We start from the raw sequence: 288,358 nt of genomic DNA, 5'->3' as shown, positions 1-288,358 counted from the left end.
TACCCCTCTCTCTCCCTGTCATACCCCTCTCTCTGTCCCTGTCACCCCCGTTTCTCTGTCCCTGTCACCCCCGTCTCTCTGTCCCTGTCACCCTCGTCTCTCCCTGTCACCCCTCTCTCTCCCTGTCACCCCTCTCTCCCTCTCCTGGTCACCCCCTCCCTCTCTCCCGGTCACCCTCTCTCCCGGTCACCCCCTCTCCCTGTCACCCCCCTTCTCTCTCCCTGTCACCCCTTCTCTCTCTCTGTCCCTGTCACTCTCTCTCTCTCTCTCTCTCTCGCTGTCCCTGTCACTCTCTCTCTCTCTCTCCCCCTGTCACCCCCCCCCTCTCCCTGACACCTCCCTTTCTCCATGTCACCCCTCTCTCCCTGTCGACCCCCCATCTGTCCCTGTCACCCCCTTTCTTCCTGTCACCCCTCTCTCTCTCTCTCTCCCTGTCACCCCTCTCTATCTCCCTGTCAACCCTCTCTCTCCCTGTTAACCCTGCTCTCTCTCCCTGTCACCCCTCTCTCCCTCTCCTGGTCACCCCCTCCCTCTCTCCCGGTCACCCTCTCTCCCGGTCACCCCCTCTCCCTGTCACCCCCCTTCTCTCTCCCTGTCACCCCTTCTCTCTCTCTGTCCCTGTCACTCTCTCTCTCTCTCTCTCTCGCTGTCCCTGTCACTCTCTCTCTCTCTCTCTCCCCCTGTCACCCCCCCCTCTCCCTGACACCCCCCTTTATCCATGTCACCCCTCTCTCCCTGTCGACCCCCCATCTGTCCCTGTCACCCCCCTTTCTTCCTGTCACCCCTCTCTCTCTCTCTCTCCCTGTCACCCCTCTCTATCTCCCTGTCAACCCTCTCTCTCCCTGTTAACCCTGCTCTTTCTCCCTGTCACCCCCTCTCTCTCCCTGTCACCCCCCTCTCTCCCTGTCACCCTCTTCTCTCTCCGTGCCACCCCCCTTTTCAAATACAGCTCCTCGCCAAGGGCGCTGGAGACCCTAGTTACACCTCTGACAGTATCCTAGGATTCCTGTCCGACATCCAGGGCATGGCCTGTTCTGTTTGGTAGCATGCTGCACAAGTGCATGCTGGCTTATTTTCTATGGCTATGACTATGGCTGGTTGCATACCTAAGTGTCGGAATGCGAGTTAACAGGTGCGTTGGCATGCAGTTGCAAATAGCTCTGACAATGGGCATGGGGTTTTTTAACATCTTGCCTTATGGCAACTAGTGATATGCCTTCTTACCAGCTACCCAGTGGAATAGATGTCTGTTTTTCCTGATTCACAGAACTGCCAGACTCTGCTCATGTCTCCTTCCCCTGTTCCCAATTCCACCCCTTGCCTGTTGTCTGCCTCAAACTCTTTATGGATATTAACCACTCTCTAACTAGCTGCCTGTCTTGATCTCTGGCTAGATCCCTGTTATACTTCTACTTGTCATATGCTTCAACCTTTTGTCTTCATAATGACTGCCACCAGCATCCTGGCCACTCTCTCTCAGCCTACCTTTTGGTGGGGTGATCATTAGAGCCAAAACTTGATGACAGCACGGACCAAAGTAGACCAGGGACCAATAGGGTCACTGACCTGTCACTTTTTACTTGGGTGCTCTGGAAGACCGAGTTGTTGGTTAGACCCTGTGCTTTGGGTGAGCCCACAATACCTGCCAGGGGTGTCAATCCCAACTTTGCATCTCAAGGTTTCTGAGCAATTGAAGAATAATTAAGCCAGAGTCAGTATCCCTGATACCCTGAACAAACTAATCAGCCTGCTGCCCAAATTGTTTACTGTGAACAGAAGTAGGGATGATCGAACGGTTCGGGTCGACCATCGGTTCGACCCGAACATTGGGTGTTCGAGGTTCGGCCGAATTTAGAACTTTTTGCTGAAAAAGTTCGGAATTCGGCAACCAGAACCGACCAAGATGCAATGGGCCAGGAAATGGGCTTTAAAAGCCTGTGATTGGACCAGAACCATTAGTAAAAGCCAATTGAGGGGGCAGGAGAATGCTAGGAATGGGATTGGAGTGACTAGGGGGTCCCTAGGCCAATCATTAGTGAATACGCCCCCAGTATATAAGATAGCCCCCACCAAATTCCTAGCATTGTAATACAGCGACATGGAAGAGAGTGGAAGCAGTTCTGTTAATTTTACTTTAAAAGTGTCATTTAGCATTTATTAGTGTGAGGAAAGGGATATCTAGTGTAGTTAGGGTGCTCTTTTACACTTTAGTTAGATGCAAAAATTTAGTTTCTGTAGGGAAAGTGTTAAGTGCCAGGGTGACCGTAATGTAGTGTAGGGTGAACTGACACTGACTGCTATGGCAGGGTGACCAAACCCTTCCATATCAGGGTGACCGCTATAGAGAAAAGATAGTTTCTCTTAAGTCACATTCGGTGCACTAATATGGCTTCTCGCCGGTCAGCCTGCTTTTTGGCTGCAGGCGTTTATAGGGATTTTTTGAGGACATGTTTGGAGTCAGGCATGACATCTGAACATGTGTATAGGGGGTATATATACACACCCATGTATGTATATATACACCTGCACATATATAGGTGTGAAAGGAGCAGAAAACACTACTTGCGCTAATGAAATAATTAACACCAATATAGTTACGCTCCTATCACACCTATATATGTGTTTGTGTAAAATACATATAAGTGTGTGTGTATATATATATCCGTATACACAAGTTCAGATGTTTTGCCTGCCTCCAAAGAACCCAAAAAAATGCCCAAAAAAACGCTAGCGCCAAAAAAAAACGCCCAGGTGTGTTGTTGCAGGCATTTTTTGGGGGTTTTTGGAGGCAGGCAAAACATCTGAACTTGTGTATAGTGGTATATATAGACACATACTTATATGTATTTTACACTTACACATATATAGGTGTTATAGGAGCGGAGCCATATTAGTGTAAATTATTTCATTAGCGCAAGCATATATTTCTACTATCACACCTATATATGTCTAGGTGTATATATACATATAAGCATGTGTGTATATATACCCGTATACACAAGTTCAGATGTTTTGTCTGCCTCCAAAGAACCCAAAAAAATGCCCAAAAAAACGCTAGCGCCAAAAAAAAAACACCCAGGTGTGTTGTTGCAGGCATTTTTTGGGGGTTTTTGGAGTCAGGCAAAACATCTGAACTTGTGTATAGTGGTATATACACACACATACTTATATGTATTATACACTTACACATATATAGGTGTTATAGGAGCGGAGCCATATTAGTGTAAATTATTTCATTAGCGCAAGCATATATTTCTGCTACTATCACACCTATACATGTCTAGGTGTATATATACATATAAGTATGTGTGTATATATACCCGTATACACAAGTTCAGATGTTTTGCCTGCCTCCAAAGAACCCCCAAAAAATGCCCAAAAAAAACGCTAGCGCCAAAAAAAAAAAAACCGCCCAGGTGTGTTGTTGCAGGCATTTTTTTGGGGTTTTTGGAGGCAGGCAAAATATCTGAACTTGTGTATAGTGGTATATATACACACATACTTATATGTATTTTACACTTACACATACATAGGTGTTATGGGAGCGGAGCCATATTAGTGTAAATTATTTCATTAGCGCAAGCATATACCGTATTTCTGCTACTATCACACCTATACATGTCTAGGTGTATATATACATATAAGTATGTGTGTATATATACCCGTATACACAAGTTCAGATGTTTTGCCTGCCTCCAAAGAACCCAAAAAAATGCCCAAAAAAGCGCTAGCGCCAAAAAAAAAAAAAAAACGCCCAAGTGGCTCCTTACCATGGTTTACAGCAGGGTTGGATGTACCTGGCCACCACTGCTTCCACTCCCAAGCTGGCTTATCCTCCTCCCGTGACTTCACTGACTGTTACCCAAAGGGTTAAACTGAAATTGGAACAACTTTGTTCCCCAAAGCATATTCACACTCTTCCTGCAAGAACCAGGCCAGATGTTTTGACTTAACCAGTAACTGCTTTACTTATCAACTCAGCATCTTTTACAAAGAGTTCCTAATCACTTGCAGCAGAATAGATCACAAGTTGGTACAAACAGTTCCACGTTCGAGCACCTAAAGCAGTTCAATCGAAAATGGTTTACTCCGAGACTGATACAGCCTGTTTCCCAATTTAGGGGGTGCTGCGCTGCTCACATGTGGAGTAGCTAACAGTGCTACTCTAGCTCTTCCTGCTGTACATGCCTGCAGCCGAACAGTGCCTCCAGAAGTGGCCCACACTCAGGAGCCTTCTCCCTCCATGTACTTGCGCATACTATCCTTATTTATTCTTCTCCCTCCGTGTACTTTCTCTGAGAGGGAACCTAAACCTTAGTTCCTTACACCAAAAGTCCTCAGCATGCCCACCTAGGGTAAACAGCAGGGTGATAACTTGCTGCCCCAAATGGGAGCCCAGCCAGGGCCTTCTTACAAATGCAGACTGATGTTGCCCCTTCTCTCTTCCATGCAGAACTCTCTTTACATGGCATGGCACATAAGATATATATGTGTGTATATGTATGTATATGTATGTGTATATATATATATATATATATATATATATATATATATATATATATATATATATATATATATATATATATATATATACATATATACACACATTGTTGGAATGCAGAATTGTATTTTGTGCAACAACTACTGTACATCAGTATTCAGTAGAGATATATTCTTTGACCAGTAGATGGCAGTGTTTATTTGTAGCTGCATCGGTGGTATACTAGATCTTTTCCATAAATAAAGTTCCTGTTTCCTGACTACAGTTAAGCAGCAAAGCCCATGTGGACTGTGCACTCTGTCTGTTCTGTAGGGCCATAATTTCTAACAGATAGATAGATAGATAGATAGATAGATAGATAGATAGATAGATAGATAGATAGATAGATAGATAGATAGATAGATAGATAGATAGATAGATAGATAGATAGATAGATAGATAGATAGATAGATAGAATCTATCTCCTCCATGCCAAAATGAATGCTTCAGTGTCAATAACAGGCCCTGGCTTCTCCAAGATGGCCACCAAAGCTTAGAGCAGAGGACAGTGCTCTACTGTGCTTCCCTAGTGCACAGAGCACAGCAGGAGTAAAGTGACTGCTCTGTGCTCCATATAGTTACACTCTATTCTAAAGAAGAAAGGGAGACTCCCAGTGGTCAAACAGTGAACTGCGTCTCACCCATGGTAAATGAGAGAAATAGTAAAAGAAAACCCATGTTTCCTGCCTAACATCTCCTTACATTTTAACTTTAACCATGGCATGGCCATGTACCATGCATAAGCACCAAACATCCCCCTGGGAACAAGATGTGTGGTGTGGCATGCAGTAGACATAGAGTCCAACATAGGCAAGGGCAATATATTGTAGAAAGGTCCAGCACAATACAACTAGACCCAGTGGGTAGGCATGACTGTCTGGAGCAACCTACAAACTGCAACAACGGTCTGTAGACTTGGAAGATGCCAGCAGCTTCTGCAATGAGAAGCGGAATGTTGCCTAACCGGTTCACACCCAAAGGGGAAGCTTTCCTGAAGAGAGATAGACATAGTCCCTGCACTGTCCCTCCTCTTGCGGAACCTTTCCCTATCTATAAGTGTCCTCAGTGCATAAATACATTTCTGGTTATTCCAGCCATGTATCTTCCAACACCATATAAAAATAATAGTGGCTGGTATCTCAGTCATCCAATGTGGTGACACCTCTGTGCGTGCTATTTCCTCATCTTACTGCTGTAAGGTTACAGCATAGATAGCACTCTTTAGTAGTGATGAGCCAAACACACCCCTGGTTCGGTTCGCACCAGATCACCGCGAACAGAGGAAAAGTTTGTTTTAACAAACAAACCCCATTGAAGTCTATGGGACTCAAACCTCGAAAATCAAACGGCCTTTTTTTGAATGGCTTAAATGCAAGTTATTGTCCCAAAAAAGGGTATGGGGGTCCGGGTACTGACCTAGGGAACATGTAGCAATGAAAAAAAAGTTTTTTTAAAAACTATCATTTTTAAAAGAGCAGTGATTTACTGATTTTAATGAGGCTTAAAGTGAAATTATAAAAATTAAAAATTGCTTCAAATATCGTGCCTGGGGGGTCCCCTGAATGTACCTGTAAAGTAGTGCATCTCTACAATGTATGTAGCCTGCTGCAGCAGTATTGACATTTCTAAAGCAAAAAATGTCATACACTAATATACATACAAATTTCAAATGGCATGTACTTGTCATACAGGTGCAGAAAAATTGGGCCTTGGTTGTTGGTGGTGCCTGAACACTGTAACCCCTCGCAGTTACTCTTGCTGGGCGCAGGAATGGGACTTGCTGGCAAGAATTCCATACAAATTTGAAATTGCATGTACTATACAGGTACCAAAAATTGGGCCTTTGCTGTTGGTGGTGCCTGAACACTGTAACCAAGCCCTCACAGTCAGGGCCGGTGCAAGGATTTTTGACACCCTAGGCGAAACTTAATTTTGCCGCCCCATTGGCTCCGCCCCTGACTCCACCCCTTTGTCAGTGTTAAATGGTTTTATTTAACCCTCTAACTGCTACATCTGCAAGACGGCTTGTTCTTTTAAAAAACGATTGACTTACTAGTAGGATCAGTATGTGAAAACAAAAGCGAGAAAACCTAAAAGCAAGAAAGAAAACTAATGCAGCCACCCATCTAAGAACTAGTAAGCTGCAGTACAATAAATATTTTGCTTTGCTTTACCACTTGCCGACCACCCGCCGCAGTTTTACTGCGGCAGGCTGGCTAGGCTGCGCAAAACAACATAGCTCTATGTCAATCGCACGCGTGGTGCTGGGGGCAAGCACGTGCTGCCGTTGGTGCGCTCCCCTACTAGGCAGCATGGATGCCAATCCACGGGACAGGCGGCCGTGAATGCCGATGGGCACCCGCAATCCTTCCCTACTGAGAGAGAACGGTCAGCTGTTGTAAACACAGCTGACCATTCTCCCTGGAATGATCATAGAGCGCCTGTGATCCTTCTATATAGGATCACAGGTCTCTATGGTCATTTCAGAAGCCACCCCCCCATACAGTTAGAATCACTCCCCTAGGCTTACATTTAACCCTTTGATCACCCTGGGTTAACCTCTTCTCTGCCAGTGTCATTACAGTAACAATGCATATTTATAGCACTGATTACTGCAGTAATGTCACTGGTCCCCCCAAAAGTGTCAAAAATGTCAGTTAGGGGTCCGATCTGTCCGCTGCAATGTCGCAGTCCCGCTAAAAATCGCAGATCGCCGCCATTACTAGTAAAAAAAATAAATAAAAATGACATAAATCTTTCCCCTAGTTTGTAGACGTGATAACTTTTGCGTAAACCTATCAGAATACGCTTATTGCAATTTTCTTTTACCAAAAATATGTAGCAGAAAACAAATTGGCCTAAAAGGATCAAAAATTTAGATTTTTACATTTTTTTTTTGGGAATTTTATATAGCAGAATGTGAACAATATTGTTTTTTTTTCAGAATTGTCGCGCTTTGTTTATAGCACAAAAAAAAAAAAAAAAAATCGCACAGGTGATCAAATACCACCAAAAGAAAGCTCTGTTTGTGGGAAACAAAGGACATCAATTTTATTTCGGTGCAGCGTCGCATGACTGCGCAATTGTCAGTTAAAATAATGCAGTGCCAAATCGCAAAATATGGCCTGGTCATTAAGGGGGCAAATCCTTCTGGTCCAGAAGTGGTTAATACCACTTTAAGTGGTGGTTCACACTTGTGTGATGTCAGACATTGCATGTGATTCACACCACATTGCTGCCCAGATCACATGCGATGTCTGTGTGATGTGATTTCAGCCATACAAACTGTAAGGCTGAAATCGCATCACATTTGCACCAAAATGGTGCAGGTCTCAATTTTTGGTCCACACTGGAATTGGATCGCATGGATGTTCACACCTATGTGATCTGATTCCTGCACCATTTCACAGTTCGCACTGCGATCTTTGAACCAATCTGGGGGGGTGTCATTAACCTTACATTGACATCCCCAGTGATTCACAGATCTCAGTGTGAACCAGTGTGCAATTCTGGTGCGATGTGGGAACCGGCACTGAATCGCAGGGTTTCCTGCATCGCACCAGTGTGAATCGGGACTAAGTGCTGGTTCACACTTGTGCGATGCGGGAACGCTGCGAATATACAGCGTGATCCCGCATCGCATCCGTACATCTGGCAGTTCACACTGCCATATGCGATACGCAGGGGGTGTCAATTAAATGTTAACGACACCCCCAGTTTGATCGCATATCGCAGTGCGATCTTACAGTTCGCACAGGATCGGATCGCACAAGTGTGAACCACCATGCGATCCGATCCTGAGGCATCTCAAAAAATGCCTCCTGTGCGAGTTTGCTGCAGATCCGCTGCGAATTCAGCCATACAAAGTGTTTGGCTGAACTTGCATCCGCACATGAGATCGCATGTAATGAAGGAGCAGTGTGCTCCGAATTACATGCAATCAGCGCATCCGCACATATGTGAACCGGCACTTATACATAGGGAGATGATGGGAAGGAAGGAGTTTATTAACATTAACAGAAAGGGGTAAAGGGATTTCCAGTGCTGGCAAAGACAGAGAGAGAGGGGTCAGGGAGAGAGAGGGGGTGACAGGGGGAGAGGGGGGGGAGAGAAGGGAGAGGGGGGGGGAGAGAAGGGAGAGGGGGGGGACTGGGAGAGAAGGGGGGGGGCAAGGTCTGGAGGGTCTGGTCAGTGAAGTGTTACCTCATGTGGAATGATCCCGGGCTCTTTCAGCAGCTTCCCAGTGTGAGTGTCAGGCTGTCAGCTCGGCTTTTTAACCTTCCCGCCCACCTTCCTTCACAGACGGTGTACTACAACGGAGCTCAGAACACAGAAGGGGGAGGGGGGAGAAGAGCTGTGTGAAGCCCAGGGCACTGCTGCAGCCGTGGAGCAGTGAGAGATACACAGACTGTCACCTCTCTCTCTCTCTCACTGATGATCATAAAAGCGCAGCAGCGGCCGCCTCTGTTCTCGAACATCGCAGACTGTCAGGGGCTCGGAGGGAGACCCTGATCAGTCTGCAGAGCCGAACGGAGAGGAGAGGGACAGACTAAGAGGGGGAAATCAGCGGCAAGGCGCCCTACAGGCAGTGCGCTCTAGGCGATTGCCTAACTCGCCTAGTGGTAGTGCCGGCCCTGCTCACAGTTACTCTTGCTGGGCGCAGGAATGGGACCTGCTGGTAATAATTCCCTACAAATTTGAAATTGTATGTACTATACAGCTGCCAAAAATTGGGCCTTTGCTGATGGTGGTGCCTGAACACCATAACCGAGCCCTCGCGGTTACTCTTGCTGGGCGCAGGAACAGGACCTGCTGGTAAGAATTCCATACAACTTTGAAATTGTATGTACTATACAGCTGCCACAAATTGGGCCTTTGCTGTTTGTGGTGCCTGAACACCATAACCAAGCCCTCGCAGTTACTCTTGCTGGTTGCAGGAACGGGACCTGCTGGTAAGAATTCCATACAAATTTGAAATTGCATGTACCATACAGGTGCCAAAAATTGGGTCTTTGCTGTTGGTGGTGCCTGAACACCATAACCGAGCCCTCGCAGTTACTCTTGCTGGGCGCAGGAACAGGACCTGCTGGTAAGAATTCCATACAAATTTGAAATTGCATGTACTTGTCATACAGGTGCAAAAATATTGGGCCTTTGGTGTTAGTGGTGCCTGAACACCGTAACCCCTCAGAGTTAACAGGGCACAGGGACAGGGCCTGCTGTTAAAAATTACATACGACATTTAAATTGTATGCACCTGTCATACAAGTGCAGAAAAATTAGGCCTTGGGGGTTGGCAGTGACCTAAACCAAAAACATTGTTGGAAGCTAGCAGAATCAAGATGGAGGAATAGGGTAGGCAGCATATCCAATCTTCAAGGGATTGCAGACCCCTAGCAAATTCAATCAGTTACATCAGCATCAGGGGCTTGATAGCTCTTGTTGATCCAGGACTGGTTAATTTTGATAAGTCAGCTGGTCAGTTTGTGAACAGACGCACTCTTTTGTCCGTCACAAAACCTCCAGCAGCACTGAACGTCCGTTCGGAAAGCACGCTGGAAGCAGGACAGGCCAGTAGCTCTGAACGATGCCTCAGAAACACATTCAGAGAATGTTGACCTCCCAGTGTCTGAAAAGGTGGTACACAAATTTCTTTCAAGGCCTCCTCAACATGTTTCATCCTCTGCTCCCTCTGCTACCCTTGTAACGTGGATCAAGAAGGCTTTGCAGAATCAGGGAGCCCATGCAACGTAAGATTTGAGGAGGCATGAGCTTCTGAGTCCTCTGGGTCACTAAGGATGACATTGTCAGCAGGAGCAACCTCTCCCCAACCACGTACAACTCCTGGGGTTTCTGGGCAATCAAAACAATACCTTGAAGACTGCTGTATGCTATCCTCTACATCCATGCTGCCGAAATCCTCCTCCTCTTCCTCCTGTATGTTTTGTGGCCCTGCAGGAATGATATCTGCATAAAGGGGGCCTTGTGAGGAAAGGGAAGTCCTCCTCTTCCTCCCGCTGTTCTGCCTCAAGTGCCCTGTTGATGAACGTATTCTCCAGTAATGATGGACGAACATCGGCCGGGGTGTTTCGTGAGCACCAGCCACAAATTTTCTCAAAAGTCCTCGAACCGCGAGTTCGCAGCGGGCCCCATTGGCTTTAATGGAAGACAAACTTTAAAAACCTTTAGGTCATATTTGCAGCCACAAAAGACGTACTAGCTGTGCACAAATAGTCCCAGCACATGGACAATGTCATAACAAAAGTATTGCAATTGAAAAAGTTGCCCTAAATTTTTTTTTATACAGCAAAAAATATATATATTTTTTCATAAATTAGCCAGAACTGACAGCAGCCGGTAAATACATTGTCTAATACATATAGGGTCCATTCACATTGACAGAGCTATTTGTGTGTGACTGCAGCTGATCTCTAACTGCCCCTAAAGCAACCACTGGATACCTGCCCCTATAGTAAAGAGACTGTAATAGACCCTATAACAACATTGGAGCATTTTAAATTACTTTTGTGGACATTGACAAAGCAATTTCTGTGTGACTGCAGCCGATCTCTAACTGCCCCTAAAGCAACCACAGGATACCTGGCCCTATAGTAAAGAGACTGTAATAGACCCTAAAAGGACATTGGAGCATTTTATATGACTTTGGTGGACATTGACAAAGCGATTTTTGTGTGACTGCAGCCAATCTATAACTGCCCCTAAAGCAACCACAGGATACCTGGCCCTATAGTAAAGAGACTGTAATAGACCCTAAAATGACATTGGAGCATTTTATATGACTTTGGTGGACATTGAAAAAGCGATTTTTGTGTGACTGCAGACGATCTCTAACTGCCCCTAAAGCAACCACTGGATACCTCTCCCTAAGCTCTAAAGATACTAGACCTATACCGAAATACCAGCCCTCAAAAGGACTTTTGTGGACATTGACAGAGCGATTTGTGACTGCAGCTGATCTCTAACTGCCCCTAAAGCAACCACTGGATACCTCTCCCTAAGCTCAAAAGATACTAGTAGACCTATACCGAAAAAGACCAGCCCTGAAAAGGACTTTTGTGGATCTTCACAACGCTATATGTGTCTAGCAAACTCTCCCTGAGGAGCACAGCAGACCTCTCCCTACACTGGCAGAAAGCGGAATGTGAAATGGCCGCCAGATCGGGTCTATTTATAGGGTAGGGGGACTGTCCATGTGCTGGAATGTTTCAATTGGCTGTCCCGTTCCACCTGACGGCTGTGTCACGGGTCAAAGTTCTCCCCAATGTAAACAAATATGGCCATACGACGCCATGTGTCTGAAAATTTGGCGGGTAGCGAACAAGCAAAATTCGCCGCGAACCGACCGCCGGGTGAACCGCAAGGCCATCTCTATTCTCCAGCAGGTAGAGTAGAGGGATAGTGTCACTGATGCATGCATCGTCCCGGCTCACCATCCTTGTGGCCTCCTCAAATGGTGACAGGAAGATGCATGCATCCTTTATCAAAAGCCACTGGTGTGGCGAAAAGAAGCTCCCCTGACAAGCTCCCCTGACCCTGTCCTTGTGCCATATTCACACATTACTCATTGATGGCCCTCTGCTGCAGATGCAGCCACTGCAGCATTGCTAAAATTGAGTTCCACCTGGTGGGCATGTCAGAAATTAGGCGGTTGGTGGGCAGGTTGAATTCCTGTTGAATGTCAGATAAGCGAGCAATGGCATTGTACGAGTGGCAGAAATGGCCACAGACTTTTCTGGCCTGCCTCAGGAGATCTTGGAAGCCTGGGTATCTTCTCAAGAAATGCTGCACCACCAGATTCAGAACATGTGCCAAGCATGGAACATGTGTTAAGTATCCCTGTCGGAGGGTGGAGAGAAGGTTGGTGCCATTGTTGCATACAACTGTTCCTGGCTCAAGCTGTCGTGGCGTCAACCATCTCTGAGCCTGCCCCTGCAGAGCTGACAGAATGTCTGCACCGGTGTAACTCCTATCCCCTAGACAGACCAACTGAAGCATGGCATGGCATCTTTTAGCCTGACTGCTTGTGTAGTCCCTTGAATGCCTTCAGAGGACAATTGAGCAGAAGAGGACATGGAGGAGGAGGATGTGGTGGAGTAGCCAGATGTGGCAGAACCAGCACCAGGTTTTTGGAGGCGTGGTGGCAAAACAAGCTGCAACACCAAACCCTGTCCTGCATCCTTCCCAGCTGCCAGCAGAGTTACCCAGTGCCCCATGAACGAAATGTAACGTCCCTGTCCATTCCTGCTGAATTGGCCAAAACACTACCTTCTACATGACGGTAGAGAGCCGGAATGGTCTTATGTGAAAAGAAATGCCTTTTTGGGACCTGCCACTGTGGTGCAGCACATTCTACAAATTTGCGAAAGGGAGCAGAGTCTACCAGATGAAAAGGCAGCAATTGCAATGCTAGCAATTTGGCCAAGCTAGCTTTAAGACGCTGAGCATGTGGATGGCTGGGACAGTATTTATTTGTACGGTTCAGCAACTGGGGTAGTGAAATTTGCCTGCTGCTCAAATCAAGCGGTGGTGTACTGCTAGCAGATTGGGTGCATGTTTCTGTGGCACTCATTGCTATACCATCATCCCTCTCAATGCTGGTATTTGAGAAGGCATGAGGTATAGTAGGGTTAGAGATCACAGATGAGGAGCAAGGAGATGTGTGCTTGTTTTGATCTGGTTGGTCTTTCAGGTGCTGTTGCCAACGGACTGCAAGGCAGGTCATCATATGCCTTGTCAAGCATGTGGTGCCCAAGCGGCTGGTGGTCTGGCTATGCTTGATCCGCTTCAGACAGATATTGCAAACAGCAACGCTGCGGTCTACTGCACATGTGCTGAAAAAAGCCCACACTTATGAACTTTTGGGAGTCTGTGGGAAGTTTGCAGCACCCTGCACCTTTGGAGCTCTGTGCTTTGACGCAATAGGTTGGCTACTGCTATGGCGGCCCCTGGAGCACATCCTGCCTTGTTGGAGTTGTGTCTCCTTACCCCCCCTCCTCCTCCTCCTCCTCCCCCTCCCCCTCTATCCTGTCAGGCACCTCATCATCCCCTCCCTCCTCGTCACTGGAGCAAACTTGGCAATATGCTTCAGCTGTGGCAACATGACTGCTGGTTTCTTGTCCGTCATTGTCACCCTCTCTCTCTAGGCTTATGCTATTCCCTTCATCAACCTTCAAACCAACATCACAGCTTTCAAATTGCTGTGCATCCTCCAACAGCATGTTACTGACACTATGATCGAATAGTTCAGGTGACTCCTTCGTGCATGATGGTTAGGCGACAGAAGGAGTAGCTGTGGAGAAGGAGCCTGTGGAACGGGCCTCTTTGGGAGCTGCAATGAAAGGCAAACTACTAAGAGCGTGGGTGTCAGAGGACGAGGAGGATGAGGACAGCTTATTGATCCACTCCAACAACTCTTCCATGAATAACACGGGCAGCACCGGAAATAAAGGACGGACGTGCCCCGCCTGCAGAGAATGCACTATGTCGACTGTGACCATCACTTTTCACAATGGACACAGAGGCTGCTTGTCCTCTTTTCGTGGCCTGTGAGCATCTACCTCTCCTTGTCGGCCTTTCGGACATGATGTTGATAGAGATCAGTATAGGGTATACGCAACTGACCGATAGATACTCAATGACCTGATATGATGTATTCAATAGCCCTATTTATAGACAGAGATGTGATGGGAATAGGGTATATGCAAGTGACTGATTAAAATGCTCTATCTATCACCTAATATGATGTAATCAATAGCCCTATGTAAAGATAAAGATGTGGTGGGTATAGGTATACGCAAGTGACCGATTAAAATACTCTATCATCTGATATGATTTAATCAATAGCCCTATATATAAATAAAGATGTGGTGGGTATAGGGTGTACGCAAGTGACCGATTAAAATACTCTATCTATCACCTGATATGATGTAATCAATAGCCCTATATATAGATAAAGATTTGGTGGGTATACAGTATAGGCAATGACCTAATGTAATTGATAGCCCTATATATAGATAGAGATCTATGTATGGTATATGGTCTATGGTATGCACTACTCAATATACTTCTCACTATCTGATCTCTGAACGTGTAAAAAGCACAAATCTCTCTCCCTCCCTACACTGCTAGGAATGTCTCACTGCACTGTCAGACAAACTGCAAAGAAACGATTCTCTCCCTGCCTCAAACGCATTCCTCTCCCTGTCTCCTCCCCCGCACAATCACACTACACGCTGTGGCTGGGCGAGCAGCCTTTATGTAGTGTGGGGCGGGTACTTGGCCCCTGAGCCATGATTGGCTAAAGGCAGCCTACCTTTTGTCCAATCATGGCAGAGATCATTTGATTGGCCAAAGCATGACGTCAGGGTGCATGCTTTGGCCAATCACATAACATGCTGCACGCGCCACGCGCACAGTGCATTATGGGATCTCGAATTTCCCACGAAGAAGCACATTTGTTCGTCATTCGACGAACAATCGAGGTTTGAGTCTAACTTAGCCTTGACTCGAACTTGAAGCTCATCCCTACTCTTTAGACAGGATGATGGTGATTAATCGGATGCCTGTAAGAGATCTCCTAATATGGCCTCAACTGGTAATACTCTAGGGTTGATGGTGTGAGATCCAGTCAGCGGGGGTCCACTGGGTGGTCCTGATATCTACTCTGTATGTATTGAATATAAAGAGAGGACGGCTCCACATAGTGTAACTCTGTATCTGACTTTTCAATTTATAAAAAATGTTTAAAAACACTTTGCCATACCTGATTGCGCCAGCCGGGTCATGTGACAGCTTCCCACAGGTTCTGCCCAACTGGGTTTAAACAAGGATTAGACCAATCCCAGTTCATCTCTACTTTTAAACACAGCATAAGTTTGTTATTGGGACATCCAAAGAATTAAGAGTATAAAAGGGACTGTGATAAATAGTTGGATCAATGCTAGAGAGCGCAGTGCGCATTATGATATGTACTAGATAAACACCGTTTTAAACAGTGCACCGTCACAGTGAAGAAGTGCTAGGTGACATTAAAAAAAAGCCAGTTTTGGCAAATAAAAGGATGAGGAGACATGCAACATTTCTTATGCCGAATTTTTGAGATTTTTATTTTTTGCGCTATAAATGAAAAAAGAGCGACAATTCAGAAAAAAAAATGTAAAAATCAAAATTTTTCATTCTTTTAGACCAATTTGTATTCTAAAAAAAAAAATCGCAATAAGCGTACTTTGATTGGTTTGCGCAAAAGTTATCACGCCTACAAACTAGGGGAAAGATTTATGTCATTTTTATTTATTTATTTATTTTTTTACTTAATGGCGGCAAGCTGTGATTTTTAGCAGGACTGCGACATTGCAGCGGACAGATCGGACCCCTAACTGACATTTTTGACATTTTTGGGGGGGACCGGTGACATTACTACAGTAATCAGTGCTAAAAATATGCACTGTTACTGTAATAATGACATTGGCAGGGAAAGGGGTTAACACAGTGGTGATCAAAGGGTTAATTGTGAGCTTAGAGTGTGATGGGCTTGTGAAATGACCACAGGGACCTGTGATCCTATATAGAAGGATCACAGGTGCTATGTGATCATTTCAGAGAGAACAATGGTCAGCTGTGTTTACAACAGCTGACTATCCTTCTCTCTCAGCAGGGAGCGATTGCAGGTACCCAGCGGCAATCGCAGCCACCGGTTCCATGGATTGGCATCCCCGCTGCCTAGTGGGGGCGGGAGCAGTAGGCCATAAAGCACGATTCCCGCAAACCGACGTACCTATACGTTGATTCGCGCAGCTGAGCCAGCCTGCCGCAGTATATATGCGGCAAACGGTTGGCAAGTGGTAATTTGGGTACACTGTATGGCGCATAAGTGTGCAGTCTCGGTTTCTGGGCCAGGAACCAAGGCCAATGTAACTCCTGTGCACATGTGAAGGAGTTACAGTACATCATCAGTGGCCACTCAATGGCCAAAGAGAATGCCTGGGAACTATCAGTGGTTGAGGACAAAGCCTTCATTGCATAGTGCTTGACTAAAGGATTCGTCAACTTGGGTCCATAAGCACTAGAATAAAGACGTAAACTGCGTGACATGGGTTTAAAACGGCCACAGCAGCCAATTTATTAACCAAAGAATAAATAACATCACATTTACCATAACAATAAGTACAAAATTCAACAATGAACTTCTATCAATGCCCAACAACAAGGGGTCTTTGGGTGTCCTTTAGGCACAATTTTAACTGTAATTGTCCATGTCCTCAGCCGCGCCCCAACCGACTCACACATACTTCCCATCCCCCCCACCTCCCCCTAGGGGACCTAGCTCCTGGGAGAACGACCACAAACCATAGAGGAGCGCCATACCCTAGATGGGCCCCCACCATTAGGTAAAATTTAAGTAATTACTGACCCCCCCAAAGACCCCCTGACCCGCCAACTGCTGTGACAAAACGTGCAACAAACACAATTATGTATTCTTTTTTTTTCAATGTATTCATTTTTTTTTTTTATTCTGAAAACGTAGGTATGTATTTCTTTTGTTCTTTATTTAGTTATTTATTTATAGAAACGCAATCAGATTAGAAAACACAAGATTATTCCCCAACCTGTACTCCTCCGCAACCCTTAACATACAGGGCGGGTGGGAGGGAAGTTACCTCTTCTGAATTCTTTGGACTGAATCCAACACCACCTATCTGCATTGTCCCTAACATTTGCTCCCAGCCCATCCAGCCTTTTCCTCCAATCAGGTAAGGACTACTCCTTTTGCCACCCCTCTGACGTAGCTGAGCCTTCCCTGACCCTGTACCTCCTTAAGTCATTCCACCCCTCCGTCCATTTTCTCCCACGGGCCTCACTGGAGAAGAGCACACTGGTAAGGTAGATTGCTGTGCATACTTGCACATTATGACAAAAGATCACCCAGCACACTGTGGTTTAACTCTTTTGCTGCCACCGATGTGCATCATACAAAGACGCCAGGGGGCGGGGGTGTTTATCACACACACCTGACAGTTATCGAACAAGCCCTTGTTACTTACTTTTTTCCTCTAGGGTGTCTGCTTTCATAAATTGGGAGTTTTATGTAATCTTCAGGCCTAAAATGTGTGCGAAAACCAGAAAAACAGTGCCAGGATATGTGAGTGAGCATCATACGCAGGACTTGGATTAGGGCAAAGAGTCTTGGAAAGTGGAAGCCACACGGTGGGGTTTAGTGAGCTTGTTGCTGGCCTGTCCTGAGCCAGCTGAGGCCGCATGGTACAATTCATTCCTCGGCATGCTTTTGTCCCAAAAATTGATTTGGTAATCTGCCATGGAGAAATATTTTGATTAAATAAATAAGCCTGCACGCCAAACAGGTTTTTTTTTAAATATTGTAATGCGATACATCCTCATATGATAGAACGCACAGTACAAGTAAAAGCATAATCCTGATCACATCAAAATCTAGTCTGACCAATAGTGAGATGCTGTCAGCACTGTGTTCTGTGAACCTTGGTATTATGTTTGCCAGATGCAGCGGACCCTGGACTCTCTCTTTTATTTGGTCAGTCTTTGTACCTGGGAACTTTCAATTGCGCTAAAGCAAGTGAGTGCTGGGACAGTGTTTGTTTTGATGAACAATAAACACAAGTTTAATCAAAGATGACGTGACGTGATAATTTTTGTAGATAGCGGGCCTCCCCAGTACCACTCTGACACACCCCCTCTTTTGAATAAACCACACCAGATTAAGCAGACACTGTCTGTATTGGTAGTAAATTGGTTAAATAAGACAAAGTGGTGCAAACTATGACCAAGATAAGATAATACAAATTCCTACATAATGAGCTTCACAGTTGTGTGCTGTAAACACCACCATAAGTAACTTGGCCCAGATTTTACTAATCAACTTAAACTGTAAAAGAGTCACCTAAAGCAACATAAGAGTAAAAAGAAACAGATAATCTAAACCCCCCAGAGGCTATGCTGCCTTAAGGCTCGTACACACTTGACGAACAACGGATGAAATATCCTCTGATTTTTCTCTCTCATGCTCAGCGGTCATAACCGTTTTTAGTTGACAGTGCATAATGTTCACGAAATTTCTCATCTGATTTTTTTTTTTTTTTTTTTGGACATTTGTTCCGGGTCGTCAGCAACTTCAGATGGTTCGTGGTCTTTTGTATCCGATTTATCGCAGACGTACTGCATACACATTAAACGAAAATTGGTCATCTGGGGATGGACGATAACAATTTTTGTGTTTGTAATTGCGGTTTATTTCGTTGCAAATGTCGGCATCTGCTGCTGAGAGTTGTGTACATTTTAACGAACGTGAGCTTGTCCACATTGGCTCTGGACAGGCGGCTGCGCTTGTCTGTGATAACGCCCCCAGCCATGCTAAATACAAGTTCAGATAATACACTGGCTGCAGGGCAGGCCAGCACCTCCAAGGCTTAAAGGGCAAGCTCAGGCCATGTGCCCAATTTGGAGACCCCGAAGTTGAAGGGGGCAGACCCGTCATTCAGTACGTCTAGGCCTGTGCACACATACTGCTCCACCATGTTAGTGCTGGGTCGTGGTGCTGCTGGTGGAGCTCCTGTTGCAAGGAGAGGACGTGGTCAATCTGCGCCAGCTACACGCACAAGTGAAACACCTTTCTCAGCTGCGAGTAGGCGACAGAACCTTACAGCAGTATTTGGCAGGGCCTAAGGCGCCTCTACAAATGTTGAGGCCAGAACAAGTACAGGCAATAGTAGATTGGGTTGCTGACAGTGCCTCCAGTTCCTTCACATTGTCTCCCACCCAGTCTTCTGCTGAAAGGTCACAGTTGGCACCTGCAGCCGATGTCCATCAATCTTTCACCTCACCCCCTTGCAAATCAGCCAAGCAGTCTGAGCCCCAAGTCATGCAGCAGTCTCTTCTTCTTTTTGATGACTCTGTTAGCATGGTTTCCCAGGGCCATCCACCTAGCCCTGCCCCAGAAGTGGAAGAGATTGAGTGCACCAATGCCCAACCACTTATGTCTCAAGATGAGTACATTAGAGGACCATTGCAGCACGTCTCGGATGATGAGTAAACACAGGTGCCAACTGCTGCAGAATTCCGAATTGTGGAGACCGACAAGGGTTGTAGGGGTGAAGACTTCGTGGAAGATGATGTGGAGGACAATGAGGTCCTCGACCCCACATGAAATGAACGTCATGAAGGTGACCTGAGTGGTTTGGAGGAGGAGGCGGTGGTCGCACAGAACCACCAGCACAGCAGAAGAGGGAGCAGGGTGCAAAAGCGGAGCGGCTGTGCCCTAGACACTACGCCTGCTACTGCCCAACGCAGCAAGGGACCGAGCACACCAAAGCCAGCTCAAAGGAGTTCCCTAGCGTGGCAGTTCTTCAGACAATGTGATGATGACAGGACACGAGTGGTTTGCACGCTGTGCAATCAGATCCTGAAGCGAGGCATAAACCTTCTCAACCTGAGCACAACCTGCAAGACAAGGCATCTAAGTGCAAAGCATGAGCTGCAGTGGAGTAGACACTTCAAAAACCAAGAAAGGTCTCTGGCTCCTCCTGCTTCCTCTTCTGCTGCTGCAGTCTCGGCCTCTTCATCCACCTCTGTAGTGAGACCAGCGCAAACAGAGGATCTGGCAGCAACACCACCACCTGGATCACCAACAACCATCTCCACAATGTCCCATGGAAGCGTTCAGCTTTCTATCTCCCAAACACTGGAGCGGAAGAGGAAGTACCCCCCCCCCCTACTCACCCATGATCCCTGGCCCTGAATGCCAGCATTTCAATATTCCTGGCCTTTGAAATGCTGTCATTCCGTCTGGTGGAGACGCAGAGTTTTAAAAGCCTTATGGCGGTGGCTGTCCCACAGTACGTCGTGCCCAGCCGCCACTACTTTTCCAGGCAAGCCATCCCTTCCCTGAACAAACAAGTGGGTGACTAAATCAGGTGTGCACTGTGCAACGCCATCTGTGGCAAGGACCACCTAACTACGGATACGTGGACCAGTAAGCATGGTCAGGGATGTTATATCTCACTAACAGCACACTGGGTAAATGCAGTGGCGGCTGGGCCTGAGGCAGATAGCAGTTTGGCGCATGTACTTCAAACACAGAGGATTGCAGTGCGCTTCAGTTTGCCTCATGTTCCTAACTCCTCATACTCCGCGTCCTCGTCCTCTACCGCCTCCTCATCCAGCCAGGGTAACACCTTCACCACCAACTTCAGCACAGCCAGGGGTAAACGACAGCAAGCAGTTTTAAAACTTGCCTGTTTGGGGGAAAAACCACACACCGCGCAGGAGCTGTGGAGGGGCATTCAACAGCAAACCGATGAGTGGTTGGTGCCAGTGAGCCTCAAGCCCGGCCTGGTGGTGTGCGATAATGGGCGAAATCTCGTAGCAGCTCTGGGCCTAGCCGGTTTGACACAGATCCCTTGCCTGGCGCATGTGCTGAATTTGGTGGTGCAGAGGTTCCTTAGAAATTACCCCGATATGTCAGAGCTGCTGCAGAAAGTGCGGGCCGTCTGTGCACGCTTTCGACGTTCTCACCCTGCTGCTGCTCGCCTGTCAGCGCTGCAGTGTAACTTCGGCCTTCCCGCTCACCGCCTCTTATGTGACATGCCCACAAGGTGGAACTCCACCTTGCACATGCTGGCCAGACTGTGTGAGCAGCAGCAGGCCATAGTGGAGTTTCAGATACAGCACGCACGCATGAGTCGCTCTGCGGAACAGCACCACTTCACCACCAGTAACTGGGCCTCCATGCGAAACCTGTGTGCCTTGTTGCGCTGTAACATATGCAGACTAGGCCGCAATTTAATATTTTTTCCCTAAATGGGTATTTATTGAATAGCGGAATAGAACAATAGTATCCAAAGGGTGTATCTCACAGTAACATATACAGACTAGGCCGCAATGTAATATTTTTTCCCTAAATGGGTGTTTATTGAATAGCGGAACATAACAACAGTATCCAAAGGGTGTATCTCACAGTAACATATGCAGACTAGGCCGCAATGTAATATTTTTTCCCTAAATGGGTGTTTATTGAATAGCGGAATAGAACAACAGTATCCAAAGGGTGTATCTCACACGTACAGATACAGACTAGGCCACAATTTAATATTTTTCCCCTAAATGGGTGTTTACTGAATAGCGGAATAGAACAACAGTATAGAAAGGGTGTATCTCACAGTAAAATATGCAGACTAGGCCACAATTTTTTTTTTTTCCCCTAAATGGGTTTGTATTGCAAAGCGGAATACAACAGTATGCAATGGGTGTATCTCACTGTACCATATGCAGACAGAGCCGCAATTTACTTTTTATCCCCTAAATGGGTTTTTATTGCAAAGCGGAACCCAACAGTATGCAATGGGTGTATCTCACTGTAACATATGCAGCCTAGGCCGCAATTAACTTTTTTTTCCCCTAAATGGGTTCTTATTGCAAAGCGGAATACAACAACAGTATGCAATGGGTGTATCGCACTGTAACATATGAATGAAAATCCGAAAAAGAATTGTCCCCTTAATTGGTGCTTGTTGAATAGCAAATTTGAAATGCAGTGTCCAAACGCTGTAAGTCACAGTAAAATATGAAGGAAAATTATTTTTTCTTTTTTAAATGCAGATTAAGCAGACACATATGCACTGAGCTTGCAGGAAATGGTCACTACACACCGCACGCCTAACAGGTTGGATACTGTTGTTATTCTATACCGCTATTGAATAAAAAAAAACCCATTTGAATGAAAAACTGAAAAATAATCTTTTTTCCCTAAACACTGAAAAATAATTATTTTCCCCTTACATTGGTGCTTTTTGAAGAGCAGGTTAGAAAAGCAGTGTCTGTCTAAAGACTGTATGTCAAAGTTAAATATGAAGGGAAAAATTGTTATTCTTTTTTAAATGCAGATTAAGCAGACACATATGCACTGAGCTTGCATTAAATGTGCAGCACCGCACGCCGTCCACCTAACAGACTGATAAAAGTTTTTTTTTCTCCTTTCTCCTCCTCACTGGGCTCAGGTCAGGGCATAAAGATCGTGCACTGCACCCCCACACAATCAAATCAATGTAGATCGCTGTCTGATTAAAGAAGATTCTTCCTATGCTTTCACTCAAAGCAATCTCCAGCCTGACCCTACAGTAATCTCCTATCTCTCCCTCCTGGCAAAAAGATTGTGCACTCCACCCCACACAATCAAATCAATGTAGATTGCTGTCTGATTAAAGAAGATTCTTCCTATGCTTTCCCTCAAAGCGATTCTTCCTATGCTTTCCCTCAAAGTAATCTCCTATCTCTCCCTCAGCAGCATCATCAGGATCCTCTCCCTAGTATAGTTATAGCAGAGTGACGCGCGACGCTATGTGACTCCAGCTTATATAGACTCTGGGTCACATGCTGCACTTGCCAATCCCAGCCATGCCATTAGTAGGCATGGCTGTGATGGCTTCTAGGGCACACTAGTTAAACGCTTGCTGATTGGCTGCCTTGCACCTGTTGAAAGCGCGCCATTAAAACCGCGCCAAAACATCAAATAACATTACCGAACAACGGACAGTACCCGAACATACAGTGAAATGTTTGGGTTCGGGTCCGGGTACCAAATACCCAAAAGTCTGGTACGAACCCGAACAATACAGTCCGGATTCGCTCAACCCTACTTAAGAGTTCCCTTCACTGGAACTAAGGGGCCAAGCACAACCACTGAAAAATAACCCCACACTATAATCCCCCCTCCACCAAATGATTTGGACCACTGCACAAAGCAAGGTCCATAAAGACATGGATGAGCGAGTTTGGGGTGGAGGAACTTGACTGGGCTGCACAGAGTCCTGACCAGTGGTGGTCAGTCCATAAAGGGCTTGCCCCCCCTCAAAGTTTTGACCAATAGGAAAGCGATTGATCAAACAATTCATTTTTAAATAAATTATAATATGAATAACATTTTTTTGAAATCTTAAAGTTAATAATTGTTAATCATATTATGATTTATTTTTTTGTGTGTGCAGTTCACTGCGGGGCGCTGGACTAACAGAAGTTTATTAGGTCTGTCAATGTTAACCAAGCACGTGATTAGAGCCTGAGGCTCTAATTGGCTTGTTTAACATTGTGCTGTTCGCCCCAAACCCTCCCACTTTTTTTTTTAGCAAATCAAATTTCGCCATGCGTTTATTCCAGTTTCTTTTCCTGGCCAATCAGGAGGCTGAAGATTTGGAACATGGAAGTCACTGGGTATCAGGGAAGCCGTGACAGTCCAGGATGGAGGCTCCGTTTGCAGGTAAGGACCTAGAGGGGTTGGTTTGCGCTCCCCCCCCCCCAATCATTTTTTTTGCCAGCCGCCACTGGTCTTGACCTCAACCCAACAGAACACCTTTGGGATGAATTAGAGTGCAGACTACGAGCCAGGCCTTCTGTCCAACATCAATGCCTGACCTCAAATGCGCTTCTGGAAGAATGGTCAAGCATTCCCATTGACACACTCCTAAACCACTAAACCTTGTGGACAGCCTTCCCAGAGGAGTTGAAGCTGTTATAGCTACAAAGGGTTGGCCAACTCAATATTGAACCCTGCAGACTAAGGCTGGGATGCACGTGTGTGTAAAGGCAGGTGTCCCAATTCTTTTGGTAACATAGTCTATATGGAAATACAGTTAAAGGGAGGAATAACCTCCAACAAAAAAAAGGTAAAAGAAAAAAAAATATATATATAGTTTCTGCCGGCATTGGTGGGGCCCATTCTGTGGTACACTAGTGATTTTTCTAAGTGGCTTCCTGACACCCCCGATTAGGAGAGGTGGAGGCTTGATGAAGAATTCTGATAGGAGGAACCTAAACAAAGGTTTAACAGTAATTGAAGAGTCAGTAACAAGTGCAAGGAGGAGTTTAGTGGATTCTACTTAGTGGAGTAATCCAGAACTTTTATTATGGCCCTTCTCAATGATGTATAGCAAGTAGAGTAATGTCTGGGGAGCCTAATGCCAAACTGTGCAACGGGGTCTTGCTTGGTTTTTTGGTGTAGACTGTTTGTTGGGTTGGCAACCCTCTCACCAATCCTGCACTTCCGTAGTGAGTTCTGACGGCCTCTCATGGAACGGTGGCAAGTACTCCAGAGAAACCACCCGGGATAGCTGCAGCCACAGATGCTGACCGGTGAACCCGCTCTGTAAGGCTGTATGTGCATATGATGACTGGCTGACCCGCGTGGTAAGCTTGTAGGTGCAGAGGATGATCGGCTGACCTGCTTGATAAGGCTGTAGGTGCAGTAAGGGGGCCGCACTGGTGGGTGAGTGCCCTGAAGCTCAGCACTCTCACAGGATGCATGCTTTATTCCTCCGTCTGGTCCAAAAAGACCCCCATCTTTCCATGGCTCCTTGGAGATTGTAGTTCCCTCCCACTAGGGGGACAATGCCACTTGTCGTTAAAGAAACTATATCTCCCACAATCCTTGGCTGAAAATTCCTTCTCCATCCAGTCTGAGACCGGCCAAACCGGAGTGAGCATGAAAAGTCAATGGAGCATAGCTTCAGAACATGATGGGACTTGATGTCCCACCCTAATAACTGCCAAAAAATTGTCTTTAGGTCAACTTCCCCAAGAGGGATCCTTGTACCAGCCCCCTGACTACATTTCTTTACCCCTCATTAACATGCTAATGATTTTTAAATAAAATCTATCCAGTTCCTTACATTATATACCTTATTTTAGACCCAATGATGTCATCACTGGGTCCCTGTGCTTCTCTATGGAATGCAGGCAGGTCATGGCTGGAGGAAGGGCCGGCAGGGTGCTGTACATAGCTGCCTGAAAACTTTACAGCACCCGGCCTCAGTACTCTTCTCAAGAGCCCTCAGGGAGGAGTTACACATTAAAGCATTTTAGTATTTGCATAAGTATGAGTCTGGAAGAGTTGGAGTACCTAGGCAGACTGGATTTGCATGCAGGATAGAAGTAAAAATGGATGGGGCTGAATACCAGGGATTAGCTTTGGCGTGTTCGAGTTCGTACATGCCCGATCCCGAGCCAGGAAGCTGACAGTGCACTCCGCTAATCACAGGCAGTGAGACATTTCCTGATCCACAGCTGCACATATCAGGAAATGTCTCACTGCCTGTGATTAGTGCAGTGTCGGCTTCCTGGTGGGATCGGGCACGTATGACCTTGAACACGCCCGAGCTGATCTCTACTGAATACCATCAAATTCTTTTTCAAATGATTTGTTTTTAGTGTGAAGGCGCTTGATTATTTTTCTATTTGTTATTTAAATCTATAATTTACCTGCTGCCCCTTTAATTGTATAAATACAATAGTTATGATGAGTAGAAAAGTAAAAAAGGTGCTGGTATAGATATATTATTTGCACTGGATTAGGGGTTAGTGCTAGTATGCAAATGAGGCTGTAAATATTCAAATTAAAATGCTAGCTTTTCTGTGCAAAATTTCTGAGAATGTTACCTATGAAAAAGGTACTAATTAAACATATATACTTTTCTCAGTATTACAGCAGTGCAGTCAATAAATAATAATTATTTCAATATAATTGCTTAAAGTGTTAGATATTGCAAAAAAATTCTATATAAAAAATAAATATAATTCATACAGGTACTTTTTAATTTGAACACAGACTGCCTGATGACGCTATACTAGCGAAATACATGGTGGTCCCTGCTAAACCCGGAAGTCCAGAGAAAGACTGACGTCACCTCCACACTAACATTGGAACGCACGCCAGACCGCTGCCACGCTACAAGGGAAGCTAAAGCGAGCAACAGGAAGCTGCAGATCCTGTAGCAACCAATGTCCATTTCCCTGTGCCAGGCGGGCACAACAATATGTAAGCAGCCAATTTTTATGATTTATTTTATTTCATAATAAAACAGTATTACACTATCTTTTGGCTTTACATTTGTCTCCCTGCATATGGGCTATATACTCGTCTACATGAAAAAACAATTGGAGGAGTGAGGAGAAGGAGAAGTTTATCTTTATGTTATCCTTTGATACCAAACATATAATTAATGAGGAATGAAGGAGTCCTAATAATCTGATCCACCTATATAATAGGATTAAAGGCGTTTGAGGTCTGTGTGACCTAGTGATTTCTGGTAAGAGGCATTGATTACCACCTTTTCTCACTGGAGCACCTGATCCATAGGAAATTAACCCCTGCACCATTTTTTGCATGAACTTTTTGGATCACAGTTCACCATTTTAGCACTATTGAAGCATTATTTAATCATTTATTTATTTATTTATCATTGGAGTATTGTTTTTTCATCTATTCATATTCATTCATTCATATTGTACTTATATTTAAGTTATTGAAAGTTTTAAAATCTTTTAAAGTTTCAAGAAGCACAGCACTATTGAAAACTACCTGTATGAATTATATTTATTTTTTATATAGAATTTTTTTGCACTATCTAGCACTTTAAGCAATTATATTGAAAGAATTATTATTTATTGACTGCACTGCTGTAATTCTGAGAAAAGTATATATGTTTAATTAGTACCTTTTTTCATAGGTAACATTCTCAGGAATTTTGCACAGAAAAGCTAGCATTTTAATTTGAATATTTACAGCCTCGTTTGCATACTAGCACTAAGCGTTCTAACCCCTAATCCAGTGCAAATAATATATCTATACCAGCGCCTTTTTTACTTTTCTACTCATCATAACCATCAAATTCTTGAGGAAAATCTGCTGCCCTCTGCCAGAAAGTTGTCAATGGGAAGAATATTTACCCTCCAACATGACAATGACCCAACGCACACAGCAAAAATGAGTGCACAGTGGATGAAGGAGAAAAAGGTGAATGTCCTTGCATGGCCTAATAAGAGCCCAGACTTAAACAACTTTGAAAATCTTTGGAATGACTTGAAGACTGCAGTCCACAAACACCATCAATTTAAACTGAACTTGAGCAGTTCTGCAAAAAAGAGTGTGCAAATATTGTATTGTATTATTATAAGTCTAGATGTGAAAAGTTAGTAGAAACATATCCCAGCAGACTTAAGGCTGTAATTAAAGCAAAAGGTGGTTTAAAAAAATACTGACTTAAGTGGGTGATCCTTTTTCCAACTTAGTGGTTCTATTTTTTGCTTTTCTGACATGTTGGTGTTAAGGCCCGTACACACGTACCAATTGTCGGCCGTAAATATTCGGCCAACGTCCGATCGGCCGATTGTCGGCTTGTTAGTATGATGCTTCCGCCAACTGACTGCGACTTTTCTGCCGAACAAAATCTGGTGTGCATGCTATAAAATTTTTGTAGGCCAACAAAGAACGGCCGATTGTTCGTCAGTCAGTACAGATTTCGGCCGACAAAAAGCAGATGAGCAAGACTGGGCATGCTCAGAGAAGAAAAAACACACGGAAAGTTAACCATCACATGACATCACTTCTGCAGTCGGTTGTTGTTGGCCGACAAAATTTGTGTGCAGTCTTTAGCACTTTTCAACCCACACGACAGCACCAGACAAAAGACGGCCGAACGGTCAGCCGACAATCGGTGCGTGTGTACGGGGCTTTATACCTTTCACTTGGAGTAAACACAGCTGGATACAACAAAAACCGTGTCTGTCTGCATTACAGGCTGCAAAGCAACAAAATTAGATTATTTTAATGGGGGTGATTCTTTTCTATACTCACTGTGTGTGTATATACTGTGTGTGTATATATATATATATATATATATATATATATATATATATATATATATATATATATATATATATATATATATGTATGTGTGTATTCAATGAGCACTAAGAAATGAGCTGATGAGTGCACACAAATCTTCAATCTATAAACAAAACCAGGAGGGCACTGGCAGGACTCAACAAGGGTATATGTTATACCCCATGCCATTTGGGTGAAACTAGCTTATCTACCGAAGGGTGGAATGGATTCCGCACTTATGGACACAGGAATGGGCTGCGGCCCACCTCAAAATATAGTCCAAAAACTATATCAATAAATGTGGGATGGGTGAGGTGTGATGGCGCTGCCCAATTGTATACAAATAGTAAGAAAAGAAGTTGGTCCACTAATCGTAGTTTTAAAGTGCTAGTGTGCTAGTTTGGATACTGGCATGCAGTCCACAATGTAAAGCATGGGTGTGCAAAAAAAGGGGTTGCTGGTATTTTTTATATAAAGCAAAATTTGAAGAGCCCTCTCCCCAAAATAGTGCTAAAAGTGGTATATGCAATAAATATTAACTACTTCCGGTCCGCGCTATAGCCGAAAGACGGCTGCAGCGCGGAATCACATTTTCGGGAGGCCGTCTTTATATGGCCTCCCAGACACAGGCTCCCGCAAGCGCGCATCGGGGAAAATCTGTGTTGGCCGTGTCCCTTGGACACAGCCAATCACAGATCATGGTAAATGGACAATCACAGCGGCCATTTACCAAGTGATCGGCCCATGCAATGAGAGATGATCTCATATGTAAACATATGAGATCATCTCTCATCGCCAGCGCTCCTTCCTCACACGGAGACTGCAGTGTGAGGAAGGAGGAGAGACGATCAGCCGCCGGGGACACAGAAGAATGTAATCAGGGCACTGATCACCAGTGCCCTGATTACACAAGGTAAAAAAACATACACAAAGTGCCCACAGTGCCCGCCATCAGTGCCCCCCATCAGTGCCCACAATCAGTGCCCACAGTGCTGCCAGTCAGTGCCCATCAGTGCCTGCTCATCTAGGCACTGATGAGCCCTGACTGGTAGCACTATGGGCACTGAGTGTGGGCACTGATGGTGCTGCCCATCAGTGCTCATCAGTGCCGCCCATCAGTGCTCATCAGTGCCACCCGTCAGTGTCCATCAGTGCCATCCGCCAGTGCCCATCAGTGCCACCTATCAGTGCCCATCAGTGCCGCCCGTCAGTGCCGCCTCTCAGTGCCCAGCAGTGCCACCTCTCAGTGCCACCTCTCAGTGCCCAGCAGTGCCACCTCTCAGTGCCTAGCAGTGCCGCCTATCAGTGCTCATTAGTGCCGCCTATCAGTGCTCATCAGTGCGGCATATTAGTACCTCCTCATCAGTGCCCATAAGTGCCACCTAATCAGTGCCCATAAGTGCCACCTCATCAGTGCCCATCAGTGCAGCCTATCAGTGCCCATCAGTGCCGCCTCATCAGCGCACATCAGTGAAGGAGAAACATTTATTTATTTTCAAAATTTACTCGCAGAAAATAAGAAAAACTTTTTTTTTTGTAAAAAATAAAAAACCCAGAGATGATTAAATACCACCAATAGAAAGCTCTATTTGTGTGAAAAAAATGATAATAATGTCATATGGGTACAGTGTAGCATGACCGCGCAATTGTCATTCAAAGTGTGAGAGCACTGAAAGCTAAAAATTGGTCTGGATGGGAAGGGGGTTTAAGTGCACAATAGGCAAGTGGTTAAAGTAAGTTGATAAATAAAAATTATATGCCGGTGTAAGGGTAGTGTGGGTGTTGTAAAAAATTAGAGGTACTTATATGATCTGGTCAGAAATGTGTTCATAAAAAATAAATAAATAGAAGTGATAATAAATATAATGGTAGATAAATGAATATGCAAAAAAACTGTGTGTCAATACAGAGAAATTAAGATAATGCTAGTGATCACACAATTAAACCAATATAATAATCCAATGAATAAATAGTCCATATGGTGCTAAAACACAAGGAAAAAATTGTGATAGTCCACCGAAGAGTGACAAACTGTCTTTAAACGTGCTGAAAAGATGAAGAAATAATCTCAATCTAGTGATGTTCCTTCGGGTGGTCTGCGTGCTGGTTGGTAGGTGAGACATGCCAGTGCACCCCTCCAATTACTCCCGCACTCACCAGAGATATGTACCCCTGCAGGGGCAATGGGCCTTAGTATAATGTCTTCTTATCGTCCGATTTGGATGTGTAGGGCTCTCAGGGGGGAGAAGGTATCTCATTCACCTGGGCAGGTAGCTTATCTACCAGCCTTCCAAATGGCCAAAAGTGACCATGAAAAGTGTCTCCCATTTATTTATTTTGCAATTTAAATTCAAATTTGAGGTGATACAATTTTGAAAAAGTTTTTTATTTTAAAAAATCCAGTTGAACCAAATTTTGTCACATTTGCTTACTACCAAATAAGCCAGCTTGCGGTTTAAAGTGGATGTAAACCCCTTTCATGAAATTTGACCTGGGCACATATATCTGTAGTGTTTACTTATCTCTCTCCAAAGCCCTAAAGCCCCGTACACACGTACCGATCGTCGGCCGAACGATCGGCCGTCTTTTGTCCGAGGGCTGTCTTGTCTGTTGAAAAGTGCAAAAGACTGCACACAAATTTTGTCGGCCAACAACAGCCAACTGCAAAAGTGATGTCATGTGATGGTTAACTTTCCTTGTCTTTTTTCTTTTCTGAGCATGCCCAGTCTTGCAAATCTGTTGTCTGTCGGCCGAAATCTGTACTGACTGGCGAACAATCGGCAGTTCTGGTGTTGGCCAACAAAAATTTTAATGCTTGCACGACAGATTCTGTTCGGCCAAAAATGCGCTGTCGGCTGTCGGAAGCATCATACTAACAAGCCTACAATCGGCCGATCGGTCGTCGCCCAAATCTTTACGGCTGACAATCGGTACGTGTGTACGGGGCTTAAGGCCTGGGTCTTTCTGCTGCTATCAGCATGATTACTTCTGACAAGCTCTCCGACACAGGAGATAAAAGCAGCTGGAAATTTGTATCCAGGAGGGAACATAGAGACATATAAGCAGAGAGCTTGTCTATTCACAGCACAGCTATGAAAGTTTCTTTCTTCCTCTGCCTATGTGGAATGTGGAAGGGGGTGTATGCCTTTCCTCCAATTAGCTCTCAGACAGTAAATGCCAAGACTCCACACCCAGTGCTGGAACAGGAAGAAAAAATTCTAACACAATGTTCATTTTTTTAAACCGTGTAGAAAGCTGAAAACAGCAGATATACAAATAAAACTTATTTAGGGAGATTGTTTTTATCTCTGTGTGTTATCTGAGGCTGGTCACTTTACTGGGTATAGGTGAGGGGTTTACAACCCCTTTAACTTATATAATTGAAAATATTGTGCGGCAGCCAAAAAATACTAAACTGCATGCACAATATAACCTTTGTGAAAAAAAGCTACGCTAATCTGATAAATAAAACTGACCAATAAATGTAATATGAGCCAAACATTAATCTAAAAAGACATTCCCTCAAAGTGAATAGTTTTCAGTAAAAATCACAGTGATAACCCACAATGGTGCTACCCACAGGGTGTAATAGGAACCCCCCCCCCCCGTGATAAATGGAATGAAGTAAAAATAGATTAAATAATATGATGGATAAAATAACAAACACAATAAGGAAAATAGCAAACACAGAGCACAATAACATTGAAGTTAAGTTCCAAACTCAGTGCACACCAGGTTAACTCAAAAAAGTCAAAATCTTTGTATTACTATGAAAAAACTAAATAATTTGTGCAAAATTAGAGTTCACAATTAGGGTTGAGCGAACACGGACTGTATTATTCATGTTCGTACCGAATAATTGGATTTTTGTTACCCGAACACGGACCCAAAAACTTTACTGTATATTCGGGTAAAAATCCGTGTTCGGTCGTTTTATTTCCGGGTTTTGCATGCATTGGCGCGCTTTTCATAGCGGGCTTTCAACAGCCAATCAACAAGCGTTTAACTGGTGTGCCTAAGCCATCCCAGCCATGCCTACAAATGTATTAGTAGCTGTGATTGGCCGTCTGAAGCATGTGACCAAGTCTTTATAAGTTCGAGGCAGCGCCGCTGCGGCGTCATTCTTCTGTGTACTAGTTCAGGGACAGAGCACACATCATACGTGCTGGCTGCTGATTAGGGACAGACAGGAAAAAAAAAACATTTGTGTCCGGATAGAATTGAGGGACAGGTCGGAGTGTGTTAGGCAGGGCGAGTTGTAGGCATTTTAGGGCGAGGCTGCTGCTGATTTTTAGGGTCAGACAGTGTGTTCTACAAACTACAATCGATATTGCTGTGTGGGGGGGGGGGGGGTTTGCAGTCACCCGATCTACGATCTTATCAATTCTTTTAGGGAGAGAGTCTGCTGATTTTTAGGGTCAGACAGTGTGTTCTACAAACTACAATCGATATTGCTGTGTGGGGTGGGGTTTGCAGTCACCCGATCTACGATCTTATCAATCCTTTTAGGGAGAGAGTCTGCTGATTTTTAGGGTCAGACAGTGTGTTCTACAAACTACAATCGATATTGCTGTGTGGGGTGGGATAGGAGATAGGCAGGTGGTCCACATCCATTTTGCTGTGTGTGGGCTGCAGTGAACACAATCTTTTTGGGGTGCAGTGAACACAATCTTTTTGGGGTGCAGTGAACACAAACTTTTTGGGGTGCAGTGAACACAATCTTTTTGCGGTGCAGTGAACACAATCTTTTTTGCCCACTGAGGAGGAGGGAGAAAAGTATTTTTCTATCAGTCACTGTGTGCAGCATTTTTCCTTCAGCTGTGCTGTGCTGACTGATCATACACTGCTGTGTTCAGTTCACATGTGCTATTATTGAGTGGTTTCAAAAATCATACACTTTTTTTCTATTCCACTATTCAATATACAGCCTTGGGTTAAAAAAAATTAAATTGTGGCCTGCAGCAGAGCTGATTGATATTTGGGGTTTTTGGGGTTCATCTCATACTTCTGAAGATTTGAGGGTGCTGCCTGTTCCAAACTCCTCCTACTCCTCATCCAGCCTTTTAGGGGTACAAACAATAGTAATTGAGGCCTAGTGTGCTTCTGTACGTGTGAGATACATACACTTTTTTTGATCATATTTTCTTTTCCGCTATTCAATAAAAACCTTTGGGGATCAGTTAAATTGCAGGATAGTCTGTGTTGGTACGTGTGAGATCCACCTTTCCAAGTTTTTGGGGTTCATCTCATACTTCTGAAGATTTGAGGGTGCTAACTGTTCCATACTCCTCATCCAGCCTTTTAGGGGTACAAGCAATAGTAATTGAAGCTTAGTGTGCTTCTGTACGTGTGAGATACATACACTTTTTTTGATCATATTTTCTATTCCGCTATTCAATAAAAACCTTTGGGGATCAGTTAAATTGCGGGATAGTCTGTGTTGGTACGTGTGAGATCCACCTTTCCAAGTTTTTGGGGTTCATCTCATACTTCTGAAGATTTGAGGGTGCTGCCTGTTCCAAACTCCTCCTACTCCTCATCCTGCCTTTAGGGGTACAAACAATAGTAATTGGGGCCTAGTGTGGTTCTGTACGTGTGAGATACATACACTTTTTTTGATCATATTTTCTATTCCGCTATTCAATAAAAACCTTTGGGGATCAATTAAATTGCGGGATAGTCTGTGTTGGTACGTGTGAGATACACCTTTCCAAGTTTTTGGGGTTCATCTCATACTTCTGAAGATTTGAGGGTGCTGCCTGTTCCAAACTCCTCCTACTCCTCATCCTGCCTTTAGGGGTACAAACAATAGTAATTGGGGCCTAGTGTGCTTCTGTACGTGTGAGATACATACACTTTTTTTGATCATATTTTCTATTCCGCTATTCAATAAAAACCTTTGGGGATCAGTTAAATTGTGGGATAGTCTGTGTTGGTACGTGTGAGATCCACCTTTCCAAGTTTTTGGGGTTCATCTCATACTTCTGAAGATTTGAGGGTGCTGCCTGTTCCATACTCCTCCTACTCCTCATCCAGCCTTTTAGGGGTACAAACAATAGTAATTGGGGCCTAGTGTGGTTTTGTACGTGTGAGATACATACACTTTTTTTGATCATATTTTCTATTCCGCTATTCAATAAAAACCTTTGGGGATCAGTTAAATTGCGGGATAGTCTGTGTTGGTACGTGTGAGATCCACCTTTCCAAGTTTTTGGGGTTCATCTCATACTTCTGAAGATTTGAGGGTGCTGCCTGTTCCATACTCCTCCTACTCCTCATCCAGCCTTTTAGGGGTACAAACAATAGTAATTGGGGCCTAGTGTGGTTTTGTACGTGTGAGATACATACACTTTTTTTGATCATATTTTCTATTCCGCTATTCAATAAAAACCTTTGGGAATCAGTTAAATTGCGGGATAGTCTGTGTTGGTACGTGTGAGATACACCTTTCCAAGTTTTTGGGGTTCATCTCATACTTCTGAAGATTTGAGGGTGCTGCCTGTTCCAAACTCCTCCTACTCCTCATCCTGCCTTTAGGGGTACAAACGATAGTAATTGGGGCCTAGTGTGCTTCTGTACGTGTGAGATACATACACTTTTTTTGATCATATTTTCTATTCCGCTATTCAATAAAAACCTTTGGGGATCAGTTAAATTGCGGGATAGTCTGTGTTGGTACGTGTGAGATCCACCTTTCCAAGTTTTTGGGGTTCATCTCATACTTCTGAAGATTTGAGGGTGCTGCCTGTTCCATACTCCTCCTACTCCTCATCCAGCCTTTTAGGGGTACAAACAATAGTAATTGAGGCCTAGTGTCAGGGTTACCTGATCCGAGGCCGAGGTGCTGAGAGGGCTCCCCTTGCGGCTCAGTGCGGCACACCCCTGGAGATGGTACAAAGGATGTGGCGCCCCAAGTGGCACGGGTTACCAGCTGCAGGCAGGTAGGTAGAACCAGAGCAATCCGAGAGCGAACTGGAACAGGCTGGAATCGCAGCAGGGTATGAGTCTTCAAGGCTCTGAAGCAGCTGGGCAACCTTGTGCCAAGGAATAGTCTCTAGTAGCGGAAACCGTGGTACAAGCCGAGGTCATGCACAGGAGACAACCAGAATAGCCGAGGTCTTGAAGCAAGCCGGGGTCATACACAGTAGGTAACGGAAGCAAGGTCAGTGGGAGAAGCCAAGGGTCAAACCAGGAGCAGGAGATCAAACGGAATCAGGAACAAGCCAAGTCACAACAGGAAATCCAAACAGGAAACAGGAAGCACAGAACACAGGAAGCTGAGAGATAATCCAGCAATGAGTCTGATCCTATGGCCACCTTTTATAGGCCATTTCCCTGACAGGCCAGCAGAGGGCTGTGTCAGTTGAGTCAGGAGCATCCATTTCTATTACTGGAAATGTTGCCAATTCTCCTATGGCCATTTCCCTGACAGGCCAGCAGAGGGCTGTGTCAGTTGAGTCAGGAGTGTCCATTTCTATTACTGGCAATGTTGCCAGTTCTCCTATGGCCATTTCCCTGACAGTGCCCCCCCCCCAAGGGGCAGCCTCCGGATGCCCAGACGGGCCAGTCTCTCTGAGTGTCTGTTGTGGAACTCCCGGATCAGTCTAGGAGCGTGTACATTATTTGCAGGCTCCCAGGAATTTTCCTCTGCAGAATACCCCTTCCACTTGATGAGGTACTGAGTTTGTCTACCCCTCTTTCTGCAGTCCATTATGGCCTCCACTTCATACTCCACTTCACCTTCCACCAGGACTGGAGGAGGGGGTAATTCATGCCTACCAGAAAAAGGGCTGGGTACAACTGGTTTTAGCAGAGATACATGAAATACTGGGTGAATTTTGTAGGAGTTGGGTAAAATCAGTTCGAAAGCCACAGGGTTGACCTCCCTTTTGATCTCAAAGGGTCCAACGAATCTTGGACCCAGTTTTCGGGATGGGCAGGAAAGTTTGAGATTAGCTGAGGAAAGCCACACTTTGTCCCCTTTTTTAAAGGTAGGTTCGTTTCTTTTCTTTTTATCATAGAACCTCTTGTAATCCGTTTGTGCTTTCTGGACGGCCTCCTGAAGGAATAAGTAGTTCGTCTGAATAGAATTAATCCGGTCTTGGACTGCAGGGACAGATGCTTCCGGAAGGGTATTGGGCAAAAAGTTGGGATGGAACCCATAATTCGCCCAAAATGGGGACTGGTTAGTGGAGGCATGTACCGAATTATTGTATGCAAACTCCGCACATGGGAGAAGGGATATCCAGTCATTTTGGGCAAAAGTACAGAAACAACGAAGATACTGTTCTAGCGTCTGGTTTGTTCTTTCTGTCTGGCCATTGCTTTGGGGATGGTAAGCGGAAGAAAGACATATTTTAATGGACAAGGTCTTACAAAGATCCTTCCAGAATCTGGAGGTGAACTGTACTCCTCTATCGGAAACAATATTATCCGGAAGCCCATGTAGTCTGATTACTTCCTTGATGAATATTTTTGCTGTTTCTGGGGCTGATGGAGTGCCGGTCATGGGCAGGAAGTGGGCCATTTTGGTCAGACGATCCACTACCACCAAGATGGTAGTAAAACCCCCAGAGGAAGGTAAGTCAACAATAAAGTCCAATGAGATCATCTTCCAGGGTTGCTCAGGGATGGGTAGAGGCCTTAACAGACCCCAGGACTTGGTGTTGGACCCCTTGTTGCGCTGGCAGACAACGCAGGAGCTAACATAAGACTGGCAATCCTTCCTTAAACTGGGCCACCAGAAGGAGCGTTGGATAAGCTCAAGGGTCTTTCGTACACCAAAATGTCCGGCCAGCTGATGGTCATGGAAAGTCTTTAGAACTTGGAGCCTGACTGGTTGGGGAACGAAAACTTTGTCCTGGTGCCAAAGGAACCCGTCTCGACTCTCCAAGGGGGGTATTTCTGTGTCCGTGTACTGGGTGGATGCCTGTTTAATTGAGGATTTTAATTCTGGCTGGATCAGGAAAAAATGTTGTGCTGACAGAATGGTACTTGGTTCCACAGACTCGGGGGCATCAGGGAACATTCGGGAGAGGGCGTCTGCTTTCCCGTTCTTGGAGCCTGGTCGGTAAGTTATGTGGAAATTAAATCTTGAGAAAAATAAAGCCCACCGGGCCTGTCGTGGTCTCAGACGTTTAGCGGCCCTCAGGTATTCTAAATTTTTATGATCCGTGAAGATCAAAATTGGGTGGGCGGCCCCTTCCAATAAATATCTCCACTCCTCCAAGGCGGTTTTAATGGCCAACAGTTCTCGGTCACCCACATCGTAATTTCTCTCTGAGGGGCTCATCTTTTGAGAGAAAAAGGCAATAGGATGTAGTAGGGCCTTAGGTCCTTGGCGCTGAGACAAGATGGCTCCTGTGGCTATTTCTGAGGCATCTACCTCTAACACAAAGGGTAAAGCCGGATCTGGGTGCTGTAAGACTGGTGCAGAGGTGAACAGTCCTTTGAGATTGTCAAATGCTGCCTGAGCTTCTGGGGACCATTTGAATCTGGTCTGCTGGCGAGTCAACTGCGTAATCGGTGAAATGATAGCTGAAAAGTCTTTTACAAATCTTCTGTAAAAATTAGCAAATCCTATGAATCGTTGAACACCCTTCTTGTCTGAAGGGGCTGGCCATTCAAGGATAGCTTTCACCTTTTGTGGGTCCATTGCGATTCCCTTGGTAGAGATGATAAGACCCAGGAATTGGATGGAAGTCTTTTCAAATTCGCACTTTTCTGCTTTAATGTATAAACCGTGCTTCCTCAGAGTCGCAAGGACTTTTTTCACGTGAGCTCTGTGGAGATCCAGGGTAGCAGAGAAGATGAGGATGTCATCTAGGTAAACGATTAGTCCAGAAATTCCTGGAAAATATCGTTTACGAAGTGCTGGAACGTGGCTGGGGCGTTACATAATCCGAATGGCATAACTAAATATTCAAAATGTCCGAACCGGGTCCTGAAAGCTGTTTTCCATTCGTCCCCCTCCCGGATACGAACAAGATTGTAAGCTCCCCGTAGATCAAGTTTAGTAAAGAGCTGGGCAGTCCGGAACCTTTGGAAAAGTTCAGGGATGAGGGGAAGTGGGTATCGGTTTTTAATCGTAATTTTGTTAAGTTCCCTGTAATCTACACATGGCCTTAGTGAACCATCTTTCTTCCCGACAAAAAAAATTCCAGCTCCAGGGGGGGAGGAAGAAGGGCGGATGAATCCCTTTTCAAGGTTCTCATTAATATACAGTCGTAAAGTTTCTAGCTCAACCTCAGATAACGGAAATATACGTCCGAAAGGAATCTCGGCACCAGGAAGCAGTTCAATGGGGCAGTCGTAAGGCCGATGAGGTGGGAGAACATTGGCCGCCTTCTCATCAAAAACATCCAAAAACTCGTGATAGACTGTAGGTATAGCCTGACCGACATCTGGAATTGATTGGATGGTTGAACAACTGGCGGGACTGCTAACCCTGGGAACGAAGCAGTGTTGCAGGCAATAGGAAGAGGTAAAGGAAATCTCCTTCTTGGCCCAGTTAATCTGTGGATTATGGGCCTGCAACCAGGGAATTCCCAGGATGATGGGGAACATGGGAGAGCAAAGGATGTCAAAACAAATGAATTCCTGGTGGCCAGAGTTTGTTATTGTGAGGATGGGCTTGGTTTCCTGGGTGACAAGTCCAGAACTGGGCAAGGAACCATCGGCCAGATGTACCTCAAGTCGCTGACGTTTATTGCAGAGGGGTACACGGAGTCTTCTTGCCAAAGTCAAGTCCATAAAACAGCTGCAAGCCCCCGAATCAACTATGGCTAGGAGCCGGACCTCCTCTTCCGCCACCTGTAGTGAGACAGGAAGAACGAGATGAGATGGAAAAGATCCGGAAACTTGGAAGTAAGGGCTTTGTGGGAGGAACTTACGGGGTCTCACGGGGCAGTTTCGTAGGAAGTGTCCAGACCCTCCACAGTAGAGACAAAGATTGGCTTGTCGGCGGCGTTGTCTTTCATCTGCACTTAGTGAAGAACGCACCAGGCCAATCTGCATTGGTTCATCCTCTGCATGGGTAGCGGGGAAAGGTGCTGGTGTTGGAGTGAAGTGGTAAGGGGCCCTAGGCAACATCCAGGTTGGGCGAGAAGTCTGTGAGCGCTCAGACCGACGCTCCCGGAGGCGCCTATCGAGCTGGATAGTAAGTTGAATCAGTCCCTCTAGAGTAGTGGGAGTCTCTACCCTGGCCAACTCATCCTTAAGAGATTCGGATAATCCCAGACGGTATTGGTACCTGAGGGCCGCCTCATTCCAGCACGTATCAGTGGACCACTTGCGGAACTCTACTGTGTAATCTTCGGCGGGGCGTTTTCCCTGCTGGAGGGAATGCAAGGTAGCCTCAGCCGTAGCCACACGCTGAGGATCATCATAAAGTTGGGCCATTAGATCAAAGAAGGTGTCCATAGAATTGAGAGCAGGGTCCTTTTGCTCCAGCAGGCCATGGGCCCAGGCCTGTGGCTCCTCCAACAGTAATGAAATCACAAACCCAACCTTTACAGTCTCTGAAGTGAAAGTCCTAGGCTGGAGGGCCAGGTATAGTTGGCATGCGTTTCTGAAGGCCCTGAATTTCTTCCGTTCACCAGAGAAGCGTTCAGGTATTGGCACCCGTGGCTCAGGGGGAGGAACCATCATAGTGTGGGAGGAAACTGGCTGTCCCGGGAGGGAGGGAGCAGAAACTGTGCTGGTGGATGAAGGACTGGGATCCGCAGGAGCAGGAGAAGTTGTCAGATGTTGCAGTCGACCTTCCAGTTGGAAGTATCCCTCCTGCAGACGCTGTACTGCCTGGGTGAGGGCAGTGACCTGCTGGCATAGAGCCACGAGTGGGGAAGCACCTCTGTCGGCCTCTGACATGGCTGGATTATACTGTCAGGGTTACCTGATCCGAGGCCGAGGTGCTGAGAGGGCTCCCCTTGCGGCTCAGTGCGGCACACCCCTGGAGATGGTACAAAGGATGTGGCGCCCCAAGTGGCACGGGTTACCAGCTGCAGGCAGGTAGGTAGAACCAGAGCAATCCGAGAGCGAACTGGAACAGGCTGGAATCGCAGCAGGGTATGAGTCTTCAAGGCTCTGAAGCAGCTGGGCAACCTTGTGCCAAGGAATAGTCTCTAGTAGCGGAAACCGTGGTACAAGCCGAGGTCATGCACAGGAGACAACCAGAATAGCCGAGGTCTTGAAGCAAGCCGGGGTCATACACAGTAGGTAACGGAAGCAAGGTCAGTGGGAGAAGCCAAGGGTCAAACCAGGAGCAGGAGATCAAACGGAATCAGGAACAAGCCAAGTCACAACAGGAAATCCAAACAGGAAACAGGAAGCACAGAACACAGGAAGCTGAGAGATAATCCAGCAATGAGTCTGATCCTATGGCCACCTTTTATAGGCCATTTCCCTGACAGGCCAGCAGAGGGCTGTGTCAGTTGAGTCAGGAGCATCCATTTCTATTACTGGAAATGTTGCCAATTCTCCTATGGCCATTTCCCTGACAGGCCAGCAGAGGGCTGTGTCAGTTGAGTCAGGAGTGTCCATTTCTATTACTGGCAATGTTGCCAGTTCTCCTATGGCCATTTCCCTGACACCTAGTGTGGTTTTGTACGTGTGAGATACATACACTTTTTTTGATCATATTTTCTATTCCGCTATTCAATAAAAACCTTTGGGGATCAGTTAAATTGCGGGATAGTCTGTGTTGGTACGTGTGAGATCCACCTTTCCAAGTTTTTGGGGTTCATCTCATACTTCTGAAGATTTGAGGGTGCTGCCTGTTCCATATTCCTCCTACTCCTCATCCAGCCTTTTAGGGGTACAAACAATAGTAATTGGGGCCTAGTGTGCTTCTGTACGTGTGAGATACATACACTTTTTTTGATCATATTTTCTATTCCGCTATTCAATAAAAAACCTTTGGGGATCAATTAAATTGCGGGATAGTCTGTGTTGGTACGTGTGAGATCCACCTTTCCAAGTTTTTGGGGTTCATCTCATACTTCTGAAGATTTGAGGGTGCTGCCTGTTCCATACTCCTCCTACTCCTCATCCAGCCTTTTAGGGGTACAAACAATAGTAATTGAGGCCTAGTGTGGTTTTGTACGTGTGAGATACATACACTTTTTTTGATCATATTTTCTATTCCGCTATTCAATAAAAACCTTTGGGGATCAGTTAAATTGCGGGATAGTCTGTGTTGGTACGTGTGAGATCCACCTTTCCAAGTTTTTGGGGTTCATCTCATACTTCTGAAGATTTGAGGGTGCTGCCTGTTCCATACTCCTCCTACTCCTCATCCAGCCTTTTAGGGGTACAAACAATAGTAATTCGGGCCTAGTGTGGTATTGTACGTGTGAGATACATACACTTTTTTTGATCATATTTTCTATTCCGCTATTCAATAAAAACCTTTGGGGATCAGTTAAATTGCGGGATAGTCTGTGTTGGTACGTGTGAGATCCACCTTTCCAAGTTTTTGGGGTTCATCTCATACTTCTGAAGATTTGAGGGTGCTGCCTGTTCCAAACTCCTCCTACTCCTCATCCTGCCTTTAGGGGTACAAACAATAGTAATTGGGGCCTAGTGTGGTTTTGTACGTGTGAGATACATACACTTTTTTTGATCATATTTTCTATTCCGCTATTCAATAAAAACCATTGGGGATCAGTTAAATTGCGGGATAGTCTCTATTGGTACGTGTGAGATCCACCTTTCCAAGTTTTTGGGGTTCATCTCATACTTCTGAAGATTTGAGGGTGCTGCCTGTTTCATACTCCTCCTACTCCTCATCCAGCCTTTAAGGGGTACAAACAATAGTAATTGTGGCCTAGTGTGGTTTTGTACGTGTGAGATACATACACTTTTTTTGATCATATTTTCTATTCCGCTATTCAATAAAAACCTTTGGGGATCAGTTAAATTGCGGGATAGTCTGTGTTGGTACGTGTGAGATCCACCTTTCCAAGTTTTTGGGGTTCATCTCATACTTCTGAAGATTTGAGGGTGCTGCCTGTTCCAAACTCCTCCTACTCCTCATCCTGCCTTTAGGGGTACAAACAATAGTAATTGGGGCCTAGTGTGGTTCTGTACAAGTGAGATACATACACTTTTTTTGATCATATTTTCTATTCCGCTATTCAATAAAAACCTTTGGGGATCAATTAAATTGCGGGATAGTCTGTGTTGGTACGTGTGAGATACACCTTTCCAAGTTTTTGGGGTTCATCTCATACTTCTGAAGATTTGAGGGTGCTGCCTGTTCCAAACTCCTCCTACTCCTCATCCTGCCTTTAGGGGTACAAACAATAGTAATTGGGGCCTAGTGTGCTTCTGTACGTGTGAGATACATACACTTTTTTTGATCATATTTTCTATTCCGCTATTCAATAAAAACCTTTGGGGATCAGTTAAATTGTGGGATAGTCTGTGTTGGTACGTGTGAGATCCACCTTTCCAAGTTTTTGGGGTTCATCTCATACTTCTGAAGATTTGAGGGTGCTGCCTGTTCCATACTCCTCCTACTCCTCATCCAGCCTTTTAGGGGTACAAACAATAGTAATTGGGGCCTAGTGTGGTTTTGTACGTGTGAGATACATACACTTTTTTTGATCATATTTTCTATTCCGCTATTCAATAAAAACCTTTGGGGATCAGTTAAATTGCGGGATAGTCTGTGTTGGTACGTGTGAGATCCACCTTTCCAAGTTTTTGGGGTTCATCTCATACTTCTGAAGATTTGAGGGTGCTGCCTGTTCCATACTCCTCCTACTCCTCATCCAGCCTTTTAGGGGTACAAACAATAGTAATTGAGGCCTAGTGTGGTTTTGTACGTGTGAGATACATACACTTTTTTTGATCATATTTTCTATTCCGCTATTCAATAAAAACCTTTGGGGATCAGTTAAATTGCGGGATAGTCTGTGTTGGTACGTGTGAGATCCACCTTTCCAAGTTTTTGGGGTTCATCTCATACTTCTGAAGATTTGAGGGTGCTGCCTGTTCCATACTCCTCCTACTCCTCATCCAGCCTTTTAGGGGTACAAACAATAGTAATTGAGGCCTAGTGTGGTTTTGTACGTGTGAGATACATACACTTTTTTTGATCATATTTTCTATTCCGCTATTCAATAAAAACCTTTGGGGATCAGTTAAATTGCGGGATAGTCTGTGTTGGTACGTGTGAGATCCACCTTTCCAAGTTTTTGGGGTTCATCTCATACTTCTGAAGATTTGAGGGTGCTGCCTGTTCCATACTCCTCCTACTCCTCATCCAGCCTTTTAGGGGTACAAACAATAGTAATTCGGGCCTAGTGTGGTATTGTACGTGTGAGATACATACACTTTTTTTGATCATATTTTCTATTCCGCTATTCAATAAAAACCTTTGGGGATCAGTTAAATTGCGGGATAGTCTGTGTTGGTACGTGTGAGATCCACCTTTCCAAGTTTTTGGGGTTCATCTCATACTTCTGAAGATTTGAGGGTGCTGCCTGTTCCAAACTCCTCCTACTCCTCATCCTGCCTTTAGGGGTACAAACAATAGTAATTGGGGCCTAGTGTGGTTTTGTACGTGTGAGATACATACACTTTTTTTGATCATATTTTCTATTCCGCTATTCAATAAAAACCATTGGGGATCAGTTAAATTGCGGGATAGTCTCTATTGGTACGTGTGAGATCCACCTTTCCAAGTTTTTGGGGTTCATCTCATACTTCTGAAGATTTGAGGGTGCTGCCTGTTTCATACTCCTCCTACTCCTCATCCAGCCTTTAAGGGGTACAAACAATAGTAATTGTGGCCTAGTGTGGTTTTGTACGTGTGAGATACATACACTTTTTTTGATCATATTTTCTATTCCGCTATTCAATAAAAACCTTTGGGGATCAGTTAAATTGCGGGATAGTCTGTGTTGGTACGTGTGAGATCCACCTTTCCAAGTTTTTGGGGTTCATCTCATACTTCTGAAGATTTGAGGGTGCTGCCTGTTCCAAACTCCTCCTACTCCTCATCCTGCCTTTAGGGGTACAAACAATAGTAATTGGGGCCTAGTGTGGTTCTGTACAAGTGAGATACATACACTTTTTTTGATCATATTTTCTATTCCGCTATTCAATAAAAACCTTTGGGGATCAATTAAATTGCGGGATAGTCTGTGTTGGTACGTGTGAGATACACCTTTCCAAGTTTTTGGGGTTCATCTCATACTTCTGAAGATTTGAGGGTGCTGCCTGTTCCAAACTCCTCCTACTCCTCATCCTGCCTTTAGGGGTACAAACAATAGTAATTGGGGCCTAGTGTGCTTCTGTACGTGTGAGATACATACACTTTTTTTGATCATATTTTCTATTCCGCTATTCAATAAAAACCTTTGGGGATCAGTTAAATTGCGGGATAGTCTGTGTTGGTACGTGTGAGATCCACCTTTCCAAGTTTTTGGGGTTCATCTCATACTTCTGAAGATTTGAGGGTGCTGCCTGTTCCATACTCCTCCTACTCCTCATCCAGTCTTTTAGGGGTACAAACAATAGTAATTGGGGCCTAGTGTGGTTTTGTACGTGTGAGATACATACACTTTTTTTGATCATATTTTCTATTCCGCTATTCAATAAAAACCTTTGGGGATCAATTAAATTGCGGGATAGTCTGTGTTGGTACGTGTGAGATCCACCTTTCCAAGTTTTTGGGGTTCATCTCATACTTCTGAAGATTTGAGGGTGCTGCCTGTTCCATACTCCTCCTACTCCTCATCCAGCCTTTTAGGGGTACAAACAATAGTAATTGGGGCCTAGTGTGGTTCTGTACGTGTGAGATACATACACTTTTTTTGATCATATTTTCTATTCCGCTATTCAATAAAAACCTTTGGGGATCAGTTAAATTGCGGGATAGTCTGTGTTGGTACGTGTGAGATCCACCTTTCCAAGTTTTTGGGGTTCATCTCATACTTCTGAAGATTTGAGGGTGCTGCCTGTTCCAAACTCCTCCTACTCCTCATCCTGCCTTTAGGGGTACAAACAATAGTAATTGGGGCCTAGTGTGGTTTTGTACGTGTGAGATACATACACTTTTTTTGATCATATTTTCTATTCCGCTATTCAATAAAAACCTTTGGGGATCAGTTAAATTGTGGGATAGTCTGTGTTGGTACGTGTGAGATCCACCTTTCCAAGTTTTTGGGGTTCATCTCATACTTCTGAAGATTTGAGGGTGCTGCCTGTTCCATACTCCTCCTACTCCTCATCCAGCCTTTTAGGGGTACAAACAATAGTAATTGGGGCCTAGTGTGGTTCTGTACGTGTGAGATACATACACTTTTTTTGATCATATTTTCTATTCCGCTATTCAATAAAAACCTTTGGGGATCAGTTAAATTGCGGGATAGTCTGTGTTGGTACGTGTGAGATCCACCTTTCCAAGTTTTTGGGGTTCATCTCATACTTCTGAAGATTTGAGGGTGCTGCCTGTTCCAAACTCCTCCTACTCCTCATCCTGCCTTTAGGGGTACAAACAATAGTAATTGGGGCCTAGTGTGGTTTTGTACGTGTGAGATACATACACTTTTTTTGATCATATTTTCTATTCCGCTATTCAATAAAAACCATTGGGGATCAGTTAAATTGCGGGATAGTCTGTATTGGTACGTGTGAGATCCACCTTTCCAAGTTTTTGGGGTTCATCTCATACTTCTGAAGATTTGAGGGTGCTGCCTGTTTCATACTCCTCCTACTCCTCATCCAGCCTTTAAGGGGTACAAACAATAGTAATTGTGGCCTAGTGTGGTTTTGTACGTGTGAGATACATACACTTTTTTTGATCACATTTTCTATTCCGCTATTCAATAAAAACCTTTGGGGATCGGTTAAATTGCGGGATAGTCTGTGTTGGTACGTGTGAGATCCACCTTTCCAAGTTTTTGGGGTTCATCTCATACTTCTGAAGATTTGAGGGTGCTTCCTGTTCCAAACTCCTCCTACTCCTCATCCTGCCTTTAGGGGTACAAACAGTAGTAATTTGGGCCTAGTGTGGTTCTGTACGTGTGAGATACATACACTTTTTTTGATCATATTTTCTATTCCGCTATTTAATCAAAACCTTTGGGTATAAACAATTAAATTGCGGGATAGTCTGTGTCGGTACGTGTGAGATACACCTTTCCAATTTTTGGGGCGCATCTCATACTGCCGAGGATTTGAGGGTGCTTCAGTCTGCCTCCTGCCTGTTCCGAACTCCTCCTACTCCTCATCCTGCCTTTAGGGTACAAAAAATTGTAATTGGGGCCTAGATTGTGTTTGTACGTGTGAGATACACCGTTTTGTAAAATTTGTCCTATTCCGCTATTCAATATACACCCTGTTTGAGTGTAAAAAATTAAATTGCAGGATAGTCTGTATCGGTACATGTGAGATACACCTTTTTAAATTTATTTGGCGCATCTCCTTCTACCGCCGAGGATTGCAGGGCGCTTCAGTTTGCCTCCTGTTCCCAACTCCTCCTACTCCTCTTCCTCATCCTGCCTTTAGGGTACAAAAAAATTGTAATCGGGGCCTAGTTTGTGTTTGTACGTGTGAGATACACCGTTTTGTAAAATTTGTCCTATTCCGCTATTCAATATACACCCTGTTTGAGTGTAAAAAATTAAATTGCGGGATAGTCGGTATCGGTACATGTGAGATACACCTTTTTAAATTTGTTTGGCGCATCTCCTTCTACCGCCAAGGATTGCAGGGCGCTTCAGTTTGGCTCCTGTTCCCAACTCCTCCTACTCCTCTTCCTCATCCTGCCTTTAGGGTACAAAAAATTGTAATCGGGGCCTAGTTTGTGTTTGTACGTGTGAGATACACCGTTTTGTAAAATTTTTCCTATTCCGCTATTCAATATACACCCTGTTTGAGTGTAAAAAATTAAATTGCGGGATAGTCTGTATCGGTACATGTGAGATACACCTTTTTAAATTTGTTTGGCGCATCTCCTTCTACCGCCGAGGATTGCAGGGCGCTTCAGTTTGCCTCCTGTTCCCAACTCCTCTTACTCCTCTTCCTCATCCTGCCTTTAGGGTACAAAAAATTGTAATCGGGGCCTAGTTTGTGTTTGTACGTGTGAGATACACCGTTTTGTAAAATTTTTCCTATTCCGCTATTCAATATACACCCTGTTTGAGTGTAAAAAATTAAATTGTGGGATAGTCGGTATCGGTACATGTGAGATACACCTTTTTAAATTTGTTTGGCGCATCTCCTTCTACCGCCGAGGATTGCAGGGCGCTTCAGTTTGCCTCCTGTTCCCAACTCCTCCTACTCCTCTTCCTCATCCTGCCTTTAGGGTACCAAAAATTGTAATCGGGGCCTAGTCTGTGTTTGTACGTGTGAGATACACCGTATTATAAAATTTTTCCTATTCCGCTATTCAATATACACCCTTTTGGAGTGTAAAAAAATTAAATTACGGTATAGTCTGTATCGGTACGTGTGAGATACACCTTTTAAATTTGTTTGGCGCATCTCCTTCCCCCGCCAAGGATTGCAGGGCGCTTCAGTTTGCCTCCTGTTCCCTACTCCTCCTACTCCTCTTCCTCATCCTCCCTTTAGGGTACAAAAAATTTTAATCGGGGCCTAGTCTGTGTTTGTACGTGTGAGATTATCCTTTTTCCTATTCCGCTATTCAATATACACCCTTTTGGGGTAAAAAACATTAAATTGCGGCATAGTTTGCATATTTGACTGTCAGATACACCCGTGCGATACTGTTGTTGTTTTGTTCCGCTATTCAATAAACACCTTTCTAGGGCAAGATCATAAATTACAGAAATATGAGGAGACCGTCAAATAGGGGCCGTGGCCTGCGTCGTGGTGCTGCGGGTAGAGCTCCTGTTGCAAAGAGAGGACGTGGTCGATCTGTGCCAGCTACACGCACAAGTGAAACACCTTCCTCAAGTGTGAGTAGGCGACAGAACCTGCAGCAGTATTTGGTAGGGCATAATGCGCCTCTAGACGTGATGAGGCCTGAAGAAGTACAGGCGATAGTAGATTGGGTTGCTGACAGTGCCTCCAGTTCCTTCACATTGTCTCCCACCCAGTCTACTGCAGAAAGGTCAGAGTTGGCACCTGCAGCCAATGTCCAACCGTCTTTCACCTCACCCCCTTGGAAATCAGGCAAGCAGTCTGAGCCCCAAGCCATACAGCAGTCTCTTCTTCTTTTTGAGGACTCTGTTAGCAGGGTTTCTCCGGGCAATCCACCTAGCCCTGCCCCAGAAGTGGAAGAGATTGAGTGCAGCGATGCCCAACCACTTATTTCTCAAGATGAGTACATGCAAGGACCATCGCAGCACGTCTCGGATGATGAGGAAACGCAGGTGCCAACTGCTGCGGCGTTCAGAATTGTGGAGACCGACAAGGAGGGCAGGGGTGAAGACTGGGTGGAAGATGATGTGGAGGACGATGAGGTCCTCGACCCCACATGGAATGAACGTCATGCAGGTGACCTGAGTAGTTTGGAGGAAGAGGCGGTGGTCGCACAGAACCACCAGCACAGCAGAAGAGGGAGCAGGGTGCAGAAGCGGAGCGGCCGTGCCCTAGACACTATGCCCGCTACTGCCCAACGCAGCAAGGGAACGAGCGCACCAAAGTCAGCTCAAAGGAGTTCTCTAGCGTGGAAGTTCTTTAGAAAATGTGCTGATGACAGGACACGAGTGGTTTGCACCCTGTGCAATCAGAGCCTGAAGCGAGGCATAAACCTTCTCAACCTGAGCACAACCTGCATGATCAGGCATCTAAGTGCAAAGCACGAGCTGCAGTGGAGTAGACACCTTCAAAACCAAGAAACGTCTCTGGCTCATCCTGCTTCCTCTTCTGCTGCAGTCTCGGCCGCTCCAGCCACATCTGTAGTGATACCGGCACCTGCCACCCGCAAACAGACGATCTGTCAGCAACACCACCACCTGGGTCACCAACCATCTCCACAATGTCCCGTGGAAGCGTTCAGCTTTCCATCTCCCAAACACTTCAGAGGAAGAGGAAGTACCCCCCTACCCACCCGCGATCCCTGGCCCTGAATGCCAGCATTTCAAAATTCTTGGCCTTTGAAATGCTGTCATTCCGTCTGGTGGAGACGCACAGTTTTAAAAACCTTATGTCGGTGGCTGTCCCACAGTACGTCGTGCCCAGCCGCCACTACTTTTCCAGGCAAGCCATCCCTTCCCTGCACAACCAAGTGGGGGAAAAAATCAGGTGTGCACTGCACAACGCCATCTGTGACAAGGTCCACCTAACTACCGATACGTGGACCAGTAAGCACGGTCAGGGGCGTTATATCTCCCTAACGGCACACTGGGTAAATGCAGTGGCGGATGGGCCTGAGGCGGATAGCAATTTGGCGCATGTCCTTCCACCACGAGGATTGCAGGGCGCTTCAGTTTGCCTCCTGTTCCTAACTCCTCCTACTCCGCTTCCTCATCCTCTACCGCCTCCTCATCCGGACAGCGTAACACCTTCACCACCAACTTTAGCACGGCCAGGGGTAAACGACAGCAGGCAGTTTTAAAACTTGCCTGTTTGGGGGACAAACCACACACCGCACAGGAGTTGTGGAGGAGCATGGAACAGCAGACAAATGAGTGGTTGCTGCCAGCGAGCCTCAAGCCCGGCCTGGTGGTGTGCGATAACGGGCAAAATCTCATAGCAGCTCTGGGCCTATCCGGTTTGACGCACATTCCTTGCCTGGCGCATGTGCTAAATTTGATGGTGCAGAGGTTCCTTAAAAACTACCCCGATATGTCAGAGCTGCTGCAGAAAGTGCGGCCGTCTGTGCGCACTTTCGGCGTTCTCACCCTGCTGCTGCTCGCCTGGCAGCGCTGCAGCGTAACTTCGGCCTTCCCGCTCACCGCCTCATATGTGACGTGCCCACAAGGTGGAACTCCACCTTGCACATGCTGCAAAGACTGTGCGAGCAGCAGCAGGCCATAGTGGAGTTTCAGCTGCAGCACGCACGCGTGAGTCGCTCTGCGGAACAGCACCGCTTCACCACCAATAACTGGGCCTCCATGCGAGACCTGTGTGCCTTGTTGCGCTGTTTTGAGTACTCCACCAACATGGCCAGTGCCGATGACGCCGTTCTCAGCTTAACTATCCCACTTCTATGCCTCCTTGAAAAAACAATTCGGGCGATGATGGAAGAGGATGTGGCACAGGATGAGGAGGAGGAGGAGGAGGAGGAGGATGAAGAGGTAACATTTCCAAGGCTTTCAGGGCAGTCATTCGCAAGGGGCTCCGAGAGTGGGTTTCCTTCACACACAAACGCCAGGAACACAATTGTCCAGCAGGGGCACAGTTCTGGAGGATGAGGAGGAGGAGCTGGAGGAGGAGATGGAAGCATGTTCACAGCAGGGTGGCACCCAGGCCAGCTCATGGCCATCACTGGTGCGTGGCTGGGGGGATACAGAGGACACGGACGATACACCTCCCACAGAGGACAGCCTTTCGTTGCCTCTGGGCAGCCTGGCACACATGAGCGATTACATGCTGCAGTGTCTCCACAACGACCGCCGAGTTGCCCACATTCTAACTTGTGCTGATTACTGGGTGGCCACGCTGCTGGATCCCCGTTACAAGGACAACGTACCGTCCTTAATTCACTCACTGGAGAGCGATCGCAAGATGCGCGAGTACAAGCGCACGCTGGTAGACGAGATGCTGCTGGCATTCCCACCTGACAGCGGGGCCACAGTGGAAGCACAAGGCAGAGGAGGAGGAGAAGGAGGAAGAGGTCGCCAACGCAACCAGGGCACCGCCAGCACCTCAGAAGGCAGGGTTAGCATGGCCGAAATGTGGAAAAGCTTTGTCAGCACGCCACAACATACAGCAGCACCATCAGCTCATATGGAACGTCTTAGCAGGAGGCAGCATTTCACGAACATGGTGGAGCAGTATGTGTGCACACGCCTAGACGTACTGAATGAGGGGTCTGCCCCCTTTAACTTCTGGGTCTCCAAGTTGGGCACATGGCCTGAGCTTGCCCTTTACGCCTTGGAGGTGCTGGCGTGCCCTGCAGCCAGTGTATTATCTGAACGGTTATTTAGCACGGCTGGGGGGCGTTATCACAGACAAGCGCAGCCGCCTGTCCAGAGACAATGTGGACAAGCTCACGTTCATTAAAATCAACCAGTAATGGATCCCATGGGACTTTTCCGTACCTTGTGCAGAATAGCGATGGATACCGACCTTACCCAGCCATTGTTCCATTTTTGCTCTTTCTCACTCTTTTGGGTTGTACCCTCATTTAAAATTTGTGAAAAGAAGCAGTGTTGGCTACCTCGTCCTCCTCAGGGCCAGATTAACGTAGGGGCTATTGGAGCTGCAGCTCCAGGCCCCTACCTTTATATAGGCCCCGGGTTGGCCATATTCACTGTTACCGCTCTTCTGTCACTTGTAAACACAGAAGTCTGGCTTCTATGCTCGCTTCCCCAGGCAGCTCCCTCAGAACCTCCCCACACAGCACGAAGGCCGGAAAAGGAGGGACAGTTGCCGATGCATGGATGTGTTTATGGGCTTCAGAGACAGCATCCCATGTTGAATTAGGCATGCATGGCTGCACCCTTCCTCCTCTGGGTGCATGCCAAGGCACAGCCCTTAAGGCCCTTCAAAATCCTCAGCACCAAGCCCATGATGCTCTTACTCCGGCCCTGGTCCTCCTCCACCGCCGCTTCCACCTACACCGCCCATAGGTGTGCGCAGCCTATTGCATTAGGGTGTGCACCCCAAAGTTGAAATACACATGCATGTGTTTGCCTACATGTACATGGCCCAGATACATTACTCTCCCTGCTGGCAAAGAGAAATAGAGCAGAGCAGGTCCGAGGGAGATCTTTCCCATCTCCTCACTGGCAAACAGAGCGATAATGCTATGTGCCCTAGGTGATTCGGGTGTGCCCAGGCACATCCGGCACACCCTGTGCGCACGCCTATGAGACCGCCACATCCACCACCACCTCAACCTCCCTCCTACTCCATATGGGCCTCGTCCTTCAGAGATGAAGAACATTGTTTTATTTTTCTGTTTTTTTTTTGTTGTTTTAAGTTATTTCCCTATCCACATTTGTTTGCAGAGCACTTGCCATGCTCTTAACAACGTTTTGCTGCCATTTGCAGCACTCTAGCCCTTTCCATTGGTGTTTTAGAGCCATTTTAGTGCCTGAAAGTTCGTGTCCCCATTGACTTCAATGGGGTTCGGTGTCCGGGAAAAGTTCGGCAAAAGTCCGGGACACGGACCCGGACTTTTTTTTAAAGTTCGGCCGAACCCGCCGAACATGGACATCCAGGTGTCCACTCAACTCTATTCACAATGTCACCTCAACAACTGGTGGATGATAATTGAGAAGGGGGAGGAAAAGCAAGGGCAGTTCATCTGGATGCTGCTCACTGTAGTGCCTGCTAATGGAAGAGGTAGAAGCAACTCTATAGAAACAAGGAAGAGAAAAGAACAGTGCCTGTAATAAAAATGTTATCACAAGGGTAAGCTTGATAAAAGCATGTAAAATCAACTGGGGCTTCTGGACATCGCAGTCTTGGAGGTCCTGGGTGGTGATTTCCCCGCTGGCTTGCACGGTAGAGGGATTCCTGGGTGGTGTCCGTGGTTTCCCCAGGGTTCCGTGAAAAAAACCTACCCGTGAAAATTTCATTCCCTCGTCACTTCCGGTGCACCTACGTCAGCACCTACGTCAGTGAACAGCTGAGGAGCTGACTAGTGCACATGCTTGGAGGGTATGAAATGTTCACGGTAGTGTGTTATAACGTTACACCGCATCACCACATTAAAACATCTCCGCTGCAATATGAGTCATCTCCGCTCCTACCCCTGTCACTTCCCTCATCTTGGCTACTAAATGTGAAAGCGGATCACGGAGCCGACATCTCCGTCATTTACATTTCATACACCCGCGGCCGCTTTTACATTTAGTAGCCGAGATCAGGGAAGTGACAGGGATAGGAGCGGAGATGACTCATATTGCAGCCGAGCTGTTTTAATGTAACCGCTGCAACAGCTGAGGCGGTGTAACGTTACACACACTGGCGTGAAAAATCCATACCCTCCGTGCATGCGCACTTGTCAGTTCCTCAGCTGTTCAATGAAGTATCCGGGGCTTTGAGCATGGGCACTGCTACGCTGCTCAGCTGTTCCTGACAGGAAGTGACGTGGGTATGCATTTCTCACGGGGTAGGTTTTTCTAACGTTACACCGTTCCGTGGAACACAGGGGATCATCTCCGAAAGGACGCAACGTCACTTCCTGGTCACGATGTAAAGAGGTAATCGGTGACGAGTTGCCTAAAGAATGAGTGCGTGCTCCGCAACGGGTCGCCGATTACGTCTTTACATCGTGACCAGGAAGTGACGTCATGTCCTGTCGGAGCTGATCCCCTGAGTTCAATGGACCAGAGAAACCACGGACACCACCCAGGACTCCCTCTACCGTGCAAGCCAGCAGGGACATCACCACCCAGGACCCCCAGGACTGCGAAGTTCAGACGCCCCAGTTGATTTTACATACTTTTATCAAGCTTACCCTTTTGAGTATGTTTTTATAATACCCACATTAAAGTTGCCTTACTGCTGCACTTAGAAGGCGCTGTGCTTTTCTCTTCTTTGCAATACTATGCACTTCATGTGAACACCTCCCCCTTAAAGGCAAATGCTCACCTTTAGAATTGACCCTTACTACAAAGGTCATACATGCATGTTGTTTTAGCACTAGGACCCAGGAGATACTTGAAAATAGAACTGCAATGGTTGCTTCTCAGTATGAACCAGCCTGTATGAATCATCAGCACAACTCTATGGAACCACAAGGCTCAGCTCCACAAATGAATCACAAAAACTGGTCATTTAGTGTTGGGCGAGCAAGTCGGGCCGAACATAAGTTTAGCCCGAACATCACCTGTTCCTGTGTTCGATAAAAAAACCCACATTTTTGGGGAGCTCGGCGGGATTTTTGCACAGCGAATAGCTGCCGGTTGTTAAGCAGCGAGCCGGGAAGCTGGCCGCAGTGTCCTTAACAACAGATGAGTCATCCGCTGAATGAAAAAAAAAACATAGCCGGCAATAGAAAATTAAAAAAAAAAAAAACAGCGTGGGGTCCCCCCAAAGTCCATACTAGACCCTTCTCCGAGCATGCAGCCAGGTAGGCCATGAAGAGGGGGGCGGGCGAGCACTCCCCCTCCTGAACCATACTAGGCCACATGCCCTCAACATGGCCCCCCCACCCCAAAGGACCTTGAACCCATGTCGATGGGGACAAGAGCCTCTTCCCCACAGCCCTAGGCAGTGGTTATGGGGGTCTGTAGGCAGGGGGCTTATCGGAATCTAGAAGCCCCCTTTAACAAGGGGGGCCCCAGATCCCTCCCCCCCCCCCATGGGAATGGGTATATTGTATCCCTACTAAATCTAAACTATCTACTAAACTATCACCAAAAAATAGTGTCAAAAAGAAATAAAAACACAGTTTTTAAAAAATTCCTCTATTTAAAAAAAAACCCTGGTGTAGATCCATTGTCAATCATGACGCCCACTGGAGCCAAAAGAGAAAAAAAAAAAAAGCTCCTCCTGCAACAAAGGCTAACCACCGACTGCCTGCTCCGCCGTCTGACAGTTCTTAAATAGGTAAGGGGCAGAGCCACCTGGAGACCTCATCTAGTGGCACCACCCCATGTGACGTAACTGACCCAGCATGCACCTGTCAGTGACGTCACAAAGGTTTGTTACATAGTTACATAGTAGGTGAGGTTGAATAAAGACAACAGTCCATCCAGTTCAACCTGTGCAGTTGTGCGTGGCCGCAATCATCTCACATACCCCTGAATGTTCTGATCCTTGAGATGTATGTCTAAGAGTCTTTTGAAAGCCACCATACTTCCTGCAGAAACCACCTCTTGTGGTAAAGAATTCCACAATCTTGTAGCCCTAAAAGTAAAGAACCCCCACGTTGCCTGAGGTTAAAACGCTTCTCCTCTAAACGCATTGTATGCCCTCGAGTCCTCATGCAATCCCTTTGACTGAATAGCTGTTTTTCTATGCCGAGATCACCATTGAGATATTTATAAATTGCTATCATGTCCCATCTGAGGCGTCTCTTCTCCAGGGAGAATAAATCAAGCGATTGCAGACGCTCTTCATAATTAAGGTCCTCCAATCCCCTAATCAGTTTAGTTGCCCTTCTCTGGACTCTCTCCAGCTCCAACAAATCCCTCCTGAGGACTGGCGACCAGAACTGGACAGAATACTCCAGATGTGGTCGGAGTTTTATAAAGCGGAAGGATTATAGTCTTATCTCTGGAAAACATCCCTTTCTTTATGCATGCTAATATTCTGCTGGCTTTGGCCGCTGCCGATTGACATTGTATGCTATTGCCTAGTCTATCATCTACCAAGACTCCCAGATCTTTCTCCATTTTTGATTCCCCCAAGGGTTCTACCCCTAACGTGTATTGTGCTTTTATGTTTTTAGTCCCCAAGTGCAAAACCTTACATTTCTCCACATTAAACCTCATTTGCCATGTCGTTGCCCACTCTGTTATTTTGTCCAGGTCATTCTGTAGGATATCTGCTTCATGCTGTGCAGTTATTGCCCTGCCCAATTTTGTGTCATCTGCAAAAACTGATATCGAACTACTGATCCCGTCCTCAATGCTGTTTATGAATAAATTGAACAAGGTTGGTACCAGGACTGAGCCTTGGGGGACCCCGCTTACCACCTTAGACCAGTTTGAGTATGCGCTGTTTATTACCACCCTTTGGGCACGCCCTTTTAGCCAGTTCCGTATCCAAGAGCAAACCCTGCGGTCGATACCTGCAGACCTTATTTTATAAATTAAGCGCTTGTGGGGAACTGTATCAAATGCCTTAGCGAAATCCAGGTACACCACATTCACTGGTCTGCCCCTATCTAGCTCACAGCTTACCTCCTCGTAGAATGTTAAGAGATTGGTTTGACAAGAACGCCCATTTGTAAACCTGTGCTGATTACTGCTGATGATGTTGTTGTCTTTAGCAAACTCTACGATATAGTCCCTTATCATCCCCTCCAGAAGTTTACATGCTATCGATGTCAGACTGACAGGCCTATAATTTCCCGGGATATGCCTCTGCCCCTTTTTGAATATCGGTATCACGTTAGCTTTCCTCCAATCCCCTGGTACATTTCCTGTCATAATACTGTCAGCAAAGATCAGGAACAGTGGTCTAGATTTAATCTTACTAAGTTCTTTGAGTACTCTCGGATATACGCCATCCGGGCCTGGTGATTTATTTGTGTTAATTTTATCCAGCCTTTCCCTGATTTCACCCTCTTTTAGCCATAGCGGCAAGACCTGTGTATTACTACTAACCATACAGTCATGGTCAGTGTACCCCTCCTTTTCCTGTGTAAAGACTGACGAGAAAAAAGCGTTCAGCATGGTTGCTTTTTCAGTGTCCTCTGTAACCATCCTCCCATCATTGGTAATTATGTGTGCAATATGCTCTGCCCTAGTTTTTGTGCTGTTGATATATTTAAAGAATTTCTTTTAGTTATTTTTACTATCCTCTGCTATTTGTCTCTCAAAGTTGATTTTAGCCATTTTGCTTTCGTATTTACTTTTCCTATTTGCCTCCTTGTATTACTCGAAAGCCGATACTGTGCCCTCCGATTTATATTTCTTGAAGGCCATTTTTTTTCCCCTAATACGTTTTTTAACGTTACGGTTTAGCCAGCCAGGTTTGGCTTTGTCTCTTCTAAATTTATTTCCCATAGGAATGCACTGCAAGATGCATTTGTTTAATATGTTCCTAAAGCATTCTCATTTTTCCTCCGTGGTCAGTGACAGTGGCGTCACTAGGGTTGGTGTCACCTGGTGCGGGAAAACATGGTGTCACCCCCCCCTATATTCGGGCCGGGAAGCAGCTCAGCGTTGGGAGTTTTTTGTAGCAGGTTGCGACGGTCAGTAAGGCCTACAGGATAGCAGGTTAGGCACTTCCTAATGGCTCAGTCCCTAGGAGTAGTAACGGATAATGGCTGATATGCCATCCTGCCAGACCCAGCAAAAATGCAGCAGTGATCCCTCTGGTTAGATATTCGATCCCTCTGGGTTGACCAGGCTGACTTTGGTCAGTAGTGTAGCCCATCTGTACCCTGGCAGTGACACAGTCTTTCTCTCTCTGGTGGTGCTGGGCAGTGTGGCCCTCTCTCTGGTGGTGCTGGGAAGTGTGGCCCTCTCTCTGGTGGTGCTGGGAAGTGTGGCCCTCTCTCTGGTGGTGCTGGGAAGTGTGGCCCTCTCTCTGGTGGTGATGGGCAGTGTGGCCCTCTATCTGGTGGTGCTGGGCAGTGTGGCTCTCTCTCACTTCCCCCAGCATAGTCCTCTCTCTTTATGGTGTAGCACTCACTCCCTCAGGTTTTTCCCAGGTTCCCAGTCCTCAATCGCTCCCCCAAGCAGAGTGCATGCTGGGGGCTGTGGTCTGCTCCCTGTGGACAACAAATGGGGCTGCCAATCTTCCGGAATTACATGTCCCATGATGCCCCCCTAGTCTCTTCTGATTGGCCCTCCGCGGTGGCCAGCGGGAAGGGAAACAGACCGGGCAGTAAGCTGGGTGGCAATCATATGAGAGCCGCTCTCTCTTCTCCTGCACTGCTGACAGGAGAAAAGAGGGGGGGGGAGAAAAACTGACAGCCCGCAGCTCGCTACCTGTTCTCTGGTGGACTGAGCGAGGAAAAGAGCCTGCTGTGGACATAGTACAGGGGTTGTTGGACACTGCGGACATGGTACAGGGGGTGTTGGAGATTGTGGACATAGTACAGGGGTGTTGGAGATTGTGGACATAGTACAGGGGTTGTCGGAGATTGTGGACATAGTACAGGGGTGGTCGGAGATTGTGGACATAGTACAGGGGTGGTCGGAGATTGTGGACATAGTACAGGGGTTGTCGGAGATTGTGGACATAGTACAGGGGTGGTCGGAGATTGTGGACATAGTACAGGGGTGGTCGGAGATTGTGGACATAGTACAGGGGTGGTTGGAGATTGTGGACATAGTACAGTGGTGGTCGGAGACTGCGGACATAGTACAGGGGTGGTCGGAGATTGTGGACATATTACAGGGGGTGTTGGAGATTGTGGACATAGTACAGGGGTTCTCGGAGATTGTGGACATAGTACAGGGGTGTTGGAGATGGCGGACATATTACAGGGGGTGTTGGAGATTGTGGACATAGTACAGGGGTTGTCGGAGATTGTGGACATAGTACAGGGGTGGTCGGAGATTGTGGACATAGTACAGGGGTGGTCGGAGATTGTGGACATAGTACAGGGGTTGTCGGAGATTGTGGACATAGTACAGGGGTGGTCGGAGATTGTGGACATAGTACAGGGGTGGTCGGAGATTGTGGACATAGTACAGGGGTGGTTGGAGATTGTGGACATAGTACAGTGGTGGTCGGAGACTGCGGACATAGTACAGGGGTGGTCGGAGATTGTGGACATATTACAGGGGGTGTTGGAGATTGTGGACATAGTACAGGGGTTCTCGGAGATTGTGGACATAGTACAGGGGTGTTGGAGATGGCGGACATATTACAGGGGGTGTTGGAGATTGTGGACAAAGTACAGGGGTGGTCGGAGATTGTGGACATAGTAAAGGGGTTGTTGGAGATTGTGGACATAGTACAGGGGTGGTCGGAGATTGTGGACATTGTACAGGGGTGGTCGGAGATTGTGGACATAGTATAGGGGTGGTCGGAGATTGTGGACATAGTACACTGGTGGTCGGAGACTGTGGACATAGTACAGGGGTGGTCGGAGATTGTGGACATAGTACAGGGGTGTTGGAGATTGTGGACATAGTACAGGAGTGGTTGGAGATTGTGGACATAGTACAGGGGTGTTGGAGATTGTGGACATAGTACAGGGGTGTTGGAGATTGTGGACATAGTACAGGGGGTGTTGGAGATTGTGGACATAGTACAGGGGTGGTCGGAAACTGCGGACATAGTACAGGGGTGGTCGGAGACTGCGGACATAGTACAGGGGTGGTCGGTGACTGCGGACATAGTACAGGGGTGTTGGAGACTGCGGACATAGTACAGGGGTGTTGGAGACTGCGGAAATAGTACAGGGGTGTTCGGAGATTGTGGACATAGTACAGGGGTGGTCGGAGATTGTGGACATAGTACAGGGGTGATCGGAGATTGTGGACATGCTTCTGTAGTATACAAGAGACTGGAGACATACATGGCATATTACAGTAGCACTCTCTCCTAAAACATAAAATACTGTTGAAGTTCAATGTTCTTGAAGTTAAAAAGAACATGAACAATCCTTCCAGTGATAATGTGCCAGCAGTTGAAGGGTTACCTGCAATTTACCTTGTCCCAGCTCAAATATGCAGTCTCATTTTAGGGTTACTGACTAGGCTTGTGATCCTGTAATATGCCAAATAAAAGTCCTCCTTGTCCAAGCAGTTGTGCAATACAAATGTATTTGTAGACAGCCATTTCAGACTCACCGGGGTGGCAATATCTGTGCAATGAAGAGACGGCCAGCTTCTCTTATCCTGGAGAATGTTATCCAGGCAGCGTGGTGCCTCGGACTGCCTCCTCCCCCTCTGTGTACAGGAAGGAAAACATAGCAAGAGGAGGAGGAGGGGCGGTGTACGGCCGAAAGCTTCAACAGTGTACACAGAGTGACAAGTGAAGACTGCACTGCAGGCAGCTGGGGAAACATGTGGTGTCACCCTTCTGGCGGGTGTCAACCGGTGCGGACCGCACCCACCGCACCCGCATAGTGACGCCACTGGTCAGTGATCCCAGGGTTTGGTCCCAGTTTACGCTTTCCATCAATGAGCACAATTTTGGAAAGTTTGCCCTTCTGAAGTTTAGGGTTCTTATGTTCCCCTTATGTTTGTGATTGTGATTGACGATGGATTTACATCGGGGGACATTTTTTTTTTTTTCTTTTAGTAAAGGAATTGTCAAAAACTGTGTGTGTTTTTATTTTTTTACGCTTTTTTTTTGGTTAATGGGTAGGGATACAATATACCCATACTCATTCATATATGGGAGGGGACCCAAAGAGCTTGGTATGGATTGAGGGGGCACCCCCACGCCATTTTTTTTTTTACATTTTTGTATTGCCAGCAATGGCTTGCAGCAGGGAAAATCAATTTAAATTGCATTTATATATACATGGTACAGATGTGCCACTTTACAGGCAGAATAAGAGTCCCCCCCACTGTAGTTAAAGGGATTTTTTATTTTTATTTTTTCACTTTAGGCATCATTAAAATCACTTCTCCCAACTCTACTGGTCATCCAGGAGCTACATCCAGCATTCAAGCTCACAGAAGCAGGGCGCCGCCCCCCAAAAAGAAAAAGAAAAGATTAAAAAAAAAAATCTAATTTTTTGCCCACTAGGGGTGCCGGACTCATTGGTGGCTATGGGGGGTGGGGTTTTCCATCCAGCAGAGGCGCCGATTGGCGGCCTTCTGGGGCGTAACTGTGGCGCAGAGCACTGCGCTACAACACCCCCCTTTTGTGATGTCTTGGATCATGATTGGTCCAGACTCCAGCCTGGACCAATCATGATTCAGGACATCCATGCTGACTTATTGGGGGCGGTGCCGGTGCGTGCATCAGTCACTCACCGTCACCGCCCGGTCACCTTCCCGCCGCCGAAGAGGAGTCTCCAGAGAAGAAGCCGGCGCCGCTCACCTTCCCGCCGCCCGCCGCAGAAGAGGAGAGGCCGAGAGGGAGAAGCGCCGCTCACCTTCCCGCCGCCCTCCGCCGAACGAAGAAGAGGAGAGGGAGAAGCCGCACACCTTCCCACCGGTTCCCGCAGAACAAAGAGGACGGAGTCGGAGGAGAAGCCGCCATGACTCACAGGGCTCCAGCCTCCAGGTAAGTGCACTGCTCTCAGTCGGGCACGCACGCTAAACTCTGCATTGGGGACATGATTGTACACTGTTCAATGCATTGAAGGGGGCACGCACACTAAACTCTGCATTGGGGACATGATGATTGTACACTGTTCAATGCATTGAAGGGGGCATGCACGCTAAACTCTGCATTGGGGACATGAGTGTACACTGTTCAATGCATTGAAAGGGGCACGCACGCTAAACTCTGCATTGGGGACATGATTGTACACTGTTCAATGCATTGAAGGGGGCATGCACGCTAAACTCTGCATTGGGGACATGTACACTGTTCAATGCATTGAAGGGGGCACGCACGCTAAACTCTGCATTGGGGACATGTACGCTGGTCACTGCATTGGGGGCATGGTATGCTGGTCACTGCATTGGGGGCATGGTATGCTGGTCACTGCATTGGGGGCATGTACGCTGGTCACTGCATTGGGGGCATGTATGCTGGTCACTGCATTGGGGGCATGTACACTGGTCACTACATTGAAAGGGGCATGTATGCTGGTCACTACATTGAAAGGGGCATTTATACAGGTCACTACATTGAAAGGGGGCATTTATACTGGTCACTACATTGAAAGGGGGCATTTATACTGGTCACTACATTGAAAGGGGGCATGTATGCTGGTCACTACATTGAAAGGCGCATGTATACTGGTCACTACATTGAAAGGGGGCATGTATACTGGTCATAGCATTGAAAGGGGGCATGTACGCTGGTCACTGCATTGAAAGGGGGCATGTACGCTTGTCACTGCATTGAAAGGGGGCCTGTACTGTGGGGTTTGTGCTAGGGGGCCTGTACTGTGGGATTAGTGCTAGGGGGCCTGCACTGTTAGATTAGTGCTAGGGGGCCTGTACTGTGGGGTTTGTGCTAGGGGGCCTATACTGTAGGATTAGTGCTAGGGGGCCTGTACTGTGGGGTTTGTGCTAGGGGGCCTGTACTGTTTGATTAGTGCTAGGGGTCCTGTACTGTGGGGTTTGTGCTAGGTGGCCTGTACTGTGGGGTTTGTGCTAGGGGGTCTGTACTGTGGGGTTTGTGCCACTCTCAGTCAGTGTATCCCATAATAGGGTGTCTCTCACAGTATATCCCATAATAGGGCCCCTGCTCCCAATTATGGGATATACTAGTACTGAGAGACCCCTTAATATGTGATATATTGGGAGAATTCACGCAAGCAAAATACAGGGGACAAAATGGGTGGAGTCTATAAGGGGTGGGGCTTCTGAGAAATGGGAGGGGTCAAAATAGAAGGGCGGGGTCTTGCACCCCCCCCCCCCCATCTTAAAACTTCACCAGCCGCCACTGCACAGAAGCAAAAAAAAAGGAAATAGTGTTCATCACAGTGTTAATTTTGGTAGCAAACTTCAATTTAGTTTTAGACTTAGTCTTTTGACTAAAATTCCATTTTAGTTTTATTCCCAGTTTAGTCATCTGCAATTGTTTTAGTTTTAGTCGTCTTTAGTCGACTAAAATCTCCAGTACATTTTAGTCGTCTAAAATCGAATGGGTTTAGTTAAATTGTAATGCATTATTTAAGCTTTTCTCTACAATTTCCAAACTCACTATATACTCCAGGAGTGAATAATCTAATATGCTATTATTTATGGTATTAAGGTTTAAACATGACCTACAGACACAGATTTAGTCATTATATAACAAGTTTTGTTGGATAGTGGTTTGAGAGGCCTGTAATGCTACACAGTGCTCTGGATGGTAGTATGAGAGGCCTATAATAGTATGAAGTGCTCTGGATGGTGGTATGAGAGGCCTGTAACACTACACAGTGCTCTGGATGGTGGAATGAGAGGCCTGTTATGGTGCACAGTGCTCTGGATGGTGGTATGAGAGGCCTGTAATGGTGCACAGTGCTCTGAATGGTGGTCTGAGAGGAGGCCAATAATGCACAGTGCTCTGGGATGGTGGTCTGACTCTGAGAAGCATGTAATGCTGCACAGTGCTGGATGGTGGTGTGAGGGAGGCCTGTAATGCACAGTGCTCTGGATGCCGGTGGTCTGAGGGGAGGCCTTTAATTGTAATGTACACACTCACAATGCTCTCCGCTCTGGATGGTCAGAGTCGATAGTGGGACTCTCGTAGGGAGTCCTGTAATGCACAGTGTTGCTCTGGGCAGTCTTCTGAGGACTCGAAGTCCTGTTATGCTGGCTGCACAGCCTGATAAGTGCTGCTAAGTGAAGCACACTACGGACTCGAGTTGCTTGCTTGCTGGGAGCGGAAGCAGGCAGAGCTCCATGTAAACCGAAAGTTCCCAAGGGTAAATCTCCTGCCTCACATCTTAGTTTAGTTTTCGTTCATTAACAAAACGGAATTGATTTTCGTCAGTTTTTGTCAGTGGACGAAAATGTGGTGTACTTTTCATTTTGTTTTCATCACTGTAAAAAGGCCGCTAACGAATATTTTGACAAAAATGTTTTACTTGATGAAATCAACACTGGTTAACCGTGAAAATTTTTTTTTTAAAAGCAATAAATTATATGCACATCTATAAAGGAAGAAAACCACTTATTGTGCTGTGTGTGGGCAGGAGGGTTCGCAGCTTACATTGAGGTATATACTTTACTCTTCCTGGACAGTTCTGCTTCCTATTACAAGCTTTTATCATGAGAAGTTTTCTTCCTTTATAAATGTGAATGTAATTTGAGGCACTTGATGTCATCTGATCAATTCTATCTAGGTTATAAGCGGAGTTGGATGGAGAAGAAGTATCAGAGATGATGTTCCAGGATTTCACGTGTAGGCCCTTGTCTTGGGAGTTGATCACATGGGTAGAGACCTCTTTCTAGAGAAGAAGTCTGGTTGGGTACCCCCCACCTGAAACCGATTCTTTGATCCCTTAAGGCTTTTGTGATCGTGCTGAGATTCTTTTGCATTTGCAATCTTACCTGGAGCGATACTCAATTAGATTGCGTAGACGTAAAGTCCCTTTAATGAGAATGACATACAAGTAAAAAGCACTCTGGTAAAGGCACTAGACCCATATGATTGCTATTCCAAAATGTGACCTTGCAGAATACAGTATACTGTATATAATCAGAAGTAATACAAAAGTCTGCAATGTTTTGGTGTTCACAAGCTCTACAGACTCTCACCTCTTAGGCAGGCCTTATATCTGTAGAATTAATAGTCCAACATTAAACATAAGAATAGAAAATGTTGTTGAATCTAATGGGAATTAACACATTTCTAATAGTTGAATTCACTCCTGCCCGAGAAAAATCATAACTAGTCTTATGCACATGTACTTGTCAAAGTTAAAGTGTTTGTTACCCCAACACTTCATATTCCTGATATGTGTCTGTTGTACCGTGTACTTGTCAAATCAATGAAGTCACCATTAGAGTTGAGCGAACACCTAGATGTCCGGGTTCAGCGGGTTCGGCCGAACTTGAAAAAAAGGTCCGGGTTCGTGACCCGAACTTAACCCGAACTTTACCCCGATCCCGAACCCCATTGAAGTCAATGGTGACCCAAACTTTTGAGCACTAAAATGGCTCTAAAAAAAACATGGAAAGGGCTAGAGGGCTGCAAATGGCAGCAAAATCTTCTTAAGAGCATGACAAGTGCTCTGCAAACAAATGTGGATAGGGAAATAACTTAAAATAACATAAAAAACATAAAAATAAAAAAGAATCATCTTGATCTAGGAGGACGAGGTCTATATGGAGTAGGAGGTTGAGGTGGCGGTAGATGTGAGGGTCTAGGTAAAAGCAGTACAGACAAGTCCTGTGGGATCCATAAACGTGAGCTTGTCTACATTGGCTCTGGACAGGCGGCTGCGCTTGTCTGTGATAACGCCCCCAGCTGTGCTAAATACACGTTCAGGTAATACACTGGCTGCAGGGCAGGCCAGCACCTCCAAGGCGTAAAGGGCAAGCTCAGGCCATGTGCCCAATTTGGAGACCCAGAAGTTGAAGGGGGCAGACCCGTCATTCAGTACGTGTATAGTACGTAAGGAATGGTAAGGAACTGTATATGGTAAGGAACGGTGATGGTGGCGGGGGGGCTTTTTTCCCCCTTCTGGGTTGAGTCTGGCCTTGGAAAAGTTATGTGTCCCTGGTCCCTAAGTTCTGAGGCCTTCTGGTAAGGATGGGGCTGCACTGGTCTTGCCAGGGACCGGGATTCTGAAAAGCCTTTTATGTGTTGTGTGTCTAACGTTTTGTGTTTTTTATTGTGGCGGTACACTTTATTTTGCACAGCGTGATTAGTAGGGAGTAGGTCCTTGCGCCTGTCCCTGAAAGTCTTGGGAGGGGGTGGATATGGCCTTCTGGCTTGGTTCGCCCTCTCTCATGGGGTCTCTCTTTTTGAGAGCCCCACCTAGTACTTGGGGTGGTCTGTTTCAGCAGACCTCCTAAAAAACAGGGCTGCCTGGTTTTTGCCAGGTTAGCCAGTGTAAGTACCCCAGTCCCTGTCAGGAGCCTTGCGCCCCCAGGGGATCAGGTTCAGGGACCATGTGTACACCCTGTGCACTTTTTCTGTTTCACTTTTTTGGTGTGCACTTTTTTATGCATTCACCGGGTGATAGTCTGAGTGTGTTCACACACCACGGGCTTAAAAAAAAAAAAAAAAACAGCTGGTGGTCCTGGTTGTTGTGGCGTGCCGACAGAGCTTTTCCACATTTCATACATGCCAACCCTGCCTTCTGAGGTGCTGGCGGTGCCTTGTCTGCGTTAGCGACCTCCTCCTCCTCCTCTGCCTTCGCCTTGTGCTTCCACTGTGCCCCCGCTGTCAAGTGGGAATGCCACCAGCATCGCTTCTCGACCTTTTGGCTAAAATCAAGTGTAGTATCTGTTGTTATCAGTTATCTGGGTGCCACCCTGCTGTGAACATGGTTCCTCATCCTCCACCTCGTCATCCTCCAGAACTGTGCCCTTGCTGGACAATTGTGTACCTGGCGTTTGTGGGTGCAGGAACCCACCCTCAGAGCCACTTGTGAATGACTGCCCTGAAAGCCTTGGAAATGATCACTACTCCGGATGCAGAGGCGGTAGGGGATGAGGATGAGGAAGCGGAGTAGGAGGAGTTAGCAACGGTAGTCAAACTGAAGCGCCCTGCAATCCTCGGTGGTGGAAGGAGATGTGCCAAAAACAAATTTAAAGGGTGTATCTCACAGTAACATAATCAGCAAATGCTGCACAATTATTAATTTTCCCCTAAATGGGTGTTTATTGAATAGCAGAATAGAACAGTATCTAAAAGGGTGTCTCTCACACATACAGATACAGACTAAGCCACAATTTAATATCTTTCTTTCCCATAAATGGGTGTTTGTTTATTGAATAGCAAAATAGAACAACAGTATCCAAAGGGTGTATCTCACATGTACAGATACGGACTAGGCCGTAATTTAATATCTTTCTTTCCCCTAAATGGGTGTTTAATGAATAGCAGAATAGAACAACCATATCTAAAAGGGTGTATCTCACATGTACAGATACAGACTAAGCCCTAAATGGGTGTTTATTAAATAGCGGACTAGAACAGCAGTCTCCAAAGGGTGTGTCTCACAGTAACGTATAAATGAAAAAATGTTATTTTTCCCTAAAATTGTTGATTTTTGAATAGCAGATTAAAACAGCAGTGTCTAAACACTGTATGTCACAGTAAAATATGAAGGAAAAAAGTTTTTTTTTTTTAAATCCATATTAAGCAGACACATATGCACTGAGCTTGCATTACATGGCTGCTACATGCCGCACGCCTAACAGGTTGGATACTGTTGTTGTTCTATTCCGCTATTGAGTAAAAAAAAACCCATTTGAAAGAAAACCTGAAAAAAAAAATTCCCCTTAAGTTGTTGATTTTTGAATAGCAGATTAGAACAGCAGTGTCTAAACACTGTATGTCACAGTAAGATATGAAGGAAAAATTTTATTTTTTTTTTAAATCCATATTAAGCAGACAAACACATATGCACTGAGCTTGCATTACATGGCTGCTACACGCCGCACGCCGCCCACCTAACAGACTGATAAAAGTTGTTTTTTTTCTCCCTCCTCCTTACTGGGCTCAGGTCAGGGCAAAAAGATTGTGCACTGCACCCCCGCACAATAAAATCGATGTAGATCGCTGTCTGATTAAAGAAGATTCTCCTATTATTTCCCTGAAAGCAATCTCCAGCCTGCCTCTACAATAATTTCCTATCTCTCCCTTATATCAGCAGCAGCAGGAACCTGACCCTACAGTAGTTAGAGTAGAGTGACGTGCGGCTCTACGTGACTCCAGCTTATATAGAGGCTGGATCACATGCTGCACTGGCCAATCACAGCCATGCCATTAGTAGGCATGGCTGTGATGGCTTCTAAGGGCACACTAGTTAAACGCTTGTTGATTGGCTGCCCTGCAGCTGTTGAAACCGCACCAAAACATTAAAACCGTGCAAAAACATGAAATAAAATTACCGAACAACGGACTGCATCTCGAATATACAGTAAAATGTTCGGGTCCGTGTCCAGGTACTGAACACCCAAAAGTCCTGTACGATCCCGAACAATACAGTCCATGTTCGCTCAACCCTAGTCACCATGCAATGGTTGGACAAGCGATTTGTATACTTTGTCAAATGAAATTCTTCAATTGCAGGGCCTGCATTAGCAATGGCCATGACTACAGTATCAGGTAATGGAACTACTTGGGATGCTCAATACACATTCAAAAATAGAGTAGAGTTTTGGATAGAAGGGGGAAGGGAAAGACCCTCATATTGATGGATGTGCACAAAGGAAAACACAAAAAACAGGGGGCAACTGAAATCTGGGGGGTGCAGCCCCCCCCCCCCCTTGATCTGGCCATGTTTTGTGCACCCAGGGGGCACAGCTTTGCTGCCTGCAGCCTGTTAAACTTGATGGCAGGCTGAGATATGCTGAGTGTAGATGGGGCTAGTTGCTGTGCCAAGTGATCCTTGCAGTTGCCAAGCAAACCCCAAATTGCATTGAGGTTATTTTTTTGTTTTTTATCAGTTTTGAAAAATTACAGCGGCTACAGATTGAAATGGAACGGTAACTTCAATAACATTAAATTACAAAATGGCTTGTGTAACAATTTGGCATGCTCTATTTTTTTATGAAAGTGGAGTTCTCCTTTATTGGGCAAATTGACTTTATTTACTTCAGCACCAGCTGATTGAATCACTTACCAGATTCTTACATCTCTTGGAGACCCAGCTGTCAAAAATAGTCTACGCCTCCGCATCTCCCTGAGTGCCCTGGTAATGGCATCAGCTGACACAGAACAATTCATTCTACATTACAGAGCGAGTCCACTCAAGGAATGTGATTGTTGGATGTTACTCAGAATTCTATTAGGATTTTAGTAGCCGGCAGCTTGCCAGCATCCACACAAACTGTAAATCAAATAGACTCTAACAGATCCAACTTATACACTGTAGGTTCATACATTACTTTGTCTTTGAAAAACTTAAACTACAAACTATAAAGAAGTTCACTTATTATTGCCTTATCATTGCCCTAAAAATATATACTTTTTTTTTTGCTTGGGAGAGTCGATAGGCAAAGTCACTAATTGGCATCCCCATAAATGATGAGGTATTTATAAAAAGTTCACACAGCTGTTCGCCTATTGAAACTGCATGTAAAATGTGTTCTGTGTGAATGGGGCAAATGGAATGTTCTCAGGCTATATCCTCTGTAATTCGAATGTGTAAATGCAGAAAATGCTGCCTTATGGCCACTAGATGGCACTGAGGTGTATACTTAACCACTTCAGCCCCGGAAGGTTTTACCCCCTTAATGACGAGGCCAATTTTTTGCGATTCAGCACTGCGTTATTTTAACGGAAAATTGCGCGGTCGTGCGACGCTGTTCACAAACACAATTGATGTCCTTATTTTCCCACAAATAGAGCTTTCTTTTGATGGTATTTGATCACCTCTGCAATTTTTAGATTTTGCGCTATAAACAAAAAAAGAGCGACAATTTTGAAAAAAACGCCATATATTTTACTTTCTGCTATAAAACATTCCCAATATTTTTTCTTTTAAAAAATACATTTTTTTATGAGTTTAGGCCAATTTGTATTCTGTTACATATTTTTGGTAAAAAAAAAATCCCAAAAAGCGTATTTTAATTGGTTTGCGCAAAAGCTATAGCGTTTACAAACTACAAGATCGATTTTTGGACTTTTTAATAATTCTATTTTTTTATTAGTAATGGCGGAAAACTGTGATTTTTAGCAGGACTGCGACATTGCGGCGGCGGACAGATCGGTCCCCTAACTGAAATTTTTTACAATTTTTGGGGGCCAGCGACACTAATACAGTAATCAGTGCGAAATAATATGCACTGTTACTGTATAAATGACACTGGCGGGGAAGGGGTTAATACTGGGGGTGATCAAAGGGGCTAATGTATGCCTAATATGCTTACTGACTGTGTGTGGGGGGGTTCTGTGACAGGCACAGAGAGATCGGGGTTTCAGCTTAGCTGAAACTGCTGATCTGTCCCTGCCTGTCTGAGAGAAGATCCGCCTGCTTTGTTTACATTAACAGGTCTTCTCTCGGTTTCCCGGATGATAGCGGGAGGAAGGTGGCAATCGCCGCCGCTCCTTCCGCGTGCACCGCCGAAACCACATGCATTCCAGTCACATAGTGCTACGTGACTGGACGCAGCCAAGCCGCCCTGCCACAGTAATATTAAGGCGGGTGGTCGGCAAGTGGTTAAACTGGTTGTAAACCTTTACATACAGTATACCTAGTGAAGAGACTGGCCCCAGATGATACAGAGAGGTGAAAGAAATCCTCCTACATAGGTTGTGCCTGTTTATCTGCAGCCCTCTCTTCTCTACAGCCTTTTATAACACACAGATGAAAAGATTTTCCTCAGCAGCATAGGAAGCAGGGGGTGGGGATCTGGCACCACATACACTGCAGAGTAGGGCTGCGCATCTTCACTTACCTCACGATTCGATGCGATTACGATTATTAGGGTCGCGATTCGATACGATTCGATTCCGCGATGCATCACGATGCATCACGATTACTATGGGGACCCTTTTCTAAAGGGGGATCTATGGTGACCCTGCTCTAAAGGCGGATCTATGGGGACCCTGCTCTAAAGGAGATCTATGGGGAGCCTGAGCCTGTCCTAAAGGGGACTCAGGGGAACTGAGCTCTAAAGGGGGATCTATGGGGACCCTGCTCTAAAGGGGGATCTATGGAATAGATCCCCTTTAGTGCAGGGTCGCCATAGATCCCCCTTTAGAGCAGGCCAGCATCCCCAGAGATCCCCCTTTAGTAGAGCAGGTCCCCCCATAGATCCCCCTTTAGTAGAGCAGGTCCCCCCATAGATCCCCCTTTAGTAGAGCAGGTCCCCTCATAGATCCCCCTTTAGAGCAGGCCACATCAGGTTAGAAGAGTTACCTGATGCTAGTTGTAGTACCGTAGGCCCTGGTAAGGAGGAATGCTGGGCTCTGTAGTCCCCCTAGTTGTAGTATAACAGGCTCTGGTAAGGAGGAATGCTTGGCTCTGTAAAGAGCTACAGAGCCCAGCATTCCTCCTTACCAGGGCCTGTTATACTACAACTAGGGGGACTACAGAGCCCAGCATTCCTCCTTACCAGGGCCTACTGTACTACAACTAGGGGGACTACAGAGCCCAGCATTCCTTCTTACCAGGGCCTGTTATACAACAACTAGGGGGACTACAGAGTCTGTAGTAGTCCCCCTAGTTGTAGTATAACAGGCCCTGGTAAGGAGGAATGCTGGGCTCTGTAGTGCCCCTAGTTGTATTATAGCAGGCCCTGGTAAGGAGGAATGCTGGGCCCTGTAGTGCCCCGACTTACCAGGAAGCAGAGCTGCAGCCAGTTGTGGATGAAGTAGCGGTAGGTGTATGGAGTAGGGCTCGGACAGGTCCTAGGTGATGAGCCTCATGTCGGGAATTTGGAGCTCGGACTAGTGCAGTGCACGGTACAGGCGGAAAGCAGGGCCTCCTCACTCCCCTGCGGTCAACTCAGGCTGTCTGCCGAGAACCGCACCGCTACCAGAAGTGTACCGAGCTGGGAAGGCCGCGACTTCGGGCGGCCGGGCTGTCAGAGCGGGCGGTCGGGCAGCAGCGTGCTAAGTGGGCGTGCTGTGTGTATCCCGGGGCCAGAGAGAGCACTGATAATTCCGCTCTCCTCCTCTCCTCTCCCGCGCCACGAGGAGGAGCTCCGTATCCCACAAGCCGGGCCAGCGCCGCCATGTCACTTCTGTCCCCGCCTCGGAAGTGACGTCATTAGGTAATCGATTATTCAACCACCCCGAATCAATGCAGAATCGCGAAGGGTCGCATCGCGATGCATCGATTCGGCGATTATATTCAGCAGCCCTACTGCAGAGCTAGAGCACAGAGCTCTGTGAAATTTGATAGCTGATTGGAGGAATGTGACCCCCCATCTTCACAGGCTCAGAGCTGGGGGTAGGAGCCATCTGCTGTGTGCTGGAGGAGGGGGGGGGGGAGCAGGTCATCCCCTTGAGAGGCTGGGGTGTCAGCTTAATCTATTAGAAGTGGGTCATGCAGAGACAGAAGAGATAAGAGAGGAACCAAACTCAATGCTTTGGATTCAAGTTATACACTATGGTGGGGTGTGCTTTGTTCATTTTTCATATATGAGGTTTACACCTACTCTAAATCCTATAATAGTCACATGCCATCTAGTGGCCGTGGATGATGAGGCTGACATAATAGGCAATAAGCTTGCTCCTCAGCGCCATCGAGAGGGTATATATAAAGTCTGTAGATACAGGAACTCTCAGAAGCTTTCCGTACTATAGCTTTTCCACATAATGCATCTCTCCTTTTTATGCCACCATAGCCAGGGATATTTTCATCCTGAAGCGTCTCCATAACCAACTCCATAATCAGTTAGTATGTGATAGTTCATGCTGTAAAATCCTGAGTCACCAGGTTGAACACATTGCTTTCCAGTGAACTCTGCCACTTGCCCCAGTGCCGCTGGATCTCAGCTTGAACCTGAAATGATGAAAAAAGAAATAGATCATTATGAATGGATGTAACATTGGCATTTTTAATCTCTTGCTGAACACATAACGCATATGCGTGGTGGCAAAGAAGGTGGGCTTTAACATCAATGGACAGTAGGGATTTGCATGGTAAGAGCATGGTAACTGTGCAGTCCCAGCACAGTAACAGAGATGTCAAAGACAGCTCTTGGCCAGTACTAATGATCAGGAGTCAGAAGGATCAGCTCCCAATCATGTGTTCACTGTGACAGCCAATTACAGTGATCACATGATCAACTAATTCTACATGAAGAAGAGGGGAGAGGAAGGATGGGAGAGTCTCGGGAGTAGTATTGTATTAGATAGCTGATAATATACAGTGAGCAATAATGATAATAAACGATGATGACAAATATTACTCACATCTCCATTAAGAAAGCAATACAACAAAGCCACAATGAATCCCTGGTGGAAAAGAATAAAAAAAATATATTTTAAGAAAAATGTAACAGGTACCTTGCTCCATATTAGGATGTAAAAAAATTCATAGTTAAATAAAAAAAAGCTTTTTAAAACAAGAAAAAGGATGGAAAAAACCACACACTTGCAGTAAACCCCTTTTCCTGAAAGACTCTACGGCAGCATACGTTTGGGTAACCCATCCCTCGCTCCTACTCCACGGGAACACAAACCTATACATTTTCAGGATGACCCATAGACTGCGTTCCTTTTTTGTCCTACTCACTCATAGGACCATTTTTTAAATGAAGTTTCCTACCTTTTGGAAGACATGGTGACTAGGTCTCACTCATGCGGGACAGCCGTGCAGATATTGGGAGTATCCTGTGGTGTCCAGAAGTTTCCAGGTTTGCTCCAGTAGTTACCAAGTCCCCAGCTAACAGCGGGGTGGTGAATGGCACACACATTCAGAAGATTGACACCTGTAATACCGGAAGCTCTGCCAACAGTGAGCAGTTGTGCCAGGTCAGATGCCCTGCTAACAGTGGGTGACCTCTAAAGTGTGCCTAGCATGATGGTGTGCTCTGATGTTCCTACCTCTGGGATCTGGGTCGCCCTGTGGATCAATTGATTGACCAGTGAAAGAGATCCAGGATACGTGAGTATGTATGGCTTGAGGTCAACAGAAGAGACCAGACGCCATGAGGGCTGCTAGGAAGTAAAGCTGGATACACACTATCCAACTTTTGTGGTTAGATTTCCTTCAGATTTACCTTTTCTATATAGTGCAAGGACCTGCCAGATTGCATACAAATTGAAAGTGTTTAGGTTTGACCTCCTATTATATGGTTTTGGTAAGTCTAAAGGAAAAAGTCTTCAGAAAATCTCATAGTGTGTATGGCCCATAACTCCACATATGTTAAAAATAAATAAATAAGTATAGTGCCTTGAAAAAGTATTTACACACCTTGAAATTTTCCACATTTTGTCATGTTACAACCAAAAATGTAAATGTATTTTATTGGGATTTATGTGATAGACCACCACAAAGTGGCACAGAATTGTAAAGTGGAAGGAAAATGATAAATGGTTTTCAACATTTTTTATCTGTTGCTGTCAACTCTGAATATGAGATCCAAAGAGCTGTCACTATCAGTGATGCAAGCCATCATTAGGCTGAAAAAACAAAGCAAACCCATCAGAGAGAGATAGCAAAAACATTAGGTGTGGGCAAATCAACTGTTTGGAACATCTTTAAAAAGAAAGAACGCACCGGTGAGCTCAGCAACACCAAAAGACCCGGAAGACCACGGAAAACAACTGTGGTGGATGACTGAAGAATTCTTTCCCTGGTGTAGAAAACACCCTTCACAACAGCTGGCCAGATCAAGAACACTCTCCAGGAGGTAGGTGTATGTGTGTCAAAGTCAACAATCAAGAGAAGACATCAACAGAGTGAATACAGAGGGTTCACCACAAGATATAAACGATTGGTGAGCCTCAAAAACAGGAAGGTCAGATTAGAGTTTGCCAAACAACATCTAAAAAAGCCTTCACAGTTCTGGAACAACATCCTATGGACAGATGAGATCAAGATCAACTTGTACCAGAGTGATGGGAAGAGAAGAGTATGGAGAAGGAAAGGAACTGCTCATGATCCAAAGCATACCACCTCATCAGTGAAGCATGGTGGTGGTAGTGTCATGGCGTGGGCATGTATGGCTGCCAATGGAACTGGTTCTCTTGTATTTATTGATGATGTGACTGCTGACAAAAGCAGCAGGATGAATTCTGAAGTGTTTCGGTCAATATTATCTGCTCATATTCAGCCAAATGCTTCAGAACTCATTGGACGGTGCTTCACAGTGCAGATGGACAATGACCCGAAGCATACTGCGAAAGCAACCAAAGAGTTTTTTAAGGGAAATAAGTGGAATGTTATGCAATGGCCAAGTCAATCACCTGACCTGAATCCGATTGAGCATGCATTCCACTTGCTGAAGACAAAACTGAAGGGAAAATGCCCCAAGAACAAGCAGGAACTGAAGACAGTTGTAGTAGAGGCCTGGCAGAGCATCACCAGGGATGAAACCCAGCGTCTGGTGATGTCTATGCGTTCCAGACTTCAGGCTGTAATTAACTGCAAAGGATTTGCAACCAAGTATTAAAAAGTGAAAGTTTGATTTATGATTGTTAATCAGTCCCATTACTTTTGGTCCCTTAAAAAGTGGGAGGCACATATACAAACTGTTGTAATTCCTACACCGTTCACCTAATTTGGATGTAAATACCCTCAAATTCAAGCTGAAAGTCTGCAGTTAAAGCAAATCATGTTTGCTTTATTTCAAATCCAATGTGGTGGTGTAGAGAGCCAAAAGATTAGAATTGTGTCAATGTCCCAATATTTATGGACCTGACTGTAAATGTCTATTGAATAAATATTCCATATTTAGTCTGTATTCATATAATTTGATGTGTGCTTTTAAAAAATATATATATATATATTTAATTGGTAAAAATTTTCGTTATAATTATTGGTCAGGCAATTCCTGACATGAACACGACGCACTCTTCCATAAAGGCCAAATTTGTGGAGTGCAGGACTAATATTTGTCCTGTGGACAGATTCTCCCACCTGAGCTGTGGATCTCTGCAGCTCCTCCAGAGTTAACATGGGCCTCTTGGTTGCTTCTCTGATTAATGCTCTCCTTGCCCGGCCTGTCAGTTTAGGTGGGCGGCCATGTCTTGGTAGGTTTGCAGTTGTGCATAAGGCCCCTTTCACACATACAGTCCGTTCAGTTCATCAGTTCAGTCACGTCAAATGTATCAGTTTTTCATCCGTTTTTCATCAGTTTTTCATCCGTTTTTCGTCAGTTGTCATCAGTTTTTCATCCGTTTTTCGTCAGTTGTTATCCGTTTTTCATCCGTTTTTCATCAGTTGTTATCCGTTTTTCATCAGTTTTTCATCCGTTGTCGTCCGTTTTTCATCCGTTGTCATCAGTTGACATCAGTTTTTCATCCGTTGTCATCCGTTGTCATCAGTTGACATCCGTTTTTCATCCGTTGTCATCCGTTTTTCGTCCAATCTGTTTTTTTGACGGATGAAAAATAGGGCATTCATCCGTTCAAAAAAACGGACATTGACGGAAGTGGATGAAAACGGATGTTAACTGATGATCATCAGTTGTCATCCGTTTTTACATAGAGATGCATTGATGTCCGTTTTTCATCCGTCAACGGATGGATGAAAAACGGACAAACGGACAGCATGTGTGAAAGGCCCCTTACTCTTTCCATTTTCAGATGATGGATTGAACAGTGCTCCGTGAGATGTTCAAAGCTTGGGATATTTTTGTATAACCTAACCCTGCATTAAACTTCTCTACAACTTTATCTCTAACCTGTCTGGTGTGTTCCTTTGCCTTGATGATGCTGTTTGTTCCCAAAGGTTCTCCAAGAAACCTCTGGGGGTTTCACAGAACAGCTGTTTTTATACTGAGATTAAATGGACACACAGGTGGACTCTAATTACTAATTAGGTGACTTCTAAAAGGCAATAGGTTCCACTCGATTTTAGTTAGGGGTATCAGAGTAAAAGGGGCTGAATACAAATGCTCGCCACACTTTTCACATATTTATTTGTAAAAAATGTTCAAAACCATTTGTCATTTTCCTTCCACTTCACAATTATGTGCCACTTTGTGTTGGCCTATCCCATAAAATCCCAATAAAATACATACACGTTTTTGGTTGTAACGTGAAAAAATGTGGAGAATTTCAAGGGGTATGAATACTTTTTCAAGGCACATGTACTGTAAATCATAACCAAAATGAAAACCTATGGAGATGTCTATGTTCTGATGTGCATTGCAGCATTTTATCAAATTTTGGTGCCGTTGCTTTCTGTCCTTAACAGATATCTGTTTAAGGGCTCTTTCACATGGGCGATCCGATCAGATCCGCCTGTCAGTTTTTTAGGCGGATCTGATGGGATCCTCCATGCAGCTCTATGAGGCAGCGGGTGTCAGCGGAGACACCTTCGCTGACACCCGCTGCCATCCGCATCCGATCCTGTGCGTGAAATCTGGACGGATGGAAACTCTATTTTTCAATCCGTTCAGTAATCGGAGCGGAGCGGATCTGATGAGAGCGGACAAGCGGTCCGCTCTCATCCGATCCCCCATAGAGGGCAGCGGGTGCTGAGACGCCTCCCTCTCCACTCTGCAAGCGGAGACGGAGCTGTCACCCGCCGGCTCAGCGGGGATCGCGGATCGATCCCCGCTGAGCAACACGGACCTGCCTACGGAGGCGGACCGTGTGAAAGAGCCCTAAGCAGACTTGTATAAAGTACTCGAAATTTCTACTTGAGTAAAAGTACAAGTGCTCAATCAAAAAGTGACTTGAGTAGAAGTGGAAGTGCTCGCAGAAAAAGTTACTTAAGTAGAAGTACTAAAGTATTCAACATTTTTTTTACTTAAGTATTGCAAGTAGTTTTTTCAAAAAATTTGCTACTTAAGTACTAAAAGTAAAAAGTACCAGTAGTTTTGAAAAAAAAATTCTACTCAAGTACTGAAAGTAGAAGTACAAGTACTGTGTTATGTAGTTATTAAAGAAAGAAGTCAAAAGTTTGAACATCATATTGTTTTTATTATTTCAAATGATTTATTCAAATGATTAACCTGTGTTTGTTAGTAGTTTCTTGATGCACTTTAAGCGCTGTAGCACCATTTATTTGTTTGTATCATATTTTCTTTTTATTGGAAAGATTTGGTATAGCAGCTTTTATTATACACAGCCTTTATTTTCGTATGCGCTGATTTACAAATTACATTATACACATTTTTTTGAGCTTTATGCAACCTGCCATCTACTGTTCTGGCAGTGGTAATTTTTTTAAAAGTAACGAGTAACTATGCAGCACAAAAAAAAAATACTTGAGTAGAAGTATCGAAATCATCGAAAAAATGTAGTGAAGTAAAAGTAGAAGTAGGAGAAAAAAATTCTACTCTAGGAAAGTACAGATACCGCATTTCGGTACTTAAGTACAGTACTTAAGTATTTCTACTTCGTTACTATACATCTCTGGCCCTAAGCAAGGTTTTCCTTTTTCTGTTGGAGGCTCTGTTTAATGAATCACCTGTGTAGTGATGCTCTGATGTGAAAACCTGCAGTGTCAGTATTCCTTTAGCAGTAGTTAACCCTTTAGGGGTTTTTTTCACCTAGCAAATATACAACTGTTACATTTTCTCTCTGGACAGCTTAGGAAACTTCCGCAGCTGCAGTTTGAATTGGGAGGGTTATTTAATAAATTACTGCATGGCTTGAAGGACCCGCATCTGAGTTTCGAAGGAGAGCCAAGACCCTCTTGGTGGGATTTACTACTTGCTCTGGACTTCCTTACCAGCTCCAGATGAGATCTCTTTTCAGTCCAGCTTGGGTAAAGACTGACCTATGAGGACATGTACTCTAAGGGCTCTCTCTTCAGCCGGGAAGTATGCCAAGATCAAAGCTTTAGGCTAGGAAGGATCCTTTCGTGATTTACAGCAGTGGTCCTCAACCCTGGTCCTCAAGGCCCACTAACAGGCCAGGTTTGCAAGATAACTGAAATACATCCCAGGTGATATAATTTGCTGCTCAGTGATTGCAGTATTCTAGTCTGCATCTCCCCAAGGTAATTCTTAATATCTGGCCTGTTAGTGGGCCCTGAGGACCGGAGATGAGGACTAGGGATTTACAGCTCCAGGTGGGATCACCTCCAGTCCAGTTGGAGATTGGATTGAGAGATGTTGCCATTCTCTCTAAGGGCTAAATCCTCAGCAGGAAGTTTGCCAGAATCAGGTCTTTTAGGACCCTTTGGCAGTTTTCTGCTCCAGTTGGTATCTCTTTTAGTCCAGTTTTGAGTAAAGGTTCAGGCATTAAGGCAGTCTCTCTAAGGGTTCATTTTTCCTCAGTCAGGAGGATTGCCAGGATCTGGACTTTGTTGCCATAAGGGATCCTCGCTTGCATTCTGCCTAGTATGGTTAGTGTTTATTTCCATACTGGATTGCACTCTGAGGTGGCTTTGGCATCCCGTGAGAACAAAAAGTTTTGTTCCTCCAATATGCAGGACCAAGAAGGATAACTGGTTCTATGCCATTGATGTTAGGATACTTCGAGCATGCTCTCAAGTTAAAGCTTTGCTGAGAGTTTTAGGACATATATCCCTCTCTCCAACAGAACCAGCGGGACAGAGATATCATGGATGGGTCATTCCAGCTAGCCAATGGACCTATAGAGCCTAGGGCTTGATTGCTTGATTCATATGGAAGCAGTGACAACACACTCAACCAGGAGTGTGTAGGCTTCATGGGCTCCCTCTGAAAGGGTGCCAGGAAAATTTGTAGGGGGATGACATATCTTCCAAAAAGGTTGTTCTGGCTCATTGTGGTGTAGCTAGCTTCCTTATTCTGTTTTTATCTATCCACAAGGTTTCTTTTGTTTAAGTGCTATGTTGGAATCCTTACTTTTAATTGACATTCCACCCTTGTTTTTTGGGCTAGTTAGTTCCTAAACGTATGCTGTCATGGAGCCTTTCAGGAATACTAAAACTTTCCTATCAAATACTCGGGCTCCAAGGCAGCAGTGGTTCCCTCCCAGTGTAATGAGTAGGCTAGTTACAAAATGCGGCCTCTGGCTCAGCCTAAAAATTTATGGGAATAAGGTCCTATGGTGTTCGAATGAGGGCGGGGCTACCCAAACGTATGCTGCCATGGAGCCCATCAGGAAAGAAAAATTACGGTAAATATTTGATAGGAAATTTTCAGTTTTTTGATTGTTACTTTTATCCATTTGAGCTGTACATAGTCTGATGGGTCGTCTCCAATAAAATATCCCTAATTAGCACTGCCATCCAATTTACAGCTGCTTATATAGAATGACACATGTATGGGCATGTATTAAAAAGGGGATTCACTCCAGAGATAAAACGATAATTCTCCCACTCTACAAGACTCTGGTTCGACTGCATCTCGAGTATGCCATCCAGTTCTGGGTACTGGTCCACAGGAAGAATGTACTAGAACTAGAGAGATAGTCCAGAGAAGGGCAACAAAGCTAATAAAGGGACTGGAGGATCTCAGCTATGAGGAAAGACTACAAGCATTGAACTTATTCTCTCTGTAGAAGAGACGCTTGAGAGGGGTTATGATATCAATGTACAAATGCCATACTGGTAACCCTAGCATAGAGAAGAAACTATTCAGCAAAAAGGAATATAAAAAGGACTCGCGGTCATTCGCTAAAATTAGATGAAAAGTGGTTTAACCCTAAACTGCGTAAAGAGTTCTATACCGCCAGAGCAGTAAGGATGTGGAATTCTCTTCCACAAGCACTGGTGCCAGCGGGGAGCATCGATAGTATAAAAAACTATTAGATGGGCACCTTAATGACCACAACATACAGGGGTATACAATGTAACATTGACATAACACACACATGCATACCATAGGTTGAACTGTATTGACTGGTGTCTTTTTTTCAACCTCCCCAACTATGTAATTATGTAACGCAAGTAAATGATTTTAACTGCAACCCAAAAAGACAAAATGTAGGTGCCACTCCGAGAGGTAAAGTCCAACTACTAGACCATTGTGAGTGCAGGCAGGGACAGGGAGCTCATCCTAGCTCTAAGCTGCAGCAATGTCAAAGGAAAAGATGCATAAGCTGCACATCATGAAGCAGACACATGTGCAAGAAGTGGGATATATGGCAACCTCAGCCTGAACTCCAGCCAGACCACGCCCCCAGGGGACATGGCCTGGCTGGAGTACGGGCTGAGGCTGCCATTCCTCTCACTTCTTGCACATGGGTCGGCTTCATGATGTGCAAGGTAAACTGCAAGCTAATGTTTTTATTTTTTAGCCCCCCACTCTAACAATGGGTTATAGCTCATTTAACTGGAACCACTCCCTCAGCCATAGTCTCTACCCAGCCTGCGTCTAATGCAATGTCTCAAACAGCTCTGCCTCTAGTTCTTCCAAAGGCTGTGGCAGTTATGGCACCTTATTTTAGCATCACAAGCTGGTCGGGCTTTTGCTAGTACTACCTACACTGACTGTGTACTTAACATTCTGACCCTAGTTAGCCTGCCTTGAACTTTGTCTGTTCCTAAAATACTCTCTAGCCTGCTGCCAGTCCTGACCTCTACCTCCACCTGGATTACACTTTATCCTCTGTTGCCTGCCCTCATCTTTGCTTGTCCCTGGATTACACCGATCGTCTGTGGTCTGCGCTGATCTCTACCTGTCCCTGGATTACACTTATGTCTCAATGAAAGGTTATAACATAAAACATTAAAGATAGCAAATAATAAATGTTGGGGTATTCATATAGATTATGTGTCTGGGTGTAGTTGCAGTATCATTATAGCCACTATCTTACTGTTAATCAGGGTTCCCGTTACCCTTGGAAGTGAGATTAAGAATTGTGGAGAAGACAGAATACACATTTCATAAGTAGGATTGTATCTACCCTATCTTTTATTTGATTAAAAAAAATATATATATGGAGTGATTTCCAGTTAAATATTTCCTGCATTTGAGGGGGGACCTTGAGGCTTAGCAGAGGGTTGTTCATATTGGGTTTAAGTGGAAGGGCAGATTTCGATTTGTTGAGGGGTTAGAAAATGGTCTAATTGTCTAACCATATTTCCGCTTTCTGGTGGGTGCCATCTATGGATGGAGAAAGAGGAAAGTTTAAATATCTCTAGATTGGCTTCAGGGTGGGAGTATATTGCCAAACAAGGCTTGTAGTGTGGCTTCAGAGATTGGTTCAGACTTGTTGCAAATATAGTGCTTGTTGCATTTAAATAAAGAATTTACCGTAGGTTTCAAGAAGCAAGAAAATAATGTTTTGAGAGCCAAACACAATTGGCACCATTATAAATGTATCTGTCATACCTGTGTGCCTCAGTATCAAAGCACTAAAGGAACTCCCAGTAAGCAGAGTAAAGGTTCTTTACTGTCGCTTAGGGTGGAAACTAGTGCTGACCTAGAAGACTTCTCCAAAAAAGAGTTACCAGGTACCTAAAGCCCCGTACACACGCACAGATCGTCGTCATACAAACGTCGGCGGACGAAAGATCTGCCGATTGTACGCGTGTTAGTATGGTGCCTCCGACAGCTGTCTGCACACAATCCGCGGACAAGAGTCTTTCTTGCAAACATGAACATTTTTGTCTGCAGGCACCAGAACGGACGATTGTTCGCCTGTCAGTACAGAAATCAGCCGACAGACCGCAGATTTGCAAGACTGGGCATGCTCAGAAAATAAAAAACACAGGGAAAGTTAACCATTACATGACATCACTTCTGCAGTCAGCTGAAGTCTGCGGACAAAATTCTTGTGCTGTCCTTGTGCTGTCTTTGCACTTTTCAACAGACACCGACATCCCGGGGAGAAAAGACGAACATTTGTATGACGACGATCTGTGTGTGTGTACGGGGCTTAACTCTGTTTTTTCTAATCATCTTCCAGGGAAGCATTTGAGAGGATGTAGCAAGCAATACTTACTAGGGAGGGGACAAGGACCACAGCAATTTGCCAATGAATGTCTCATCCTGATTGGACAGGCGGTCGATGTGGTAATGCCTCATGGCGGTATTAAAGCTCATCCATGACACTGCCCTGCAGATCTGCTCCAGTGTTGCCCCTGCCCTCTCTGCGACTGGGAAGGCCCAGGCTCTGGTTGAGTGTGCTTTGACCCCGCTTGGAGGGGCAAGATTTTGTGCTCGATAGGCTGCCTGTATAGCAAGGTTGATCCATCTGGCTATTGTATTTTTCGAGGCTTGTTTCCCCTTGTTGATCTCTGAGTGGAGGATGAATAAAGTGGTAGCCCTTCGCCCAATCATTAGTTCTTTTAAGGCAAGCTATAAGTATTCTAATTACGTCTAGTTTAGCATATGTGTCTCTTTTTTGCTTTTCATTGAAGCCGGAAGAGAGGGGATAACAATATTCTGTGTTCTGTGAAGGGTTGGTAGGAAAGCTGGGTCTGGGGAGAGGACTATTTTATCCAGCTGGATTGAACAGTAGGGTTCCATCATGGATAGCATCTATATTTTGCTTACCCTCCTAGCCGACACTAGGGCCACTAAGAGTACTGACTTTAGCGGAAGATGTTTATCTGAACATTCTTTTAGTGGTTAAAATGGAGAAGAGAGGAACCCTCTAAGAACCGTGGAGAGGTCCCCTTACCGGGACTCTGTTGAGCTTTCTGGGCCTAGATCTTTCTGGGCCTAGATCTTCTTAATGAAAGAAGAAATCTTTTTATATGAATGGGTCTTCTGCCAGTGCGATGTCCAGGAAGCAAGAAAAGGCCGCCACTTGGTTTTTGAGAGTGTTATGAGAGATATTTTTGTCCGCCCCTTCCTGTAGGAAGTCCAAAATTCTGGGATAATTCCTCTGTCAGGGCTTCCTTTGCTTTTATTCCAGGAAACAAACTTCTTCCTCATTTTTTCCATAGATGGCTCTGGTCACAGCTTTTCTGCTAGCCAAAATGGTGATGATTACTCTGTCTGCATCCATCTGCATCCTTCAGCGTAGTGAAGAGGGTTGAGTTACCACTAAAACCCTCTCTTGACTGAGTATGGGACTGGAATGGTCATCTCCAGGGACATTGGACTGCCAACCCACTGGGCCAGAAGGTGATTTTGCAGAGGTCTCGTGTGTAGCTACACCCAGGTAATTGCTGGAATCGAGGACATCATTAGCCCTAGTGCCACCATGACCTGCCTTATGGTCATAGATTTGGCTCTCGTCAGGGATGCTATTGCCTCTGATTTTTTTAGTCTTTTCTTCCTTTCGGATAATTTTGGTCACTCTGGCATCTAGCACATAGCCCAAGTATAGAACCCTCTGATTTGGGACCAATTAAGATTTTTCGGCGGTCACTATCCATCCTAGATCTTGCAAGTAGGAGATGCACATACAGAGATTGGCTGTCAGGCTCCCTGCTGATTCTGCAAATAATAGCAGGTCGTCTATATACAGCACCATGTCTATGCCCTGTTGTCTTAATTTTTTCAGAGCTTCTGCAATTATTTTCGTGAAGATTCTGAGCGCAGGAGAGATGCTGAAAGGCAAGGATGTATACTATGTGCAGGGTGGTTTAGGCCTCAGGACCGCAAATCTTAGGTATCTTTGATGGCTTTGTTTTATTGGCACATCAAGATAGGCGTCTTGCAAGTCTATCATGGCCATAAAGACTCCTGCCGGTAGGATATTCCTGACCGAATAGATGGATTCCATCCTGAACCTCTTGTACTTCATCTTTTTGTTATGCGATTTGAGATTCAGTATGAGTCTTAGTTTGAAAAAACGTGTAAAAAGAAAATCACACCAAATATATTTACACACACATATACATAAAATAGTGTCCATAAGAGCCCATTCACAAGGGCTAAAAAGGAAAAATATATGTGAAAAAAGAAAGTCCAAAGTAAACAAATCATCCATGAGTCACTTGCTCCACCAGTGTCCCCATAAACACAATTCGTAGTGCTTCACCACCACCAGGTGACACTAAGTATTAAGGCCTCTTACCGGATCCTGTGGACCATCTTATAGTATGGTCAAATGCCCGTTTTACATCTTATGAAGGGAAACTCCAAAGCGCCAGACGTGATCAACTCAGGGTTGGTTCATCAGCAGGATGAAAACTAAAAAGCATATATCATATGCCCATAGTGCAACCCATAGAAAACATTTATTCAAACAATAACAAGTGAAACTTGCAAAGGGAATCACACTGAAGCAAATCCTTTGGCAATAGATTTAAACAAATTGCATATAGCAACAAAAACAGATACAATTGCTCTCACAAAAAGCAGCAGGCTGTGTGGCTGCACTGGACTCTCCCCCCGGTCAGCAAGTGTGCATGGGCATGGCTACAACGCTTCATCATCACGCACACTTGATGGGGGCAATAACTGATTTGTTTAGACAGGTAAAGAAGGGGTGCCAGCATACTAAGAGGGGGTGAGCTATCCTTTGATTTCAACCAGTTATAAACCAAGTAGAATTGTTGTGCATTTCAGCAGTTCAGAGTACACACCTATATCTAAATAACAAAGATCGAAGGACATGGTCGATTTGACCATCAGGCACATTTGGCATAACAAAACCTGACCAACTTAAAACAGAGTTGGAAAATCCAAAAGAGATGTCAAAACTTCTATCTGAAAAGTATAAAGATTCTACGAGATGGTAACATCCCTTATTCTCAACAGTCTGCAATACAAATATAATCTTATGGTTTGACATTGCTAGTGTAACACTGTGCACTGTTACTGTAACACAGATTTATATTTGACCACAAGATGGCAGTGTTTAGCATCTCTGCTCATCGTAGTCCCAATACAAGAGTACTGAGACTGCTAAAATTTGTATGCTTTGTCTTCTCAGTGAAGCAGAAACTAAACTACAAACTCCAGAAGCAATCACCTGGGGTAGGAGAAGGTTAAACGCCTGGAGCATGGAGGGGAGTTAGAGAGAGACTTTGCTGGTGTAAGGAGGAGTGTACGAGAGTTGAGTCGAGCAGCATTGGCCTAGACCAGACTGGAGAAGGGCGGAAAGCCGCAACTGACTCTGAGGAGCCGGACATCCTGCAAGAGGCAGATTGGTGGAGACCTGTTCACAGCAGGATCGCGAAAATCAACATATCACAGCTGCATTTTCACAGAACAAGAGCCCCCCCCCGACTGGGCACTCATCGCTTTGCCCTTCACTACACGATGATCAGGTGAGAGGGTTCCTGACCCTCCTAACGCTACTCTAGTTTTTAAATTTTTATTGTCATGCAAGTTCTTACAAGTCCATGCTGAATTTGAGCTAAATGAGGGGGTTGTCAGTTTTACGATATCTATACCAGTTCAATTTGCATCTGCATTTTGACAGCGGACAGGAGCAGATCTGTTATGGCTCTATGGGCAGTTGGATGTAAACTTACTTCTATCCATTTGCATCAGGCTACCTCCAATCCGTCACATTTAGATCTGGGAAAACTGAAAAGGAGGCAGTCCTTTTCCTATTTTTTTTCCAGATCTGGAAAGACTCAGAGGTAAGCAGTTATAAAACAAATACAAGTTCTTTTATATCTGCCTGCCTATAGACCCACGTGGAGCTTCCAGTCAGATGCACCTGAAAAACTGACAGGTGGACCTGATCAAAAGTCTGTCCCCTGCATGCTGCACGCTTGCTCTGTGGAGAATCACTGGTCTCTCTGTAAAGGTTCAACACGTCCCTTTTCTCCCCTCTCCCTACCAAGCTCATTCATGGACTTCTGCAAAGAGATGAAGGATTCTCCACAAAGGGAAAGAGTCCTGCAGTATGGTGGCAGGGGACAGGCTTTTCTACACAAGACACAAGTTGTGACTGATTTATATAGACAACAGATTATAAGACTTTACAAACACGTTGTCTGATGCACCTGGAATGTATTTAGAGGATTTACCTGAAACTTCAGTTGGGCTTTAGCTCCAGACACCACAGGAGGGATTTACTCTTATCAATGCACTGCAAATGTAGCCATGGCAGTTTCAAAACTATCAACAAATTGTAGGAGATGGAAGTACATCTCACTGGCATCTATCCAAACATCAAATATCCCTGATCCACTAAGTATAATAATTTTCTTGGGACACATTTCTGTATTTGTATGTATGCACACCTGTATATGTATTTATTAACTAATAATTATAATAACTAATAATTCATAATAAACACAATATCAATAAAATGTGTATTCCCAGTGATCATCTAGCATATGTTAGTGAAAAATATATAAATCAGTAAATTACCTGATTGGATCCCAGGACAAGTTCAAAATACAACCTGGCCCAAACTCCAATATGTTCAGGAAACAAAGCGAAGACAACATAATGAATTCCAAACAATGGGATGAGGAGTAGAGTTGATTTTGCTAGTCTCCTAAGAAAGAAAATGATCCAAGTATTAAATATAGAAAAACATGTCCATGATACTTTATGATTTTCTGCAACCCAATAGCCTTAAGTATTTTAACAGAACTTCAGCTCCAACTGTCCATCCCTTCTTGCAAATTTTTTTTTTAAACCCATATACATAATTTTCAACTAAAAGATGAGTGGCACTGGAATAGGAAGCAATAGGAGAGGGACAGCTTAGGAAACAAGTATTATAGCTTTCTAGCTACTTTTTTTTATCTCAACAGATGCAAGGTAGCATATTTCAATATATATACACCACTATGCAAAAGTTTCAGGCAGGTTTGAAAAAATTCTGTAAATCAAGAATGCTTTAAAAAATATAAGTGTTAATAGTTTATATTTATCAAATAACAAAATGGAAAGTAAATGAGCAGAGGAGGAATCCAAATAAATTTTTGGTGTGACCACCTTTTGCCTACTTGCACACAGTTTTTCAAGGAACTCTGCAGATTGATTGTTTCAAACATCTTGGAGAACTAACCACAGATCTTCTGTGGCTGTAGGCTGCCTCAAATCCTTGTGTCTCTTCATGTAATCCCAGGCAGACTATGTTGAGATCAGGGAGGCATTTGATTGGCCCCAAATTTATTCTGCGACAGGACAACGACCCCAAACATACAGCCAATGTCATTTAAAAATATCTTCAGTGTAAAGGACAGGGAGTCCTGGAAGTGATGGTTTAAAGGCAGGGGTAAAGGAAGCTAACTGTGCTGAACGAGAGCCTCAGGATACCTGAGTACCTGTCATCTGAGTACCCGAGTACCTGTCATTGGAGTACCCGAGTACCTATCTGCAGCCCAGAGTACCCGAGTACCTATCTGCAGACCATCAGAATAGTCGAGTACCTGTCTCGAGCCTAGAGTACCCGAGTACCTGTCTCCAGCCCAGAGTGACCAAGTACCTCTCTGCAGCCCATCAGAGTACCCGAGTACATGTCATCAGGGTACCCATGTACCTGTCACCAGCCTATCAGAGTATCCAAGCACCTATCTGCAGACCATCAGAGTATCCGAGGACCTGTCTCCAGCCCAGAGTGCCCGAGTACCTATAGGCAGCCCATCAGATTACCCGAGTACCTGTCTCTAGCCCATCAGAGTACCCAAGTACCTCTCTGCAACCCATCAGAGTACCAAGTACCTATTATCAAGGTACCGGAGTACCTGTCTCCAGCCCTTCAGAGTACCTGAATACCTATCTGCAGCCCATCAGAGTACCTTATTACCTGTCTCCAGCCCATCAGGGTACCCAAGTACATATCTTCAGCCCAATAGGGTACCCGAGTGCCTGTCTCCAGCCCATCAAAGTACCTGAGTACCTGTCTCCCGCCCATCAGTGTACCCGAATACCTCTCTGCAGCCATCATAGTACCTGAGTACCTCTCTGTAGCCCATCAGATTACCCGAGTACCTATCTGCAGCCCAGAGTACCCGAGTACCTATCTGCAGACCATCAGAGTACCCGAGTACCTGTCTCCAGCCCAGAGTGCCCGAGTACCTGTCTCAAGCCCAGAGTGTCCAAGTACCTATCTGCAACCCATCACATTACCTGAGTACCTGTCTCTAGCCCATCAGAGTACCCAAGTACCTCTCTGCAGCCTATCAGAGTACCCGAGTGCCTTTCTGAAGCCGATCAGTGTACCCAAGTGCCTTTCTGCAGCTCATCAGAGTACCTGAGTACCTATCTACAGCCCTTGCCTCATAGACTATGTGTTAGGGTGTTTGCTTTCCAAAATAGTTGGTGTTTCCATTGTCCTGGTGCTCCAGGGCATTCAAAAGTGTGATAGGTTGTAATGAAATTAGATGTGTAATTTATGCTCCTAGAACGCCTGTAGGTGCTACTTGGATGTTGGGCCTCTGTATGTGGCCAGGCTGTGTAAATGTCTCACACATGTGGTATTGCCATACTCAGGAGAAGTAGCAGAATGTATTTTGGGGTGTAATTTTCGCTATGTACATGCTATGTGTTAGAAATATCCTATAAATTGACAACTTTGTGAAAAAAAAAATTGGTTTTCATTTTCTTTCCACATTTTCCAAAAACTTGTGGAAAAAAATGAAATGTTCAAAAGACTCATTATGCCTTATAGAATATATGTTGGGGTGTTTTCTTTCCAAAATGGGGTCATTTGTGGGTAATTCCATTGTCCTGGTGCTCCAGAGCCTTCAAAATTGTGTTTGGTCGTTAGGAAATTATATGTGTAATTTATGCTCCTAGAACAACTGACGGTGCTCCTTGAATGTTGGGCCTCTGTATGTGGCCAGGCTGAGTAAAAGTCTCACACATGGGGTATTTCCATACTCAGGAGGAGTAGCAGAATGTATTTTGAGGTGTAATTGCAAGTATGCATATACAGTGTGTGAGAAATACCTTGTTATTATGACAATTTTGTGTTTAAAAGAATAAAAAATGTATTTGTTCACTTTCCCAAGAATTGTAGGAAAAAATTACAACTTCAAAAGACTCACCGTGTCTCTTACTAAATACCCTGGAATTTCTGCTTTCCAAAAAGGGGTAATTTGGGGAGTATTTGTACTGTCCTGACATTTCAGGGCCTCATGAAATGAGATAGGCCATCGGTACATCAGGTGTGATAAATTTATGATTGGCACCATAGCTTGTAGACTTTATAACTTTCACACAGACTAAATAATATCCACTAATTTGGGTTATTTTTACCAAAGATATGTAGCAGTATACATTTTGGCCCAAATTTATGAAAAAAAAGTTACTTATTTGCAAAATTTTATAATAGAAACTAAAACAATTTTTTTTTTCTAAATTTTCACTCTTTTTTCACTTATATTGCAAAAAAATAGAAACCCCAGTGGTGATTAAATACCACCAAAAGAAAGCTCTATTTGTGTGAAAAAAATGATAAAAAATGTGATTGGGTACATTGTTGCATGACTGAGTAATTATCATTCAAAGTGTGAGCGTGCTGAAAGCTGAAAATTGGTCTGGGAAGGAAGGGGGTGAATGTGCCCGGTATCGAAGCAGTTAAGGATTTTCAAGGACTGGATACTCTCTTTATTATCTGGGTCCACTTCCCTGGACCTGTATAGCACCCTGCTGGAAAGAACCTTGGTCAGAACAAACACTGAGCAGGGTTCCCTTATGCAGGGTCCAGAGCTGTAAGGCTGTATTACAGGCAAACCTCGAAGATTCTTCTCCTTATTCAGCAAGACTCAGGTACTATCCATTTTAGCTGACAGTTCTCCTTGAATCGATCTGATTGGTGTCTATGATTCTTAGCAGAATATTTCAGGTACTCTAAGTATGCTTCAACAGCACATGTAGCACATCAGTGACCACCACCTTACAGACGCTGTCAAAAAATTTAGGTTTTTACAGTGTAAGAGGGGTTTATATAGGGGAGGACTTCCTGTTTGATTTATCTATTTGATCTGCCAGTGTCCATTCACCTATAGGTGGCTCATAACCCAGATAGTTAAGTATATAGCCTGTTCTGTGTCCCGTGATTTACGATACAGAAAAGTGCATTTTGACCATACACTTTCCAAAGAGGTCATGGTCATCTGGTGAGTGTACAAGTGTGGTGGTGATGCACGGTCGAGGATAAGAAACACAGAAGAGAATACAGTATCTCACAAAAGTAAGGACACCCCTGACATTTTTGTAAATATTTTATTATATCTTTTCATGTGACAACACTGAATAAATGACATTTTGCTACAATGTAAAAGTAGTGAGTGTACAACTTGTATAACAGTGTAAATTTGCTGTCTTCTCAAAATAACTCACACAGCCATTAATGTCTAAGCCGCTGGCAACAAAAGTGAGTACACCCCTAAGTGAAAATATCCAAATTGGGCCCAATTAGCCATTTTCCCTCCCTGGTGTCATGTGACTCGTTAGTGTTACAAGGTCTCGAGTGTGAATGGGGAGCAGGTGTGTTAAATGTGGTGTTATCGCTCTCACTCTCTCATACTGGTCACTGGAAGTTCAACATGGCACCTCATTGCAAAAAACTTTCTGAGGTTCTGAAAAAAAGAATTGTTGCTCTACATAAAGATGGCCTAGGTTATAAGAAGATTGCCAAGACCCTGAAACTGAGCTGCAGCACGGTGGCCAAGACCTTAAAACAGTTTAACAGGACAGGTTCCACTCAGAACAGGCCTCGTAATGGTCGCCCAAGGAAGTTGAGTACACATGATCAGTGTCACATCCAGAGGTTGTCTTTGGGAAATAAACGTATGAGTGCTGCCAGCATTGCTGCAGAGGTTGAAGGGGTGGGGGTCAACTTGTCAGTGCTCAGACCAAACGCCGCACACTGCATCAAATTGGTCTGCATGGCTGTCGTCCCAGAAGGAAGCCGTTTATAAGAACGATGCACAAGAAAGCCCGCAAACCAGTTGTTGAAGACAAGAAGACTAAGGACATTGATTACTGGAACCATGTCCTGTAGTCTGATGAGACCAAGATAAACTTATATGGTTTAGATGGTCTCAAGCGTGTGTGGCGACAACCAGGTGAGGAGTACAAAGAAAAGTGTGTCTTGCCTACAGTCAAGCATGATGGAGGGAGTGTCATGGTCTGGGACTGCATGAGTGCTGCTGGCACTTGGGAGCTACAGTTCATTGAGGGACCATGAATGCCAACGTTTACTGTGACTTACTGAAGCAGAGCATGATCCCCTCCCTTCAGAGACTGGGTGGCAGGGCAGTATACCAACATAACGACCCGAAACACACCTCCAAGACGACCACTGCCTTGTTAAAGAAGCTGAGCGTAAAGGTGATGGATTGGTCAAGGATGTCTCCAGACCTAAACCCTATTGAGCATCGGTGTGGCATCTTCAAACAAGGTCTCTAACATCCACCAGCTCAGTGATGTCGTCATGGAGGAGTGGAAGAGGACTCCAGTGGCAACCTGTAAAGCTCTGGTGAACTTCATGCCCAAGAGGTTTAAGGCAGTGCTGGAAAATAATGGTGGCCACAAAAAATATAGACACTTTGGGCCCAATTTGGACATTTTGACTTAGAGGTGTACTCACTTTTGTTGCCAACGGTTTAGACATTAATGGCTGTGTGTTGAGGTATTTTGAAGGGACAGCAAATTTACACTGTTATACAAGCTGTACACTCACTACTTTACATTGTAGCAAAGTGTCATTTCTTCAGTGTTGTCACATGAAAAGATATAATAAAATATTTACAAAAATGTGAGGGGTGTACTCACTTTTGTGAGATACTGTATGTATACAATGTTTTGGCACTATGAGCACAGAGCACTTTGAAAAGGGACATCACTGGTTGATTAACAGAGGAACAGCATTGGAAAGCAATTGGACACGTTGTATATATGGACTATTATGTTAGAGTTCACTAATGAGATAGGAAATTTGATTTTTGTATTTTTTTTTAAATTATTGAAATTATTCATGCCCTTTATGTAAACTATCTATTTATATGTTTCACACGGTTGATTAATAGTAGATAATAGCATAACATGATAATTGAGTGCTGTGCACTGAGGTTTAATAAAGATAATGAAAACCTGTCTCTCTTTTACTGTGTTTAATATGACTAAACCAAACTGGTTTAACCACGCTTTTAGGAGCCATGCCCAGTTTTTTCTTATCATTAAAATGAGTCTCTAATTTTATTGAGCTTGCTATTTAGGAATACCTCCCAATTTTTTGAGAAAGTAAGAGGCACACTTTGAGCACAAAGTATGTAGGCAAAGGACCCCCAGTTATCTAGGCCATTGGGGAATATTATATTAAAAAATTATTGGCTAAATCCAAAATAACAATTTATTAATGCAGTGGATAGATGAAGAGTTCAGACTTGGCTCATACTATTGGGTTGGGGCAACACACATTACTTGCTCTGATGTGATGCAGTACCTACCATGCATTCTAAAAGGCACTTCAACGCACCTCACCAACACACGTGCATTGCAGTGGTGCAGTGCCCTTCCAGAAATAGTGCAAGTCTAGTTTCTAGGACCAACGCGCATTGCCAGCCCATTCATTTAAGAGGGTTGATCAACACAAGGCATGTTAACACAAGTAATAAAAAACCCAGAGAAAAACTCCCCAGTGGAATAGTGTAAACCTATCTTTAGTGTAGCATAACAATGTTGGTGTTTTTTTTTTTTTTTTTAGAGGTCTATACATTAAAGCAAAAGATGGACAAATGAGGAAGGAGGAGAGAAAGAGGTATTTTGTTTTAAAAGATGGGCTACCCTTCCAAATTAGAGACAGTTGGGGGCTATAATTTAGGTGACATTTGCAACCCCAAGTAGAGTTGCCAACTTTTGGTTTACACAAAACCTAATGGACAGATGGTAATGCATGAAGTGCATCATGGCAAAAGATGGTTTTACCTCTGTAGGCACAGTCAAACAAACTCTGGTAAATAACATGAAACTTTCTGTTCCTGCTAGCTGGGTCAGAATACCCATCTGTAGGACTGTGATATATAAAAGGGTAATTTCCAGGAATTAGACACAATACTGAGCCACAAGAGCTTATACACACATAGGAGCTGCTGTTGCTGCTGTATTTCACCCAGACCAGAAACAGACTATTAGACAAATATTCCTATGTTCTATAGTTTAAATGTAGATGCCCATAGCTTCTTGAGTGTATATCCGAATCCTTGTATAGCCAGGTGCTGGCCTACAGAAACATGGAGCAGTTTTACTTTCACTTTCTACTGCTATGCTGGATATTGTGTTGTCATCATCAGTCAGCAGGGGGAGAAGTATAGCCAAGAAAGCCTATGTTCTATGCAGAGTACTGAGGATCGTGGGAATTGAAGTCCAGAACATCAACTATAGAATGCCACTCATGGACCCTGACCCTACAGTTCCCAGAGGACACTGAGGCAAAGGAGTGGTGGAGTAGCTTTTACCAGACTGCTCTAACACACCTTTTCCTCTTGGCAGCATGGTAGTCCATGTGAGCACATCAGCCTGTGTGCCCACATTTCTGCAGGAGACCAGACCAGCTGGGACTAGAGCTTAAGGCCTGAGAGCGATGAAACAGGAGGCAGCTCTGCATGGACGGCCGTGATTCCATCCATGTTGCCCTTGCTGCAGGGAATGTCTTCCCACTCACCCCTCATTCACTTTCAATCACCAGAGCCATCTATGCAAAGGCAAAGGGGCCCCTTACCTACAGAGGGAGTCTACAGCCGCAGTGCAAGGACTGGTGGGAGGGCTTCCTGTCCATCATTCACACACTGATAGCTGGAACTGAGTTACTAGAAGCAGAATACTTATTACATGGTGCCTACACTGTATGCTAATTCATCAAGACTGTTAATAAGTTCACTAATGCTGCTTATGGACCCGAACTATAGCCGGCAGAAGAACACAATAAAGGACTGCCCCCTACAAAGCCATTCTACTAGCCCCTATCTATTATTTATTCAAAGAGAACCTTCATTCAGTTACCCCAGACCTAGCATAGTCACCATTAATGCACTTTGTAGAATTAACTGCATTTAGGAGACTACAGTATATTGCCAATGTTACTGTCCATTGCTGTACTAATGGTGATCATGCTTTTGTTTATGTTGATCCTGGTGCATACTGTTCTCTTATTAGTACTGCTGACCATAATGTATGTTGGGTTGCACTAGTTCTATTGCTAATACTCTTTCATGCCATTATTGTTATCAATAATACTGTGTGAAAAATTATCGTGACGTGGCTTAACTTATTTGTTTGGTGTCTGTTTCTTAAACACGGCATCAATTTTGTGTATCTAGCACAACTTCAGTGATTTCTTTTATATTGCAAGCTGTGTTCATTTAACCTAGTCTCTCGGAGGCAGGCATCCTAAACTGCAAAAAGTAATTTCAGGGAGGTGGTAAACTCATTTCAGGGAGGTGGCACTCTGTGTGCCACCAGCCAAACCCCCCCCCCCCCCCGCACTAATTTAACACAAATAGAGGATGATGAAATGAAATGGAATCAGTATACAGAGGTTTACTTCTTCTGAGAGAAACACTGCACATACAGTCAGAAACACTGCACATGCTGGGATATTTACAGTTATGTGCTGGGGGCTAGTTGCACCCCTAGCACATATGCACACATAATAACAAAGCGAGTGCCTGGGAGCATTCCAGAGCAATTGGGACGCAGACACTATGACAAAGTATCAAAATAACACACACCCAAGAAGGTTTCATCTAAGCAATGTGCTAAGCAACAAGGAAATTGATATATTGTGGCAAAAACAAAGTACAATGGATTATCAGGGTGCCCTAACTGGAAGTAAAACCATATGCTGCTACAACAGTGGTCATGAAGTGTAGGCTTGCATAGGAGCACTAAGCAAAATGGACATTACAGTATGGGCAAAAGAAAGGAACACTGCTATTCTATTTGAAATTCAAATTTTGGAAGATGGTTATTGTGACAGGAGTCACTTTGGGCATGGGGGTTGTGGACCCCAAATTCCTTTAAAGAGGTTGGGAGGCACTATGTCCAGCCTTGTGTGGCTTTCTTATGTTTAAGTCCCCCTGCATCTGTTATGGATGCAGGGTGACCAGGAGGGTGGTGAACACTGAAAATATGGTTTGGACTTCTACAAATGGGGCAGTCATATTCAGGAATAATGTCTCCCTTGTAATATGAAGATTTTTGTTCCCATTTGCCATGAGGTCTCTGAACAGGAAGTCAACTCCTAATATGGTCATTACAGGAAGTTCTGAGGAGACGGACTGTCTGAGGTGGCTCTCCATTCACCTATTGTCAGGTGTGCTAATGACCTCACCTGTTGTCTGCTAAGGGATGTATTGACACTCAGAGTAATGTGTATTAAGGGCTCGTTAGGGAACCATTCTTCTGTATCTGACCAATCCCTGTTGACTCATTTTCAAGTCCTCATTTGCATGGCAGTCCTTCTGGTCAAGTTATCTGACCAATCACTGCTGACTCATTTTCAAGCCCTCATTTGCATGGCTGGAGAGGACCTTATTGGGAACTGCAGGTACTGTGCAATTGACCAATGGGAAAGCGGTTGTTGGGGGAAGGATGTTCCAAATTCTGTATAAAAGTGTGCTGTGTTCTTCCAATAAATGTTGTTCCTGTTTTACCCTCAACTCGGAGCTTTGTCTCGTTCTTGGGGGGATTCACTGTATGCTGTTGGAGACTGATTGCTAGGAGTGTAAGCTGATGTATGCTTTTCCTGTTCGTCTGCTAGCAGCTATTCGTGAGGTTCCAGGTTGGAGTGCTATTTTGTATCCAGTTCGGGAGTTTGGTGTTCTGCAGTAGCTGTGCCTGTCTCTCAGAAAGGGGCATATCGCCTAAACGGATTTTAACCCCTTGTCTGCTGAAACGGTCCATTACAGTTATATTACCTCTATTCTATTCTGTTTTTTATTCTATTCTATTATTTTCTATTCTAGCCAATTATATTCTTTTATTTTCTATTCTATTCTATTATTTTCTATTCTATTAAAATGTATTCTATTAGAATTTTGGGAAATGGTTATATTCTTTCTATTCTATTGTTGTTTGAATTCTATTCTTTACTATTCTATTCAAATTTATTCAATTTGAAATTCGAATTTCGTAAGAAAGTTATATTCTATTTTATGCTATTCTTTTTTCTATTCTATTCTTTTCTATTCTTTTTATTTCTATTCTATCCTTTTCTATAGTATTTGAATTTGAATGTATTCTATTTAAAATTCAAATTTCAGAAGATGGTTATATTCTATTTTTTTTTCTCTATTCTGTTTTATTCTCTAATTAATTTTCTACTCTATTTTGTTACGTTTTATGCAGTTTTTTTTATTTTCTATGCTTTTATTTTCTATTCTATTTTATTCTCTTTGGAAATTCAAATTCGATCGAAAACTATTCAAATTTGAATTTCGTCCGAAAGTTTGTTCCGTTATTTCGGATTCGTTGAAATTCGTTACTATTTTAATTAAAAAATTTGGATACATCTGAATTTCCCCAATAACTAAAAATTTGTCCGAATTTCAATTAAGGAAGGAAATGAACCGCACATGTCTAACGTCTTTTTGCTAATGCCACAAAGGAGTGCAATAGGGTTGATATCCTGGATGTGTCTACTGTCTAACATGGAATATGATTTGGCATTGCTGGAATATTGGTCAAAGCAGTGAAAACTGTAATTCATTATTTCTAAATGTAAAATAATGCAGTTTTGTATGCTGTAGCAATAACAGTAGTCTTCAATGGAAACACTTGAACTCAATAATTTGAAAGGGTTCTTCACATGTTTAGCCATATAGAGTATACTGTATGTAAAACTTTCCCAGACTGACACCCAATGAATTTGCATAATGATTACAGTGGTTAACCTTATTAAGACACATACAGATGTGGTTGTGTGCTTGCGGTTTGCCACGTCACCTTTTTAACCCTAGATGCAAAATATTAAAGCACTTTTGGCACTGAAAATTCTAACATGAGATTTTGCAATTAAAAGGAACATCATAATTACCTTGGGCTGTGCATAGATATGCAAAATGTGGAATCATCCCAATAATTATATGCTGGTATGTGTCCCTTCCCATCAATAACAAAATTTCAAAATGTCAAGACATCATCTCTATCATACTATTTAAATTAATGATACATAATATTCTGTGGCTCTCGTGTGATCACATGACTAAGAATCCACCATGAATCATTCCAAATAAAATGCATTGTGTTGAAAGAAGGTGGTCAAATAAAATTTGGCGGCGTGGTCTTGTGGTCAAACAATCACCTATTAAGCTATAGCCAAAAGTTCTGCTTTTGTCCTATATAAATTTTGCCCCTGGCCATTTGCACATATTCATGGTTTCGTTAGAACATAAGGTTATAGAAAATTTGAATTCCAATGGCAGTGTGGTCCTTCCAAACAACTTTTGATAAGAGACTGGGATCTATGATTGGGCGCGAGTCATTAATTATTTATAGGACAATATACATTTAGTTTAGTTACTTAACTGCCCCATTTACTCCTGTGAGTGAGCTGCTCATTGCAATCTCCAGATGTCCAATAACGTCCAGCTCATCCATGAGTATAAATGGGGCCACGCCATGCATGCAATCCTTCGTTGCATTCCAGTGCTTGCTTGCAACCTCTTTGTAGCCACTTCCTGTCTGCATGCACTTGCCACTGGGTTGGTTGCATATATTTTTTCAGGGAAGATTTCCTGAGACAGTGAACCATGTCAGTTTAACCACTTGCCGACCGCCCGCCGCAGTTTTACTGCGGCAGGCTGGCTTGGCTGCGCGAGTCGACATAGGGGTACATTGGTTCGCCAAACCGCTCCTGGGGGCGAGCACGCGTCATTGGCACCGCGCTCCTGCCCCCGCTGCTGGGTTGCCGATCCACGGGACCGGCGGCCGTGATTGCTCCTCGCAGAGAGAGAAGGAACGGTCAGCTTTTGTAAACACAGCCGACTGTTGTTCTCTCTGAAACGATCACAGAGCGCCTGTGATCCTTCTATATAGGAACACAGGTCTCTCCCCCCACAGTTAGAAAACACTCCCCTAGGCTCACAAATAACCCTTTGAACAGTCTGCCAGTGTCATTATTACAGTAAGAGTATTTTTAGCACTGATTACTATAGTAATGTCACTGGTACCCCCAAAAGTGCCTAGAATGTCAGTTAGGGGTCCGATCTGTCCACCGCAATGTCGCAGTCCCGCTATAAATCGCAGATCGTCGCCATTACTAGTAAAAAAGCAAAATAAATAAAAATGACACAAATCTTTCCCCTAGTTTGTAGAGTTTTTGCGCAAACCAATCAAAATACGCTTATTGCGATTTTTTTTTTTTTTTTACCAAAAATATGTAGAAGAATACAAATTGGCCTAAAATGATGAAACATTTTGATTTTTACATTTTTTTTTTGGGGGGGGGGGGGGGGGGGGTTATATAGCAGAATGTGAAAAAGATTGTTTTCTTTTGTTTTTTTTTTCCAGAATTGTCGCTCTTTTTTTTTTTTTAAAGCGCAAAAAATAAAAATCACAGAGGTGATCAAATACCACCAAAAGAAAGCTCTATTTCAGTACAGCGTCGCACGACCACGCCATTTTCTTTTAAAGTAACGCAGTGCCGAATCACAAAAAATTACCTGGTCATTAAGTGGGCAAATCCTTCTGGTCCAGAACCGGTTAAAGGGTAACTCCACTTTCGTGGGGAACAAAAATAGAAAATAAAGAAAAAATAATATAGCGTATACAATTGCGACACAAATCATATTGTGGTGGAATATTATTAAAAATTACATTTCCTTTTCAATCTGCCGCTGTTGTAATTTTCTGAAAATGCAATCAATATGGCTACCTGGAGATGTTCTGTACACAGAATGTGTACTGACCACACCCAGAGATGTATAGTAACTAAGTAGAACTACGTCACTACTGTACTTAAGTACCGAAAGGCGGTATCTGTACTTTCCTGGAGTAGAATTTTTTTCTCCTACTTCCACTTTTACTTCACTACATTTTTTCAATGATTTCAATACTTCTACTCCGATATTTTTTTTTTGTGCTGCATAGTTACTCATTACAATTATAAAAATTACCACTGTCAGAACAGTAGATGGCAGGTTTCATGAAGCTCAAAACATGTGTATTATCAGCGCATACGAAAATAAAAGCTACTGTATGTATAAATAAAAGCTGCATTTGAAATAATAAAAAACAATATGATGTTCAAACTTTTGACTTCTTTCTTTAACCACTTAAGCCCCGGAAGATTTTACCCCCTTCCTGACCAGGGTTTTTTTTTCGATTTTTTTACTGCGTGAATTTAACGAACAATTGCGCGGTCGTGCGACGCTGTACCTAAACGAATTTCACGTCCTTTTTTTCCCACAAACAGAGCTTTCTTTTGGTGGTATTTGATCACCTGTGCGATTTTTTGATCATGCTCTATAAACAAAAAAGAGCGTAAATTTTGCAAAAATAAAAATATTTTTCACTTTTTTATATATGAAATTACCAAAAAAATGTAAAAATCAAAATTTTTTAACATTTTCGGCCAATTTGTTTTATGCTACATATGTTTGGTAAAAAAAAAATCGCAAAAAGTGTATTTTGATTGGTTTGCGCAAAAGCTATCGCGTTTACTAACAAAGGGAAAGATTTTTGTAATTTTTGGTGTTTTTTTTTAAACGAGTAATGGCGGCGATCTGCGATTTTTTTTGCGGGACTGCGACATTGCGGCAGACAGATCGGACCCTTGACTGACATTTTTGACACTTTTGGGGTTACCAGTGACATTACTACAGTAATCAGTGCTATACATAGGCACTGTTACTGTAAAAATGACACTGGCAGTGAAGGGGTTAACTGTATTGGAGAGGGAGGGGTTAAGTGTGTCCTAGGGGCATGTTTCTAACTGTGATGGGACATGTGTACTGTTGTAAAAACAGAGATCAACGGTTCTACATAGTAGAACCGTCTGATCTCCATTTTTACACAGGGGAGAATGACAGGCAGCTTGTTTACATAAGCTGCCTGACTTTCTCCCTCTCTACCGACGATCGTAGTGTGACCGGCGGACATCGGGTCCGCCGGTCACATGCGCGGACTCCTCTGTGAACGAGCCGGGCAGGCGCGCGCCTCAGCGGGCGTGCGCTCGCCCGCTATTGGCTCCCAAGCCGGTCACAGGCGAGCGACGTAGACCTACGTCACTCTGCCTGGATGGGGCTGACTGCCGCAGTAAATATACTGTGCGCATTCGGCAACCGGTCAATAACTACATAACACAGTACTTGTACTTTTACTTTCAGTACTTGAGTAGCAATTTTTTTTTCAACACTACTGGTACTTTTACTTTCAGTACTTGAGTAGCAAAATTTTTTAAAAAAACTACTTGCAATACTTAAGTACAAAAAATGTTGAATACTTTAGTACTTCTACTCAAGTCACTTTTTGATAGAGCACTTCCACTTCTACTCAAGTCACTTTTTGATCGAGCACTTGTACTTTTACTCAAGTATGGGTTTCGAGTACTTTATACAACTCTGACCACACCCCAGAAACATAATTTCCTGCTTGTGTGATTGGCTCACCAATTTTCCCAGAAGTCTGCACTAAGATACAAGTCAGATTTCTGGCATCCCCTGCAACAACAATTTTATTTTTTGTGAGATACTCCCAATAGGAACACGTCTAAAGGGATGCAGACTCAGCAGCTTTCCTCATTAGAGCCCTGCAACTGCCACAGCTGATAGATAATTATGAAACCACTCCCAGTTGACCCACTCAGCACAGAGACACAGAGAAAAAAACAATGATTTCTTCAGAATAACAAAAGTTAGAAATCCGCAACGATGTTTGTTAAAATCCTTGTGATGTACAGAGATCACCCAGAGGGGAATGTTTTTTTCTCAACTAAAGTGGAGTTACGCTTTAAATTATGATAAAACCGCCACTTGTAATATCCATCAGAAGCCTGTGTGACAATTTATTCTGGGTCCTAATAGACCATCTCTGTCTTATATCCACTAAAGTTGGTGGCACAAGTACACATGCATTTAGTATGTCACAGGCAATCCCAGTACATAGCAACTAACATCAATGATTGGTTACTATTCCTTCCATGTACTATGTCCTTTACTAATAGGACATTCCTTCCACTGATATAACTGATGGAACACTATTCCGCCAACTGATACCAATGATGGGGGATTATTCCTGCCACTGAGACCAATGATGGGACACCATTCCTCCCACAGGCACTAACAATGGGGCATTCATCATCCCATGAATATCAATGATGGGAGACTATTCCTCGCACTTATACCAATGATGGGACACCATTCCTGCCACTGGCACCAATGATGGGACACTATTTCTCCCACTACTACCAATGATGGGACACTATTCTTCCCACAGACACTAACAATGGGGCATTCATCATCCCACTACTACCAATGATGGGACACTATTTCTTCCACTACTACCAATGATGGGACACTATTCTTCCCACAGACACTAACAATGGGGCATTCATCATCCCACTACTACCAATGATGGGACACTATTTCTCCCACTACTACCAATGATGGGACACTATTCTTCCCACAGACACTAACAATGGGGCATTCATCATCCCACTACTACCAATGATGGGACACTATTTCTTCCACTACTACCAATGATGGGACACTATTCTTCCCACAGACACTAACAATGGGGCATTCATCATCCCACTACTACCAATGATGGGACACTATTTCTCCCACTACTACCAATGATGGGACACTATTCTTCCCACAGACACTAACAATGGGGCATTCATCATCCCACTACTACCAATGATGGGACACTATTTCTTCCACTACTACCAATGATGGGACACTATTCTTCCCACAGACACTAACAATGGGGAATTCATCATCCCATGAATATCAATGATGGGACACTATCCCTCGCACCAATACCAATGATGGGGCACCATTCCTCCCACAGGCACCAACAATGAGGGATTCATCATCCCACGAATATCAATGATGGGACACCATTCCTTCGCTCTAATATCAATGATGGGACAATATTCCTCCTCCTACTGACCACAGGCGCTGTGTAATTTTTTATTTTTTTTTACTCCCTCTGACCACCAGGCCTAAAGGCATTGTTGTCTCCCACTGATGCTGGGGCATTTTCTACTCCCACCTGTCACAGTCCAGCCCCTCTAAAGTCTGAAGGACAGTAATCTAGCTCTTTGTTTTGACAGTTTGTGGATCCCTGCCCTAATGTATCTGTGTGATATCCATAATAGCAAGGTTAATGAGAAATGTATTGGGTTGTATATGGTTCAGCAGAGATCATATATACTGTGTACAGCATAGATCATCTGCTAGAATACTGATGTGTCTGTTCCTGTCAATCATTAGCAGCAATTGGTTGAGCCGTTGAGGTGCAACGCAGGAGACCTGATGCAATCTGTATTTGGATGCCTGGCCAGGAAGAGGCACTGGTCTGGCTGGCTATGGGGCCTGTTGGGGAACTTAGCATTTGTTACACTCGCCTCTGTTAAGGTCTGGTTTATGCCTATGTAGGTTGCGTTTTTCAATACATGTTTTTGATCTATTGAAATCTATGGAACCAAAAAACTGAAAAAAGTCCCTGGCCCCTTTCCATAAAATGCACAGATGTGAACGTGACCCATAGGAAACCATATTAAATGGACTGTAATGTGTTTCTGCAAAACAGAAAACGCACTATAAAATGAATAGGTGTGAACCAGGCCTTAAACCACCTTAGCTGAGTCCTCATTAACCGCTTCTGGTCCACCCGCCGCCTTTTACTGTGGCCCTCCTTCGCGAACCGACGTAGACCTACGTCGGTCGCGCGCAGGCAGTCGGCAGCATGCTCCCGCTCCCACTTGGCAGCGGTAAAGCCGCTGCACGGGGCAGGCAGCTCCGATTGCCGCCTGACACCAGCGATTGCTCCCCGCTGAGAGAGAACGGTCAGCTGTTGTAAACACAGCTGAATGTTCTTCTCCCTGAAATTATCACAGAGCTCATGTAAACCTTCTATATAGGATCACATGTCTCTATGATCATTTCAGAAGCCACACACCCCCCACAGTTAGAATCACTCCCTGAGGCTCACATTTAACCCCTTGATCACCCACAATGTTAACCCCTTCCCTGCCAGTGTCATTATTACAGTAACAGTGCATATTGTTGCACTCATTGCAGTAGTAATGTCACTGGTCCCCCCAAAAGTGTCAAAAATGTCAGTTAGGGGGTACGATCTGTCTGCCGCAATGTCGCAGTCCCGCTAAAAATCGCAGATCGCCACCATTACTAGTAAAATAAAAGACAATAAAAATGACATAAATCTTTCCCGTAGTTAGTAGATGCTATAACTTTTGCGCAAACCAATCAAAATACGCTTATTGCAATTTTTACCAAAAATATGTAGCAGAAAACAAAATTAGCCTAAAATGTAATAAAATTGTGATTTTACATTTTTTTTTTTGAGAATGTTATATAGCAGAAAGTGAAAAATATTGTTTTTTTTTGTTTGTTTTTTTCAGAATTGTCGCTCTTTTTTTGTTTATAGCGCAAAAAATGAAAATTGCACAGGTGATCAAATACCACCAAAAGAAAGCTCTATTTGTGGGAAAAAAAGGACGTCAATTTTATTTGGGTACATCGTCGCACGACCGCGCAATTGTCCATTAAAGTAATGCAGTGCCGAATTGCAAAATATGGCCTGGTCATTCAGGGGGAAAATCTTCCGGTCCAGAAGTGGTTAATAAATCAGCAACCATATAAGTATATCCAGTACATAACATTTACTGAACATAAGCAGTTAAAACAATAAAAACAATAAAAAGACCCATCCCTCAAAAAGACAGGTTCCTTGTCAGAAAATAAATATTTTCTCCAGAAAGTAACAGATCTGATAAATATCTCATTTATATGTAGCGGCTAAGTATAATAATGCTTACATACATATCAAATAGGATATTTGTTCTTACGGTGAAACCTTTTCTTGGAGTCTTAATGAGGATTGCAGGAAGTTTTTTACCTTTGGGTTATACTGTCGAAAACAGAAGAGTTGGACACTGGCAAATGAAAAAGTGTAAGCCACCAAAATGACACCCCAACAGCTTGCAGGCCCAAGAAAACAGAGAACAGGGGACTGCTTGCACCTCAAAAAGACACCTTAAAGCGGAGTTCCACCCAAAAGTTGAACTTCCGCTTTAAATACTGCTGACCCCCTGACATGCCACATTTAGCATGTCATTTTTTTGGGGGGGGGGGGGCAGGTACCTAGATTTGATAGGTACCCGCTCCCACTTCCGCTCGGGCCGCCTAGGCAGCTCGAGCGGAAGTTCTCCTCTCCCCCTCCCTCCCTGCAATCTTCTGGGACACGTCACAGGTCCCAAAAGATTGCCCGGCCATTCACAACGCGCAGGGTTCGGACGTTCGGACGGCCTCATCGCTGGATCGTGGGACAGGTAAGTGTGTGTTTATTAAAAGTCAGAAGCTACACTTTTTGTAGCTGCTGACTTTTAATAAACACAAAAATGAGTGGAACCCGCTTTAAGTACCTATGTCCAAAGTTGGCATCAGATGAGGCCTGAACATCCACCTGGTAGAACGTTAGTGTGAAAAGAAGACCAGGTGATAGCCTTAAAAATGCAAAAAAATGTTAGTAGCACACATAGATCTAGTAGTGTGCCTTGACATGAGAGCTTGGAAACCAACCCTTGAGACTATAAGAGTGAACGCTGGTCTGTCTGCACAACCCAGTGGAATGAGAAGTGAGTTTGCAGTTATGGGGACCATCTGGGAGGACAGACTTTTGGAAAGAAGCAGTGGCTGAGAAATAGACTTTCCAAGTCCAAAACACATCTAGACAATAGAGGGAAATTTCCTTTTGGTGAATTGGAGCTTGATAGGAGGGATGGAAGAATGGTATCTTGACTGAGGTGAATGGCAGAAACTACCTTGGGCAAGAAGAAAGCTCTAGTTTAAAATACTACCTTGTGCCTATGCAAAACCATAAAAAGGTCCCTTTTTCTTTTCCCGACAGTTCGAATACTCGCTTTGCAGAGGTGATGGCTACAAGGAAACGCGTAGGGCAGAGATGGAGTGTACCCAGAAGCGGAAGTGACGTCCATACCAACACGGGCTTAACACTCGTAATACTGCCGATTACAGAGATTCTTATATGTTCTTTCTTAATAAAATTTTCAGATTACTACACCATGAGAAGATTTTCATTATCCCCACTTCTAAAAGAAAGTATAGATGGCACAGTGTAATAAGCGATTACATAGTGGAAGGAGCTGTATGGGCTATCTGTATCAAGGACCCTCCAGAGAATCCAGCTTGTTTAAAGAGGCTTATCACAAGAAAAAGAGAGGTGAGAGGCTAGTGAGCACTGGGTTGGTGGTACTCTGATGAAGATAATCACTTACCTCTAGACATCTATTGGTGAAGGGATTCACCGAATACACCCCACAGGATATTCACTTTTATATTGATTTTCTTTATTTTTTCATCAATTTACTTACTTTTTGGTATTTTTCTTCTACTTTGTATATTGTTTTTTCTTTGGCACGGATAAATGTGGATTGATCACTGTGTTGGATATTCACATTATCATATGGACACTTAACACTTGGCTGGACTATCACATTTTTTACTATACACGTTGGATATTTGAGCACATGATTATGTATATTATTTATTATATGTATTTTTTCAAAATGTACTGTATACACTATTTTAGCATTGACCTATATCACTTAACACACAGGTATCTATATATATACATATATATATACAGTGGGTACGGAAAGTATTCAGACCCCCTTAAATGTTTCACTCTTTGTTATATTGCAGCCATTTGCTAAAATCATTTAAGTTCATTCTTCTTCCTCATGAATGTACACATAGCACCCCATACTGACAGAAAAACACAGAATTGTTGACATTGTTGCAGATTTATTAAAAAAGAAAAACTGAAATATCACATGGTCCTAAGTATTCAGACCCTTTGCTGTGACACTCATATATTTAACTCAGGTGCTTTCCATTTCTTCTGATCATCCTTGAGATGGTTCTACACCTTCATTTGAGTCCAGCTGTGTTTGATTATACTGATTGGACTTGATTAGGAAAGCCACACACCTGTCTATATAAGACCTCCCAGATCACAATGCATGTCAGAGCAAATGAGAATCATGAGGTCAAAGGAACTGCCTGAAGAGCTCAGAGACAGAATTGTGGCAAGGCACAGATCTGGCCAAGGTTACAAAAAGATTTCTGCTGCACTTAAGGTTCCTAAGAGCACAGTGGCCTCCATAATCCTCAAATGGAAGACGTTTGGGACGACCAGAACCCTTCCTAGAGCTGGCCGTCCGGCCAAACTGAGCTATCGGGGGAGAAGAGCCTTGGTGAGAGAGGTAAAGAAGAACCCAAAGATCACTGTGGCTGAGCTCCAGAGATGCAGTCAGGAGATGGGAGAAAGTTGTAGAAAGTCAACCATCACTGCAGCCCTCCACCAGTCGGGGCTTTATGGCAGAGTGGCCCGACGGAAGCCTCTCCTCAGTGTAAGACACATGAAAGCCCGCATGGAGTTTGCTAAAAAAACACCTGAAGGACTCCAAGATGGTGAGAAATAAGATTCTCTGGTCTGATGAGACCAAAATAGAACTTTTTGGCCTTAATTCTAAGCGGTATGTGTGGAGAAAACCAGGCACTGCTCATCACCTGTCCAATACAGTCCCAACAGTGAAGCATGGTGGTGGCAGCATCATGCTGTGGGGGTGTTTTTCAGCTGCAGGGACAGGACGACTGGTTGCAATAGAGGGAAAGATGAATGCGGCCAAGTACAGGGATATCCTGGACAAAAACCTTCTCCAGAGTGCTCTGGACCTCAGACTGGGCCGAAGGTTTACCTTCCAACATGACAATGACCCTAAGCACACAGCTAAAATAACGAAGGAGTGGCTTCACAACAACTCTGTGACTGTTCTTGAATGGCCCAGCCAGAGCCCTGACTTAAACCCATATGAGCATCTCTGGAGAGACCTAAAAATGGCTGTCCACCAACGTTTACCATCCAACCTGACAGAACTGGAGAGGATCTGCAAGGAGGAATGGCAGAGGATCCCCAAATCCAGGTGTGAAAGACTTGTTGCATCTTTCCCAAAAAGACTCCTGGCTGTATTAGATCAAAAGGGGGCTTCTACTAAATACTGAGCAAAGGGTCTGAATACTTAGGACCATGTGATATTTCAGTTTTTCTTTTTTAATAAATCTGCAACAATGTCAACAATTCTGTGTTTTTCTGTCAGTATGGGGTGCTATGTGTACATAGGAGGAAGAAGAATGAACTTAAATGATTTTAGCAAATGGCTGCAATATAACAAAGAGTGAAAAATGTAAGGGGGTCTGAATACTTTCCGTACCCACTGTATATATATATATATATATATATATATATATATATATATACACACTTTTCAAGCTACACCTAGTTCTACATCTGTAAGAGGTAGCGCTTCCCTATATTGAACATTGGCTACAAGGAATGTCACCTTGTGGGTGAGAATAGATATAGGAATGTCTCTAATAGGTCTAAACAGTGGTTTTGAAGTGCAAAGTGAAAGACAGATTCAGACCCCACCGAGTCAAATGGGAACTAACAGGAGAGCTACCTTGGGGGATAATAAGCATTTGGGGGAAGCAAACAGCTTTTCAAGATATTTCCACCTTCTGTAAACATAGAAACATAGAAACATAGAATGTGTCGGCAGATAAGAACCATTTGGCCCATCTAGTCTGCCCAATATATCTGAATCCTATGAATAGTCCCTGGCCCTATCTTATATGAAGGATAGCCTTATGCCTATCCCATGCATGCTTAAACTCCTTCACTGTATTTGCAGCTACCACTTCTGCAGGAAGGTTATTCCATGCATCCACTACTCTCTCAGTGAAGTAATACTTCCTCATATTACTTTTAAACCTTTGCCCCTCTAATTTAAAACTGTGTCCTCTTGTGGTAGTTTTTCTTCTTTTAAATATGCTCTCCTCCTTTACCTGTAAAGAAAATGTCAGAACAGCAGGTGTAACAGAAAGGTCTCTGTTACCTTCCGGGCCAAAGACTGGAAACAGCACTGGTAGAAGCAACAGGCTGATCCTCTAGTTTCAAAGTGGTGCACGCCACAATGATAAGAGTTAAAATGAAAGTAAACCCATCCATTTAGCAGTTTCAAAAAACAGTTACATTTCTGGCACATGCCGGGAATGTAACACTACCATTGGTTGTGCTCTCAACCAAACTGTCAAACCATCTAATTAATGGCTGGTGTCATAACTGATCACATGTGCAGCATCATGGCAATTGTAGATTAAACCAAGATGGCAGCTTCCTTGGCTGAAAATGATAGAGGGTTTACTTCCACTTTAAAATTGTCTCTTAATTTGGGAGCAATAGCACCACAAGCCAACTCGCCTAGGGTAAAATCATCTCACAAAGATGGACTTTGACTGATTCTGGATGACTCGGAATCAGATAGGGTCTGTGCAGCTGAAGACTCCAAAGCCACTAAAGCTGTGGGCAGATCAAATACAAAGTCTGCAGAGAAGGGCATGGGATCGCACCTGTGACTTTTGCATTGAGTTGGCAAATAAGTGGGTTACACAGTTACATAGTAAGTCAGGTTGAAAAAAAAGGCACAAGTCCATCTAACTCAACCAGAAAAAATAAATAAAACAACCATACAATCCCATATACACAATCCTATCCCCGCAATTGGGGGATTTGGTTTATAAAATTTCACATGACGCCCAATGGAACTGAAGAGGACTGGTGATAATGGAATATACTGTAGGAGCAGAGGCCAACATGACTATAGCCTACAGACATTGGCACCATTACTAGGTGTACTACATGTTGCGGTTGCATGGCAGTGAAGCATTTAAGTCCCCGTTCACACTGAGGCGACCTGTGAGGCGACCTGGTCGCCATACAGGTCGCCGTAGGTCGCCTCCCATAGGGAAGCTGCGGACCCGTTCTAATAGGAGCGACACAAGTCGCTCCGACTTAGAAAAAGGGTCCGAAGCTTCTTTGGGGCGACCAGGAGGCGACCGCCATAGACTTCAATGTTATGAAGTCCGTGGCGGCCGCTCCGAGGTCGCGGCGCGCTGCTCGCACCGCTTGTATGTGAACGGGGCCTAAGGCTCAGGGTAAGAGGCAGGGTCACTTCCGAGCTATCCCTAAAATGTCCATTCAAGTGCAGTAAAAGAGATCGACCATAGCAGCAATGTAGAAGAGTCTTGATTGAAAGAAAACATTATGAGGAAAACTAGGTTAGTCTTTTACGCAGCATAGCTAAATAAAAGACATATTCTTCGTACGACACTAGAAAAGTACTGAGACACATTGGAAGTGAGAGGCGTTATCTTGGGCTAGCCTACAGGTTTTTATTTTGTAAGTATCCAGTACTCTTTTAGTCAACAGTCAAATTAGAATTACTGTCAGACTGGTGTCAGTGTGCCCCTATCAGCCATGCGCCACTCAGCCTGTGCTGTTACCTTCTAGATTTGCATTATATTGAGCCTTGTCCTACCCTGACCCCTCAGGTCTCAGTCTTCTATTGCTCGGGCTAGTCAGTGTCTACCAGGGTTATCATGTGGCACTGTGTCATCTAGCCCTTTATTCTTTTACTGTGACATGCACCACCACCATCTCCATGCAGATCATTTCCTGATGTTACTTGAACCAAGAATCCCAATACTGCAAGGCACCTGCTTCTAGTAAGTATTATTAAAGTTACTCACATGTATTGTTGCTTGTAGTTTTTACTGATGTCAGGAGATCTGATTTTCTGCATGAGGATTCTGATCACATTGAGGAATATGATGAAATTTAGCTGAAGTATAAGATATGAAAAATAACGTATTAGATTTAGGAAGGCAATCCATGGCTATTCAGTTGTTGTCAATCATCTGTTGTAGGTTATGCAGATTCAGAGAAATAAATGACTTAAAAAAATAATCACTCCTAGTCACCCTTTCTTTAAGAGCGGATTCACACTTGCTGAACGGGAAAATATTCCATTTTCATGTGTGGGCTGGTGTCCATGCTGGATGAGCTTCTTTTGAATAGTATGTTTGTGAATGGAATGGTGCAGACACTTTTGTGGTCTTAAGTATACAGTATCTACACTCACTGGCCACTTTATTTTGTATACCTTGCTAGTACCGGGTTGGACCCCCTTTTTGCCTTCAGAACTGCCTTAATTCTTCACGGCATAGATTTAACAAGGTGTTGGAAACATTCCTCAGAGATTTTGGTCCATATAGACATGATAGCATCACGCAGTTGCTGCAGATTTGTCGACTGCACAACCATGATGCAAATCTCCCGTTCCACCAAATCTCAAAGGTGCTCTATTGGATTGAGATGTGGTGACTGTGGAGGCCATTGGAGTACAGTGACCTCATTGTCATGTTCAAGAAACCAACCAATTACATGAGCGCTGGGAGACGCTCTCATATAGGTACAGATCGGCATATTTTTTATATAGTACAGACACAGGGGCGCATAATGTTATGTTGCAGAGGCAATGGGATGTTTTTATTGTGTTGACTTAACAACCACTTTAAATCTCCTTTCTTCCCCATTCTGATGCTCGGTTTGAACTTCAGCAAGTCGTCTTCACCATGTCTAGATGCCTAAATGCATTGAGTTGCTGCCATGTGATAGGCAGATTAGCAATTTGTGCTAGCAAGCAATTGAACTTGTGTACCTAACAAAGTGGCCGGTGAGTGTATATTAACAAACAATGTACAAATTTATAATTCCAATAACCATTGGAATTCCTGCAGGAGATCACCACCACACCCCATTACCCCTTCCAGTACCTATTCTCTTCCCGCAATATTTACTTGAAGGTTTATAGCTTTGTTATATCAATTATTGACTACTTAACTTCTCATTATACTTTAACTCTTTGCTGACAAGGCCTTTTTCTAACACTTGTTGTTTACAAGTAAAAGTATTTTTTGCCCAAAACCCCAAAAACATTATATATATATATTTTTAGCAGAAAATAAAATGGCAGTCATTGCACTTTTTTATGTAACCATGTTTATGGGCAGCGTTTTTTCAAACCCATTTTTTGGGGAAAAATACACTTTAATAAAGTAAAAAAGAAAAAAAAAAAAAACAATAGATATCCCACTTTTTTTGTATAGTATAAAAATGATGTTACACCAATTAAATAGATAACTAACATATCATGCTTAAAAATTGTGCAATGGTGCCAAACTACGGTTCCTAAAAACCTCCATAGATTTTAGATTTCTACAGGTTACCAGTTTAGAGTTACAGAGGGGGTCTAGTGCTAGAATGATTGCTCTTAGTCAGACGTTACCTCACATGTGGGGTGTGAACACCATTTACAAATGTGGGCATGATCTTTGTATGTGTTCACCACTGCATGCAAGCATGCAAAGACAAGGGCGTTTCAATTTTTTTTAACTTATTTATTTTATTAAATTTTTAAGATTTTTACACGGTTCCTTTAAAAAAATGTTTTTGATCACTTTTATTGTAAATAAACATCCCTTGCAATAACAATAGAACATGGCAGGTCCTGTTTATGCAGAGATCTGGGCTCTAAAAGACCCCAAATCTCTTCTCTACCCTTAAAAGCGAAAGGTCAAAAAAAAAAAGTTTGATCTCTTGCTTAAAAAAAAAAGAATAAATGGCCTTGTTTACATGTGGCTGGAGCCGGAAGTGACGTTGTGATGTTGCTCCGGTCCTCCTAGGGCACAGAGATTAGTGGAGGCTATCTTTCCTTCGCCCATCTCCGTGCCCAGCCGCCACCAGCGTCAGATCGAATTTCAGGCTTCCCGATCTGCTAGGTAGGCCTAAAAACCACGGTAAAGGGAGGGGTGGGGAATGAATCCACTGTTTAGAGCACTTTTATGAGAAAGACCAGCGCTTAAAGCGGAGTTCCGGGCACAGATGTCATTTTTTAATGAACATACCCCCGGGACAGTCAGGGCTAGCACATTCCACAATGGCTAGCCTCTGATCTGTCCCGGTTCGCACTTACCTTTTAGAAGAAATACTTACTTATAAAATTTCTTCCACAGCGTTTCCATCTCTCTTGTGGGCAGCTGAAGCCGGCGCGGTCCTCTTCTGCGTCTTCTTCCGCGTCTTCTTCTCCCAGAATGCGCCGCACCGGCCCCTCTCGTCACTTCCGGTGCGGCGCCGCATTCCTAAACAGCTTCTGGGAAGTGACGAGCGGGGCCGGTGCCGGTGTAACGTTAAAAAACCATACCCCGTGAAGAAACCATACCCTCGTCACTTCCGGTCTGAAACAGCTGAGCAGTGCAGTAGTGCGCATGCTCAGAGCCCCGGATACGTGATTGAAGAAGAAAGAATTTGAGAAGTGCGCATGCTCGGTGGGCATGAAATTATCACGGCACTGTTTGTAATGTTATACTTGCGGCGGGTACATTAAAACACTTCGGGTGCAACATAAATCATGTCCTCTCCTATCGCTGTAACATCCCTCATCTCCGGTAATAAATATAAAAGCGGCGGCGGGTGTATGAGACGTAAATGTGACGGCGATCGCGGCTCCGTGATCCGCTTTTATATTTATTACCGGAGATGAGGGATGTTACAGCGATAGGAGAGGACATGATTTATGTTGCACCCGAAGTGTTTTAATGTACCCGCCGCAAGTTTAACTACCGTGAGAAATCCATACCCTCCGTAGCGGAACCGGAAGTGACGAGGGTATGGTTTTCTCACGGGTATGGTTTTTTCACGGAACACCGGCGCATTGATTCCTGGGAGTGATGACGTTTAGCTCCCAGGAATCATCGCAGCGCAGGAAGTGACGGGGTGAGCCGCGGCTCCGAGGGAGGAAGTACCCTGAGGTGAGTATTTACGATCGTCAATTACAAGGTGAGTTTTAAAAAAAAAAAAAAAAAAAAATCTAACTATCCAATTCCTTTTCAGGTTAGGCTGAACTAGCGGACGGGCACAAAAAAAAAATATCGTTTTTGTGCCCGGAACTCCGCTTTAAGGGAGAAAATGATACTGGGGTTATAGCATCTAACTGCAGCCAGAACCCCAGCATTTAACGTCAAAGTAATGACGTATTTTCTCAGTTAGGCGGTCTGCAAGTGGTACATGCTGCTTCATGTTGCATGAATCGTGTAAATGCTTGCATATATTATTTTTAAAAATGCAAAGCTAATTGCAAAAAAAACCTCCTTCCAGTGTTCCATTGGGGAGATGTTCATTCACTTCCAAAATTTCAGGAAAAGCCCCCTTTCAGACAGTCGTCATCAAAACTGGTGTCCCCATTGGTAGATTACCTGTCACCTCCTGTTCTTATGTCGAATATACTGTAACATTTTGTAACTCATTTTTGATCATGGTCACCAGGAAAAAATGGTGAGTGGCTTTAATGTGGTTGAGTCACTAGTTTAAATTTCTTTTATCCCCTCTATTTTAGGCAGATTTAGAGCCGGTTCACACTGCCGCGACCATAAGTCGCCCCATGTTGGAGCGACTTTTTACCGCGATTTTACCGCGACTTTACCGCGATTTTACCGCGACTTCAGCGCGACTTGTGAATTATTTTGAGTGACTTATATGACAGACGACTTTGTATTTGGCCAATCAGAATATGATATAGGTGTTGTGACCTAATTCCCCTTTTCTGTTTTTTTTTACTCATTTCCTCATTGCCCACCAGTGCCACGTATCAGTGTCCACCAGTGCCACTGCCCACCAGTGCCACGTATCAGTGTCCACCAGTGCCACTGCCCACCAGTGCCACGTATGTGTCCACCAGTGTCACGAATCAGTGTCCACCAGTGCCACGTATCAGTGCCACGAATCAGTGTCCACCAGTGCCACGTATCAGTGCCACAAATCAGTGTCCACCAGTGCCACGTATCAGTGGCACGTATCAGTGTCCACCAGTGCCACGTATCAGTGCCACAAATCAGTGTCCACCAGTGCCACATATCAGTGCCACGAATCAGTGTCCCCCAGTGCCATGTATCAGTGCCACGTATCAGTGTCCACCAGTGCCACTGCCCACCAGTGCCACGTATGTGTCCACCAGTGCCACTGCCCACCAGTGCCACAAATCCGTGTCCACCAGTGCCACATATCAGTGCCACGACTCAGTGTCCACCAGTGCCACGTATCAGTGCCACAAATCAGTGTCCACCAGTGCCACATATCAGTGCCACGTATCAGTGTCCACCAGTGCCACATATGAGTGCCATGTATCAGTTCCACGAATCAGTGTCCACCAGTGCCACATATCAGTGCCACGAATCAGTGTCCACCAGTGCCACGTATCAGTGCCACGAATCAGTGCCACGAATCAGTGTCCACCAGTGCCACGTATCAGTGCCATGTATCAGTGTCCACCAGTGCCACGTATCAGTGCCACGAATCAGTGTCCACCAGTGCCACATATCAGTGCCATGAATCAGTGTCCACCAGTGCCACGTATCAGTGTCCACCAGTGCCACGTATCAGTGCCACATATCAGTGCCATGAATCAGTGTCCACCAGTGCCACATATCAGTGTGACGAATCAGTGTCCACCAGTGCCACGTATCAGTGCCACTAATCAGTGGCCACCAGTGCCACGTATCAGTGCCACGAATCAGTGTCCACCAGTGCCACGTATCAGTGCCACGTATCAGTGCCACGTATCAGTGCCACGTATCAGTGCCCACCAGTGTCACATATCTGTGTCCACCAGTGCCACTCACACAGACCAAGCAGAGATAATGGAATATATATACCATTACATATATATGTATATATATATATATATACACACCATATACCATATAGGCATGACTGCAATGTGGGGAATGCCTGGCTAATCTCTTTCTTCTTCCTAGAAAGTCTGATAACAAGTCGCTTCAATTAAGATAAGGAGGCGACTCCCATTGAAGTATATGGGACAAGTCGGATCACATGTCGCCTCAAAGTAGTACAGGACCCTTTTCTGAAGTCAGAGCGACTTCAGTAGTGCCAATTAAGACGGCACTGATTGATTAACATTGCTTTTGTTATGTCAAGCAATCTGGGGCTACCTGGGGCTACACAAGTCGCCTCAGAAGTCGTGCTAGTGTGAATGGGCTCTTAAAGCACTGTGTTTATTTTTTAAAGAATATATTCCTAAATACCTTTTTCAACAGCTCCACTGTGTGGTTAGCAGTCCCTGGTCTAAGGAGAGCAGCAGGAGGGGCTGGGATTCCCCTCTAATGTCAGCCGGTCAGCAAAGGGAGACCATGTGACCACACAGCGGAGCTATGCAAGAAAGGTATTTAGGAATATAATTTTAAAACATTGGCACACAGTACTTTAGAGCTGCCTAAAACAGAGGGGATGTCAGCGATTTCAATTCAATACAAATCAATTATAGGAATAGCCTCAGAAAGGGGGGGCAGGGAGGAGATCAGCTCTCACACAGACTACTGAGCTGATAAGCAGGGCGGGAGGGGGGAGAAGGGGAGAGGGAGAAACTAAGAGCAGAAAGCAGGATGACAGAGGCACGTAAACTGTCCACGGTATCACGGATCAGCAGTCATTATTACTGTGGTCGGCACACATAGGGGGACACAGGAACAGGCAGGAGCAGCCAGGTATTTTATATCATGCAATGGAACAAATTACACAGCACAAGCACTATGCTATAGACCATGTTTTAAAGGATTAAAGGAAGAGGAGCATTTTTTTTTAGGGTTACAGCCACTTTTAAAGTGGTTGTAACCCTAAAAAAAAAAAAAAAAGAGAGATCCTGTTCCCTTATAGCAGGTAAACAGCACAGTGCTTGTGCTATCTAACCTCTCACTCTCTAAGCTGTAAAAAAAACCTGGTTGATCCTGCCAGTTCCCGTGTCCCCTTGGTGTGCTGACCACAGTAATCATGGCTGCTGATCCCGGATTACCGTGGTCAATTTACATGCCTCTGTCATCCTGCTGCTCTCCTCTCTCCCTCTCTGCCTGTCAGCTCCCGTGTGTATGAGCTGCCCCTCCCCTCTTTACTATTAATAGTAAAGTAAAGTTAAATAAGATATATTAGCTGGACCCTCTCTTTTATGAAGCCATCCTACACTGTGTAAGTGTAAAACAATGCCTCTAAATACCTTATCTCCGATCTGTTCTAGCCAGTCACATGACCTCCGACCAGTCTCCTCCTCGGATGTAAAGGCTACAACGGAAGGGTCTGAGTGGACAGCACAGCAGTCACGTGACCTCCCCGGCTGACGCCAGAGGGGATCTCGGCCTCTCCCGCTGTAGTCCTTAGATTGGAGGAGGAGAGCGGTCAGAGGTCACGTAACCGGCCATAAAATTCTACATGGCGCCTTCAATGCAAATGAAAACGCACTGCATTTGGGGGCACCACTACTGCAGTACCATGAAGTTTTGTGCAGTGTGTTTTGAAAAAGTAGTGCTTGCACTACTTTTTCCACAGTCCAGTGTGTCTTGCAGATCACTTTAAGAGTCCTCAGCCCTGATTCAAGCTCACTAAAATATCGAAACTCCTTGATAGGGAGAAGCAAATCTGGAGGAGCGTGTACTCCTAAAAAGATTACAATTGCATGCAGACTGTTCTAGGAACTTGTTGATGCTGGATGTCTTCCAGAAATTAAATGTAAGTAAATGAAGCAGGCTCTGACTTGTTGCGGCTCCTAATGCACACTGAGAAGCTCAGAGTGTGTATCAAAATTGAAGTAAGCAATTTAAGTTCAGGAATGAGCCACTTATGCAACTGTGCAAGAATTATAGCAAGTCAACAATTAAGGTTTAATTAAGGGAGTGTGTGTATTAATATTAATTTGAAAATATTTTTAAAAAGAGACATTGGAACACTTACTCTCTTTTTTTTTTCTGTCTGTGCTGTCCTGACAGGAGGTGAGATGAAAGCTCACCAGCAGCAAATCAAACACTGACAGAGGCTCTAACCCTTCCTCACTATGTAAAGTTTTGGCTAAATTGGTTTTGTACACTTAAAAAAAAAAGAAAAAAAAAAGACTTTAGCTGAATTACCAGCATCCATGTACACATTCCCTCAAAATCATAATATAATATGATACATAAATCAAATATAATGAAAATATAATTACAAATATCGCCATCAGAATTGGAGTCTTGATTATCCACCAGTAACTATTTTCATAATCATCCCAGCATCTGTCCGGAAAAAGAGGTAGAAAAAAAGTGAGTTTTCGTAAGTAAATTTCTATTATTTTTTTTAAACGGTAGGGAAGGGTACAAATCCCAGGTAGTTTATTTTTTGCTGTCTATGTCCCGTTGAGGAGATTTCCCTCCCCTTTCTGTCCTGGAGACACAACAGGAAGTTAGAGGAAACTTCTACAAAGGGATTGAAACTACCATGTTGGACAGATGTCAACGGAACAGATGTTCACATTGTTCACATATACCTATATATGTTCACATATATGTTCACATATACCTCACCTCTTGTTCTAGTGTTAACAAATGTTGGATTTCCCATCATTTTCTGTCTCTGTGACAGCACGTATTGGAAAAACCAAGGGGTGAGTCACAGACAGAGTAAAAACTTGTCCGGGTTCCTTATGTTATACAAAACGAAAAAAAGGTTTAGGTGATCTTTATGGAGACATTAGAGGTCTATTAGACCCTTGTTGCCTCCCCTGCCCTCCAAGACAGCTGATCAAAGACAGATCTATTTTGTAAGCTGCTTCCCTGGCTGTAACGGCCAGGGAAGACACTTTGAAGCCAGAAGCAACAAGGATGTTGCACTTCCGGTTTTAGTTTATCACAAAGGAGATGGAAGACCAGATATTACACCATCTTCTCTGTGGGCAGCAATGTCCAACTGCTTACAGTGCATGAACGGCAGTGGGCAGCAGCGGGAAGGGGAGGGAGGCTCCGTAGTGCTGTAAAATTGATCAGACGGCTGTAGAGCCGCCCAGATCACTTTTACAAGAAAGCAGATTGTGGCCTTTAAAAATCCATACCAGGATCAAGGCTCCAGCTGCACCCTTGATCCTGGTATAACCACTTGCTGTCCAGGACGTACAGTATATATACTGTTTGTACACTGGGTGGCAAGTGATAAAAGTGAAGAGAGAGAAAGCTGGGCTTCCATTATGCCCCCAATTACCTTTCAGGAGGGATGGGCCACCTCCAGGCTCACCTGCCCCCTATCTATCCATTAGCTTGCATGTGCTCCCACTGTGGAGACTCTTTAAAATTCATTAGAGTTAGGACTGCAGGTAACAGGGAGCCTTGACGTGGCCCTGCAGCTTTCACATGCGTTTGCAAATGTGTGCTAACTAAACCCCTGTATTGACGCAAACTGTTAGACAGGCCAATTTGGTTGATAAAGAGACTGGTTGGCAAATTGAACTGGGAATTTTATCTTTGTTTGTTTCAAGTGATAAAAGTGTACTGGTACTGGATAACGAAAGAACTACACTAATCTACCTGTCACATACTGTAGTAGGCATTGGGTGCTACTGCCAGACCTTACCTGTCTAATAACAGCACCACTGGAATCTCCATAATGTGGACCTTGCATCTCATTGACAAGATCTTCCTATTTAAGGTGCCCCTCCACCTCCCTAGAACACTACATGAAAGTGCAAACAAATCTTGGGGGGGAGGGAGAAATGATATAATGACATACTTTTACCTGGCTTCCTACCATGGCACCAAGATGAGGGTGAGATTCCTCCTTCTTCCAGTCAGACCTCAAAGAATAAGTGGCCCAAATCTAGCAAGAAGACGATCCTGCACTGTGTGCCAATTGAAGTGAGCCAATTCTCTAATGGCTAATGGGGCCAAAGTGACTTTTGAACATTTAAAAGAGCAGAGTGGAAATTCTATCTCAAATGAATGAATTCCTAACAGTGATTATTGAGAATTTTCATACATGTATTGCAGACCCCAGACTGAGCTGGCTGTATTGTACTAGGTTCCATTCCCTGTGAGGCACAAGGCAGCCAGGTGCACAGCAGCTCACAACCACTCAACTCAGGAAACAGGCAGTGCATGACTTTTTGGAATTTATTTTCTGATATAACTTGCGTAGGGTGCAGGCGAGCCTTTGGATACTCCAAACTAGCAGAAAGATAATAGAGGACAATTGTAACTGTGCTGTTTCTTCAGGGTGCCACCACCCTCTTATATTCAGTGTTTAGTGAACTACAACTCAAGGGACCCTATTGCAAAGGTAATGCCTGAGTAATCAAACTGAAAAAGGCTCTTCGAAAAGATGGCAATGACAGTCTCTGGGATCTTTGTGCTTGTACTCATGGTGCTGTGGGTACTTCATTGCTTTCTTGCGGTACCAGCCAGCCTCTGTACTTGATGTCTCAGGTCAGATCTTATGTGGACTTCCTGCACTACTCTTCAGGAATTAGGGACATAGGTCCCCTAGATCCTAGTTGGAGTTGGGGCCCAGATGGCCTCTTTTAAACTGCAAATTTCACTCCAGAGGGCTTCAGACCTCAGGCTGGGCCTTCTCCCATAAGAACAAGGACCCTGCTGTTCCAGGCCCCAGCCTATTTATACCCACCTTAGCCCCCTACTGACTACTCTTCTAGGGTCAGCTGAGGGGGTACAAAATATGAAAGTGTGAGTGTACCTCTTTCACCCACTAAATTCTGGAGCCTTCCAGAAATCAGGGGAAAGCAGTTGAGCCTGTACCAGCAGAACCCAGAACAGCCAAAAGCAACTGAAGACTGCTCCAGTGCTACCGAGAAGCCAGAAACGAAATTTGCCTCAATTATTAGCAATCTAGTTAGGAGGGGGCTACATTCAAATATGTGTACAACTGTATGGTCAGCCTTGGGCTATTCAGGCTATTTATACAAATTTGAAGAAGGGGCCACATAGAATAATCACTTTTAGTTCCTAAGCAAATACCTATTTATTGAGCTTCTAAAGCCGGTCACATTACAATTTCTTTGGTTGGGCACCAAAAGGCTGGACCAGAAGAGTTCCTTGATTCCCCACTGTTCATGCTGAACAGTGGAATCTGCAATAGTGGCTGTTGTATTCTGACAGCTGGCTCCCCCAACTGTCAAAATACCAAAAAAGTCAGTGCACCTGACTGGAACTAGGAGCTACACCACACAGCATGCTCCCAGCACAGAGACCAGGGTCTTAGTGGGAGCCCGGATCCCGTACTAACAATTGGTACCCAGTGTGTCTGTATATGAAGTTGACACACAGTGGGTCCCGCAGAGTTTGAACATTATTTACCATGGACTTGGTTCATATACCTATTATACTGTCCCAGTTTACATCCTTCGGGAACAAGTGAGATTCCAAACACTGGGGAAAGGACCTAAGATTATATTATTCACCTCCACACAGCACAGGAAGATGACAAAATATGTCTATTACAAGAGGGGATCTATGTCTTGATACTGAACAGACAGATCAGGCTCTGCCCTGGAATGAACTTTCTCGCTAGTAGCACTTAGTGAAGGCCTTCAGTTCCACAGATTGTTGTTGGACTTGGTCAATTCATTACATAGCATCAGGAGTGACCTCATATTGGACATTGGACAGTCCGGGGTCATACTGGTATCAGGTGGCAATCCCACTGACTCGCGGGTCCCGGGTCCCTTCCTCTCCTTCTCCTCCTCCCCCCGTTTTTCTGTGGTTTTCCACAGCTCGAGCTTCCAGGGGCTTGCCCTCAGAGGAATTCCCAGATACATAACATGTGGTTAAAAGACGGATACGGCTGAGACGTGAGACTTCCCTCTGAGTGCAAGGAGTACCTGACGTTCGAACGTGTTTGTTTCATGTCTTGTTTTTTGTGCATGTTTTTGTCACCTCATATATATGTCAGTATACCATTTATGCTGCAGCTGGGCAGCTAGACAATTTTTATCAATTGATTTAAAAAAGTCATATAGTTTTTTTATAGAAGTATCACTTTGCCAATCTTTTTTGTCAACCACAGGGTATTTTTTGTCTCTATGCTGCAAAACCAGCAAGCTCCCGATCAGCGCTCTCCTCAAATGGCTGAGGGCGCTGACTGGAGTGATCTGGTGGGGGAACACAAAGGAACAGCAGGGAAGATCGCTGTACTAACATTGATTAATCATTAATACAGCAGCTCTGACCAGAGCAGACAGATTTTTTTCGTTTAACTTGCTGGGTGTAATTAAAAAAAAACAGTGGTGTGTACCAGGCTTCATTATGTTGATGTGGAAATCAAGCAATTTTCTTGAGGAGTGGTCTCTCTGTGCAGACAATATGGAGAGGTCTCTCCCTCTCCCTGCAGGCAATGTGGAGCGGTGTCTCCCTGCAGGCAATATGGAGAGGTGTCTCCTTGCAGGCAATGTGGAGGGGTGTCTCCCTGCAGGCAATGTGGAGTGGTGTCTCTCTGTGGGCAGGCATAGTAGATCAGTCTCTTTCTGCATGGGAAATGTGGAGCGGTCTGTCTCTCTCTCTCTCTCTCTGCAGGGAAATGTGGAGTGGTCTGTCTTTCTCTCTCTCTGCAGGGAAATGTGGAGCGGTCACTCTCTCTGTGTGCAGGGAAATGTGGAGCGGTCTCTCTCTCTCTGTGGGCAATGTGGAGCGGTCTCTCTTTCTGTGCGGGAAATGTGGAGTGGTCTCTTTCTCTCTGCGGGCAGTGTGGAGCGCTGTCACTCTCTGTGTGGGAAATGTGGAGCGTTCTCTCTCGGTGTTGGAAATGTGGAGTGATCTCTCTCTGTGCATGCATTGTGGAGTGATCTCTGTGCGGGCATTGTGGAGAGGTTTCGCTGTGCAGGCATTGTGGAGAGGTCTGTCTGTGAGGGCATTGTGGAGAGGTCTCTCTGTGCGCGCAATGTGGAAAGGTTTCACTGTGCGGGCATTGTGGAGAGGTCTCTCTCTCGGCACAGAAATTAAGGGGACATCTTGCCAGTTGAACATAGGTGACAAAAAAACTATTATAACTGTTATAACAACCGCCCCTACTATAATGAAAATAAGACATGTTTTTTTGCCTTCAGATCTACTTTAAATCACAATGCTAATTGCATATGATACTTGTTTGTAGCTTAAATACTGAAATTTGCACTTAAAACTGTGATTTTGTAACTTCTTGAAATGTCGGTAAGAACTTGGCTGTGTCAGTAAATTTTGGGTGTCGTGTCAGTAAATTTTACTTTGGTAGGTTGGCAACCCTGGACTTCAGTAATACTGAAACAGTACACACGACTATCCACTCACCTGTTCTCACGGTCGCAGTATGCAGGACACAAATACACTATGACCTGGCCGGTGGTGGAAAGAGCAGAGTTTTTACCCAGCTGGCTAGGTAAGCAGTAGTGCTGGCAGAGAGGAAGTGATAAGGGCAGAAGTGACACCTCCCCTATTATTTCCTCCCAGCATCCTATGTAGCTCAGCAGGAGGGAAGAGACCCAGAGGTTGAGGCTGCAGCTGGCTAATTAGCACCTAATCAGTGAGGTAAGATCCTCACTATAATTCTTTTGCTTTATAATGTCTGGGATGGGAGCGGAGTCACTGCACCATGCAGGGGCGTAACTACAGGGGTTGCAATTGCAACCGGGCCCCATGCTCCAGGGGGCCCGTGTGGCTCCTCTGTACACCTGGATAGGAGTGGGGGCGGGGGCAGCATATAGAGAAATCACTGTCCTCCTTTTTCCTCCTGTGGGGGATGTGTCACAATAGAGAACCAGGAAATGGGTCGGTATATATGTAATTTACCAGCTCCTTCCTTTTATGCATGGACAGAGTCATAGTCAGTGACATTGTAAAAATATAAAATAAAATGAAAAAAAATAATACAATTAAAATACCAAAAAATAAAAACTACTGACACCAGTGGGTGAGCTTCCAGGATCACAAAGGTCACGCTTGCGACTGGGCCCTGGTATTCCACCACCGTGGGGAGGCCCCAAGTTGGCAGGAAGGGGGCCCACTGCAGAACTTATGAAAGGGTCCCGCTGCAGGACCGTAATAAAGGGCCCCACAACTAGAGTAAAGGGCCCCAGGATCAGTGGGAAGAGCCCCAGGCTTGAAGGGAAGGCCCCAGCCAGGGGTCCGGGGGGGGTCCTTCATGGTTTCTTGCACCGGGGCCCTGAAGGTTCTAGTTACGCCTCTGGCACCATGGGCCTCTGGGTTGTATTTGCCCCCTGGTCCAAAAGTTGCCAGTCCTCCCCTGCTGTGAATGGAGGGGAGAGCTACATTGTATCTCTCTCTCTCTCCTTGCAGAGAGAAAAAAAACATCTGTGTGTTAAAATAAATAAATAAATAATAATAATATTAAAAATAATAAATAAAATAAATAAAAAATAGCTAGATCAAAGTTTGTTCTAGGTCAGTGCCAGTCAAGTAAGGGGCAAAGGTCATGGTCAATATATTTTGGACAGGATTTTTTTATTTTTTTTAAGGATTTTTTAAATTACTACCAGTGTCAGCGTCAGCGTGTTTTAGGTAGGATAAAAAAAGCAAAATGTGCACTATTGTTTTTGGGCTGTACTATGGGTACATACAACTAACATACACATATGTGGTATTGCTGCGATCGTCCTGAGCAGGAACATTTATTTTTGGTTGTTCTTTAGTGGTAGGTTATGTAAATAACAATAAATATACGGCTAACTAAAAATAAAAATGATTTATTTTTACTATTTTGGACTAGTTTTCCTGATGATAAAAAAATAAATTAGGAGATATCCATTACCATTTTCCATAAAAAAAAACAAGGTATAATCCCCCTGGATGCACAAAGTAATTGTGATGATATGTACAGTTTTACTAATGCACGTCAAAATTGCAAAATTGTGCTTAGGCTTTAAGATTTGTTTTACCCTTAGGCATGAAGGGGTTAAACCAACATCTGAGATGTAAAAAAAAAGAAAAAATACATAAATAATCTCTTACCCAGTATCATCAAAGCTGATCCTGGTTTTAATCCACACTGTAATTGTAAGAGCTGGCAGACCTATGAAAAAAAAAAAAACATACCTTTGATACATACCATGCACCCAAAGTATAATCTGTTTTTTGTTGTGTTAGAAACACATGTGAAAGAAATCATCTTAAAGCTAAACCACAGGCAAACAGATATCTTCACATATGAAATCTATATACGGGGGCTGTCAAATTGATTTGTATTGCTTTCCATCCCATCCTGAGATTTACACAGCTCTGTCACATATTACAACCTTGTTTAGCAGAGAAAGAGACCTGATCTGTATCTGCTGTACTTTTACCTACAGGCCCCCCGACAATTCATACCCAGTGACTGGACAGTGAAAGGAGAAGCAGCACATCGTTGGGCCCTCTTCCCTGTGTCACTCTGTTCTCATCTCTTATCAGCATGCTTTTTGTACTGCAAAACACCTGATGTGCCTCTTGTGTTGGCCTTTTCTCTCCCTTTTTATTATCTTCTGCCTTTAAAAAAAAAAAAAAATCCATGTTTTGTATAATTTTGACTATTTTATGGCACTTTTTAAACTTTTTTTTATATATATTTGAATTATTTCACTATTGTAGCCAGCAATATGACGAAAAAGACATAGCCTTTTATTCTTCTTTTCCTCCACGGAGATACTGATGTTCTCCTATACCATCCTCCTCCAGCCATCAGGGGGAGAGCTAAAGCCACGCAAGCTCATAGACTTCTATACAGAGCACTGAGAATGCTGGGAGTTGTAGTTTGTGATGGCAGCCATATAACGACTGCATTATAATGTTTACACTACAGATCCCAAATGCATGGTGTAGTAGGAAGTATGGAGAGAGGATTTTTATTAAACTGCTTGGTAAAGTTCTTCCTCTTGGCACCAAGGGTGTTAAAGAGAGAGTGTCTCTGGCTAGATATTCACCTAACAGCTGGAGACCATACTAGCAGAGATCGGAGCCTGAGACTGGGAGAGAGTAACACCCGTTGGCAGCGCAATCACGCCCACATCACAGCTCCTGCATCGCTGCAGCGGGGAGACTAGAGTGTCCACTCACCCTCTGCTTCCCACTGCAGATCACCGGAGGCTTTTGGGGAGAGACTGAGGGGGTCACCCACTATCATCCTCCTTTTCTTTTGGACAGTGCATACCTAGTCGGTCTAGGACTAGCATTGCTGCCATAAATGTTGTCTGGCAGTATAGTCCCTGCACGCAATAGATTAAACATTATTACTGCTCACTGCTGCATTTGAGGTGGCCTTGCTACTGTTTATACTGATCTGCATGCCAAATCCTTACAGTTATTCACTTAATAAATGCTAAATACTGTTGTTACCATTGTTATTCCATTTATGCTTGCCTAGATACCAACCATATTGGGTAACAATATATTAAGTTTGCCTTTACTACCTGATTTGGGGCTGTTTTCTGTGATAAAGCATTATAATTGGGCACAGAGTATTACTTTCAGTGATCTCCTGTGATATTGTATGTTTGTACACTCAACCTGGTGTATCAGAGGGGTTGAGGCAAAGAACAAAGGACCCATCCTATCCAGCGGCTCCTATGGGGGTAGCACTACATTATTTTATGGATTTTCTATATTCAAGTATATTTACAGTATATACAGTATATTCTTCTATTACATTGTGGCCTTGATGAAGGGAGCCTCCCAAAATACATTGGCTTTTAAATTGCACTAAGATTTTGCAACAAAAACAGTCTGTTTCTACCTTGCGCTGTTGCACTCCAATCTTTCAACCCAACCAATATATTTTTTCTCTCCCAGTCTGTACAGAGACTGCAAGGGATGCCAAGAAAAGCGTAGGCACATACACTGCTAGCAATAAAAATATAAATGTAATGATGAATTTGTGATTAGAAAGATGTAGTAATTTGTACATGTACGGGAAATAATTATTATGTGCTTCCAACTGCCTTGTAATAAGATGAATTAAGGTTTTTTTAGAAGATAAGTAAATAGCTGGAAGATACCCAAACATCAATAATATATTAATATGAAACGCGTGTCTCATATTACTGAATTAATTTGTGTTGTGTTTAAAAGCTGAATGCCATGCAGGTAGAACACAAACTAATTCAGATCGATTTACTTTATTAATCAATAAATCATATAAATTTACTTATCTATCTCCCAACAGTATATTTACTGTGAGCTGGCGGAAGGTGCAGGCACGGCAATGTACATGTACGTTTCCGGCTTGCTTTTGGGTGATAGTGTCAATAGTACAGTGTCACTAGTACAGTTTCAGTGTACAGTATGATCACTGATCAGTGGCGGCTGGTGCTCCATGGGCGGGGGGGGGGGGGTGTCAGACGGACCACACCATACACCCCCCCCCCCACCCCCGGTCGCCGGCTCACTCTCCCTGAACATGTGGAGGGCAGGGGCAGACAGCAGCGATGGCGGTGGCTTCACCTCAGTCTCCTTGTCTCCTCCCTCCTCCTCCTCCTCCTTGGCCAATGGCATGGCTTCTCCTTTCGGCCAATTGGGAAACAGGTCTCAGGACCCGCTTCCTGATAGACCAGGGGGAGGATCCATGTGACAACAGCGAATATTCATTCGCTATTGTCACACAACTGGGTAAGCTCAGGACGCAGTGCTCTGCGCCCCGAGCCTGCCCTTTTTTAAAGCCTATTAGAGCCTCTGGCTCTAATCACGTGCTTGAAAAAAAAAACCCTATTGGAATCCTAGTGTCCGACGCCCTGCATGTAGATTAGGGGGCCGGACGCATGGATGGGGGGACGGGCCGCCACTGTCACTGATTACTGTATTAGGCTGGGTTCACACATATGCAAATTGGAAGAGGGTTGTCCAATTCACATGACAGGCGGGTCTGACTGGCTCTCAATGGAGCTGGTTCACACAGGTCCAGGACAGCCACCATCCGCATTCAAAAAGGGTTCTGTGCATCTTTGGCTCAGAATCAGGTGCAATTTCGGGCAAAAATTCAGACCCGATTCGGACCTGAACCGGTAATTAGAGACACACTGGAACCCAGGCATGAACCCGCAGCCACATATGTGTGAACCCAGCCTAAGTGCCACTGGCAATGTCAGTGTCGGTTAGTTACCCTCCAAGCCAGTGTATGTTAGCACCAGATTGGCCGCACCCTATCATAGTCTCACTATAATTCGCTGATCACTGACATTGCATACAGCATCTATAGCTGTGTAAATTACAGTATATATACCAGTGGCGGTCACCGCCCCCCCCCCCCCCCCATCCATGTAGATGAGGGGGTCGGACTGCATGAATTCCAATGGGGGATTTTTTTTTTTTTTTTTTGAAGCACGTGATTAGAGCCAGAGGCCAGAGGTTTTAATAGGCTTCAAAAAAGGGTGGGTACTGCGCCCTGAGCCCACCCAGTTGTGTGGCAGTAGCAAATTAATAGTCCCAGACAATCAGTAAGTGGTTCGTGGGACCCGTTTCCCGATTGGCTGAAAGGAGAATCAATCTTACCTGCCAAGGAGGAGGGAGGAGACGCACGGAGAGAGGAGAAGCACAGCAAGCCCGATGGACTGACCCACCAGCTGCCACTATCTCCAGGGATGGCTCACCTGCAGCGGCTCTCCCCGGCTTGGGCAGGGGAGGGAGGAGGAGGGGAGATCGGAGTAATCGGGGGCAGGACATGGTAAGGAGGCCATCCGTGTACCCTGCATTCATGTCAGTCTCACGGAGGGAGGGGGGGGGTGCTGCTGGCTTGCCGCACCAGCCGCCACTGACATATACCATAGTTTGTAGACGCTATAACTTTTTCACAGACCAATTACTATACACTTATTGAGATTTATTTTATTTTACCAAAGACAGAAGCAGAGTAGCAGAATATATTTTGGCCTAAATTTATGAAAATTATTTTTTTTTTTTTTCAAAATGTTCGGTTTTTTTGTTTATATACTAAAAAAAAAAAAAAAAACACCAAATAAAATCTCTAGAGGTGAAAATATATCCTTGTGTCCCAGAACATGGCGTGCAGACTGATTCTAATACTAAAAAAACAACACCACCGAACTAGTACATTACCACTAAAATGATTTATAAAAAATGAAAGGACAACATACGTTATATCAAAAGCATGAAGATACGCATGTCAAATAAAAGTGGAACAAATCACCTCCAAGACTGCTGGGATGCACTGATGATGTCAGGAGACCTGGTGGCGTCTGTGTAAGCTTGGCTGGCGCGTTTCATTCTGATACTAATCGAGAGGGCCAGCAAATAAAAATATAAATGTAATGTATAAATGAAAGGATCGCTGCTACTCCCGACCAGCCCAGGTTAACAAACGATAAAAAACAGCCTCAGCCTACATGGTCACGTGGTCTGGTGGAGCCATATAGGCTGAGGCTGCTCTTTGTTTGTTCACCTAGGCAAGACAGGAGTAGCAGTGACCCTTTCCTCTTTATAAATTGCATTTGCGTACAGTGTTCATTACCGAGCAATTGCCAGTTAAATAGCACAGTGCTGAATATCAAAAATGCCCTGGTTATGAAGGGGATAAAACCTTTCTGGACATCAAGTGGTTAAATTAAACCGATGTAAGTACCTGGATTTGACTTGATAACCTATCTTGGAATGCCTTGTTCAAAAGAATTTAGAATGGGAGCAATCGGATGTGTTGCATGAAAATGTACTGATAAGGGGCATGCTGACAGGAGCAGGGAGGGAGCAGATCGAGCAGAGGGATGACCTCAACAGTCTACTGATGATGCAGTTCTTTATGTAATCAAATAAGGAAACTGAGAGAAGACACTGTTTGTCCGCTACAGCTTGTAAGAGGAAATATGTGCATTTAATCTGTTTATTTTGCAGTCTGCCTAAAGTTCTAGTTTAAGAGGAAAGCATATCGAGTACATACACGATATTGTCAAAAGTATTGGGACGCCTGCCTTCACACACATATGAACTTTAATGGTATCCCAGTCTTAGTCCATAGGGTTCAGTATTGAGTTGGCCCACCCTTTGCGGCTTTAACTCTTTTGGGAAGGCTGTCCACATGGTTTAGCTGTGTTTCTATGGGAATGTTTGACCATTCTTCCAGAAGAGCATTTGTAAGGTCAGGCACTGAAGTTGGACAAGAAGGCCTGGCTTGAAGTCTCTACTCTAATTCATCCCAAAAGTGTTCTATCGGGTTGAGGTCAGGACCAGGCCAGTCAAGTACCTCCACCTCAAACTTGCTCATCGATGTCTTTATGGACCTTGTTTTGTGCACTGGTGCGCAGTCATGTTGGAACAGAAAGGGGCCATACCCAAAGTTGGGAGCATGAAATTGTCCAAAATGTCTTGGTATGCTGACGCCTTAAAATTCCCTTCACTGGAACTTAAGGGCCAAGTCCAACCCCTGAAAAACAATCCCACACCATAATCCCCCATCCACCAAATGATTAGGACCAGTGCACAAAGCAAGGTCCATAAAGACTTGGATGAGCGAGTATGGGGTGTAAAACCATGTGAAAATATACAACCAACACATTTTGAGGGTTCTCACCCTTCTTCGGGGCCTTGGTTGATTTATCAGGTGTATGATTAAAGTGTCAAATGGCATAGAAAATGTGTGCACTTATAAGTTCCTAATATGTACATCAATAACTCGCCCGTGTGTCACACAACTGCTAGGCTTAATCTCCTGGAACTTTAGCCAGGACAACCTAACTTGATTTGCTCCCTACTCTCTTCCAGACCTCATTTTTTTTTTGTCTTGGACAAGCAGCTCAGACAGCATTGAGTGTATATGGAACTTTAGTATTATGGAGGTTGTCAATCTAAAACCACACCCAGGGTTTGTTAACACTTACGTTAGTCTCTGAAAAGTTATCCATGGTGGATCTCATTTGAGTTTTTTGCATACTGTAACAATTCCTCGCTGAATTCACTTAAATGGGTCATGTTTGTCAGTGAATGCAAGCTAAATGAGACTGGGGGTATAATTTTCGCTTCAGCGTGTGTACAACTTAATTTGGTTGCCATGGTATTTTATAGTGGGCAGTCAGGGATGAACGGCTAAATCTCCTATTTTTACTGCTACCTTGGTTAAGGTTAGGGCAAGTGTAAATGAGCAACTATTTGTACCGCACAGTGCTGACCTCACTGCTCCAAAGACTGGGAGAACATTGAATGCTAACTGCCTCCCAAACAATTTTTCACTTTAATTAGAGATGCTTTTATAGCTTTTTGCTTAACCACTTGCTGACCGGGCCATAGCCGAATGACGGCTACAGCGTGGTCGGCTTATTCTTGGAGGGCGTACAATGACGTCCTCCCAGAATCACGCTTCCTGCATCATGGATTCATGGTAAAGGGCCAATGATGGAGCGATCAGTTGTCAACAATCCGGCGCATGTCCAGTTCAGTTCTCTCCTCTTCTCGCACACGGTACACAGCAATCGGTACATTGTGCGAGGAGAGGAGGGAGGCTGCAGCTGCACTCATCCTCTGCCTCCTCTATTCCTTTGATGATACCTCAGTCATGCCTTTCCCTGCCTCAATCATGCCTCATCTGTGCCACATACATGCCTAATCTGTGCCCACCGATGTCACCTCAGTGCTCATCCGTGGCTTCTCCATGCCACATCCATGCTCATCCATGCCACATCAGTGCTCATTCGTGCCACATCCGCGCTCATCCATGCCACATCAGTGCTCATTCTTGCCACATCCATGCCATGTCAGTGCTCATCGTGCCACAGCCATGCCATGTCACTGCTCATCCGTGCCACATCAGTGCTCATCTGTGCCACACCAGTGCCACATCAGTGCTCATCCCTGCCACATCCATGCCACGCCAGTGCTCATCCGTGTCACATCAATGCCACGTCAATGCTCATCCGTGCCAAATCCTTGCCACATCAGTGCCCACCCATGCCACATCAGTGCTCATCCATACCACATCAGTGCATCCATGCCACATCAGTGCTCATCTGTGCCATTTCTATGCCACATAAGTGCTCACCCATGCCACATCAGTGCCACTACAGTGCTAATAAGTGCCTACAGTGCCTAACAAAATTGTAATGGGAAGTCAGGAAACGATGTGGCTCCCAGCATGTTGGACCTCTGTATGTGGCTAGGCTGTGTAAAAGTCTCACACATGTGGTACTGCCATACTCAGGAGGAGTAGCAGAATGTATTTGGGGTTGTCATTTTTGCTATGTACATACTATGTCTTAGAAATATCTTATAATGGACAACTTAGTGTCAAATAAAAATGCGTTTATATGTTGGGGTGTTTGCTTTCCAAAATTAGGTAATTTTGTGGACGTTTTCATTGTCCTGGTGCTGCAGGGCCTTTAAAAGTGTGATAGGTTGTCAGGAAATTATATGTGTCATTTTTTCTCCTAGAACACCTGGAGGTGCTACTTGGATGTTGGGCCTCTGTTTGTGGCCAGGCTGTGTAAAAGTCTCACACATGTGGTATCGCCATACTCAGGAGGAGTAGAAGAATGTGTTTTGGGGTGTAGTTGCAAGTATGCCTATACAGTGTGTGAGAAATAACTTGGTAATATGACCATTTTGTAAAAAAAAGAAAAAAAGACAATCTTCATTCTTGCATGAATTGTGGGAAGAAATTACAACTTCAAAAACTCACAATGCCTCTTACTAAATACATTGGAATGTCTGCTTTCCTAAAAGGGGTCATTTGGGGGGTATTTGTACTTTCCTGGCTTGTTAGGGTCTCAAGAAATGAGATAGGCCATCAGTACATCAGGTGTTAAATTTGCAATGATTGGCACCATAGCTTGTAAATGCTATAACCTTTAGAAAGACCAAAAAATATATACTTATTTGGGTTATTTTTACCAAAGATATGTAGCAGTATAACTTTTGGCTAAAATTTATTAAGAAAAATTACTAAAATTTGCAAAAGTTTAAAACCGAAACGAAGAAAAATGCATTTTCTTACAAAATTTTCGGTCTTTTTTAATTTATAGCGCAAAAAGTAAAAAACCCAATGATGATTAAATACCACCAAAAGAAAGCTCTATTTGTGTGAAAAAAAGGAAGAACATTTGATATGGGTACAGTGTTGCATGACTGAGTAGATGTCATTCAAATTGAGAGAGCACAGAAAGCTGAAAATTGGTCTGGTTAGGAAGGGCGTTTAAGTGCCCAGTGGGTAAGTGGTCAAAAGCATAAAAACGAAAATTAGGACAAAAGAGTTGGGATAACATAAATGATAAAACTAGCAGATTGAAGTGTGCAATGGAGTAAGATCCAAGTATCCTGATCAGGTTTGCCACCTCTTCTCCTGCAAAGAGCAAGAGAGAGACAACTCTGCTGCAGTTACACAATCCAGGAGTGTGCAATCCCTGAAGGCAAACCAAGGGTTGTTGAACAGGTGTCTCTATTTTATATAAACAAAATCAAATGAATTTAATTTCAGTTCCTCATGAGAAGTAAAAATCCTACTCTGCAGGAAGGATGAAGTGCTGAAATTTCAGGTCTTGTACCTTTGCATATTTCCCCCAAGGTTCCATTTTCTTAAACACACTCAGCTGTTGAATTGTCATGGGCCACCACAATTACCAACAGTTTAAATTAACTTCCAGAGACATAAAACTGCTAAAGCATATAACATAAGTTTGTCACCCAAGACAATGCTTGGGTAAACTTCAGTGATGCAAAATCCCGGCACATATTTAGTAAACTAGATGTGTAAATGTTATCATTCTTTGCATATGAAGGTCATGTACGCAGAATGTGACCAAAAGGAAAACTTGGCATACAATATGTTTCTGATGCTCTTCACGTTTTTCTCAGAGTTCAGTGTAGATTGATGACATAGTTACAGTGGGGATCGAAGGTTTGGGCACCCCAGGTAAACATTTGTATTAATGTGCATAAAGAAGCCAAGGAAAGATGGAAAAATCTCCAAAAGGCATCAAATTACAGATTAGACATTCGTATAATATGTCAACAAAAGTTAGATTTTATTTCCATCACTGACACTTTCAAAATTACAGAAAACAAAAAAATGGCGTCTGCAAAAGTTTGGGCACCCTGCAGAATTTATAGCATGCACTGCCCCCTTTGCAAGGCTGAGACCTGCCAGTGTCATGGATTGTTCTCAATCATCGTCTGGGAAGACCAGGTGATGTCAATCTCAAAGGTTTTAAATGCCCAGACTCATCTGACCTTGCCCTAACAATCAGCACCTTGGGATCTTCTAAGCAGTTGTCTTGAAAACTGAAAATAGTTGACGCTCACAAAGCTGGAGAAGGCTATAAGAAGATAGCAAAGCATTTTCAGATGTCAATATCCTCTGTTCGGAATGTAATTAAGAAATGGCAGTCATCAGGAACAGTGGAAGTTAAAGCAAGATCTGGAAGACCAAGAAAAATATCAGACACAACAGCTCGCAGGATTGTGAGAAAAACAATTCAAAACCCACGTTTGACTGCACGATCCTTCCAGAAAGATCTGGCAGACATTGGAGTTGTGGTACACTATTCCACTATAAAGAGATACTTGTACAAATACAGTATGGTCTTCATGGAAGAGTCATCAGAAGAAAACCTCTTCTATGTCCTCACCACAAAAATCAGCGTTTGAACTTTGCAAATTAACATATAGACATGCCTGATGCATTTTGGAAACAAGTTCTGTGGACCGATGAGGTTAAAATTGAACTTTATGGCCAGAATGAGCAAAGGTACGTTTGGAGAAGAAGGGGCACAGAATTTAATGAAAAGAACCTCTGTCCAACTGTTAAGCATGGGGGTGTATCAATCATGCTTTGGGGTTGTATTGCAGCCAGTGGCACAGGGAACATCTCACGAGTAGAAGGAAAAATGGATTCAATAAAATTTCAGCAAATTTTGGATGGTAACTTGATGCCATCTGTGAAAAAGCTGAAGTTAAAGAGAGGATGGCTACTACAAATGGATAATGATCCTAAACACACCTCGAAATCCAGGGGGGATTACATCAAGAGGCGTAAACAGAAGGTTTTGCCATGGCCTTCACAATCTCCTGACCTCAACATAATTGAAAATCTATGGATAGACCTTAACCACTTAAGCCCCGGAAGATTTTACCCCCATTCCGACCAGGGGGTATTTTGCGATTCGGCACTGCGTGACTTTAACGGACAATTGCGCGGTCGTGCGACGCTGTACCTAAACGAATTTGGCGTCCTTTTTTCCCACAAACAGAGCTTTCTTTTGGTGGTATTTGATCACCTGTGCGATTTTTTGATCATGCGCTATAAACAAAAAAAGAGCGTTAATTTTGCAAAAATAGCAATATTTTTCACATTTTTTTATATGAAATTCCCCCCCAAAAAATGTAAAAATCTAAATTTTTTAACATTTTCGGCCAATTTGTTTTATGCTACCTATGTTTGGTAAAAAAAAATCGCAAAAAGCGTATTTTGATTGGTTTGCGCAAAAGTTATCGCGTTTACTAACAAAGGGAAAGATTTTTGTCATTTTTGTTTTTTTTTTTTTTTAACACATAATGGCGGCGATCTGCGATTTTTTTTACGGTACTGCGACATTGCGGCGGACAGATCGGATCCTTGACTGACATTTTTGACACTTTTGGGGTTACCAGTGACATTTCTACAGTAATCAGTGCTATATATATGCACTGTTACTGTAAAAATACACTGGTAGTGAAGGGGTCAACTTTATTTGGGAGGGAGGGGCTGTGTGTGTCCCTAGGGGCGTGCTTTCTACTGTGATTGGCTGTGGCTTGAGCTGTAAGGACACTGATCAACGGATCTACATAGTAGATCCATGTGATCAGTGTCTTTACAGCGAGGAGAATGACAGGCAGCTTGTTTACACAAGCTGCCTGACATTCTCCCTCTCCCCCGCCGATCGCCGAGTGGCCGGCGGACAGCGGGTCCGCTGGTCACACGCGCGGGGGGTCCGTGACCACGCGGGAGCGCGCCTCCGGGGGCGCGCGCTCGCTCCCTAGACCCTCACAAGCAAGCAACGTAGCCCTACGTTAGTTTGCCTGTGAGGGGCTGACCGCCGACGTAGATAGTCGTGCGGCGGTCGGCAAGTGGTTAAAAGAGCAGTGCGTGGCAGACAGCCCAGAAATCTCAAAGAACTGGAAGACTTTTGTAAGGGAGAATGGGCAAAGATACCTCAAACAAGAATTGAAAGACTCTTGGCTGGCTAAAAAAAGCGTTTACAAGCTGTGATACTTGCCAAAAGGGGCAGTACAAGATATTAACTCTGCAGGGTGCCCAAACTTTTGCAGACGCCATTTTTTTGTTTTCTGTAATTTTGAAAGTGTAAATGATGGAAATAAAATCTAACTTTTGTTGACATATTATAAGAATGTCTAATCTGTAATTTTATGCCTTTTGGAGAATTTTCCATCTTTCTTGGCTTCTTTATGCACATTAATACAAATTTTTACCTGGGGTGCCCAAACTTTTGATCCCCACTGTACATAGTTGGTAAGGTTGAATAAAGACATTAGTCCATCCAGTTCAACCTGTGTAAGTGTATGTGTGTTCATGTGGATAATCATTTCTCATATCCCTGTATATTGTGTTCACTAAATGATGTTGAGTCAAATGGATCAATGAAGTTAATACTTGGATAAAGCCTTTGCTTCACATTGCACAGCATGATAATAAAACTGGTGATGGTGGTAGTGGATCTACTCAACTGAATAAATTGTGCACCTCTTTAGACCCCTTCAACAGCCTTAAAATACTACACTTGAAAGGCTTTAAAGCCCAACTGAACATTCAGATACATTCAAGGTGGATCAAAATATAAAAAGGGTGGAATTTAATAAAGAAGTTACACTTTTCTGCCAGTAAAATCCATATAAAATGCCCTAATTCACAAAAGCATTGCAGCAGTTTCGGTAGTACACATGCTCCAGATTCTTATTTTCGGTTACGAAAGATTAAAAAAATACATAATACCAGTTCAAAGAAAGGAAAACTGGTGGTAATTAGAACCAACTCTGGTCTGGCATACAAAGAAACACCAGGATTCAGAGTTGGGCATGTATGTGCTGGGAAGCTGCCATGAATGTGACCAATCTCCGCACAGGGCTTATGGTTGCTGGGACACCAGCCACTGCCTGGCCTCCTAGCAAATGAGGACTCATCCCCACCACTATTCATTTGCTGCCTGGGAGATTCCCCCACCCATAGCTAAATGTAAAGAAAGGGGAAGGAAAAGCTTGCTAATGTCATGTTGCCCAAATATGTCATAGACCATATTTGGGTAATGACATGAATCTCTGGGGTTGGGGATGCATCATTGGTTGCTATGATATTGACTGCACAGCTTATGGTGTCTTAGCAACCAATGGTGCTGTGTAGAGTATGCACTGATAAGAAAGTCTGTGGTATGGATCCACTAATCTCAGTGCCACACCCCCACCAAGCCTCAAATAAATGGATGAACCAATAAAAAAATTGTAAAGAGTGTTGTGCACATTCTTTATGAATTCCCCAGATGGTGTTTAAAGTCTTATAGTGTGTTTTCCTTAGAAAGCAGCTACAGCTTGAGTAGAAAAGCTTGTACCATGCCAGCATGCTGCAGTGAAGGACCCTTGCTCCCTATGTGGGAGGTCCATGACCTAGGTTAATAGATCTGCCAGTATCAAAGGCAAAAACAATAGTGGTTCTGTTGTTCATACCGACATGATTACTTATTAACTTGTCTCCTGCCAAAGATTTATTAATATTGATACCCAGGAGCTTTTTGTGTTGAATCCAATAGATGTTACAGTATTCAAGCCCTAAAGAAGGATTTGTTGGCCCCCTGAAATGTGTTAGGATGTTTCCTGTTCTCATTTGTGGAAAAACAATAAAAGACTTAGGGCTTTTGAGACATTTGTTTGGAACAACTACCTAGTTCTGTTTGTCCGCTTAGGCCAAACGGAGGCACACCACTAGAATGCATTGCACAACATTCACTATTCAGTATTTTCTGTTCCCACTCACCCCAGCCAATAACAATGTACCACCAAAAATATCTTCTTTGGGAGGTAAAGGTGAGCGTGAGTAGAGTGTGCAAAAACATCCCCTCCACCAGAAGCCAGGAGAAATTTGCTAAGACGGAGTATTGGAAAAATGCCATGGCCACCTTACAGCCCACCTGAAAAACAAACAGGACACAGCTTAACTCATGTCAGTACAAAAAGAACATAGTTTTTATCTAGGGAGGAAAAGGAGGTGATCCCTGATGCCGCACAACCATGGGTTTACCATGACTAAGCTCCGGGAGGCAGAGCAAAATGCTTTGGGGACCTGGCCTGGCTTGAGTCCAGACTGAGGTTGCCACTCTGTTCACCTCCATAGGACCACATGGATGTGCACCATCAGGGATAACCTCCTTTTCCTCCTTAGAGCCATTGTAGGAGCCAGGCCGAGCTCCATCCTTCACCAGCACTCTAAAGCCCCGTACACACGATCAGATTATCGAAAGATCTGTCGTTCGTTTTTTGTGGCATGCTAATCTGATGTGGAAAGTGAAGAGGTTTTTTTCATACGAATTTTCCCGTATGACAGAATTCTACTTCAGAAGTCATGTCATGTGTTGGATTGCTTTGTATGTGTTCTTTCGTCTCTGAGCATGCCTAGTCTTGCTCTTAAGATTTTTTTCCGTCAAAATCTGTACTAATGAGACGAAAATCAGACGTTGTATTACAGACAACAAAAATTTTATAGCCTGCACATCAGGATTTTGTCAGCCGAAAAGTCGGAGTCGGCTGTCGAAAGCACCATACTAACAATCCGAAAATCGGCAGATCGGTCGTCGGACGAAATTTCCCTTCAGATTTTCTTATCCTGTGTACGGGCCTTTAGTAGCAGATGCGCGGAAACTCACACACACACCCCACATCTACTGAGCCTGAGCAGCACACAAAGATATCATGGGTCAGTTTATATCTGATCTGTGGTTTGGTCATGCAGGGAAAAGCAAGGTGTTCACTTTATCAGTGGGAAGCGAAGAACGATAAACGGTACTTCTGGATATTAAAACCAAGTGACTCGCTCCCCTTCCTTCCACATGAGAAAACTGATGCTTTGTGACCACAGATCAGTGAAGTTGAAAGGTATTTTTCGTTTGAAAACACATTTCAGCAAAACATTAGCATTTCAGTGAAATGCATTCAAGTCAACAGGAAAGAGAAAATAAAGAGGGTTTCTGGCTGTTTAGTGTAATAGGCTCTAAATGGCTCTTGAGGGTTACAGGTGCTCATCTCAACTATCCTGGCAAAAATAACCCATCCATTAGTTTTTTTTTTTTTTTTTAAAGAGAGAAAAAAAAATTGTGGAAAAAGTCAAATATGCAAATAATCACATGTACCAAAAAATGGGAAACAAAAACCAGAAAAGCACAATAAATTGCATTCAATAAACAAAACTAACTTAAAGTAGAACTACAGGCGAAACTTTTTTTTTTTCATTTTGGATAGAGTATATATAATCCCTGTATTTTTGCCATCTTTGTCCAATTGTGTTTTTTCTTCTACTTTAAAGAGGAAGTAAAGTCCCTAAAAAAAATGAGAAAAAAAAGCCCTGTAAAGAGAAAGGCGATGCATACTAGCTCATTATGAAGTACTTACTTACTTACTTATGAAGTACTGACCGCTCAGCGACAGGACGGCCGACATGTCCGGCCATCCTGCTTCTGGGTTCACGTCCTCCGGCCATCTGATTGGCCGGAGGCGAGATTACATCACTCCCGCGCGTGCGCGAGCCGCCGTTCACGGCACTGAGCTCTGAAGGAACGGCACGGGGGGCCGTTCCTTCAGAGCGCATGCGCCGATGACATCATTGGCTGCATGCACTCTAAATATCTCCTAAACGGTGCAAGTTTGGGAGATATTTATAGCACCTATAGGTAAGCCTTAATATAGCCTATATTAAGGCTTACCTATAGGTAAAAGTTTGTGAGGTGGGTTTACAACCTTTTTAACTTTTGATAATAATAATAAACAGGACAAATAGAGAGGATAAATCTCCCTAATGGAGGTACAGACAGCAATAAAAAATGTCATGTGTTCTAATCAATCTCCCCTCTATCCAAAACAAAAAAAAAGTTTAACCCTTAGTTATACTTTCAATACATACAACCCCCCCCCCCCCCCCGAATAAAATAAAAAAATTAAAAATAACCTTAAAAAAAAAAGAATTATCAAAAAAATAACTCCTTATGGATAGGTTCACCTTTGGGAACATGTTACATGTTCCAACCATTTTTCCCACGTATGCAGCCGCTGCCCAATCCCATGCTTCCTGCAACAGGGATCTTCTCCACGCTGTCACTGTTTGAAAAGAGCACTGCAGTGTGGGACTCCGCCCACGCGGCCGCATCATTCATTTACTGAGTTCTATAAAGGAATAAACTACAAGTACCGATAGCCTTTGCAGCTGACAGCTTGTAGTTGACAATTAACTACCAGGGCGCTGTTGAGCACTCTAGGTAGTTCATTGAGTATTCCTGTCATTGTCTAACTGCCTGCCTGTATGAGGTACAAGCAGACAGCTTACACTAACAGTCTGAAGGAGCCCTCCCGTGCACCTGAAATCTGCTGATTAAGGGTGCAATGCTTTCCAGGCTCCTACAAGAAAAAAAATAATAATAAGTGCACATTTTTTATACTTGCAAAATATGTGCATTTATTTATTTATTTATTTATTTATTTATTTATAAAGGTGAACTTATCCTTTAAGCACATTTTCCTAGGTAGCTCAATGGGTGAAATGAAGAGCTTCTGTTTCAGATTATCAGTTTTGATTAATTCACTCCGCTCATCCATAATACTGACTGACCACTCAGGCATCTATGTTGTTACATGGCAGCCTTGTGGATACTCAAGGACTCAAGGACATACAATTTACAGAGCTTCCTCTCTTCGTTCTTGAAGCAAAGGTAAGGTAAGTACAAAGCACAGGTTCACCTAACGCATGTTAAAGCGGAGTTCCACCTAAAAGTGGAACTTCCTCTCATTTTCTTCCCCCCCCCCCTCCGGTGCCACATTTGGCACCTTTCAGGGGGGAGAGGGGAACGGGTATCTGTTTTTGACAGGTACCCTTCCCCTCTTCCAGGAGACGGCGCCGCGGCACTGTTCCTCGGAAGTTTGGCCCCCCTCCTCCTTCCCCCACCACCGAGCCAAGGCTTCACTGCTGGGTTCCCTCATTGGCAATGGCAGTGGCAGCACCCGACAGCCGATGGAAACATCGGCTGCGGTGCCGACATCGCTGGACTCCAGGACAGGTAAGTGTCCTAATATTAAAAGTCAGCAGCTACAGTATGTGTAGCTGCTGACTTTTATTTTTTGGAGGGGGAGAGGGGAGGCTGGAACACCTCTTTAATACAAATAGAATACAGATTAATAATGGTCAGTCAACAGGCAGCTGGAGAACTGAAACTGACAGCCGGATTTCCATTAAGTATACTGGTTAGTCAGCACCTCCAGCTAAAAGCTAGCAAGCTTCCACTTATGCTTATCTAGAGATATATACACTGAAAAGCTTTTACCGTAGACATGGTGCAATGATCAACATCCTCATCAGCGAAGAGAATGGCATCCTTGACGAACACGGCCGCACCACGTAGGATAAAGGACACAAATAAGTTCATGTGAATGAAATTTCTGGGACAGTGGAGTTTCCTGTGGAAACAAAATGGTTTACATATTATATTTAAATTATGCAGTAAAGGACTGTGTCAACAGCCTTTGGGTTTGTGGTGATGGCTATAGAAGTGAACAAAGTCCATCATCACAGGCCCTTAAATATGTGAGAACACCAGAAATCCCAAAATACATAGTTTTGCTCTTCAGCAACTGTGGCCTACAAATAAATCACTGCAAGACTTCTGCCCTTCAAAAATAAGGTAACTGTCTCCATATTTCCAGCAGACCTATTTCGTCACTCTCATTAACACCTCCTCATTTGGTCTTCTACATCTCTTTTCTATATTTACCTCTCTACTTCATCCACCACTGCCTCTACCCACTACTAACTCACTCATGGAAATAGCTAATCACTTCAAAAACAAGGTACATGCAATTTGTGTGGAGATTGCAAACATTCTGACATCTTCCCCAACTAACACACCCCATCCAACCATGTTCAGGACTTTTCTCCTTTGATCCTGTTGCCACAAAGAGGGTTGCTATAATTCTGTCTAATGCTTACCTAAGCACGTGCCCTTTGGACCTCATTCCCTCATAACTACTCTGCTCATCCCCTGCTATATTCTATGCCTTTTAACTCACATTTTTAATCTCTCCCTTCCAGTGCTAGGGCAGCACTTTGCAGGGGGGCAGCAAAAAAGCCCCCCCCCCTTCCACCTGAGACTCTATTGGCCACTAGTTGCTAGAACCGCCTCTCTCATCCCCCTCTCTCTCACCCCCTCTCTCTTTCTCTCTCATCCCCCCACTCTCTCCCCCCTCTCTCTCTCACCCCCCCCCACTCTCTCTCTCTCACCCCCCTCTCTCACCTCTCTCTCTCTCTCCCCCCCTCTCTCTCTCCCCCCCTCTCTCTCTCCCCCCTCTCTCTTTCTCTCTCTCATCCCCCCCTCTCTCTCGCCCCCTCTCACCCCCGTGAGATCTCAGAGGTTCATGCTGGGACTTGGTAGTCCTTCAGTTTTGGATGGTGTCACATCTGTTAAAAAAGGAGTGGGGAAAATGTACATGGGGGGGGCGCCCAATTTCAGTCTTGCTTAGGGCAGCACAAAACCAAAATACACCACTGCTCCCTTCCCCTCTAAATCATGCACTGGTCACCCCCATACTAAGAAAAAGCCCACACTGAACACCACTTTTCTGAACAACTTAAAACTCATCTCCTTGTTTCTGCTGACCTCTAAACTTCTAGAACAGCTAACCTTCAACTCTCTGAGCAGCCATGACACTGTTACTAGACTTCACGACTCCCTTTAATCAAAGGGAAAAAAAAAAAAACAGGTCTGAAAGACGTCAACTGCAGGTCAAATAGAGCTACCAATGGAGCATCTAAATTAGACAACAAATGCAATCAGAATGCATCTAAAAGCATGCTGCCTTTACTCATCCACACAAGTCCTTATAAAAATGAGTACAGATATACTTTGAGTACTATCCGTGATACTTTTTTATTATTTGCACTAACATACAATTTGATTCCTGGCCTTGGCTTGAACTCCTGACTTGCTTATGCTTGATCCACTGTGTTTGACCTCTGCTTGGCTCACTCACTCTGCTATTACCAGTTTACCCATGTATGAACCCGGCTTGTTCTAGTTCTGCTTCCTGCCTATGTTCCTGACTGATCCACCATGTATGACCCTTGCCCCAGCTTCTGGTTCTGCTTCCTGCTTGCCCTGCTTCCAAGTACGCCTGGAACTGCTAAGGACACCTGCCCTACAGAGCATCCTGCCTGTTCCTGCTGTCATCCGGTGCTCAGCTCTGCAGACTATAACAACTGGCAACCCGTGCTTCTTTGGGCACTGCATCCCCTGTACCTCCTTAAGGGGTGTTCTGCACTTAGCCGCAAGGGGAGCCCTCTCAGCACTCTGGCCTCTGACCAGGTATGTGACACCAGTGATGTGCACGAGACCCGGGGCTCTCCCAGGTCTCTCTGTCCTGATTGGCTGAAATGCAGCAGCAGAAGCCATTGGCTCCCACTGCTGTCAATCACAGCCAGTGAGGCAGGAGCGGGAGGCAGGGCTGAGCCACGCTCTCTGTGTCTTATGGACGCAGAGAGCCGACTCGGGAGCGAGCAAGCACGAGTGCCCCCGCAGTAAGCTGCTTGCTATGAGGCCACTTGGCAAGGGGACCAGAGCTCCAGCAGGGGTCCCAAGAGGAGAAGGATTGGGCTGCTCTGTGCAAAACCGCTGTACACAGCAGGTAAGTATAACTGGTTTGTTATTTTTTTTATATAATTTTTTTTCCTTTACAATCACTTTAATTGGCCAGGATAAATAATTTATTGTGGCCATTGAAATGAATTCATTAATTAAGCACTAGCGTTTAGCAGCTTCTAGCAGCTTTTAGTAGCGTCAAGCATTTTTTCTGCTCAAACTTTGCTGCTTCTTGACGCACTGGCAGTGGGTTTTTTTATTTCCTACCTCTAAAAGCCCCTTCCACTTAACGCTGCTAAAAGCCTATGTGTGCATGGACAAATAGGCTAAAACAGAGGGACGTTTAGAAGCAGGGAAAAAATGTCAGACACCCCTAGAAGCAGCTGTAAAACGTCCAGTGTGCATGAGGCCTTAATCCAGAATCCCAGAACACAAATGCAGATAACGACTTCTGCCTGTTCTGTAACTTACCTGAATAACTACTTGAGCTTCGGAAGGTTTTGCCCCCTTTCTTTACCAGGGCATTTTTTGCTATTCGGCACTGCGCTACTTAAACTGGCAATTACGTGGTCATGCAAAACTGTACGCAAATCATTTTTTACCGTTTTTTTCACACAAATAGAGCTTTCGTTTGGTGGCATTTGATCTCCACTGGGTTCTTTTTTATTTTTATTATATAAACAAGAACGCCAAAAATATTTAAAAAATATATATATATATATTTTTTACTTTCTGCTTTAAACATATCCAACAAAAAAAATATAATTTCTTTATAAATTTAAGGCCAAAATGTATTCTGCTACATGTAAAAAACAAAAAAAAAAAAAACAATAAGTGTATATTGATTTGTTTGCGTGAAAGTTGTAGCGTCTACAAACGAGGGGCTATATACTGGAATTTTTATCCATTTATTTTTCTCCTACTAGTAATGGCGGTCATCAGTGACTTATAGTGTGACTGCGTTAGTGTGGCGGGAAATCTGACACTGACGTTGGGTGGGAACTGACATCACCAGTGACACTAATACAGTGACCAGTGCTAATACTATACACTGTTATGGTACAAATGACACTGACTGGGAAGGGGGTTAACATCTGGGGAAATTAAGGGGTCAACTGTGTGCCTAACAAGTGTAATGTGTGTATTATGTACTGCTTTTACTAATAGATGTGGCTGATATTTCTTCCTGCTTTGCAGGGAGAATAAAACAGCTACAGCTCGGCTTTGTGTACAGAGCCCTAAGTTGTTATTAAACACAGGGCTCTGTACTGTGATTCGCTAAGCAGAACAGCAGGTCCTGCCCATAAATCATTGGCCAGGACCTGCTGATCAGCTTGTGCTGTGCCAAATCACAGCACAGACCGGGCGGCCCCTACCTGGAAATGCCGACTCACGTACATGTACGTGATTTGGCACAGAGCGGCTGTTCTGTCTCCGTAAATGTTCATGGGGGTGGTCCTCAAGTGGTTAGCATACTTGTTCCAAGTCAGTGATTAAGAAAGTGTTGAAGTCAGAGGTTCAGCATGGCATTCCCAAGTATTATTTGGACCTTGGTAGACAATTTTTCCACCCAGCCTGAAACCTGGATTTAGTCTGTGCCTGATCTGGCCATCAGTTTGTGTTGACTGTCTGAAGCCTTACACCATCCTAGCATCTGGTTATGATCTTCCGAAGTAAAGTCTTCACTAGTACTGTTATGGCTACAAGACCATAAACTTTACCTCCACATTATACGACCTGTTGTTGCATTTATCCCTTGCATTGATTTACACAGTTCAACTCAATGAAAAACTCCCATGTTGAGGAAGTCAGACGAGGAAAGCCCTTTGAATGTTCCGTTTAATGGAGGATAATCATAGGTAGAAAAACATTACTGTTGTAAGCCACATAGAAAGATGCATACACCATGGCAGAATACTGTAAAACAGGCATGTCCAACCTGCGGCCCGGGGGCCGCATTCGGCCCGGAACAACAGGCAATGCGGCCCACTGCCCCCTGAAATTTTTTTTTTTTTTGCTGGGGAGGAAGGAAGTCGAGTCGGGGGCACAGAGGTTTCCAACTAACTGGAGGCTGCCTCGGAGGGGATCATCCACTAGTTGTGTTAAATTAGTGCTGGGGGGGGGGGGGGCGCGGCAGCGCGGGAAGGGCGCAGCAGCGTTTTATAACTTATTTACCTTAACTATAGTATATATTTTATATGCGGCCCGAGAAAATTTCTCTACACTCAATGTGGCCCAGAGAAGCCAAAAGGTTGGACACCCATGCTGTAGAATGACTCCAGAGGGAGGGAGGGGGGGATGAGTATACACAAGTACAGTGAGAGCAAGTGCTCAGCTTAACCACTTTAATACAGGGTACTTTCACCCCCTTCCTGCCCAGGCCAATTTTCAGCTTTTAGTGCTGTCATGTTTTGAATGATAATTGCGCGGTCATGCAACACTGTACCTAAACCAAATTTATGTCATTTTTATCCCCACAAATAGAGCTTTCCTCTGGTGGGTGGTATTTGATCACTGCAAGGTTTTTTTTTTTTTGCTCAACAAATAAAAAAGTCAGAAAAGTTTGAAAAAAAAAAAAATGTTGTTTATGTTCTAAAATTTTGTAAATAAATACGTTTTTTCCTGCACTGACGAGCACTGATGAGGCTGCACTGGCAGGCACTAATGATGAGGCACTGATGGGGTGGCACTGATGATGAGGCACTAATATGCAGCACTGATAGGCGGCACTGATGGGCACTGATAGGTAGCACTGATATGCAGCATTGATGAGAACTGATAGGCCGCACTGATAGGAGGCACTGATGGGCAAGGATAGGTGGCACTGATGGGCAATGATAGGCAGCACTGATAGGCACTGATAGGCGGCCCTGATGGGCACTGATGGGAGGCACTGATGATCACTGATAGGTGGTACTGATGGGCAATGATGGGCACTGGTGGGCAGCAATGATAGATGGCAATGATGGGCACTGGTGGGTGGCAATGATAGATGGCAATGATGGGCAGCTATGATGAGGAGGGCACTGACAGGCTCCCTGAGCACTGATTGGCATCCCTGGTAGCATGGGTGGGCAATCCTGGTGGCCATGGGTCAGCAATCATTGGTGGCTCTAGTGGCATCCCCCAAGGGTCTGCACTGGTAATCAATGTTCTGATTACCAGCACAGACCCCCCCCCCCCAATTGGCTCTCCTTTACTTGCGCGAACTGAAGAAAGCAGATCAACGGCACTTCCTATTTACTATGTGTCCAGCTGTGATTGGACACAGCTGATCACATGATAAAGAGCTTACGTTATTGGCTCTTTACCGGGATCGGAGATGCAGTGTGTCAGATATGCTGGACGTCATATGATGCCCAGTCAGGATGGGACAACCATTTTGCGGCTGTCATTTTACTATATGACAGGCGGGAAGTGGTTAAACAGGACAAAACAGCCTAAAGACACAGAGGAATGATAAACCAAGTTATGAACACGGAGAAATGATAATAAATTATGTAACACAACAGGTACTAAAGCCATCTGCACCTCATTGCATGCTCCATAAATATCTAAAGATATATATGACTGCAAGTAAAAGTAGAACAAAACAGAGTGCACCACATGATGAAAAAAAAAAAAACAACTTAAATTTGTACTAATGATTGATAAGATGTTCTGTGATTGGAGGAGGGAGATTATACCATTCATCTGCAATTGCCTTCATTGACAAAACACTTTATATTCTAAAATAAAAAACAAGAAAAAAGCCTTCTCTTAATGAAGGTGCCGGGCTAGCAATCTCCTGTGATAGCTTTACTACAGTTGGAACTACAAAACTCAGATGTTTAGTGCGAACAAATGGCTGCAGTTCGAATAAAAGTAAAAGATTTAACAAATGCTGCAGAAGCCAGAGATGGGACACAATTCAGTAGAGGTAATTTATTTTTGCAAATGTACAAAAATTGTTTATTGCTTTTCTTCAGGTTTAAAAACAAATAGAAAAAAAATGCGGAAGAAAAATGCTATGCATAATAATAAAAATAATAATAAAAATAAGGAGGAAGCAAAATGCTTTACTTATTTTTGCGGTAAAAAAAAACATGAATATAAAAATTATATAAATAGCAAAAAATATAAAATGTGGAAAGAAAAGGTTTACAAATGATAAATATTATTTAAATAAATGAAAGTTAAATTTTAGACTACAAAACCATATCTAACGTAAATAGTGCGCCTGGGAAATGAACAATTGACTAAAGAAGTAATACTGATAAAACATCACTAGGTGTCACCAGTGTACATAAAGAAAAAATTAAAAGGCTAAAAGCAGGCGAAGATTTAGATATAGGTGTATGAATATGACTGTAAAGAAAAATTATAATTCTAATAAGGTGTATAGGAGTCTTTAAATTCTGTTTTGGGGACACCCTATTTGATTTAACTACTTCCATACCGCTGGACGTCATATCACGTCCTGGGCTTTGAGTGGGGATATCTGAATGATGCCTGCATCTGCAGGGATCATTTAGATATCATTTTTTTTAGCCAGTGATTCTCTTCACAGTAAGAACAATCATAGCGGCTGTTCAGTCCCTTAATTGTTCTTACAGGGAGCGGGATGGGGGGCCTCCCGCCACCCTCCAAAGCTTCTACCAGGTAGCCCGCGCGATCGGCGAGCTGCAGAAGGAATCCGCCAGTGGCGGAAGTACACCATAGAGAATACCGAGGATCAGATGGTCCCAGGCAGTCTCTATGACTCTCAGAGGCCCGGCCACGAAGTTATGACGTGACGATACTGCCATGATCTCGGCTGGATAGCCGGGATAATTATTATTTTTTTTTTTTTTTCAGGCTTTTCAGCCTGTAGGAGAGATTTGAGTTCTTATTGACCCCAAGAAGAGGACCTATCATGCACTTTCCTATTACAAAGGAGTTTACATTCCTTGTAATAGGAATATAAGTGATAAAAAAAAAATTAAAGGAAAAAGTAAAAATAAAAAAAGAAATAAACAAAAAAATAAAATGTATGTGCCCCCATTCCCGTGTGCTTGTATGCAGAAGTGAGTGCTTGCGTACATCGCGCCCACATATAGAAACAGTGTTCAAGTCAAGTGTAAAGTCATGCAAGGTATCACCGTGAACGTTGGAGTGAGAGCAATAATTCTAGCCACTTGCCGACCGGCGGCGGTCAGCCCCTCCCAGGCAAAGTGACGTACCGGTACGTCACTAGCCTGGGAGCGAATAGGGGGCGAGCGCGCGCCGCCGGAGGCACGCTCCCGCCCCCGCTCGTAGCCGAAGAAGCCGGCGCGTGTGACTGGCGGACCCGATGTCCGCCGGTCACTCGCGATCGTCGGGTAGAGAGGGAGAAAGGCAGGCGGCTAATGTAAACAAAGCCGCCTGTCATTCTTCCCTGTGTAAAAGCACAGATCACTCGGTCCTGCTATGTAGGATCGTAGATCTCTGCTGTTACATGAAAAGCCACATCCCTGCACAGTTAGAATCACGCCCCTAGGGACACACTTAACCCCTCCCTCTCCAATAAAGTTAACACCTTCCCTCCCAGTAACATTTTTACAGTAACAGTGCATATGTATAGCACTGATTACTGTAGTAATGTCACTGGTACCCCCAAAAGTGTAAAAAATGTCAGTCAAGGGTCCGATCTGTCCGCCGCAATGTCGCAGTACCGCAAAAAAAAATCGCAGATTGCCGCCATTACTCGTTAAAAAAAAAAAAACAATGAAAATGACATAAATCTTTCCCTTAGTTAGTAAACGCAATAACTTTTGTGCAAACCAATCAAAATACGCTTTTTGCAATTTTTTTTACCAAACATATGTAGCAGAAAACAAATTGGCCTAAAATGTTAAAAAATGTTAATTTTTACATTTTTTTTGGGGGGGAATTTCATATAAAAAAATGTGAGAAATATTGTTATTTTTGCAAAATTGTTGCCCTTTTTTTGTTTATAGCGCATGATCAAAAAATCGCACAGGTGATCAAATACCACCAAAAGAAAGCTCTGTTTGTGGGAAAAAAATTTCATTTGGGTACAGTGTCGCACGACCGCACAATTGTCCGTTAAAGTCACGCAGTGCCGAATCGTAAAATATGCCCTGGTCAGGAAGGGGGTAAAATTTTCCAGGGCTTAAGTGGCTAGCCCAAAAGCTCCTCTGTAACTCTAAACTGGTAGCCTGTAAAAAATTTTAAAGCGTTGCCTATAGAGATTATTAGGTACCCATGTTTGGTGCCATTCCATGAGTGTGCACAATTTTAAAGCGTGACATATTAGGTATCGATTTACTCGGTGTAACATCATCGTTCACATTATACAAAAAAAATAGGCTTGACTTTAGGGTTTTCTTTTTTTAACTCATGAATCAGTTTTTTTTTTTTAAAAAAGCGTGTTTGAAAAATTGCTGCGCAAATACTGTGTGACATGAAAAGGTGCAATGACCGCCACTTCATTCCCTAGGGTCTCTGCAAAAAAAAACATATATAATGTTTGGGAGTTCTGAGTAATTTTCTAGCAAAAAAATTATGATTTTTACATGTAGGAGCCAGAATTGGCCCGGTATGGAAGTGGTTAAGAGTTGCTCTAACAGAGCCACCATCCCTTGTTCCATTTTGACCAATCTCCTGATGATTGGAATCCAGCGTCTCATTTTTACTTGTTCCGGGATTTTATTACTGTCTGTCCAGTTCCCCATTGAGAAGATCTACCCTCAGTATTCGTCCTGATAAACATTGTCACCAGGAGAGACAGTGATGGAATCTAAAATGTTACGGTTGTCAATCGAAAAAGAATAGGAGGTGAGATATTCCAATGAAGACACCTTATTATTGCAGCTTACAAATTCTTAGATGTAATGGCTGCATTCATTTCATCTTCGTTTTTTTTTTTTTTTAGGCTTTTTACTTTTATTTTCACTTGGCGTTCTGGCCAGTAAAGCCCCGGACACACGTAGCGATTGTCGGCCGTAAATATTCGGCTGCCGAACGATCGGCCGATTGTCGGCTTGTTAGTATGATGCTTCCGACAACCGACAGCGACTTTTCGGCCAAACAGAATCTGGTGTGCAGGCATTAAGATTTTTGTTGGCCAACACCAGAATGGCCGATTGTTGGCCAGTCAGTACAGAATTCGGCCGACAAACAGCCGATTAGCAAGACTGGGCATGCTCAGAATAGAAAAAAGACACGGAAAGTTAACCATCACATGACATCACTTCTGCAGTCGGTTGTTGTTGGCCGACAAAATTCGTGTGCAGTCTTTAGCACTTTTCAGCCGACAGGACAGCACCAGACAAAAGACGGCCGATCGTTCGGCCGACATTCGGTACGTGTGTACGGGGCTTAAGTCTGTTATTTTTTAACTTTCTTTAACAGACCAAGCTGTCCAGAAAAAGTGTCAGTTAGAGGATTGAGACAAACCACTGACAGGGCTTCCTACAATGACCAGCTTTTATTAAAGTGATTGTAAAGTTTCGTTTAAAAAAAAAATAATAATAATAATAATAAACATGTTATACTTATCTCCTCTGTGCTGTTGGTTTTGCACAGAGTGACCCAGATTCTCCTCTTCTCGGGTCCCTCTTTTTTGCTCCTGGCCCCTCTCTTCAGTTGAGTGCCCCCACAGCAAGCAGCTTGCTATTGGGGCACCTGAGCCGAGTCACAGCTTTCTGTGTGCATTCAGACACAGAGCCGCGATCTGGTCCTGCCCCCTCTCTCTCCTGATTGGCTGACTTACTTTGATTGACAGCAGCGGAAGCCAATTACGCCACGCTGCTGTCTCAGCCAATGAGGAGGGGAGTTTCAGGCAGCTTAGACACTCCTGCAACATTGCTGGATAAAGATGGGATCAGGTAAGCATTAAGGAGGCTGCTGCACACAGAAGGCTTTTTTATCTTCATGCATAGAGTGCATGAAGATACAAAAACAAAAAAAAAAAAAAACCTTCTGCCTTTACAATTCCTTTAAATTGTGTAAAACCTTTATCCCAAAAGAAAAAACTTCACTCTCCCAATTGATTATTTTTAATGCTCATGCTGCTGGCATCAGTAAAAAGATAGGAAAGTATATCATAAATAAATCAAATTTCAACTTTTTTTTTTACATTTCTTCAGTTACTTCCTGGTCTCTTGCCTAAGCAAATGATGTCATACATCAAAAAAGAGGAGGGGGGGTTTTCTCAGCTAAGCACTCTCTCTTGCATGCATGCTTGAGCTAAGGGCAAATGAAGTCCAGGAAGCAAATGCTACATGAATCATTTGCCCTTACTCAAGATGGTCACAGCCAGAAATTCTAGGGGTTGTTTCAATGCAGAGTTACCACAGCATGCCCCCATCAATGCAGTGAGCAGCGTGCCATGCCCCCATCAATGCACTGACCAGCGTGCCCCCCATCAATGCAGTGACCAGCGTGCCGTACCCCTTCAATGCAGTGACCAGCCTGCCCTGCCCCCATCAGTGCAGTGACCAGCGTGCCGTGCCCCCATCAATTCAGTGACCAGCGTGCCATGCCCCCCTCAATGCAGTGACCAGCGTGCCGTGCCCCCATCAATGCAGTGACCAGCGTGCCGTGCCCCCATCAATGCAGAGAGACTTACCTGTAGCCGCCGCTTCTCCTCAGTCCCCCGGCGTCTCCTCGAGTCCTCCCGCCTCCTCCTCGATGGCTCCGCCAATGGCATGCGTTCGCCTTTCAGGCAATCAGGACGGGTCTCAGACCGGCTTCCTAATTGGCCAGGAGGAGGATCCGTGTGACATTAGCAAATTTTCATTCGCTATTGTCACACAATGGGTGGGCGCACTGCTCTGCGCCCCGGGTCCACACTCTTCTGAAGCCTATTAGAGCCTCTGGCTCTAATCAGGTCACAAAAAAAATCCCATTGAACCTAATCTGCATGCGGGGCGCCGGAAGCATGGATAGGGGGGTGGCGCCCCTGCGCCCCCAACACACCGGCCGCCGCTGTCAAACAGTGTAATGTTTTCAGCGGGGTGGCAAGGACTTCGTCTAGGGTGGCAATTGCCACCCCAGCTAGCCCTCTGGCTCTGCCACTGGGTGCTCAGATGCAGGGAAGATCCGCTTTAAATTGTTAGTCAAGTCCATCTAAATCTGCTGGGCTATCTTAAACTACCTTCTACCGAGACAGACAATGCTGCTGTCCAAAAGTGCCTCCTTTGCTCCTCCATCCATAGTGGAGACATTTGATAACAAAGCGTGTTACTGGCCAGATCAGCAGGTGAATGTATAGGAAGAAAGAGCCTATTAAAAGAAAACAAATGCAACCACCGCATTTAGGAATTGGTAAGCTGCAATAAATAAACATTTTTGTTTTTGGGTTTATATTACTGCTCCTTCCTGACTCTTAAAATGAAAAACATGTAGCACTACCCACACAGGGGCTGTTGGTAACTGTCTTCCTTTTCCTGCACAGCCAGGCATTATGCATTGTTCATTTGCATCTAGACACAATAAGTCAGTCTCTGGGCTTGTTTTTGTTGTTTTTATTAGGGATAATAACTTGGATGGGGTAGAGAGGTTATGGTATGCCTAACCTGATGGAAAACAAGGAATGGTGGCAACTTACTTCTTATGTACAAAGTAAGGATCCTGGACTGTTCTCCTCCCTAGACACCCTCAGTCTTTAAGAATCAGAGGCAAAAGTCCCTTGAGGACTAGGAGCTTTTAGTTTACTTTCGAAAAATAGTACAGTATGTTGTAAATTGCATGCAGGAGCATCTCCTCTCCTTTGTGAACTGCTCCCAGCTCCACTGCCTGCAGGAACTACCAGCCCTCCTGGATGCTTGTTTACCAGCCCACCTCGATGCTCCGAACATCTCCCAGGGCAAGGGTTAGAAAGTGTTAAGCACAGTGCTGTCCTTCTGAAATGCTTGCTACATGTGGCAGTCTCTCCCTTTGTGAGTCCCCTGGATGTGCTGATGTACTCACTCTGCCATTTTTGCTTCCTGCTGCCCCTTAGGCAAGATTCCTTCTCAAACCGTTATGCTGATAGGATCTTCCCAAGACAGCTGAAACCAGCCTGGAGGCAGAACCCACCACCCCCCCCCCGACTCAGGTGTCCCCTTTCTTGGCCACCAACGGCCTCCTCAGCACTCCATCTTCCACCTGATTCCTCTGCTGGCTTGGCTCCACCAAGGCTGACCTAACCAGCCTGCCAGGACATTCTGCCTCGGGATTGGCAAAGTTCCCTCAAGTATGCAGATCAGAACCTCCTAGCCTCTCCCCACTAACTTCCAGAAGCTTCTACCAGCTTCTAAATTAAGGGGGAAGTACCAGAGACCTGCCTCTGTAGAGCCACCCAGCCTGACCTGTCGTAGCCCGACCCAGTTTCTGACTCCCATAAATTATGTAGCACCCTCCTAGGTAGGTGCTAGAGAGTGGCTCTGTCTGCCTATCAGAGGAGCAGCAGGTAAATTCTATATTGTTCTCTGCTTAACAGGGAGCAGGATCTGTGAGGTAGGTCTGCTCAATGTGTTCATTGTGTGATTCATGTGGTCTGGGGGAATGTCCCCACTGGTCCAATGGGGAGGCACATTGGACAGTGGAGGAAGCCTGGCCAATGAGTACACAGACTTTGATACAGCCCCAGTGATTGGCACAGACTGGTTGTCTCGTGCATTGTGGGGTGTAGTATAAAAGCAAGGAGCACATGTGTTCAAGGTCTTTGGCTGGTGAGCAGAGTCTCGGAAGGAGGGTGGCGGCTGCCTCCCTTTCTGTAGTGGTTGGTGTATGGTCACAGGCAGTTGGCCTGGTGAGCCAGAAGTGAGGAGCTGAACCCAGAGGTCCAGAAGAGCTGACTAGGAGGAGTTGAGACACTGGAGAACCTGGAAAGCAGTATCGTGAGCACATGGGATTGTGTCTAAGGGCCTGTCCAGGAAGGGGGCCACTCCGGAGTAGAGTAGTCAGAGGACGGGTGTCAGCTGGTGGAGTGAAAGGGGGTGCTAGGCGAGTACCCTGAAGATAAGTACTAAGCAAGTGTCTATTCAGGAACTTTACCTCAGATTCATCTAGTGGCAAGGTGAAACTGCGGCCTAGCTGCATCCTCAGATAGAAGTCCTCGGCATTGTGAATAGTTCAAGTTCTGGAGTATCCTACTCATCCCTTCTCCCATCCCCACATAAAATAAAAACAACAAAAACAACAACCCCTAGACTGTTCATTGACTGGAAAGAAAAATGTTAATATTCTGCATGCAGTTGCTACTGTTAACCCAGAGGGACCCGAAAAGGTGAGAAATCCAGCAGCCCTCAAGGGGGCAGTGCTACACTTACCATGAGTCATAAACTTAAATTGACCTACACTAATACTAGTAGCACACTAGAGGTGCTACATACATTTTAATCAGCCTACAAAATCAGGTATAAATGTAAAATCAGGGCAGCTTTTAAACTTCAGAGAAAGTGGATTTAGTATACATCCCTTGTCCCCGTCATGGTCCTAATAAACCTGCTCCTATATATAACAACCTCCCCTGTCGGGATGGATACCTTTAATGGAATAGATTGCCCTGTCACTGGGCTCTGAGTAGAACAGATAGCTCTGTCACTGGTAATTAGCCCATTCCATAACCCAATAAATGTTGCTGAATGCCAACCTCTGGTTATCCCCTTCTTTTCTCTATTCAGTTTGATGTCTGAAAATTGCAACCCATCAAAGTACATATCTCTATTATTCAACTGTTCTATTAATCGGTATTTTATACTTTCTTTCTTTTTTAAGTGACAGTATTGAAACTGTCAACTGCTATTCAAATATTGTCATTGGAGATCCTTATTTTTGTAATATATAAAGCCACTTCATGTCATTATGTTTTATAGCTTCATTGTTGGCTCATTTTATCAATTCCATTAAGACTAGGTAGAAGAAAACCCTATAAAGCAGATCTTTCTTTTACTGGGACGCCTTTACACGTGTATCCTATCTACCCTAATTAGAGTACTGTCAGCTAGACATAATCAGGTAGCATTAGACAAGACAGGAATAGTCTCCTATAAGACGCTCTGTGTTTCGGAAGCACCCAGTGGGACCTAACCACTTTATTATCACTTTAGGCAGGCAATTCTTTCTGTGTCCATCTGCCAGGGAAAAAAATGAAGGCTTCTCCATGTGTTACACTTATTTGCATTTTAGAAGCTGCTAAGGTTCATTAAGTAGTGTCAGAAAGAGCACATGGAGCTCCAATGGCATATAGTGTCCTCTCGTGAGTTATTGTCTAATACACTGGTGATTCCTTTGCTATATCACAGTAATGGACCGTGAGTAAATGTCAAGCTAGAGTCTAATTCTGTATACCACTGGGAAGTTGGGGAAGAAAAAAAAAAAATCACAAGAAGAAATGACCCCCCCTCGAGAATGAGAAATCAAATCATGAATACTTATTTTCTTGTCAGTTCCAGTATCTCTTCTCTAATGAAAACACTTCTTAATATAATGTTGATGATTTGTATCCTCTACAGCTCATCAGCAAAGCTGATCAGCCCATAGCTGATTGGTGCCTTATGTAAATGTTTTATAATTACAAGGACAATAAAAGTAGATCAAGTGATAGACTTTGTCTGCGTTACAAAATTACATTTGAGGATGTACAACGTGAAGGCAAAGTAAATTTCCTTCAGAACGTTGGCGTGAAAGCTTAAAGCCCATTTGGACCTTCAGTTTGAATGCATTCCAGATGCATCAAAACAAAAAGTTTTCAAAGTGTGTTTGCTTTGTCAAGCAGCCACAGCTTAGTAGAAAAGCATGCCCCCTGCCAACAGATGCAAAGTGTGGAAGCAGTGGTCTCATTGCAGAGGTTCTGACGTCCCCTCTACTGACTCTCCGCTGATTGGAGAGCACTAGCTCTGACTCAGCAGGGGGGTATCAGACCTCTGCAGAGAGATCACTGCTTCCCTGTAGAGAGCAAGTGTGCTGGCAGGGGATAGACTTTTTTTTTTTTTAAAGAAAACAGACTAAGACTTTACATACCTTTTTCTTTTGCACATGGAATGCATTTAGCTAATTTCAACTGAATAAAGGAAAAAAATATCTTTACTTAAAGTGGTTCTAAAGGCAGAAGGTTTTTTGTTTACAATAATGCATTGTATGCATTAACCACTTGCCCGACTATATACGCGGCGGTCAGCCCCTCCCAGGCAAAGTGACGTACCGGTACGTCACTAGCCTGGAAGCGAATAGGGGATGAGCGCGCGCTCGCCCCCACTCTTACCCGAAGAAGCCGGCGCGTGTGACCGGCGGACCCGATGTCCGCCGGTCACTCGCGATCGTCGGGTAGAGAGGGAGAAAGGCAGGCGGCTAATGTAAACAAAGCCACCTGTCATTCTCCCCTGTGTAAAAGCACAGATCACTCGGTCCTGCTATGTAGGACCGTTGATCTGTGCTGTTACACACACAGCCACATCCAATGACAGTAATAAACACGCCCCTAGGGACACACTTAACCCCTCCCTCTCCAATAAAGTTAACCCCTTCACTGCCAGTGTCATTTTTACAGTAACAGTGCATATGTATAGCACTGATTACTGTAGTAATGTCACTGGTACCCCCAAAAGTGTCAAAAATGTCAGTCAAGGGCCCGATCTGTCCGCCGCAATGTCGCAGTCCCGCAAAAAAATCGCAGATCGCCGCCATTACTCGTTAAAAAAAAAACAACAAAAATGACGAAAATCTTTCTCTTAGTTAGTAAACGCAATAACTTTTGCGCAAACCAATCAAAATACGCTTATTGTGATTTTTTTTACCAAACATAGGTAGCAGAAAACAAATTGGGCAAAAATTTTTTTGGGGGGGAATTTCATATAAAAGAATGTGAAAAATATTGTTATTTTTGCAAAATTGTCGCTCTTTTTTTGTTTATAGCGCATGATCAAAAAATTGCACAGGTGATCAAATACCACCAAAAAGAAAGCTCTGTTTGTGGGGAAAAAAAGGACGTCAAATTCATTTGGGTACAGCGTCGCACGACCGCGCAATTGTCTGTTAAATTCACACAGTGCCCAATCGCAAAATACCCCCTGGTCAGGAAGGGGGTAAAATCTTCCGGGGCTTAAGTGGTTAAGGTAAAAACCTTCTGGGTGTAACTCCCCTCAGCCCCCCTTTTACTTACCTGAGCCCCATATGATCCAGCAATGGGCATGTTTCAGGAAAGGAACATTCATGTACACAATCAAACAAGCCTGAGGAATCGTGCTCATGGGCTGATAGAGTGTGTGTGCGTAAATGGGGGAGCATGCGCATTGACACCAGAAGTTCTTTTTTTAAATTGCACCAGTGCAGCGTGTCAGTGCTGTTTGGTCTCTGATATTTCCTGTCTTCTTATCTGTTCCTGTTGTTCTCCTGTTGCCGACATGATCCTGCCTCTGACTCTGCCTGAATGCAACCTGTACTGACCCCTGGCCTGTCCCTGGATTATGCGATTATGCCTCAGCCTGCTCCTTCTGCTCATCGGCTCTGCTGTTACCGACTCTGGCCTGTCTCCTAACTACTCTCCAGCCTGCCATCTGAACCTGATCTGCCCGCTAGCAGGTGACCTAGACTGTCCAACTCTGCCTTGTGTTTATCCTTCATCTGCACCAGCCTATCTTCATCTTTTACTGGCCCCTGCTCCTCCGCCAGCTTGTCCAATTCTGTTATTCCTACATTCATAGACGCTCAATAGAACCTGCCAGCAAGAGACATTCCAGGCACTTGTGCCACCCTGAGCTCGGGCATTCCCTCTCATCTTACCAGGGACTCCAGAACCAGGGCTGTAAGAGAGGCCTTCCTCAACGCTTCAGGCTCCACCACCAGATACCTAAGAGGATGAAAGCAGTGGCTCTCCTGGGTCTCCCTCTCCTCATTGGCTCACACAAAAGCGGCAGCTATTGGCTCCTGCTGTTGTTAATCACAGCCAGTGAGAAAGTGAGAAGAGAGCAGGGGCAGGGACCAGCCACCCACTTTGTGTAAAAGGACAATGTCCATTCACAGGAGTGTGGCTCAGGAACGAGCCTGTTTCAGTGTAACCATAGCAAGAGGCTCGTTATTGGGTGCCCTTGGCAGGGGGGAGGAGCCAGGATCACCAGCAGATGACCCAAAAAGAGAAGGACTGGGGCTGCTCTGTGCAAAAGCATTGCAAAGAGCAGGTAAGTATAACATGTTTATTATAAAAAAAAAAAAAAAAAATGACAACCTTTAGCATCACTTTAAAAGGCCAACCTCTGGATCAGCTCATCTCAACGAGGGCTCCTCCAGAGGATTTAAAAGGGTTCCTTGAGCACTTAGGGGTTCCGTGAGCACTTACTACCTCTCAGATAAGTAACCTCTCAGATAAGTAACCACTGATGCCTGATCTGTTAGGATATCTAAGTGGCAAATTCTTCCTAATGACCACTCATAAAAGGAACATTGTTCCCTGGGACCATCACACTAATGTACAATGAGCTCCACATATCATATTTATTAACAAGGATTATTTACCAGTGCAATTTAAATACACAGTATTAGCATAGGAACCCTGAGGACATCTCACATTGATGACAAAACACGTAGAGTGCGGCTCCTGGTGACATAACTTCTACTTTTTAGGTAGAACACATGCTGGAGAGCATACCAGCAGTTTAATTTTCACTTTGAGCCCTAGCTTTTTTTACCATGTAAGTGCACTATGTTCTGTATTGGTTTTAATATTAAGAAAAATACACCATAAGAATCTTTACTATTCTCTTTTAGTGATCCTGCCACAAAAATACCTGCTGCCACTGAGTACCTTAAAGAGATTGAGGAGCCTTAGGACCACACGGGTGGAGGATCCAGCGCTTAGACCTTAAAGGAACTGAGGAGTATTGACCACTTGACTGGGGACCCAACGCATGGCAAATTGGCAGAGCAAGCACGGATTTACTTCTTTTATTTATAAGAACACAATTACATCCGGTGAGTGTGGAGTAAGGGCACAGAGGTGTGAGGACACGTTGCCTTTTGGATTTGAACCACATCTTTTTTTTTTTTTTTTATTTATTTATACACAGACTACTTTATCATGTGATTTGATTCACTCCAAATAATAATTTATTAGAGGACAATATTGCATTGGGACATTGTATGTCTGTATGACAGCAGCTTGTTTTGGAATATATGTTGTATGTATATATTTTGGTTTAGAATTAGCGTAGGTGTAGTATATTAGTGTACCAGTAGAGTTTAGGTTGGAAATTTTTGCTACCTGCCCTCTAGTTCAATTTTCTAATAGTCAAATCAACAATCATTTTCAACCTTTGTGATGAATCTGTACTGGGAAAGGTATCCCAAAGGGTGAAACCCACAGCTAGAACCTGAGGTGTACAGGTAGGTGCTGGGGTGAGAAGACACGAGAAGGAAGAAAAACAAGTAAGAAAGAGGGAAAGGAAAAAAAAAAGAAAATGGAAAGAAAAGGGGAAGGGGGAAAGAGTGAAAAGAAAAGGGGGGGGAAAAAGAACAAGGAAGAGGGAAAGGAAGATAAGAATCAAAATAAGGAGAGAAAAAAAGGGGATAGGGGACGGGAAACAAAGAAAAGGGAGGGGGGGGGGGGGGGGTTTGGAAGAAGGAAAAGGGGAGAGAAAGAAGGAAAATGGAGAAGGAAAGGGGGAAGAAAAAGCAAATAAAGATGCGAAAAAGAGGGGAGGGCTAGTGGGACTTTAAAGGTACCAGGTAGTTCAAAATGATAAGCACATAATTTAAAAACTGGAGATATTTATTAACATAACATCTTTAAAATACAAGACAAAAAATACAACATGGATACAAGTAATTTGACATATACAGGAAGAGCAGATGTACTGAACATAAGGCAGTAATGATAATGTAGATGCATAGGTCCAATGATGAGCATTAAACCAATCCCGACATGTTTCGCGGGCAGTGATGCACCGCTTCTTCAGGGGAATAAGAATATGTCAACGTACAGTGCCTATATGATACAGTGACAACAAACAATTATTGTTAGTTCAGGTGCATATATGTCTAACAACAAGAGCAGAAAGTGCATGCTAATATGGAACATCAAAGGAACATTCAGGGCCATCACCATAGAGAGATCCACCACCAAACCAATTGGATAGAAAGCTCCCCAGAAAGGACGTCTCACCCGCGGATGTGGAGGGGCATAGGGGGTGGGATAGAGATGTAGGTGTGGTAAGCTAAAGAAGCTTTCACCGCCCAGTAAGCAAAAAAAGAGAAAAACCTGTTTGTAGGTCTAACATATATACCTTATTCAGTGTCTAAAATGGACACGTTTGTATAGTCAAAAGTAAAAAAGGTTAAGGGCAGGAGGTGTCAAACATGGCGGCCAAGTTGGAAGGATACCCAGCGGGGTGATGATCTGTAGAGATGGAAATCAAACAAGTAGTGCATCTGTGATCAAAATGCTGTATATTATGTCTCTGTTGAATAGTTAGAAAATAAGCGAAAGGGGGGCTATACCTGCAAAGATGGAGGAAAAGTCCTTCTTGGTAAAGATAGGTAACTAGAGATATGAATAAAGCCCAAGTGTGAGCTGTTGCATTTGTATTGCTAAGTCAGAGGGGTGAGGCCAACCATCCCAGACATCTAGATAGCATATGGAAAAATCAATATATTACAAAGTGAAAGGAGAACCCGTCTATCATCAGACAACAGGTACGCCAATATGATCCTGAGTATCTTACCCGCGTGGGACCGCCATGTCCGCATACACCAATTCCTGAGTGACTGAATGAGACGCTTGTTCCCCCTATTATGGCCCTCAACCCGACGCCACGCCGCGCATGACGTCATGCGTAACGTGGGCGGGTCAGGTCCTCAACTGCGCGCGCATCCGAAGAGGCGCATGCGCAGTGTCGCTCAAAACAGGCCGCAAAGGACAGCCCAGAAAGCGGCCACAACACCGCCGGACGGATAAACAACACCCGGCCAGCGGTGTGTGAGAGGACCACACATCCGCTGAGACGTCTGGAGAACACGCCACCCAGTGGCAGGAGGAAAGACCACACACATGGATAGTGCCAAGAATGTACTTTGATCGCCAAAAGAATCATAGCATGCATGTAAACAAATATGACAATGGACAATAGGGATAAAATAATAACAAAAACACCCATAGGTGTTTTTGTTATTATTTTATCCCTATTGTCCATTGTCATATTTGTTTACATGCATGCTATGATTCTTTTGGCGATCAAAGTACATTCTTGGCACTATCCATGTGTGTGGTCTTTCCTCCTGCCACTGGGTGGCGTGTTCTCCAGACGTCTCAGCGGATGTGTGGTCCTCTCACACACCGCTGGCCGGGTGTTGTTTATCCGTCCGGCGGTGTTGTGGCCGCTTTCTGGGCTGTCCTTTGCGGCCTGTTTTGAGCGACACTGCGCATGCGCCTCTTCGGATGCGCGCGCAGTTGAGGACCTGACCCGCCCACGTTACGCATGACGTCATGCGCGGCGTGGCGTCGGGTTGAGGGCCATAATAGGGGGAACAAGCGTCTCATTCAGTCACTCAGGAATTGGTGTATGCGGACATGGCGGTCCCACGCGGGTAAGATACTCAGGATCATATTGGCGTACCTGTTGTCTGATGATAGACGGGTTCTCCTTTCACTTTGTAATATATTGATTTTTCCATATGCTATCTAGATGTCTGGGATGGTTGGCCTCACCCCTCTGACTTAGCAATACAAATGCAACAGCTCACACTTGGGCTTTATTCATATCTCTAGTTACCTATCTTTACCAAGAAGGACTTTTCCTCCATCTTTGCAGGTATAGCCCCCCTTTCGCTTATTTTCTAACTATTCAACAGAGACATAATATACAGCATTTTGATCACAGATGCACTACTTGTTTGATTTCCATCTCTACAGATCATCACCCCGCTGGGTATCCTTCCAACTTGGCCGCCATGTTTGACACCTCCTGCCCTTAACCTTTTTTACTTTTGACTATACAAACGTGTCCATTTTAGACACTGAATAAGGTATATATGTTAGACCTACAAACAGGTTTTTCTCTTTTTTTGCTTACTGGGCGGTGAAAGCTTCTTTAGCTTACCACACCTACATCTCTATCCCACCCCCTATGCCCCTCCACATCCGCGGGTGAGACGTCCTTTCTGGGGAGCTTTCTATCCAATTGGTTTGGTGGTGGATCTCTCTATGGTGATGGCCCTGAATGTTCCTTTGATGTTCCATATTAGCATGCACTTTCTGCTCTTGTTGTTAGACATATATGCACCTGAACTAACAATAATTGTTTGTTGTCACTGTATCATATAGGCACTGTACGTTGACATATTCTTATTCCCCTGAAGAAGCGGTGCATCACTGCCCGCGAAACATGTCGGGATTGGTTTAATGCTCATCATTGGACCTATGCATCTACATTATCATTACTGCCTTATGTTCAGTACATCTGCTCTTCCTGTATATGTCAAATTACTTGTATCCATGTTGTATTTTTTGTCTTGTATTTTAAAGATGTTATGTTAATAAATATCTCCAGTTTTTAAATTATGTGCTTATCATTTTGAACTACCTGGTACCTTTAAAGTCCCACTAGCCCTCCCCTCTTTTTCGCATCTTTATTTGCTTTTTCTTCCCCCTTTCCTTCTCCATTTTCCTTCTTTCTCTCCCCTTTTCCTTCTTCCAAACCCCCCCCCCCTCCCTTTTCTTTGTTTCCCGTCCCCTATCCCCTTTTTTTCTCTCCTTATTTTGATTCTTATCTTCCTTTCCCTCTTCCTTGTTCTTTTTCCCCCCCCTTTTCTTTTCACTCTTTCCCCCTTCCCCTTTTCTTTCCATTTTCTTTTTTTTTTTCCTTTCCCTCTTTCTTACTTGTTTTTCTTCCTTCTCGTGTCTTCTCACCCCAGCACCTACCTGTACACCTCAGGTTCTAGCTGTGGGTTTCACCCTTTGGGATACCTTTCCCAGTACAGATTCTATACAGATTAGGGATGTGGTACCTTTTGTTTACAACCTTATAAAACAAACACACCTTTTCAACCTTTGTGATGAAAACAAAATCAAAGGCGCAGAATGTAAAATATTTTTAACAATGAATGTGGTTTTCATGTGGGAAATTACCTTTCTTCTGATATCAATTGGTAAAAGTAACAAAATTTGGAAGTACCAAATTTTATAAATTCATCTAGTCTTTTAAATGCATTATTGAGTGTGATAAGGAGACATACTGGTAGATTTTTGTAAAAATATTTGTCTGCAAAATCCCATCAATACATTTAGCCATTCCATCAAAGGCTTGACAAAAGTTGTTTAATTTAATTTTAACTTTTAATTTAATTTAATTTTAATTTTAACATTTAATTTTTGAATGAAGGAATTTGGCAAACAAAAAACACTGTTGTTAGTTTTAGAAGAATTTCCCATCCTGCTCCTTTGATTTTTTTTTTTTTCACCACTATGGTTGGAAATAGTCAATTTGACTATTAGAAAATCAAACGGGTGTTTTCTGAAAACGAAGATTATTGAACTAAAAATTCTACTGTGTATGGCCAGATTAGTCATAAAATTTGTTGACTACGGGCCTGTGCTAAAGCATGGCAGTTGCATTATGGAAGCTGCATTTTTTTTCCCTGGTTCAGACCAGCTTATCTATGAATTAGCTATGAATTTAGAAGGAAAGGTCATACTGCAAATTGTTTTACCTTTCTCATGTACCGGACAATCATATTGCAATTTTGTTTTACCTTTCTAATGTACCGGACAATCAGAGTAATAGAGACTTCATTCACAGGTCTCTTTTACATAAAGTTTGTTTTTCAGAATTGCACCTGGTTATAATACAAAGTAGATGAAGCTTAGATGGGAACAGTACTCAGCAGAATTCTTTTTTACCCTCCCATAAGGCAGAGTTCAGTAACATACACTCACCTAAAGAGGGAGAAGATGCTGATGGCACTCACCAGTGCCAGAAGGGAAGCAGCATATCCGCATGTGTACAGAATCTTCACTGTGTAGAAATGTCCTCTCTAAAACAAAGACATAGTCACCCATTGATAATATATATATATATATATATATATAGATGATGACAACTAGACACATTCCAGTATTGTTCTTTCCATTGTTCTTTTTCTTTGCTAGGAAAGTCAGATGAAGAAGAACATCTAATGCAAAAATTCATCCACCCAATGAAATGAACACCCAATTTTCAGGAGTAGGAATGCCTGCACTTGAAAATTGTTCTTGTACAAGTAGACCTTGGATGTCGTGTTTCCCTTGCTACACTCCTGCTTTAATTTGAGGATGGAGACTTTCATTTTCTAAGCATTTAAAGGTTTCCCACTTATTATGGAGTAAGGGGATGAGAGTTCCAAGCCATCAGGATCAGTCCAGATATTATTTTTATTTGTCACAATAACAAGTCTATCAAGAGTTGACAGCCAACATGTTTCAGAAGGTAATGCAAAAATCTCCCATAATCAGGGTTAAGGTTTTTGTTCAGGAGGAATCTGGATGAATGGTTAATCCTGAGTTTTAATTCTTTGTAAACTATAGACAAAAGCTTGGTCGTTTAAGTTGTCTGGGTTGGCAGAGAAATCAATAATAATTATTTGATTGGTACGAAACCTCCACCAAGCTTGTCTTACCTGATCTTCCTTATGACGTCTAAACTTTCTTCCCCATCCAGTTCCCATGAAGGAAAAAGGAAAATGGTAAAGCAAATAGAAGAGCATGCAGGTAGTTGTTACCACTACCCCTTCCATCACTGTCCACATCCAATACCGGAACCATTTCAACATTTCAGCTGGTAAAGCCTCGTACACACGCAACGAATTTCCACCGACCGGTCGTCCGTCTTTTGTCCAGAGTGGTGTCTGTTGGTTGGAATGTGCTCTAGACTGCACACAAATTTTCCCGCACGACAGAATTCTACTTCAGAAGTGATGTCATGTGTTGGATTGCTTTCTTTGTGTTCTTTCATCTCTGAGCATGCCTAGTCTTGCTCATAAGATTTTTCCCCATCTAAATCTGTACTAATGAGACGAAAATCGGACGTGTTTTGACGGTCGACAAAAATTATATAGCCTGCACACCAGGATTTTTTTGGCCGAAAAGTCGGAGTCGGTTGTCAGAAGTACCATACTAACAAGCCGAAAATCGGCAGATCGGACGTCGGGCGAAATTTCCCGGCCGAATTTCTACTCGTGTGTACGGGGCTTTAGAATCAGAGAAACTCATTTTAACAATATTCATGAGTTATATGCAGGTTTATATTTACTGTGGATCCTGGGCTGTATTTTATTCATGGGCCCCCAACTAGCTGGGTTGGACTATCCATAAGAACCAGTGTACATAAGTAGTTGTGTTTTGCTTCTCACATTGGCTGGTGAAACTCTTCTGGAATATGAGTAACTCACTACTCACTCGCTTGAATTTTAACTAGGATCTGATGCAGCAATTTTCTCCACAATTTACTCATATGACAGTGACAGATAATATCAATATCAGATAATTTCAAAAAGATACCTCCAAGTACAAGAAGTGTGCATGTGTATTGTCTATGATTAGTGATAATAGTAAAGGAACACTACACTACACTCTACTGAGAGATATAAAAGGCTGCCATTGCTGATCACCTTATGAAAAAAAAAGTCTTGCAAAGCTAAAACTGACTTACTATAAAAAGCACAGAAGAAGAATAGAATTTTGCTAGCATCCCCATGGAGCCCCAGTCAGCCACCTGTTCTGCCTATTATAGTTTTCCACTGCTTTTTCATCTTTTGTGAGTTTTCCAAACAACCTAAGCAAAAAGTGAAGTTACAGTTTATTTGTATCCACTAGTCATGCCCTAAGCAAATATGGCCAGTTCCTTGTTCCTTTGCTGCCTCCTGCCCCACATCCTTTGAATAAAAAAACAGAAAAAACAAAGGAATCTGAGGGAAAATTGTTGGTTGAACAGGGGCTGCATCCATTGAGATGCAGCCACTGTTTTTGCATTTTGAAAGCAGGGGCAGCAGACACCTCTGGTGAATAGAACAATGCTGCCCCATCGTTGGTATCAGCAGATGGAATGGTGCCTTGTGTCAGTGAGTGGAATAGTGCCCCAAGTACTGGATAAAGGTAAGCAAAGGGCTATATCCAGCCCATTGTCTATCATTGGTACCCAAACTGGCCTTTTCTAGCATTTTTCATCCCATTGACTCCAATGTTGAGGAACTATTAACCCCATTGACACCAATGATGGTGTACTATTCCCCCTTTGACACCGATAATGGGGTACTATTTCCCCACATTGACACTAAGAATGAAGTGCTACTCCCCTCATTGACAGTTGTGAGGGAATGGGGTCTAGGTGGTTAGGTAAGCATTAGACATAAGTATAGCAATGTCCTCTGTGGTATCAGGATCCAAGGAGAAAAGTGTTTAGCATGGTTGGATGGGGTATGTTAGTTGGGGAAGATATCAGGATGTTGGTAATCCCGTCAGAAATGAACCCAATTGACACCAATGATGGGTACTATTCCCCCCATTGACACCAATAATAGGATGCTATTCCTCCCATTGACACCAGTAAAGGTGTACTATTTCCCCCTTCTACACAATAGATGGGACACTGCTCCTCCTACTACTACTAACAATTGGGCACTATTCCTTTTCCCACTGACACCAATGATGGGACACTATTCTGTTTCCCAGTAACCATGGGCGTTAAGTTATTCTTTTACTCCTGCTTCTCACCAACCCTTGGGCTTTTATTACTCCCACTGACCCTCAACCCTGGAGGATTCACTTACTTCCATTGACCATCGATCCTAGGACATTTTCTACTCCCACTGGCTTTAGTCTTCCCCCTAAGGGCAATGAACTTGATCGTTGTTTAGAAAGTCTGAGAACCCCTGCTCTAGGTCATCCACTTAAGAACAGTGCAGTAATGTTATTTCGTGTCCATACACACTGCACTTGTCAACCACTGCATACAGTGGAGATAACAGTTAGTAGTTCATCCACAACAAAGACAATAGACTTCCACTAACAAAATATTATCAAGGGAAAACAGCTTCCAGTGTTTTTAAATGAAAATAGCAGGGACATAATTACCAGTGGCATTTCATTTTTTTTGGATTAGAAGATGATGACCTAAATGTGGTATTTGTTACTGATGATTAATAGAGTCAAGTTTTTTCTAATTTTCCAAACTACTTGTAGACTAAAGGTTTTATGTTTGACATTATTCTGTATTGTTCGTAAATTCTAATTTGGTTTTACTTCCTAAAGGAAATGTACTGTTTAAATATGGAGACTGCCTTTGTTGATCTTCTTCTGGGACGACCAGTTTCGCTGGTTGTCTCAGCACCTTTTCAGCCGCACGTTTCACCTTTTCTATGTTCCCATCACTTTGTTTCGCCAAATACCCTATACTTCCATGTATGGTGAAGCATATGACATGTTCTTTCTCTTGGATTATTGCTAGCCCCAGCATAGGGAAAGAGTCCTCAGCATTGTGTAAGCTCTTAGTTGGGAGTTAGAGTTTATACAGGGCTTCCTCTCTTTTCTCCCTCTTTGAAAGGAGTGATGAGGGAGCAAAGGGAAGATGAGTAAATGGTACAAAGGAAGGGCGCATTAAAGGGAACTTGCCTTCTAAAGTAACTTTGCATTTTTGTAAAAAGTGTCTTAAAATTGAAATAGCAGGAGCAATAACTACATGCAAAAGCTCTGAGTTGCTATCAGCAATGTGGCTTAAGTTTTGGTCTGAGCACAAGTTTGGACCGAACTTTGGCTGTCTGAACACTTGTCCGAATGCTGAACTTAATCGTTAGTAGTGGTAGATATAGTGCTACTATATGACATTTGGCTTCCACCAATTTATGGCAGCTTCCTTCCTGTCGAAGATTATTAAGGAAGCTGGAGGTGCCGACACCTGTCGTGCTCTTAGTGACATTACCCAGCCCAATTCATTTACTGGCCAGGAATCACCAGCTATGCAATCATAGGGGCGGGGATAGTGCCACTGACCAAATGTGGCTACAAAGCCTTTTTTAGGTAATGACGTTCAAAAAAATTGGTCAAGGCAATTTTTTGGCAATGACATCTCCCAGGAGACCCCACCCCTTATATACATACAAAGAAAAATACCACTTGATCTACTAGAAATCCAGTGTGCTCCTATATTCATTTAGTGAGACGACAATTCTGCATTTGCTAGACTGAAATCCCAGTAGTGGTATCAGTTCTGTGAGTTCTCCCCTGTTGGACTATGGAACATCTCCCCTTCTCCTCATCCCCATTACCTAAAGGAGATAAGTGATGTAGTCCAGCAGAGGGGAACTCAGGCTGGGCTGACAACAGCAGAGGCAGGATTGTCAGCTTACTATAAGATGTTAAGTGTGAACTGGATTTCTGGCAGGTTCAACAGGTATTTTTCTATAAAAAGAGAAAAAAAAAAGAATAAAAAGAGAAAAATAACCGCGCTAAAGTGAGTATTGTATGAAAAGCAGCGACTTCAAGTGCGACCACACCCTCAGATAATGTATAGAAAAAATAAGCCGCGCTGCGTGATGTGGGTAAACAAAATTAATGTCCAAACAAAAATCAATGTCCCAAATATCAACTTGATTGACGCTGAAAACATAGATCACACTCCACGGTCTCTGTAGGAAATGTGCTTACCAGATAGCCACTAAAAATCTGCAAGATTCATATGCTGAGATGTAGTCACAGATCTGGGAGATGGGAGTTGTCAGAGTCCTCAGCGAATAATGTGAATAATATGCAAAAGAGAAAAAACTTGCATAGTGTGATACCGTAAATTATATAAATTTCCACCACCAATAAGGAATCCCTATCGATTGTGCAGCAGCTCACCAAATGAATAATAAGCAAACGTGAATAGCCCAGTGTAAAGGGAATGAATGTGGAAACGAACCACCACCAATTGCGAAGCCTCTTACCGAAAGATAGGTCAAATGAGCAGATAGGTTAATCCAGATAGCCAAGATACCAGAAACGTCACTCAAAAGCCCTGTGGGCCTCTTACCAGATGACAAATAATCCAAGCAGTAAATCTATTAGCGCTTTCCCATCATGCGTGAAGCTCCAGGACCAACAGCATCAATGGTGTTAACGTTCAGACACAGCCAGAAAGGGACCCCGATCTCCTTAAGGCTGTGTGCAGTAACAGCTGAGGAGATCGGGGTCCCTTTCTGGCTGTGTCTGAACGTTAACACCATTGATGCTGTTGGTCCTGGAGCTTCACGTATGATGGGAAAGCGCTAATAGATTTACTGCTTGGATTATTTGTCATCTGGTAAGAGGCCCACAGGGCTTTTGAGTGACGTTTCTGGTATCTTGGCTATCTGGATTAACCTATCTGCTCATTTGACCTATCTTTCGGTAAGAGGCTTCGCAATTGGTGGTGGTTCGTTTCCACATTCATTCCCTTTACACTGGGCTATTCACGTTTGCTTATTATTCATTTGGTGAGCTGCTGCACAATCGATAGGGATTCCTTATTGGTGGTGGAAATTTATATAATTTACGGTATCACACTATGCAAGTTTTTTCTCTTTTGCATATTATTCACATTATTCGCTGAGGACTCTGACAACTCCCATCTCCCAGATCTGTGACTACATCTCAGCATATGAATCTTGCAGATTTTTAGTGGCTATCTGGTAAGCACATTTCCTAGAGAGACCATGGAGTGTGATCTATGTTTTCAGCGTCAATCAAGTTGATATTTGGGACATTGATTTTTGTTTGGACATTAATTTTGTTTACCCACATCACGCAGCGCGGCTTATTTTTTCTAGGTATTTTTCTATACCTGGGGAATCATGCGTAAACTGCAAAGATGTCCTAAATACGTTTTTTTTTTTTTTGGCCAGACCTATGGTTTAACACTTTATTACAGTGGTTGAAAACCTCAGACATGAAATATGAATAAAGCATATCCCTCTATAGTGTATACTTCTCTCAATTAACAGCACTAAGTGTCATTTCTGTCTGCTACTTTGTTCCTCTGCAATCAGCATGAGTCAGTTCAGACAAGTTTTCCTGACGCCAAGAGAAAAATGGTGACAGGGGAGGGAGCTCAAACTGAATGACAGCCTCAGTTCTTTGCCTGTGTGCTGTGTGAAGGGGGGTGTGCCCCTTTCCTTCAATCAGCTGTCAGAGCTCTCCTCACTGAGCCCTGCAGAGTGCGACTTCAGCTCTCTGCCCCTTTTTTCTGAACATTCAGCCAAGCTTTATACATTCTTGACTTTGAATAGATGTAGAGAAAAGAAGACTGAAGACTGCAGATAAACAGGTACAAATTATGTAGGAGGCTTTGTTTAATCTCTGTGTATCATTTGAGGCCAGTCACTTCACTGGGTATATGGAAGGGTTTACAACCATTTTAAAGTATTTCCTAAAGCCAAAAATGTTTAATTTTGGACAGAATAGTGCAAGGATAATAAACATCGAAACAAACTACAAAAAAAAAAAAAAAAGAGGCAATACTGTATCAGACAGATTGTTTAGGTCTCTTTCTTGTGGAAATGGCTCCTGTGGATTTATAAGTACAAATAAATTGCAAATGGTAAGTTACCATGCCAACATCTGGCAGGAGCTTGCAAAATTCTATATGACATTTTCCCATGCAAAGCGCATGGAGCGAGAAGCATGTGAGGTTCATGATTTGAAGCTAATGTAATGATTAAGGTTCAGTAGCGTGCATTGCTTTTACTGGGAAGTAGCCGAGGTCTAGAAAGAGAATTATCTCTTGTTGCTGAGAATATGAGCATTTCCACCCAATATTTTATAAATCCATATAGATTAAATATTTTAAAGAATCATTAGGTTATTAAAATGTGACCTTTGGAATGCCTGATTGAACCCTTAGACTGAACTCTTGCCTTCTAGTAATCAGGTGGAAAACTCTTATTTATGTGTAGCTCTTCTTTTTTTTTTTACTAGTAAAAGTGTTCCTGTAGGAGTACAGTATGCGTAGGAGAGGAAAGCAGAGGATATGAAAGACAGCAGGCAGTATATGTAGGAGAGAAATGCAGGGTAAAACAATGGGTGGTACGCATGGGAGAGGAGTGCAGAGCATATGACAGGGCAGTATGTGTAAGCGAGGAATGTGGAGGTTATAACAGTGAGCATATGGTGCAGGAAAAGACGTTCAGAGCCTATGCATGGGGCAGTATGTGTAGGAAAAAAGCGCAGAGGATATGAGAGGGGGTAATGTGCAGAGGATATGGCAGTGGATGTATGTTCCAGGAAGGACTACAGGGGATATGACGGTGCAATATGTGAAGGAGAGAGGTGTGGAGGTTGTGACAGTGGGCAGTATATGCAGGAGAGAGAAGTAGAGGGTATGACAGTGGGGGGTATATACAGGACAGGAGTGCTGAGGTATGGCAATGGGCAGTATGTATGAAGAGGAGTGCAGTGAGTAAGGCAGTGGACAGTATGTATAGGAAAGGAGTGCTGAGGGTATGACAGTGGGCAGTATGTACAGCAGAGGAGTGCTTAGTGTGTGACAGTTGGCAGTATGTACAGGAGTGGAATGGCAGAGGAGTAGCATGGCAGAGGGCAGTATGTACAAAGAGGAATACCGAGGGTATGGCAGTGGGCAGTATGTGCAGGAGAGGAGTGCAGAGAGTATGGCAGTATGTACAAAGAGGAGTGCGGAGGGTATGGCAGTGGGCAGTATGTACAGGAGAGTAGTGTTGAGCGAACACGGACTGTATTATTCGTACCGAATAATTGGATTTTTGTTACCCGAACACGGACCCGAAAACGTTACTGTATGTTCGGGTTTAAAATACGTGTTCGGTCATTTTATTTCCTGTTTTGTATGTAATGGCGCGCTTTTAATGGCGGGCTTTCAACAGCCAATCAACAAGCGTTTAACTGGTGTGCGCCATCACAGCCATGCCTACTAATGTATTAGTAGCTGTGATTGGCCATCTGAAGCATGTGACCATGTCTTTATAAGTTCGAGAGCCCCAGCGCGCCGCGTCATTCTGCTGTAGTTTAGGGACAGAGCACACATCATACGTGCTGGCTGCTGATTAGGGACAGACAGTGATTCTGTGAAAAATTGTGTCCGAAAAGAATGCAGGGACAGGTCGGAGTGCAGGCAGGGAAAGTTATTAGAGCATTTTAGGGCGAGGCTGGAGATTAGGCAGGGTCAGTCTTCTACATCGATTTTGCTGTGTGGGGGGTGGTGCAGTGAACGATCTTATTGAGCATATTAGGGACAGGCTGGAGATTAGGCAGGGACAGTCTACATCAATTTTGCTGTGTGGGGGGTGGTGCAGTGAACAATCTTTTTGCCCTCACTTGAGCCCACTGAGGAGGAGGAGGAGGAGGGAGAAAAAAATTTATTTTTTTCAGTCTGTTGTGTGCAGCGTTCCGCTATATTTCACTACAGATTGCTGTTCTAATCTGCTATTAAAAAATAAATTTAAAGGGGAATTTTTTTAAGAGCACTTGCCATGCTCTTACCTACATTTTGCTGCCATTTGCAGCACTCTAGCCCTTTCCATTGGTGTTTTAGAGCCATTTTAGTGCCTGAAAGTTCGGGTCCCCATTGACTTCAATGGGGTTCGGTGTCGGGGTAAAGTTCGGAAAAAGTCCGGGACACGGACCCAGACTTTTTTTTCAAGTTCGGCCGAACGCGCCGAACACGGACATCCAGGTGTCCGCTCAACTCTACAGGAGAGGAGTGCAGAGTAGGGATAGGAAAACCACACAGCTTTCACTTGCAGGTAAATCAGTTTCACAATGTGAACGAACTTGTCCTAGAAGAGTAGACAACCGTGAAAAATAAAGTGCTGGGAAAATAATAACTAAAGGCTTCCAAAAAATTACGTAAACTGCTGCAGTAGTGCACTCACTGTCTGCAAATTAAATCTAGTAGCTGCAGTGCAAGAGACAGTGGACTGGACACTAGTACTACTCACTTTCAATACTCCCAGTTAACTAGAACAATATTATAGTGCAGAAAGCATAACATTTCAGCATGTTCACCAGTTGAACGGCTTCTGTGTTTTTCATATATTGCTGCCACTTTACTAAAAACACACTCACTTGGTACCGAGGAAGGAGGAGCAGAAAGGTATCTTCTAGCATGAGAAGGAAGTCTTTTGTAGAATGCCTCATTTTCTTTCCAACACTGAAGAGGATCACCACTTTTTCTGTCAATTACTGGTTCCTTCAAATAGAGATGAAGTTCATCATCCAGGGTCATTATTGCAGATTCAGAAGAATCATCTGCACGAGGCCCCAATAAAACACTGAACATGGCATCTATTTGACCACAAAGAAGTTTCTCTTCTGTCCGTTGTCTTTTTGGACATTTTTCTCATATTGCAGCATCCTGCTCTTCCAGATTAGAAACCTGCTCTTCCTGACTTGTCTTTTTGACAGGAACCTCCTGTTGAAAATCTTCTGTTAGCCATTGTTTTGCCTTGGCCAATACGTCATCAGAAGAGAAAGCATGATTCTTGTATCGAGGATCCAAAAGAAATGCAAGCACAATATTTTTATTGTCTTCATGCTTCTCAAAACATTTGGCGAGGCTGCCCCTCATGGCCTGCCTACATGTTTTAGTGCTACGTGTGTTGGGTCCTTCGTTCACTTGAAGAATCATCTTCAGCACTCTCACACATGGGATGACAGATGACACAGATGAGTCGTAATGATTCACCTCTAGTATCACTTCATCTTTGGGGAGGAGGGTCTCAATGACATTGGCTACAATGTCCCACTGATCAGCAGTAGGACAAGAATATTCTCTATATTCACCTGAATAGATGGTAAGAGCTCGCTTCTGCTCCAGCATTCTTTGCAGCATGTGAAGTTTTTCGTTCCATCGTGTTGGAACAGAGCTAATCAAGTTGTTTTTGGGTAGGCCAAGGTCTTCCTGAATGCACCTCAGTCGCTGCTTGGCAAGGATTGAATGATGGAAATGGCCTGCGCACCTCTTCAGCATGCTAATTATATCAAGCAAAGCTCTCTGGTTTGACATCATTTGTCACAAGCTGGAGGGGGTGTGCCATGCAACTGAGGTCTGACACTTCAGCAAGCCTCATTCCTTTCACCATGTTCGCTCCGCTGTCTCGAAGCACAAGTATCACTCAGTCTTTGGTGATTCCCCATTCTTCAAGCATGCCTAGAAACCTTTCTCTAATGTACTCCCCAGTGTGGGATCCTTGCTCAACTTTTGTATTCAACACCAAATGCCTTCTTGTCCATCCACTGTCAATCAAGTGACATGTAAGACTCATTAGTGGCCCTGTTTGTCCTGACTAGCAGTCAGTCGTGAATGAGTGTGAGTTGCCAGCATTCTCTGGTTTCAGCATAGCCTTTACTTTCTCAATGACCTTTTTATATTCTCAGCATTTTGGTTTGATAATACTTGTCACTCTTCAGTGTGTACCTTGGTTCAACTATGGACATTAACCGCCTAAATCCAGAGTCAGACACCATTGTAAATGACTGGTTAAAGGTGACCATCATCTCTGTGATTACTCTGTCCAGCAGTTGGGATCTTCTATCCAAATTTAGCCACCTGTTTTTTTTCTGAAACATATCTGTTATTGTTGCCTGGGATACTGGTATTTCACCTTGTGATTCATTGTTTTTTTTCTGTGCTGCATGATATAATTTAACATGATGAACTCTTAGATGGGCCCAAAGATTTGACGTATTTTTGCTTTTTGCAATTACTGAGCCCATGCTTACATTGTTTGTGCAGGTGTTGCTTACTGCTGCTTTTCCTGGAGATGAAGTCGAGAAAGAGTCCCAGATCACACTTTTACTTTTTCTATCTGCATCCATCTCCATTGAAATTTGAAAGACAATGCTAAAATTTAATATAGGGTTAAAAAACTGGCTGGCTGGCACCCTGTGGTGGGTGGCTGGCTGGCACCCCATGGTGGGTGGCTGGCTGGCACCATGTGGTGGGTGGGTGGCTGGCTGGCACCCTGTGGTGGGTTGGTGGCTGGCACAGGGGCTGTGGGTGGCTGGCTGGTACAGGGCCTGTGGGTGGCTGGCTGGTACAGGGCCTGTGGCTGGCTGGCTAGCACGCTGTGGTGGGTGGCTGGCTGGCTGGCACCCTGTGGTGGGTGGTTGGCTGTCTGGCACCCTCTGGTGGGTGGCTGGTTGGCACCTTCTGGTGGGTGGGTGGCTAGCACCCTGTGGTGGGTGGCTGGCACCCTGTGGTGGGTGGATGGCTGTCTGGCACCCTGTGGTTGGTGGCTGACTGGCACCCTGTGGTGGGTGGCTGGCTGGCTGGCACCCTGTGGTGGGTGGGTGGCTGACTGGCTGGCACCCTGTGGTGGGTGGCTGGCTGGCACCCTGTGGTGGGTGGCTGACTGGCTGGCACCCTGTGGTGGGTGGTGGCTGGCACAGGGGCTGTGGCTGGCTGGCTGGTACAGGGCCTGTGGGTGGCTGGCTGGTACAGTGCCTGTGGCTGGCTGGCACCCTGTGGTGGGTGGGTGGGTGGCTGGCTGGCTGGCGCCCTGTGGTGGGTGGCTGGCTTGCTGGCACCCTGTGGTGGGTGGCTGGCACCCTGTGGTGGGTGGGTGGCTTGCTGGCACCCTGTGGTGGGTTGGTAGGTGGCTGGCTGGCACCCTATGGTGGGTGGCTGGCTGGCTCTGAGAAAGAGGGGGACACCCCACGAAACATGTCAGCTTCCTTTGGAGCTATCCATTCCATGACTGTTGTTCACTAGCAGGCCTTGCTAGGTGGACATCTGGGTTGATCTATACCTTTATCTGCTTGAATTGTCTATCGCATTTGTGAGTATGATGTGTATATTTTAAATAAAACTCCTCTTTTTGCACAGGTAATGCGCTAGGTGGGTGCGCCCTCTTTACTTTTTCTTCCCAGAGTGCCATTCAGGTTCCCCCTGACCTGCTGAGAGTGGCAGCACAACCCACGTGGTAGTGGACCTTCAGCCTCTATCTGTCACATTACCACCTTCCAAGCGCAGGAGCATTTATTTTCTTCTTTCTTCAACCCTGTGGTGGGTGGGTGGCTGGCTGGCTGGCTGCCTGGCACCCTGTGGTGGGCAGTATGTATAGGACAGGAGTGCAGATGTTATGACAGTGGACAGTACATACAGGAGAAGAATGCAGAGGGTATGGCAGTGGGCAGTATGTACAGGAGAGGAGTGCTTAGGGTATGGCAGTGGGCAGTATGCACAGGAGAAGAGTGCAGAGGGTATGACAGTGGACAGTTCATACAGAAGAAGAATGCAGAGGGTATGGCAGTGGGCAGTATGTACAGGAGAGGAGTGCTTAGGGTATGGCAGTGGGCAGTACGTACAGGAGAGCAATGCTCAGGGTATGGCAGTGAGAAGTAAATACAGGAGAGGAGTGTGGAGGGTATGACAGTGGGCAGTATGTACAAGAAAGGAGTGTGGAGGGTATGAAAGGGGCTGTATGTGTAGTAGAGGAGTCTGGAGGGTATGGCAGTGGGCAGTATGTACAGAAGGAGTGTGGAGGTAATGACATTGGGCAGTACATACAGGAGAGGAGTGCAGAGGATATGACGGTGGGCAGTACATATAGGAGAGGAGTTCTGAGAATATGGTAGTGGGCAGTACATACAGGAGAGGAGTGCTGAGGATATGATGGTGCGCAGTACATATAGGAGAGGAGTGCTGAGGGCATGATGGTGGGCGGTACTTATAGGAGAGGAGTACTGAGGATATGACGGTAGGCAGTACATACAGTATAGGAGAGGAGTACTGAGGATATGACGGTGGGCAGTACATATAGGAGAGGAGTACTGAGGATATGATAGTGGGCAGTACATACAGGAGAGGAGTGCTGAGGGTATGAGGACAGGTAGTATGTAGGGAGAGGAATGCAGACGTTATGGCAGTGGCCAGTATGTACGAAGAGGGGTGCAGAGGGTATGGCAGTGGGCAGCATGTACAGAGAGGAGTGCAGAGGGTATGGCAGTGGGCAGCATGTACAGAGAGGAGTGCAGAGGGTATGGCAGTGGGCAGTATGTACGAAGAGGGGTGCAGAGGGTATGGCAGTGGGCAGCATGCACAGAGAGGAGTGCAGAGGGTATGGCAGTGGGCAGCATGTACAGAGAGGGGTGCAGAGGGTATGGCAGTGGGCAGTATGTACGAAGAGGGGTGCAGAGGGTATGGCAGTGGGCAGCATGTACAGAGAGGGGTGCAGAGGGTATGGCAGTGGGCAGCATGTACAGAGAGGAGTGTAGAGGGTATGGCAGTGGGCAGCATGTACAGAGAGGGGTGCAGAGGGTATGGCAGTGGGCAGCATGTACAGAGAGGAGTGCAGAAGTTATGGCAGTGAGCAGAATGTATGTAGAGGAGTGCAGAGAATATGCCCTCCTCCCCTCTCTACAAAATCAGGGGGCTCCCAGCTTTTCTACCAACCAGCTTCTTTTCATATGTTCTTTCACTATTTCAGAGCTCTGTCTTTTCTATCTGAGTTACCCCTGCCTGTTTCGTCTGCTGGTAATTTTCAGTCTTTCAACTCTGTTAGCTTTGAAAGCCAGCTACCGCAGCGCGGTTGTCAGTAACTGCAGTGGCAGGATGCATAGTGAAGAGACGTAAACTGGAGCAAAAGTAACAGCAGGGAGGGTGGGTAACAGCCAGCTCTCATACCAGCAGATAGCAGAGGTGGCCACTGACCTGCAGGAGGATGGCTGATGCATCAAAGAAAAAGGGGAAGGGGATATGGGATGTGTAGTATGGAGGAACTCTGCAGGAAGTCCAACACTTCCTACACTCCCTGAGCAGCATTGTCAATTGGAGCATTGTACAGGGAAGTGTCAGATCGCTGTAGACCTGGAACCCTGTGCTCTGCGTGGGAGCAGTGGTATGGATCTCCAGCACTGCTCTCTGCGGCATTCTTTTGTAAGCCCAGTGTAGGGGCAGAACTCTGACACCCAGGGCTCACATGACCTGAGTTGAATGATGCTGGCCATCATTCAAACTGGAAAAGGAGTGTTACCAAATCCTTGGATCTGCATAGTATAGAAGCTGACGCTTTTTTTTTTTGCCAATTTAAACCCATCAATTTAACAGTTTCCCAGAACAGTTACATTCAAGGCATGGCATGCATTTTAACTGTCACAGCCGCTTGTGCTCTCAATGAACTCTCAAGCCATCGAATGGTTGGTGTCCTAACTGATCCCTTGTGCAGCGTCATAGCAAATGCAGATCAAATAGAGACTAAAATGGCAGCTTCCTTGGATGTATAAGATGAAAAAGTGTATTCCTGCTTTAGGGAGCTTCTGGAAGATACAACTTCCAGGACATTTAGGGGAATGGACGACATTAGCTATGAGGAAAGACTACAAGCACTGAACCTATTCTCTCTGGAGAAGAGACGATTGATATCAATGTACAAATACTGTACTGGCGACCCTAGCATAAGGAACAAACTATTCAGAGAAAGGAGATACAATAAGACACGTGGCCACTCACTAAAACTAGAGGAAAAGCGGTTTAACCTTAGAGTGCATAAGGGGTTCTTCACTGTAAGAGCAGTAAGGATGTGGAATTCTCTTCCACAAGCAGTCGTATCAGCAGGGAGCATCGATAGTTTCAAAAAACTATTAGATGGGCACCTTAAAGACCGCAACATACAGGGGTATACAATGTACGGTTAACAGCAAACACACACACATCATAGGTTGAACTGGATGGACAGAGGGCTTTTTTCAACCTCACTGACTATGTAACTATGTAACTGACTGTCTCATCCAAGCTAAAATTGGGCTATAAGTGATATTTAACCACTTCAATACAGGGCCCTTTCACCCCCTTCCTGCCCAGGCCAATTTTCAGCTTTCAGCGCTGTCACACTTTGAATGACAATTGCGCGGTCATGCTACATTTTACCCATATGAAGGTTTTATCTTTTTTTTTTTCACATAAATAGAGCTTTCTTTTGGTGGTATTTAATCACTGCTGGGTTTTTTATTTCTTACTAAAAAACAAAGTAAAAAGACAGAAAATTTTTGAAAAAAAAAAAAAGTTTTTCTTATTTTCTGTCAGTAAATTTTGAAATTAATACATTTTTTGCCTTCACTGATGTGCGCTGATGAGGCGGCACTGATTGGCTGCACTGATGGGCACTGATGAGGGGGCACTTATGGGCACTGATGAGGTGGCACTTATGGGCACTGATGAGGTGGCACTAATATGCCACACTAATGGGCACTGATAGGCAGCACTGATGAGCACTGATAGGTGCCACTGATGGGCACTGACAGGCGGCACTGATGGGCACTGATGGGCGGCACTGATGGGCAGCACAGATGAGCAGGCACTGATGGGCACTGACTGGCAGCACTATAGGCACTGATTGTGGGCACTGATGTTTTTTTACTTTTCTGTAATCAGTGGACTGATGATTAGTGCCCTGATTACCTGTCTTAGACTCCCCTTTGAAGAGGAGTCACTGATCGGCTCTCCTCGCCACACACTCTGACAGTGTGAGGCGAGGAGAGCCGATAAACGGCACTTCCTCATTTACATGTGACCGGCTGTGATTGGACACAGCCGATCACATGGGTAAAAAGCCATGGATAAGGTTCGTGTTTTTTTTTTTTTTTTCAATAACAAACATGTCATACTTACCTGCTCTTCTTCTCGGGTCTGCTGGTGCTCCTGGCTCCTCCCCCTTGACCAGTGCCCCAAATAGTAAGCCTCTTGCTATGGGGGCACTGGTGCATGCTCGCTCCCGAGCCCAGCTCTATGTGTCAATAGAACACAGAGCAGCGTCTCGGCCCTGCTCTCTGCTCATTGGCTTACTGGCTGTGAATGACAGCAGTCGAAACCAATGGCTCCTGCTGCGGTTTCAGTCAATTAGGAGAGAGAGCTGGGACAGCTGAGGCTCCTGTGCACAATTGCTGGATCAAGAGGGGGCTCAGCTGAGTATTAGGGGGGCTGAGCAGCACACAGAAGGTTTTTTTTACCTTTGTGTATAAAATGCATGAAGGTAAAAAACCCTCAGCCTTGACAAACACTTTTAATTGGGAAGCACTTTCCTGTGAGCCCAAGGTGGGCACAGAGCCTTGAGACCCTGGGCTCACAGGAAGTGAGTTGGATGGCAGGCATCTTCCAATCCAGAAGAGTAGCACCCAGTTCATGGATTTGGGTAACTATAACATTTATTTATTTTTATTTTAGGAGCTGTTGGGGATCCAATTAACTATTTCATCCAAGCTGAAGGTGGGCTTTAACTGACAGAAATCATATTAGTATATGAATATAGGATGTATTCTTTAATTTAATAAAGTAAAGTTAATGATTAGAGAGATATTATGTCAGTAGTTTACAAATTGCTCTTGTGGGATTTGTGTGAGATATTATTATCTATTGGGGACATTTGAATCTGATGTTGTAAGGCAAAGCAGCCAGATAATCTGCTTGTGCCATTTATGTATCATCATTTTGACCTCTTGGGCTTCTATAGGCAGCCTAAAAAAAAAAAAAAAAAACTTTTAGTAGTTTCTACTGGAGAGAGCTAAATATACCTTTTCAGTCATTTTATCTTTGATTCTAAACCTAAGAAGGGTTTAAGATCACTGGAAGTCAATGGGATCAACAGGCTATAAGGCAGGGGTGTCCAAACTACGGTCCTCCAGCTGTTGCGCAACTAGACATCCCATGAGGCATTGTAAATCTCTGACATTCACAGACATTACTAGGCATGATAGGAATTGTAGTTCCTGAACAGCTGGAGGGCCATAGTTTGGACACCCCTGCTATAAGGACATGCAGTGGAGCATCCAAATATTGGTCTTAAAAAATGTAATTCTTGTACATGTTCTTGACTGTAAGAGGTATAAGAACCATATAAACAACTTTTTTTTTCATAAAGAGTTCTACCATTAGCAATGACATACACTATTTTACCAAAAATATAGGGACGCCTGCTTTTAATCGCACATGAACTTGAGTGGCATCCCAGTCTTAGTCCGTAGGGTTCAATATTGAGTTGGCCCACCCTTTGCAGCTATAACAGCTTCAACTCTTCTGGGAAGGCTTTCCACAAGGTTTAGGAGCTTGTCTATAAAAATGTTTGACTATTCTTCCAGAAGCACATTTGTGAGGTCAGGCACTGATGTTGGACAAGATGGTCTGGCTTGCAGTCTCCACTCTAATTCATCTCAAAGGTGTTCTTTTGGGTTGAGGTCAGGCCAGTCAAGTTCCTCCACTACAAACTCACTCATCCATGTTTTTATGGACCTTGCTTTGTGCAATTGTCCAAATCCTTTAGTGGAGGGGGGGGGGGGTGGGGATCATGGTGTGGGGGAGACTTGACTTTTGGTCTAAATGCAGCTCCTACCATAGAACCTCAATGATTTCTGGAGAAGGATGGAGAACCATTGCCGCTCACTACTATACCACCAATAAAGGGATTTCACCTTTTTTTGGCAAAAGAGTCAATCCATCCAGATGTCATATTTTAGTCATAGGCAGAGTGTGGTGAAAGGAGTCAGACCCCAGCTTCCTTTTTCCCTAGGGTGCACCAATGAGAGCTCCTAGCCATAATTCTTGACTCTCTTCTTGCTCACTTCAGAGGTTTAGATGCTCTTGTACAGATTTTCATGTTATGATTCCCCTCCTTAATATAAAATAATATAAAAATTCAACATGTACAGTTCATAGCCTTTATCATGGCCACAGCAAGTGTGCAAACCAGGGAACTTAAGTGCAGAGATCTCACCACTAAAGATCCAGAGAAATACAGTATGAGAATTTTTTTCAGGTAGTCTACCACTCCAGCTTTGGGTGCATTGTCCCTATAATGCCGACTGCAATAAACATAAAAATTATCCATTCCTTGTCCCAAAATTACAATGCCATCTATCCATTTAACCTCCCTGGGAATGTGAAGACATTTCTGCTAGGCTATTCACTTACCTTGTCATCAGTCTCAATACTGCTGTTAAAGAAGCAGGCTTTCAGATATGGAGGAGAGTGAAGGCTCCAACCATTATTAGTGCAGTTCCTGCTGATGGCAACTGTCAATAGCAAGAAAGAAAAATGGTAGAGTTAACATATATATTTTATTATCTTCTCTTATATATCTTATTTTGTAGTGCTGTACAATAGGGCTTACGGCCAACATACCTACTTTACAAATAAGGGTGTAAGGCATTATGCAATTTTCTGTTCTTCAACCATTTATTTATTTATTTTTACTTAAACCCCAAGTATCTTCCACCAAAGCTGGCCCATCTAAGGCAAACGAGGCAGGTGGATGTGCAAGAGGCCCAACTACAACCTTCATTCTCCTGCAGTAAACCAGGTAGATAGTAGCTGGCCAAAGCCTGTCAATTCACTATGGAAAATACAATTGTAGGTGGATAAAATGCTAATAGAGCAGATTATTTGTGCCTATCAAGGTCAATCGGAGGGATGGGGGAGGGGGATCTTGCACCAGAGCTGTGGAGAGCTCACTTTGAGGACAGTGTTTGATATTGCAGCTTCTCGTTATATAAGAGCGACAATTTGATAGTTGGGAAATCCTATTCTTAGTCATTATTAAATGCCAAAGTAACATAATAAAACAAATGCATAGGATAATTGACAAGTCTATCTGTTATTATTAGATGTACCAGTACAGTTAGTGTTCTTAGTGGTTGCTTAGCAAAATGTGACAACCAGAAATATATGAAATGTTGGGAAGATCAGCCTCACATTAAATGACAAATAATTAACCACTTAAAGACCTTTTTCAGTATGACATGTTTTAGGGTGATTGGCTAGAAGCTACATGCACAGTGACGGGCAGAGCCATCAATGGGCCGTTGTGCGAGACCAAATTTAGGCACCCCCCCATCCAACTTCTGGTGAAGTAAAAACACTAAACGTGTATTGACTGACAGCCTTGGTTGTATAAATGTGAGCAGTATTTAAGGCCCAACTCTGGGAAAAATAAAAACGGTCCCTTACAGTGGGGCTGTAGGGGGAGAGATGAAACACGTTTACTTGCACCACTGGAGCATGAAGGAAAAGACACTGCATTTTATTTTCTTTGTCCCCTAGACATGAACAAGCAATTACATAATAAAATAATGTGGCGCTACCCAAACAACTAAATCATGTGCTCAGATCAACATTACTATGACAAAACATATACAGGAAATTGCGTAATGTTGGGGTCAGTTTTATTTGCTATGTAAACCTGATGGCCCAAATGGCTCGCCACCTACTAAGGAAGCTCCAATTTTCTGAAGATCTAGCAGTGGCAGAACTACAGGCAGTCCCCAGGTTACAAACAAGATAGGTTCTGTAGGTTTTTTTGTAAGTTGAATTTGGATTTCAGTTGGAACAGGTACATTTTTAAAGTGTAACCCTAGCCAAAAAAAAATGTTTTTTGAATTGCATCGGGATGGGTTAACACCCCTATAACATTTGTTTTGCTGTCTGTGCCCCAGTTCAGAAGATTTCATCTCACTTTCTGTCCCTGTGGCATTTAGATTTTGAGAATTGTTGTTTTTTGTGGAAAACAAAGATTGGGGATAAAGTTTCAGGAGTGAATTTCCTTTCCTAGGAGTAGATTTCTTCCTGCTTCCTGTTTCCTCCCCCCATTTGAATATACAGTAAGTCATATGTCAGTTGGATTTCTGTAACTTGTGGACTGCCTGTACCAGGGTCACTTGCGACCTGGCCCTGGCGTTCTGCCACCGTGGGGGGACCCCAAGACAGCAGAAAAGGCATACCTCCTAATGGTCACAGAATTGCCGGTACCCTCCCATGATTTGATTTAAGTCCTGGTGTCCGGTGAATCAAGGCTGAGTCCCGCAACAGAACCCATTGTCAGAACAAGTTCCGGCACTTTGCTCCACTGACTTGCCTGGCATGGGTGCGCTAGTGACACCTGCCCTGGCCTAGGATCCCACACGCTGTGATATTCTCTATATGGCAGTCGGCATCGGCTGCCTGTCACACACCGCAGAGCGGAGCCTTCTCCTCCTCCCCGGCTCTGAGGTTTTACTGTACACAGAGAGGAGGAGGGGCCGCTCTGCATGTGCCGCACTGATCTGAGGTCTGTAGTAATACAATATGTATGGAGACTACACGGGAGGGGGACAAAGTGACCAGGAAGGGATGTGAGGGGGGAAAGTTAACAGAGATGTATACTTGAAGGAGTGTTTTGGGGAATATGAAGCTAAGAGGATAAGTGCTGGGGGCACTTTTGTAATGTAGAGGACTTGCACTAGAAGAAGCAGTTGGATTTGCATTCCAACCCCCCCCCCCCTTTCCAACAAGTCCTCCCTGCTCCAAAAGCGACCCCCAGCACTTATCCTCTTACCACCACACTCCACCGTATCAAAGAATCAAAGAGATGCCATCTGCTGCAGAGGAGAAGATCGCGGCACCTGGGACCCTGGGCACCCTGCAAGAGATGATTAACCATGATTAACCACTTCATTGCTAGCAGGTCCCTGGTGGAAATTTAATGCATTTTCACTAGGAATCTGCTAACAATGAAATGGTTCATCAACACAGATCTGAATCGGTTATCATGCACTTCCAACTGGGAACTCATCTGCCAGCATAAAAGAGTTAATCATGTCCAGTCACCAATGATCTTCTGGCAATGAAGGTTTCATTGCTTGAAGATCCCTGTTGACTGGACACAATTAACTATTTTATTGCTGACAGATGTTTTTTTTTTTTGAAGGGGATGAGTCGGGGGGGGGGGGGTCCTTCATGGCTTATTGCACTAGGGCCCTGAAGGTTCTAGTGGTTCTAGTTCCGCCTCTGAGATCTAGTACACATCCGTAAGAAATGATGTGTAAATCACCATGATTATTAATATTAGAACATAACTTGACCCTTACCTTTTGTTTTAAGAAAGATCTGAAGACTCTCCGGACAATGTACAGTCACTGTCTGTCCCACTGTGGCTGCATTCCAGCAATTGACACCATCCCACTCTGTGGGACAACCTGCAATGAAAGAAAAAAAAATCTATAGTAAAAGAGAAAGGACAATAAAGCATTTCTTTGAAAGGTTCTTTGCTACCTCATCTGTATGTTTCTAATTTATATACGTTGAAAAATCGCAGGAATCACAGAATCAATAACCAATTTACCCCTATGCCATGTATTTTAACTGTAAATGATCAGGTCTTTGGCCACTATTCAATGTGCCACTAACACAAGAAGGCATTTAACAGAATTCAGTGAGAGTTCATATAGAGAGTAACTGTAAATTGCTGTTTACTTAAAGTGTCACTAAAACCAGAACCCAGCATTTACTATAAAGGGAAAATAATCTGGCGCACCAAGATTACATAGAGAGTGAGACCAATAATAGGGGTAAGGCGTAATCCAAGGTAGTCTCTGATCTGTGTAGGCATGGGTGTCTGCAGAACTTTTTTCATGGGGGGGGGAGGGGCATTGTTCTGGCAACCGGACTATTCAGATTACTTGTGTTTATGTTGCTTAAAATAACATGCTGGGGTTTCTTGATTCACACAAGCTAGTTACATGTAGTGCAGGCACTACCTACTGTTCTTTTCTGGTATAGCTTCAGTTCTGCAGTAAAAACATATTGTAAACTTATAGAATGTGTTAATAAAGTTGTTAGGAACCAGTGCATTCTGGGAGAATTCTAGAGGAAGTGAATCAGCCACTATGTTGAGAAGCTACAGCAATCTCTCGCCATCACCCCTGAGAGAGATTAAAAAGTGAGTTCTTGTTATGCCATCCTATATTTTAAAGCATTGTTTCTTTCTTGTATGCAATTTTGTACTGATTGATGTTAATTTTTATCAATTTGTAGTTTAATCTGGCTTGTTCTAATAAATTTGACATCAAAAAAATATGGTATCTGAAGTTTATGGCGCAGGAAGGTTTAGCTCTTTGTCCTAGAGACAGAACAGGCATCATTTTAAGGTCACCCATGCTCTGCCCCTTTTCATCAATGTCCTGAATGGGAGGGGCTTAATCATATTTATTTTCCAGTATTTATTTTTAAAGGGGAAATGGCAGAATTGATTTTTTAAGCATTTGTTAACCTAAAAAAAAATATTGATCCTGTTCCCTTACAGCATGTTATACAACACAGTGCTTGTGCTGTATAATTTGGCCCCTTCGATCACCTAAAATACCTGTCTGATCCTGCCTGGCTATGTCCTCCCCTCTGTAAACTGACCACGGTATACCATGACTACTGAGACCTGACACTGTGGTCAGTCTACGTGCCTCCATCATCTGCAGCTCTCCTGTCCTCCTCTGTGCTCTTTCCCCCCTCCCTCCCTGCCTGTCTGCTCCTGTGTCAGTGCCCGCCCCTCCCCTCCTGCTGCTGTAGTTTCATTTAAAGTTTAATATCCTGTCTACAGTCTGTTTAATAATCCTGTGTGCCCCTGTGTCTGTGTTTTATAAAAAAAGATGTTCTTTACCAGTTTTCAGAGCACCGATTGCCGCTGACGTGACCCGCCGCCTCTCTCCTTCTCTTGGCCTCTGCTCCTTCTCCCCTCCTGACTGACGTCAGCAGGAAATCCTCAGCCCCACCTTCTGCAGGCAGTTGTCAGATGGGGAGAGGAGAGAGTCGGTGGGTTACGTGAGCAGCAATCGGTGCTCTAAAAACTGGTAAAGAACAGCTTATTTTTTAAAACACATACACAGACACAGGGGCACACAGGATTATTAAACAGACCAGACAGGATGGTATAATTGGCTTAACAACCACTTTAAAGAGGAAGTTGAGATTCCAGGGGGGGGGGCACTTGCCCCCTCTCGCCCTCCCTTGCACATGTGTGTAGGACGAGATATAGTTAAGGGGGAGGCATAGAACCACCTTCAGCTGCTATCTTGGATTTCCCGTTGTGACTCGGCTTGTTCCTGACCTGTCTGCTCTCTTCTCCTAGATCTGACCCTATAGCTTGTCTCATCTACCTTGCTCCAGTTTTGCTCCTCAGTGTATGACCTCGGCTTGGCCTACGGACTTGCTATTTATCTGCCTGCTCTTCAGTGTATGACCTCAGCTTGTTTCACGGACTCTGCTATTGCCTTCTACCTGCCTTCCTGTTGTGACCTCGGCCAAGTTCCTGTTTTCCGCTACCTGCCTGTGCCCCCAGACTGATTATCTGTGTTTGACCCTCAGCTTGGCCTCTACACCTGTTCCCTGGTTCCACAAGTTTGCCTAGTTCATCTGGAGCCTGCCTAGCATCCTTCAGGTGATCACCGGTCCAACTCTACTGACCCTGTTGGCATCCTGTGCTTCTTTGGGCGCTACACCTCCTGTCCCATCTTCAGGGGTGTGCCGCACTCAGCCGCAAGGGGAGTCCGCTCTGCATTCTGGCCTCGGATCAGGTATGTGACATGATCAAAGAAGATAGGATTAGACAGCCTTTTTACAAATGGCAAAGGATTAAACCCTTGGGTTCCACAGTGAGTATAAAAGCATGCATAACTGCACATACAGACTGATTTTTCTGCTGTTGGTTTAGTAACACTTTAAAGCGGAGTTCCGGGCACAGAAGTCATTTTTCACTGAACATACCCCCGGGACAGTTAGGGCTAGCACATTCCACAATGGCTAGCCTCTGATCTGTCCCGGTTCGCACTTACCTTTTAGAAGAAATACTTACTTATAAAATTTCTTCCACAGCGTTTCCATCTCTCTTGTGGGCAGCTGAAGCCGGCGCGGTCCTCTTCCGTGTCTTCTTCCGCATCTTCTTGTCCCAGAATGCGCCTGCACTGGCCCCTCTCGTCACTTCCGGTGCGGCGCCGCATTCCTCCACAGCTTCTGGGCATGCCCAGAAGCTGTTTAGCAAGGGAATTTGGCGTCGCCCGGAAGTGACGAGCGGGGCCGGTGCTGTCGCATTGATTCCTGGGAGCGATGACGTTCAGCTCCCAGGAATCATCGCGAAGGAGGAAGTGACGGGTGAGCCGCGGCGCTAAGGGAGGAAGTACTCTGAGGTGAGTATTTACGATCTTCATTTACAAGGTGAGTAAACAAAAAAAAAACACCTAACTATCCAATTTCTTTTCAGGTGATGTCTAACTAGCGGAGGGGCACAAAAAAATATATAGATTTTGTGCCCGGAACTCCGCTTTAAAGGAGAAGTATGGTCAAAGCTCTTTTGGCCATACTTCTCCTGTGGGTCATAGGAGTGCAGACACAGATTCAGCCAACAGTGGGGTAAAGCCCACTGTTAGCTGAGATCACAGAGCCAGTCCAGGATCTGCAGAGATTCTGCCAATAATATCGGGATCCAACCAGATGCCTGACTGGCAGCTGGTTCAGACTCTCAGCATGATGCTGGGAGACTGAACCAGCTGCTCCCAGATACTTCGCAGTCCGGCAATTCAGTGAGCGCTGGAGGGGGAGAGAACAGATCAGTGACTGACAGTCACAGCGAACCTGAGAGTTAAGTGATCAGCGGCATTTGATTGTTCAGTTCTCAGTGTAGAGCCAGTGGTGGACAGTTGCAGCATCGGATCAATATTGCATCCACCTAGGTGAGTATTATTTATTTATTTTTTTTTTTTTTAATCCCACACATCTCTGTTAAAGTGGTTGTAAAGGCAGAAGGTTTTTTTTATCTCAACCACTTCTGGACCGGGCCTCTTTCTGACACTTGTTGCTTACAAGTTAAAATCATTTTTTTTTTGCTAGAAAATTACTTAGAACCCCCAAACATTATATGTTTTTTTTTAACAGAGACCCTAGAGAACAAAATGGAGATTGTTGCAATATTTTTTATCACAGCGTATTTGTGCAGTGGTCTTACAAACGCAATTTTTTGGAAAAAAATTCACTTTTTTTAATTATAAAATAAAAAAACAGTAAAGTTAGCCCAATTTTTTTCTATAATGTGAAAGATAATGTTACGCTGAGTAAATAGATACTGAACATATCATGCTTCAAAATTGCGCACGCTCGCGGAATGGCCGACAAACATTGGTACTTAAAAATCCCCATAGGCGACAATTTAAAAATTTCTACAGGTTACCAGTTTAGTGTTACAGAGGAGGTCTAGAGCTCAACTTATTGATCTCGCTCTGATGATTGTGGCGATACCTCACATGTGTGGTTTGGACACTGTTTACATATGTGGGCGCAACTTGCGTATGCATTCGGTTCTGCGCGCGAGTAAACGGGGACGGGGTGCTTTAATTTTTTTTTTTTCCTATTTATTTTTTCTTTCATTTTTTATTTTTACTCTGTTTTTTTTTAAAAAAATGTGTTTGATCACTTTTATTCCTATTACAAGGAATGTAAACATCCCTTGTAATAGAAATAAGCATGACAGGACCTCTTTAATGTGAGATCTGGGGTCAAAAACACCTCAGATCTCACATCTACACTAAAAAAGAAAAAAAAAGTCATTTCTTTTCATCTTGAAAAAAAATGGGCTCTTTAAGTCAGTTGCTAGGAATCGGCGTATGATGTCGCCCCGGTCCTCCAAGGCCATAAATTGGAGTGGGGGCCATCTTGCCCTCACTCGAATTCCTGCCTAAGGGGACAGCAGACCGGATCGTTTTTCCTGCTACCGGCGGGTCCGGTAAGCGGGGAAAATGACTGGGAAGCAGCGGGAGGAGGGGTACCTTTTCCAGCCGCCCATAAGGGTAATCCCGCAGCGAATCCGCCACTGGGACCACCCTTATATTAAAGCAGACTGCTCGCAGTTTAAAAAAATATGGTATTTAACGTCAAAGTACTGACGTAAAACTGTGACGGGCGGTACGGAATTGGTTAATGCATGTGTAGCAGCCCCCCTCCCACTGATCTGAGCCCAACCTTTGTCCAGCGATGTGTACGAGTGCCTGGGCCATCCGGGACTCTCCCTCCTGATTGGCGGGTCCAAACTGCAGCTCTGTGTGTGAATGGACACACAGAGAAGTGGCTCAGGTGCCCCCATAGCAAGTTGCTTGCTGTGGGGACACTCAACAGGAGGGATGGGCCAAGAGCACCAAAGAGGGAAGAGAAGGATCTTGATTGCTCTGTGCAAAACCACTGCACGGAGCAGGTAAGTATAACACGTTTATTATTTTTAAGGAAAAGAAAATGAGACTTTAGCATCACTTTAACACATGCAAAGTTAGAAGAAATAATACAAAATGGGTTCAGGAGGATGGCAAAGAGCATGCATGCATTGCAGAATACCACAAAACAGATTATGAAACCTGCAAAAACATGGACTGTTCACGGCAATGTCTCTGTGGTTCATTTGGGGCAACAGGTAGCTGAATAGCATAGTTTCAATCAGACTGTCTAAAGACAGAGTCAAGATGAGCATCACTACTTTAGTAAAACAGTTAAGAACACAAATACCTACTTGGGATTATCCTACTTGTAATTATCCTCAAACAACATCCCTCTCAGTGATATCCAGGGTAGCTCTGGTAACACAGGTGAACAGCTGAAGGGATCCAAGGCTCAAATGGCAAAGGTCCACCTCATTAGAATTGGGAGTACTCTGATAGTAGTTAGGTGGGGCTCCCCAGAGTAGCTGGGTCTTTTGAAGAAGCTGCAAGCTACTGGGCTCCTGCCTGTAAGAGGAGGTTACTGCCCTTGATTGGTTTTACTGACTAACTGAACTGCAACAGAGAAAAATCAGGTCTGCTGTCTGTCTGACAGGGCTGTGCTGTATGGCAGAGCTGTGTAAATCTCAGGGCAGGATAGGCAGAAATACTAAATATATGGCTGATATTATTAAAAATAAAAATAACATTTCCTTGTTTATAATATTTCTGCTCTATCACTACAATGCTACTAACACGACATAAAACATTTACTGTTCCTTCCTTCTCACCTTCATTTGGAGAATTCAGTAATGTCTGATTTTCTTTTTTTATCCTATGGAAACATTCCGCCTCTTGTTCCAGTACTTGAAGAACGAGAGCACACTCTGGATGGATGCAGCGGACCTGGGAAAGACATTAAAAAAAAAAGAGAGATAAGCTTGCAATAGACTATCTATCTTCTTTATAATGGACTTCCAACTTTTGCTAAAGATAAATTAGGACAAGGTTTTCTTTACTGCTGTCCAAAACAAATTTTGCTCCATTTAGTTTCCATGTACAAACACCCACCTGAATAACACAGACCAGGAGAATGGTTGGGATAATATAAAGATTGCTTCCTTCATCTTACCTGTCCAGGTTAAAGTTGACAGCAGGGGGAGGTTCCAGCTCCTTTCTGACCTACTGTCAGGGCTGGGCTCCTGCTATTTAACTAGCAGCTCTTTTCTTTCAGTGCTCAGAAGCTGCTAAGCTATTGGTTATTTACCAGCCACTCATTGTTACCACAGTTACTTACCTGGTTACCATTAACCTGCCTCATTAGTCCAGCCTACAGCCAGACCCTTTTTTTTATTTAAGCAGCTTTGCTCATTTCCTCCCTGCCCTTGCATGGTCTATGATCTCTAAGTGCTTTCCTTCCTATACTCCTGTGTATGACTTGGCCTGGCTGACTACCCTTCTGTCTCCTGTTCCTGATTTTTGCTCCTGGCTATGCTGACTTCTGGTTTCCTGACCCCTACCCACGCTGGCATCCAAACCCTGGCTTTTGTTTTTTTATTACATTGCTGGACTGTGTTATTTTTGCCATTCCTTTAAAGGTGTGATTTTAACTGCACTTTTGTCTCTGTCTGGTTTATGGTTCCTGACACCTACATCTCATGTACTGTACATGGATCCTTATCCTAGAGCAAGGGTCTCCAAACCTTCTAAACAAAGGCCCGGTTTACTGTTGATTTTTAGGAGGACTGGAATGTGGGCATTTGGAGTAGAAAATGACCCAGTGTCAGTGACAGTAGACAATGACTCAGGCTTGGTGGTCAGTGGGAGAAAAAAAAATGATAGCGCCTTTGGTCAGTGGGAAGTGAAATAGTGTCCCATCCTTGGTGTCAGTGGGAGGATCAGTGCCCCCTTATTGGTGTCAGTGGGAGGATCAGTGCCCCATTGTTAGTGTTGGTGGAAGGATTGGTGCCGCATCATTGGTGGCAGTGGGAAATTCCATGCCCCATCATTGGTGTCAGTGAAAGTAATAGGGCTCCATCATTGGTATCAGTGAAAGGAATGTGCCCCATATTTGGTGTCTGTGGGAGGAATAGTGCCTCGTATCAGTGTGAGGAACAGTGCCCCAAGGGTCTCATACAAGCAAGTGAAGGGCTGCTTTTGGCCAACAGGCCACAGTTTGGAGACCAGTGTCCAACAGAAATCAAATGTGTACAATGATGTGGCTGTGTCCCCTCCTCAGCATACATTAACATGTCCATGTCACTAGTTTCTATAGTTTTACCTCACTTTCTCCTATAGTGTCACTCTCTTGCTGGCCAAACACTGCAGAATTTCAATTACTAGAGAGGGAGCAACCTCCATTGAGTAGAGTGGTATCTTTACTTTAGTGATGGTGTAGCAGAGTACACCTTAAGTCACCTTCCTTAGTGGTGGGCGTGGGCCCCTGTAACTCTGTTCCCTATAATCCCCTGGATTCCTGATATGCTCAGGGGGTATAAGTTCCAGCTTTTCTTGCCCTCCAGTGCTCAGAGACAGAATGCTTAATGGGACAGCAGTATTTAGGCACATAAGGTGCAACTGGGCGTTGGGCCTTTTATCACTGTACTCAGCATGTGGGCCGCCAACAGAGAGCACAAGAACATGCATCTCCTGCCTAAGCCCCAGTCAGTGTGGTGGACACTGTGCCAACAGACTTTGGAGTACTGCCCTTCCAGTTGAGTGCCATTGCCTTGCAGTTTTCCTGATCACTTGACTGATAAGGTTACATTACAATACCTCCACTTGTGACATTGTGCCATGGACTATACAGTATATCTCAAGAGGAAAAGTTGGAGATTCAAGTCTTAAGCAAGAATTAGTTGTCATTGCAGCATAGGAGAGATCCCCCATCTGGGGCTATAGATGGCAGTGAAGCCCAAACAAGATAGTCAGATCTTGTACCCTTCTACCCAAAAATGTTCCACAATCACATCACAAAAAAGTTAAAAAACTAAAAATAAAATTGAAAAAATTAAAAAAAAGTAACAGAGCAAATAAAAACAAAGGTAAGTCAAGCCTCATCTTCTACAGGTGATACTTCTTTCAGTTTTGACCCTGTAGTGTCAGAAATTGCTGACTGAATTCCTGGCAGATATAAAAGACCATAAATGCAGCTAGTATAAATAGTTGAATCTGTCGATGTAACAGCTCCCTCATCTGTTTTTGGACACAGCTGTTCACATGGTAAAGAGCCGCTGTGATTGGCTCTTTACCCTGATCTGTGATTAGCTGTGTCCGAAGGACACAGCGGTCCCATTGCGCTCCCGATGCATGCTGAAGAGGGTGCGTGGAAGCATCTTCATGGGAGAACGTCAATAGACAGACACCTTTCCGGAAATGTGCGAACATGCTGTGGCTGTCATTCAGGAAGTCGGGGAGAGGTTAAAGCTGAAGTTTAGTTATAGTTATAGTTTAGGTATACAGTAATCTACAGTTTGGACCATTGTAAGCATGTATGTGCCACTTCCCTGTGGAAGTGGGAAATCAATGTAGTAGGCACCACTACTGTAGTGATCTCCACTAGCTTCTGGGTCCTGTGCCAAGTGTCTGCACTGCTGCATTTTGAACCCAGAGGGCTGCTTGCTTGAAACTGTTGCCATTTAAGGAAACACTTTGCATTTTCTGAATGAATGCAAAGCGTACTTTGAGTGGACGAGGTGGGACCATAACATCACAATCTCCATGCTGTCCAATCTAAAAGCACTTTGCATTCATTGAGAAAATGCAAAGTGTTCTCTGAATGGTGCCTGTGCCGAGTGAGTGATCTCCTGTGTTCAGAAAGCAATAGGACAGTCGATCAGCACATGACCTGGAAGCTAATGGAGATCACTGTAGTAGTGGAGCCTACAGTAAATTCCAGCTTCCATGGGGATCCAACAGGTTTGACCCAAACATACTTACATTGGTCCAAGTTGGACCAATGTAAATATGTAAGAATTGCCATACCTACACTTCAGCTGTACTTGAGATTTACTAGACTGCTGAATCTGAAGCTAAAGGTTTGCTTAAAGCTACATCTGTAGTCAGTCCTCCCAATGTGCTTAAAAGCTTTCAAGAAATATTGGTGAACTGATGCTCTAGCTCAGTGTTGGCCAACCAGTGGGCCGTGGACCACTGATGGTACACTAGAAAATTTTGGTGGTCCCCAGGGGTTCTGCCACAAATCAACATCATGGCAGATGTATACCGCTCAATGTTGTTTCCAGTGTTGTTTTCAATAGGGGTCGACAGTCAATACTGTCAGTGCGCATTGATACCCAATGCCTCTTCTGTAGTTCTGGCTCCCGTGAACTCAGAGGGAGGCTCCAGGAGTAGTGCAGAGCAGGATGTGAAAAAGGGGGTATTTCCAATGGCAGCGCTGATCACAAATTGTGGGAGGAAGCACGGAGCTAAAGCACATGGCTGAATAAGGAGATCCAGTGATGAGTTTGTGTAAGGCAGCAGTGTGATGCAGAGTGTGTGTGTGTAAGGAGGGACAGCGGGAGACAGAGAGCCGGAGCATTGTGTGTGTAAGGCATGTAAAATTCATGTTAAAGGTCTGCAGGATTAAAAATCAGGAGTTTAGTGATCCGTGAGGTCCAAAAGGTTGGCGACCACTGCTCTAGTGCATCCATTCTTAACCGAGTTTCCTCCTGAAGTCTCTATAGCAGTGTTTCTCAACCTTTTTTGGCACCCTTCAAAAATTATGGACAGTCTGGAGGCACCCCATTCTAAAATGTAAAAACAATTCCATATCAACTGATGATGCCATTGGTTGTTAGGATGCTGGCAGCTACTGTAGAAGGCTGTAATGGTGCACAATGAAAACCTGGGGCTTTGTGTAACTAAAAGACAGGCTTCATTCACATGCTGGCTTTTATACAGATTTTGGGCAATTTTTAGGCATTTTGCCAAGGCACCCCTGAAGAAACCTGAAGGCACCCTGGTTGAAAAAGGCTAGAGGTTCCTTGAGCTGTAGCTAGTTGACCTTCCATTTGATGGCATCTGCAATGTTGTAGGGCCAAGGCCACTTGACATAGCCAGCTGCAGGACACCAATCAGGACACATCTTTTCAGCTGTCTATATAAGAGTGGCATTCTGACCACCACTGTACAGAGACATTCTTTCTTCTAGCCAAGGAGCTTTATTCCCAGTGACCACTAATAAATTGCTTTTAGCACAGATTCCTTGATACTTGAAAACGATTTCAAGATTCCTCTTGGGTAAAAAGGTTGCGAAAGGCTGCTGTAGAGTTTTACAAGTTAAAAATAATTAATGTCCATGTGTTTAAGGCCTAAATCCAAAATACCATAAAATAGGGCCATCTTTGTCCTTCCTGTATGACCCCCTAGGTTACTTTACTTGTTCTGCGCCCACAGATTTCAGTGACTTGTCACCTGAATACACGTCCTATATTGTAAATGTGGATAGTTTCACATTATCTCCTTAGAAACATAACATGTGATAGAATAAAGAAAAAAAGCAACCTTCCCCTTCTTTCAAACTGTACTGCCCCAGACCTCCTCTGAGGTTGTTTTATCTGCAAAGGCTGATTTGGACGATTAAATGAAAATAACTTCTATCTTGTCAGACTGCCACCGCTGTCCTGTGTGGGTGGCATATTGTAGAGAGTATACTTATATGATATACGGTATTGTCTTATAAATAAGTCAAGATGCACAAATTACAGGATCTAACTACGCTGTCAAGAGCATGAAGATCATAATTAGCGTCTGCAACGCTTGCAGTTAGATTCAAGCATGATGTCATAGAAAACTCCAGCAATCCTTTCACTGAACTATCAGGAGATGTTCTGTCTTTGAAGAGATCATCATAAAAGGACAGAACTCTGCAGGCAAGTGACTGACAGGTGATTAATACACTCCCAACCTGATTATAATAATAGGTCTGCCCTAGATTTTTTTAATCAAATTAACAAAGAACTGCAAGCAAATAAAAAAGGCTCCAGGAGGTAACCCCAGCACACCGGTGGAAATACATATGTGGCATTATACACAGACAAATAGGCTTAACATTAAGGCCTCATGCACACTGGACATTATAAAAACACCAGTAGCTTTATAGTGAGTTTTTCAGACTTTTTCAGCTTTTTGCATTGGCGTTTTTCAGCGTTTTTAGCTAAAAATCACCTCTCTGCTATTTTAGTAACTCCCACTTTCCCACAATGCAATGCTTGCAAGAGAATGCTTGCCAGAATTGCATGTGTAGCAAGGTTTCCAGGCCTGTGGCCTGATGTGGGTCTGCCATTAGTATTGGAATCCTCTCCAGTCCATGTGAGCTGAGTCCCCAGGTGTGACAATTGAAATAGTGACAACTCTGGCATCTTTGTTTGTGGTTTTTATTATAAATTAAAGGGATGGGAGAAGGGAATGAGTTGGATACTCCTCTCGGCTTGAACTAATTACAATTGGGACTTTGATCCTGGAAAAATGCCCATTGGCGCTTCCTTGAGGCTAGCTCACTGACTCTGAGAACACTCTGTAAAACAGAGGAAGTGTTGAATCCCCAACCTATAGTCCAGTAGATTCAAGACTGAGAACTGTAGAACTCCTGACACTGCCTTACTGTGTAAGTCTTTGAATACTTTTCCCCCGCCTGGCACAGCTTGAGGTAGTATTTTGTAGAACTCCAAATAGCTCACACTGTAACTGGCACACGCAATACAATTCAGGGCCCAGACTGCAGGTGCCCCCTTTGCTCCTTGAACTCTTCAGGGTCCACTGAGTATGTACCCCTTTTACACTTCAGGGTCCTCAACCTAGGTACCCCCTGTAACGACACCCCGGGTATGAAAGGGGTTATAGTCGTTTAGGACATTTCATTCCCGAACACAAAGGCAGCTACCGGACACTCCACTCAGCCGAACAAGAAACCCATATGAATAATCCCCCCCTCAAGTACGAGACGAGGCTCTGTATTATGGGTCAAGCAGGAATCAGACTGTTTATTGAAAAGGAATACACGCTTTATATACACGTTAGAAGTAATGCAGTCACTACATGAACAATGACCCAAATCCAGCCCCGAACATCGAACAATGGTACATAATGAGCCCCCAATACACATTACTCTGAGTGTCAATACATCCTTAGCAGACAACAGGTGAGTTGATTAGCACAGTTAACAATAGGTGAATGGAAAGCCACCTCAGAAAAGAAGATCGCAATTTACTTATTCAGACAAAAGCAACATCTTTAAGCAACAGACAGTCGGTCTCCGCATTAAACTTCCTGAAATGCCCATATTAGGAGTTGTACTTCCTGGTCACCCCGCACCCAAAGTGACTCCCGTCACACCCCCTTTACAGCTAGCTGACCTTGGATCCCCAAACCTCTTCCGGAGTGGTCCCCTCTGACATTAGGCAGACCCCCCGGGGCAATCCGCAGTACTCACGACCTGTGTAGGCTTTCCTGGGACTGGATCCCTCTCTCTCTCTCCGCAGCCTCTCAGCACACCGGATCCCCCTCAGCTTATCTCAGCACTCTCTGGACTCTCAGGCGACACCCCGAGACATCCACCTACCTCAGACAGGAGGAGAGACAGCCGCACTCTCCTTCCTGGGACTCTGCTCGTGCCAAAGACACCGTGCCATGCACTTCCCCCCAACTTATACCCACTCCCAGAATCCCTTGCAGCATAATCTGCCTTCTGGGGTAGTTACAAGCTGAGATGTGTCCCCTGATTGGGCTTCCCACACTTCCCTATGAGAAGCCTCTCACATGAGCCAGTGGGGATACTTCTCCCCTCAGCAGGCACATCTGGAAGCCCTGACACCCTGGCTAGATAATTCACAGCCCTGCTGTTAAGCAGACAAGGCCCACTATGGTTTTACCTAGCACCTATCTGTAGGGTGCTACACATGGCATGGGTTTTCACACACATGCGATAAGATAAGTGCGGGGAAAAAAGGGTCCTAAAACATTTTGGTACAAACGTGGACCCTTTTTTCCCCGCATCAAAATTACATTGCAAGGGTGTGAACACCAGTGCTATGCGATTCTGCCAAGCTCACTGCATTTTGCAATCTATTTCGGGGTGTCGTTCATGGAACATTAAGCCCCAGTTCACATCGGGCAAATTTGACATGTCAAATCACATGCCAAATCAGAGCCTATTGCCGGCAAAGTCACTGTCCAACTTGGTGCAACCCTGACTTTGCAGCGCCGCACCGATTCCCAAAAGTAGTTTCTGCACTATTTTTGGCAACTTCAGGGCATTTCAACAGACATCTGTGCATGAACCCGTACAGATGTCTGACAAATCGCCCCCGAACTCATACTGACAGGCAAATTTGAAATCATGCACGTTCAGCTGAATGATTTCAAACCCGCCCTCAGTGTGAGCCAGTCATGTTGCCGGCAATAGGCTTCGATTTGAAATGCGATTTGACATGACAAGTCACATGCCAAATTGGCACAATGTCCACGGGGGCTTCATGTTCCATGAACGATACCCAGAAACAGATTGCAAAATGCAGTGCGCTTGCCAGAATCGCATCGCATAGGCGTTCACACCCATGCAATGCGATTAGGTGTGGAGAAAAAAAGGGTCCTACAATGTTTTGGTGCAAATGTGATGCAATTTGAGCCATACAAAATATATGTTTATCGAAGTTCGAGCGTTTTTACAGCTGAAAAATGCCACTCAAAACCCACTAATTTTCCTTTTTTTTACAGACAAAAAACACCCCTGCCAAAAACTGCTGATAACAGCCTGTATGTGTATGGACACATATGCTGGGGAGTTTACCGGCTGCAAAAAAAAAACGTCTGACGCCAAAAATAGCAGCTGTAAAAACATCCCGTGTGCATGAGGCCTAAAAATCGTGATTACTTGTGTTTGCTTTTTGATGTTTTTTGTGTTCCGTTTCAGATTGCTGCTTTTAATAAAACCCAAGGGCTTTCAGGATTCACAAGGATTTCAGAATATACTTAGGATGGCAGTAGCTTTTGCAGAGTGAGTGAACTGAGCCCAAAAAAATGTTTCTCAAACTTAAAGTAATGCCTCGTACACACGTACCGATCGTCGGCCGACCGATTGGCCGTCTTTTGTCCAGGGCTGTCCTGTCCGCTGAAAAGTGCAAAAGACTGCACAAGAATTTTGTCCGCCGACTGCAGAAGTGATGTCATGTGATGGTTAACTTTCCCTGTGTTTTTTCTTCTCTGAGCATGCCCAGTCTTGCAAATCTGCTGATTGTCGGCCGACAATGTACTGACTGACGAACAATCGGCCGTTCTGGTGTTGGCCAACAAAAATTTTAATGCTTGCACGACAGATTCTTTTCGGCCGAAAGTGCGCTGTCGGCTGTCGGAAGCATCATACTAACAAGCCTACAATCGGCGATCGGTCGTCGGCCGAATATTTACGGCCGACAATCGGTACGTGTGTACGGGGCTTAAGTTTCCAATGTCATTGAGAAATAAAAAAAAATCCCCAATACTGGAATTATATAAATTGCAAGGCTTTTAACTTTTTTTAGACTGCTTCTTCTCTGTATATACTAGAATAGGCCATTCAACTAGTTTTCACAAACCGAAGAATGGGGGGAGCGCTGAATGGGAAGATCTGCATGGTTTGATCGCATGGACAATCTCAGTGTTAAAATAAGAGAAAAAAACATTGGAAAAAGCCGACGACATAAACAGGAAATTAGATTTCCAGCGTGTTCTGTATATGAAGCGGTGTACAGAACTTGTCCAGCGTTTGCAAGGTTACAAGGAAAAAATATTTGAATTACTTGCTGCTTACAGAAAATTGTATCTGGCTTCATTTCAAAATAGAAAAATAACTTTTGATATTACATTGCTATATACAGTGCCTTCAAAAAAGTATTCATACCCCTTGAAATGTTCCCATTTTCTCATGTTACAACCAAAAAAACGTAAATGTATTTTATTGGGATTTTATGTGATTGACCAACCCAATGTGGCACATAATTGTGAAGTGAAAGAAAAATAAGAAATGGTTTTACAATTTACAAATAAATATGTGAAAAGTGTGGCATATATTTGTATTTAGCCTCTCTAAGTTAATACTTTGTAGAACCGCCTTTCCCTGCAATTACAGCTGCAAGTCTTTTTTGGGATGTCTCTACCAGCTTTGCACATCTAGAGAGTGACATTTTTTCCCATTCTTCTTTGCAAAATAGCTCAAGCTCTGTCAGATTGGATGGAGAGCGTCTGTGAACAGCAATTTTCAAGTCTTGCCACAGATTCTAAATTGGATTTAGGTCTGGACTTTGACTGGGCCATTCTAACACATGAATATGCTTTGATCTAAACCATTCCATTGTAGCTCTGGCTGTATGTTTAGGGTCATTGTCCTGCTAGAAGGTGAACCTCTACCCCAGTCTCAAGTCTTTTGCAGACTCTAACAGGTTTTCTTCTAAAATTGCCCTGTATTTGGCTCCATCCATCTTCCCATCACTCTGACCAGCTTCCCTGTCCCTGCTGAAGAAAAGCATCCCCAAAACATGATGCTGCCACCACCATGTTTCACAGTGGGGATGGTGTGTTCAGGGTGATGTGCAGTGTTAGTTTTCCACCACACATAGAGTTTTGCTTATAGGCCAAAAAGTTAAATTTTGTCTAATCTGACCACCCCCACATGGCTTCTCACAAACAGCAAACAGGACTTATTATATTATGGGTTTCTTTTAACAATGGCTTTCTTCTTTTCACTCTTCCATAAAGACCAGATTTGTGGAGTGCATGGCTAATAGTTGTCCTGTGGACAGATTCTCCTGCCTGTGCTGTGGATCTCTGCAGCTCCTCCAGAGTTACCATGGGCCTCTTGGCTGCTTCTCTGAATAATGCTCTCCTTGCCCGGCCTGTCAGTTTAGGTGGATGTCCATGTCTTGGTAGGTTTACAGTTGTGCCATACTCTTTCAATTTACGGATGATGGATTGTATAGTGCTCCATGAGATGGTCAAAGCTTCGGAAATATTTTTTTTAATCTAACCCTGCTTTAAAATTCTCCACAACTTTATCCCTGACCTGTCTGGTGTGTTCCTTGGCCTTCATGATGCTGTTTATTTATTAAGGTTCTCTAACAAACCTCTGAGGGCTTCACAAAACAGCTGTATTTATACTGAGGATTAAATTGCACACAGGTGGACTCTATTTACTAATAAGGTGACTTCTGAAGGCAATTGGTTCCACTAGATTTTAGTTAGGGGCATCAAAGTAAAGGGGGCTGAATACAAATGCACGCCTTCGTTTTCAGATATTTATTTGTAAAAAAGTGTTGAAAACCATTTATAATTTTCTTTCCATTTCACAATTCTGTGCCACTTTGCGTTGGTCTATCACATAAAATCCTAATAAAATACATTTACGTTTTTGATTGTAACATGACAAAATGTGCAAAATTTCAGGGGGTATGCATAGTTTTTCAAGGCTTTGTACAAACCTAATTCCAAAAAAGTTGGGACACTGTACAAATTGTGAATAAAAACAGAATGCAAAGATGTGGAAGTTTCAAATTTCAGTATTTTATTCAGAATACAACATAGATGAAATATCAAATGTTTAAACTGAGAAAATGTATCATTTTAAGTGAAAAATAAGTTGATTTTAAATTTCATGGCATCAACACATCTCACAAAAGTTGGGACAAGGCCATGTTTAGCACTGTGTGGCCTCCCCTCTTCTTTTTATAACAGTCTGCAAACGCCTGGGGACTGAGGAGACAAGTTGCCCAAGTTTAGGAATATGAATGTTGTCCCATTCTTGTCTAATACAGGCTTCTAGTTGCTCATCTGTCTTTGGTCTTCTTTGTCGCATCTTCCTCTTTATGATGTGCCAAATGTTTTCTATGGGTGAAAGATCTGGACTGCAGGCTGGCCATTTCAGTACCCAGATCCTTCTTCTACGCAGCCATGATGTTGTCATTGACGCAGTATGTGGTCTGGCATTGTCATGTTGGAAAATGTAAGTTCTTCCCTGAAAGAGACGACGTCTGGATGGGAGCGTATGTTGTTCTAGAACTTGGATATACCTTTCAGCATTGATGGTGCCTTTCCAGATGTGTAAGCTGCCCATGCCACACACACTCATGCAACCCCATACCATCAGAGATGCAGGCTTCTGAACTGAGCGCTCATAACAACTTGGGTTGTCCTCGTCTTTTTTAGTCCAGATGACATGGTGTCCCAGTTTTCCAAAAAAGAACCTAAAATTTTGATTCGTCTGACCACAGAACAGTTTTCCACTTTGCCACAGTCCATTTTAAATGAGCCTTGGTCCAGAGAAAATGCCTGCGCTTCTGGATCATTTTTGGCCTATAAAGTTTTAGCCGGCAATGGCGAATGGCACGGTGGATTGTGTTCACCGACAATGTTTTCTGGAAGTATTCCTGAGCCCATGTTGTGATTTCCATTACAGTAGCATTCCTATATGTGATGCAGTGCCGTCTAAGGGCTCGAAGATCATGGGCATCCAGTGTGGTTTTCCGGTCTTGACCCTTACGCACAGAGATTGTTCCAGATTCTCTGAATCTTTGGATGCTATTATGCACCGTAGTTGATGATAACTTCAAACTCTGCAATTTTTCTCTGAGAAACTCCTTTCTGATATTGCTCCACTATTTTTCGCCGCAGCATTGGGGGAATTGGTGATCCTCTGCCCATCTTGACTTCTGAGAGACGCTGCCACTTTGAGAGGCTCTTTTTATACCCAATCATGTTATCAATTGACCTAATAAGTTGCAAATTAGTCCTCCAGCTGTCCCTTATATGTACATTTAACTTTTCCGGCCTCTTATTGCTACCTGTCACAACTTTTTTGGAATGTGTAGCTCTTATGAAATCCAAAATGAGCCAATATTTGGCATGGCATTTCAAAATGTCTCACTTTCAACAATTGATATGATATCAATATTATATTGTGAATAAAATATTTGTAAATTAGTCATTCCTTTTTTACTCACAATTTGTACAGTGTCCCAACTTTTTTGGAATTGGGTATATATATATATATACACACACACATACACACTGTTAAAAAATATTAAAGAAACACTTTGAAAACACATCAGATCTCAACGTGAAAAATATCATGCTGGATATCTATACTGATTTGGACTGGGTAATGTGTTAGGAATGAAAGGATGCAACACATTGTTTGATGGAAATTAAAATGATCACCCTACAGAGGGCTGAATTCCAAGACACCCCCAAAAATCAAAATGAAAAAATAATGCAGAGGGCTAGTCCATTTTGCTGAAATTTCATTGCAGCAACTCAAAATGGTACTCAGTAGTTTGTATGGCCCTATGTGCTTGTATGCATGGCTGACAGTGTCGGGGAATGCTCCTAATGAGACGACGGATGGTGCCCTGGGGTATTTTCCTCCCAGATCAGGGCATCACTGAGCTCCTGAACAGACTGAGGTGCAACCTGGCGACGTTGGATGGACCGAAACATAATATCCCAGAGGTGTTCTATTGGATTTAGATCAGGTGTGCATGGGGGCCATTCAATGATATCAATTCCTTCATCCTCCAGGAAATGGCTGCATACTCTCACCACATGAGGCTGGGCATTGTCATACACCAGGAGGAACCCAGAAACCACTGCACCAGTGTAGGGTTTGACAATGGGTCCAAGGATTTCATCCCAAAACCTAATAGCAGTCAGTGTGCCATGGAGGTCTGTGCATCCCTCCATGACATGGCAGAGGCTGCGGGCATGGTACTGGAGATGCAGGGGCTGCAGGCATGGCACATGAGATGCAGGGGCTGTGGACATGGTACAGGAGATGCAGAGGCTGCGGGCATGGCACAGGAGATTCAGGGGCTGCAGGCATGGTACAGGAGATGCAGGGGCTGCGGACATGTTACAGGAGATGCAGGGGCTGCGGACATGGTACAGGAGATGCAGGCGCTCTGGACATGGTACAGGGGATGCAGGGGCTCTGGACATGGTACAGGAGATGCAGGGGCTCTGGACATGGTACAGGAGATGCAGGGGCTGCGGGCATGGTACAGGAGATTACGGGGCTGTGGACATGGTACAGGAGAGGCAGGGGCTGCGGACATGGTACAGGAGATGCCGGGGCTGCGGACATGGCACAGGAGATTCAGGGGCTGTGGGCATGGTACAGGAGATGCAGGGGCTGCGGACATGTTACAGGAGATGCAGGGGCTGCGGACATGGTACAGGAGATGCAGGCACTCTGGACATGGTACAGGGGATGCAGGGGCTCTGGACATGGTACAGGAGATGCAGGGGCTCTGGACATGGTACAGGAGATGCAGGGGCTGCAGGCATGGTACAGGAGACTACGGGGCTGTGGACATGGTACAGGAGATGCAGGGGCTGCTAACATGGTACAGGAGATGCAGGAGCTGCGAAAATGGTACAGGAGATGCAGGGGCTGCGGACATGGTACAGGAGATTCAGGGGCTGCGGGCATGGTACAGGAGATGCAGGGGCTGCAGACATGGTACAGGAGATGCAGGGGCTCTGGACATGGTACAGGAGATGCAGGGGCTCTGGACATGGTACAGGAGATGCAGGGGCTGCGGGCATGGTGCAGGAGATGCAGGGGTTGTGGGCATGGTGCAGGAGATGCAGGGGCTGCGGGCAATGTACAGGAGATGCAGGGACTGCGGGCATGGTGCAGGAGATGCAGGGGCTGTGGACATGGTGCAGGAGATGCAGAGGTTGTGGGCAAGGTGCAGGAGATGCAGGGGTTGCGAGCATGGTTCATGAAATGCAGGGGCTGCGGGTACGGTACAGGAGATGCAGGGGTTGCAAGCATGGTGCAGGAGATGCAGGGGCTGTGGGCATGGTGCAGGAGATGCAGGGGATGCGGGCATGGTGAAAGAGATGCAGGGGCTTTGGGCATGGTGCAGGGGCTGCGGACATGGCGCAGGAGATGCAGGGCTGTGGGCATGGTACAGGAGATGCAGGGGTTGGGGACATGGTGCAGGGGCTGTGGACATGGTATAGGAGATGCAGGGCTGCGGGCATAGTACAGGAGATGCAGTGCTGCGGGCATAGTACAGGAGAATCTCCTATAACATGCCCGCAGCACTGCATCTCCTGAGGGGATGCAGGGACTGCGGAGGCGTCTCACTTACCTTTTGGTGAGGCGCCTTACATTTAAAAATGACGCTGCCTGGCGCCAACACGTCACCGCGCATGTGCCGTCTGCCCAAATATTAGCCAAACATGTACGGGTTTTCCCAAATGGTGGCGGCGCATGCGCAGTGCGCATATTGGGCCGGCCGTGGCCATTTTTTTTTACAGGTATCAGCAGCCCCAGGGCAGGGGACTTGCCGGCCTACTGGGAAATTTCCTGATATCCCGGTAGGCCAGTCTGACCCAGCTTCATGGATATGCTTTTCCAGACCATCACTGACCCACCACCAAACCGGTCATGCTGAACGATGTTACAGGCAGTATAATGTTCTCCACAGCTTCCCGAGACCCTTTCACGTCTGTCACATATGCTCAGGGGAACCTGCTCCCATCTCTTCTGCATAATTTTTTCACTTTGATTTTCGGGGTGTCTTTGAATTCAGCCCTCTGTAGGTTGATAATTTTCATTTACATCAAACAATGTCTTTATGGACCTTGCTTTGTGCACTGGTGCGCAGTCATGTTGGAACAGGAAGGGGCCATCCCCAAACTGTTCCCACAAAGTTGAGAACATAAAATTGTGCAAAATGGTATGCTGGCGCTATAAGAGTTCCCTTCACTGGAACTAAGGGGCCAAGCCCAACCCCTGGAAAACAACCCCACACCATAATCCCCCTCCACCAAATAATTTGGACCAGTGCACAAGGCAAATTCCATAAAGACATGGATAAGCGAGTTTGGGGTGGAGGAACTTGACTGGCCTTCTTAGAGTCCTGACCTCAACTTGATGGATTAGGGCGGAGACTGCGAGCCAGACCTTCTCTCCAACATCAGTGCCTGACCTCACAAATGCGCTTCTAGAATGGTCAAACATTCCCATACAGGGTATGCGGTGGGGTGTTGGTGTATGGCGCTACCAATTGGGAGGGGATGTGTGTATAACGAATGTTCACCAATATCTCAATAGGCTATACAAATGTGGCCATACACCAACACCACACTGCATACCCTGTATTTGTACCCCAACCCCAAGGGGTAGGTTGGTGGCAGCTTACACCTCCACAAAACATATAGGTTCTCCATAGCGCTGGTTGCACCTGTTTTTTTGAAACATTCCCATAGACACACTCCTAAACCTTGTGGACAGCCTTCCCAGAAGAGTTGAAGCTGTTATAGCTGCAAAGGGTGGGCCAACTCAATATTGAACTGTGTGGACTAATGCCTTGTACACAGGCCTCGATTAATGGCCGTGAATTTTCGGCCAACGTCCGATCGGCCGATTTTCGGCTTGTTAGTATTATGCTTCCGACAACCGACTCCGACTTTTCTGGCGAAAAAAATCTGGTGTGCAGGCTATAAAATTTTTGTTGGCCGTCAACACAACGGCCGATTCTCCATCAGTCAGTACACATTTCGGCAGACAAAAATCTGATGAGCAAGACTGGGCATGTTTAGAGAGGAAAAAACACACGGAAAGTAAACCAGCACATGACATCACTTCTGAAGTTGGTTTTTGTTGGCCGAGAAAATTCATGTGCAGTCGAGCACATTTCAACCAACACAACAACACTGGACAAAAGACGGCCGATCGGTCGGCCCATAATCGTTGCGTGTGTACGAGGCATAAGACTGGGATGCACTTAAAGGTCATGTGCGTGTAAAGGCAGGCCTCCCAATACTTTTGACAATATAGCGTATATGTGATCCTGCCCAGCACAGCCGCCCTGTAGCAGGAAACTTCTGTAGGGCGGTCGGCAAGCAGTTAAACAACAAACTTTTATTTAGCAATGTAGCTAAGATTAGTCTGGTTAACATGTGAGAATGAGCTCAGAGTTGTCATTGATGTCTAGAAATCATATTTATTTTTCTACATATCTATGGTAAATTTATATTCGTTATGAGATAAACTGTTACAAACGCTTACAGTTTATTGAAATATGAACTAACCTTTTGCTATAGCTACTACTGTGGAAATAAGAAGGAATTAGCTCATCATCATATCATTTACTTCATGAATCTGACATCTCCTTTTGTATCTGATTGGCAGGTACATAGTCATTAAACAAAGTAGCCTTATTGTTTTACAGCAGCCCTGATATGAGATAGTGCTTCCCAAGGGAACAACATATGAAACATGCTTAGCTCTATACACGTAACTAACAATGCTTATTGAAATAGATTTGTTTTTCTGATATAGCTACCATCACAATTGTCAGGTGTAGACACCATTGAGCATGGAGGAAAGAACCAAATATCATAATGTTTACGTTATGCATTAAATATAAATATTTTTGATCTATATAGTAACTATAGTAATACATAAAGATTTTTAATAAAGTATAATTTAGATATGTCCAAGCTAAAAATTTACATTTTCCATATATTATATATTTCATCTTTAGATATGTCTTCTATCACTCCAATTAACGGAGATTAACATGGAGGTGTATTTTAAAGGGTTTGCATAGCAATTCACCCAGTGAGGAATTTACCATGACACTCAGTGCCATCTAGTGGTCAAATGTGGTAGTTTCCATTTTAAATCAATGAAAAACATTGGACCAGCACAGTAAATAGCCTAATAGCATTCTTTTTTTGCCCCACTCGCACAAAGCAAATGTACATTCACATTCACTGGGCATATTGCTATGCAGATGTTTTATAAATACACCCATGGAATCTGTCTGCTTAATTTCTCATGAACTGTCAGCTTCCAATTCTTAATATTCTCAACTCCAGTTATCTCTCTTTTTTTTTTGACATTTGCTGAATATCATCCTTGGAAAAACCCTTTAATAGAAACTTATAGAAAGTGAAGCTGGTGTTTGAACCTACTTTCTGGTTGGCCTGAAACAAGTATGCAGATGAAATAGTCACGCCTGGTCTGCCTACTTGTTTTGGGAGAAGGACTCAAATATTTTTATAGTTACATAGTTGCGTAGTTATATAGTTAGTTTGGTTGAAAAAAAGACACAAGTCCATCTAGATCAATCAATAAAAGGAAAAAAAAAAAACAAATCATACAATCCCATATGCACATTCCTATACCTACAGTTGATCCAGAGAAAGGCAAAAAGCCCCAGCAAAGCATGATCCAATGTGCACCAGCAGGGGGAAAAACTCCTTCCTGATCCTGAAGAGGCAATCGGATATTCCCTGGATCAACTTTATCTATCAATATTAGTATCCAGTTTTATTATGTACATTTAGGAAAACAATCATCCAGTTTTTATAAAAAACAATCTACTGAGCTGGACAGAACTAGCTCTTGAGGGAGTCAATTCCACATGGTCACAACTCTTACTGTGAAGAAACCTTTTTATATTTGGAGATAAAATCTCTTTTCCTCCAGACCTAAAGAGTGCCCCCTTGTCCCCTGTGTCGACCTTAAAATGAATAACAAAGGACAAAGGAAAGACAAAGGCATAATGAGCAAGTATGCATCGCATATTAGCTCATTATGTATTAAAACGAAGCCCCGACACGGACCCCCGGACACCGCTGACATGATCCCTCGGTGTTTCTTCCAGGTTCGGCGGCTCCGGCGCTGTGATTGGCCGGAGCCGCGCGGGAGTCATTTTTCGGCAAGCTCCCTGCATGGAAAGCTGAAGGTCCGCCGGACCTTCAGAGCTCATGCGCCGCTCGCGTGAGCGGCTGCATGCAGCGCAAATATCTTCTAAACCGTGCAGGTTTAGGAGATATTAATTGTACCTACAGGTAAGCCTTATTATAGGCTTACCTGTAGTTAAAAGTGTCAAAAAGCGGGATACTACCGCTTTAATCTCCTCTTCAAGAGAGAATAAATTCAGTTCCTCTAATCGTTCCTCATAGCTGAACTCCTCCATGCCTCTTATCAGTTTGGTTGCCCTTCGCTGCACTTTCTCCAGTACCCCGATATCCTGTTTGTGAACTGGTGCCTAAAACTGAACTGCATATTCCAGATGAGGTCTTACTAATGATTTGTACAGGGGCAAAATTATATCTCTCTCTCTGGAGTCCATACCTCTCTTAAAAATACTTAAAATACTAAAGCCATTACAGTCAGGCATCTAGCATTTTCAGAGTGAGCAGCCAGAACAAAATCCCTTCATGTTTCTTTCGGGAAAGGTTTTCAGGCATGATTTCCTTTCCTTACTAATGTAAAGTACCTACACACTCAAAACACAGACACAAGACTAGGTAAAATAGAAGAAAACTTACCATCCCATGGGAAAACCAAAAAAGAACAAATAGCATTTCCTTCCATATATTCCTCATGTCTTCCTATGTCTTGCTGTAATAGTCTTCAGTGTGATCTTCTCTTGGACCCCTCAATCCCTGATTTTTTTTTTTAGAGGTCCTTAAAAAATATTCCAAATACCTGGATGAGTTAATAGAATAAAGTGTATGATGGCATCTCTCCCATCCCAGGACTGAGCTGGTTGAAATGAGTCAATAGCTTGTGATGAACAGGAGTACCCCTTGAGCTCAGTCTATAGTTTTGGTGAGTTTCTTTTCTCACGGAGTCGAGCTTTTACATTTCCATTTTCTGCCCTGTCCTTTATTGTCTATTACACCTTCATCTGGCTCTTCCTACTGAACGCTGTCTTTGCCATTCAGGAAGCTTAGGTGCCTTTTCTCCTCCTCCCCATCCCTGTGTGCAAGCATCTTCTGCTGCGTCCTAATCTCTCTATATTAATGTATCTGTTCCTTGCCTTCAGCTTCATCACTAAACTCTGACTGCTGCTTATCTGAGCATGGCACTACTGAGCTGAGAACTGGAAGCTAAAGATCCTACTTTAATAGGCAATGCACGCTAAGCAATACGTAGAAAAGCTCTTTCCACACATCTGCAAAATCCTTATGACCCTCGTGCATTAGGATAGCCCTTCTTATCATTCTACGCCTGAGGAACCCTTGAAATAATTTTCAGGTTCTCAGGGAACGCTGCTAAAATGGATTGTCCCTACAACTCACGGTACATTTAGTGCGATCAATAAATCGAAGAAAGTTTTAAATAAAAGAATAAGTAATGTGGCGAACCTAATGTATTTGCCACCCAGGGCAGAAAATCTTGTTACAGACCTCCTACGAAGTTATTTTCAGTAATATTCTTGAAATAACTGCAGAAAAGAAAGGCAGACTGTAAAAAATGTGTTCAGTCCTCATAAAAGGGGAACCTTCACATGTAGCACCCAGGGAAAATTCTAATTTATTAATCACAGCTCATATTTATAGAAATACAGTATATACAATATAGATGCAAAAAAGATGCTCAATTAAAAGGTATTATTTTCGTAAAAGTATCAAGTGGCATCTTATATACAGTAGGCTAATCATAGTAAGTGTCCCATTTCACAGGCAACAAGTTGCGGTCAATGCATTTCATCAATAAGATAAAGAGAGGGAATAGTGCCAGTAGTCAAAAAATAAGGTAAGCGGGTACCACATCCCAATCGTAATTTTAGAAAAGACAAGCAAACAGAGTTTTATTACGAAAATATATAAAAAAGGATTTTCAAAATCACATAAAACATGATGCAACCCTTAATGGCTGAAGTAGTCCCTGTACACAATTAAATGGCAATCAAACAATAGCTGTAAATAATAAGCAGGGAAGCTTAACCTCTAAGCAACATCCAACCCGCTACATGTTTTGCAGTAATAATAACCATTTCTTCAGGAAAAGAAGGGGAGCATTCAATCTATTTAAATAAAAACAATGCCGTAAAATACATATAAGACACAATTGAATGAACAAAAGATGTAGCAAAACTTTTCAAATATGTATCCATCCACCAGTACTGTCCATGTGCTCCAAAATTCCTCAACTTATAATTCACCGGTGATATGCTTCCAGTCACCCCCTCGTGCTCAATATGTGCCCACTTCCAGGTAAAACCCTGATTATTAGTCAAGGGCCACATACACTTTTGCCCCCTCACTGGCCACTGATCTGATGGCTCCATGAATGCAGTTTCTATTTCTTCCACTCTCCTCAGATTTGGACAATCACTCATGCAAAATAATAAAGACTAATAGTGCTCACCGTAAAGAAAAGGACAATTTATGTAAAATGAATAAAAGATACTGACAAGCATAAGCACATGCTCATGTATGTATAGTGTTAAATATATCAAATGGTACAATAGGTAGCTCTCCTCTCACCGAAGGCTCTGCTTACCTCAGGATGGCTACTACATGACCTGACTGGCGTAGCTCCACTCCCATACGTGTTACGCCTGATCCACAGGCTTCTTCAGTAGTTACCTTTTGTTTAAAGACCACACGCACTTTTCCCCCCCTCACGGGCACCTGATCTGATGGCTCCACAAATACAGTTCTTATGTCTTCCACTCTCCTCTAATATGGACAATCACTCATGGAAAAGAATAATGACTAATAGTGCTCTCTTTATAGAAAAGGACAATTTATTTAAAATGAATAAAGCTGGTCACCACATGACCTCACTGGTGTAGCTCCCATACGCGTTATGCCTGATCCACAGGCTTCTTCAGTAGGAACCTTTTGTTTATGCAATTTTATTCAGGGGTGGAGTGAAATCACTTTACGGTGTGAGCTGCAACAAGCGGGATTAATTCAATAATTTTATGGTATTTATGTTTGTATACTAAGACGACTGCGCTGATTGCTTTTTACACATTGATACAATACACAGTGATACAAAGTGATACAAAACGACCAAAATTAGCAAGGTTGCCCAAAAGCAAAGAGAACTCCAGGAGCTTACCGATATCGGAAAGGCATTGAGCGAGAAAGGAGGGACCTGGGTCCGGAAGCAAACTTCCCTGAGGCGGACATAGGAGCTGACATATACCAGGGGTTAGTCCAAAGGTGAGTTTTGTGATGATGTTGATATAAAGGACCAAATATAATAAGGTAAGTGTATAACACCCTATAAATGTCATAAATAAATCCATTTCATTAGGAACAATAGTGAAAGGGTTACAATGCATGCATGAATTTCCATTGAACTATTAGTCCCCTATCTAAATGTTTTGTAGCTCAAAGCTCCAAAACACGCAGCATTCAAAATACCATGGTTTTCAGTTGTGCCTGTTCAAAATGTGAGCCTAATGCCTCTTAAAGCTTGTAGCTCTAAAAAGTACACAAGCTGCTTTTGAGCTGCAAGTTTGAAGCATTTTTGACCCAAACTTTGCTTGCTGGAGTGTTCAGCTTTTTTGCCCGTTCAGCTGGATTTGGTCATATATATAGTATAGTTTTTTTATTCCACCACTAAGACAGATAGGTCCCCCTTTGACATCTATACCAGACCCTTATCAAGAATAAGTATTTAGTATGTATTTTTAAGGGGAGACACAAAGATTGTATTTTCTTTGCTTTGCATGGGGTCACCTCCCAATATCTTTACCAGACCTTTATCAAGGATAAGGGTCTGGAATAGATTAAGGCTACGTTCACATGTGGGCGTAGCAGATCGTGGGCAGAATCCCTGTGATTCTGCCCACGATCCGGAAATCATTGCAAATTGGGGGACGCCTGTGCGATGCCCGTGATTTGCAATGGCACCCTAAGCGCTGTGCGATGTTGCCGTGATTTCCGCCTGCCGAATCCCAGTAACATGGCGCAAACAGAATAACACACAAAAGAAGCTCTTGTACCTTTTTTGGGCATCATGCGTCCCGCGATTCTGTTTGTGCGATGTTACCGCGATTCGGCAGGTGGAAATTGCGGCAACATCGCACAGCGTTTGGGATGCCATTGCAAATCACAGGCGTTGCACAGGTGTCCCGCGATTTGCAATGATTTCCGGATCGCGGGCGATCCGCTACGCCCACATGTGAAAATAGCCTTAGGGAATCCCCAGCTGAAATGTTTATCAGTGGAACAAAGCAGCCAAGAGCTGTCAGTTATCAGCAAATAAAATGCAATTTTTTTGTAAATGTCATTTTTCCTGTAGTAGGTTGTATACATCGCACAGATGTGTCACTTTACAGGCAGTTTCAGAGCATTCCCTAGGCATGTTATTTATAGGAAATTTGGCATTTCCAATGCTTCAATTTAAGCATTATTAAATTGGCGGCACCCTGTCAAACTAAATCAGAGAGATAAATCAGCTTCCCTGTCCTGTCAGGCAGGCAGGGTGTGCTGTGTGACAGAGCTGGATTAATCTCAGGACTAGATGGACAGAAGTACTTTATTTCTGGCATGTAAAATAGGTCCCATGTTTGTTTACCAATAGTGTATTTCGCAGTTTGTCTATACTGTGTCTCACATACTGTACATTCACTGTTAATATACTAAAATTGTTATACTTGGGGGATAACTTGACCACCATGCACACAGCTCAAAAGGGCTTGTGTGCAGCAAAACAAAAGTTTAAATAATTGAAAGGGAAATCAAAATGCTCCTTGACAGTTTTTTAGTCCCAAAAATATAAAAGAAACATGTTTACATCACCCAGGACACTTTAAAATAACAGAGAGGTAAAGTACCATAGAGCCCAGCTAGTGACTATAGTGTAATTTTTCTCAGCTGCATTTTTGACTGGAAAAAGACCATGGGATGCTCCTCTCTATAGATGACCTGCGATAAAACAGCTACTAGTCCCACCTCCGAGGCATCTGTATGAACAAATTATTTTGTGAAATTAGGACCTACCAGAACGGGACTTTGGCACAATGCCGACTTGCACTCCAGGAAGATCTTTTTTAGCATCTGCATTTCACTTGATCATAGCCACTTCTGAGTCTTTGTTTAGATTGGTCAATGGCACCATCAGAGCAGCAAGATTAGGTACAAATCATCTGTGGTACCCCAATACGTGAAGGAACGCATGCACCTGCTTTTTGGTAAACTGGCATGGTCAAAACTGCATAGCCTCTACCTTGCTGACCATCACCATCCCTTTTCCCACTATATACCCAAAGTACTTTGCTTCCTCTGTTCCCAAAGCATGCTTTATAGGATTCACTGTAAGTCCACCATTCCTCTAACGCTGCCTGGACATTTTCATTTTCAATAGGGACTGGGAATCCCATCAATCCAATGTCGTCCAAATACACCAAGGTGCAGCGTTTGGTCCTTTGCCCATTGAATCGTGGAGGAAGCAATCAAAAGGCAAAAGGGCATTCTTTTGTGCTGAAAATGTCCCTCTGGGGTGAAAAAAACATTTTCTCCCAGGTGGCCTTTGTTAAGGGTATCTTACCCCTTTCTATGTTTGTGATGTATCAGGCCAGACCTAGTCTTTCAAAGAGCTCATCCGTTTGGGGCATGGAATAAGAGTAACATTTTTAAAATTCTTCAGGCTTTCAGAAATAATTGCACTTGGGGACCAACACAAATTGACTCAATAACTCACTGTGCAATTCCTTAGTTACTACCAGCGTCAACATCTTCTTTACCTCATCCGCGAAAGCCTTCCTCTGAGCTTCTGGAGTAAGGCCTAACACAATCCTTGACATCAAGCTCAGTAATACTATACTCAACAACAGTGAGCCCTGGTAAATTGGAGATGTTCTTGTTCCTTTGTCAAAAGCCCAAACCCTGTAAGCGAAGGAATTTTTTGCACAGTATTGGCTACCTAGACACTGTCCACACCAACCTGAGGCACTCACCAGGGCAGGTACTGGTTCCTTATCCTTCCAGGGCTTCCACAAATGTATGGAATGAAAAGGCTTGATCTTGCCTAGTTGGTGAACCTTGTAATTCACCTTACCCAATTTAGCCACAATCTTAAATTGGCCTTGCCAGCTGAACAGAAATGTGCTTTTCATTATGGGAACCAGCACTGCAACTCGATCCCCCACATGGAAATGCTTTATTTAAGCTGATACATACAGTATCTCACAAAAGTGAGTACACCCCTCACATTTTTGTACATTTTTTACTATATCTTTTTATGTGACAACACTGAAGAAATTACACTTTGCTACAATGTAAAGTAGTGAGTGTACAGCTTGTATAACAGTGTAAATTTGCTGTCCCCTCAAAATAACTCAACACACAGCCATTAATGTCTGTGTGCATATCATAAACCTGGCTTTGTGACACCTGAACACTTTGACCAGTGGCATCACATTTGCAATCTGTTCCTATATCCTAGAAAGCCCTCCCATTCTTACTTCACTAGGTCAAGCAATTACCAGGATCTTGACCATACCCCTATTCAAAGGGTGAAAAACTCATGGAGGCCTGTGGTATCTCATGTACAGCAAACAAGAGTGCCAGCAAAAGGCAGTCCTGATCTTTCCCATCCTTTTGAACCACCAAGCGTCTTCTTTTCAGGGTTTTGTTGTGGAGATCGATCAGGTCAGGATAAACTGATGTGAACAGCTGGCTAACCTATGCTAGTAAATGTGGAACAGCCAGTTGTTTTGGATGGGGTATTCTGCAGAGGTATAGTTTCAGGGTATTGTGTGGCATATTCAAAGATCATTATTATATAGTGGTAACCTTGGGCAGATTTTACCAATGGGCCTACCAAATCCATTGCTACACGTTCAAATACAGTCAGATCCATAAATATTGGGACATCGACACAATTCTAATCTTTTTGGTTCTATACACCACCACAATGGATTTGAAATGAAGCAAACAAGATGTGCTTTAACTGCAGACTTTAATTTGAGGGTATTTACATCCAAATCAGGTGAAAGGTGTAGGAATTACAACAATTTGTATATGTGCCTCCCACTTTTTAAGGGACAAAAAGTAATGGGACAATTGGCTGCTTCGCTGTTCCATGGCCAGGTGTGTGTTATTCCCTCATTATCCCATTTACAAGGAGCAGATAAAAGGTCCAGAGTTAATTTCAAGTGTGCTATTTGCATTTGGAATCTTTTGCTGTCAACTTTCAATATGAGATCCAAAGAGCTGTCACTGAAGCAAGCCATCATTAGGCTGAAAAAACAAAACAAACCCATCAGAGAGATAGCAAAAACATTAGGTGTGGCCAAATCAACTGTTTGGAACATCCTTAAAAAGAAAGAACGCACCGGTGAGCTCAGCAACACCAAAAGACCCGGAAGACCACGGAAAACAACTGTGGTGGATGACCGAAGAATTCTTTCCCTGGTGAAGAAAACACCCTTCACAACAGTTAGCCAGATCAAGAACACTCTCCAGGAGGTAGGTGTATTTGTGTCAAAGTCAACAATCAAGAGAAGACTTCACCAGAGTGAATACAGAGGGTTCACCACAAGATGTAAACCATTGGTGAGCCTCAAAAACAGGAAGACCAGATTAGAGTTTGCCAAACAACATCTAAAAAAGCCTTCACAGTTCTGGAACAATATCATAGTTACATAGTTACATAGTTACATAGTAGGTGAGGTTGAATAAAGACAATAGTCCATCTAGTTCAACCTGTGTAGGTGTGTGTGGCTGTAATCATCTCACATACCCCTGAATGTTCTGATCCTTGAGATGTAAGTCTAAGAGTCTTTTGAAAGCCACCATACTACCCGCAGAAACCACCTCTTGTGGTAGAGAATTCCACAATCTTGTTGCCCTAACAGTAAAGAACCCCCCGCGTTGCCTGAGGTTAAAACGCTTCTCCTCTAATCGCATTGTATGCCCTCGAGTCCTCATGCAATCCCTTCGAATGAACAGCTTTTTTTCAAAGCTGGGATCCCCATTAAGATATTTATAAATTGCTATCATGTCCCCCCTCAGACGTCTCTTCTCCAGGGAGAATAAATCGAGCGATTGTAGACGCTCTTCATAGTCAAGGTCCTCCAATCCCCTAATTAGTTTAGTTGCCCTTCTCTGGACTCTCTCCAGCTCCAACACATCCCTCCTGAGGACTGGCGACCAGAACTGGACGGAATACTCCAGATGCGGTCGGACCAGAGTTTTATAAAGTGGAAGGATTATAGTCTTATCTCTGGAATGCATCCCTTTCTTTATGCATGCTAATATTCTGTTGGCTTTGGAAGCTGCCGCTTGACATTGCATGCTGTTTCCTAATCTATCATCAACCAAGACTCCCAGATCCTTCTCCATTTTTGATTCCCCCAAGGGCTCCCCTCCTAACGTGTATTGTGTTTTTATGTTTTTAGTCCCCAAGTGCAAAACCTTACACTTCTCCACGTTAAACCTCATTTGCCATGTCGTTGCCCACTCTGTTATTTTGTCCAGGTCATTCTGTAGGATATCTGCTTCATGTTGTGAAGTTATTGCCCTGCCCAATTTTGTGTCATCTGCAAAAACTGATATCGAACTACTGATCCCGACCTCAATGTTGTTTATGAATAAATTGAACAAGGTTGGTCCCAAGACTGAGCCTTGGGGGACCCCGCTTACCACCTCAGACCAGTCTGAGTATGCGCTGTTTATTACTACCCTTTGGACACGCCTTTTTAGCCAGTTCCGTATCCAAGAGCAAACCCTGCTATCGATACCTGCAGACCTTATTTTATAAATTAAGCGCTTGTGGGGAACTGTATCAAACGCCTTAGCGAAATCCAAGTACACCACATCCACTGGTCTCCCCCTATCTAGCTCACAGCTCACCTCCTCGTAGAATGTTAGGAGATTGGTTTGACAAGAACGCCCATTTGTAAACCCGTGCTGATGGGATTTGTAAAACCTATCCTATGGACAGAGAGATGAGACCAAGATCAACTTGTACCAGAGTGATGGGAAGAGAAGAGTATGGAGAAGGAAAGGAACTGCTCATGATCCAAAGCATACCACCTCATAAGTGAAGCATGGTGGTGGTAGTGTCATGGCATGGGCATGTATGGCTGGCAATGGAACTGGTTCTCTTGTATTTATTGATGATGTGACTGCTGACAAAAGCAGCGGGATGATTTCTGAAGTGTTTCGGGCAATATTATCTGCTCATATTCAGCCAAATGCTTCAGAACTCATTGGACGACACTTCACAGTGCATATGGACAATGACCTGAAGCATACTGCGAAAGCAACCAAAGAGTTTTTTTAAGGGAAAGAAGTGGAATGGTATGCAATGGCCAAGTCAATCACCTGACCTGAATCCGATTGAGCATGCATTTCACTTGCTGAAGACAAAACTGAAGGGAAAATGCCCCAAGAACAAGCAGGAACTGAAGACAGTTGCAGTAGAGGCCTGGAAGAACATCACCAGGGATGAAACCCAGCATCTGGTGATGTCTATGCGTTCCAGACTTCAGGCTGTAATTGACTGCAAAGGATTTGCAACCAAGTATTAAAAAGTGAAAGTTCTATTTATGATTGTTAATCTGTCCCATTACTTTTGGTCCCTTAAAAAGTAGGAGGCACATATACAAACTCTTGTAATTCCTACACCTTTCACCTGATTCGGATGTAAATATCCTCAAATTAAAGCTGAAAATCTGCAGTTAAAGACCATCTTGTTTGTTTAATTTAAAATCCATTGTGGTGGTGTATAGAGCCAAAAAGATTTGAATTGTGTCGATGTCCCAATATTTATTGACCTGACTGTATATATTAGTATGTGTAAATGCAGGCATCCCAATAATTTTGGTAATGTAGTGTAGAATGCATTAAGGTAAAAAACCTTGAGCAATAGAACCACTTTAATTGGTGGCATTTGAGCAGTTGCACATTACAGCATCAAGAAAATGCATTTGTCTTAGGTGCCGCCTATTAAGCAGCTTTAAAATGTTTCTGAAATCACAGTAGGACCAGAATGGCAGGCCTGTATTAAAACTTTTTAAACCTGGCCTTTTACAAAAAAGGCTGGATGATGACGAAAATAATTTAAGGTTGGTGTATGCTCCTGTGGGTTGACCAGCCTCGTTCAGCCCTGTTTTAGAACAGCAGCCTACATATATTCTGCAATTGTACCCATAAAATAAACTGCCAGTTGAAGTAGTGCTAAAACATTACTCCACTTGGTTCCATACAGAAATGTTAGCAAATGGGATTTTTTACCAGTGCTTTTGAAGGTGCCACATATGGACATCATGAATGGTCTTAATTTTTACTTTTGTTATTGAATTAGATGATGATCTATTGTTTATAGGGCGATGCCTAACATCCCAAAAGGAAAAATACAAGGTTATAAATCCATGACTGCCCAATCCCTATTAGTGACAGAAAAGTTTCTGCTGATAGCCATAAACGGTATAGCTTACGTGACTAAAGTGCGGCAGTAAGGGGAGGACTGGGGTGAAGGGCATTTGCCCCCCATGGGCTAGTAAAATTAATATAAGTTGAGCTGGTGGACCTGAGTAGAGATACTCCCTAATTCAGACCCTAAGCACAGTTAGACCTGTAGTCAATGATGGCTGCTGGCTATTATATATTTATCTGCTCCCTGGGCTTTATATAATTATCTTCTGCCTGAAAAATAACCAGCAATCACTGTGTCTTGTAAAGGGATGTCTTTCAGCAATGACTTATTTTGAGGCTCTAAGATTCTATATGATGGAATGCAAAGAACTGCAGAGAAAGTTGATTCTGGAAAAATGAAAAACTGCGAGTGCGTTGTCTGTGAAGGTTCTCATTTATCCAAGTCATGGTATTCAGTATCTATTGGTATTTAGTTACTTTTACCTGCACTTGTTCTGTAATGTGGAAGGCGTTTCGTAGCTTATCCAATGAGCATCGGGAAAATACCCCAGTTTTTTTATCCAAACAGGTAGCACTGAAACCTTGATCCAACAGGAGGAAGGAGTGAAAATTTAGGAACCATCCCGTTCTAACTACATAATACTGCCATTGGTGTCAAGAAGACTTGGTGTTAACCCTTTGATTTACATGGCTGAATGTGAAGTTATCATTAAGCTCAAGGGTAGAGATGTAAAAACGACATTGTATGTAGAAGATAGAAGGATGGAGGGGATTTACTAAAACTGGACCACTCAGAATCTGGGGCAGCTGTGCATGGCAGCCAATCAGCGTCTAACTTCAGCTTGTTCAATTGAAGTGGTAGTAAAGGCAAAAGGTTTAATATCTTCATGCATTCTATGTATGAAAGTAAAAAAACCTTCTGTGTGCAGCAGCCCACCCCCCCCCCAGGCCCCCCAAATAGTTACCTAAGCCCCCTCTCGATCCAGCGATGTCCACAAGAGCCTTGCCTCTCCGGGAGCTCACACTCCTGATTGGCTTTTGGTGCAGTGGGAGCCAGTTGCCCCCTGCTGCTGTCAATCACAGCCAGTGAGCCAATCAAAAGACAGAGGGAGCCACGGGTAGGAAAATGAGCCTGCTTGGGTGCCCCATAACAAGCTGCTTCCTGTGGGGGCACCCAGCAGGAGGTAGGAACCAGGAGCACCGGTGTCACGTACCTGGTCAAAGGCTGAATTGCTGAGAGGGCTTCCCTTGTGGCTAGGTGCAGAGCACCCCTGAAGGAGGTAACAGGGACTACTATGCTCAGAGAAGCAGGGGTTGCCAGATGCGACAGGCTGAGGTGATGAGGAGATGTCTGCTGGATGGTGGCTGACAAGCAGGGAGCACTGCTGGGCAGGAGTCTCTCAGAAGTACCGAGTGAGGCTTGGCAACAGGGAGAGCCAGGAGCAGAGTCAGGAGCCAGGCCAGAAGTCATGCATGGGAGATCAGCCAGAAGTAAGGCAGCAAGCAGAGTCAAGAGTCAGCCCGGGTCATACACTGGTAATTAGGCAGTAGCGGAGTCAGAAGAGCAAGTCAGAGGTTATACACAGATCAGCAGGCAGAAATGGAGTCATGGGAATGAGCCAAGGTTCAAAGCCCGGAATGGAGACAAGACAGGTCAAAGGCAAGCCGGGTCGGTAACCTGAAATCCAATAATATCAAGAGCAGGAAAACAGGAACACATGGGGGAGCTAAAGGTCCTCCAGAAACGAATGGCTCATGCTGCAGGCTTTATATAGGCCACTGGGCATCAGCATCTGTCACGCATTGCGTGCGCACTGGCACATGTATCCTCGTGGACATTATTGCATGTGCGCACATTCACATTAGCATTGGCAAATTTCTATGTGCCAATCTTCAGTTTTGCTGGCCATTTTCAGGTGTGCCAATCCTTCCTTGAACCGCTCTCTGTGGTCGTGGGACCCGAGAAGAGGAGGATCCAGACTGCTCTGTGCAAAACCATTGCACAGAGCAGGAAGGTATAACAGGTTTGTTATTTAAAAAACAAGGCTTTATCCACCTCAATATTGGGCAATTTTCAGCTTTCAGTGTTATCACACTTTGAATGAGAATTACTCAGTTGTGCAACACTGTAGCCATATGTAATCTTTATCATTTTTTGCACACATTTAAGTTGGTATTAAAATGGTATTTAAGCACCACTGGGTGTTTTTATTTTTTGCGCTACAAGTGAAAAAAAAAAAAAGTTTGAAAGTTTTTTATAGTTTCTTATATAAAATGTTGCAAATAAGTAATTTTTCTTTATATATTTTGCCCAAAATTTATCCCGCTACATTTCTTTGTTAAAAATACCCCAAATCAGTGTTCATTATTTGGTCTGTGTGAAAGTTATACAGTCTACAAGCTATGGTACCAATCATTGAAAATTGATCACACCTGATGTACTGATGGCCTATCTTTTTTTTGAGGCCCTAACATGCCAAGACAGTACAAATATCCCCCAAATTACCCCTTTTTGGAAAGTAGACAGTCCAAGGTATTTAGTAAGAGGCATGGCGAGTTTTTTTAAAGTTGGACTTTTTCCAACAATTCTTTGTCAAATGTCATAATAAGTTATTTTTCACACACACGGCATGGGCATACTTGCAACTACACCCCAAAAAACATTCTTCTACCGGTCCTGAGTATGGCAATACCACATGTGTGTAACATTTCCACAGCTTAGCCACATAGAGAGATGCAAGATCCAAGGAGTACCTTTCAGCCATTATCTATTTTAAAGAAGTTGCAAAGTCAAAAGGTTTTTTTATCTTAATGCATTCTATGCATTTAGATAAAAAAAGCCTTCTATGTGCAGTAGCCGCCCTCTGCCCCTCTAATACTTACCCGAGGTACCGAGTGTCTCATCCATCCAAGATTCTCCCTCCTGATTGGCTGAGACACAATCAAAGCCAGCACGCCAATCAGGAGAGAGAGGGGGCGGGTCCAGGTAGGGGCTCCGTGTCTGAATAGACACAGGGAGCTGTGACTCGGCTCAGGTGCCCCCATAGCAAGCTGCTTGCTGTGGGGGCAGTAAACAGAGGGGAGGGGCCAGGATCACAGAAGAGGGACCTGAGAAGAGTAGCTCTCTGCAAATCCACTGCAACAGAGCAGGTAAGTATAACATGTTTGGTATTTTTATAGGAAAAAAACAAGACTTTACAATCGCTTTAGGACCAGACCTTATTTCCACATTTTTTTTTTACAATTAAAAATCTGTATTTTTGCTAGAAAATTACTTAGAACCCCAAACATTATATATATTTGTATAAGAGGCCCTAGAGAATAAAATGGTGGGTTTTGCAAATTTTTTGTCACACGGTATTTGCACAGCAGTTTTTAGAACTGTTTTTTAGAGCTGGCGGTCGGCTTTCTAGTGATAACAACTAATGCAGCTCAGCAGCCACTTGGCCATTATCATTTTTTTAAATTCAGTGAAGTGATTTTTTTTTTGTTTGTTTTTTTTGCATTTGAAAGACTGCTGCGCAAATATTGTGTAATATAAAATATTGCATTATTTTGATCCCCAGGGTATTTGCTTAAAAAATATATACAGTATCTCACAAAAGTGAGTACACCCTTCACATTTTTGTAAATATTTTACTATATCTTTTCATGTGACAACACTGAAGAAATTACACTTTGCTATAATGTAAAGTAGTGAGTGTACAGCTTGTATAACAGTGTAAATTTTCTGTCCCCTCAAAATAACTCAACACACAGTCATTAATGTCTAAACCATTGACAACAGAAGTGAGTACCCCCCCAAGTGGAAATGTCCAAATTGGGCCCAAAGTGTCAATATTTTGTGTGGCCACCATTATTTTCCAGCACTGCCTTAACCCTCTTGGACATGGAGTTCACCAGAGCTTCACAGGCTGCCACTGGAGTCCTCTTCCACACCTCCATGATGACATCACGGAGCTGGTGGATGTTAGAGACCATGCACTCCTCCACCTCCCATTTGAGGATGCCCCACAGATGCTCAATAGGGTTTAGGTCTGGAGACATGCTTGGCCAGTCCATCACCTTTACACCCAGCTTCTTTAGCAAGCCAGTGGTCGTCTTGGAGGCATGTTTGGTGTCGTTATCATGTTGGAATACTGCCTTGCAGCACAGTCTCCGAAGGGAGGGGATTGTGCTGTGCTTTAGTATGTCACATTACATGTTGGCATTCATGGTTCCCTCAATGAACTGTAGCTCCCCAATACCGGCAGCACTCACGAAGCCCCAGACCATGACACTCACACCACCATGCTTGACTGTAGGCAAGACACACTTGTCTTTGTACTCCTCACCTGGTTGCCGCCACACACGCTTGACACCATCTGAACCAAATAAGTTCATCTTGGTCTCATCAGACCACAGGACATGGTTCCAGTAACCCATATCCTTAGTCTGCTTGTTTTCAGCAAACTGTTTGTGGGCTTTCTTGTGCATCATATTTGGAAGAGGCTTCCTTCTGGGACAACAGCCATGCAGACCAATTTGATGCAGTGTGCGGCATATGGTCTGAGCACTGACAGGCTGACCTCCCACCCCTTCAACCTCTGCAGCAATGATGGCAGCACTCATATGTCTATTTCCCAAAGACAACCTCGGGATATGACGCTAAGCATGTGCACTCAACTTTTTTGGTCGACCATGGCAATGCCTGTTCTGAATGGAACCTGTCCTGTTAAACCGCTGTATGGTCTTGGCCACTGTGCTGCAGCTCATTTTTAGGGTCTTGGCAATCTTCTTACAGCCTAGGCCATCTTTATGTAGAGCAACAATTCTTTTTTTCAGATGCTCAGAGAGTTCTTTGCCATGAGGTGCCATGTTAAACTTCCAGTGACCAGTATGAGAGAGTGAGAGTGATAACACCAAATTTAACACACCTGCTCCCCATTCACACCTGAGACCAGGGGCGGACTGGCCTGGGGGGAAAGGTGGCAATTTCCCCCTGGGCCACCTGGATTCCCTGTAAATGGGCCGCTGTGCTGGCAGCTCAGAGCTGCACATGTTCGGTACCATAGATGATCGTGTGCTAGTGCTACTGCTCGGGCGGCTCCAGCGCGGGGTTAACAGAGTGGAGGAGCAGTGACAGAACGCCTCTCTCACTCACTGCAGCTACGAGCCTGCGATGTGTCCTGTGACAGGGATGTGAGTGTTCTATCCCTGCAGAGCACAGCCCTTCCCCCCTCCTCTACACAAATGGGAGAACAGATCTGCTCTGTCTCCTCCCGCCCCTCTCTCCCTGTGCCCGTCGGATCCTAAACATGAGGCATTATCGACAGTCACATCCTAAACATGAATCCGCTGACTGGGCCAGTGAGGCTGCTGCTGGGACTGTACAAGTGAGTGATCTGTGACACTCTCCCCTCTTTACTCTTTCTTCCCACTCCGTCTCTCCAGAATGCCTCTCCCTCTCCCCCAGCCTTGTTTAACCACTTGCCTACTGTGATAGATGTTCAATGGACAGGGACAGTGGTGCTTGGTGTACTATGTGTGGGGATGTCTGCAGTCTGTGTGATCTGTGACAGCTCTGTGTGTAAAATAATTTCGTACACACAGAGCTGTCAAACAGGCTGCAGTTTACCCCCCTCATCCCCCCCCCCCCTTCCTGCACTGAGCTCAGCAGGGAGAACTGTCACAGTTCAGAACACAGCCATCAGGTGATCGGGAGGGCCCAATCATAGCTCTCATATCCCGATCTGTGCTTGGCTGTATTGGATGGTCACAGGCATCACAGGATCACTCGGCAGGGCGGCCTCTGGGCCACGCATAGGAACCCGTTCTGAGGGACATTCCTGGACATCCGTTCAGAACAGTGAAGCTCCCACCAGGCTGTTTATGTACAGTGCCTTGGAAAAGTATTCGGCCCCCTTGAACTTTTGCCACATTTCAGGCTTCAAACACAAAGATATAAAACTGTAATTTTGTGTGAAGAATCAACAACAAGTGGGACACAATCATGAAGTGGAACGAAATGTATTGGATATTTCAAACTTTGTTAACAAATAAAAAACTGAAAAATTGGGCGTGCAAAATTATTCAGCCCCTTTACTTTCAGTGCAGCAAACTCTCTCCAGAAGTTCAGTGAGGATCTCTGAATGATCCAATGTTGACCTAAATGACTAATGATGATAAATAGAATCCACCTGTGTGTAATCCAGTCTCTGTATAAATGCACCTGCACTGTGATAGTCTCAGAGGTCCGTTTAAAGCGCAGAGAGCATCATGAAGAACAAGGAACACACCAGGCTGGTCCAAGATACTGTTGTGGAGAAGTTTAATGCCGGATTTGGATACAAAAAGATTTCCCAAGCTTTAAACATCCCAAGGAGCACTGTGCAAGCAATAATATTGAAATGGAAGGAGTATCAGACCACTTCAAATCTACGAAGACCTGGCCGTCCCTCTAAACTTTCAGCTCATATAAGGAGAAGACTGATCAGAGATGCAGCCAAGAGGCCCATGATCACTCTGGATGAACTGCAGAGATCTACAGCTGAGGTGGGGGACTCTGTCCGTAGGATAAAAATCAGTCGTATACTGCACAAATCTGGCCTTTATGGAAGAGTGGCAAGAAGAAAGCCATTTCTTAAAGATATCCATAAAATGTAATTTAAAGTTTGCCACAAGCCACCTGGAAGACACACCAAACATGTGGAAGAAGTTGCTCTGGTCAGATGAAACCAAAATCGAACTTTTTGGCAACAATACAAAACGTTATGTTTGGCGTAAAAGTAACACAGCTCATCACCCTGAACACACCATCCTCACTGTCAAACATGGTGGTGGCAGCATCATGGTTTGGGCCTGCTTTTCTTCAGCAGGGACAGGGAAGATGGTTAAAATTGATGGGAAGATGGATGGAGCCAAATACAGGACCATTCTGGAAGAAAACCTGATGGAGTCTGCAAAAGACCTGAGACTGGGACGGAGATTTGTCTTCCAACAAGACAATGATCCAAAACATAAAGCAAAATCTACAATGGAATGGTTCACAAATAAACATATACAGTTGTTAGAATGACCAAGTCAAAGTCCAGACCTGAATCCAATCGAGAATCTGTGGAAAGAACTGAAAACTGCTGTTCACAAACGCTCTCCATCCAACCTCACTGAGCTCGAGCTGTTTTGCAAGGAGGAATGGGAAAAAATTTCAGTCTCTCGATGTGCAAAACTGATAGAGACACACCCCAAGCGACTTACAGCTTTAATCGCAGCAAAAGGTGGCGCTACAAAGTATTAACTTAAGGGGGCTGAATAATTTTGCACACCCAAATTTTCAGTTTTTTTTTTTTTCAGTTTCAAATATCCAATAAATTTCGTTCCACTTCATAATTGTGTCCCACTTGTTGTTGATTCTTCACAAAAAATTACAGTTTTATATCTTTATGTTTGAAGCCTGAAATGTGGCAAAAGGTCGAAAAGTTCAAGGGGGCAAAATACTTTCGCAAGGCACTGTACATTGACCGGGTGGGAAGCAGTTGATATCGCTTTAAGCTTTGACAATAAAACCTGGAAGTTCATTGGTATCTATGCAGACTGCCGCCAGATTTTGCACTCTCCAGTTTTAGTAAATCAACCTCATGGTGTCAAAGGCCTCCACCCCTGTTCATTAATAGTTGCTCCAGTTTGACGTAGCTGGCCTCTTCTCTTTCACAAGAAGAAAATTACCCTTTTTAATTGAACTTAGTGATAACATGTAAATACTTTTTTTTGTCAAGTAATCAATGCAGTCTTTTTACAGCCAAAAACATTTTCTATAGGAGCCATGATTTTCATATCATACATCAACAATGGCTAATAAGTTGGGCAAGTAGCTTGTGTTTCTAAAATACTCTGAAATTTTCTATATTGTAATGGCAGCCAAAATCTCTATAGCTAACTTTAGTTAAAAATACTCTGCTCAGATAATTGATGCATGGAGGGTAGTAAATCCCAAGAAGTGAGATTTCTCATACTATTCAAACATTCATGACTCTTATACCAGGATAGATACCATATTTATTGATATTTATAACCTCCCTCTGTTACTCTCTGTATTAATAGGGACAATGTCTCTCTCTGACCATGCCCCTGTCTCAGCAAGGTTGTCTACACCTGCCATACCACTGCGTCAGAGCAATTGGAAGTTTAATGATACATTGCTTTCAGATCCAGCAGAACTTTTTGATCTTTCTACCTCTTCAGCTCAATACTTTGCCGATAATACCTCTCCCCAGATTTCAAGGGCTACTCTGTTGGAGGCACATAAGGCCTTCATGAGAGGGAAATTGATTGAGCTCAGAGTAAGAAAAAAGAACATACAGCAGCAGAAATTGTCCGATTTGGTGAGACAGGTGGCCGATCTTGAAAGCATGCATAAATTAACCCTATATAGTATTGTCCAGAATTGATGCAAAAGATAGAAGAACTTAAATCACCCCTTATTTAGAATCTAAAACCTGCCTGCATTTTGCTTCCCAAAAAATCTATGAGTGGGGGGACAAGCCTGGAAAGATGCTGGCTCGCTCTCTTAAAGAAAAGAAAATCAGCTACTTTCATCGCTAAAATCAAAACATACAGAGAGGTATGCACAAGCCTTGAGCCGTGAATTTTACAAAGACTTCTACAATGTGAGGGGGGGCTAGCTTCTTTACCATCAGAAAACAAGCGGGCTAAAAGTACGCACTATCTAAGGCAATCTAAGTTACCCAGACTGTCTGATGAGGCCTTAAATGTACTAGAGATGGAATTTACAGAGGAAGAATTTCATAAAGCCTTATCATCAACGCCCCCAGGAAAGGCACCAGGACCAGATGGGTACACTATTATATATTACAAACAATTTAAAGACACTCTCATTCCATAGTTAACTTCTTACACCAGCACAATATCGAGGGAAGAGGGCTCTTACCCTGAGTCAACTAATACTCCTATAACTGTCTTTCCCGAAACCAGGAAAGGACCCGCCCCACTGGGGAAATTACCATCCTTTTTCCTTATTAAATTTAGATATTAAACTTTAATGCAAAAGTATTAACGGCTAGGCTCCCCCCATTGCTTCCGGGATGGATAGATCCAGACCAGATAGGGTTTGTCCCAGGCTGCAAAGACAACTCGCTCCGAACATTATCAATTAATTCATGTGTCGGATATTGCTTCCAGCCCACCCTGTAATTATCTTTAGATGCTGAAAAAGTGTTTGACAGGATGGACTGGGAGTATTTAATGACAAATTTGGAATTTCTGGGAATAGGCCCTATAATGATTAACTTAATAGCATCGTTATATACATCTGCCACTACTAGAATACGGAATAATTGAGTTCTAAGTGACCAATTTACATTGAATAACGGTAGTCGACAGGGGTGCCCTTTGTCACCGATACTATAGGTTTTATCTTTGGAACCTTTCCTCCTAACGGTTAGACATGCAGATGATATGCAGATGATATTTTATTTTACGTTTAGCAACCTAGAATTTCTTTACCCAATTCTATGGCTTCCTTACTCACCTTTCAAGCTTTATCCAACTATAAAATTAATATTTCAAAGTCCGAAATATTCAACATTACTATTCCATCAGTTGCGGTGTTGAAGCTTAACCCTTTATTCCCATTTTCCTGGCAACCAGTCACTCATAAATACTTAGGAGTTAACCTGACTGCCCAGTTACAAGGTTTTTTTTAGGAACAAGTACCGTCCTTTGTTAAATGCAATTAAGATAGACTTACGCAGGTGGTTCTCAATTTGTCATTCATGGCTGGGCAAAATAAATGTCATTAAGATGAACATATTACCACGTGTTTTGTTCCTTTTTCAAATGATTCCCATGAGGGTCACAATAGTCCTTTCTACAATTTACGATTTCTCATCTCACGTTACATATGGAAAGGCAGACATGCAAGAATTGCTTGAGATGTCCTGTACTGTACTAAAAGAACGGGTGGGCTGGCATTGTCTAATTTCAAAGCACATTGCAGACTGTAAACAATCTAGTGATTCCAAACTTTGGGTGCAATTGGAATTAGCTCTCGCAGACAAAGATTTGCCTGAGGTTCCTTGGTTCCCACGTCCATCTAGGGGGTTGGCATCCTCGACATCTCTTTTGACCTTATCCACTCTATCCATATGGTATTTTCTGCACTCCAGATACTTCTGGAAGTATGATTCTCCATTAATGCATCTTCTTTGCCATACTTACTTTTTGCCAGGATCTATAGATAGGGGGTTCAGGCGGGGGTTTAGAGAATGCCAACCTCAGTTACATCAAGTCCTTAAAACTTAAAGTTGACACTGTTACAATTTCTTTGCGGAACCACTGAGCCCACTAATATGGATCAATGGCAATAAGCACAACTATCTCACTTTTTGTACAATTTGCCCCAACCACTTTGCACATTATCTGAATTAAACCCTGTTGAAACTATTATGCGGTCAAAGATTCATCTCCCCCATTGTATATCATTATTTTAAAAACCTTATTATCTCTCCATGGCCTATGATACCCTGTTTATTTAGCTAGATGGGAAAGAGATTTGTAATCAAGTATTACTGACGAACAGAAAGATAAGATCATGCAGCTCTCCCATATATCCTCTATTTCATCTAAAATGGAGGAAGTAAATTACAAACTCCTTATCCGTTGGTATTTTATGTATATAAACTTCATGTCATTTCCTCTACGGTATCATCTATGTGTTGGAGGAACTGCAGCGGCACTGCAAGGCATGGACACATTTGGTGGACATTAATTCAGGGGTATTGGAAGGCGGTTGCTGATACAATCTCCCTTATTTAAAATTACAAAATTAAGTTAGAAACTTGTTTTATGCTATTCCATTGTACAACAGAATCAACAGGTCGATTTAGGAGTTCAATTACACTAGTAATCTAGTTCCTGTTTCCCCTGCATTGGCGACAACACACTGTCCCCATCTTAGTCCAATGGCTACGAAAAGTGGATGACTTATGTTTTTTAGAAGAACCCACGTTTGTGGCAAGGGACGCTGTTGTTTAACACTTCAAAATATGGGCCTGTTTGAGTTTAAAACTACTGCTTTATATAGTAATATTGTCTTGAGCTTATGACGGCCCCCCTATAACACCAGCTGCCCTGATGTTTAATAAAGAAGAACTTCCTCGCAGTGTAAATGCTATATTGTAATTATTAGATATGCATCCGACCCCATCCGTCCTCTCCCCTTTACTCCAAGTTTTTTTTTTCTTCTTCTTCTTTCTCCTTCCTATAAAAATATAAAATATATTTTGTATTTCTGGGGATATAATTGGTGCAAAATTGTACACTTCTTATATGATGTTTTGTTTGTTTTACATACCCTAAAAACCTATTAAACTAAAATCTCTATAGCAAGAGCCTGGAAGGGTTCAAAAGTGCTCCTCACCTTGCGTGGGGCTAAGATGTCATGAATAATATCACATGAGAATCTTTCCAGTATATTAAATGAAAGATAATAACAGTCTGGGAGACCTTGGTGCCATTGGATTCAATAAACACAACAATAGGACCATCCTCTATAACTCCCCTCTTTGAATGATTTCTGTTTCAGTTTATAAGCAAAATATTTTGAACCTTATCAAACCCTTTCTAAAGTGGGGTACACACTAAAAGAAAATCGGGCGAACGATTGTCCGATTTTCCTCGTTGTTTCACAGCAAATCGGAACCGATGAACGTAAATTCTTAAGAAAATTTGTACGAAAATTCTCGTATGACAAAGGCTTTCTTTGTTGTTTATTGTTCCTGATCATGTGCAGTCTTTCTTTTCTGATTTTTCTTGTACAAAAATTTTACGAAAATGGTACACATTAAACGAAAAACGTTCGTTTTTTCCCGTATGAGAAACAGTTTGGAGTTTGTCCCTTAAAGAATTTTCGTACAAAAATTCTGAATCGTCTGTAGAAAGTTCTGTACACACTATACGAAAATCGTATGAAAATTCTTTGGACGAAAATGTTCGCCCGATTTTCTTATAGTGTGTACGGGCCTTAAATGTCATGGATTTCCCAAGAAGCCCCCACTCATCATCCATTCCACTTTTCTTCTCCTTTCGGTCAAAGGTTCCATTTGCAATCATCAATGCTAAATACATAGGCGAGTAATACTCTTACGGAAATCCATGCTTGGGTCATGAAATAAATAAAAAAAACGCAAAAAAACAAAATGCAAAATGAGAGCTGCTAGTACTGTATCTTGATATCAGATAGCAATCTATATGTGCATATATTGTGCAGCTCCAACTCCTAGCTAAACATTTAACACAATGTAGTTACCACTTTTATATCATAATTTGTATTACACTCATTCATTTGGTTTATGCACATTATTTTATATAGTCTGTACTTTGTATTCACACAGTTACATTTGTGTACAATCGTTACATATATTGGTTGTTAGTTTTTTACACACATTGTCTTACAGTTTTAGCTTGAGGTTACACGATGGTGAATACATTAAACAGAACCCCTCTAAAAAAAAAAAAAAAAAAAACAGAAGCACCGTGAACATCCCCCCCCCCCCACGCACACACACACACACACACACAACCCAATACACTCCGTTAAAATCCAATTAAACTTTTAAAGAGAAGAATGGGAATCTTTTTTTTTCCTAAATCATACTTACCTAGGTGGACCGGTGAGCCACAAGAGAAGTACAGCCAAGCGAGCTTTGACTATACTTCTCCTTTCAGTATAAATCAGCTAACTACAATCCAGGTGCATCAAAACAAAAAGTGTTCATTGTCTCACAGTTTGTTTACCTTCAAAGCATTCACAGCCAACTTAGAAAAGCCTGTCCCTTGCCAGCATAGTGCAGATCTAGACCCTTGCTTTCTGAATGTAAGGAAGAGTCTCTCTGAAGCTGCTGCTAAATCAGAGGCAGAGCTCTGAAATTAGCATGGAGTATGGGCTGTGCTAAAGGCAAAGCAAAAGGTCTGACTCAGCAGGGGGGGTGGGTTGACCGCTGCAGAGAGACCACTGTTTCCAGGTGACAGGCTTTAATATATGAAGTTAATTGACCCCCTTTCTGCTTGCTCCTGCTGTTCCTTTAGGCTTCCTGATCTTAAAATGTGGAGCCCATCCTACTGGCTCCTGATCATAACTGCTGACTGGTACCTGCCAGTAACAGCACGGTTACAGTGCTGAGAGCACTGAAGGAGCGCTTATCAGCACATTAAAAGGATGCTGCCTTTGTCTATACAGCGGGTAAAATAAGTATTGAACCTGTCACCATTTTTTTAGGTAAATAGCTTTCTAAAGGTGCTATTGACATGAAATGTTCACCACATGTCGGTAACAGCCCATGCAATCATACATACAAAGAAACCAAAACAAATAAGTTCAGAAATGAATGGATGTGTAATAAAATGGAATGACACAGGGCAGAGGCGTAACTAGAACCGCCTTTATAGCACAAAACAAAATTGCACGGGTGATCAAATACCACGAAAAGAAAGCTCTATTTGTGGGAAAAAAAGGAAATCAATTTATTTGGCTACAGCATCGCAAAACTGCGTAATTGTCAGTTAAAGTAATGCAGTGTCGAATCGCAAAAAATGGCCTGGTCATTAAGGGGGAAAATCTTCCGGTTCAGAATTGATTAACATCATGTTCATAACCTCCCCGGTTTACTTGCTATTTTCAAATGTATCATGTATAAAATGAAACATTCACTTTCTGACATCTTTGGTTGAGATATTAAATCTATAATTGTAAAATACAAATAAAAACCTATTGAAAGAAAACAACCTGTATTTTAGGCTTTACCTAGGGCATGTGTTTCCAGATGGTGCAACAAACGGGCATATACCTATGGCCCCCTCAAGTCCTTAAGAGCCCCCACATTCAGTTCCACCAAACCTCTAGACCACCCTATGGCTGTTCCACCAAACCTCTAGACCACCCTCTGTCTGTACTGTACCAATGCTAAGAAATAAAGGATTAATACATTTTTTAGATTTATGATGAACATAATGATTTTAATACCTTCTGCTTGAGGAAGCCAATTCTGCACTTTGCATATATTAGCAAAGGGCTTTTTGGTTCCTTCTAATCCCCCTACCCATAATCTGACTGATTATCCTGTCTATTGAAATCAAAGAAAAATCCAGGGGAAATACAAAATTCTGTAATATGGTATGCGATTAGCTACATAGCTAACTTTGCTTGTTCTTTTTTTGGATGCTCTGTTTCTAATGAAATGTAAAGTGCTACCAAGATTTTGGGCCTGGAGCAGGAAATGCAGCCTGTCTATGACAATGTCCTGCTTCTGGGGAGCAAAACAACTAACCATTACAAACAATGCACTTGTATCCAGCACAGAAAATCTGAAGATCATCTCAAAAATAACCCTGCACACTGCAGACCACAGCCTAAGTGGATGAGGTGCCCTAACATTTCAGTGGTGATATGTTTGTTACAGGCAAGTGACACATTAACTACTTGACCTCCAGAAGATTTCCCCTCTTCGTGACCAGCCATTTTTGGCGATAGAGCACTGTGTTACTTTGACTGACAATTGCGTGGTCATGCAACGCTGTAGCCAAATAAAATGTATGTCCTTTTTTTTCCACAAAAAGAGCTTGACCAGGGTATAAAAGATGATTTTGTGTCTATAACTGCTTGCTAACACTCCCCCTTATTTCTTTACCCAAGTAAAACACCAGACACCATAACTGGAGTTTAACCTCCCTGGCGGTATGATTATGTCAGGAATTTTGTATAATTTTTTGCATGGAAATTTGGTGTTATGTATTGTAGGCCTACAATTCTTAGTAATTACTTACTTAAACCTGACCAAATAAGACTCTAGTAGACATCCCAGATGTGATAAAGTTTGAAACACAAAGTCATGAATTATAATCTAATAAATAATATAATTTTATTCAATAATGTAATAAAAAAAATTATGAAATTTGTCAAACAAAGAAAATTCAATAAACATCCTGAGCGGGATAAATTTTGAAACATGGGACTGCACAAAGTCCAACGTCACAATCAGGAAATGGAACCTGGTTTCTTTTCGGACTTTCTTTCCATTGCTATCTCTCTTTGAGCAGCAAACTATGCACATCCTGGTAGGTGCTGCCTTTTTTGCGGTTGGCGGGATATAGTCCACAAAGTGACGACCAGTCAGGCATTCTGGGTTGACAACGTCAACAGCACGACATCCAGGTCTGTTCACAACTACTGATGGCGTCTGGTGGTTGACAAAAATCCACTCAGCCACCTTCCAGATAAACTCATGTAGCACCACCCCCGCAGGAGCTGCTGATTATAGTATTGGGTCTACACCCTGCCTAACAACCCAATCAAATTAGCTCGATCCCTCCTCAGGCACAACTGACCCAGAATAGGACTGGACTATCAAATGGATACACATGGAATACAATACTTCAATATGCAACAATACCTTGTTACCTTCTTAAATGATAGTCCTTCTGGGTGACACAATGGAACAGCACACAGGATTGTAATTAACCAAACTTAGTTTACTATATATCAAATTGAATAGGGGAGATACAATACAATACAATACAAGTCCATAAAAGGTTATTTAAAACAGCTTTAAAAAGATAAAAGAATACCCCCACACTCCTCCTCCATTAAGGCTAGACACAGTACCAGATAGGTAGGCCTATCTGAATCCCTCCCCCAGAGTTCTCTTCTTTCTTGTTGATCTTCGCTAGCAAAGTTATTGAATAGAGCTCATTTGTAATCCAAATTTAGGAAATGAAGATCAAGAGAGAGAAAAACAGCAAGCTGTTAGTTGTCACCGCAGGGTGTCTGCGTAACTGAGCAATAACTTCTGTAAGAGAGATAAGCCTCTGGCGACTCCTTTTCAGACCTTATTGTTTGTCTATGAGTCTCCTGAGAGAGTATGCTGATAAACCCCGGGGTTTTATCACCTCCTGTTGCGCTACCGCTATCTGTAGATAAAACTATCTCTTCGGCAGATAAAGTCAGTTATTGGGCATGTGCCCTCTCACCAACAGAAGTTTCCCCTTCGCGCGCTTCCACTGCGGTCTCAGTCCTTTGGCTATGTGCCAGCCGCGCGAGGTCCTTCTGGCGGATGACTTCCGGTCTCTGTCAACAGCAGTTTGACCTCCAGGAATATGCCTCGTGCCTGAGATGGGACGGTTCCACGTCGTCCCTCCAGGCTAAAAGGCTTTGGCCCAATATCCGGCACCAGTCCTTCACTCTCGCTCGCTGGTTCCTCAGAGTCCAGCGCAGAAAAAGGCCCCCCCTCCCTCGCGCGCTTCTCTCTTCCTTTAAATAACTTCCCCCATATTGCCGTGCGGTGCAGCCGTGCACCCTGGATCTTGCAAAGCAGCGTGGGAGATGTAGTTTCTTCATCTTGTGAAAAGGAAGTCACAGCCCGGGAAATTCCATGCAGCTACCACTAGAGGGAGCCTAGTTCCTTCCCACATATCAAACAGTGTCTTTAGGCATTTTTAACCCCGCTACACACTCCCCCCACTTGAGAAACTTTGGTCCCCAAAGAGGTCAACAGTATGTACCCTAGTGCATAGGTTGGCATTATACAACAAAAACATTAACATATTGCTGAAATAAGTCAATCTGAATATATCCAATTTTGTATTCTGATAGCAGTGCAACAGTAAAACGATAAAGTGCAATTAATAAGCAAATAAGTAATTTCTACAGTGTTAATATAGTGCTAATTTCTAGTGCTTTTATAGTGCTCCTTTAAAAAGCGCATGTGCATTTGCAATTTCTTAAACACTTACATCTTAAAGTTTGTGTTATAAAAAAAAACATCAAAAGGTGAGAAAGAAAAAAAAAACATATAGTGGAGTCAGAGCAGCAAAATGTGCGCAAACATTAACTCACAAAGTAAACCAAATTGTGAACATCAAAAACTGTGCTTATTATAATGGCCAAACCCAATATCCTTATGTACAAACTTAAATGCAAACGTTTTCTACTTCAATACTTTGTTCTCATGATCTCTCACAGACCCCCCGAAACTTGGGTGGCTTGTACAGTTGTGCCTGGGGGTGAGCTAGGGTTGTCCCCCACCAAATCTACAGTGGGAGAGCTAGGCTGGTCAGGAGATCTTTTGGAGGTAAAAACAGCTTCTTCCGAACATTCACCCAATTGATCATAGGTCAGTCTCTTAGGTGGGTGAATGACTCTCCTTTCCCTCTGTTCCCATGGAGGCATGCTCTCAGAGGTACTAGGATCAGGCACTTCTGAGGATTCTTCAATATCCACCTCCTCATGTTCCAACACAGAGGAACCTGATGGTTCAAGAGCGGTCAGTTCTTCTTCAGAGAAAGGTGCAACCTCCTCCTCAGGATCTTCATCCTCAGCTGCTTCTTCTGGAAGCATATGAAAGGGTATGAAATCAGGGGCTTCTGCCCGAAGGGCTCCTCTATCAGCCAAGTCAGATGAAGACAGGGAGGCAGGTGTGGGTTCTGGCAACTGAGATGACCACAACCAGTCGGGTACCTCCTCTTCATCTTCCAAATCTTCAGATAGAGAACTTCCCTCTCCCTCATCTGGGAGCGTCGTCTGAGATCTGGTAACCGGTCTGGACCGGCGAGAAGTCGAAGGGGCCTCTGACAAGTCTTCCACAGGGGGCATACGAACCGCTTCAGAGAGAGGCAGCAAATGGTTCCGATGCCAAGCCTTCAATGGACCCACACTTCCCTCAGGCCGAATTTGGTACACAGGAAGGTTTGGCAGTTGCTTACAGATAACATAAGGTTGGGACTTCCAGCGGTCTGCCAACTTGTGTTTTCCTGGGACACCCAAGTTTCTCAACAAGACCCTGTCCCCTGGCTGCAGGTCATGGATCCGAACTTTTAGGTCAAAACTTTTTTTATTCCGCAGTCCACGTTGATCAGATGTAGCCTGGGCCTTGTCATAGGCCGCTTTCAGACTCTTCCGCAGTCGGTCCACATATCCTCTATGCGATGCTGAAGAGGTATGATCAGGCGAAATGCCAAAGGCCAAATCCACTGGTAACCGAGCCTCCCTTCCAAACATCAGCCGATAAGGGGAATATCCAGTAGCATCACTGACAGTGCTGTTGTAGGCATGCACGATAGCAGCTACATGCTTGCCCCAATGCTGTTTCTTCTCTGAGCTCAAAGTCCCCAACATATCCAAGAGAGTCCTGTTAAATCGTTCAGGCTGGGCATCCCCTTGTGGATGGTAGGGAGTGGTTCTAGTCTTTTGAATGCCCAACATATCCAACAGTCTCTTGATCAGTCTACTTTCGAAGTCCCTTCCCTGATCAGAATGGAGGCGTTGTGGTAACCCATAATGTACAAAAAACTTCTCTACAAGAACTTTGGCTACCGTTGAGGCCTTCTGATCCCTTGTTGGGAATGCTTGAGCGTATCTGGTAAAATGGTCTGTTACCACAAGAACATTCCCCTGGCCACTCAAATCAGGCTCTAAGCAAAGGAAATCAATGCACACCAGCTCCATGGGTCCCTGGCTTTGTAGATGGCCCATTGGGGCTACTTGACGTGGCAGAGTCTTCCTCTGTATACACCGGACACAAGAATGACAGTATCCTTCAACTTCGGCCCTCATACAAGGCCAGTAGAACCTGTCCCTGACAAGCTGAAAGGTTCTTTCGGGCCCCAGATGGCCATGATTATCATGAAGAGCGGCCAAAACTCCCTCTCTGTATTTAGCTGGTAAGAACAGTTGCCACTTCTCCTCCAGATCTTCAGATGGACCTCTCCGGTAGGCCACTCCTTCTCTGATCTGTAACCGGGTCCACTCTCTATGTAACAGACGGGCCCCCTGAGAGGAGTCAGTTAGAAGCAACTCAGGGCTCTGGATCTCCAAGGCTTCCAAGAGAAGTTTTCCTAAAGGGTCTTCCAACTGCTCCTTCCGCAAGTCCCTTTTGGACAGCCGGGGCAAATCCTCCCCTTCAACCTGGGTCACCTGGCAGTAGCATTTGGGTACTCCGATAGCCGAAACCCCAATCTCTTCTGCTCTTGACCCTCCTCGGGATCGAAATTCAGTTCCCTGATATAGGGCACGCACCCCTTCTGGAGCCAAATGAGTCCATTCTTCCACAGGTTCCTGTGGAGCATGCAACCTTCTGGACAGGGCATCTGCATCCCTATTTCCGATTCCTGGCCTAAACTTCAGACTAAAATTAAAGCTAGAGAGGGCAGCCAACCATCGGTGTCCTGTTGCATCCAGCTTAGCCGTAGTCAACAGATAGGTGAGGGGATTACTATCTGTCTTGACAACGAATTCAGCTCCGTATAGGTAGTCTTTCAATTTGTCAACCACTGCCCACTTCAAGGCCAAGAATTCAAGTTTGTGGGTAGGATAATTCCTTTGAGCAGGCAGTAGGCTTCTGCTCACATAGGCAACAGGTCGCAGATAACCCTCATGCTCCTGATAAAGAACCCCCCCCCCAGCCCATCTCGGCTGGCATCAACATGCAGTTCATAGGGTTTTGTGGGGTCCGCATAGGCCAACACAGGGGCAGTGGTTAGGGTTTTCTTCAGCTGGACAAAGGCCCCTTCGCATTCCGGGGTCCACTGATCCTGGATGGATTCCTTAGCCTTCCGGGGTCCCATGGTGGACTTCACCGGCTTTACCAACTCAGGGACATCATCTTCTTCATTCTTCAGGAGCTCATTTAGGGGTCGGGCAATCTGGGCGAACCCCTCCACAAACCTCCTGTAATAGGAGCAAAAGCCCAGGAATGACCGGAGTTCGGTCACATTTGTGGGTCTCGGCCAAGAAGCAACAGCATCCAGCTTGTCCGGGTCAGTGGCCACCCCTTCTCCAGACACGATATGGCCCAAGTAATGGACCGAGGACTGATAGAATTGGCACTTCTCAGGAGAAAGTTTCAGACCTTCTTCATGTAGCCTCTTCAAGACCTTTTCCAACCTCTCCTCGTGTTCTTCCAAAGTTCTGCCAACCACGATAACATCATCCAAGTATACCAGTACCTCTATCAAATTCATATCTCCAACGGTCCTTTCCATCAGCCTTTGGAAGGTAGCAGGGGCCCCGGACAACCCCTGAGGCATGCGATTGAACTCAAAGAACCCCACAGGGGTGATGAAGGCTGTTTTCTCCCGATCTTCAGGGTGCATGGGGATCTGATAATACCCACTCTTTAAGTCCATCACACTGAACCACTTCGCTCCTGACAGACTCTGTAGGGCATCTTCCATTCGAGGAGTGGTATACTGGTCTGGGATGGTTCTTCTGTTCAGCGTTCGGTAATCGATACAAAGCCTCAAAGATCCATTTTTCTTCCGGACTACCACTATCGGGGAAGCATACGGGCTCCTGGATTCTCGGATAATCCCGATCTTTTTGAGCTCTGCCAGCTGTTGACGTAGATCTTCTAAGTCACCTAAGGGGACTCGCCGGACTCTCTCCCTGAAAGGTTTGTCCTCACTCAGGCGGATCTTATGAGTGGCACTCCTGGCACATCCCACGTCAAACTCGTCCTTAGAGAATATTTCCCTCCATCGAGCAAGTTGTGCCTTGGCCCTCTTCACCCATTCCGGCTGGAGGGCAGCGTTTCCAGAGCAGAGCTCCTCTATAACCGCTTCACCCTGTTCCTTTTCTTTAAAATCAATGGGGGCAACTGGGGTAGCCGGGTTGACTTGGCCCAGGAGCACTCTGGCCGGTACCTTCACCGGTGTAATAGAGGTGTTTCTGACACTCACTAAAACCCTTCCACGGTTTTCCTGTAACACCTTCAAAGGGATCACCTCAGGGATCACTTCTATCCCTCTCTGTCTCTCCTTTTGACCTGATTCAAAGATAATGAAGGGACCCGGCTGTTGCCATGTGAGTTTAACAGAAGCCTTAAAACAGGCCACCTCTCCTGGCTGTAAGACCTTTTCTGCTCTGTCCAGCTTCCAGAGTCGTCCAACTCCTTCTGCGGGGGTCTCTTGCTCCAACACTAATCGTTGGTAGGCCTGCCGTAGCATGGGATGGATCCTTGGCGCCTGAGCATCTTGTCCCTGGACCAGTTGTATCAAAAGGCGCCTTACCAGATCAGTGTTTGTTCCTACGATGAGAGAGCTTTTGTTGGCCCCTGGTGGACGAGGACAGACCACCGCTAAGGTGTCGAAGGTTTCCGCTTCACCAGCCACTGATGGATCAAAGGTCAACTTGATTGGCAGATACCCGTCATAAGGAAAACTTTGGGTCCCGATACCCCATATCTCCAGATCTTCCAACTTCTGCAAAGGTAAATGGGTAAGATATTTATCATAGAAGTCTCTATACAAAAGAGTCACCTGGGCCCCTGTATCAAGGAGGGCTCTTGCGTAAATTCCTTCTACCTGAACCGAGACCACTGGGGAGGGCCCGACCAAATTAGTTGGAAATTCTCTTGATGTAGCCTTGTTATCTGATTCAGTTCTCTGTACCCTGGCCCTCTTCTCCTTTTTCTTCCTTGATCTGGGCCCCCGCTTAACCCGGCGTGCATTGATTTTCCTTCCCTCAGTAGCCCGGAGTCTAGAACTGGGGATGTTATATTTAGGCCTGACCCCCTGACTCGGTTTCCCTGATCCTGCACCACTCCTGGAGTCCCTTAAGACTGGCGGACGCCCGGTTGACTCCTTCACCGGTGTCCTCTGAAGTTTCCCGCTGGCTCACGAGGTTTCGTGGCAGCCTTTCCTGAGCTGGGACATACCCTTCTAACATGTCCAACTCCCCCGCAGTTGAAACATGTTAACAATCTTACAGGCCGTGGCTCTGGATCTGTGCTGAGACTAACAGGTTCATCTGGCCTCTCCGATATACTCCCCTTGGGTAGAGTGGATACCTGACCAGTCAGGATAGACACCATTTCTATCAACTGAGACACTTGGGTCTTTAAGAGTTCAACTTGAGAGTCGCCCTTTTCCACACTTATCACTCTAACCCGGGCAGTTGAGTCAAACTGCCGACTTTTCTTCTTGTTGTCCAACATGACCTCTTCCTCTCTGACCATTCGAATCAGGTCGGGGTATTCTAGAATGCCGCCATCTTGACGAGTTCGTAACAGTATGGCAATGGGATCTAAAGGTTGAGCCCCTTTCAGAACCTGTCGTGCACGAGTCTCATCTATTTTCCGGGGGTCTATTCCTTTCTTTAACAGGATCTGGTGGATAATCCTATCCAGACGTTTAATAAATTCGGACAACTTCTCCCCCTCTTCTTGATAACAGTGGTCTAACTGGTAGAGGAGTTCAGCCGCGTTCTCCGTCCGACCAAACACATCTTGCAGAATGTCCAAATAATCCTGTGCAGTGCAGTTCTTCTTGCTAAGCTTTAGATTACGTACAGCCTCTAATGCAGGTCCCCTTAAACTCTCTGTGATTCTCTGCTTCTTATGCTGTTCTGGTACCTCCCATTCCTCCAAAGCCTGAGTGGCGGTATCTAACCACTCTTCAAACCCATCTTCTGCTGAAGGCACAGGCTGTTTCCCAGAGAATGTCCGGAGCTTCCTGTATCCAGTCATCAGATAGCTCGAGGAGTCCCTACTACATTTTGCTACAATCTCCCCCAGAACAGCACACAGTTCTGAGCTAAAAGTCGACAAAGGTGATGACTCAGGATGCCCTTCTTGGACACCTTTTTCTTGGCTGGATACCCCAGGAGTAGTAGATGAGGGACCCGCAGTAGGAACTCCTGAATGTGTCAGGAAAAGTTCTGTTTGGTCAATAGTTTTTACACTGTTTCCATTGAAATAATCAGGGACCCCTTTCCTCCACTCACACAGTGCATACGTGTGTGGGGCAGTGGTGTCAGTTTTTATGTCAATCACCCAGAATTTCCTGTCTGTGGATAGTGCCCTTAAAACAGGGAGGAGCTTTTCTTCAGTCCAGGCTTCTCCCTTGATTTCAACCACCAGGCCATTTTCCACTATGACATTCTCTTCCTTGCACCACTCAGCAGCAGCGGCAGGATCCATTTCTGCGTGGGAGGGGATTCTGGGGCTGAGAGGTTTGTGTTGCAGGACTGTAGAAATCCCGGACGAGCCCCCACGTGTAGCACCACCCCCGCAGGAGCTGCTGATTATAGTATTGGGTCTACACCCTGCCTAACAACCCAATCAAATTAGCTCGATCCCTCCTCAGGCACAACTGACCCAGAATAGGACTGGACTATCAAATGGATACACAAATTGGAATACAATACTTCAATATGCAACAATACCTTGTTACCTTCTTAAATGATAGTCCTTCTGGGTGACACAATGGAACAGCACACAGGATTGTAATTAACCAAACTTAGTTTACTATATATCAAATTGAATAGGGGAGATACAATACAATACAATACAAGTCCATAAAAGGTTATTTAAAACAGCTTTAAAAAGATAAAAGAATACCCCCACACTCCTCCTCCATTAAGGCTAGACACAGTACCAGATAGGTAGGCCTATCTGAATCCCTCCCCCAGAGTTCTCTTCTTTCTTGTTGATCTTCGCTAGCAAAGTTATTGAATAGAGCTCATTTGTAATCCAAATTTAGGAAATGAAGATCAAGAGAGAGAAAAACAGCAAGCTGTTAGTTGTCACCGCAGGGTGTCTGCGTAACTGAGCAATAACTTCTGTAAGAGAGATAAGCCTCTGGCGACTCCTTTTCAGACCTTATTGTTTGTCTATGAGTCTCCTGAGAGAGTATGCTGATAAACCCCGGGGTTTTATCACCTCCTGTTGCGCTACCGCTATCTGTAGATAAAACTATCTCTTCGGCAGATAAAGTCAGTTATTGGGCATGTGCCCTCTCACCAACAGAAGTTTCCCCTTCGCGCGCTTCCACTGCGGTCTCAGTCCTTTGGCTATGTGCCACCTGCGCGAGGTCCTTCTGGCGGATGACTTCCGGTCTCTGTCAACAGCAGTTTGACCTCCAGGAATATGCCTCGTGCCTGAGATGGGACGGTTCCACGTCGTCCCTCCAGGCTAAAAGGCTTTGGCCCAATATCCGGCACCAGTCCTTCACTCTCGCTCGCTGGTTCCTCAGAGTCCAGCGCAGAAAAAGGCCCCCCCTCCCTTGCGCGCTTCTCTCTTCCTTTAAATAACTTCCCCCATAGTGCCGTGCGGTGCAGCCGTGCACCCTGGATCTTGCAAAGCAGCGTGGGAGATGTAGTTTCTTCATCTTGTGAAAAGGAAGTCACAGCCCGGGAAATTCCATGCAGCTACCACTAGAGGGAGCCTAGTTCCTTCCCACATATCAAACAGTGTCTTTAGGCATTTTTAACCCCGCTACACTCAGAATTAGCAAGAGGCTTGTCACTCTTTGCTCTGTGCAGGATATATGCATTCCTTGCTCTGTGCAGGATATATGCATTCCAAAGGCATTGTTCCAGAAGATATCTGAAGATCTTCTTATAATGTTTTTTTTGCTGTTTGCAAATAGACGGATAAAATGTCATTGCCTGTTAGGCTCTGTCGACACCTCCCATGGTTTTGTTATAGTCTATCACGACTTGCGGCTTCAGCACATCTTTCCCACCTTTTGTGTGGACCATGGCAGTGGAGGTATTGTGCACAGTACTCATGAGACACACGTCCTTGTCTCGCCATTGCATCGCCATCATCTTACACTTCTGCCAGACAACCATTGCTCCGGTTTTGAGTTTTTCCTTGGCAAACATAGATGGCATGTCACGTCGGTTAGGCCTAATGGTACCATATGCGTCAGTCTTGTTTTGTAACAAAACCTCATACAGTTCCGGAGACATGTAGAAATTGTCCGTGGTCACACAATATCCCTGGTTCAGCAATGGCTCCAGCAGTGTAAGGACAGATGATGTGGCCATCCCATAGCCGCTGTACCTGGGGTTGAACGTCGTGCCTTTACCGGTGTAAATGACCGAATTCCAGATGTACCCAGTGGATGACTCGCAGAGCATGTAGGATTTGATGCCAAACCACGCTCTTTGGATGCAATGTACTGTATCCAGCTCAGGTGTCCCTTGTAGGCCATCAAACTTTCATCCACGCTGAAGTCCCTTTCTGGCACGTAGGTCCGCTGGAAATTGGTCCCAATAATTTGCCATACCTCCCAAATTTTTTTTTAGTTTTGGCGCAGGATGCATAGCCTCATCAAATTCTTCAGTGTTCGTGAAGTGGAAATACTTAATGATGAGGGAAAACCGGTATTCTGACATCACGGTGCCAAAAAAACGGAGTGGCCAGTAACTTGTTGGTGGTTCAGTACCATTTCTGGATCGGTTTCCCCACCACCTCCTGAAGAATGATGAGTCCCAGAAACTGCCAGATGTCCTCTTCGGTCACCGGTTCCCACTTTCTGCTTCTGGAAAACCTGGCATGCAGCGTAGTGGATTGCTGCTCTTCATAGCGATTTGTCTCCATGACAATTTTTTCAATTACCTCCTCAGTGAGGAATAATTGCAGGTATGCCAGAGGGTTGTCACGCTCAACATCTACCTTCATCCCAGGTGATCCAGTGAACGGGAATCTAGGGAGCGCTACCTAGTCCATATCACAGTCAATAGAGCACCAAGTGCGCACATCGCTGAGGTCAGGTGCAGGATCATCGCCATTGTCACTTGCCAGATCAGTGTCAGTGTCAGACGACAAGTCTCCCCACTACTCACTGTCGCTCAGTTCTGTGAGCACCTCCATGTTGCTGTCACTGTCACTCAACTGGTCCGAAAGCGCTTTTGTAGTAAATTGGAGCTTTTTTGATGCCATGTTATATTTTATGGGCCCAAATGACAGTAAAATGGCAGGCAAGGGGCACTGTAGTGTATCAAATGTCAGATCTGAGGTAATACAGTGTAATCCTCTCAGATTACAATGTATCACCTCTTTTATTTATGTTTATACTTTTTGAATTTCCCGCCCAGTTCCGCTCCGGTGCACCGCCGCTGCTCGCAGGGAACGGAACCAGGAAGTCAGATGCCAGCCGGCGATCATAGCGAAGGACATCGCTTGATCGCCAGGAGAAGGTAAGGGGACTCAGGAGAAGGTAAGGGGACTCCGTTGGAAGCTCTGCAATGTTACCCCGAGCGTGACTCTGGGTTACCGCTCCTGGCAGTGAAAATGAACCCTGAGTCTTGCTAGGGGATACCGCCAAGGAGGTTAATGGCCAAAGCAGCCTTTTATTAAACCAAATTGTATAAATAACATATATAAATCATACAAGCAACAGTCAGTACATTCTGAAATTTGGAGCCCCAAGGTCCTTGTAGGCACCACTACTTCACGTACCTGCTTAACCAAACTTAGGCCTCCAGCCGCAAAACACCGACTCCGAGACAACACCACTATTAGCAGATACAACTCAGACAAACCACAGGGAGCCGTACCCAAGAAGGGTCCCTACCAATTTACATGTATCAAATAAAGCACATACAAGGACCTTGTACCCCGCCAGCTGCCATGACATGCCACCAAGGGAATTAGCCCAAAATTACACAAGAACGTTGAAAGATTGTATTAACATGCCTTATTATATTTCATATATATATTTCAGTTTATGCCCATTCTATGATGAAATGTGGCCCCCAGCAATTACAGATTTAACGAGCCAGGCTAACACCCATTCATCCACCCTGGACAGCAGACAGCTGTATTTTGCATTTAGACGACATGTTAAACCACCTTTCCATTCATTCATTTGAACACTTGACAGTTGTATATTTTGCATTTAGATTACAAGACATTTTGCATAGAGATTACTGACACCACCCATAAACAATTGACAATTGCTTACATTAACACATGAGGCAAGATGAACACAGACGGACCGACTCTGCCACAAAACACAGATTCAGATACAAGATACCTCATATTGACACAGATGCATAGAGAAAACAAAAGCCTTTCATGTACTGTTTTGTGAGATATGTGCTATTGTTAATTTGACTGATGAATTGTAAACCAGTTTGGAGCAGTCTTTCCGGCTCAAAACGTGCCTTAAATATGAGCGAAACTTGCAATAAAATCAGTTGTGTCTGAGTGCTATGTGTCGTCATAACTCCCGGCCGGATGAGGGGAAATTCACTATCTAGGGGGGGTTAGCCACTGAAGGGCCGTGTATCATCTTTTAATTGCCTCCTGACGAGATTTCAGCTAACAGTTTGGTGTCAGAAAAGTGGAATCTGCCAAAACACAGTATGGGGTAAGTAATTATATTTTTTATTATTATTATTACTACCCTATACTGTCAGAGCAGATAAATGGTACCCAGTTAACCGCTAATTTTAGCACCCCCCGGGAATCTGATATTCCCAAAGATAAGATGGAGTCTGATACTCCAGGGCCTGAAGCCCCGAAGATAAGATGGGGTCTGATATCCCAGGGTCCGAAACCCGTTTACGAAGCAGTACTGTGTGGGATAGTGAATTCTTCCTCTAAAACTTGTATATATTGCTGTATAGACATCTAAGTGTATTTTTAGTCGTTATATAAGATTGCATGCCATTGTATAGATGTATGTGGAGATTGTATGTGATATTAAGCTGAGCTTGAAGGTATACACTTGCCCACCAAGGATAGTTAACAGAAAACCATGAGTCGGGTGTATATAAATCTGATTAGAAAGTAGCAGGAAACCACATAAGTTGGGAAACTAGGTTTTCCAATAAAGTCTAAATACTGACCTCACCATCCATATATATATATATATATATATATAAACCTTCAAACTCAGCTGAACTCACTTTGTATTCTGAGCTTAGATAATGGGCAATTCTCAAGGTAAGGGGAATCTCAAAAAAAAAAAAAAAATGATGAAATTTACGTTTGGGAAAATTGTATGAAAATTGTATCGTGTATGGGCAACCTTAGATCCATGAATCGTTATGTTGTGTTCGTTTTAACACTGTTCCTAAAGGTGCTGTATCAGCAAAGCATTTCATAACACTAAATGAATATTGGTTGCATAATAATTTGTTTTGTGTTTATTACTTATGTTTTAAAGTGATGTGATTTTGCCACGGAAAAGGTAACAAATCCGTACTATGCTGGTCATGACAGCTTTTAGAAGCAAGGAAATATATATTTGGTGTGTAAAGTGTGACCTTAAGGACTAAAATTGTATTTCTATCCTTAAAAATCGTAAGCAATTTTGAACTTTTATCATTAAGGTTTTGTGTCACCGACTTTTCTTTCTTTATCACTGACTTTTTAAAAAAAAATATATTTTCTGGTGCCTTTTTAGCAAACAAACCCCATCCCCCCCCCCCCCCCCTCTCCTGTCTGTGACACAGGTACCTGCAAAAGGAACTGTAAACAGTTGTATTGTCATACAAATTAACTATCAGTGTTGCTTTTGTAGGAAAAAAAAAAAAAAAAAAACAGTTTTGAAGGATGTTCCAAATGGGTGAGAAGAATGGTGATGGTGAAGTATGGGTTCTTGTATCCAAATGTGAAATTACTCATGTTTATTTTTGAGCTGCTCATTTTTTAACCATGGTGAACAATAATAATTTTTTTCTTTAAGTTTATGGTATACCATAATATAAAAAAATATATAGAAATCCACGTGGTAATAATTAATTTGACGTCAACAATTTTTGGTATTAGAGAAGTGCACTGTTAGGAAGGGAAATGTTTGACATGCTTACTGTATGCTAAATTCCTCTAACCGTTGGTTTATTTTTAGGAGGAAAAGTAAAATGTTTTGTTACTAAACCTTTCTTGATGCTTTATTCCTCAGATAAGTTTAATTTGAGACTTTCAGAACGAACAATCACAGCCTTCAACGACAACTCAACCTTATGGGAGTATTGTTTACAAATTGTTTTTTTTCTGATTGATTAGACTGTTTTTATTGGGTGTCAGATATTTGATGTGTTCTAATTTGACATATATGAGCTCTGGCATTAATGAGGTGCTATGCTTTAGATAATTAAGCATCTCTTATAAAGTTTTCTTTTAGTATATTGGTCTTAAAAAAAAAATAGGATGGAATTGGATGGCTTGTTGATAGTGTGCTAAGAATTATAATGAATTTATGCCAGCGTTACTACTTTGAGATGTTACTACTTTGATATTGTTAAAGATTTAAAATTTTAAGGTAACCTCCTGCGGTGAATTCAATTAGTTGCCAAGCCATCTCTTTTCATTCTAAAGGTGACTCATTGCCCAGGCTTTGCATATAAATGGTCCTTGAAGTCAGATCCTGTGTCTCCAAGGCTATTTGTTTTCAATTTCCTGCTCTGTGTCACTGAGCAAACTGTGCAATCTCTTATAAATTCATGTTTGCATGAGTACTTACTTCTAGCTGTTTTGTGTGTCTCTATGTGTCCATGTACACAAGACAGCTTGAATTTCACTCCCTGCTGTTCAGTGATCACAGCATCTTAGCCATGCAAGGGATTCTCAGTTCTAGGTAGCTGCCTGCTTGGGTGAGTCAGAGGACCGCAAGCCAACCCATCTCCACCTTCGGAGGAATACAAGGCAGTTCAACCCCTCCAAGGGCCCTCACCATTGTTGCATGTGTAGACATGCTGTGTTCTCCCAAAATAGTGCCATTAGGTATCCTTCCTGTCTTAAAATTACCTGCCTTCCTGTAGGCCCTTAACCCCAGTGCTGCGAGTAGTTTTACTAGCATTTATTTATGCTGCCTGCCTGTAGGCCAGAAGCCCAGTGCCGCAATATACTCCTGACATTCTTGTAAAACTCGTATTCTCGTCTCTGTACTTACCTGCTATTCTTGCTAAAGTCAGAATGACTCCAGACCCGTCTCAACCCCATGAGTCCATTTATTCTCATATCTAGAGATTTTGCAAGAGGAATATGTGGCAGAATTAATTGAAAAATTAAACAGTGATTATGGTGATATTTCGATCTCGTTTCGTTTGCCAACAGGTGCACCAACCCACCCATTCAAGCCTGGAGACAGACGGAAGCCCCACCCCTGGACCAGACGAATGACTGGTGATTGTGACGAGCACCAGACGAATGACTGGAGATTGTGACGAGCACCAGACGAATGACTGGAGATTGTGACGAGCACCAGACGAATTGCTGGAGATTGTGACGAGCACCAGCCGAATTATTGGAGATTGTGACGAGCACCAGACAACTTACCGGAGATTGTGACGAGCACCAGACAACTTACCGGAGATTGTGACGAGCACCAGACAAATTCCAGCTGGATCTTGGTACAATGCCAACGGACACCCCTACTCCTGGAAGACTTTGCATTCATGCAACAGTGGTACGCTTTGTAGCAAGCTTAGCACTAGTAGCCACTGTCTGGTTACTTGCAACATGTGCTCACCACCCCGAGAACCTCTCCTCATTTTGCCCTTGCTCACCCCAGGAAAAGAGAGAGACACGAGACATTCATGTCTCCACTTTACAGTCGAAGTCAAGCCTATTGGACACAAAGGACAGTGTTTTACGTTGTAGCCGCCAGGTATTTAGTCTGACCGCTCTGTTGAAAGGAGGGTCGAAAGGGAATTTTTTCCTTCCATTGAATTTGGGAGTTTATTTTTGCCCTTTCCTGGCAAAGGCTTTAGGACATGTTGAAAAATCACATGCCATAGTCAACAGGTGGTATGTGCTGCCATGGTCTATTTGTAGTGACTTTATTGCAATAATATGGAGTTTGGATTTTGTAGGCCATGGATTCTTGCAAGCTATGGCCCTCCCCATTGAACATGTCTGTTTTGATTTGATAGAATTCTAAGAAGTTATATCCCTATGTGCACACAACCAAGCCACCAGCCTACATACACCTTGGAATATAATGTCACCTGTTTTGTGCAAATCAGTTACCAATAATATGACATGCACTCATACAAAAACACAACCCAGGTATGTCAAGAATGTCCAGCTCATTCATAGTTGGGCATATATCCCAGGAGGGCACATAGTGCTATTCAAGGCTCTAAGTGATCCCACCCTTATGAATAAAGTTGGGATCAAAGGTTGGGTTAAAAGATTGTATTAACATGCCTTATTATATTTCATATATATATTTCAGTTTATGCCCATTCCATGATGAAATGTGGCCCCCTGAAATTACAGATTTAACGAGCCAGGCTAACACCCATTCATCCACCCTGGACAGCAGACAGCTGTATTTTGCATTTAGATGACATGTTAAACCACCTTTCCATTCATTCATTTGAACACTTGACAGTTGGATATTTTGCATTTAGATTACAAAACATTTTGCATAGAGATTACTGACACCACCCATAAACAATTGACAATTGCTTACATTAACACATCAGGCAAGATGAACACAGACGGACCGACTCTGCCACAAAACACAGATTCAGATACAAGATACCTCATATTGACACAGATGCATAGAGAAAACAAAAGCCTTTCATGTACTGTTTTGTGAGATATGTGCTATTGTTAATTTGACTGATGAATTGTAAACCAGTTTGGAGCAGTCTTTCCCGCTCAAAACGTGCCTTAAATATGAGCGAAACTTGCAATAAAATCAGTTGTGTCTGCACTACGTTTGAGTGCTATGTGTCGTCATAACTCCCGGCCGGATGAGGGGAAATTCACTATCTAGGGGGGTTAGCCACTGAAGGGCCGTGTATCATCTTTTAATTGCCTCCTGACGAGATTTGAGCTAACAAACGTAACCACCAAAAAAGGGGAGGGAGGGTGGGAAGTTGTTCCGGCATCGTCTCTCTCCTGATTGAAGACCTCATCAGGATCCCCCTACTGTTCGACCCCTAAAGCCCACACCTGTTCCATCAACTCCACCAATCCAGTAAGTGTCCCCTTACTATTTACTTTAAACCCTCCTGAAATGACTACTCCAAACCCCCTTTTAACCCTGTCATGTCGGCCCTCCGTCTAGGTTTTCTTTTCCTTGGTGGTATTTCCTTTGGTGGTATTTGATCACGTCTGGGGTTTTAATTTTTTGCGCTATAAACAAAAAAAAACCGACAGTTTTGAAAGAAAAAAAAAAATTTTTACTTTCTGCTATAAAACATATCCAATAAAAAAAAATTTAAACTTCTTCATAAATGTAGGCCAATATGTATTCTGCTACATATTTCTAGTAAAAAAAATAAAGCCCAATAAGCATAAATTGAGTGGTTTGTGCAAATGTTATGGCATCTACAAACTATGGTATATATACTGGAACTTTTTTTTTTTTATACTAGTAATGGCAGTGATCAGCAACTTATAGTGGGACTGCAATATTGCGGCAGACAATCAGACACTAACTGATATACTAACTGACACTTTGTAGGAACCAGTGACACTAATACAGTGATCAGTGCTAAAGTATATGCACTGTGACTGTAATAATGACACTGCTTGTGAAGAGGTTAACATCTAGGGCGAGCAAAGGGTTAAATGTGTGCCTAGCCAGTGTTTATGTGTACTGTGTTAGGTGCTTTTACTAAGGGAAGTGATGGGTTGTATTCTCTGCTTTGAAGGGACCCAAAATCTATCACTTCACCCCTGTTAGAACGAAGTTCTGCCTTTTTTACATAGGCAGAGCTTTGTTCTGTGTCTCTGCCTGACAATCGGCGGTTGTCGGGGGACATCCAGTGCCCAGCACCCGCAGACCGGCTTCTGCTGTGAATAATCACAGCAGAAATGGCCCACCGGCGGCGCGTGTGTGCGTCCCTTAAGCGGAGGTGCAAAATCTTGTATATATACGGGAATCTTCGCAGAAGGGCCGTCCTATAGCAGTATATCTGCTATGGGGTGGTCCGGAACTGGTTAAACTCCAATTATGTGCAATTATCTATGAATTTAAGGGATCCATAGGCAGGCTAAAAAATGAAAAAAGCTCAGTCAACAACACTCATTTGTGAAACAAAAAAAAAGCCGCTCCAGTTGAGTGAATCTCTTGTTAATCCCCACGCACACTAGTAAGGTGTTAGCCCAGCTCGCACGCTGTGTAACATGAGAGAAATATTCCGGATGGCTACACTTCCAATAATCCTTTTATCGAAGCTTCATATGACAAGTGGTTGACAGATGGAGCAGGGGAGAAAGAGGTAGACGCGTTTCGCGCAAAAATTTTAGCGCTTAGTCATTACTTTACTAAGCGGTAACATATGCGCAAAATGCGTCTACCTCCTTCTCCCCTGCTCCATCTGTCAACCACTTGTCATATGAAGCTTCAATAAAAGGATTATTGGAAGTGCAGCCATTCAGAATCATTTCCTTATGTCCCTTTAAAGTAGTTGTAAACCACAGACATGAACTATGAACAAAGCATATCCCTGTATACTCGAAGTGTAATTTCTGTCTGCTGTTTTGTTTCTCTACTATCAGCATGAATCACTTGTAATAAGTTTTCCTTACACCAAGAAAAAAAACGTGACAGGGGAGGGAGCTCCAGCACACAGCCTGTGATTAACAGCCTCAGCTCTGTTCCTGTGTGTTGTGTGAAGGAGGGGGGGGTGTCTCTTCCCTCTAATCAGCTCTCAGAGTTCTCCTCACTGAGCTCTGCAGAGTGTAGTTTTATTTCTTCCACGTTTTTATGAAATGCTCAGACAAGCTTTATAAATTCTGTACTTTGAACGAATTTAGGGAAGAGATAAATAGGTACAACTTATGTAGAAGAATGTATTTTCTCTCTCTTTATCGCCTGAGGCCAGTCACATCACTGGGCATACGTAAGGGTTTACAACCACTTTAAATACTGCAGTATTTTTTTTTTTGCCACAAGATGCTCTCAGAAGACTTATTATTATGAATGAATGGGTGTAATGGTCTTAAAAGGGTGTCACCAAGACAACCTTCATTCATAATGTATTGAAGCAGAGAATGGCACTGATATCATTACGTCCATATCACTTTCTGCAACTGCAGAGGACTGCCCAGGGCTGGAGAAAAGGTAAGGAGGGAGAAGACCCAGAACATTCCATGATCAGCCAGAAGATGTCTGAAGACAAAAAGTATGAAAAATAAAAGAGCAAAACATACATGTGGATGGCCCATTGGGGACGGCGGGTCGGTAGGACAGGAAACAACTGGTGGGAATATGGCTGACTGGGTTTTAAAGAATAATTTAAGGGTGAACTTTTTTTTTTTTAGGTTTGAATAGAGAGGAGAGGGATGAGAACACCGGTCCATTTTTATTGCTGTCTGTGACCCCATTAGGGAGATTCACCCTCTCTGTTTACCATTATCATTAAAACTGAAAGTGAAAAAAATGCCAAATTTTGCGTTGTCTCCAGCAAAGTAATAGAGATGAAATCTTTCAATGGGGACATTAGTTCTGGTGACCTGGGGGTCCCCAAGGAATTCCCTAATTTGCAGGGGTTTCCTGTCACTTCCTGTTTGGCTATGGCACAAAAAGCAAAGGGAAATCTCGGCAATGGGACATAGACAGCGGAAAAAAATCTGACAGTGGTTATTACCCTCCTTTGCTCTATCCAAAATGGAAAAAAAAGGTTTTGCCTATAGTTCTACCTAAAAGTGATTGGAAAGTCTTGTTTTTTTGTTTTTTAAATAACAAACATGTTAGGCCCCTTTCACACTGTCCGCATCCGCCGACGGACTCCGTTCTGCTCAGCGGGGGATTGATCCGCCGATCCGCGCTGAGCAGGCGGATGACAGCTCCGTCTCCGCTCTGTGTGCAGAGACGGAGCTGTCAGATCCCCGCTGTCCTCTATGGGGGAATCGGATGAGAATGGACCGCCTGTCCGTTCTCATCCGATCCGCTGGATGGATTGAAAATAGGGTTTCCATCTGTCCGGATTTGACAGACAGGATCGGATGCGGATAGCAACGGGTGTCAACGGACATGTCTCCGCTGACATCCGCTGCCCCGTAGGGATGCATGGAGCATCCGATCAGGTCTGCCTGAAAAACTGACAGGTGGATCTGATTGGATCGTTCGTGTGAAAGGGGCCTTATACTTACCTTCTCTGTGTAGTGGTTTTGTACAGGGCAGCCTGGATCCTCCTCTTCTCGGGTCCCTCCCTCCTGTTGAGTGCCCCCACAGCAAGCAGGCTATGGAGGCTAGGGTTGCCACCTCATCCCTTTAAACCAGGACACACATTAATTACACAGGTTCTGGGCTGATTAAGGTGGTAATTAAACTCACTTAGTGCCTTATCTCCATTATATTAGCCTCAGAACCTGTGTAATTAATATGTGTCCTGGTTTAAAGGGATGAGGTGGCAACCCTTCCCTTTAAACCAGGACACGGAAGCTGCTGTTCAGCCCCCCTGCCGTTCGGCCCTGCCCCCTCTCTCTCCTGACTGGCTAACTGATTTTGATTGCCAGCCTCAGAAGCCAAAGGCACCGCGGCTGTGTCTCAGCCAATCAGGAGGGAGAGTCCCGGAAGGCCAAGGGACTCGTGGAAATTGCTGGACAGAGACTGGGCTCAGGTAAATATTAGGGGGTAATGGGGAGGCTGCTACACCCAGAAGGTTTTTATCTTAATGCATAGAATGCATTAAGATAAAAAACCTTCTGACTTTACAACTCCATTAAATAATAAAGCGAGGATAAGTATTGTAACGGAACTGTGACCCCACAATGTGCTTGTGTTCTTCCATCAGAATACCGCTTCTTTCAGTCTTGAACATAGATATCAGATATTCTAGCCTCCCCCCATACAAAACTAGCCGAGAATAGCTTGTATAAGATCTGGAACATTTATTGAATAAACTTACACCGAATACATACCCCAACAGGTCATGTGCCTGATTACATTATCATATGCAGATGAATTTGTGTACAGAAATATAATTAACATATCTAAAGAACAACCAACACAAACAGTACTCTACTTTCCCACTAACAACTAATTAACTTGAGCTAGTTAACTAGCAGACTTGCTATCATCGAGCTCCTGAAGTACAATACACATTATTATAAGTTTAAACACATCCCCACAGTAGACAATAGGTGAGTTAATCAGCACAATCAACAATGTGTGGAAGACAGGTGGTTGAGCTGATGACATTAGCATCTGCTATGAGTCTGACTGTGCAGAGCAGTCCCCTATTGGCAATAGGCAGCTAGTCCTTTAACATGGATCCTAGGCTTAGAGTCCCAGAGTCTGTGTGTCTTGGAAAATGTGGACTTGAATCCAAAGTAACATTACTCCAAGGGTCCCCCCCAGCATACACCCCACAAAAAGCAGTGTTCCCTCGAAAGCCAGGGCCCATAGTCAGTAGGCAAGAGGCTAGCCTGCAGTCTCCTCTAAAAGCCCGTGTCCTGAGTGAGTTTGTCACAAGTATGACAGCCTAATTTCTGACATGTCTTTAATATGATGATGATGAACCAGCTGTATTCATTATTCTTTTGTTCTTCGCATTTTGTATCTGATCATTTACGCAAACTGAAGGGGAAACAATAAAGGGAACAATTAAAAATTCATGCATTCGTTCATTAAATGCCTGAGTGGGACATTAATTTCCATTGAGAATTGACAACATTTCATAATACTCTTCCCTTTCTACATCTTTTAGTCATGTGTCCCCAAAGAATAACAGAGCGCTGAATTATTAATATCGTTGCAGAGTGGCCAATAATGTAATCTTCACAATAAATTGTATTCTTTATAGTTTTAGGGAGGATTACAGTCAATTGGAGCCGACAACATCAAGAAATTCAATTATATGTTCATGGCGTGCTCCCTATGGTAGACCCAAGGGAGTAGCATGACCCAAAGGATATTGGGATTTTCTACCAGATTACATAAGACATGTTTATAGGCTGGATATTCTAGAATCCTGAATTGATTGCTTGTTGATATCTAGACTTCTTCATGGAATTGAAGTCTTTATACCATCTCAGCGCTTTTATTTTGCTGTCATTCCATTCTTACTGAAACTCATGCATGCCAAGGATCTCATTCACTCTTGAAAGTGACAAAACACATGTACATTTTCATGATATTGAAATTTGCCAGCAGGATAAGGGTTTGATAATGGACAAACACATTGCAAGGAATAACTTTTTTGGGAGGCAATTTTCATCCTGTTCCTCTGAAGAAAGGTTTACCATTTAGCCGATTTATCCACACTAAGAGAATTACTAGTAGACATGAACATTTTGATAATCGGGTTCATAAGTTGACAACAGCTTTTTTAGCCAAGGGCTGTCCTAGGCAGGAGTTGAAAGAAGCTACCAATAAGGTTAAGACACAAGATATGGAATCTGCCTAAAAGATGTCCTGACTCCTGACCATTTCTTTATCACCCTTACCTGTTCTTCATGTTCAGCCCCGGTTCACACTACTGCGTGTGCGGGGTTCGCATGTCATGTCGGAGCGCACTGCTCCGACATGACATGCGATCAGCTGTGCAGTGCGAGTATAGCCATACAGTTTGTATGGCTAAATTCGCATCGCACCCGCAGCAAACACGCACAGGAGGCATTTTTGCTGCCGCATCAGGATCGGATCGCACAGCGGTTCACACTTGTGCGATCCGATCCTGTGCGAACTGCACGATCGCACTGCGATATGCGATCAAACTGGGGGTGTCGTTAAGATTACATTGACACCCCCAGCGGATCGCATATGGCAGTGTGAACTGCCGGGGGTGCGTGTGCGATGCGGGAACAGGCTGCGAATTCGCAGCCTTCCCGCATCGCATCAGTGTGAACCGAGCCTTAAGGCTAGCTTACTTCATTATCTGTAAGCACTGATTTCACAGAAGGTACAGGGATGGGGAAGACATCGCCATTCGTTGCTCATCCTCGGAAAATTACGAGCACTCTAGCAGATTATCACTAGACCCAAAAATTATCCAATCCAGGAAACAACCACAAAACAACACACACATGCTAATATCCAAACTACCAGCACTCAGAACATAGGTGTGCACAAAGGTCTGTGCCAGGTGTACCCTGTGCAATGCAGATTTCCCCAAAGTCCATTGCACTATTGACACTCTCCACTGTTCTACTGACAACGTCCACTGTCCTACTGACACCGTCTAAAATGTTTGTTTACTTTTCTATAAGAGGGTCTGTGTGTATGTATGTATATATAACTATACAGTATATATATATATATATATATATATATATACACACACACACACACACAACGCTCAAAAAAATGAAAGGAACACTTTTTAATCAGAGTATAGCATCAAGTCAATTAAACTCCTGGGACATTGATCTGGCCAGTTAAGTAGCAGAGGAGGTTGGTAATCAGTTTCAGCTGCTTTGGCGTTAATTAAATTAACAACAGGTGCAATAGATAGGCAACAATGAGACAACCTCCAAAACAGGAATGATTTTACCGATGGGGCCACTGAAATCTTTTTTCCCTACTCATCGTTTCTGAATGTTTTGCACTAGTTTTGCATTGGGCTAGGGTCAGTGTCACTACTGGTAACATAAGGCGTATCGCCCTATAGAGGTTGCACAGGCAGTCCATCTCCTCCAGGATTGCCCATCAATACGTGCCATTGCCAGAAGGTTTGCTGTGCACAGTCTCAAGAACATGAAAGAAATTCCAGGACACAGGCAATTACTCTAGGAAAGCTGGACAGGGCTGTTGAAGGTCCTTAACCAATAAGCAGGACAGGTATCTGCTCCTTTGTGAAAGGAGGAACATGATGAGCACTGCCAGAGCCCTGCAAAATGACCACCAGCAGGCCACTGGTGTGATTGCCTCTGACCAAATAATCGAAACAGACTTTATGAAGGTGGCCTGAGGGCCCGACGCCCTTCAGTGGGCCCTATGCTCACTGCAGGCCACCATGGAGCTCTGTTTAGTGGTGGGTCAGTGATGGTCTGGGGAAGCATATCTAAAAAGGAATGCACAGACCACGACAGGCTAGACAATGGAACCCCGACTGCCATTAGGTATCAAGATTAAATCCCTGGACCCATTGTCAAACCCTACGCTGGTGCAGTGGGTTCTGGGTTCCTCCTGGTGCACAACAATGCCCGGCCTCATGTGGCGAGAGTATGCAGCTAGCTCCTGGAAGATGAAGGAATTGATACCATTGTATGGCCCCCACGCTCACCCGACCTAAATCTGGGAAATTATGTTTCAATCCATCCAAAGCCGCCAGGTTGCTCCTTAGTTCAGGAGCTCAGTAATGCCATGGTCTAGATCTGGGAAGAAATACCCCAGGACACCATCAGTCATCTCATTGATAATTTTAATTTCCATCAAACAATGTGGCATCCTTTCATCCCTAAGTGAAAATGTCCAAATTGGGCCCAAAGTGTCAATATTTTGTGTGGTCACCATTATTTTTTAGCAATGCCTTAACCCTCTTGGACATGGCGTTTACCAGAGCTTCACCGCACTGGAGTCCTCTTCCACTCCTCCATGATGACATCACAGAGCTGGTGGAGGTTGGAGACCTTGTACTCCTCCACCTTCCATTTGAGGATGCCCAATAGGGTTCAGGTCTGGAGACATGCTTGGCCAGTCCATCACCTTTACCATCAGCTTCTTTAGAAAGTGTTTGTATGTATGTTTGGGGTCATTATGTTGGAATACTGCCCTCAGGCCCAGTCTCCGAAGGGAGGGGATCATGCTCTGCTTCAGTATGTCACAGTAAATGTTGATGTTCATGGTTCCCTCAATTAACTGTAGCTCCCCAGTGCCAGCTGCACTCACGAAGCCCCAGACCATGACACTCCCACCACCATACTTGACTGTAAGCAAGACACACTTGTCTTTGTACTCCTTACCTGGTTGCCACCACACACGCTTTACACCATCTAAACCAAATAAGTTTATCTTGGACTCATCAGACCACAAGACATGGTTCCAGTAATCCATGTCCTTATTCTGCTTGTCTTCAGCAAACTGTTTGTGGCTTTCTTGTGCATCATCTTTAGAAGAGGCTTCCTTCTGGGACGACAGCCATGCAGACCAATTCGATGCAGTGTGCGGTGAATGGCCTGAGCACTGACAGGCTGACCCCCCACCCCTTCAACCTCTGCAGCAATGTTGGTAGCACTCATACGTCTATTTCCCAAAGACAACCTCTGGATATGACACAGAGCATGTGCACTCAACTTTCTGAGTGGAACCTGGCCTGTTAAACTGCTGTATGGTCTTGGCCACCGTGCTGCAGATCAGTTTCAGGGTCTTGGCAATCTTCCTATAGCCTAGGCCATCTTTATGTAGAGCAACAATTCTTTTTTTCAGATCCTCAGAGAGTTCTTTGCCATGATGTACCATGTTGAACTTCCAGTGACCAGTATAAGAGAGTGAGAGCGATAACACCAAATTTAACACACTTGAGACCGTAACACTAATAAGTCACATGACACCGGGAAGGGAAAATCGCTAATTGGGCCCAAATTGGACATTTTCACTTAGGGGTGTACATGCTTTTGTTGCCAGCAGATTTGACATTAATTATTTTGTGTTGAGTTATTTTGAGGGGACAGCAAATTTACACTGTTACACAAGCTGTGCACTCAGTACTTTACATTGTAGCAAAGTATAATTTCTTCTGTGTTGTCACATCAAAAGATATAATAAAATATTTACAAAAATGTGAGGGGTGTACTCACTTTTGTGAGATACTGTATAATTTTATATGCACACGCACACACACAGGAATGTGTGTAGGAGCTTAGGGGTGCACCCTCTATAGCAATAGGCTGGACACACCTATGACTCACAATGTACAGGCTTCTGCAAAACCTTGCTCCTGACACCTCCAGTCAGCACATTCTGCTTTCACGCTTTCACAAACCACAATGAGCAGCCACAGGTTGGCTAAACCATTCAATATAACTTAGGGGTCTTTTCAAAAAAATGTGCGAATGTCTCAGCATTGACACAGCCACCACGAATAATCTCCATAATGTTTCCAATATGTTTATTTCTTATTACCATCAGCTCCATCTAGAGGCCCTAATGTGGTACATTCCTGTAATAATTCAATCAGGAAAATATTGCATTAGGGCCACTAGATGGAGCTGACAAACACTGGAAATAAGACTATTAGACATATTGCATGAATTCTTTGTAATGCCTGTGGCGAATGCCAGCAATTTCTTTTTATAAATATTCCTAGAGTTAATGTGAATACTTACTCAGGGCTGGGACAAGGAGGAGGGCAGGAGGGGCCGCTGCAGAGTGGCAGCCCATGGCCTGTGCTGGGACACTAACCCTTCAAGCATCAGACACTTTTCCATTAAACATCACAAGAAGGCATTGTAGATCAAAGCCTTTCGTAGTGCAGAGTAGCAGCAGTCTTGCCATCATATAATGGAAATTTCCCTTCCCAGCTGCTGTGCATAATGAAAGCAGGGGTAAGTGATGCTGTGTCTGCTGTGCTAATGCCGACACAGCATGCTGCACTCTCTGTGTGCACACTGGTGTCTCTTTTTTGTGGTATTCTCATTTACGCATTGAGTTTGGGGATTAGATCCGGTCTGGGGAGAGCAGAAACTGTGCTTAATAAGTATCAATGCAAATGCCTAGTCACTGCTTGTTTGCTTTTTAAATGGCATTTTGCATAAGCAGCTGGTAAAATTAGCGATTGTTTGTGAACTGATCCAAGGGAGACTTTCCCTGAATATTGTTGTCATCTGTGACCCGATCATTATCAGCCTCTCATTAAAAAACAGTTTTTTAAAACCCAATGATACCTTTTTTGTGCATCTTTACTACAACAATTACCTTCCCTTATGTACTGTCTTTTGGTGTGTTAAATTTAGGGCTGGGACAAGAGGGGGGCAGGTGGAACAGCACCTTTGAGAGAATTATGTTTCCATCTAATTTAATCTATTTTATTCCTAAATATTCTTTTGCTTATAGAGGCAGACTCATGTAATTTTCTGATAGCCGAATGTTCCTGCGTTCTATTCAAGCATGGTTTAGCGAACATTATTAAAGTTTAGGTGTCAAATCCAAATCCCATTAAAGTCAACAGGAGCCCAAGGTTTAAAAAGAGTTCTCCTCGTTTTCTGGGCTAACAGGAAATTCCATTCATCTATACCAGACCTTTATCATAGGTGAATATCTGATATAGATGTTTATAGGGGACCCCCACACACACAAAAAAAACGACATGGGATTCCCTCCACCCCCCCCCCCCCCCTCCAATTAATACCAGGCCTTTTAAGAATTTGGGGATGCATCGTGACTATATTAAGCTATGATGATGTTGACCCTTATACTCGTTTCTTTGCTTAAGTGGCTGGGAAGTTCTGGCCATGTAAGTGAATGGGCCGAGTGAAATCAGTGGTTGGTAATGACTTGGTGGGTGCATTGTCAGCAGGAAGCGGTCACATCCATCAATGCTGTGTATCCTACCACCAGCATAGATGGATCCCCTCAGATAGGATAGGCCGGAGGCAGCTCTCACACATTATCACTTGCAATGCAGGACTAGTAATCTGTGACGCAACCATCCCACACTCTGCTTGAGTGCTTCCATCAGTATAACACTTCCTACAGTCTGAACATAGATATTATGTCAGAACATATTATAGCCGCCTACTGCAACCAAGAACTAGAAGGGACTCGTTTAGCTGCAAAACTGGAACTCTTAATTGAACAAGAATACAGGCTTTTTATACACTACACACTCAGGTGAGGCTGATCACATTATCATATGCAAACGCAACTGTATATAGAAATATAATTAACACTATACACATTAAGTTAAATAAATAACTATCCACCTGGACAATCAGAGATCTCATTCCAGGTCAGACTTGCTGGCATTGAGCTCACAAAGTAAAATACACATAATTATAAGTATAAACACATCCCACAATAGTTTTCTGGCAGACTATACAGTAGGTGTGTTAATTAGCACAATTATCAATGGGTGAAAGACAGGTGGGGTGAGTTGATGAGATTATTATCTGCTATGAGTTTCCCAGTGTTGAGCAGAAAACCCATAACACCTAAATAAACAGACAATAGCAGGAGACTACAAGCAACAGACTGCCCGGCACCTACATTGGAGTATGTAAAACAGAGATTAATGTGACCAGTTCTTTCATTAAACATGTATAGTTCAGAATCAAAAAATCAGGAATAGTCTTCATATAATTCTTGAGAGTTATTGTTGATAAATATTACTTTTCTATTTGAAGTAATCCAAACCCCATTCTCAGTGTCCATTAACCACTTAAGCCCCGGAGGATTTGGCTGCTAAAAGACCAGGGGTTTTTTTGCGATTTTTTACTGCGTGACTTTAACGGACAATTGCGCGGACATGCAACGCTGTACCTAAACGAATTTGATGTCCTTTTTTTCCCATAAACAGAGCTTTCTTTTGGTGGTATTTGATCACCTGTGCGATTTTTTGATCATGCGCTATAAACAAAAAAAGAGCGTCAATTTTGCAAAAATAACAATATTTTTCACATTTTTTTATATGAAATTCCCCCCCAAAAAAATTTAAAAATTAAAATTTTTTAACATTTTCGGCCAATTTGTTTTATGCTACATATGTTTGGTAAAAAAAAATCACAAAAAGCGTATTTTGATTGGTTTGCGCAAAAGTTATCGCGTTTACTAACAAAGGGAAAGATTTTTGTCATTTTTGGTGTATTTTTTTTAACGCGTAATGGCGGCGATCTGCGATTTTTTTTGCGGTACTGCGACATTGCGGCGGACAGATCGGACCTTTGACTGACATTTTTGACACTTTTGGGGTTACCAGTGACATTACTGCAGTAATCAGTGCTATACATATGCACTGTTACTGCAAAAATGACACGGCAGGGAAGGGGTTAACTGTATTGGAGAGGGAGGGGTTAAGTGTGTCCTAGGGGCGTGTTTCTAACTGTAAAGGGACATGGCTATTGGTGTAAAACAAAGATCAACGGTCCTACATAGTAGAACCGTCTGATCTTCATTTTTACACCAGGGAGAATGACGGGCGGCTTGTTTACATAAGCCGTCCGCCTTTCTCCCTTCACCGGAGCGATCGTGAGTGACCGGCGGACGATCGGGTCCGCCAGTCACACGCACTGACTTGTCAGTGAACGAGCCGCGGCGGGCGCGCGCCCGCCCGCAATTGGCTCACAAGTCAGTGACAGGCGAGTGACGTACCGATACGTCACTCTGCCTGGCCGGGGCTGACCACCGCAGTATATAGTCGTGCGGCGGTCGGCAACCGGTTAAGTAGTTGTCCATCATTTTCTCTGTCACCCTGTGCCCCTAAAGGATACAGGGTTACTTACACATAACAGGGGCCTGGGGAGCTGGGTTCCACAGTCCTTACTCCAGGAGATTTGGACAGCGTGGGAGAGAGCCAGCTGCTAAAGGAGCAAGGAATAAGGTATTTGTACCAACTTTCCCCCCTAGCCAAACAAGTTTTGAACCCATGCTGTAGGGGGATGCCTCTTAATAGTTAATGCAGTGCGGTCCCCCATAGCAACTCACAGCAACTCAAAGAAGCTTTAAACTGAATTAGGTTTTTTTGCTAAAACTGTGAATCACAATCAATTGCCCTTAAAATATTTGTTTTCACCCTTTTCATCCACCAGTGCATCATATGGCGCTTTTCCACTGCATAGAACCGTACCGGCTCGGCACGCTTTTGTGCTTTTCCACTGCGGTACCGCATGGTATAGGGTCGGAACGGTTCGGTACGGTATAGGTTTGCTTTTCCACTGCATGGAACCGAACGGTACGGTACGGCTCTGAAAAATCAGTACCTACTCGATTGTGGTTCCAACAGGTACCAAACTGGTACCATATCCCACAATCCTTTGCATGCAGTCACTACTAGCCACTGATTGGTCAGAGAATCCCACCCACCCCGTTGTTATCCCACCCACTTAACTTTAGTACTACTTTAGTGGAAAAGCAAACCTATACCGTACCGTACCGAACCGTTCCGACACTATACCATGCAGTACCGCAGTGGAAAAGCAAACCGGGCCAAGCAGGGCCGAGTAGAGCCGAGCCGGTACTAGCCGGTACTTGCAGTGGAAAAGTGCCATAATGCTGCACTCCCGTGGCTTGCAGCCACTTCCTGTCTACATGCACAATCTGTAGGGATGTCTTTTTGGCTTTCTCTAGAGCGGTTTCTTGAAGATAATAACTACAGTGGACCATGTGTGTGTAATGTGGGCACAACTCTGAGACAGGGACAGACCATTATCACCTTATATTATGTTTTCCAACATCTTTGTTACCCCCATCCACATTGCACATGCCTACTTTCCAGACAAGTCTAGACCAGATCATGCTCACTTTCTGGGCAGTCCACCCCAGATCAAACCCACCATCCAGGCAGTCCCGCCTCTAACTCACAGCTGCAGTCCCCTAAGCTACCCCAAAACCCTTTTATACGATGGAACAACAAACATTTTTTAAAAAATCTGAATATATTGGCCATACAGGGAGTACAGCAACCATAAAAAACAAGATTTTCATTGTACAATTAATTTAAAATATACAAAAATGTGTATGTACAGTACACGTTAAAAACAAATGTGTTTTGGTTTGCTCATAGGTCACACACATTACAAGTGATAGCAGGTAAATAACATTACATACAATATAAATGTAGCAAGGTTTCCAGGCCTATGGCCTGATGGGGGTCTGCCATTAGTACCGGTAATCTCTCCAGCCCATGTGAGCTGTAACCCTGGGTGTGACAACTGAAGCAGCGACAACTCCAGTATCTTTGTTTGTGGTTTTTTATTGGAATTAAGGGGATGGGAGAAGGGAATGAGTGGGATACTCCTTGAGGCTTAAACTAATTACAATTGGGACTTTTACTTCTGAAATGCCCGTTGGCGCTTACTTGACGCCAGCCGGCGCCAGCCAACGCTCACTGACACTGAAAATATTCTGTAAAACAGAAGAAGTGCTGAATCCTCGACTTATAGTCCAGAAGATCCAGGACTGAGAACTGTAGAACTCCTGACACTGTTGTACTGTGAAAGTCACTGAATACTTTCCCCCGCCTGGCACAGCTTGAGGTAGTATGTAGTAGAATTCTGTATAGCTGTCACTCTAACTGGCACGCTCTTTACACTTCAGGGCCCAAACTGCAAGTGCCCCCTTTAACCTCAAACTCTTCAGGGTCCATTGACTATGTACCCCCTTTGTAGCTTCAGGGTCCTCAACCTAGGTACCCCCTTTACAGCTAGCTGGCACTGGATCCCAGAACCTCTTCCGGAGCGGTCCCCTCTAACTTCAGGCAGACCCCCAGGGGCAATCCTCAGTACTCACAACCTGTGTAGGCTTTCCCGGGACTGAACCCCTCTCTCTCTCTCTGCAGGCTCTCGGCACACCGGATCCCCTCAGCTCAACTCAGCACTCTCTGGACACTCAGGCGACACCCCGAGACATCCGCCTTCCTCAGACAGGAGGAGAGACAGCCGCACTCTCCTTCCTGAAACTCTGCTCCCGCCAAAGTGCCACGCACTTCCCCCCAAACCAGAATCCTTTGCAGCTTAATCTGCCTTCTGGGGTAGTTACAAGCTGGGATGTGTCCCCTGATTGGGCCTCCCACACTGCCCTATGAGAAGCCTCTCACAGGAACCAGTGGGGATACTTCTCCCCTCAGCAGGCGCATCTGGAAGCCTGGCACCCTATCTAAACAGATCACAGTCCTGCTGTTAGGCAGACAAGGCCCACTATACATTTACCTAGCACCTACCTGTAGTGTGCTACATAGATATAACAGATCAATGTGAGTCTTCATGAGTCAATGCATTTCGCTAGAAGTAGCTTCATCAGGATGCATGAAAATAACACAGTATTTGTCTCAGAACTAAGCCGGCATGAAGATGTACCCCTGGGCGGGCACCGGAGCAAAAGTTGAGGCCAAAAGTTTGGACACCATAACACCCGGGATTGTTTACAAAATGTTTGTAGGGATGTGCTAAATATAGCTGGCAGCATTAAAAATATCCCATGAAATCCAATGGATTTAAGAAGCCTCAAGCTTAAACTATAGTAAAGCAGGTATCCTATCAGTGCAGATATGTTCAACAGCAACTCTAGAATCAATGAGGACTGACAGCAGTCAGAGGGAACACATGCCATCAGAGTCTGACAAGTCTATTCAATGCCCACACTGTCCATGTGTCCCAAAAGGCCTTCATGGCCGAATTATTTTTATAAAAGTTGCAGATTTTAAAATATTAAAGTAAACCTAATCTATACAATCTCATAAGTTTTAACCATTTGCCGGCTGCGCTATTGTCCAAAGACAGCTACAACGTGGTTGTCCAGTTCTGGGAAGGAACCTATTGATGTCCTTCCAGAACCACTCACCCCTGTGCGCCCCCGGGGTGTACACAGCTGATCACAGATCGAGATAAAGGGCCAATCACAGCGGCCCTTTATCATGTGATAAGCTGTGTCCAATCACAGCTGATCACATGTAAACAAATGCCGGTTATTGGCATTTCCTTTCCTCAGCGCTGTCACCGTGTGAGGAAAGGATAGCCGATAACTGGCTATCCTGTGACAGCACAGCACATATTTACACTGATAATCAGGTACTGATCGTAAGTGCTCTAATCATTAGTGCCATCTCATCAGTGCCCATCAGTGTCCTGATTATCAGTGCCACTTCATCAGTGCCGCCTCATCAGTGACACTTTATCAGTGCCGATTCGTCGCTGCCTATAAGTGCAGCCTCATCAGTGCCCATCAGTGCAGCCTGTCACTGCCCATCAGTGCAGCCTCATCAGTGCAGCATATCAGTACCCATCAGTGCAGCATCATCATTGCAGTCTATCACTGCCCATCAGTGCAGCCTATCAGTGCCCATCAGTGCAGCATATCAGTGCCCACCAGTGCAGCATATCAGTGCCCATCAGTGCAGTCTCACCAGTACAGCCTCATCAGTGCACATTAGTGAAAAAGAAGAAAAATTACTTATTTGCAAAAATCTATAACAAAAACAAAGAAAAATGTTTTTTTCATATGTTTAGCAATGAATAAAAAACCAGTGGTAATCAAATTCCACCAAAAGAAAGCATCTATCTTTCTCAAAAACAATTATAAAACTTTAATATGGGCACAGTGTTGTGTGACCCCACAATTTTCATTTGTGTGAGGAATCAAAGTGTGATAGAACTGAAAGCTGAAAATTAGCCTGGGCAGGAAGGGGGTGAAAGTGTCCAGTATGCTAGAAGGTAAAGGGTAACGCCACTTTTGTGGGGAACAAAATAGCAAATAAAAAAAATGTAAAAAAATATTACATATCCAATTGCTACACAAGCCATATGATACTTTAGTGTTATTAAATATTCCCTTTCCTTTTCAATCTGCAACTGCTGTCATTTTCTGCAACACCCCCCAAAAAACATAAAATTCCTACTTGTTTGATTGGCTTATTGATTTTCCCAGAAGTCCGAACAAAGATACCACTCAGATGTTGGGCATCCTCTGCAACACAAATGTCATTTTTGGTGAAATACTCCCATAGGGAAATCACATCTAAAAGGGATATAGAATCCTGCAAGTGCAGCAGCTGATTGCTAATGATAAAGCCCCATGCACATTCGTTTTGCACAGCTAACAATAAACAGTTATTTATTCAGAATAACAAAAAGTAGGAATCTGCAACAAAGTTTGGTAAAATCCCTGCAATGTACAGAGATCACCCAGAGGGGGATGTTTTTTTCTCAACAATTGTGCAATTACTCTTTATCATGTTAATAAATATACTCTTAGGAATACAGCATACTTTTCCTTTATTAAAGTGGTTGCAAACCCCTCTGTACTGTTTGTACTAGTGATTGACCGATTATCGGCAAAGCCTATATATCGAAGGCCGATCTGCACTTTCCCCGATATATCGGAATCATCCACCAAGGTGACCGATATTGCCGATATTTTGGAAAGTGCTGTACCGGAGTGATGCCTGCAGCTAGACGCATCATCCCGGTACCGGCGTCCATAGCTGATGGTCGGCTGTCTTGTAATGACAACCGATGCGGCTGAGAAGGACGTCCCCCCTTCCCGCCGCCTTCTGCGGCTCGCCTGGGTCTGCCATCCCACCGGGAGACCCAAGCAACCAGCCTGCACGGCCGCTGAAGACCCGCTCAAAGCCACATTCGGCTCTGATCGGGTCTCCATTTAAAAACCCAGAAGTGATGTCATGACATGGCACCAGATCAAAAAAAAAATGACAGCATTCAAAAACACCCAAACTTGCCGTTTTGAATGCTTTTAAGTGCAGAGGAGGGGTTTGGGGTCTTTTTGACCCCCAGATCCCTCCACAAGAGTACCTGTCAAGTGATAAAAAAAAAATTGTTTTAAATGTACGAAAATATCAGCCAATATCGGCCGATACTGATATGCAATGGCTGAAATATTGGTATCGGTAACTAAAAAACAATATTGGTCGATCACTAGTTTGAACCTATAGGTAAGCCTATAACAAGGCACCATTTAGGAGATATTTACATTGCATGCAGCTGATGATGTCATCAGCGCATGCGCTCTGAAGGAACGGCTGCCCGTGCCATTTCTTCAGAGCCCTGTGCCATGACCGGCAGCCCCTGCACCTGCGCGGGAGTGACGTCACGTCGCTCCGGCCAGTAGCACAGCCGGAGTCTGCAGACCCAGACGGAAGATGGGTGAAGATGGATGTGGCCTCCAGCAGGGACGAGGCAGGCTTTGTTTGCAGGTAAGTGTCACATAAGGTGCTAGTATGCGTAGCATGCTAGCACATTATGTATTTACTTTGCAGGTAAACAAAAAGAAAACATTTTTTCAAGACTTTACTTCCTCTATAAAGGTAAGCAATGATGCGTATATATTAGTTCAGCAGCAAAACTATATTACAGGCACTCCTTGGCTACCCAACCTCATACTGTATCATTAGAGGATAAGTGCACATTTAACACAACTAAGCTCCTATAATAATATCCAAGCAAAGAAAGTGAGTTTGTAAATATAACCTTCTGCTTTTTCCTTCCTCCTGCTGTTTGTTGAAAGCTTTACTGGAAATCTCAGAGCCCCTGCTCCTCCAAAGCCCCCGTCTGATAGCTGAAAAAGACATTTCTTGATGGAATAGTTATATAAAAATGAAGCATCCATACAATCCCTATAAATATCATTGGCCTGGCTCCAATCATCTAAATGGAAAGAGTGATAAGCAAGCCTATCTAAAAAGGTTTTCCTGGGATTACATCTGATAACTGATGTGGAGGATGGGTTTCCCTCCCAGGATTGCTTTCTTTATAGCTGACACTGCTGTTTCTTGGTCAAGCCTTGTATATGGAACAATAAAAACAACCTGAACTCCAGGCAGATATAAATGACAATAATTAATCAATATGTATTGTATATGTATGTAATATATCATTATGGCATTCAAACCGGCATCAAGCAGTGTGCTTGTACTTGACTACAGTGCACTTGGGAAGTATTCACAGCGCTTTACTTTTTCCACATTTTGTTATGTTACAGCCAGAGTTGTATAAAGTACTCGAAACCCATACTTGAGTAAAAGTACAAGTGCTCGATCAAAAAGTGACTTGAGTAGAAGTGGAAGTGCTTGATCAAAAAGTGACTTGAGTAGAAGTACTAAAGTATTCAACATTTTTTGTACTTAAGTATTGCAAGTAGTTTTTTTTTTTAAATTTTGCTACTCAAGTACTGAAAGTAAAAGTACCAGTAGTTTTGAAAAAAAAAATGCTACTCAAGTACTGAAAGTAAAAGTATAAGTACTGTGTTATGTAGTTATTAAAGAAAGAAGTGAAAAGTTTGAATATCATATTGTTTTTTATTATTTCAAATGCAGCTTTTATTTATACATACAGTAGCATTTATTTTCGTATGCGCTGATAATACACATGTTTTGAGCTTCATGAAACCTGCCATCTACTGTTCTGGCAGTGGTAATTTTTATAATAGTAACGAGTAACTATGCAGCACAAAAAAAAATATCGGAGTAGAAGTATTGAAATCATTGAAAAAATGTAGTGAAGTAAAAGTGGAAGTAGGAGAAAAAAATTCTACTCTAGGAAAGTACAGATACCGCCTTTCGGTACTTAAGTACAGTAGTGAAGTAGTTCTACTTAGTTACTATACATCTCTGGTTACAGCCTTATTCTAAAATGGATTAAATTCATTATTTCCCCAAAAAAATCTACAGACAATACCCCATAATGACAACATGAAAGAAGTTTGTGTAAAATCTTTGCAAATGTATTAAAAATAAAAAGTGAAACAAAAAATAATGTACATAATGTATTCACAGCCTTTGCCATGTCACTCAAAATTGAGCTCAGGTGCATCCTGTTTCCACTGATAATCTTTGAGATGTTTCCACAACTTGATTGGAGTCCACTTGTGGTAAATTCAGTTGACTGGACATGATTTGGAAGGCACACACCTTTCTATAAAAGGTCCCACAGTTAACAGTGTATGTCAGAGCACAAACCAAGCCATGAAGTCCAAGGAATTGACTGTAGACCTCTGAGACAGGATTTTATCGAGGCAAAGATCTGGGGAAGGGTACAGAAAAATGTCTGCAGCATTGAAGGTCCCAATGAGCACAGTGGCTTCCATCATCCCTAAATAGAAGAAGTTTGGAACCATCAGGACTCTTCTTACAGTGGGCCTCCCGGCCAAACTGAGCGATTGGGTGAGAAGGGCCTTAGCTAGAGAGGTGACCAAGAACCCAATAGTCACTCTGACTGAGCTCCAGCATTTTTCCATGGAGAGAGGAGAACTTTCCAGAAGAACAACCATCTCTGCAGCACTATACCAATCAGGCCTGTATGGTGAAGAGGCCTGACAGAAACCACTCCTCAGTAAAAGACACATGACAGCCTGGAGTTTGCCAAAAGGCAACCGAACGACTCTTAGACCATGAGAAACAAAATTCTCTGGTCTTATGAAACAAAAATTGAACTCTTTGGCCTGAATGGCAAGCATCATGTCTGGAAGAAACCAGGCACCGCTCATCACCTGCCAATACCATCCCTACAGAGAAGCATGGTGGAGGCAGTATTATGCTGTGGGGATGTTTTACAGCAGCAGGAACTCAGAGACTAGTCAGGATGGAGGGAAAGATAAATGCAGCAACATCCTTGATGAAAACCTGCTCTAGAGCGTTCTGGACCTCATACTGGGGCAAAGGTTCATCTTCCAACAACACAGCAACCCTAAAGACATAGCCTAGATAAGAAAGGAGTGGCTATGGGACAACTCTGTGAATGTCCTTGAGTGGGCCCAGCCAGAGCCCAGACTTGAACACGATTGAACAACTCTGGAGAGATCTGAAATTGGCTGTGCACCGACACTCCCCCATCCAACCTGATGGAGTTTGAGAGGTCCTGTAAAAAAAGAATGGGAGAAACTGCCCAAAAATAGGTGTGCCAAGTTTGTAGCATTATACTCAAAAAAGACTTGAGGCTGTAATTGGTGCCAAAGTTGCTTCAACAAAGTATTGCACAAAGCCTGTGAATACTTTTAGTATGTACCTGTGATTTTTTTTTCATTTTTTATTTATAATAAATTTTGTAAAAATTTTAAACAAACGTCTTTTATGGGGTATTGTTTGTAGAATTATGGGGTTGTCATTATGGGGTATTGTTTGTAGAATTTTGAAGAAAATAATTTAATCCATTTTGGAATAAAGCTGTGACATAACAAAATGTGGAAAAAGTGAAGCGTTGTGAACACTTTCTGGGTGTACTGTATGTCCTGGTTTCAGCCTGTACAGCAGAGCTCAGACTGGTTGAGGAAGGCCCAGAACAAGGAGCCAATCAGTTGTGCTAATGTGCTCACATGCTAAAAGGAGAATGCTAATTGTGACAGACCCTGGTACTCAAGAGGAGTATGTCTATCCAATAAACTTCCCTTGCCCGGTAACTGAACAATACAAAATCCCACAGCCCAACCAGTAACTAGTTGAGACGCAGTGTAGGGTGGTGAAAAACATATAAAATGTTTTTTTTAAAACTCACAGAGAATTTAGATGCCAAAAGATTCAGATAAAAGCTTGATCACATTATTGTATGCAAAGGAAACTGTCTACAGGAATAAAATGACCATAACTAAGGAACTAATAGCTGACAGTGATATACCTAACATGAGCTAATTAACTAGGCACTTAAACCAACCTAGGTGACCAGACAATTCGGCACCTACAACCCTGAATATAAAGTACTGTACAGTACACATTATTACAAGTATAAAAGCATAGATGAGAAGACAGACAGAAACAATAGGGAATCCAATTAACAATTGGAGGAAGACACTAAGGAGGCATAAAATGGGAGAGACCGACTTACAATAAACACCTTTTGGCAGACAACCCCAGTGGTTTGAGCTGATTACATTAACATCTACATTCATTGCTGGTTTGTGGAATAGGTGCCCCAAATATGTATATGGAACATCTAGTTCCCAGAGTCTGTATATTTTGGGGAGATATGGACTTGAATCCAAAGCAAGACCACTCTAAAATGTCCCCCAGGCACACACCTCCCAAAGAGTAGTGTTCCCTTTAAAAGCCAGGGCCCATAGTCAGTAGGCAAGAGGCCACCCTGCAGTCCCCTCCAAAAGCCCCTGTCCTGCCTGGGTTTGTCACACTAATAATAGCTGAAAACAAAGAGGAGCTAATCAGTCGGCTGTTTCTCCTGTCACTTTCCAATCACAAGCTGGAGAACAGATGAGGGGAAAAGGTGTATAGTGGCACTAGTAGGGATATGTTAAAGGCATATAAGGTATACAACATGTGATATATTCTTCATAGTAAGAATCCGGTAATTTAGGGAATGCGAAAAACGGGGAATAACAAACATACACTATACAATATAAAGTTATTACAACCAGACAGGGTGTTGTCTCAGTCCATAGAAGAAGTCCATGCAATGCACTTGATGGCAACACCCTTAGAGTGAAGCTGTGGGTAAAAGCAGGCACGAAAAGGGGCGCCAAACGAAGTCCAGCATATAAAATCAATGGTTTCATTAAAATGACAATTGGCAAATCACGAGATGGTGAAATAGTAAGAGCATTTTCATGTAAAGTCTGTCCCAAAGCTTATCCGGACTGTCCCAAAGCCGTGGCAGCCTGGCGTGCAGGCTGTGTTCCCTGTTGTTGCCTGGATGGAAGCAGGATGTGGCCGGACACCGCCGTAACAAGCGTGGAAGGCAAGAAGGCGCTGGGCCGGACGTGACATCACACGTAGGGCGTGTTGGGCATAATGACGTGAAGTGGGCGGTAACGCCTTTGAAAGCAACACGCTTGCAATAATGGGCTCATGTTGGATAAGAGATGAGACCTGCTTTCAGGAATAGAACAATTACAGGTCTCCTGCCCTATCAGGTAGGACCAGGGTTTTTTTTCTCATACAATAGGTGCAGGACTCAATCATGAAACCCCAACCCCCCTTCCCCTATGTACACACACACACACTTCAAACCACATCAAATAGGGGGTGTGGTCAAAATTCCCTAACAGTGGGAGGGTCTTAAAGGGGCAATAAAACCAGGAGTGCATAGTACAGCACATAGTAAGGACAGAGTGCAGATTTTGTGACGGTAGGGGTTAGAAAATGCACAGTCCAGAGTTGCACTACATGCAGAGTTCAGGGGCGCGCTGCATAAAGAGTGCAGAATTCAGGGGTGCGCTACACACAGTGCAGAGCTCAGCCTTCTGCCACAGCTGCCTACCTCAGCACCCCCCATCCACATCTCACTTTCAACCCTCTTCTTCTCTAGTACCTCCCCTCACACTGTAGGTGGCTCCACCTCTCTCACTTGCAGAAAGATCATCCAGTGTGGGTGTCGCCATCTGCACTGCACCCTGAGCACTTGCATCTCCCTTGTCCCCATCCTGCTCTCAGGTAGAGTCACCCAGAAGATCAGATCTGTGGGAGCCATTGGGAGATAAGCTGTCACTTGTAAATACAGAAGCCGGACTTCTGTGTTTACAAGTGATAGTGGTGAGCAGGGAGCAGAGCGCCTGAGCCAGAGGTGGTGGAACTATAACCCCAGATAGGACTATGCTATGAATCAGACTGGAATGCCATTAAAGTTCATGTGTGTGTAAAGGCAGATGTTCCAATACTTTTTGACAACAGATAGATAGGATAGAAAAAAAAAAAAAAAAAAACAGAAAAATCACCTGCCATCTATGCAGGGCTGCTGTTAGAAATCCCTGGGCCCCATACAGCCTACCTGGCAGGGACCCCCCCCCCCAAATATATCAAGACAATATTTTCACTAAAAATATACTAAAATCATTATTAGCGGACACAAACATAACACAAAACCTGTGTGAATTAGCCATTTTAATTGATTTTTACATAAAAAAATTATGATTTTTAAAAAAAAAAATTAAAAAATGTTTACAATTTTTTTAAATGATTTATTACAATGTTTAATTATCTTTTTTTTTTTTTTTTTTACAATTTGTTATTTTTTTACAGGACAGGGAAGGTCTGCAGCAGTGTTGGGGGTAACGAGTTACAAAGTAACAAATGACAGTAACTACATTACTTTTTTTTGGTAACGAAGTAACGTAACTAGTTACAATACTAATATTGGCAACTACACTACTTTACTAGGCTATAGGAGGTAACTACACTACTTTACTAGGCTATAGGAACGCGCTTTCCTGCGTTACCCAAGCCGTGCGATATAATCGTTATTTCGAAGAATAGAGAGGGATGAAGTTTATGACTTTTTGTTGCACTTTATGTTTTATTCTGTTTTTTTCAGGTTTTGTTCTCATGTTTCCCAAAGCCTGTGTTTATACAATAAACTCTATGCAGAAAGAGTGTCATGTATCTACACGGTCAATTAAGAAAGAGGAAGGTAAAGTAATAAGTAGTGAAGTTACTTTTCAAATGCAGTAACTAGTAAAGTAATCTCATTACAATTTACAGAAGTAACTAGTAACATTTTTTGAGTAACTACCCCAACACTGGTCTGCAGCGCTGCGGGGGGGGGGGGGGGGGGGTAACATCACAGTGAAAGGGGGGCACACGGGGAGGGGGGGTATCAGAAGCAGGCAGAACAGGGAGGGGGGTTGGTGTCAGAGAAGCAATTACAGGAATGATGCCCTGTGTCTGTGTCTCTCCCTGCAGCAGCTGAAAGCTGGCAGGAGAGGGGAGAATCTGGCTTTCAGCTGCTGCAGAGAGCTGCACAGGGCTACCTTTTGTAATTACCCCCTCCGCCCGACCGCACTGATTCCCCATGCTGTTGGGGCCCCCTCTGTGCCTGGGCCTCCTACAGGAGGACTGGTGGTCCATCCTATCAACGGCCCTGCACCTATGTATTTATTGTTTAACATTGGGAGTGTAATGACGTCATGAAGGAAACCATGGAACTGCCTGTCAGTTGGGAACCTCAGGAAAGCAGTTGCAGCTCTGTCCAGCCTCTCCCTAGTTGAAACCTGCAATAGTGATCTATTGCTGGATGATTGCAGCAGTAATATTGCTTTTAGAAGTGACCTTCTGCTGCACGGCTACATAGGAGGTCTACATCTGGTCTTTACTGACCAGTTCCAGACCCCATGAAAAAAAAAATGTAAAAAAAATAGAAAAATTATTTGGCGGTGGATATTGCAATATGGGAAATTCTGAGATCACCAGCCAACTAGCTTGATAAAAGCAGTTTATATATATATATATATATATATATATATATATATATATATATATAAAGAAAAAAAAAAAACAGGCATACAGAAAACAGTTTATCTTCAGTATGGAAATAAAACAACAAAATATTATATCCATTTCTGGTACACCAAAATAATTGATTGATGTCTCACCACCAATAATACTTGTCGTTTAACAGTTTTTTTTTTGTTTTTTTTTAAGTCCCTGCCAGTCCCAGGGATCCGAAAAAGAGCTCTGCAGGGTCTCAGCTGATGAAAAGCCTACAGTTCTCTTACAACTGTTGCTGTTCCACACTACATCTCACATACAAATGACAGTTCCCTGTTCCCTTTCAGGCTTCTCTCCATGCAGGTTAACCCTTTAAGGACCAAAGTCTTTATACTCAGCATTGGAGGCTCTTTCTCACCCAAAATCTCCCTCTGAGCCTCCAAACAGCAGGTCCCAAAAGAGGATTTACCAATCCTGAGAGAACTGTAAAATCAGTTTTCTCCTCTGCAACTGGACCACATCAGGAAACCCTGAATGTGTGAGAACCCCTGAATAAAAGGTATTTTATTGTTCCCCTTAAAGGAACCACAACCCAAATAGCGGTGAAGCATTTGGCTTCCTGGACCGAAGCCTGGCATCCTGTACAATATACACTATGTTGTCAAAAGTATTGGGACACCTGCCTTTACACACACACACATAAACTTTAATGGCATCCCAGTCTTTGTCTGTAGGGTTCAATATTAACTCTTCTGGGAAGGCTGTCCACAAGGTTTAGGAGTGTGTCTATGGGAGTGTTTGGCCATTCTTCCAGAAATGCATTTGTGAGGTCAGGCATTGATGTTGGATGATAAGGCCGGGCTCACAGTCTCTGCTCTAATTCATCCCAAAGGTGTTCTATCGGGTTGAGGTCAGGACTCTGTGAAGGCCAGTCAAGTTTCTCCACCCCAAACTCACTCATCCATGTCTTTATGGACCTTGCTTTGTGCACTGGTCCAAATCATTTGGTGGAGGGGGGAATATGGTGTGGGATTATTTTTCAGGGGTTGGGTTGCCCCTTAGTTCCAGTGAAGGGAACTCTTAAGGCGTCAGCATACCAAGACATTTTGGACAATTTCATGCTCCCAACTTTGTTGGAACAGTTTGGGGATGGCCCCTTCCTGTTCCAACATGACTGCGTACCAGCGCACAAAGCAAGGTTCATAAAGACACGGATGAGTGAATTTGGGGTGGAGGAGCTTAACTGGCCTGCACAGAGTCCTGACCTCAACCTGATAGATCACCTTTGGGATGAATAAGAGAGGAGACTGGAAGCCAGGCCTTCATGTCCTTCAGTGCCTGACCTCACAAATGCGCTTCTGAAAGAATAGTCAAACATTCCCATAGACACACTACTAAACCTTGTGGACAGCCTTCCCAGAAGAGATGAAGCTGTTATTGCTGCAAAGGGTGGGCCAAATCAATATCGAACCCTATGGACTAAGGCTGGATAAACACTATACAACTTTTGCTGGTAGATTTCCTTTAGATTTACCTTCAACTATGTAGTACAAGGGCCTGCCTGATTGGATACAAATTGAAAGTGTTTAGGTGTGACCTCATATTATATGGTTTTGGTAAATCTAAAGGAAAAAATCTAAAGAAAATTGTATAGTGTGTATCCAGCTTAAGACTAGGATGCCATTAAAGTTCATGTGCATGTAACTACTGAAAATACATTTTAAAAATGCCCATCCAAACATTAATCTCCAGGTCCCAGTACAGGTTTTGGATGATCTGGATGACATTTGCTTTCATTGAACAAGTGTCAAATGCTCTCATAATTGAACCCAATGTCATTTGAGTTTTTAGCAATGAGACAACTAAAAATTAAAAAAATATTTAAAAAATATATAGTATATTTTTAGGTGTGCTGTGCAAATGGGACCACATAACAAGCATATAGAGGAATTTATTCAAAGTTGACTTCAAAAGTGGAAATATGCTTTAACTATTTTGTATTGGAGATACCTGAAAGCAGAAGTAAAGTCTGCTTTTAAAAAAGTGTTGAAGGGCAGACTTTCTATTGTTAACATTTTTTTGTTTTTTATACTTTGACAAATGGAGTTGGTTGAAAACAAAGCATATGTGGTGTGATATAGAGAGGCCAAGATCACCAGCCAGCCACTTGTAAGCCCCCGTTCACATAGGGGCGACGCTACTTCGGAGCGGCTGCCACGGACTTCATAACATTGAAGTCTATGGCGGTCGCCTCCGGGTCGCCCCAAAGAAGCTCTGGACCCTTTTTCTAGGTCGGAGCGACTTGTGTCGCTCCTATTAGAACGGGTCCGCAACTTCCCTATGGGAGGCGACCTGCGGCGACCTGTGAGGCGACCAGGTCGCCTCACAGGTCGCCCTAGTGTGAACCGGCACTAAAAGTGAACAGTCTTTCTTGCTCTTTCAAAACACGTAAACAAAACAGCAAAAATAAAGCAAACGGTCTAGAATCCTGCTACAATCAATTGCTCACCACCAATATACCAATCCCACACTAGGGTTTTGGGTTCCTGTCTGCTTCAGGCAGGCCCAGACAGGGACAGAAAAAAAACCCAGGGGATTTTAGACTAAGCAGCCTTTTTTTTCTTTTTTTTGACACAAAAAATGTTTGGGACTAAAACCACCTCAGGGCTATCTTATCTCCATGGGTAAGGTCATAGTGCATTGGGGTCCATCCAGCTGCTGTGTGAAAAGCAGGCACCAGGAGAGGTGTCACACAAAGGTCATAATCCAAAATGTCAGTAAATAGCACTGGTGAGGCTGCATTGATGGACATTGGTGAGGCTGCATAGACGGGCACTGGTCAGGCTGCATTGCTGAGCACTGGTCAGGCTGCATTGATGGGCACTGGTAAGGCTGCATATATGGGCACAGCTGAGCCCTGCATTCTTTATGTGGCACACTGCTGAGCCCTGCATTCTTTATGTGGCACACTGCTGAGCCCTGCATTCTTTATGTAGCGCACTCCTGAGCCCTGCATGCTTTATGTTGTGTACTCCTGAGCCATGCATTATTTATGAAAATTGCGTGATCATGCAACATTGTATTGTAAAAATGTTTATTATTTTTTGGAGACAGATAGAGCTTTCTTTTCTAAGGATTCAGCCAGTTTCATTGAAGTTCACTGGTTTCTGCAACTCTTTCAATGATATCATCAGAATCAAGGTTCATTGGTATATCCCTTTCTATTGCCATGAACATCAAAGAGCTCAATGAGTAGGGATGGGCAAACGGTTTGGCCCAAGCATGAGTTTGGACGAACATTGGCTGTTCGCCCATTCAACGAACACCCAAATTATCAGGGGGGGGGGTGGAGTTTGACTGTTTGCTCGGCCTGCCGAATGGCCGAAAATGCACTGCGCCGCCGCACAGTGCATTGGAAGCCCTGATTGGCTAAAGTGATAAAAGCTTTGCCCAATCAGGGCATAAAGCACTTTCAGAGCCATGATTGGAGTAAGTGATGATGACTCTATCCGATTATGGCTCATTGTTCTCAGTCCCACCCCACACTATAAATGTATTCTTTCAATAGCGGCCATTTGTAGTGTGAAATCGGCGTGGAGAGAGATAGAATCTGTGGCGGCTGGTTAAGTTTTAAGATGGTGGGGCACCAGAACTCGCCCTTCCTTTTTGACTCCTCCCACTTTGCATAAGCCACACCCCTTATAGACTCCACCTACTCTGTCCCCTGTATTCCACTTGCTGCCACCCATAGTGTATAGTATAGTGCATATAGCATAGTGTAGAGTGTAAATAGTATAGTACAATGTAATACTATACACTATACTTTATACACTATACTTACTAAAGCTCATGCCAGGTATGCCACAAGTGGTATAGCATATTCTCAGAATACCCTGATCTGCCTTAGCATATCAAGGTGCACAGGTGGTAAATATGCATTGCAAGCCAGGATATAACAATGCATGCAGAGCTTACTGTAGGTATAATATGCAGGGACCTGTAATGGGCACTATGCCAACACATGAGCCAAATAATAAGATTGCTGTAGCAGCAACTTTTATATAAACTGTAGCAGGAATAAAGTAAAGCATTATAAGCAAAGAATGTGTTAATAAACCTACATGTAGTACTTATTGTGGGTACACAAAGATAGGTTATTGGTTGCTAGAACAGAATAGTAAGGCAACAAGGGCATCAGTAACATGAAAAATCAGCACGACGATAGAAGGTCAAGAGCAGAAGAAAACTATTAGGGCCAGTTCACATCTAATGCAGTCCAGTGCGTTTTTTTCTGCATCAAAAACGCATGGAAAGTAAGTTATATGGTTTCCAATGGCATATTACACACCAATGAGGTCAGTTCCAATACTTTCCAGTTCCGGAAACAAAAAAAGTAGAACGTGCTGCATTTTGCCTGCACCGGACTGTACTGAAACGCAGTAAAAAGCATCAAAAACGCACTGGAATGCGCCAAAAACGCACTAGACCCTAGTATAGTAAAAAAAGAAAAAGCACCTGGAATGCATCCAGAAAGGCATCAAAAATGCCCTGGAACCTGTGAAAACATGCTTACAGAATTGCATCTGGAACAAATGCAAAAGGTTTTTTAATGCGCCTACAGAAATGCATCCAGAAAGGATCCTGAGTGCATTTGTGTGGTGTGAACCCATCCTTATTGCAGGGCCTACTATAGCTATGGTAATGTAAACCATGCCCAAAGAAGGAAACTAAGGGCCAGTTCACACTATAGAAACGCAGTCTGGATGCGTTCCAGATGCTTTACTGCATGCGCGTTTTGACCAGTATGTTTTTAATGCGTTTTTTAAGAAGTCCAGTGCATTTTTCCTCCTCTTTTTTCTTAACCTTAAATAAGAACGTGTGTTCCAGTGCGTTTTTGATGTGTTTTTACAGCGTTCCAGTACAGTCCAGTGCAGGAAAAATGCAGCATGTTCTACTTTTTTTTTATGGAACTGGAACGCACTGGAACTACAAGCACTGGTATGAATTATGCCTTTGAAAACCCTATAACCTACAATCCATGCATTTTTGATGCAGAAAAAAAAATGTACTGGACTGTATATGGTGCATGTGGCCCGAGGCGCGCACACGCGCCGATTAGCCAGAGGGGGAGCCAATCAGCAGATTTGGTGGATGCGATGTCTGCCGTCCACCCACGATTGCTCCCCATGGCAGACCGCCGTTCTGTCACAGATGAATACAGGGATCCTATGTTCCTACTATTTAGGAACACATGTCTCTGTGTTCATCGATTGAGTCCATCATCCACACAGTTAGAAAGCACTCCCTAGAAGCACACTTAACCCTTTTATCGCACCTGGTGTTAACCCCTTCCCTGCCAGTGTCATTAGTACAGTAACGGTGCATATTTTTAGCACTGATTACTGGAGTAATGTCACTGGTCCCCTCAAAAGAGTCAGTTAGGTGCCCGCTTTGTCTGCTGCAATGTCGCAGTCCCGCTAAAAATTGCTGGTCGCCGTCATTACTAGTAAAAAAAAAATAAAAATAAAAAATAAAAATGACATGAATCTATCCTCTAGTAGACGCGATATCTTTTGCGCAAACCAATCAATATACACTTATTGGGATTTTTTTTACCAAAAATATGTGGCAGAATTCATATTGGCTCAAATTGATGAAAAAATTAGATTTTTACATTTTTTTTATTGGATATGTTTTATAGCAGACTTTTTTCAGAATTGTCGCTCTTTTTTTGTTTATAGCGCAAAAAATAAAAATCGCACAGGTGATGAAATACCACCAAAAGAAAGCTCTATTTGTGGGAAAAAAAGGACATCGATTTTATTTGGGTACAGTGTCGCACGACCGCAAAGTTGTCAGTTAAAGTAATGCAGTGCTGTATCGCAAAAAATGGCCTTGTCATTAAGGGGGTAAAACCTTTCGGTCCTTCAGTGGTTAAAGGTTATAGCTAGTTAAAATAGGCATGGGAATAGTAAAATGCACTGTAAACCATCAGTTTGGTTTAGAAAGCTGTGAACTATCACTTATTCAAAGTTAAGAATTGTAAGCCAATAGGATGATACGCTGTGCTCTTTTCAGTCTGCTGGCTCTGAGTGAGTCTCCTCAGCTCTGCACACTCTGCCGATGGATGGCCGGTGTTCTGCCGAAAACCCCAACTTGCTGAGAACTCCAACAACTTCACCTCCATTGACACTTCACCAGGAATAATTGGAGATTTCGACCACTTGGTCTATTCACAGAACAAAGGCAGCCTATACACTCCAGTACACGTTATAATGAGCGGATTCAATTATAGCGTGTACCGGAGTATACACCAAGTGGTTGAAATCTCCTATTATTGCTGGTGTGGAGTCACTGTAAGTGACATGGTTGGAGTTCTTGGCAAGTTGGAGTTTTCGGCAGAACACCGGGGATGGAGAGTGGAGACTGGAGAGGGAGAGACCAAGGGTCGGAGTACGACTTGTGGAGGGGTGGGGGCATGGCTGGGCAGCAGGCCAGGCTGTGCAATTTAATTGCAGGCAGGGAAGATCTTGGCACCACCCCAAGGAGGGCTCAATAGACTAGGCGGGCCAGGATCGGTACTTCAGGCTGCCCTAACAAGCTCCTATTCACAGAATAGAATATTGGCAACCAGCCAGTAATGGTGGAGAATTCATTTTACAGTGTTCTACGTGCAACTTTTTAATGATTTTTCGGACAGACGTCCTTTGCTAGGCAGATTAGACTTTTTTTTCCTAATCTACCTAGCGAGTAGCAACAGCAGCACACAGCTAGAGAGAAACTCCAAAGAAAAATAATTATAGTTTATTATTTAAAAGATTAATAATAATAATAATAATAATAATAATATAATAATAATTATAAACTATTCATTTTTTGTTTGTTTACTAATTTTTCTTTTTTTTTTTTTTTTTTACTTAGACTGTCCCAGAAGCCTCTATGGACACTTTAAAGAAGAGTTTATCTAATGCTTTCCCTGACTCCTGTAGGTTACAGTGTCCTGGAAAACGTCGTTTTGAGGCTTCTGTTTGTCAAGAGAGCAGCAGTGGAGAAGGGGCCACCTAAGTGATGCATTTCCCAATTTTTTTAGTCCTCGTCACCCAGGACTCTCAGCTTCCACATCCCATCGGCAGCGTGTGCATTATATCGTAGACGATTATCTAGGGGTAAAAAAAAAAAAAAAGAGATGGAGAGCTTTCCAGTTAACTATCCACTTGGTTACTGGGTCATGAGAACAGACCACTGGCCAGAACTTGCCCAGCATGCAATTGAGCTGCTGGTTTGCCCTGCATCCAGTGTGCTTTCCAAATGGGTATTCAGTGCTGCTGGAGGTTTTGGTACTGATAATAGAAAATGTGTCGGTCCACAGACTCCATGGACCATCTGACATTAAACAAAATGAATCAGTCCTAGATTATCAGCACCTATGAAGCTCCTGATGTTGATGTCACTGATTAGGTGTTTTTGGGATGTAAAATCTCTGCAAGACTTCTAGGCTGCTGATGTTACTTCCTTATCAAATTTACCAAATCATTTGTTGAGTTCTTCCATTGCTGGTGCTTGAATTTCAGAAAAGCTGCTTGGCTCCAAGCAAGCTAAGTCAACATAGAGAGTCCCACAGGAGAGAAAGTGGTGATTCATGCTCTCTGCAAGATTACATTGCGCACATTTTATAAGCTGAAATATCATTACAAACTGATACATCGTCATCAGTCCATCTGCCATTCGCTTTCTTTTTCTTATACTTTTTCGAGGCATAGTGGTCTGTACTTACAGGTGGTAACTTTCTTATGAATCTTGTCATTTGCCCATTTGACAAACTTATCAGCAGGCATTTTTATGGAGTTAAAATCTCTCATTTTTTTAAGTTCCTTGTGCCATTTGAATAGCTTTTGAGATATCCATTTGAGTTGTTTGCAGCATGGTTGCACTGAGACCAGCTTTTTATACATCGGCAAATACAAGTACCGATACTTTTGGTTAAGTACTCGCCGACACCGAATATGGATGCTATGCAAAGAATTGCATGTGATTTGAAAAGGAATACGGAGCGATTCCTTTCCAAATCGCATTCGATTTCCGTGTGTGTGTATAGAAAGGAAAAAGCACCATCTAGTGGGCAGTTTCTTAAAAATGTTAGAACACACAGTACATACACTATATTATGCGCTTCTGGAAGAATAGTCAAACATTCCCATAGACACACTCCTAAACCTTGTGGACAGCCTTCCCAGAAGAGTTGAAGCTCTTATTGCTGCAAAGGGTGGACCAACTCAATATTGAACCCTACAGACTGAGACTGGGAAGTCATTAAAGTTCATGTGTGTGTAAAGGCAGGCGTCCCAATACTTTTGGTGATATAGTGTATCTGGCCAAATACAAAATCTTTATAGTTGTCCTGGTCCCGCTGATGATAGAAAATCATGGCCGCTGGAGGTGTTCACAGGGCTGGAGGAGAAGTTCCAGATGTCAGCTTGGGGACAGACCATCTCTATATCTCCTCCAGCCCTGTGAGCACCTCCAGCGGGCGTGATTTGGTATCATCGGCGGGACCGGGACACCCATGAAGATTTTGCATTTGCAAAATATGTACTGTGAGTTATAACTTTTTTAATAAACTGCCCACTAGACTGCCCTTTTCCCTTTCTACACACATAGAAGCAGTGGGGGAAATCTCAGGTGACACGGACAGAAATCACATGCGATTGTAGACAGGAAACGCACCTATTTCCTGTTCAAATCACATGCAATTCTTTGTAGCGTGATTTGCGCCCTTTCATTTTGAATCGATGCAAATCGCACCGCAAAGTATCAGTTTCGGTATTGGGAGCATTTTCATGCCTACTGATATCAGTGCATCAGTAGTTTGCAGATATTTGGACAATGGTGTTGTCAATTCAAATAGTCTCAGAAAAATTTGAGTTGCGAGAATGGTTTCATATTTGAGCAAGGATTCTGCATTAGTTTTGCTCATAGTGCACCTCAGGTTTCAATGACACACTGTCTTCAATTCTGCTCAAAGTGTACAGTAGACTGAGAACAAAGCAGAATCAGGGTTTAAAAATTCCCCAAACACTTTTCTTAAGCTTGGGTTCACACATATGCAATTTCAGACATTGCATGTGATTCGCCCCGCATTGCTGTGCAGATCACATGCGATGTCTGTGCAATGCGAATTCAGCCATGCAGTTTGTATGGTTGAACTCGCATTGGATTTGCATGAAAAAGGTGCAGGAACCTTTTTTTTCTCCACACTGGAATCGGATCGCATGGGTGTTCACAAATTCACACAGCAATGTCATTCAACACCCTGAACAGTGATGCACTTTCAACTATCATCTTTGTTGTATCTGCAAGTACTAAATTCAGAATGTGTGAATAGCACCAGATGAGAATTGGCCCCGGTGATTCAGTTGACAGCCAGGAAGAGAAACCATTGTATTGGCCTTGCGAATTTGCTGCTCCATTCATTGAATTGCCAATGCAATTTGTAATATTACGTTTGCATGATTTTAAGACTTCCATTAGCAATTTAAATAGGTTTTGTCCCATTGAAGATTCACATTCAACATATGCAAGAAGCTTTTCATTGACGCCATTAGTCACATCAAACAATTATAGAGCATTGATCTTTGGAAGTGATGTCTTGAGTTACATCAATCTGAAATGAAAACATCCCGCCCCCCCGCCCTTACTTCTTTCCAATAGCTTGTACAGTTGTTTTTGAGAGCAAGGCTATCAAAGATCCTCTTCCTTTCCCTCCAGAAGACTGCAAGTTCTTGCTGTTTTCAATACATTTGATTACGTGATCGTTCAGACACATGTCATGCCTTCTGATGAGAAGAATGAGCTCTAAAAAATGTCCTTGGTCTTTCATTACGTCCTTTAAATTGTATGCAGCCTCATCTTTATCTCCCCTATAGCTCAAACCTTGCTTTCCTATCATTTTTACTACAACCCGCTGCAGTACTTGCCGGTTATTTCTCACTTTTTCTCTCCTTAACCACTTAAGCCCCGGAAGATTTTACCCCCTTCCTGACCAGGGCCTATTTTGCGATTCGGCACTGCGTGACTTTAACGGACAATTGCGCGGTCGTGCGATACTGTACCCAAATGAAATTTACGTCCTTTTTTTCCCACAAACAGAGCTTTCTTTTGGTGGTATTTGATCACCTGTGCGATTTTTTGATCATACGCTATAAACAAAAAAAGAGCTACAATTTTGCAAAAATAACAATATTTTTTATATGAAATCCCCCCCCCCCAAAATGTAAAAATCAAAATTTTTTAACATTTTAGGCCAATTTGTTTTCTGCTACATATGTTTGGTAAAAAAAAAAAAAATCGCAAAAAGCGTATTTTGATTGGTTTGCGCAAAAGTTATTGCTTTTACTAACTAAGGGAAAGTTTTTTGTCATTTATATTGTTTTTTTTTTTAACGAGTAATGGCGGCGATCTGCAATTTCTTTTGCGGGCTTGCGACATTGCGGCGGACAGATCGGACCCTTGACTGACATTTTTGACACTTTTGGGGGTACCAGTGACATTACTACAGTAATCAGTGCTATACATATGCACTGTTACTGTAAAAATGACACTGGGAGGGAAGGGGTTAACTTTATTGGAGAGGGAGGGGTTAAGTGTGTCCCTAGGGGCGTGCTTCTAACTGTGATTGGATGTGGCTGTGTGTGTAACAGCAGAGATCAACGGTCCTACATAGCAGGACCGTATGATCTGTGCTGTTACACAGGGGAGAAAGACAGGCGGCTTTGTTTACATTAGCCGCCTGCCTTTCTCCCGCTGTATCCGACGATCGCGAGTGACCGGAGGACATCGGGTCCGCCGGTCACACGTGCGGGCTGCTTAGGGAACAAGCGGCGGCGGGAGCTCGCCTCCGGCGGCGCACGCTCGCCACACTATTGACACAGGCTAGTGACGTACCGGTACGTCACTTTGCCTGTGAGGGGCTGACCGCCGCCGTATATAGTCGTGCGGCTGTCGGCAAGTGGTTAAAGACATTTGCTTCTACAAAAGTAGATCATCAACACCAGCACTTCTGGATTTAAAAATAAAAGGCTTTTCTTCTCATGCTCTTCAATCTTTGATGAACATGACGCTTATCTGTCGTTCAATAAAGGATTTTTGTTTCATGTGACTTTAAAAAAGCCAAACAAACAGAGCAAAACATAGCTTTAAATTTAAGATGGTACACCGGCGCTATGGTAATTTGCTAATTAGCACTAATATGTGAAAAAAATATTAACAACTTCCCATCGGGAGCACGTCCATGGACATCCCCTGGTTTTAGTGGTTGTACTGGAATGATGCCTGCACCTACAGGCATCATTCTGGTATGCATATTTTTAGCCGGTGATTCTCTTTCATGCAGAAGTGACCTGAGTGGCAAATTAGCCACTCAATCACTTCTGCGGGTAGCAGAAGGAGGTTCCACTGCTGTCTCCCCCGGGCTCTACTTAGTGTAAGCGGGAAGGGGGTGGGACCCCCTATCGCCACCCACTAATTAGCCACTCAGATCACTTCTGCATGAAAGAGAATCAGCGGCTGAAAATATACATACCGGATTGATGCCTGTAGGTTGATGTCAGGACTCCACCCCAAACTCGCTCATCCATGTCTTTATGGACCTTGCTTTGTGCACTGCTCCAAATCATTTGGTGGAGGGGGGATTATGTTGTGAGGTTGATTTTCAGGGGTTGGGTTTGGCCCCTTAGTTCCAGTGAAGGGAACTCTTAAGCCATCAGCATACCAAGACGTGTTGAACAGTTTCATGCTCCAAACTTTGAGGGAACAGTTTGGGGTTGGCCGTTCCTGTTCCAACATGACTTTATGGACCTTGCATTGTGCACTGATGCACAGTTATGTTGGAACAGGAAGGGCCATCCCCAAACTGTTCCCACAAAGTTGGGAGCATTAAATTGTCCAAAATGTTTTGGTATACTTAAAAGTTCCCTTCACTGGAACTAAGGGGCTGAACCCAACCCTTGAAAAACAAACCCACACCATAATTCCCCTCCGCCAAATGATTTGGACCAGTGCAATTCTGACCTCAACCCGATAGAACACCTTTGGGAGGAATTAGAGCGGAGACTGCGAGCCAGGCCTTCTCATCCACATCAGTGCCTGACCTCACAAATGCACTACTTGAAGAATGGTCAAACATTCCCATAGACACACTCCTCAACCTTGTGGACAGCCTTCCCAGAAGAGTTGAAGCTGTTATAGCTGCAAAGAGTGGGCCAACTCAATATTGAACCCTACGGACTAAGACTGGGATGCCATTAAAGTTCATGTGGGTGTAAAGGCAGGCGTCTCAATACTTTTAGTAATATAGTGTATAAAGAATGTATGAATTGTTTACATTCAATTTATTTACTTAATTTTTAGCACATTTTTAGCACAAGAGCAGCGCTTGATCTTTCATCATACAAAACATAGCTTTGTTTACATTACAGTAGGTGAGCCATTTGCGACTTGCTCCATCTTTAAGTTTTGTATCCTTTTTTAATACCAGATCTGGAATATCCTGCCGTGGATGATATTTGAAAAAGACAGCAAGTTGATTTTTATTTGGAGGAGCAAAATAATTATCCACTTGACCTCTAGAAGATTTACCCCCCTTCATGACCAGGCCATTTTTTGCAATAGGGCACTGCATTATTTTAACAATTGCGCGGTCGTGCAACGCTGTACCCAAAAAAAAAAAATGTTGTCCTTTTTTTTCACAACTAGAGCTTTCTTTTGGTGGTATTTGATCACCTCTGCGGTTTTTATTTTTTGTGCTATAAACAAAAAAATACATGCAATTTTGAAAGAAAAAACTATATTTTTTACTTTCTGCTATAAAACTTATAAACTTATCCAATAAAATTTTTTTGAAAAAAATCACATTTTTTCATCAATTTACTGTTGACCAAAATGTGTTCTGCAACATATTTTTGGTAAAAAAAAAATTGCAATAAGCGTATTTTTATTTCAATATTGTCTGTCTTTTTTTTTTTT

The 288,358-nt window shown here is 43.9% G+C and overlaps 1 protein-coding gene across 1 annotated transcript; it reads right to left on the bottom strand.

The window, feature by feature from the left end:
- Positions 1 to 71,940: 71,940 nt before the first annotated feature.
- LOC309567195 (vasoactive intestinal polypeptide receptor-like) lies at positions 71,941 to 209,588 on the bottom strand. The gene is made up of 13 exons (XM_082272562.1): positions 209,095 to 209,588; positions 190,560 to 190,674; positions 184,633 to 184,740; positions 181,703 to 181,803; positions 163,714 to 163,811; positions 140,535 to 140,667; positions 136,988 to 137,141; positions 124,018 to 124,078; positions 117,246 to 117,312; positions 109,894 to 109,985; positions 86,444 to 86,573; positions 72,576 to 72,617; positions 71,941 to 72,162 (listed from the first exon to the last, which is right to left on the bottom strand). Exons 1-13 carry the CDS (start codon positions 209,149 to 209,151, stop codon positions 72,070 to 72,072), a joined length of 1,251 nt encoding a protein of 416 aa, XP_082128688.1. The 5' UTR covers positions 209,152 to 209,588; the 3' UTR covers positions 71,941 to 72,069.
- Between the last annotated feature and the right edge of the window lie 78,770 nt (positions 209,589 to 288,358).

This window comes from Pelophylax lessonae, assembly GCF_965119305.1.
Source record: "Pelophylax lessonae genome assembly, chromosome: 11".
Lineage (NCBI taxonomy): Eukaryota > Metazoa > Chordata > Amphibia > Anura > Ranidae > Pelophylax > Pelophylax lessonae.
Note: the sequence above shows the minus strand (reverse complement) of the source record. Positions and strands in the feature narration are given on the sequence as shown.

Excerpts from the sequence above, each read along its gene's own strand:
- LOC309567195 (XM_082272562.1), bottom strand. The coding sequence starts at position 209,151 with ATGAGGAATATATGGAAGGAAATGCTATTTGTTCTTTTTTGGTTTTCC. Across the intron at positions 140,668-163,713 it reads AGCATCTTCTCCCTCTTTAG|GAAACTCCACTGTCCCAGAA; the intron begins GTGAGTGTATGT and ends TTGTTTCCACAG. Across the intron at positions 124,079-136,987 it reads GTACATTGTTATTGGCTGGG|GTCTGCCAGCTCTTACAATT; the intron begins GTGAGTGGGAAC and ends TTTTTTTCATAG.